The sequence below is a fragment of the Ursus arctos genome, unplaced genomic scaffold, assembly GCF_023065955.2.
Source record: "Ursus arctos isolate Adak ecotype North America unplaced genomic scaffold, UrsArc2.0 scaffold_22, whole genome shotgun sequence".
Lineage (NCBI taxonomy): Eukaryota > Metazoa > Chordata > Mammalia > Carnivora > Ursidae > Ursus > Ursus arctos.
In genome coordinates this window covers 55,976,784-56,252,536 of record NW_026622897.1, presented here as the reverse complement: position 1 = coordinate 56,252,536, position 275,753 = coordinate 55,976,784, and the positions used below count along the sequence as shown (strand labels likewise).

General features: G+C 44.9%; 4 protein-coding genes, 1 non-coding gene and 1 pseudogene across 9 annotated transcripts; 3 read left to right on the top strand and 3 right to left on the bottom strand.

The window, feature by feature from the left end:
* The first annotated feature begins 39,305 nt into the window (after positions 1-39,305).
* On the top strand, positions 39,306-40,310 carry LOC113269457 (olfactory receptor 52K1-like). The gene has a single exon (XM_026518346.3). The coding sequence runs from the start codon at positions 39,306-39,308 to the stop codon at positions 40,308-40,310; it is 1,005 nt and encodes a 334-aa protein (XP_026374131.2).
* Positions 40,311-47,572: 7,262 nt separating this feature from the next.
* On the top strand, positions 47,573-48,592 carry LOC113269526 (olfactory receptor 52Z1P-like). Its single transcript, XM_026518401.2, has one exon. The coding sequence runs from the start codon at positions 47,573-47,575 to the stop codon at positions 48,590-48,592; it is 1,020 nt and encodes a 339-aa protein (XP_026374186.1).
* A 4,609-nt stretch (positions 48,593-53,201) lies between these two features.
* On the bottom strand, positions 53,202-88,084 carry RRM1 (ribonucleotide reductase catalytic subunit M1). The gene is made up of 19 exons (XM_026517959.4): positions 87,725-88,084; positions 80,690-80,778; positions 78,324-78,501; positions 76,948-77,048; positions 75,085-75,144; positions 73,944-73,983; positions 73,532-73,694; positions 69,356-69,497; positions 67,932-68,015; positions 66,393-66,554; positions 65,740-65,819; positions 64,886-65,087; positions 62,112-62,261; positions 61,683-61,904; positions 59,507-59,583; positions 57,074-57,209; positions 56,117-56,212; positions 54,843-55,031; positions 53,202-53,826 (listed from the first exon to the last, which is right to left on the bottom strand). Exons 1-19 carry the CDS (start codon positions 87,741-87,743, stop codon positions 53,638-53,640), a joined length of 2,379 nt encoding a protein of 792 aa, XP_026373744.1. The 5' UTR covers positions 87,744-88,084; the 3' UTR covers positions 53,202-53,637.
* On the top strand, positions 61,081-61,184 carry LOC113269555 (U6 spliceosomal RNA). Its single transcript, XR_003321482.1, has one exon. It is a non-coding gene; the product is annotated as a U6 spliceosomal RNA (small nuclear RNA).
* Positions 88,085-89,115: 1,031 nt separating the features above from the next.
* Positions 89,116-275,138, bottom strand: STIM1 (stromal interaction molecule 1). Of its 5 annotated transcripts, none has more exons than XM_044390860.3 (13): positions 274,380-275,137; positions 175,081-175,211; positions 145,411-145,525; positions 126,010-126,121; positions 122,694-122,809; positions 111,765-111,942; positions 107,453-107,630; positions 99,671-99,838; positions 99,068-99,168; positions 98,548-98,783; positions 97,364-97,456; positions 95,189-95,576; positions 89,116-91,048 (listed from the first exon to the last, which is right to left on the bottom strand). In XM_044390860.3, exons 1-13 carry the CDS (start codon positions 274,516-274,518, stop codon positions 90,532-90,534), a joined length of 2,472 nt encoding a protein of 823 aa, XP_044246795.2. In that variant the 5' UTR covers positions 274,519-275,137; the 3' UTR covers positions 89,116-90,531. The 5 variants fall into 5 exon arrangements, with proteins under 5 accessions (XP_044246795.2, XP_026373745.2, XP_026373746.2 ...); XM_026517960.4 differs by having other exon boundaries at positions 95,510-95,576; positions 274,380-275,136; XM_026517961.4 differs by lacking the exon at positions 97,364-97,456 and having other exon boundaries at positions 95,510-95,576; positions 274,380-275,138.
* On the bottom strand, positions 218,919-237,938 carry LOC130544599 (40S ribosomal protein S26-like; annotated as a pseudogene).
* Positions 275,139-275,753: the final 615 nt, after the last annotated feature.

Genomic DNA, 275,753 nt, shown 5'->3' with positions numbered 1-275,753 from the left:
CTCAGTCGGTTAAGTGGCTGCCTTCAGCTCAGGTCAGGATCCCAGGGGTCTGGGATTGAGCTCCACATGGGGCTTCCTGCTCAGCGGGGAGCCTGCTTCTGCCTCTGCCTCTGCCATCTCCCCCCTCCCCCCGTGTTGTGCCCTCTGGTTCTCTCTAGCTTTCTGTCAAATAAATAAGATCTTCTTTAAAAATAAAAATAAAGTGAATTTAAATAAAAATTTTTAAAAAACCAAATATTTGTCCTCTAGATCTTACCATTCTAAAGAGAAAAGAAAGAATTACCCCACAGAAAAGTGGACTAAGGGGAGGAAAAAAACATTTATTCTCAGTATATATTTGCTTAGCCTCCTTCAAAACAAAAACCTACCCCTAGAACTAGAAGCCAATTGCGCAGCACCCTTGGGCAGCCCACATTTGAATTTCTTCCCTGCAAATGCAGTGATGGGGCGGGGAAGGATCTTTGAATTGAATTAGAGGTTAGAGTGCCTCACATATTAGTGATCGAGAGGAGAAAACAGGTTTCAGAAACATTTAGAAGTAATCCTGATAAGACTTCTCAACTGATTGCATCTGGGAAGGTCCAGGGTGACTCTCAGGTTTCTAAACAGAGTGACTGCAGGTGAAGTCCACAACTAACTAACATGGATAATTAAGGAGAAGCAGGAAGTGTTACTTTTGCCACGTTCTACTTAAGGCATTAACAGGCAAAGGCAGGCTGGTGCCGTTTAGATACTGAACTCGGAAAACTACAGAAGAAGCCTTAGACGGAACTCTACATTTCAGTGGCATCAGCGTATGCAGGTGCAAGCCGAAACCATGAGAGCAGATGAGCCAAGAGGGAAAATATATAAAATAAAATAATAAAATAAAATAAAATGCTGTATCTACTAATATTTGTTTATATCTCATCTCATTTCAGAAACAGATTTGAGGGGCATCTGGGTGGCATAGGCAGTTAAGCTGGGTTTTGGCTCAGTCCCTGGTCTCAGGGTCAGGGGTCTGTGCTGAGTGCAGAGTCTGCTTGGGATTCTCTATCCCTCTCCCTCCGCCCCTCCTGCCACACCACCCCCTCTTTCTCTCTCATTCTAAAATAAATAAATAAATATTTAATTTAAAAAAAAAACAGGGGGGGCGCCTGGGGGGGCACAGTCGTTAAGCGTCTGCCTTTGGCTCAGGGCGTGATCCCGGCGTTATGCGATCGAGCCCCACATCAGGCTCCTCTGCTATGAGCCTGCTTCTTCCTCTCCCACTCCCCCTGCTTGTGTTCCCTCTCTCGCTGGCTGTCTCTCTCTGTCAAATAAATAAATAAAACCTTAAAAAAATAAATAAATAAAAAATAAAAATAATAAAAATAAAAAACCAGGGGACCTGAGTGGCTCAGTCAGTTAAGTGTCTGCCTTCAGCTCAGGTCATGATCCCAGCATCTTGGGGATCAAGTCCTGAGTCAGGCTCCCTGCACAGCAGGGAGTCTGCTTCCCCCTCTGCCCGTCCCGCACCCCACTTGTGCTCTCTCACTCTCTCTCAAATAAATAAATAAAATCTTTAAAAAAACAAAAAACACAAAATTGAGTCAGCAGGAGAGCATGTGGCACAAGAATAAAAACCAAACCATCTGAGGAGAGTTGCCTAATGGACTTTAAATTTAGGGTGAAAGAGGAACTCTCTCAGACAATAGAGGAATTCAGATTTTGTTTCACTAAAGTAAGGATACAGAAAGTCTCAAGAAGTTGAGACTGAGAAAAATGTTGACTTCAGTGGAAAGTTCCAGCACAAGAGGAGTTAGGCTTTAATTTGTCAGTGAAAGCCCTCAGGGGAACTCTGCAAGAGTGCTAAGGTGTAAGACAGATGGGGGTGGACTATGGAGGAAATGGGGACAACATACCTTCAGAGAGCTGGCTTGTGAAGGGGGTCAGATGAGATTTGGCCTTGAAGAGGGCCCAACCCATGAGTGGAAGGTTATGGTGTTTCTTTTGAAAATAGGAGGTATTAGGGCACCTGGGTGGCTCAAGTCAGTTGAGCATCTGACTCTTGACCTCAGCTCAGGCTTTGATCTCAGGATTGTGGATTCAAGCCCCACATGGGGCTCCATGCTGGGATGCTGGGCATGGAAAGAAGAAAAGAAATGAATGAATGAAAGAAAGAAGGAAAGAAGGAAAGAAAGAAAGAAAGAAAGAAAAGAAAGAAAGAAAGAAAAAGGGAGGGAGGAAGGAAGGAAGGAATAAAGAAAGAAAAGAGGAGATATTAAATTGTATCATCCTGAGATTAGAAAATGGTACAAGATCAAAGATACTTGACATAATGAGGCCCGAGACATGATGAAAGGAAGTTATCTGAAGGGCAGTGTGGGACGCAATAATCTTGAATAGTAGGGACACTGTCCCTGAGCCAAGAGGAAAGAAATAGCACTTACTTCGGTTCCTCTGTCGCACTCTTAGCTGGCAAGCATAATAAGGCCTGAGCGATTTTCTCCCCTCTAACCCTGAGGGCAGAGCGGGAGCCACTGACGAGCCGCAGCCACGGCTCTGCGCTACCCCAGGGCCCTGGGCCTCAACAAGGGCCACGCGGAGACGGAGAACGTGAGCAGGCCGGGTACAGCCCCCGCGGACACCTCCCCGACACACCAAGTCCGTGCGGGACGTGATCGCGAGGTGCACGGCTTCGCCCCCGACAAGCGGCCAGCCATGGAGCTGCCCAAGGTCTCCAAGGACAAGTGCGCCCTCAAGGTCATCAAGAAAATTGTGGGGACACACATCCGTGCCAAGAGGAAGAGAGAGGAGCTGAGCAACGTCCTGGAGGCCAAGAAGGACTGAACCCCTCCCCTCTGTATGTAATAAAGCCTTTTTGAAACTTGAAAAAAATGAAAACACATAAACAAAAAAAAACCCTGAGGGCATAGAATTATCCACTGAGAGACTGAGAAATAAAGACATTTCCTAAATTCATTACCACCTGGACCCTCTCTATCTGATTAAAACACCAGGAGCCTTTCGCCAGTAGGTCCCACTGCCCCCCTGGAGATTACAGGTGTTGATGACTCTAAGTCGGAAAGTGGGGTGGCTGGAGGTCAGGGAGAGCACACCCTGATACCTTCCTATTTTGATGATACAACAAAGATCCAATGTTGACTAAGGTTTGAGTACAGGGCTTGGTTATTGTGCGAAGTTATTTGAGGATAAGAAAACCTCCCTCTTCCATCCCTCCTTTTCTTCCTGCCTTCTTTTAATACTGTTCGCACCCTTCACCCTTTCTTTCCTTCTGTCCTCACCACCCACACCTGTGCTGCCCCTCCACGGTTTGCCCACCATCACTGCCCCTCTGGTTTCCCATCAGCGTGGGTCTCCTCCATGACCCCGACCCTATCCCTTCCATTTCCTTATCTGACAAGTAGACTGCCCTACCTCCTCTGGGAGATAACGTGGGTCCTGACTGGACAGAAATCTGACATATTTTCACATCTTCAGTGACCTTACCTGGGAAGGAAGTAAAAGTCAGTGAACCCTAAACATCCCACTACCCCAAGACCAAAGTTCTGGGGCCATGTTCTGGGTCAGTGACCCACTGTTATCACCAGAGTGAAGCTAGAAGGACCGAGATGTGCATGCTATTTTAGAGACCCTGTGGTGGAGTTTTAGGAGGGCCATGAACAACTTCGCCCTCCCCAGCCAGAGGCCGTGCGCACGACGGAACTCTGAGGTAAAGGTCTCTAGCGCTGCTTTCCTGAGGAGTGAATGGCACGTTTCGCACCCGGCTCAGTCTTCCTGCCCACTGTTTTCTGGATTGGGTTTTAGTTTGTTGTGCAGCTTATTTAATAAGGGGGAAAAAGCCCACCCTGCCCCAGGTGATATGAATCCAGATGGAACTGAAGTGACTTTCTTTACCGCCACTGACTATGGGAGCCCCATAATAAGGTGGGGAAGAGGCAGGACAGGACGGAGGCGTCCCATGACACCACTCCGAGCAATCTAGAGCGTTAGGAGACACAGAGAGCCATCCCCTCTGCAACATGAGGCAGATGCCTTTCCCAAGATCCTAAAAGCAAGTTGAGAGGCTTTTTTCTAGGTCAGACCACAAAACCTAGCAATCCCTAATGTGTCCCTACTGCCATCTCCCCTGTGTTGATCCCAAGGGGAGATGTGTTGTCTTTTGAGCAAATCTGAGAACCCTGTTCATTTTGGAAGCTTTCGTGCTGGGATGATTCCTCTGGTCATTCCAAGATTCTTCAATCCTTTTCAGGAGAATCCTAGGCTCCTGGTGGAACCAACCCTACTTCCTCAGGTTCCAGATGCTACAAAGCCCCATTTTGAACCAGGGAAGATGGAGTCCAGGAGAAAAAGAAAAGAGAGCACGAGGTGGGGTGAGAGGAGTAATGTGCACTCTGTCCAGTCAGGAATTCCTTTCCTACTTGAAGAAGGACTCAGGAGCACCGGGTGGGGTAGGGGTAGAAAGGGAAGGGATTTTTGTCCCTAGGAGCCTGCATCCATCATTGCCATCATTCTGTGAGCCCCTCGCACTCTTTCTCAGCCTCCATACCTCCCGCAAGGACCTGAATTCTCCTTCGCACTGCCTAGCACCCTAAACTGAACACCCCATCAGAACACAAGGGCAGTGGGGTGGGGGGTCTGACGTCTGCTCCTCTGAGGCCCCCATTTCTCTTGACATCTTTTACTGGCCAAGTCCACCTATTCAATCATATTTTTCTGTATATTCCTAACTCTTCCAGATTTTCGGCATTCCGTACTACCACAAATCTTTATCTATTCTCCCAGTCTCCAACATGAAACCTCAAAGCCTGTATTTTTGATACACCGGAAAGAGAAGAACCGGGTCCCAATAGAAGGGCCAACAGTGGTGCAGGGAGGAGAAAGGTAATTAGAAGCAATAAGGGGAGGCCATCTGTAAACACTGGGCATTAAACTGAATACTACATAAAGTTTGAATTTTGTGAAGTTATTCTAGCCCTTTGTACTTCACAGCAATAATATTTTTATGGGAAGCCACTATGCTTTCATTTAACTCAGAATTTTTCTTCTATCCTCTCACCTCAAAAACATCTGTATCAATTACTAAAAACTTTTATTTGCCGGGGCACCTGGGTGGCTCAGTCAGTTAAGCATCTGCCTTCTGTGCAGGTCATGATCCCGGGTCCTGGGTTCGAGCCCCAAGCTGGGGGGGGGGTGCCACTCAGCGGGAGTCTGTTTCTCCCTCTCTCTCTGCCCCTCCCCCTACTCATGCTTGCTCTCTCCCTCTCTCTCTCTCACTCCCTCTCTAATAAATAAATATTTTTTTAAAGATTTTATTTATTTATTCGACAGAGAGAGAGACAGCCAGCGAGAGAGGGAACACAAGCAGGGGGAGTGGGAGAGGAAGAAGCAGGCTCATAGCGGAGGAGCCTGACGTGGGGCTCGATCCCATAACGCCGGGATCATGCCCTGAGCCGAAGGCAGACGCTTAACTGCTGTGCCACCCAGGTGCACCATAAATAAATATTTTTTAAAAAACAATTTTATTTGCTTTTTTCTTCTATTCTACCTAGTGTACTGTGACCTGGGTTCGTCACGATCCTCACTAGACACATAAACATCATGGGTGTGATGAGGCTCATTTGTATTTTTACTCCCAGTACCCGTCCCCCACCCCCGCAGGTGCTCACTCTGAAGTATTTACTAAATTAACTTAAGCTTGTATTTTACTCTTGTAAAATATGGATAATGGTTTGAATGGTTTTAACTATAAAATGTGTTGCTTCATAAATGTCATTCTCTTTCTTACTGGTTTTCACTCACCGCCAATTTTAAGATTGCTCTCTTGCTAACGCTCAGATCTAGTTTATTGTTTTTACCGCCTGCACTCCCGTAATTACTTATTGTCCCCATGCTGGACACATCCAGTTCCCAGATGTCACTAAAAATTCTGAGCCGCATATCCTCATACGTGTCGCCTTATGAACTCCTGTAAGGATTTCTCCGGGGTGGTCGTGGCGAGCGCCACCCCCCAGGTTCCCTCCAGGTGGATGGGGGGGACCGCCCAAGTCCTGCCTAGTGGAGGGTTTTTCCTCACGGTTCCAGGCTGTTCCCTCTCCGAGTTGTAGGCCTGGTCTCTGCCACGGTCTCCAGAGTAGTCTGAGTCACAACAATGAGGACCAACCCCTGAGGAAGTGCAACGGAAGGAGAGGCCCGCAAGAGGAATCTTACCGAATCGCAGACCCCAATTGGAATACCGCACGGCAGCATTTAGAGGAGCTGGTCTTGCTGGTTTCAGGACTTTTGTGACCAGAAAACCTTCCTCCACTAAGGCCGCTCCAGAAGCTCAGTGGACAATGGCTGAGGCCAGTTCCTGATCCTTGGGCCTTAGGAGGGCCAGGTCCCAGCTCTTGCGCACAGTCAAAAAGTCATCTAGCAAGAAATGCCAGCTCTGGAGCGAAGGGAGAATCACTGTCTCTCTGGCCCCTACTCAGGAATACGCCATTGAGACATCAATGACACACGGAGAGTTGTGGCAGCTCAGGAACCACTGAGAGGGAAGCCTCTGCGGCCCTAGAGAAGCAGGGGCCCAGCCTCCCCCACAGTCCACCTCTCCCGGCCCCTCCCGGCCTCTGGCCTCCTGGCCCTGGATGTTCAGGAATCGAGGCCAAAGGTATGAATAAGATGTCAGTTCCGAAGGGAAGATATTTGTAAGGATGGACTCAGATTGCCAGCATATAATGAGGATATAGTACAAATTTCTGAGGATGAAAAATCCTCTCAGTATATGAGCCAAGTAGAAAGGCATGAGGGCAGACCCACAGGAGAAGAAAGATGGCATGTATGTAATGAATGTGAAAGGAAGTTTGCCCAGAGCTCAGGTCTTGTTGGACACGGGAGAATCCACACTGGAGAGAAACCCTGTAAGTGTAACAAATGTGGGAAAGCATTTGGTGTGAGCTCAGCCCTTATCAAACATCAGAGAATCCACTCTGGTGAAAAACCTCTGAGTATAATGAGTGTGGGAAGGCTTTCTAGGTGAACTCAGCCCTTATGAATCACCAGAGGATTCGCTCTGGAGAAAAGCCTTCTGAATGTGGAGAATGCAGGAAAGCATTCAGCCAAATCTCAACCCCTCTTCATCACCAGAGAATCCAGACTGAAGAGAAACCACACAGGTGTGGGAAAGCTCTAATCTTACCAAACACCAGAAAATACATGCCAAAGGAAAGTGTCATCAGTGATTTATGTGAAGATATTGCAAAGACATTTTTTTTTTTTTGGTATCAGAAGTTACTGCCAAAAGAAGGGTATGTTAAAAGTTAATGTTTTAATTGATACTTGGTACCTTAGAATATTGAAGAAGTGAGAGGTGGGTGAAAACTGACTCCATCAGAATGATCACTGGTTAAAGCTCTAAATTCACGCCTACTTCTGAGAATGTCGTACAACTCAGAAGCATGGAGGCTTGCAGACTGATCTTCGGGGTGGAGAACACTCTTGTGGGATCAGCACTGAAGGGATACCATATTCCACCTCAAATGAGCATAACTGAATCCTAACCAGAGAGTGATGTCTGCCCCTGGCCTTAAACGAGGAGTCCATTTCACAGCAGAGTTTTGCAGCATTCCAACACAAGGGGGCCATGTCCAGAGGACTGAATGGGAACATTTCTGAGGGTCTCCACACTGGATAAGTCCAGGGGCTTCTGAATCATTTAGCCAAGTGAAGGAGGAGCCCCTTTGAGGAAGCACAGCTTACATTACCTCAAACCAAGGACAGCATCATGCTGATAAAGGGACCTAAGACACCTGGGAGAATTTGCCCTGAAGTTCAGCCCTGTCAATGCTCTGGGAGTGAGAAATCCTCTGTTCAGCCTGCACACGATTTTCAACTTCAACTGTAATATAAGAAGCAGCTGCTTAATGTGAAAGAGTGGGAAAGCCACTGGTCAAAAGTGTCTCTCCCCAGCAAGACAAACCCTGGTATACCAGCAGTCCTGACTAAACACCAGCATCTCCAAACTCGAGGAAACCCTCTGTGCATCCTCAACCTGGAAAAACCTTCAGTGTAAACCCAAGTCCCATTACACTACACAACAGAGAAGCCATCCTCGAGAAAGCCTTCAGGTACTGGAATGATCTTATCAGACATCAGAGAAGCCTTGGGGATATCTTCAGTGTGGGAAGCCTTCTGTAGGAGCTCAATTCATTTTGGACAGGATCAAGTAGGGAGAAGGTCTTCATGTGGAAGCCAGTGCTTATTACCAGAAAACCCATAAATATAAAAATGTGGGAGCACCTTCACTAAAAGCTCAATCTTATACATCAGTAAATCCACACTGGAACAAAACCCTATATGGGTGACCATTCTGGGGATCCTTTCATGTTAGCTCAATTCTTAAAGTGTAGCAGGGATTCCATATGGAGAAAAGCTCTTTGAGGGTAAGTGATGTGGGAAAGTCTTCAAAGTTCAGATCTTACCAAACATCAGTCCATACTGGAGAGAGGCGTTACAACCGGGACAAGTGCGGGAACACCTTTCAATGAACCCATCTCTTACCAGACATCGGAGGATACATTACAAAAATAAACCTCAAGGGTCAAGTATGTGGTAGAGGTATAGGACAGGACTTTCTCAACTTCCAGCATCACCATTAAGAAAAAAAAAAAATTGCATTTAATCACTTTAGCATTATTTTGTGGAATTAAAGACAAGTGTTATTAGAGATATTGTCAAGTCATTTCATGGGCCGAGATGAATTAAACAGGTATCTGCGGCTGCTCTCTATGGACATTTAACTGTCTGTGGCACAGTTAGTGGCACCCTAGTCCACATGACGGGTACACTCACTGAAGTAGATACAGAAGAGAGCTTCTCCCAGGAAGGAGAGCTGTGAGGCAGTTTCATGTCACTGGGTTAACATCCATTTCTCCAGTGTCCCATTTTTCCAGAGTTCCAGCTCATGAAGGCCAGGGACTCTCATTAGGGGTGCAAAAATTCTCATCATACCTTCATAAAACCTTTTTCTGCATATCATCACCAGAAACAGAAAGAACACGAGCTTCTGGTCTCTGGTAGGAAACACAGCAAGATCATGACAGAATGAGAACAGTTGAGTAAAGTATCTGCTTTTTTTGATCCTGATGAGGAGACAAGAGGCCAGTCCTGGGTTCTGGTGCTGCGGGGTGTGGACCAGGAAGTGGGCATTGATCTGGGTGGAGGGCGTGCACTTCCAGGACAGATGGGTCCCACCACGTTCCCTACTGCAGCTTCAGAGAACTGAACCAGCTGAGATAGTGCGCTGATTTGATTGCCCGTGACTCGCATGACCCCCAGGCCTCAATCCAGAGATCCTGGCCCAGCCTGAGGGATGCTTGTTCTTTCGGGATGGGTTTGATGAACGGAGATTCCCCTATAAGGCTCACACATCGGATCCATTAATACTGGTTGGAGCAGCCGCCAGTACCGCTCCCGCTGAGCAGTTTACAGCAGAGGACTCTGCTTCCTGAAACCTCCCAGCTTTTCACCACTCAACTCTGCCTGCCAATTCTTTGGCCCTTGGAAGAATGCCCACCATCTAGAAGTCCTGGGCTTCTCTGAGGAAGGCAGGGAAAAGTACTTCTGTAAGTATTTTAAAGACAAGGGCTAAGGCCTGAGGGCCTTGCCATTGACCAAAGGCAAAGAGACCTACCGCGAAGGGCAGATGGAGAGAGGGTAGGACCCCAGGGTCCCCTGTCCAGAGTACCATCACCCCTTTCAGGCACTATCTCTGCAGTTAGCCCAGGTGACTGAGGACACGAGGACCTGAGGAACCTAGGTTGTCTGCTGAGAGAATCTGAGAACAGAAAATCCTACTTGATAAACTTGACTTTCAGATGTATGGGCTGAATGTATATATTGTCTCCCATATCCTGGATATAAGTATGAAGGTGTTTCAGAAAGACGATGACTACGAAAATTGCTGTAGTTTCATCCACTTGAAAATGAGGCTTTCTTGTGGCCTTTTTTACTCCTTCAGAGAATATACAGGAATAAATCGTATTTATATCTTTGCCTTTGGAAGTCTGAAAGAGCTATTTGAAAACTTTGAAAGGCACAATCTAATGTTTTAACTCGACAGTAATTTGTTTGACCTCCTAAACTGAAGGACAACCAGAGAGTTGAAGGAGAGTTCTCATGTTTAGATGTCACAGAGTATCCAGTTGCAATTACTGCAGTGAGTAGAAGTACAAGAAAATCAACATTTTCATGCAATAAAAACATTCCTCTACTTGTTTGAGACCCAATGTGAAAAGTTCGTGGAACAACCAGTGGATGAACCGATGGACCGATGCACTCATTTTTTTCCAAATTAAATTTTCAGAGCATCACCTTCCATATAAAGTAAGCACTGTCATTTTGTACGGGGAACAATTCTAAACTTACAGTGAATATTCAGAATTATTTTTTCCTCTGTGCCTCTTCCCCAGCTTCCTGAGCTTCAAATGCTCTTATCCCCAAGAAGATCCATGAGGCACTCAGGTGGGTTCTAGTCTATAGTTCAAATTTTAGCCTCAGAAGTAAGTGCAGGCCTGACTGGGAGACAGTTCTGGATTAGAGGAATAAGTAACAGTAGCCTTTTTACGCTCCCTCGGGCCTGTCTGATGAATGACCTCTTTCCTGAGAAAATCACTTCGTTGGGCATGAGGAAGTTAAGGCTTCCGCTGCCTGAAGCCAGGTTGCCCCTAGCCGGACTCTTCCCACTCTTCTTGGATTTTGATGGTGTCACAGCTTAGCTTGGTGGAAATCACCATCCCCCTGGAGCCAGGAGACCTCAGTTATTGCCTGAACCTTTTTTTTCCCTCAGTTCATCCAGTCACTTCCCCTTCTCTGGGCTTTCGTGTGCTCTACGGCACAGCTTACATGACGAGTTGTCCCAGTTTGCCCGGGGCTGAGCGGTTTCCTGGATGCAGACTTTCAGTGCTAACACCAGCCAAGTCCCAGGCTATTCTTACCATTTAGGAAATTCTGAGCTATTGACAATGAATGTGATAGGATATATGAGGAAATAGTTCTTGTAATTAAGTGTTTGCTTCCAATATGCCACTCTCCTTTGGAGACGGGCAATATGTTACCCAGAATTCTCTCAGAGACAGATCTCACTTAGACATGGCAGGACTTCCTGTCCTCAGAGAGTAAACGATACTGTACTTCAAAAGTTAATATTTCTGGGGCGCCTGGGTGGCTCAGATGGTTAAGCGTCTGCCTTCAGCTCAGGTCATGATCTCCAGGTCCTGGGATCGAGCCCCACATCGGACTCCCAGCTCAGCAGGGAGCCCGCTTCTCCCACTCCCCTCCTTGTGTTCCCTCTGCCTCTCTCTCTCTCTCTCTCTCTCAAATGGATAAATAAAACCTTTAAAAAAATAAAAAATAAAAAGAAATAAAAGTCAATATTTCTATTGCCATGACCCTATCCATGTTTCTTGTCATTTATCTCTGAGCCTTAGGGAGGTGTTGTTGAAGTGTGCCAGCTCTGTGACAGTTGGCAAATGGGACACCAAGAGCTAGAGGAGGTGGGAACATGTCCCTATGTAGGTCTTCCTGATGTCCGCAGGGCTTGTAGGGGAGCCCTTACAGGGTAGGTGTGACAAGTTCTCCACCAACTCCTGCACCATCCCTGACTTTTCATTTTTAGCTAACTGAATGTGCTTAATTTTAGTTTTTATCAAAATGTTTTTTCTTTACACTCAGTATTTTTAATGTTATGAATATCTTTTTATTTCTATCACTTTTTTATGTCTATCTTAGGAAAAAAATCTGTTGTCCCTAAAGTCATCTTATGTCTTTCTATAATTACCTTTATGAGAAGGTTCATACTCTCCAGACACGTTTTCATCTGAAATCAGTAGACTTAGATTTCTCGGTCTGAACACATGAGTTTATTTCATTCAAATTACTTCAAAAACCCAAGCAACAATTTATACCTAGTGTACCTCAGAATATCAGCAAACTGAACATTTTTAAGTTACATTCATTCATGTGAATTCTTTGAGATTCTTTTTTTTTAAGATTTTATTTATTTGATAGAGTGTGTGTGAGAGAGAGAGGGAGAGGGAGAGAGAATCTGAAGCAGACTCTGCACTGAGCACAGAGCCCGACGTGGGGCCTCATCCCACAACCTTGAGATCAGGACCTGAGCCGAAACCAAGAGTCAGTTGCTTAACTGGCTGAACCACCCAGGTGCCCCAAGATTCTTTTTTTTTATTTATTTAAATTCAATTAGAAAACTTTGCAGTGCAATTGTTTGCCCTCTTTTTTTTATAATAATTTTTTATTATGTTTTGTTAGTTACTGTACAGTACATCCCTAGTTTTTGATGTAGTGTTCCATGATTCATTATTTGCATACAACACCCAGTGCACCATGCAATACGTGCCCTCCTTAATACCCATCACCAGCCTATCCCAATCCCCCACCCCCTCCCCTCTGAGGCCCTCAGTTTGTTTCTCAGAGTCCATAGTCTGTCATGGTTCCTTCCCCCTTCTGTTTACCCCCCCCCTTCTTCTTCCCTTTCTTCTCCTACCGATCTTCCTACTTCCTATGTTCCATAAATGAGTGAAACCATATGATAATTGTCTTTCTCTGCTTGACTTATTTCGCTTAGTATAATCTCCTCCAGTCCCGTCCATGTTGCCCTCTTTAAAGTCAAGTTGGACTCAAGCTAAGGGCCCAGTTGCCTTCCTTTGGATGTTGATATCCAGTTTTCCCAACAGCATTTATTGAAGGGAGACTCTCCTTTCTCGATGATGTGTTCTTGGCTTACTTGTCAAAGCAGAGTTGACAGGACAAGCCAGTACCGTCCTGTAGCTTTGTGGTATAGCTTGAAGTCGGGAAGTGTTACACCTCCAGCTTTGGTCTTGCGAAATTGCTCCGGATATTTGGGGTCTTTTGGGTTCCATATGAACTTTAGTACTGTTTTCTCTGTTCCTATTTTTAAAAAAATGACTTTGTAAATAAATGAATGAAGGAATGAATGAATGAATAAAATCTTTAAAAAATGGCTTTGGATTTTGAATGGGATTGCACTGAATCTGTAGATCTCTTTGGGTGGTAGGGACTTTTTTTAACATTAATTCTTCCCATTCATGAACACAGGTGGTCTTTCCATTTATTTGTGTCCGCTTTAATTTCTTCCACCGATATTTTATAGTTTTCAGTGTATAAGTCTTTACAAATTAAGAAATTTTTTTTGTTTCTTATATTTTTAAGTTATCCTATTTACAAATACAGAAAATGTTCATAATCATTTTTTTAAATATTTTATTTATTTATTCGACAGAGATAGAGACAGCCAGCGAGAGAGGGAACACAAGCAGGGGGAGTGGGAGAGGAAGAAGCAGGCTCATAGCAGAGGAGCCTGATGTGGGGCTCGATCCCATAACACCGGGATCATGCCCTGAGCCGAAGGCAGACGCTTAACCGCTGTGCCACCCAGGCGCCCCTGTTCATAATCATTTTTAAGGGGCCATTACAACCTAGTTAATTAAATTTCCCTAAAAGTTTTAAACTATGTTGATAAACTTCAGAGCTCGAGCTTCCTCAAATACAAAAATTGCTTTTCATTCTAAAAGTGCCTTACTATTGCTAATAAAAAACTGCAACCTAATAAAATAAATTTAGAGCTAGGGTAATTGTGTGGTTCTCTTAAAAGTAAACTTACTAGAATTTTATTAACACTTGAAAATGTATAGCAGTTACTCATATACACATTTAAAAGTCGGAGTCTGTTAAGTACTACAGCTGCTAGGATTTCTAATATGCCAGATTTTCTTACAGATTATGAGATCATAAAATAACAAATATACAGGATTACTTGCATGCTAACCCAAAAATATAAACACAGTGACCTTGATTTATTTAACCATCTCTCCATTTAATCACTGGCTGGGATGCAGGATTAATTTCTTCTCTGTGATCAAGTTGATGTTTCATTTGCAAAATCCTTGCAAGTAGGAAAATATAAATTTAAATTTAAAAAAAAATGTTTCTCGCTAGAAACATAATATACACAACTTACAGGCTAGCCAGATTGACTTTAACAAGATTTAAAAAGTCATTATAATCAGGACAAAAAAATGTTTGAATGGTGAGCAAGTTCCATTTTCTAGGACAATTTATTTTCTCTATCATCCATTTTTAACTAATGTCGTTTACTACGATAGACATGCAGGGGCGCCTGGGTGACTCAGCCCTTAAGCATCTGCTTTCAACTCAGGTCATGATCCCAGCGTTCTGGGATCCAGCCCAGCATCGGGCTCCCTGCTCGGTGGGAGGCCTGCTTCTCCCTCTCTCACTCCCCCTGCTTGTGTTCCCTCTCTCGCTGCCTATCTGTCTAAATAAATAAATAAATAAATAAAAGACATTCATACAAGCTTTGAATCCTGAGATGAAGTATTGTATTTCACAACAGATGACAAATTCTTTTTTTTTTTTATAATGATTTTTTATTATATTAGTCACCATACAGTACATCCCCGGTTTTCGATGTAAGGCTCGATGATTCATTAGTTGTGTATAACACCCAGTGCACCATGCAATATGTGCCCTCCTTACTACCCATCACCGGCCTATCCCATTCCCCCACCCCCCGACAAATTCTTTTAATTTAATAAAATATTACAGGAAAACTTCTTGTAGAAAAATTAATCTGGGAATCAATTGTATGACAAAGTAGAGACAAAATATTCGTATATCTAATGTAAATAGAAACTTTGCCCCACCTCAGTAACGTTGTAGTCATTTTTATGATTTTTAAAATAATCTGTAACTTTCTTTTTTTGTTTGTTTTTTTTTTATGTAAAGTTCGATGATTCATTAGTTGCGTATAACACCCAGTGCACCATGCAATACGTGCCCTCCTTACTACCCATCACCGGCCTATCCCATTCCCCCCACCCCCTCCCCTCTGAAGCCCCCAGTTTGTTTCTCATAGTCCATAGTCTCTCATGTTTCATTCCCCCTTCTGATTACCCCCCTTTCTTTATCCCTTCCTTCTCCTACCGATCTTCCTACTTCTTATGTTCCATAGATGACAGAAATCATATAATTGTCTTTCCCTGCTTGACTTATTTCACTTAGCATTATCTCCTCCAGTGCCGTCCATGTTGCAGCAAATGTTGAGAACTCGTTCTTTCTGATTGCTGAGTAATATTCCATTGTATATACGGACCACATCTTCTTAATCCAGTCATCTGTTGAAGGGCATCTCGGTTCCTTCCATGATTTAGCTATTGTGGACAATGCTGCTATGAACATTGGGGTGCATATGGCCCTTCTCTTCACTACATCTGTATCTTTGGGGTAAATACCCAGTAGTGCAATGGCTGGATCATAGGGTAGCTCAATCTTTAACTTTTTAAGGGACCTCCACACTGTTTTCTGAGTGGCTGTACCAACTTGCATTCCCACCAACAATGTAGGAGGGATCCCCTTTCTCCACATCCTCTCCAACAATTGTTGTTTCTTGCCTTGTCAATTTTTGCCATTCTAACTGGCGTAAGGTGGTATCTCAGTGTGGTTTTGATTTGAATTTCCCTGATGGCTAATGATTTTGAACATTTTTTCATGTGTCTGTTAGCCATTTGTATTTCTTCATTGGAAAAGTGTTCATATCTTCTGCCCATTTTATGATTTGTTTATTTGTTTCTTGTGTATTGAGTTTGAGAAGTTCTTTGTAGATCTTGGATACCAGGCTTTTATCTGTAGTGTCATTTGCAAATATATTCTCCCATTCCATGGGGAGCCTCTTAGTTTTTTGGACTATTTCCTTGGCTGTGCAGAAGCTTTTTATCTTGATGAAGTCCCACAAGTTCATTTTTTCTTTTGTTTCTCTTGCCTTTGGAGATGTGTCATGAAAAAGGTTGCTGTGGCCGATGTCATAGAGATTGCTGCCTATGCTCTCCTCTAGGATTTTGATGAATTCCTGTCTCACATTGAGGTCTTTCATCCATTTGGAGTTTATCTTTGTGTGTGGTGTGAGAGAGTGATCAAGTTTCATTCTTTTGCATGTAGCTGTCCAATTTTCCCAGCACCATTTATCGAAAAGACTGTCTTTTTTCCACCGGATGTTTTTTCCTGCTTTATCAAAGATTAGTTGCCCAAAGAGCCAAGGGTCCATTTCTGGGCTCTCTATTCTGTTCCATTGGTCTATGTGTCTGTTTTTGTGCCAGCACCATGCTGTCTTTGTGATCTCAATCTCATAAAAAACCATCTATAAAAAGCCTACACCAAATATCATTCTCAATGGGGAAAAGCTGGAAGCCTTTCCCTTAAGATCAGGAACACGACAAGGATGCCCACTCTCGCCATTATTATTCAATGTAGTACTAGAAGTCCTTGCAACAGCAATCAGACAACAAAAAGGGATAAAAGGTATCCAAATCGGCAAAGAAGAAGTCAAACTGTCTCTCTTCGCAGATGACATGATACTCTATATGGAAAACCCAAAAGAATCCACCCCCAAACTACTAGAAGTTATAGAGCAATTCAGTAATGTGGCGGGATACAAAATCAGTGCTCAGAAATCAGTTGCATTTCTGTACACAAACAATGAGACTGAAGAAAGAGAAATTAGGGAATCCATCCCATTTACAATAGCACCAAAAACCATACGTTATCTCGGAATTAACTTAACCAGAGACATAAAGGATCCATATTCTAGAAACTACAAATCACTCTTGAAAGACATTGAAGAAGACACAAAAAGATGGAAAAATATTCCATGCTCATGGATCGGAAGAATTAACATAGTTAAAATGTCCATGCTACCCAGAGCAATGTACACTTTCAATGCCATCCCGATCAAAATACCAATGACATTTTTCAAAGAACTGGAACAAACAGCCCTTAAATTTGTGTGGAACCAGAAAAGGCCCTGAATCGCCAAGGAACTGTTGAAAAGGAAAAACAAAGCTGGGGGCATCATGTTGCCGGATTTCGAGCTGTACTACAAAGCTGTGATCACAAAGACAGCATGGGACTGGCATAAATACAGACACATAGACCAATGGAACAGAACAGAGAACCCAGAAATGGACCCTCGGCTCTATAGTCAACTAATCTTTGATAAAGCAGGAAAAAACCTCCAGTGGAAAAAAGACAGTCTCTTCAATAAATGGTGCTGGGAAAATTGGACAGCTACATGCAAAAGAATGAAACTTGACCACTCTCTCACACCACACACAAAGATAAACTCCAAATGGATGAAAGACCTCGATGTGAGACAGGAATCCATCAAAATCCTAGAGGAGAACATTTATTTAGCCATCTGAACTGATTTAGTTTCTGTGAGAAGCTTAATGTAGCTTAAATGTCAGTTCAAGTCTGCTTGGAAATTTTTCCTTTTTCTTTTTAGGTATGAATCATCTATAAACAATGAAACAAGGGATATCCAAAGGAGTGTCTGAAGGACCTGCAAGGAGCACAGAGAGCTCCTTAACAGAGGTAAAGTGATCCTGGTGTTATTTTAACTTGCGTTTAAAAAAAAAAAAAAAAAAGCAGCCAGGTTTTACCAGGCAACTAGGGGAAAGCGGTGAGGGTTTTCTGTCCGTGAAAGTCTGTTCAGCATGAGAAACCATGGAGTTTATTAGAAACCTTAGAACCCGGTCAGTTGAGGCTTCCGTGAGCTTTGCTGCTGCCGCCATAGTTCTTGAACAGGTGCTGGGCCTCATTACTGGACCTAACAGAAGACTGAAGTGAGCAATGGGCCTCTCACTAGCGCCATGCGGAGCCATACTGGAGCCTAGACCCTTAGGTACATGTTTTATATATTAGTTAAGTGGTTAATTTTTTCTAGAACATTAAAAAAAGGGAAAAAATATTGAAAAATTAAAAAGTAGGTTATTAAAACTTACATTAAGTTCAAATATTTTATTTATACCAAATAGTTTATTATAACTTAATGTTCCTGGGTTTAGTGAAAGAAAACTCATCCAGAAACAATAAAAGACTAATACATTGCTCTAAATGAAAACAAAATTATCTTATTACAACAAAAAAGAAATGACAAAAAAGAAATGACAAACTAGGAGAAGATATTTACAACATGTAACATAGATAAATGTCTAACATCTCTAATATACAAAGAACTTTCAAAACTTGGGGGAATGGGAGTTTCCAAAACCTGATAGAAAAAAAGGTCAAAGACATGAAACAGACAATCTACCAAAAAAGAATTTAAAATGTCCCTTAAACATATGAAAAATACTCCACTTCACTTGTAATAAAAGAAACACAAGTTAAAATAACACCAGGGTACTATTTCTTACCAAATTAAAAATTAAAAATCACACCTACACATTCTGTTAGCAAACCTGGGGGAAAACAGACGCTCTCTCATCCATCACTAGTCAGGATGCAATTGGTACAACCGTAATCAGGGAGAATTTGGCACTAACAAAATGACGCATGCTCTCCCCACTAATTGTAATTTACCCCGGTCAAACATCTCGAACCATACAAGAGTATGCATGCCCAAGGGAATTCATTGTAGGATTGTTTGTAATTGCATAATATCAGAAATGACCTCAGGAACTTACACAGGAGAATGGCTGAACGAATATGGTACATGCAAACGGTGGAATACTATGCAGCCATAGAAATGAGAACAATATCTATAACCTGCTATGGAAAGGCTTCCAAAAAGTATTGTTAAGTGAAAAAGCAAAATGTGAGGAAGTCTTTACAGTATGCCACCTCTTAGGAAAGAAGGGAAAATAAGAAAGTATATATGTTATTTGCACAATTGTACAAAAAGAAACTTAGGAAAGGTAACCCGGAAGCTAATGAGATTGGTTATATCCAGGGATGGGGGAACCTGGGTGAAAAGAACAGGATGGTGGACACAGGGTAGAAGGAGGAGGGGAGTGACAAGGGCGAGTTACGGGTTTGTGCAAGTCTGACTCTAAAAGCGTGTTAATATTTCACTCAATTTTTTAATGAATAAAAAAATGTTAGTGAATAAAATCAAGGATAAAAGGGGAAAACCTTACAAAATATACGTGAGAGCCAACGAACCTAACCATATTTCAAACGAGCACCAATGGTCTCGCTTGGGTCCACCACCCCCATGGAAAGGAATTTTCTTCAGCAAAGAACTGCATCCTGACTCTTCCATCTTCTTCCTTGGGAGCTGTCACCCCAACCACACTGCTCCCAATCCCCTTCATAAGAGTCCTCTGGACTTTGGAGTCTTCGTCTCAGCCTGGACACCAGCACCTGCCTGGGCCACAGCCCTCAGCCTTCTCGGCAGCTAACCCGAGGCCGCAAGGATGCTGTTCCCCTCTCCCTGGTAGAGAAGAACATTAGCTGGTCTAGGAGAAATCCCTCCCAGGCACTGAGGTAGGAGCGGGAGGGACGGGAGGGAGCCAGGCCACCTCCCAGAAGTACACCCAGAGTTCACACATTGCTCCACTGGAATCCAGTGCCATGGTGGGGGTGTGCGGTGTAAGGGGAGGGCCCAAAGCACAAGGGCACACCAGGCGCAGGGGCAGGACTCCAGCACAAAGCTCTCCTCAGCCCTGAGACCAGGCAGACCCAGCAAAGGAACAGGCAGGCCACCATGAGGGAGCCGGGCAATCCCCCAGTTGCCACGGAGTCCAGCTGAATGGCCCAGGTGGCAGACTGCTGTAAACCATTGAGAAGGAATGGCTAGTTTACCAGCTCTTACCAAACACAATTTGCCCAAACTTTGACATTCAAGGTATCGTGCAGACATAACTTATGAACGAGCACCCACATCTCTTCCTAGTAGGCTCCCACCACCACCAGGTAGCTTCCTGTGCTCACTCTAAACCAAGTGTCTCCCACGCGGCCTGGGAATGCAGGAGCCACAACCTACCAACCCCTTCTCTCTGCCTTTCCAGACTAACCCCAAAGCCACTGCTCTTGTGAGAGACGTTCCCTATTGGTTTCAGATCAGGCAAGCAGGGAGCCACAGCAGGCTCCAGAGTTTCCTGAGCCCTCTGATGCCTGCCATAGAAGAAGAAGGCTCGAGACCACCCCCTGCTGTATTGCCCGACACCTGCCCCATTTAGACCCTGAGGATTCGGATGCGTTCCCACACAAAGCCCTGTCCCAAGGCCCATAGGCAGAGACAGAGTCAATCCTTCAGGAATTCTGCCCACTCCTGGGCCCTGCATCTCAGGGGCACCACTCGCTCTTTGAGGGGCTTCCGAACATCTGATGAGATACAGTGTGAAAGTGCTTTGGAAACAGCAAAACACCTGCAAACACCAGAAGAGCGTAAGGGGGGAGATCCAAGGAAGTGACTGGGTGCCGTACTGGCGAGAGAGGCCGCCTGCAGGCTCCCAGGAGAACTCTGCAAGGGATGGTGACCCCCAGGAAGGGTTCCAGGGAAATGGGGCCAGTGCCAGCAACAGAAGCAGGCTTGCCTGGCAGATACCACACGTGCAGCGTGCTCTGCCAGGGAGGGCTCACTGCCAGGCATGGGCCACAGGGAGGAGATTAGCTGTGGCAGGAACTGGCCAAGGGGAGCAGGGACCCAGCCTGCCAAGTGCCCATGGAGGGCAGAGGCAGAACCGCTCCCAGCCTTTGGCAGGCACTGGCTCCCAGCAGGACTCGGCTCCGGGGAACGCAGCATGGGGCTCATGCCAGGTATGCCTAGATGGGAGCGTAGGTGACTGGCGTCTGCTGTGCCAAATGGATGACCCCGCCTGGGGGAGGAGGTGCCAGAGTCTCTGGGAGCCCCTGTGGGCTGGCTTTGGCACTCACAGCCCTCTCCACCACAGCTGAGGAAGACCACAAGCCTGCCAGGTTTTGCCACTCTGTCCCCACTGCGGAGAGACCAGAGGCTCAGAACAGAATTCCTCACCCTACTGTCTCCTTCCGCTATCCAGTTCACAGTGGAGGCAGGAGTTCCCACGAGCTGCCACATGGGAGTGACTGGTCCCATCAAGAGCCACAGCCTGAGCCTCTCATGAGTGCATCCGGGAATTCCAGCACTGTCCCTGGGGTCCAGCTCTGGTCAGGAGGACACATAGAGACAGAGGTCAGAACCCAGGACCTAGAGCAGGAGTACAGGCATCAGCATTCCCACCCCTGCTGGTGCTCATCCAGGGTTTCTGGAGGCCAAGGAGACTGGGGGCAATCAAGGGGTTTGGGACCTTAGCTGTTTCTAAAGGGTACCCAGTGTTCTGATACTTTAGAAACTGGCACTACCATACATGGCACACGAGCGGCATACCAGGCCTGCCCTTCCCGGTCTCGAATTCTTCCTGACACCCTACTGCCCATCTCCCACACGGGGAGCTCCCAGGGCACAGGGCTGCAGCATGAACCATCCACCAGCTTCCTCAGCCCCCACATGTGGACATCCCAGCCTCGCCCATGACCGAGTAGCCCTCCTCCTTGTACTTCTTCCTGCCTCACACTCATGGCCATGACTTCACATGAGTCTCGCAACAAGAGCCAAGCTTGGTTCCAGACAAGTGTGAGGAGATGGGAAAACGTTATAACCCCTGGCACGGGAGGGCATAGGGCAGCCAACCTACCTGCGGCCCAGTTCTCACCTCTGTAAAGCCTTAAGAGAATCCGAAGGTCATCTTCCAGCCCCAAAATCGTGATCTCTCTGTCCCACCCGCACGTCCTACTCAGCCTTTCCTACCCAAGGCCTCCCTCCTGCAGGCCCTGCTGTGAAGGGTCCTATACGATCTACACCAAGACTTCTTCCCTTTTCCCTCCTGCGTCACCCAGGCCTGGATGTGGAAGGAGAGGCTCAAGAGTTGAAAGATCCCGTAAGGTTGATTCTGCCCTGGATACTGATAAGGACAAAGATCTGACTTGTCCAAAGCCGGGGCAAGTTAGAGACTGAGGAGAGATAGAGCCAGTATCCGAATCCTGCCTGGTGATTTCTTCCCTGTGGCCTTCCAGACCCAGGACGGACCCTCTTTCTTCTGCGCAGGAAGGAAGCCTGTCTTCTCAGCTCCTGTCAACGTGTAGGTCCTTACTGAGCATTAGGCCAGGTAAGCTCTTGGGAAACAATATAAGCTAAAGAGAGGATCGTCTTGGGCAGACCTGAAGACACAACAGCGCACTGGGGAGAGTCTGCTTGCTTTGTCTTACTTCGTATGAGGGGACGGGAAGTTGTCAGCAGGGCAGTACCAAAGGCGAGCGTCCCCTAGCCTCCGGACGGCACCCTGGCTTCAGTGCCATCTCTGTATCTTCAGGAACAGAGCGGCCATGATTGCCGCCCATACGGCCAAGCCCACTTCACCAAAACTGAGTCAACAGTTGCAGTGACGGTTGTAACCTTCGAGGGCAGGCCTGGTGCGGAGGGGAACAGAGGACATACGGAGCTGCCTTCCCACCCCTCCACACAAAGCCCTGCCTGGGAGCCACACGAGTGCAGCCAGCTGCCTGTCCAGGCACTCAGCCCCTCCCTGCACCATGGCCAGGCCGCTCCCAGTGCCAGGCCGTCCTAGAAGTCTCCATCACAGTTACCACTCGCCTCCCAAACTCGGGAGAGGTCTGATCAGAGCCAGCTCCGATCTGAGAGGACAGCGGGTGACGAAGGAATTAAGCTTCTTTTCTAAGGTCGGCCTGCACATGTGCAAGGGAAATAGACCACACCGTAAAACACAGGGCTTTGAAGAGCCGGATGAAGTCACTTCTTAGCAAATTTCATTTTCAGCCAAGACTTCTTGGCCTTTTCTCTAGCAGCCAAACCTCCCCCCACCCACCACAGTCGGGCGTGACCCCGAGGGCGCGGAGGAGGGGGTCTCGGTGGGGCAGCGGGGCAGGGGTACTACTCCTGCGGTAGGAGCCGTCCTCAGACATCCTCCCCGCCCGTGCGGTCCAACAGAGCAGGCGGCGTGGAGGCGGAGGCCTGCGGTGGAAGGACACACGTCTCTGCGGCCGGGTGGCATCAGAGCTTCCTGGACTAAGGGGATAACGACACGACAAAGCGGAAGCCCGGCGGCTGCAGGTCCACATTCTGGACCCCTGAGGCCACACAGAGCACCCCAGGCACAGGCCTGGTCTGCTAAGTCCCGAGCACACGGTCCCGCGAGCGGCTTGGCTGGCGCGGGGCCGAGACTCGGCTTCTCCAGCCGGGCTGCTCACCCGGAGACCGCAGCTGCTGTCACCGATGGGGGTCGCAGGTAAGAGTACACGCCGTAAGACGCCACTGAGACGTCGCAGGGTGACTTTGTTCTTCTTCCTCTGATAAGGGAAGGAGGAAGATCACGGGGTTTAAGGCTAGAACACAGTCTTCGAGAAAAACAGACTGCGGCCGGGTAATAGAGTGGAAAAAAATGAAAACAAGTCATCCAAAAATCTGAGGGCGAAGACCGTCCGCCACAACCTCAGCCTTGGACCCCGGCTTCAGGCCTTCCGCGTTACTGTGAAAATACCTGAGTGACCGAGAGCCACCCTGCAGCCCCAGCTCCTCCGGAACCGGGCCCGCGCTCTCAGCCGGCGGGCTCACCTGCGCCTTCCTTGGCCGGGCGCCCGGCTCATCCCGTGGACTCGGGCGCCCCCGCGCGGCCGCGGCCGGCGGTGCTGCCGCCTAAAGTGCCCTGGGTCCCGGTGGCCGTTCCCCGAGGCCCGCGCGGGGCCGGCGCAGCCGCAGCCGCAGCCTCCCCCGGGCCTCGTCAGCGCGCGGCCGATCCGCTGTTTGCGCGCCCGCGGGCTCCCGGGGCCGTGGCGGCGACTGCCGGCCGGGCAGCGCTAACGAGCCCCGCGGGAGCGCGCCGGCGGAGAGGAGAGGCCCGCTCGTGGCAACCGCGCTGGCTCGGCCGTGCCGCCCGCCCCGCCGTCCGCTCCCAGCCCCGGGGCCGCCCTCGCCGCTTCCCGCCTCGCGTGGCGCCGGCTGCCCCGGCGCTTCCACCCCCGCCCCCCGCGCCGCCCGCGGCCAGGCTGCCCCGACGCCCCAGCTCACCCCCAGTGTCCGGCGGCCGACCCGGGGCGCGGCCTCCCACCCCGCCCGGCCTCGCCCGAACCCTTGAGCGGAGCTTACTGCCCAAAGATACGCTGGCCCCGTCCCAGCCTGCGCCGTGGGGCTTCACCGACACCCACAAGCTCGGGGGTTGGGGGGGCTTGGGAGCTACCTGCCAACCTCGCGGAGCTCGGCTTATCTGCGTGGGGGTCATAGTGGGATCCACTCCATCGGGTGTGATCTTATGGAGAATAATTAACGTTTGTACCCCCTTTACCATTTGCCAGGAATCAGGCCGGGTGCACTGTTACACATGCTTACCTCATTTAGTCCTCAGACCTACACTGATGGGACCTGTCGTATGTATGTGCTGTTCCCATTTTACAGATAGGAAAACTGAGGCAGCATAACTTCACCGGAAGGCACACATCCGGTGTGCAAAGCCAATGCTCTTTGCTCCAGCGTTTTCATAAGAACCATCTAGGCCTCACAACCCACACAGATGCTCCTCAGAACAAGGGATTCCATGGCCCAATAATCAGGAGAAATTCTGCATCTGTGGAGGCTGACAGTGCATTTTAGGGAGTTGGAGTGTCTCAGAGAAGAAAACTGCTGACCTTGGTTTCAGTGTTTTCCCAACTTATTTGGATGGGGAATCTCTTTAAAAAATAAAAATTAAAAAAATAAAAAACCTTATGAGGGGCACCTGGGTGGCTCAGTCTGTTGAGTCCAACTCTTGATTTCAGCTCAAGTCATGATCTCAGGGTCCTGGGATTGAGCCCTGCCACAGGCTCACACTGGGCGTGGAGTCTGCTTAAGATTCTCTCTCTCTCTCTCTCTGCCCCTCACCCCCCTCCTTCCATGTTCACTCTCTCTCCAATAAATAAACAAACAAACACTTATGAGCCTTCTGGGGAACTGCGTTCTGTGAAATACACTTTGGGACACACTGGCCCCCTCAGTCTCAAAGGCAAGAGTAGATGTGTAAGTGCCCACTCCGGAAAAGTGCTATGGAGGCAAGAGGGCATGTTTCATTATTACAGCGATTGTGATCCTCTTCGTGTTCACCGTCTTTTAGGGATCCTAGCCTTGCTGAGCTCTTCCGATGTGCCGAGCACTGTTCTGCTTCGTGTGTATTAACTATACCTTACAACTACGCAGGTGTTAGCCCTACCTAAAACACACACACACACACAGGATTGTGATAACTGAATGAGTAATAGATGCAAAATTCTTAGAAGAATGCACTTAGAATTACTACTACAAGCATCGGCTATTATCATTATTCCCATTTTACAGAGAAAACTGAGGCACAGGAAGATGAGGTAACTTGCTCTACGTCACAGTGCCGTCAGTGAATTGGAACCCCGGCAGCCCGGGGGCAGGGCCTACATGGGTAAGCAGGGCACATTCTACCTCTGCCAGAGATGGAGGGCCAACCCCAGGTCTGGGCCTGTCAGCAAAGCCACGATTCCCCGTGAGAGCCTCTCTGCTCTATGAGGGGCCAGCACCCCCTCTCCTGCGCAGCCCATCTGTCCAGCACCCTCATCCTGGGTTGGACCCTGGCCGGGTGATCTCAGACAAATAACTTCACCATCAGCGTCCGAGTCAGTGAAAGGGCTGACTGTGTGTCATCTACCGCACAGGTGTGTGTGAGGCTGCACTGAGAGGATGGCTACAAAGCACTTAACACAGGGCCTGAGCCATCTGAAGCACTCAGCCCACGATGGCTCAGCACCTGCCCCCACTCCCACCTCCGCTGCTGGGTCCCTGGCTTACCCCCACCTCCTCCTGCCACACCCCCGGTCTTGAAATTATGGCTTCAACGGTTTGTCTTCCCCACAAAACTGAGCCCTAAAGGGTGGTCTTGTTCACTGCTCCATGCCCAGGGCCTCCCACACCAAGCTCAGCACACACTAGAAACCTAGTCAGTGTTTGCTGAATGAACACCTGAGTCATGATAAGGAAAAATGCTATTATTAATTATTGAGAACCCACTGTGCACTAGGCCCGGTTCCAAATATTTTACATGGATTCTACTCACTTAATACAATGACCATATCAGGTCAGTATTATTGTTTTCCCATTTGAGGAAACTGAGGTGCAGAGATGTGTTTGGTAAATAGCGGAGATGGGATTTGAACCCAGGCGGTCTGGCTTTCGAGCCTGCAAGCTTAGCCACAGTAACCTAGTGAACAGACGGGTACCTGCCTACACTCGCAGGGCTGCTGAGAAGGCGGGAAAGATACTAAAAGCCCTACCTGTGCACAAAGGTTTTGTTACTAAGCCCCAGAAAAGGAAGGTAGCCCGGGTTCGGGCCTATTTCTCCCAGGCCTCGGTTTCCCTATCTGTGAAGTAAGGGTTGGACTTGATAAAATCAGGGCTCTTACACTCATGATGGAGGGGAGGAGAAGGGTTCTCTCTGCCCAACCTCCCTTCCCTTAAGAACAGCCCAGTAGCTAGATGGGCCAGAAAAACAGGAGCCCCATTGCTGCCTTAGTGAGCACCCTGGTCAGAGTGGGCTCTGATTCACTTAGGAGTGGGGGGCAGGGGCAGGGCCCCAGCCAGGATCACGTGATACAATAATTAAGGGCAATTATGACCACCCACAGCAGCTAGCTCTTTACAGTGTGTGATCTCACGTGGCCTCTCACCCCAACCCTGTGACCACTACCCCTAGGAACTAAGGCCTGGAGAGGCCTGGGGCTTGGCCAGGGTCACGCAGTGGGCCAACATCTAGACCCCACGTGATCGGGGTCTGTTGATTGACCATCAGTTTCAACTGCAGCAAGCCGTACTCTAGAAATCGCTCTGGCTCTTTAAGGAGGGAGTGAGCAGGACCCAGGTGGCAGGCCTGGCTCCAGTCAACAGAGAGAGTAGCCATTTCCACTCATTAAAAGTTTAGCCGGTCAGGCGAGCCAAGTGGGCACCTGGGGGCCAGTGGATCTCCTTGGGGCTCAGGCCAAAGCTGGCCCCAGCGTCAGGCCCAGGCTGCTGTAATTGGGCCCCAGGTGTCCTGCTGAGCCTCTTCCCCCAGGAGATCCTCTTGGGCCACCAAGGCCCAGCTCATTATGGGCTAATTGGTGGCAAATTGTTCAGCCAGCCTCAGGGGCAGAGAGCGATGAGCTCAGAGTGAGAAAAGTTTGAGCAGCCACAACTTTCTCCCACGCGGCCACAACTTTCTCCGCAGTGGCCCAAACTTTCCCAGTCCTGGGGGTGCCCAGGTCCCTGCAGGTGCCCAGGTTTGTCCAGGTGGCCCAGGCCCAGCTGCTGTCACCCCTGGGGCCGGCACAACCCTCAGCAGTAGCCTGGCAGTCTGGGTCTGAGCTGCCTCTGGTCGCCCCGAGCCTCGAGGGTGCCCTCCACCTGGTGAGGGGTGCTCCAACTCTATCCCCCACTCCTCACCCCATCCCGGGACACCCGGTGGGGCAGCAGCCCCCTCCACACCCCGGAACAGGGCTGGGGCACAGCCTCCCTGAAGGGGAGAAGATGTGCGGTTGTGCACGTGAGCATGGGCCCCGCACCCCCGTCCCCGGGCCAGTTCACAGTTCAGCCCATTTCCTCTCACGCCAGCCCAGCAGGGAGGGCCGGAGATGTAAAGACGATGAACACTACGTCAAAGACTAATGATGTACTGTATGGTGACTAACATAACGTAATAAAAAATTGAAAAATAAAGAAATAATTAAAAAAATAAAGACGATGATAAAAGGTTGCTCTCTCAGAGCTAAACGTCTTCCACACATCAGCCTGTTGAGTCTCCAGAGAAGTCCCGTGAGGCGCGAGTCCCATCGCTATTTCACAGATAAGGAAACTGAGGCACAGAGGTTTTGAGTTCGCCCTCCTCGTGCAGCCTTTCCCTACAAAGAAGTGAGACGGATCTGGGCTCAAGTCACGGCCACTGAACCAGCTGTGTAAGCTGCCCCAGTGTATTGAACTTCTCTGAGTCTTTGCTGAGAGTCTGCAAACTGGGGATGTTATCACACCTCTTCCGCGAGATTGGGAGGCTAAAGACAGTGTGTGTAAAATGCCTGTCACGGTCCTGGCAGAGGACGCGTCCGTTCGGCCACTGCGGTTAATACTATTTTACAGTGCGGCGAGACCGGGAGCCAGCAATTCAAAACCCACGGCCGCTCCCTTAACCCACACCGGGCTCTGCGCCAGCCCTGGAGTTTCCAGGGTCAGTGAGGTGCTCTCCCTGCCCTGCCTGAGCAGGATGAGACAGAACATAAGTGCAGGGGGAGGACAGGTCAGGGGTCAGTCTGAGATGTCACTTAACCTCTCCAAGCTCCGCTTGATCATTTGGTAAGCAGCGGGCACTGCCTGCCCCACAATAACGCAGGTTATCGTGAGGCCTGGGCGCCACAACGTAGGTGATCATGGTCTGCAAATTCTAGAACCGTACAGAAATAGCCCTACTGTCGCACAGATGAAGAAGCTGAGGTCTGGGACCTCGAGTCATTGCCCGAGGTCACCCAGCTGGTGATGGCTGAGCCTAGACAGGATTCCAGGGCTTTTCCACCCAGAGAACGCTCAGCACCCTGGCAGGAAGGGCAGCCTTCCTCAGCCTTTGGCCCCGTCACACCCTGTAGGGCCACTGACACACACTTGGGTGGGCGAGATGTGTGGGGCAGACCCTGCCTCTTCGCAGGAAACTCACAACCAGGGGTCAGTAATTCAAGCAGGAGATACTTAAAATACATGAGAAGGGGAGGCATCCCAAGGAAGGGGACTGACAGCTGCCTTCCTGCCTCTCCCTGCTCAGGTGTAACCTGTGAGGCCCAGGACCCTCCCTCTTTGCTTCCTCTGCCTCCAAAGAAATCCATGGCCTGTGCAGAAACGGGGAGTTTGCTGTAGACGTGTCCGCTGCTCCCTTCCAGCCAAATGATGGCCGCACAGTCTCCCTGAGAGAGCATTCATAGGTGGTCTCTCCCCTCTGCCCCTTAGGAAAGGTCTGAGCTCAGTGCGATGGGCTGTCACGATGGAGCCAGCACCAGGGCAGAGAGCTCCGACCTCCATTCCCTGGCAGGCTTTGACCCCAGGTGGCAACAGAAGGGAGCTGGGCCTGGGACCTTCTGGGAGCCCCTGAATCACTGGTGGCCAATGACTTTCTCTGCCAGAAAGGACCAAACCTGCAGGAGGAGGCAGAGACTCGGGGGTAGGGGGCGGAGGCTGAGGATCTGGATGGGGAAGGTCTGAGGAAGTGGCCCAGGTTGACTCAAGTTCCCCTGGGGAAGAGCTGGACGGAGCTCAGAGGACAAACACAAACACACGTGAAATGTGGGAACCAGCAGCAGTAGCGTTTAGAGTCAGACAGCCCAAGTTCAAGTCCCAGCTCTGCCGCTTACTGGCTGCACAGCCCTGGACAAGTGTGTGGCCTTTTCCTGTTTCCCCCTCCATGAAATGGGGGTAATGCTAGTGTCAACCATGCAGAGTTGTCATGGGGTTAGAGATAGCCTTAACTCAGTTTTAGACAGTCCATACAGTAACAGTGCTAAATAAGGTATAGTTGTTATCTCGGTTGATGGTCAGGACATCTAAGTGAAGTTTGCTTGGTCACAGCCACACTACACATAGCCCACGGGGTGCTCGATAAATATGTGTGGAATGAATGAATGAAGACAGGGGTGATGTTACTGTTATGCCCATTTTTCAGAAAAGGGCACTGAGGCTCGAAGAGAGAAAACAACTTGCCAGGACCACACGGAGCCAGGTCTCCTGCCTCGGGCCCTGACACCAGCATGTTCTGATTGACTCAGGCTCACAGTGTGGGGGGCGAGGTGGGAGGCTGGGAGAGTGGCAGGCCGCACCGGGAAAGTCCACGGCGGAGGCATCTCAAACTATCCCGCCCGCCACAGACTACACCGGCCCCCAGGCACAATCCCTGGCAGCCTCCGCCCGACACGATGCTTGGGCGCCACTTTGTGGCCTTTCTGGGAAGTGCAGGCTGCACGTGGCCCCGCCAGGAGGCGTCTGTGTGGGGAAAGTCAGCCCTGCAGCCAGAGATCCGTGGGCCCACAGATCCTGGGCCAGGCTCCCAGCCCAGACATGGATAGGGAGGCACAGTCTGCTCCAGAAGCTTTGCTCAGAGACCAAAGCGCCCTCAGAGCCAAAAAACTTACTTATGGGCAGTGCAGGCAGAGGCGGGAGGCAGGGGTGTCCATATGTCCAACAGGGGAATTTGGCCTCCTGGCTTTCTGGAATGTCAACCCCAGATAGCCCCTCTCGCACAGCACACACACAAAGCCATATGAGCCCACTTGCCAGATTTCCCACTGCGCACAGCCTGAGGGCCTGTAGTCTGTAGTCTGGTTCTTTAGGACTAGGGTGTTCAGCACAAAGGACCCCCATAGGAAAGGGTTCTCTTCCTTCCTGACGTACATGAGACCCATAGAAGAATGGGCCCTGGCCAGGTGGGCCCAGCACCCAGGCCCCCAGATGGTCAGGCCAGTAGATTCTCAGTAAGGACCCTTTCTCTTACAAATTAAACAGAAGAGCAAGTGCAGTGACTCAGTCGTGCATCCATGCCGCCTGAGTGAGACCTGCCCTCCTGGACGGTCCACAGAGAAGCCCCTCCCATTTCCCCATTCCTGCAGGAGGCTGGGGCCTACTACCAGTCTGGGCCCAGGCCAAGCATTCCATGGGTCTGGGGATCAAAATGAGACTTGATTCCAAGTCTCAACTCTGCCACTTCCTAATGCTAAGCCTTGGCCGAGGGCAAATTCTCTGAGCCTGTTTCTCCATCTGTAAAATGGGTTTCAGGATCACCACCTTACAAGGAGTCGTGAGATTTAGATGAGATGGGGCTTGTAACAGCCCAGCTGTAGCACCTGGCCAAGGGCAGGAGCTGGCTACATATGCCACCCCTTCCTCTAGGGCCCGGCCAGCCAGGGGAGAAGCCAACTGAGGGAGCCTAGAGGGGGCTGAAGCTCTCCAGCCGCAACTGATAACAGGGGCCCGATGCCCATGGCTTTTCAAACTCGGACCCCAGGCTCAGGCAAATCAGGGAAGACCCTTCCAAATCAGGCAGTTGGTGGCCTGTCCTCAGGCCCTGACATTTCTTCCTTTGGGCTCAAGATAAACCCACAGGTGAGTCTGCTGGGAAGAAGGGGGAACCCAGGTACAGGGACACACCCTCGCTGGAGGCAGGGCCCAGCCCAGTTCTGCCCTCACTCCCTGCTGAGAGATCTCCTCAGGACCCTCCCTTTAGCCAAAGGAAGGGTCCCCAAAGCCTGTTGGGAGGGACCTCCTTCCTCCCTGCATAGCTGATCTCAGAGCTGCCCCACCAGGAAAGGAAGCCCCCTCATCAGAGCCAGGGCCCACTGGCCTGCTACCTATGGAAGGTTTCCCCAGCCCCCTCCCCAGAAGAGGAGCTAAGGGTGGAGAGGCCAGGAGGTCTGCCTGAGGGGCCAGAGACCCATTTCCAGGACTGGACACAGCAAGATGGATGGGATGTCACGCTGACGGAGCAGGGGGTGCAAAGTGAGGAGGTCCGCTCACCTATGTCCCCTGTCTGCCTCACATGGGGAGAAGAGTCACCCCAACATTCCCACTACTGACGGGCCCTCAGGCAGCCCAGCAACCAGAATGGGCCCAGGAGACACTAGGAGTCAGGGGCGTCTCTAGGCCCAGTTCTGCTACCAAGCGGCTGCAAGTCCACTGGCTCCAAGCGTCAGCTCCCTCAGCCGTGAAGAGTGGTGGGGCCTCCGCCTCCCAGGGGTGACAGCCAAATCGTATCAGTTGAGAAACACAAAAGTGGGGAAATCTTGCGTTCAGTGTTTTATCACGAAGAATAAATAAATAGGCAGGAGGAGACTTTGGAGGTGACAGTGTGTTTATGGCCTAGACCGTGGGTGTGAGGGAGAGAATAAATGGGGTGATGTCCTAGAACATGTCTGGGGCTGTGGGCTGGACCCCCTGAGAAAGGGGATTGAGAGGCAAACCCACCAGGGTGGGAGTGGGGGGAGCCGCGGAGGTCAGCGGCTGGCAGGTTGCATGTTGCATGGGAGCTGTGTGCACCCTCCTCACATCTGACCTTCCTGGTCGCCCCTGGTGTAGAGTCCTGGTGATGGGCCGCAGGGCCGCAGAGGCATCCCCAGGGCCCTCAGGACCATACTCCTGTCTATGCTTTGCAGCCACAACATCTCACCCTATCACTAAAAGTTGGCCAGCAGGAAAGTGTCCCAGTTGGCAGGGGAGGCCCATCCCTGCCCCAGAAAGCCCCAGACCTGATAGACAGCATGGCTGGGAGCTCTCGGTATGATAAGGAAACTTGAGCGGCATCTCTTCAGCCTGTACTACTACTGACCTCCCCTCAGCTGATCTCTCTTTCCTGAGACAAGGCTGGAACCACACCTCCTCCAGGAAGTCTTCCTGGCTTAGCCCTGTCTCACACTCAGGATTGAGTTCCCACCCCTCTGAGCTGAACCCCTGGAGCCCGGACCAGATAGGCTTCCTGAGAGGAGCCCCTTGCCTCCTCCATCATGGGTGTCACACACCCACACCTCCCCTCTGCATCCAGAGCCTGCCCAGGCCAAAGCCACCCTCGCTGTCCCGCTCTCATTCTTTTGAACCATAGGTGTGGAGACCGTAGTGGGTTTATTGGTGGCCCCCAAAAATGTATGTCTTAGCCCTAACCCCTGGAAGTTGTGAGTGCGGCTTTATTTGGAAAAAGGGTCTTTGCAGATGTTATTAAATAAAGAGTCTTCGTATGAGATCACCCTGGACTACCCAGGCTGGCCCGAAATCTAACGACAAATGTCCTTGTAAGAGACAGAAGAGAAGGCCAGCTGAGGGGGGCAGATTAGAGTTTTGCAGCACGAGCCAAGGAACACCGAGAGCCACCAGAAGCTGGAGGAGGTGAGGAAGGGGTCTCCCCCAGAGTCTTTGGGGGGAGCATGGCCCTGCCAACACCTCGATTTCAGACTTCTTGCTCCAGAACTAGGGGAGGATACATTCAGTGGTTTTAAGGCACCCAGTCTGTGGTAGTTTGTAGTTGAAACGAACACAGACTTAAAACCAGCAGCAAGCAGTTCTCAGAGGTCTGAGTTGACCACGGTGTGAGCTGACCGAGTGCTGTGTCCAGCGAGAGCTGCCATTGTCCTGGGCTTCTGCCTCCAGGCCCAGGCCCCATCCTGAGCGAGGGGCATGGACAAACTGGAGGGGGCCTAGCGAGAAGGGCACCTGCTGGGGACCCTGTTGCCAGGGCTGCCCGGGGGCCCGGGAAGTAGGGGACAGGAGCGCCCAGACGAGAAGGGGAGCACACGTGAGGAATGCCCAGTCTAGCGTGAGGAAGTCCCTCCTCCACAAACCTCACCCTTGACCCCGGGGCTCGAGCAGGGTTTCGTGGGCTCCCATTGCCTCTGAGACCCTCCAGCCCTGACAGCCCGCGGGCCACCTCTGACCACCCCGCTGCCACCCCCACCCAGCAGGGCTGGAGCCCCACAGAGTGGGCGCTCAATAAAAGCTGTTCTTCCTTGGACCTGACATGTACAGCGGGCCTGTTGGACTCCCCAACAGCCTGTGCTCCATGCCCCGACCTGCTTTGACAGAGCCCCCCAGGGGGCTGCAGCCTGGGCTTGGGGCATGAGGTCTGAATTCCCCTGTTTGTGACGAGTTATACCCCTTTAGCTCCAGAGCAGGGGCCTTGGGCAGCCCAGACCAGCAGGAAGGGTCCGGCCTGGGTGTCAGGAAACCCGGCTCCAGGCTGGTCCTGGGGAGGTCCTAGGAGACCGAGGAGTCACCATAGGGCCAGGCTCCCCGGGGAAGGAGACGGCGTGCATTAAAGTGCACTGAGGGGGCCCCACCGCTTCTCTCCGCTGCTGCCCGACTGTGCCTGAGTGAGCATCCGCTCAGGGGGTCAGCCCAGGTGGGCAGTGGGGGCCAGGGAGGTGATGGCGGGGAGGGGGATCAAGGGGGCCGGCACAAGAGAGAGGGCAAGTGGACTTATGCCCCTGGCTGTCATCCCCTTCCTCTGGACAATCCCACCACAACCCCATCCGCACCCATGTCCCCTCCCCCCAAGCTCCTGGTCTCTCAGAAGGAAATCCTCTCTAAGCCTAACCTACATCCCTCCTCTTTGAACCGAGCCCCATCAGTGGTGGGAAATCAGCAGGACCTTCCTTTATCCTCTTTCCCACCCTCCCGTCTTGTTTTGCTTATGCTTTTCTTCCATGGGACTGTGGCCAAGCCAGGTGCCTCCCTCGAGCTGTGGTGACAGTAAGCAGGACCCTGGCTTTGGGGCTCCGAGCCCAGCCCCACCAATTCTCAGCTTCTGCACCCCACCTCCCCTTCCTCTGGCTCGCTGGAGCTTCAACTCTCAGATTAGACGTTCACTGCTCTGAGGAGCCTTTCCTGTGCCCAGAGGCTAAATTAGAGGTCTCCCCTGAACCCCCATAGCACTCTGGCTCTTCCCCAGGACTCTCAGCATTGCAGGCATTGAAACCCCAGGTGATGCACCCATAGAAGCCCCATTGCCTCGCGGAGTGCCTGGTACCTGTAGATGTTCAAAACAATATATCGAAAGAACAAATAAATGAATCAAGGGTGACTTCCTATGTCTGACCCCAGTCCTAGCACCTGCCTATAGAGACGCCCCGGCCGCTGAGCGAGAGGGAGACCTTACGCAGAAGTACCGAACAGAGCCCAGACGACGGGAGGCCCTCAAAAGAAAAATGTGAGTTTTCCCTCTGCTCCTTTTTATGAAAACAACCTCAAGCAGACAATATTACTCCAAGTTAACAGAGGACAGAGCTGAGACCAAAGGGATGCCACTACATCAAGAGGGATTTCGGGCCTGGGTGAAGCCACCCACGCCTGGAGCTGCTGGCCTGACGTGTGGTTCAGAAGAGCTTGGAGAGACACACGCCGAGGGCGTTGGTGTCAGGGAGGGAGAGCAACAAGGTGACCTCCGCGGGCCCCTGCCACATGTGGCTGTGCGTTCGTGATCGTCCGCGTCCTGCGTGGTCACAGAGGCCCACAGAGGAACCGCTGCTGCTGGGACAGTGGCTGCTCCCTCTTCCTTTTAGGCTTCGCAGGTGCGAGCAGGGAATCTTCCCTCTCAGCGGCCCTGTGTTTCTGAGTGTTTGACGTCAGGGAGGCCATCGCCTGGCAGTGAGTGAAGTCTGAGCGGTGAGGAAAGGAGCCACGTTTTTCTTACGGGATTCAGTGCGTGGTGGAAACACTTCTCCAGGAGAGGGTATGTCTGTGGATCCCAGGGCGTGTCACGGAGTGTTTTAGTGAGTGTGTATATGTGTCCTAAAGCACTACACTTCTTAACTCCATACAGTGATTTGAGATGAGCCTGACTCAAAACACCACCAGCTTACAAATTCATTCTGTGGGTCAAGGTATATAATTGCATGATTAAAATGCAAATCACCCTTTAGGAATCTATGCTAATAAATTTAAAATTCTTAATGAAATGGGCAAGTTATCAGAAGGATGTCATTTTCCAAGTTTACTTAAGAAGAGATTAAAAGCCTGAGTAGATTAATTGCCATGAAGGGAATCTGAAAGTGTTACCAAATAGTTATCAGCTGAAAAGGTCTGTGCCCACACTGTTTTATCGGTGAGTTTTCCCCCCAACTCTCAAGAGATGAAAAATTCCTTTGCTATAAAACCTATTGTAGAAAATAGAATTTAAAAAGGGAATTGAGTCGATTGATCATGAAGTTGGCATAACTGTGATACCAAAACCTCATAAAGATAGTTGCAAAAAAGAAACCTGTAGATCTATTCTAAATAAAATACTACCAAACCAATTTTAGCAGTATTTAAAAGTAGAAATACTATATAATATACCTACTCGTCTACAAGTCAAATTTTAAAAGCATTGGCTCCTTATAGTTGGTTCCAAAAAAGCACTTGAGAACATTAAACACAAGTTCCTATTTTTTATTAAAAACCAGAAACAGAACAGTATGTTATTAACATAAAAAAGAATATCTATCTCATATGAACAAGCAATATCATACTTAATATTAGAAACAGGAGTGCTAATAAAATTGAGGAAAAATAAATACACCTTTTCTTATCATTATTCTTTAACACTGTCGTGGAAGTTCTTTTTTTATGAAATAAAGTGTGTAAATTTTTTTTTTTTTTTGAGAAAGAGAGTAGAGGTGGGAGCAGGAGGGGAGGGACAGAGGGAGACAGAGAGAGAATCTTAAGCAGGCTCCACACTCACCACACAGCCTGACACAGGGCTCAGCCCGGGGCTTGACCTCACAACCTTGAGATCATGACCTGAGACGAAATCAAGAGTTGGACGCTCAACCGACTGAGCCACCCCTGAAATAAGAAATAAAAGAGAAATAAAAATCTAGTTTTAAAAAAAAGAAGAAAGAGGATAATTCTTTGAATACCCAATAAAATCAACTGAAAAAAATTTTCAGTTAATAAGGGAATTTTTAAAGTATAATATATAAAATATATGATATATAAGATAAACAGAGGGGCACCTGGGTGGCTCAGTCAGGTAAGCGTCTGCCTTGGGCTTAGGTCATGATCCCAGGGTCCCGGGATCCAGCCCCATGTCAGACCCCTGCTCGGCAGGGAGTCTGCTTCTCCCTCTGCCTCTGCCTGCTTCTCCCCCTGCTTGTGCTCTCTCTCTTGCTATCTGTCTCTGTCAAATAAATAAAATCTTTAAAAAAAAAAAAGATAAATGTACAAATGTACAAAATCAATAACTTTCTTTTTTTTAAGATTTTATTTATTTTTGACAGAGAGAGGGAGAACACAAGCAAGAAGAGCAGCAGGCAGAGGGAGAGGGAGAAACAGACTCCCTGCTGAGCGAGGAGCCTGATGTGGGGCTTGATCCCAGGACCCTGAGATCATGTCCCGAGCCGAGGCAGACGCTTAACCATCTGAGCCACCCAGCTGCCCCCAAAATCAATAACTTTCTATATAAAATTGTTTCCAATTCAAAAATATGATAGAAAATTATTGTAGTCTTAATGGTAACTAATAGCAAAATACCTACAATGAACTTAGTAAACAATGTGGGAGACCCATTGATTACTCAACAAATACTGAGTATCTGTTATGTGTCAGGTTCTCTATTTGGTGCCTGGAATATAAATGTGAGTGAAGTGGACAGAGCGTGTGCTGCTGTGGACCTATACAAATAAAACCAAGAAACTTCTGAGAGATATAAGTCAAGGCTTTTTCCAGACACCATACTTTGATACTGAATGGAAAGATTGAAGGTTGTCAAGAAATCAATTGTCCATTCAATAATTTATAGGATTAATGAAATCCCAATTTATAAAAATCACAATAGGGTTGTTTTTGAAAATTGGCAAAATGATTCTAAAGTTTGGAAGAATAAAGCTTGAGAATGACAAAAAATAATTTAAAACAAAAATACTTATAAAGTTGTTTCATTAAATTTCAAAATAAATGATGAAGCTGTAGTGATTAAAATAGTACAGTACTCTCTTACAACCCGGTAATAGAAGACAACTCAATCAAAAACAAGCAGAGGGTTGAACAGACACTTCTCCAAATAAATATACAAATGGCCATTGAGCACATCAAATGAAACGTGCGCGTGAAACATGGCCAACATCGTTAGCTCTCAGAAAAACACAAATCAAAACACCTTGGATGACTAGAATTTTTAAAAAGACAGATAATAGTAAGTGTGGACATAGATGTGGAGAAACTGGACCCCTCACACACTGTCATTGTCATATGAAATGGTGCAGCTGCTTTGGAAAACAATCTGGCAGTTCCTCGAAAGATTAAACAGAGAGTATATAGACACTCAGCAATCCCACTCCTAGAAAGGAAAACATCTGTTTACACAAAAACTTGTACGTGAGTGTTTAGAGCAGCGTTATTCAAAATAGCCAAAAAGTGGAAACAACTCAAATCTCCATCAGCTGATGAGTGGGTCAATAAAAGATGGTATAGCGAGACAATGGAGTCCTCTTCAGCCACTAAAAAGAAACCGTATACTCACTCATGGCTACAGCACAGATGAAAGATGAGAACATGATGCCAAGTGAGAGAAGCCAGCCATGAAAGACCACATGCTGTGTGCTTCCATTTATATGAAATGTCCAGAACCGTCAAATCCACTGACACAGAAAGTGGTTGCCTCGGGCTAAGGAGGCTGGGGAACATGGGGAGTGACTACCAGTGAGTAAAGGATTTCTATTTGGGGTGATGAAAATGTGGATTGTGGTGATGGTTGCACAGCTCTGTGAGTTTATTAAAAAACCATTGAATTGTACACTTAGATGGGTAAACTGTATGGTATGTGATGATACCTCAATAAAGCTTTTATTTTAAAAAAAATAGCACAGTATTGGCACAAGAGCAATCAGAACACCACTACCTATAAAACAGCCCCATCACATACAAGAACTTAATCTAGGATAACGATCGTAACGCGAAGCAATGGAGAAGATGAAACAAGAACAATTATTTAGCTACTTGGGGAGAAACATATCAAGTTAGATTGTCACTTTGTGACAAAAATAAATTTCATGTGGATCAAAATTTAATAGGAAAAAATTAGACCATATTTTAAAGAGGAACAAAATACTTTGATCTTTGAATGAGAAAAGACTTGCTAAGCTTAAAACCGAGAAGAGAACTCACAAAGAAGAATGCTAATAGATTTCATTTTACAAATTTAAAATTCTTAGTCTTAACATCAGAAACAAAATAAAAATACTAACAAGATTTAGAAATTTTATTTCAGTGGCTGAAAAAGGGATAATAATTTTGATAATTAAGTTGCTACAGAAAACTTAGTCCCTTATATACCTGGGCAAAGTATAATGAACAGAAATTTTGCAGGGGCGCCTGGGTGGCACAGCAGTTAAGCGCCTGCCTTCGGCTCCGGGCGTGATCCCGGCGTTCTGGGATCGAGCCCCACATCAGGCTCCTCCGCTATGAGCCTGCTTCTTCCTCTCCCACTCCCCCTGCTTGTGTTCCCTCTCTCGCTGGCTGTCTCTATCTCTGTCGAATAAATAAATAAAATCTTTAAAAAAAAAAAGAAATTTTGCAAATGAGAACATGCAAATTAAAATGAGTTTGTATTTTTCAATCATGAAATTACTAAAAATATTCTTAAATCATAGTAATTTAATACTAGCACCAGTGACTCTGTGACAAGACTGAGACAACTTTTTCAGAAATCCGCTTGACCTGCTCATAAATGTTCAGATCATTTGATCCAATAATCCAACATCCAAAATCTGCCCTGAGGAATATATTTGAAATGCAAAGATTTATTGAAAGATGTGTATCTCATTAAATTATGACCCTTAAATTCTCCTTTTTATTCTCCAGGAATACTGACTCATGAAGACCAAAGCCTGGTGAAGGTGGAGGTACAGAAAGCGGGCCTCCTGTATCCCTTATCGTCCCAGAGCCATCCTGCTCCCCAGGGACGATGTCCGCGTGGAGCAATGGCAGCTCCAATGTGTCCTATACCAGCTTCCTCCTGGTGGGCTTCCCGGGGCTGCAGGAGTCCCGCGCCCTCCTGGTGCCGCCCTTCCTCAGCCTCTACCTGGTGATCCTCTCTGCCAACGCGCTGGTCATCCACACGGTGGTGGCCCAGCGGAGCCTGCATCAGCCCATGTACCTGCTGATTGCCCTGCTCCTGGCTGTCAACGTCGGTGTTGCCTCCACCGTGATGCCTGCCATGATGTTCAGCTTCTCCACCCACTTCAACCGCATCTCCCTGCCTCGCTGTCTGCTCCAGATGTTCTGCATCTACTTCCTCATCGTCTTTGACTGCAACATCCTTCTGGTCATGGCCCTGGACCGCTACGTCGCCATCTGCTACCCTCTCCGCTACCCCAGGATCGTGACGGGCCGGTTGCTGGCTGGTCTGCTGGGGGCGGCAGCGGCCAGGAGCACGTGCATCGTTGCTCCGGTGGTGGCGCTGGCCTCCCAGGTTCGCTTCTGCCGCTCAGACGTGATCCACCACTTTGCCTGTGAGCACATGGCCCTCATGAAGCTCTCCTGTGGGGACATCTCCCTGAACAAGACCGTGGGGCTCACCGTCCGCATCTTCAACAGAGTCCTGGACATGCTGCTACTTGGAGCTTCCTACTCCCGCATCATCCACACCGCCTTCCGGATTTCGTCCGGCAGAGCACGTTCCAAGGCCCTGAACACCTGTGGCTCCCACCTGCTGGTCATCTTCACTGTCTACTCGTCCACCATGTCCTCGTCCATTGTCTACCGTGTGGCTCGCGCCACCTCCCAGGACGTGCACAACTTGCTCAGCGCCTTCTACCTGCTGCTCCCGGCTCTGGTAAACCCCATCATCTACGGAGCCAGGACCAAGGAAATCAGGCAGCAGCTGGCCACTCTGTTCCAAAGGGCACGGCTACCAGCGCCCCCTGACAAGCCCCGGGCTCTGCCCTCACAAACGGAGTTTCCTGCCTGACGCTTTGGGACTCGTAGGCCCTGCAATCACTCTCACTAGCGGGCAGGTAAATGTGCCAGTGAGTCATCCCTGCTGTGTTTTGGCTTTGACTCTCTGCATTCATCTTTGAGAGTCTTTTCATCCGTTTTCTGAAAGCAGCTACTAATCCAGTTATACAGGAACCGACTGCAAAGTAAGCTTCTGTCTCTGCCTTCTAAATTTTCTCCCCTTCTTCCTGCATGCGATTTTCCTTCATTCGTACATCGTTCATCAAACAGCTATTTTACATACATCATGCTAACCCAGTAATTGAAAAGAAAGAAAAAATAATCAGTCTCTTCCCTGAAGGAGGCTCCAGGCTACAAAGTTTCCAAGGTATAAAGACATGTAATGTTCAGCAATAGCTTTAGGTACAAAAGTCTGTGGGAACACAGAGGAGGGACAATGACTAAGACAGAACACTTCACAGAGAAGGTGAATTTGAGTTGTGTTTGAAAGATAAGATAAGGTGTTTGTGGGAGACGACGGGGCTAGAAGAAAAGGCATTCCAAGCCAAAGCAGCAGCACGGGCAAAGGCACAGAGGCAGGGGTAGACACGGCCGAGTGGGCACTCCCCGCCAGTCCCAGTCTCCCTGGCACAGGGGCAGATATGGGCCAGGCAGGGAAGGAGACCAGATGGGCAAGCAGAGGCCAGGTGATGAAGGACCTCATCTATCATGATAAGGAGTTTGTGGTTTACTCCAGGCAGTATGTAGCCACGTCAGAGTCCAAAGCAGCAAGGTGGCAAGGTCCTATCTGCGTTTTGGAACGATGGCTCTGCGGCCCTAGTAGAGTGTTGTGGGAAGAAATAAGATGATTGGAAAGAAAGACACTAAAAATAGACTTCAGAGGTTGTACATTTATGGGTAATGATCTAGAGTATGATCAGTGTTTGTGGCCTGGACTTGATGGACAATATGTCACTAGTGTTGAAGGAGCCAAATGATTAAACAAAGATGGCGTACAGATCATTGAATGAATGCACTGTACTGTAGTCCGGGAGAACGGCAGGAGTTGGGGAGGAAAGGTAGACTGAGCCAATGTCCTCTATGAAAGTGGGAAAAGGATCTTGAAGCTATGAGATAGCAAGGATGAGGAAGGAAGGGGATACAATGCTGGAAATTCAGCCCATACTACACTTGCAAAGCCATCAGGGAGGGAGCCTTTTTGTAATTTGTACAAAAGTATGCTATGTACTAGACACAGCTTTGATCAAAAGACACCGAAGGAAACTAAAAAGGTAAGCCACAGATTTAGGGAAGATATTTGCAATTAATTTAACCAAGAAGGAACTAGTATCTAGAATATGTAAAGAACAACTACAAATCAATAAGAAAAAGACAGACAACTTAATAGTAAAATAATAGTAAAATAGGCAAAAGTAGGCGAAGTAGGTCTAGAGGAAATATACCTCAACATAATAAAGGCCATATATGAAAAACCCACAGCTAATATCATACTCAATGGTCAGAAACTGAAAGCTTTTCCCCAAAGGTCAGGAAGAAGACAAGAATGTCCCTCTTACCACTTGTATTCAGCATAGTACTGGAAGTCCTAGCCATAGTAATTAGAAAGCATAAAGAAATAAAAGACATCCAAACTGGTAAGGAAGAAGTAAAACTCTCATTATTTGCAGGTGACATGATACTCTATGCAGAAAACCCTAAAGACTCCACCAAAAACTACTAAAACTGATAAATGAATTCAGTAAAGTTGCAGGATACAAAATCAATGTACAGAAATCCGTTGCATTCCTATACACTAATAATGAAGCAGCAGAAAGTGAAATTAAGAAAACAATCCCAGGGGCGCCTGGGTGGCGCAGTCGTTAAGAGTCTGCCTTTGGCTCAGGGCATGATCCCGGTGCTCTGGGATCGAGCCCCACATCAGGCTCCTCCGCTAGGAGCCTGGTTCTTCCTCTCCCACTCCCCCTGCTTGTGTTCCTTCTCTCGCTGGCTGTATCTCTCTCTGTCAAATAAATAAATAAAATCTTTATTTAAAAAAAAGAAAGAAAAGAAAACAATCCCATTTACAATTGCTTCAAAAACAATAAAATATCTAGGAATAAATTTAACCAAAGAAAAATATAAAATAGTGATGAAAGAAATTCAAGATGGCACAAAGAAATGAAAAGACATTCCATGCTCATGGGTTAGAAAAATACATTTTGCTCAAATTTCTGTAATACCCAAAACAGTCTACGCATTTAATGCAATCCTTATCAAAATACCAGCAGCATTTTTCAAAGAGCTAGAACAAACAGTCCTAAAATTTGTGTGGAACCACAAAAGACCCCAAATAGACAAAGCAATCTTGAAAAAGAAAAACAAAACTGGAGGTATCACAATTCTGTACCTCAAATTATGTTACAAAATAGTAGTAATTAAAACAGTATGGTATTGGCATAAAAATGGATGCATAGATCATTAGAATAGAACAGAAAACCCACAAATAAACCTATAATTATACGGCCAATTAACCTTTGACAAAGGAGGAATGAATATCCACTGGGAAAAAGACAGTCTCTGCAACTAATGGTGTTGGGAAAACTGGACAGCAAGATGCAAAAGAATGAAACTGCACTCCTCTCTATAGCACACACAAAAATAAACTCAAAATGGAAAAAAGACCCAAATATGAGACCTGAAACCACAAAAATCCTTGAAGAACGCACAGGCAGCAATTTCTCTAACATCACCAAGGAAAATAAAAGCAAAAATAAACTCTTGGGACTACATCAAAATAAAAAGCTTCTGCACAGCAAAGGAAATGATCAACAAAACTAAAAGACAACCTATTGAATGGGAGATGATACTTGCAAATGACATATCCAATAAAGGGCTAGTATTCAAAATATAATAAGAACTGATACAATTCAACACCAAAAAACCCCACAAATAATCCAATTTTAAAACGGACAGAAGACATGAACAGACATTTCTCCAAAGAAGACATACAGGTGGTCGACAGAGACGCATGAAAAGATGCTCAACATCACCCATCATCAGGGAAATGCAAATCAAAACCTCAGTGAGATATCACCTCACACCTGTCAGAATGGGTAAAATCAACAACACAAGAAACAAGTACTGGCAAGGATGTGGAGAGAAAGGAACTCTCGTGCACTGCTGGTGGGAATGCAAACTGGTGCTGCCACTGTGGAAAACAGAATGGACGTTCCTCAAAGAGTTAAAAATAGAACTACCTTACGATCCAGTAATCACATTACTTGGTATTTACCAAAAAAATACAAGAACACTAATTCAAAAGGATACATGCAACCCTATATTTATAGCAGCATTATTTACAATACCTAAACTATGGGAGCAGCCCATCAATTGATGAGTGGATAAAGTGTCCATCAATTGATGAGTGGATAAAGTGTCCATCAATTGATGAGTGGATAAAGTGTCCATCAATTGATGAGTGGATAAAGTGTCCATCAATTGATGAGTGGATAAAGTGTCCATCAATTGATGAGTGGATAAAGAAGTGGTATATACATACAATGGAATATTACTCAGACATAAAAAATGAAATCTTGCCATTCGCAACAACATGGATGGAGCGAAAGAGTTTATAAAGCTAAGCAAAATAAGTCAGAGAAAGACAAATACCATATGATTTCACTCATATGTGGAATTCAAGACAAAAAACAAATGAGCAGAAGAAAAAAAGAGAGCGAGGCAAACCAAGAAACAGACTCTTAACTATAGAGAACAAACTGATGGTCACCAGAGGGGAGGTCGGAGGGGGGATGGGTGAAATAGGTGATGGGGATTAAAGAGTACGTTTATCATGATGAAAAACTATAAACAAACAAATATATATATATATAAACTAAAATTTTAAAAACAAAATACAGTAGCATGAATTTTTCAAACATGATATTTTTTTCCTATTTTTCTAAATCTCCTCAGGATATAATGGATTGTAGAAAGCCAAAAATATATACAGTGTATTGTGGGTTCATAATTTACGTAGAAATAAAACATGAGTGCAGTAACAGAAACACTGGGAGAGGGGAAACGGAAGGAGCCTCTTGTCAGACTCTCACACTGTTGAAGCGGAATAATACAACTGAAAACAGACCGGTAAGTCGAAGATGTGGACCGTAAATGCTAAAGCAACCCCTAAAATGACACAACCAAGCCACAGCTAGTGAGCTAAGAAGTAGAATCGAATCATAAAATATTCAATCCAAAGAAAGCAGAAAGAAAGGAAAAGAGGAGCTTTGCAGTTCTGCCATTGTCAAATGCAGAGTGGTGACGCCTTCCCGGAGGAGGCAGCCCCTGCCTCGGTGGGTCTCCGCTACTCACGGCAGAGTCCACGCTGAAGCCCCCCCGCCCCGCTCCTGAGCCGCGCACACTGGGCAGGTAAATCCCTCAGCAACGTCCGTGGGGCGCGCGGGCACACACACGCGGCCCCTAAGTCAGGTCCCTGGCTCTCCCACTGTCACCCAAGGGTCCCTTCCTGTCTCTGGGTGACCTGAGTGCCTAGGTAATCCCCAGACTGCAAGAGCGCCTTCCCCTCAGCTGAGCCTCAGGTCATCCCTGGGTGCCCCTGGGACGGGCCTGACCTGGACCGGTCTTGTTCTCTCTAAGCCTCAGCTGTCCCATGAGGGATGCCCTTGGCAGAGGGGACCGCTCTCTGAGAAATACCAAGAGCCGTAGAAATGAACCTGTTAGGACGCTGTCATCTCTCCCGGGGGTCCCCGGGGAGTCTGGGTTTCTCCTTGTCTCCCCCTCCGCGTCCTTGGACAGGACTGCCCGCTGGGAACCTCCTCGGGCTCCCCCCCTGGAACCATGGGTCTACTTATCCATCCCTCCTCCTCGGCCTCACAGATCAGCGCTTCTCAGAGGTGCAACCAAAGCCACGAGGCTGCGCCCCGACGGGAGACCACCACGGGCGTCCACGGTGAGGCTGGGGTGAGAGGACAGGAGATTGAGGGGGATTTGGGGGCAGGAAAACCTGAGATTGGACCTGAACTCTGCCTATTACCATCGACAGCTTAGGCTCATATCCCAGCCCTACCATTTAATACATATGAGACTTTAAAAAAATTGGTTACCTTCTTTTAAACCTCAGTGTCCTCATGCATAGACAGGGTTAATAAATAGTATTCATCCCTCAGGGTTGCTGTATTAAAGAAACACTACATGGAAAAACCCTTGGACTCAGGTCTGGCATGTAGTAAGTGGTCAGTAAATGCTAACTCTCACCATCGCTGCTGAGACTAAGAAGGCTTGGAGCTCGTCCAATGCTGCCTCCTGTGTGGGGCGTGAGGGGGAAAGCAGAGGTGTGGATGGAAGAGTCCTGGAAGACCCAAAGTTGAGGTCTGGCTCTTCTTGTTAGATGAGACTGAGCAAATCACTTGGGATCTCTGAGCCTTGATGGGTTTCATTTTTCATTCATTCATTCATTCATTCATTCATTCACTCAACTTCCAAGGGCTGCTCTAAGTTGCAAATGAGAATGTTTACTAACATTTTGCACATTCACTTGTTCCTTCCATACAACACTTACGGAGCACATCCTCAGCCGTGGGCTCAGGGCTGGGCACTGGGGCAGAGATGGAAAAAGACATGGTCTCCCCACCGGCAACCCTGTCAGTCCAGGGGGGAGCTTAGTCAGCAAGCGAGCGATCATTGCACGATAGAGGCATGTCCGGGAGCTTTGCTTGAAAGGTGAGGAGAAAGGGGTGCCTGGGTGGCTCAGTCGGTTAAGCGTCTGCCTTCAGCTCAGGTCATGATCCCAGGGTCCTCTGCCACCCGTGCTCTTGCTCTCGCACTCTCTCTCTCTCTCTCTTTCTCTCTCTCTCAAATAAATAAAACCTTTTTTAAAAAAATTAAAGGTAAAGGTGAGGAGAAAGATGGAAACCTCGAGGGTTATATAAAGTTAAGGTAGGGCTTATTTTCTCTAGACAGAGATGAACTTTTTGCATACGCTAAGGGGAAAGGGGGAGAAGCAGATGTCCTGAGGACAAAAGAGAGAAGAGACATCTGTCACTGGGAACTGAAGGCGGAGAGAGGAACACAGTGGCCAGTTTGTGAGGACAGGGCGGAGCTCTGCGTGTGGTTTCGACTTTTCCAGGGGAGGAGGTGGGCCTCTTTCTGCAGAGAGCGCACGGCTCTGGGATCCTCATCACAGCCTCCTACCCGTCCCTCTCCTCTCCTACTTGGAACACTAAGCCTGCAGGGTGACTTGGCTGGCTGGTCTCGGCCTCTACTCAGTCTGTAAATTCCTTTACCTCAAGGCCTCCAGAGCAGCCAAGCCTCTCCTCTCATTTCCGGAGCTCCATTTGCTGCTGGCTCTCACACTGCTTCTCTCCCCTCTTTCTCAGTCTGCTTCACTGCCATCTGCTCCTTGGGATTCTGTCTCCTGCCCTCTATAAACTTCTCATCCTCACAGAGTCATCTCCAGCCTTAACCCCTCGTCTACGCTCTCCGTCTCATTTTTGGTTGTTGACTGGGCATCACTTCATCTAACAGTCCTCACCGCATCCAAATGCAATGAATTAATTGCACCTCCTGGCACCCCAGCCCTGCTCCTCCTTTCTCAGGGTTCAGGAGCGCCAATGCCGTCATCCTCGCTAACAACAAAAACCCTTGAAATTACTGTTGATTCCTCGGCCTCTCCCCACTTCCAATTGGCTCGTAAGTCTGATTGATGTGACTCTCAAAACATGTCTTCAATCTCTCTCAGGACTTTCACCAGCCAGTTAACTGATCTGCTCATCTCTCATAGTCTTTTTCGTGGCTTCTGCCCCTCCTTGAGAAGGCTGTTATTCTCCATTTCCTTTCTTGACTGCTGTAGTGTCAAGAAGCTCCTTGAGGAACTTACCTGAGTAATCCTAAAACGCAAAACAGGAGAGCAAATTACAGTTCACGTGACAGAGACAGACCGACCTGGTTCAAGTTAAGAGGTTCATCGGCAAGGGCACCTGGGTGGCTCAGTTGGTTAAGCATCGGACTCTTGATTTTGGCTCAGGTCATGATCTCAGGGTTGTGAAATCGAGCCCCGTGTCGGGCTCCGTGCTGGACATGGAACCTACATAAGATTCTCTCTCCCTCTCCCTCGCCCTCTGCCCCCCGCCCCAGCACAGCATTCATGCATATTCTCTCTCTCTCTCTCTAAAAAAAAAGAAAAGAAAAGAAAAGAAAAAGAAATAGGCTTTCTTCCATTCCATTTTGTTCTAACAGTCTCTGATCCCCACTCCAGGGGCCAACCCAGGGCCAAAGCTAATGGGTGAGGATGGAAATGCCAGCACCTTCAACACCTCCTACACCAACTTCTTTCTGATGGGCTTCCCCGGATTGCGAGAGTGGCGGCCCCTCCTGGTCCTGCCTCTTACCTTTCTGTATGTGACCGTCATCTCTGCCAATGCCCTGGTCATCCACACGGTGGTGGCGCAGCGGAGCCTGCATCAGCCCATGTACGTGCTCATCGCCCTGCTCCTGGCTGTCAACCTTTGCGCTGCCACTGCCGTGATGCCCAAAATGCTGGAGGGCTTTGTGCTTTACGCTAACCCCATATCACTGCACGGCTGCCTGGCCCAGATGTTCTTCATCTACTTCACTCTCCTTCTGGACTACAATCTCCTGCTGGCCATGGCCCTAGACCGCTACGTGGCCATCTGTCACCCACTCCGCTATACTGACCTGATGACCTCCCACCTGCTGGGGGTGCTGGCCATTCTCGCCCTGACACGGAGCCTAGGAGTGGCAGTGCCTTTGGTGGTGCTAACGTCACAAGCTCGATTCTGCCGGACAATGGTGATTCCACACTTCACCTGTGAGTACATCGCACTGCTGAGCATAGCTTGTGGAGACTTGACTTTCAACAATAGGTTGGGACTGGCCATGCGGTTGATCACTGTGACCTTTGATCTAGCCCTGCTAGGGGCCTCCTACACCCGCATCATTTATGCTGCCTTTCGGATCTCTTCTGGGGGAGCCCGAGCCAAGGCCTTGCACACATGTGGCTCCCACTTACTGGTCGTCCTCACTATCTACCTCTCTGGTCTCTCCACCTCCATTGTCTTCCGAGTAGCCAAGACTGTGTCTCAGGATGTCCAGAACCTGCTCAGTGCCATCTACTTGCTGCTCCCAGGAGCTTTGAATCCTGTCATCTATGGGGTGAGGACCAGGGAGATCCGGCAACATGTGGTAAAGATGCTCTCTAGCAAGAAATCAGCCCAGGAGGTTGGGGAGAAACCAGAGAGAATGCAAAATATGATGGTGGCGGGGAAGCTGCCAGGGTGAGAGGACTTTATCAACTTGGGAAGTTGGGGCTGTGACCTCTGGGAATAAGAAATAAGCAGGTATTACTGAGGGACAGGCTGAAATCATGAGGAAATTATGGCCTCAACAGCAGGTTCATTGTTGGCCAACTATTGCTTTTTAAATTCTTAGAATGCTTTTTCTATTTCCATTCAATAATAAAATTGCTTTTACCTATTTTTTTATGATTTTATTTATTATTTGAGAGAGAGAGAGCACAAGTTGGGGCAAAGGGAAAGGGAGCAGCAGACTTCCCAGCTGAATGGGGAGCCCGACGCAGGGCTCGATCCCAGGACCCTGAGATCATGACCTGAGCTGAAGTCAAGAGTCAGATGCTTAACTGAGCCACCCAGGCGCCCCATTTTATCTTTACCTATTACCCTTTGATATTTACCTATTTATCTTTCTGTTTAAATTTGTCCTTTGTCCTCTTTCCCCTGAGAAAGCCCCAATTAATATCTGGATGTATGGAGCCTCACTGGAAGTTGTACAGAGCAAGTCAGACCACAACCCGCTCTGACCATTCAGTCTGGAACAAACAAACAGGCCAGGCCCTTTCCTGGGGCCCAGCCTCTCCCAAATACAGCCTAAGCCCAGTCTGACCAAATATACACGTCAGCCTTGCAGTTGCTAGTCTAACCCAAGCACACTGGTTGGGTTCTAGAGTCCTATCAGTTCCAAACACGGGTGAGGCCCCAGGCCTGATACCCCAACCTGACACAAGCACGCAGGTCAGGCCTACTCTAAGTATCCAACCAGCCCACACAAACAGATCGGGTCATGCCCAGGGCCACTTAGTCTGACAGACACCCAGACCAGGTCTTCTCCTGAGACCCAGACTGATCCAAACCAGACTGATACGGTACTTGAGTCTGACCCAAACCCATAGGTTAGGCCACTCTTCTCATGGCAGCCAGTGTGAGCTATCTAAAAGTTACTCCCTACTTAAAAGACTTCCACAGCTATCAATAGAATGGAAGGGGCTATGGTGCCTGCATACTGTGAGAAGCCACGTGTAAACCAGGCCCGAGTTTCCTCTCCTTCTGTTTACCGATCATAGGACACTCCCCATGAGGCCACAGGTGCAGGCTGGGAGAGGGGTAGTGGGAGTGAGGACCATGGGCATTTGGGCCACTTCTTCAGTAACTTACGTGTACTTCCAGGGCCTCTTGAGCCAAATGTGGTATATACCACTTCAATGTGTAGACCATTTGATGATGGAACACTGCTGTGCATGCCCAAGTTGATGGCTTGGTGGGTCAAACAGCACCCAGTTCGTGATGGGCAGCTCAGTTGCGTAGTGGCCCATGGTGAAGCACTGGGTCTCTACTAAGGCTGAGGAGCAAGCCAAAAGATGTTTCTCAAAAAGTGAGTAGTTATCAACAGAGGATGGCAGGGCTTTGCTCCAAAATCCTAAGAGCCTGCTAGAGGCTCTGAACAGCATACTTACCAGCTACTGCCACGTCAATGCGATAGACCTGCTGGATCATATGGCCCAGGTGGCAAAGCAGCTCGCCTGGCAGCCGCGGCCTGTTGCAGGGCCGTCTTGTTCCAAGCCCTACTCAAAACTAGTAGCTTTTCAGGTCATTTGGTAGAGGCCAGAGTAGCACACCCAAATGAGGAATATGTTGCCATGCTGCCTCCAAAATCCAGAGACCCACTAGGCATTGTGCGGGTCCTCTGGTTTTAAGAGGAGCCAGATGCAACAATTTATCTTTCACCATAGAAGGAACATCTCAACATGTCTCATACCATTGGAGCCCTAGAAATTTCACTGAGATAGAAGGCCCCTGAATGTTTGTCAGATTTATTTCCCACCCTCTGACACACAAACATTCTACCAATAAGTCTAGAGTAGCTGCTACTTTTTAGGTCCAATGAGCAGGTCATCGATGTACTGGGGCACTGGGATATATTGTAGAAAAGGTGATCAAGATGAACTAAATCATGACATCGGGCTGGAGAGCTGGTACACCCGAGGCAGAACACGTACACAATCACCCAGAACCTTGCCCCTTGTACTTGTTTGATTAGGAGTACCCAATGATGGTATTTTGAGAGTCTCTATTACCATATCACAGCATAAACTATCAGTATCCCTTCACTACTGGAAATAGTCATTAGTGCCTTTAAATCTAATCAGATTAGAGAACCAATTCCAGAAACTCCAAAACCAATTCAGAAGACTCATCTTCAAGATTCTATTCCTCTAGAACCACTTTTGGTACCAAAATTTGTGTCAGGGTTCTTGTTCTCTAGAGAAACAAAACCAATGAGAGAAGGGGGTGTTGGTAAAGGAGGTTAGGCGGGAGGCGAGGAGGGGGAGAGGGCGAGAGAGATTTTAAGTAATTGTCTCACATAATTGTGAGTCTGAAGTTGGCAGAGCAGGCTAGCATGCTAGAGACCCAGAAAAGAAGTGATATTGTAGCTTAAGTCCAAAGGCCGTCTGAAGGCAGAAGTCCTTCTTTCTTAGGGGACCTCAATCTTTTTTAAGGCCTTCAACTGATTGGATGCAGAAACTCAAATTCTAGAGGGTTCTCTGATTTACTCAAAGTCTACTGACTTATATGTTAATTTCATCTAAAAAAATATCTTCACAGCCGGGGCGCCTGGGTGGCACAGCGGTTAAGCGTCTGCCTTCGGCTCAGGGCGTGATCCCGGTGTTACGGGATCGAGCCCCACATCAGGCTCCTCCGCTATGAGCCTGCTTCTTTCTCTCCCACTCCCCCTGCTTGTGTTCCCTCTCTCGCTGGCTGTCTCTATCTCTGTTGAATAAATAAAATCTTTAAAAAAAAAAAAAAATATCTTCACAGCCGTATCTAAGCTAGCGTTTGACAAAATACCTGTGTACCATGGCCTAGGCAGTTGGCACATAAAATTAACCATCACAGATGCCTAGGCTCAGAGCAAGCCTAGTCACACGTGGAAAAAGTGCCCTAGCATAGAGGCAATCTGCCCAGAGAGCTCCTGAAACTCAAGGAAATCTGTCAAAACATTAACTGAATATGCACTAAAGGTACAGAGACTTCAGTGATCATACCACACTAGGGAACAGTCTCTGCAAAAGTAGTTTGGAAAAGTCTCAGAGTATTTCAACAACAACCAAAAAATCAGACATTACAAAGAAACAGGAAAACACGGCTCATTCAAAGGAACAAGAAAAATTGGCAGAAAACATCCCTGAGGAAGCCCAGTCATCAGACTTACTACACAAAGATATTAAAACAACTCTCTCAAATATGCTTAAAGAGCTAAAAGAAAACATGGACAAAGTAAAGGAAATCAGAAAAACAATGTATTAAAATCAGAATATCAACAAAGAGATAGAAATTGTTCAAGGGAAACAAAAAATTTTTGAGCTGGAAAGCATAACTGAGATAAAAAATTCACTAAAGGGGCTCAACAGATGTGAGCGTAAAGAGGAATCAATGACCTTGGTGTTAGCACAGTTAAATTATTGGGTCTAAGGAACAGAAAAAGAATTAGGAAAAGTGAATGAACTCTAAGGGACCTGTGGGACACAAGCAGTGGACCAAAAGATGCATTTTGGGAGTCGCAGAGGAAAAGAGAGAGAGAAAGGAGCAAAAAGATTACCTAAAGAAATAATGGCTGAAAACTTCCCAAATTTAATGAAAAATGTGAATCTACTGATCGAAGCAGTTCAACAAACATCAAGGAAGATAAACTCAGAGATCCACACCAAGATACATTAAAATCAAACTACCAAAAGCCATTAGGATGGCTATTACCAAAAATACAAAAAACTAGCACGTGTTCGCAAGGACGTAGAGTAACTGGAACTCTCATGCACTACTAGTAGGAATGGAAAATGGTGCAACTCCAACAGAAAAGTCTGGCAGTTCCTCAAAAAGTTAAACAAAGAATTATGATATATTCTCACAATTCCACTTCTAGGTCTATAATCCCCAAAACTGAAAACAGTAATTCAAACAGATACTTGTCCATCAATGTTCATAGCAGCATTATTCACAATAGCCAAAAGGTGAGAATAACCCTCCATGCCCATTAACATATGAACGGGTAGACAAAATGTGATATATACATACAACGGAATATTACTCAGCTTTTAAGAGGAATTAAAATCTGCTATATGCTACCCGGATGAACCTTGAAAACATGCTAAGTGAAGTAAGCCAGACACAAAAGGTCACATATTGTAGTATTCCATTTATATGATGCACCTAGAATAAGTAAATTCAAAGACAGAAAGTAGAACAGGGGTTACCGGGGATTGAGAGGAAGGAATGAGTAGTTATTGTTTTAGAGTTTCTGTGTGGGATGATAAAAAATTTCTGGAAATCGGTAGTGGTGATGGTTGTATATTGCATATGTACTTCATGCCACTAAATTGTATGCTTTAAAGTGGGTAAAATGGTAACATTTATGTTACGTATATTTTACAATAAAAAGAGGAAATAGGCATATGTTAAAATCAGAATCCTAAACAGCATCTATGTAATTTTTCTTAAAATCTCTTCCCTGTTCAAAAAATGTTCAAAAAAACATTTGAAAATGTTTTTTCAAATTTGACCTTTGTATGAAAATAAATGACAAATCTGGTCTCACACAATCACTTAGAAATGTTTATTTCAGAATGACCTATAGGACCTTGTCCAGATAAAGGTCCTGTCAGCACTTCTCACAGGTTATGACTCAGTTTTGCTTCTATGGACCCACCAGTCAAAGCAGCAAAACTAAGTTTCCTTACAAAAACTGAGGTCACCAGAAAAAAGGTGACAGGTGGGCAATGAAACCCTACTCAATCACTCCCTATTTGCAAGATGACTTCTTTTGCACTCCTAAAACTTCTACTTTGATTCCAAAGATATCAATTTAAAAAAATCAATACTTTCACACTATATAGAAATAGTACTTTAAATTGACTGATCCTTTTGGGGCAATAAGGTCCAGCAAAGCCTTAGCACTTCAAGCAAACCTACTACACCTATCTATGCTCAAGAAGTAGTTTGGCTGTGAGGAAGTGCTGGTCTCTTCTAAGCCTCTCCTCAGGACCCACACATCAGACACTCCTCTCTATTCTCCAGAGAGCACACCATGGCTGCCGTGTTCCTCTCCTTCTCTTCTTCTTCTTTTGTTGCCTTCTCCTTATCTTTCAGCTTCTCCTTATTTAGCGTGAACTGGATTGGATTTGCTGCTGGTCGTGTCCTTAAGTAATACATCCCAGTCTTCAAACCCTACAAAGGAAGCAAATACAACTATTAGAAATTGTAAGAACAGTAGGCATTCAAGACCAATGTTTAAAATACATTTCCATAAATCAAGTCAGATTGTTTTCTAAATCTGAAATTCCAACACCTCCAGGGAGCCTTCTCAAAAATATTTAAAGAGGTAGAAAGAGTCAGACAGTATATTTTGTTCCTTTTGCTGCTAAAAAAGCTTATCTCTTTGGAAATGTCAAATATTTTGGTTTTCTTGTTTTTATGTGTATGACTTCCAAGTTTGCCTAAGACAACATGTCTGCCTTATAACTATTTATGGAGCTAGACTTGTCTCTGTAAAGAACAGATGATGACTACTTCAAGGATAAGGATCATCTTCTACTCAGGATCCCCAGTCTTAGCATGCAGTACGTGGTCAATAAATGTCTCTTAAATTAAAAAAAAAAAAATTGTAAATCTACATAAATTCCCAGAAGAATGCCAGGTATTAAGGATAGAATCCAAAATCACAGGACTTTACAACCGGCAATGAGAAACTAAGTAACTGGCTTTTATACTGTCAATAGTTAAAGTGGGAAAACAATGGATGTTTTTGAATAGTGGGTTGGCACGTGTCAAGTTTTATTTTAGAAATGGCAGCAGTGGCCAAGACAGCCTAGAGCAGCTACTAGAAGCAGGGAGATCAGTTAAGAAGTTTAAGAATAATGGCAGTAGAACAGAAAGAAAGATATTCAAGAAACAGTACAAAGGAACAACCACAACTCGGTGAGTGATTGTATGGAGAATAAGGGGAGGATTGTAGGTAACTCCAAGGTTTCAAACCTAAGAATGAAATAATCCTAAAAGAAATAAGAAAATCCAAAGCGAGAGCTTGATGTGGTATAAAAACCATAATTTGGTTTTAACATATTGGATTTGAGGTGAAAGAGCTGCTAGCTGGCAATATTTAATAGGTAGCTAGAATATAAAACTGTTCCAATTCCAAAATATTCCCAGCTGACAGCAAGTCCTCCTTGACTTCCTCCACTAACCTGCTTCCAGCCGTAGAAGTGCATACTAGTGAGTTTGCCATAGTTAGGCTCAGCGATGTGGATGTTCAAAGACTGGCTTTGATCAATGAAAGCACCTCTTTCAGCTGCCATCTTAAGAACGGTTTTCTGTGAAATTTCCCACACAGTCTTGTAAAGTTGCTTCAGGTCATCAGGAATTTCTGGTATGCTCTAAAGAAGGAAAAACAAATGTTTATTGCAGTCTGGCCGAAGAAATAGGTATATTTAATGTAATTAATGATACAAGGGTCTGGCCTTAGTTCTACTTCCTGCCAGATCTGACCGTAACATTCAGCATCATACAATATGATCCTTATCAAGTTTCCTAAGACTGCTCAGCTCTGGCTTGGAATGTCCAACAAAACTCCATTTAACCAACAAAATATCTGGCTAGTGGTAATGATTTTAAGATCCACCTCTATTGGGGTTATAGCCAAAACATTCATTGTTCTAGAGGTACTTAATAATAAGAGGAGCTAAGCAGCAACAAACGACACTTGAATTCTGCAGAAAACACAAGTAATCAGGGCTGTAACTCACAGGTAGACAATCAAGGGAAGCAATGAAAACAAACCCCTTCTGGAGTCAATAGAAATAATGTTTTCTTAGGTTTGGGGTTAATTTGCATCAAAACATACAGATTAGCTAACGCTACAATTTCTGCCAGCAAATATAGAAATGTTACAGAAATCCTTATCTGTGTTGCCAGGGAGACAAATGTTTAGACAGAGGTCTCCATCTACAAATTTATTAATACTTCTTGATTCTTGGCTGCAAATATATTGTTAAACACTATCTGTGGCTCTGTTCTTTGGACTTTGAGTCCTCAGTCTCCACCATACTTTTTAATTAAGTTTGACTGTCTAATTTCACACTTTATATCAGTGGTCCCCAAATTTTGATGCATTTTGGAATGACCTAGGGGACCTTTAAAAAATACTAATGCTTGGCTCCCATTTCCAGACATTCTAATTTAATTGTTATGGGGTACAACCTAAGCTTCAGAATTTTAAAGGCTCCCCAGTTGATTCTAATGTACAAAGAAGTCGGCAGCTCCTGCTTTATATTATTGCACAAACAAGAGGGTAAACCCTAGCTATGTGAAGATGTATATAATCCTAGCACAACGACGCAGAGGTGAACATAAGCCCATATGACCACAGCGAATAACCTTTCTCTCCACTGAATGGGGTAAGTGAGAAGGTACCAACGTCCAACTTAGCTTCCAGAGAGCACACTTAATTTTCATGCTGTACCTGGATAGAACCATTGCATGCAATAATCTGATTTTTCATCTCTTCATTCCATAAGCCCCGCTCAGTAAGATCCTTCAGTAAATGAGGATTTACAATCTGAATAGAAAAGCAAAAAAGATGTCAAGGAATAAATAAGAATGACAGGGCCTAAACAGGATCACAGGCCTGGAGCTTAAAATAAGTAAGATCACTGAAGAAGTATTTAACATTAAATTAGTCGGTAAATTCTGTATTTTAAGACTGAGAGGCCCATCCTACCAAACAGAAGTTATATTCTTTTAAAATCTTGACCTGTGAAAGAGACATAATATTTGCAAAAGTGAAAAGAACTAGCATTGTGTAAGATGGGCAAATCTATGTGGATTACTTCTTTTTTTTTCCCTAAGTAAGGATATGATAAATACTTAAGAAGAAAAATTAGAAATGTATCCACTCCAAACCTTATAGAAACTTATTTCAGGAGATCTGGAAATTCACAAATAAAAATCTTTTAAATTAGTGGTTCTCAATCCTAGTTGCACATTAGAATTACCTGGGAACCTTAAAACAACACTGGTCCGACCCACCCAGAAACTCTAATTTGTAAACCAGGCTGAGAACCATTGTCATGGTTCCATATACTCCTTGCTTCTATATACATCTTGAGTTTCACTGTATATTCCGGAGTAGCATCTGAGGTCATGGTACATATTATTATGATTACAGAATGGTTAAATATCATGTGAACTCTAGTATCAACAAGTTACTTTCCTACCCAACCCTCGATCATGCATTCTTTTAACAGATATTAAATATCTATTATTAAATAACATAGAATAATATTGGAGATAAAGAGGACTCACTTTATCAAAGCTTTGCCCCCATACTAAGCAAAAGGGACATACTAAATTTGAGTTGGCATTCACTCCCAACAACAGGCTTTTGAAAGCTCTCCTGTAGATCTAGTTGTGATCTCACCTGAAATTCTCCTGACAAGACTCTGCGAGTATAGATGTTGCTGGTATAAGGTTCGATGGACTCATTATTTCCCAGAATCTGAGCAGTTGAAGCAGTAGGCATCGGGGCAATAAGTAAACTGTTTCTTATACCATACCTAAAGAAAAGGAGATTATTAGGCGCCGGTACTAAGCTTCAATCTGCCAGGAAGGCAGCTACTTCACACCAGTGCAGTCAATGCAGATGCTGTGAGTGACATCATACATGCATTAGACTCACATAATGACTTTGGAATTTAACCCCTATAGAGATGCAACTCACAGTATGGGTGGTATAGCTCGCCCTTCTCCCAAATGCCTGACTCCTAAACAAAATTAGCACAGTTTTACTGCTGACAATTCTTATCATGCTATGACTCATCAGCACGTGATACACTAGCTTGCCCAAGGAAATAATCAAGTGGCTGCTGAAGAGTCCCCACCTGTATCAGGGTACATTCATTCAACCCTCATTCTTTTCTGTGTGCTCTACGATCACTGTGCGAAGCCCTTTCAGGAAACACAATGATGTGAAAGTGGTCAGAATCCAACATCTATCACCAAAATTCTCCATGGGAAAAAATGACGCTCGAAGTATATTCCTGACTTCCTCTATTACCTCTTTAATCGTAAGTTCCCAGATGAGGGTTAACATCTTTTCACTCTATTCACTGCCAGAGAGAGTGCTTAAGGAAGAATGTACTATCTGAACACTGAAAATCTTCAAACTGCCCTTAGCTCGTCCTTCAAAGCTCAGCCTAAGAGATGACCACTCTTGAACATCTTTCCCGACCAGGCAGACACTATTAAATACAACTGCCAAATGTAAATATTTCTTCGGCGAACATTTTCTATGACCTGTACCTTTATGTATACTTTACTTGTGCTACATGTCTCACCTTAGTTAGTCTTAAGTTTCACAAACACCAAGAGTTTGTCTTTCCTATATTCTATACCTCTGGATTTATACAGCACTTAGCTTTAAGCTTCATATCCTAATGGAATCTGTACAACCAGGATCTTAACATCACTTTGTCACTTTCTAGTTTTGAGGCATCAAGCAAACCACCAGCTGATTCATGTATTACTTCCTCAGTAAAGGGGACAGTGATTTCCTATCCAAAGATAGGAAAATGTTTTGAAAAGTCATATATATATAGGACATACCAAACTATGGAATTGTCTATAATCATTAAAAACATGAGGTAGATCTGCATGTACTAAGAGAAAGATGTCCAAAATAAATCACTAAAAGTCTTAGAATATGTCAAGTTTGATCATATTTTTATAACAAAACTGTGTGCATCTGCAAATGTACTGAAAAAGGTCTAGAAAAATACACACCATTAACAATGGTTATCTCTGGGAAAAGGAATAAGTTGGTTTGCATTTGTTCTGTGGAACAGGTGGTTGGCAGGAGAGGTATAAAGAAGGTCTTTCACCTTCCATTTTGTTTCTGTATTTGAACTTGGTTATTCATGTATTAATTTTGAAATTTTGAAAAGTTGTGTATAGAAAAATATCCATAGTATAAAAAAAAAAAATAATAAAATACATGTCCATTTTTGTAAAAGTTGAATTTGCATATAAATGTACACAGACACAGACGTTCAGAAGAAAGTCTGAAAGATGAAAAACAAAAAGATACAAACAGATTTTTAGGAGGTGGTACTGGGATAATTTCATTCTACTCCCTTTCACACATACATTTTCCTAAATTTTCTAACATGTATTATTAAGTAATAAAACAATTTTAAGGCAAATAGATATTTTTTAAAGAGTATTTTAAAGCTACTGCTTCCTTCTGTAAACATTAAACACTCTGCATACACATTAACCCAGAGATCACAGGCTCAAGAAGAATGTGGAAACAACTTGTTTTATTATTCGCTAAGCAAAACATCCTACCTGCCCTTAAATCTTTAATGTTAGTTAGTTTGAAAGGCCTTAAAAACCTCAAGTTTTACATTTTTCTTTCACCCTCCAAAAGCTCTTCCAAATCCTTAACTTACTCTACGACAACCAATTCAGCAAAAGCCATTTAGGTGCCTGAAGTAGTTAAGCAATAAATAAAAGTGAAAAACATTTAGAGAGCAAGCACACTTGGAAATACGAAGTTTAATGAGAAAAAGAATTGCTTAATCCAGGTCGTTAAATCCCTAAAACAAGATCAACTAATAATACCTACCACTTATTAATATGCTTTTCATTCTATCACGCAATTTGTAGGTTACTATTCACATATTATCTTACAAAGCATTTTTACAAAAATAGTTCCGCAGATAGGTCATTTTAGACCCATTTAAAAAAGAAAAAATGAGTTTCAGAAGTTAAAATAACATACCTAACTTCTGAAAGCCAGAATGAGAACCTAAACCCTCCTTACTTCAAAACTACCTTTTATCTCTTTGCTTACTTTGCAATCTTTTCCTTGAGAAGTTTCCAGTCCCACAGGTCTGTGGGAGTAACATTCCACATATCGTACTGAAGGATCTAGGGAATAAACAATGCAAACTTGACAAATTACTCTGTAACAATTTAAAACCATGACAAAAACCAAATGACTAACTGCCATGCCCCACAACCCAACAAATGTCTTCTAGTAGAACTGCATGAGGAATACAAAGCCCAGAGATTTCCCTGGACAAACTTTCATGTAGTCATAATGATCAAAAGCAGGCTAAGAAAACTGGTTGAGGTTTATCTCTTCCCCATGTCCCTGATGTGACCCCTCAGAAAAACCATATCACATCTATAAACCAGGAAATCCTAACATTCATGTAAGTATGTTGCTGAGATGCATTCTCTTTTTGTACAGTAAAAACGTTACTCTAATTTCATCTTTCTTAATTGCCTTGATCTATTTATTTAGCTATTAAACACCTATTTTCAAAACACTGGATAGCAGATTTGCTAAATATCGGCAGGGAAGATCAGGACTAAAAATAATGTAACATTTATTTTACAATGAAGAGACTCATACTACCAATAAATAAGGCAGTGTGGAAAGCTGCATTCTAAGACAGTTCCCAGGTTCTCACCCCCCTGGTGGACAGGCCATGTATAATGTCCTCCTCCTGAGTGTGAACAAGACCTGGGAATATGATGGATGTCACTTACATAATTATGGCAAAGATGAAAAGTTTCTGCAGATGTAATTAAGGTTACCAGTTAATTTTGAGTTAAACAAAAGAGAGATTATCCTGGGTGAACCTGACTTATCAGATGAAGGCCCTCAAAAGAGCAACTAGACTGGGCTTCATGACATGAGAGACTTCCCTCCTACTGGCTTTGAAGAAGCACGAGGTCATGAATTCTGCAGGTACAAACAAATGAATTCTGCCAAAAACCACATGAGCTTGGAAGAGGACTCTGAGCCTCAGAAGAGACCACAGCCTCTGTCAACACCTTGACTATAACCTTGTGAGACCCAAAGAAAACCACCTAGTTAAGGTGTTTTTATCTACTAAATTTAGCAAAAGAAAACTAAAACAGCGTTCTTCTTAAGTCACTTTTACCAATGACTCGTTCTAAATAAAACATTAAAATAAAGGGGCACCTGGCTGGCTCAGTCGGTGGAGCATGCGACTCTTGATCTCAAGGTTGTAAGTTCAAATCCTATGCTAGGTGTAGAGATTACTCAAAAATAAAATGTTAGGGCGCTGGGTGGCTCAGTTGGTTAAGCGTCTGCTTTCAGCTCAGATCGTGATCCCGGGTCCTGAGATCAAGCCCCATAAGGGGGCTCCCTGCTCAGTGGGGAGTCTGCTTCTCCCTCTCCCTGTGCCCCTCCCCCCAGTTTGTTCTCCCTCTCTCTCTCTCAAATAAATTAATAAAAAAATCTAAAAAAAACAATAGAATAAAATAAAATCTTTAAAAAAACACATTAAAATAGAGTATCCTTTTTACCTAGAGAACAAAGTACCGTATTAGTTTCCTATGGCTGGTATAACAAATTACTATAAATTTGGTGGCTTAAAATAGCAAAAATTTGTGCTCACTTCAGCAGCACATACACTAAAATTGAAACAATACAGAGATTAGCATGGCCCCTGCACAAGGATGACATGCAAATTTGTGAAGTGTTCCATATTTAAAAAAAAAAAAATATATATATATATATATACACACACACACACACACATATATATATACATATATATATACATATATATATGTATATGTATATATATTCTTAGTTCTGGAAGCCAGAAGCCCAAAATGAACAGGCTGGGAGGACCACGCTCCCTCCAGAGGCTCTGGAGGAGATTCTGTTCTTTGCCTCTTCCAGCTTCTAGTGGCTTTCAGCATTCTCGGGTTGTGGATACATTATTCTGACCTCTGCCTCCATGGTCATGTTGCCTCCTCCTCTCCTCTCTCTTGTAAGGACTATTGTCACTGGATTTAGGGCCCACCTGGGTAATCCAGGATAATCTCATTTCAAAATCCTTAATTATATCTGCAAGGACCCTTTTGAAATCCAAAAAGGTAACATAGGTTCCAGAGATTAGGATGTGAACACATCTTTCTGAAGCCTACCATTCAGCCTACTGTAGGAACTTACAAGCAAAAAGAAATTTCATCTATATACTTACTCCTCTGCTGACCGGAGAGCCCTCATAGGTTTCATATGGGCCATGCTCCCTGGCCAGGTCACAGCTAGCTTCCAAGGCTCCATAATAAACGGTTTCAAATATCTGCTTATTCAGTAGCTGGGCTTCTGGACTCTCAAAAGGATATCTCATCAGAATAAAAGCATCTGCCAGACCTTGTACCCCGATTCCAATGGGGCGATGGCGTTTATTTGATAAGCATGCCTTTGTGCCAACAGATTTAGAGAAAAAGGAGACATTACTGAACAGAAATGGCAACATTCTGTACCAAATGATACATGCTCTCTTTTTATCTCTGTTTTCTCACACCATTCCAATGACAGCCATTTAAATGATGACTGGCAGACCATGATAAACTCCCTCCAACTTGGATTTTAAGAATTACCAATAAGTAGAGACTTCTATTCATACCTCTGGGACAGGGTAGTAGTTAATATCAATAATTTTATTCAAGTTTCGGACAATGACTTTGGTGACTTCAGCCAGCTTCTTAAAGTCATATGTGTGTTCTGACGTAACATACATATTGAGGGCCAGGGAAGCCAAGTTACAGACTGCAACCTGGAATGCAAAGAAAAAGGGTCAAGAATCACACAGTTTTTACTCCCCCCACCCCATGTCAACGACAACACATGTAAGCCTCCAACGCTCTATAAAATTTTTATCTTCTCCCTCTTCATCATTCATTTCTAGATCCCAATACCTATTCACATGTGAGCTGTAACATGCACCAGTGAAATAGATAAGACAGAGAATCTGTGTTCCACAGCCCACGGCTCTATTACCAGACAGACCTCCCATCATGCTCTTATTTCTTATGTATATCTGTCTCAGTCAGTAGATGCGCGCTGTCCAATACAGGAGCCACTAGCCACATGTAGCTTTTTAAATAGAATTAAAAATTCAGTTTCTCAGTTGCACTAGTTATATTTCATGTGCTCAATACCCGCCAGATACATTTCCATCACTGCAGAAAGCTCTTCCAAATTACACATTCCCACCTTACTCACACTGAGATTCTGAGAAGCCCCTAACAACAGGGGATCCAAGCTTGTGAATTCTGAAAAAGCTCTTCAGGTGATTATCCACTACACTACACTAGGTGGTAAGCTTTCTCAGGGAAGAAACATTATCTTATTTACCCTCATATTTTTAGTACTAGTACCACTTCTGGGTATATAATAAATGCTTAATACTGTTAAATGAATACACTTTCTTTTCCATTTTGATTATGACTAGCCTAACCCAAAAATCTTAATTCCTCTCACCTAGATTCCCTCATGCCCTTCATTTATCTACTGAATTCTACACATGTTGCCTAAGTACCCAGTTTTAAAGCATAGCTTGGATCGCACAAGTCTGATAAATGCTAGGAAGAAAAACAAGGCAGGAAAAGACAAAAGGGTTCTAGTAATAAGGACAGAAGGAGGGCCATTTTTAAGGTTAGACAGCAAGCCACGTGGCTATCTGGTGGGGGAGAACATTTTAACATTCAAAGCAAACAGCAAAAATCTTAAGGAGGGAGTGTGTTTGATATACTTGGAAGTCAGTAGGGCTGCAGCACAGTGAGCAAGGGGGACGGTAACAGATGAGATGGGCATACCCAGCTGTGCATGAACTCATAGGGCACTGTAAGAATTCTGGATGGAAATGAAGTACTGATACATGCTACAACACAGATAAGCCTTGAAAACATGCTGAGTGAAAGAAGTCTGACACAACAGACCACCATATTATATGATTCTGTTTATAGAGAATGCCCAGAAGAGACAAATCCAGAGGCAGAAAACAGATTAGTCGTTGCCAGGGGCTAGGGGAAGAGGGCAACAGCGAGTGACTGCTAAAGGGTACAAGGTTTCTTTCTAGGTTGATGAAAACTGTTCTAGAAGTAGATACTGGTGATGGTTACACAACCTTGTGGATAAAAAACACTGAAATATACACTTAGAAGGATGAATTTTATGGTATGAGAATTATATTTCAATTTAAAAAAAATGAACAAACTCTGGATGGGCTGGAAAGTCAAAGAGGAGTGCTGTGTAGAGGAATGATACGACCTGATTTTTGTTTTAAGACGGATCACTCTAGTCTGTATAGCATAATCTATCCTGTAAAATAGTTACTTGAGTGCAGTATATGCCAATTTTCTCTAACAATGAATTATATGTTTGCAGAGGGCAGGGGCCTGAGCCATAGTCATTTACATCCCAGAGCACTCGGTACCGTGTCTTACACATGGCTGGTGCTCAGTAACTCTGGCTGAATTAAACCACAACCTTAGCAGTATGTTTCATTCACGTACCATTTCCTTCCCAACTTTTCATTTGTCGTGTTTTTTAGGTCCTAGTATATGGGATCTGCTCCTTCCTCCTCATTTCTATAGTTTACATCCAACATCTGAGCAGCCTGTCATCCAACCACTGCAATAATCTCTGCGAGCTAACCTCCAACCTCCTCTCACACCAAGACACTCTATTACCAGAAATAAGAACTATCCTTCTCATCCTAGCATTTTTGACGCTATTTTCCTTTCAGGAACCGACAAGGGCTTCCTACCTCTGTGACATGCCAGACATTTCACCTCCTATCTCTCCTCCCCCAGCCACAGCCATCTCTCCATCTACCAAACCATGATATATTTGCTCTATCAGAACAAACTGATTTGACAATCTCTGCACAAAACCTATTCCTGTCTCTGATCTGTCTGATAGGCTGTTCTTCCCAAATGGAAAGCTTTTCCAGAAACTATTTTTTAAAAAACCAAATCTGTGCCCCATTTCTAGCCTCGCCTCTTCTGTGAAGCGCCTTAAAGATCTGACATTAGAATTCTGTCTCACCATTCACTGAAAGGACTCTCTACCTGCTTACATACTTTAAACTCAGTGAGCACCCTGACACATTGAGTTTGTCCTAAACCACCATACTGAACACTGAGAAACGATTATTACAATATGCGTGTAAGAAAAAAAGTGAGCCTTTTCTACATGGCTTAGACTATAAGATATTTAAGGGCACAGGTCACATGTGTTCCCTTCTTCGTCACCTCTATTTTAGTGCCCTTCTACTTACAGCAAACCATCAAAACTCCCTTCCCCCATCTCAAGTAAAATCAAGTGAGGGATTCACAAATCATAAGTGCCTCAGGTTCCTCTCTCAGGAGTCTGGGCAGAGGTTTGTCTACCTACCTCATCTTTGCTGGTATACTCTACTATTTCTGTGCACAGGTTGCTGCATTTGATCGTTCCCAGGTTCTGCTGGTTGCTCTTCCGATTACAGGAATCTTTGTAGAGCATGTACGGGGTACCTGTCTCTGTCTGAGACTCAATGATGGCATACCAAAGCTGCTGAGCTTTTACAACTTTGCGGACACGACCCTGTTTCTCATAACTGAAAGGCAAAGCTAATATTACTTTAATATTCCCTAAGAAAATCTTTATTGCAGACAACTTGAAGACACTAAAATATAAAATTACGAAAACTCCTAAATGTTTACTACGTTTAGCTAAGAAAGAATAGTATATTCATGTTACTGTGGCTAAAGTGACAGAGGAAAATCAGGCAGTTTTGGAACCATTAGAATATACCCAAATCTCACTAAATCAACAATACCCTTCGTAAGGAAAAGGAATAACACCTAAAGAAGTCAAATCTACTGTGCTATTACTTAATGAACTAATGACACCTGTTCCAGCTGTTCTTGATTTATGTGGGCAATATTTTAAAGCATAACTTTTTAAATCAAATGTATTGTAAGACAAAATAAAATCATAACTCTTTACCTTAATTTTTATAAGTATCAATTAAAAACCAAAGCACCTCTTTATAAGTCACAAGGTTTTATGAGAGAAGATAGAAACCAAATTTTGGTGAAGATTCAGGTAGCAAATCTGACCAAAATAAAATTATTAATCACATTCTCTCCTGGATGTTTCTGAAGATTCCTAGAAACTGGCTAATGACTGATGACGTTTCGAAATTTGGATCCCCCAAATAAAAGAAACACATGATTAAAAATTCTTACTTCATGTTTTTCCCATACCTTTCATAAAGCTTCTCAAATTCCTCACCCCACACCTCATCCAGACCAGGACATTCATTTGGACACATCAAAGACCAGTCCTACAAAGGGAAGAACCCATAAGAGACTTGAAATAACCAATGGCACATAGTCCATTAGGAACACAGCAAGGGATAGGGTGGCTTCCATAGACTCTCTTGGAAATCTGTTGTAGAAATAATCATTTTGGGCTCAGGCTCAAACATCTAGTTCTGCCTGTTTATACATGACCTTTAAAGCATTTCGGTCAGCTTTAGAGAATAAAAACCCAAGAGGGCAGGAATGACCTCTCTTAAAAATCATTTAAAATGCCTTCCATAGCATAACACATAGGTGGGCTCTTCCTTTTTTTTTTTTTCCCTAAGATTTTATTTATTTGACAGAGAGAGACAGCAAGAGAGGAAACACAAGCAAGGGGAGTGTGAGAGGGAGAAGCAGGCTTCCCGCCGAGCAGGGAGCTCAATGCGGGGCTCTATCCCAGGACCCTGGGATCATGACCCGAGCCAAAGGCAGACGCTTAATGGCTAAGCCACCCAGGTGCCCCAGGTGGGCTCTTCCTAATCACGATTTAAGGTGATATAAAAGAAAGCTGATATGAGTCCAGCTGTTCTTACCAACAGGTACCTATTTCTCACCTGATTAGTCTCCACTCGTTTCATGAAGAGATCTGGAATCCAAAGCGCAAAGAAAAGGTCCCTGGCACGCTGTTCTTCCTTTCCTGTGTTCTTCTTTAAATCAAGAAACTCAAAAATGTCTAAATGCCAAGGCTCCAGGTAAATAGCAAATGCCCCAGGTCGCTAAAGGCAAGTAAACCATCATTCTTTTCAGAATCAGAAGGAAACAAAGAAACTTCATATTTTCCAAAGCACTTTTGATATCACCTTTGATCACTACAATTAAATGAGATAATACAAATAAAAGTACTACATATATAAGCAGAAATATTGTTCCTACAATTCTAGGAGTAAAAAAGAGCAACTGACAATAACAAGACGAAATAGCTCATCCAAAGTGACACAGTGAACTACAGGTGGAACTTCCTTTTCAGCTGCTGTACAGCTCACTTCACCTTATATGACAGGTATACAAAGCCCACAGAAAATCACTTCGACAATAAGCTGTGCTCTTATTTAAGATCGAAAAAGTGATGTCTTATCAAGGTCACCATGGATCGTTTTTAAAGTCCATCAAGGGAAATTCATAAACTAACAGGTGATTAGTGTGCCTACATATCTGTCGGCGGCAGGCGCAAACTGCAAACTATCCTGCTGTTAACACTGGGTAAACAATCCAGTCCTCTCAACTTCACTTCTCCCTCTGGGAGAGACGCAGAGTTCTGTTTTTGTTTTTTTAAAAAAAAGCTACAAGACTATTACAACCCCTTTTCAAGGTTAGGTATTAACATTAAGTCACAACTTTAGAAATTCTTTGCCAATAAACTGTCATATAAAAAAGCTGACTGGGGGCGCCTGGCTGGCTCAATGGGTAGAACATGTGACTCTTGATCCTGTGGAGCCTACTTAAAAAAGAATAATAAAATAAAATAAAATAAAATAAAATAAAATAAAATAAATAAATAAATAAATAAAAGCTGACTAGACCATTGGCTGCCTAGAGCCAGGGACAAAGTACGTATGTGTGGGAGTGATGTGGTGATTAATCAAAGGCACCTGTGGAAACCTTTTGGGGTAATGGGAAATGTTCTGTATCTTGATTGGTATAGTGACTACACAATATATATATTTGTCAAAATCCATCATATTGTATACTTAAAGTGTGCACACATTTAAAATAAGTAAATTATACCTCATTAAATTGATTTTTTTTTTTTTTTTTTTAATTTGACAGAGAGAGGGACAGCCAGCGAGACAGGGAACACAAGCAGGGGGAGTGGGAGAGGAAGAAGCAGGCTCCTAGCGGAGGAGCCTGATGTGGGGCTCGATCCCAGAACACTGGGATCACGCCCTGGGCCAAAGGCAGACACTTAATGACTGAGCCACCCAGGCATCCCCCATTAAATTGATTTCAAAAGTGAAAAAAGAGTACTTAGAGACATATACAGTATATTAGCAAAGTAATTAAAAATACATATATAGTAAGTCATCTTATTTGAAGCATACGTGGTTAAAGATTTTTAGTCCTGATTTCGAGGACTTTCGAGTAATAGAACATACCTTGTTTCCACCTTGATCCACATACCGAGCTGTGTTGTTATATACTCTCAGCATCGGTACAAGGCCATTGGAATTGCCATTAGTCTGAAAGAGAGACCAAGAATAAGGGCATCTGGAGGAGAAAAGTGAGACTAAGCAAGGAAAAAAAATGGCTCAACAGCAAACAAATTACTCTCTCCCAGTCTATACAAAGTCTTATCTGCTCTCCATCTCTCCCTTGCTTTGAAAACAGAATACCCAATATAAAATAAACAAAATGTTGTTTTTCTCTAATTATTGCTGTAATGTTGTTGTTACATCTCTAATCTACAATGAGATATAACATTACAAGTCAAAAGAATCTGAGATCAGGGTAGCTAAATTTAAATTCCATACCTTCTAATGGACATTATATAGATCTACTTTGAGTAGAGTAAAAACACTACTACAGTGTCTACCGTGTCTTTCCCCAAAAGAATTCAAGGCAACTTACAATAAGAATTATATACAATGGATAAATGAAGACAATAAAGGTAAATGGAGATTCTCAGCAATAAATGGATTCTAGAATGAAGATAAGAAAATATAGACTCCTAAAACTAGAGGATACCTCATCAAATTTTTAAAATAATCCTTCTAACTCCAAAGCAAGCCTTTAAACAGTCTAAAAAAATAAGTGAGCAAATAGCTCACCCTACTATTTTAAGTGCTCCAAAACACTACATAATGGAATAATTTCCTTCTAGACTCTCTAACTTTATTCAGTAGGGTTAGATATTTTCTTCACATTACATGTGAGGAAACAAACTCAGAGATGTAAAATAACTTACACTAGGCTGCATTACTGGTAAGTAGTAGAGATAGAATTCAAATCCAGGTCTTACCCAACATCCTTATCTTGACTCCCAATGAATAGTGAACTAGCAAAGGGTTAATCTTATATCATAAGGTGCCAATGTTTAAAACATGAATCCTGGCTCTATCACATATTAAGTGACTGATCTCTGGAAGTAATTTAATTTTCTATGCCTCAAGTTTCCTCACTTGTAAAATGAAGCCAATATTGCCTATACTCACGAAGTTATTGTAAGGAATGAAGTTCCTACCATGTGTCTCTAATGGTACCCAACTCCTACGGTTGTAGCAAGAATTAAATGAGTAACTCAGGTAAAGCTTTTGTAACAGACTTAGCATACAGTAAGAAATCACTAAATTATCACTGCTATTATTATCACTAAGATAAATCTGAATTCCAAAATCTGAGCTAAAAAAATCCTAAGATCATCTAATCTAAACCAGAAGCTAGAAGTAGTGAAATGATTCACTCCAAGTCACACAGCCAGCTAGCACTTATCAGAGACCCATGTCTCCTAAGCCCCAGCATATGCCCTCTCAACCTACCTCCCTCTAGCCTACAATTTTTTAGTCATAAAACAGAAGCTTACCCCAGCAATGTAGCTGCCAGTGGCTCGAATACAACTCACAGCAACACCAATTCCCCCAGCAGACTTGGAAATCAATGCACACTGCTTTAGAGTGTCATAAATGCCTTCAATACTATCATCTTTCATACTCAGAAGGAAACAGCTATGAGGGAAGAAAAAGTCACAACTCAGCAAAGAATAAAGCAGAGAAACAAAACTGACTATACACCCCAAAAACAGTAAGTTGGGCAAATAAAAGATCTGAAGTTTAAAAAATTCCCAGGTATTTTAGGAAAAAAAAAAAAACTTTTATTGGATATGACACAAGACACATCAACAAATCATATTGCTTTAAAAACGCCTCGCTGCCTATTCTAGATGCTAGGCCTAGAAGGAAGTCTTATAATAACATGTCCATCAGACTGCAGATGTGCTTTATCATATTTTCTCATGCAAATTCCTAAGCATACATTAATAGGTCTTTCCAACCTATTAATAAGCCAAGTAAAATTAAACATTTATGAAATAAGAAACATCTATCCAATGGTTAACCAATTCTTTGAAAGGCCCTCCAAAATTTAGCTCCTTTACAGCCTTTTTGAAGACAACCCCCCAACCTGTGATTTGGATCTCATCCTGCTCCCTACCTCAGGAACCTTACTTACTCTACCAATGATCCCTTTCTTGAATATACATCCGCCCAAATGGATTCTATCCATTAACTTTTTCTATTAAATATGCCGACATTCACAAAGATACAGAGAATATGACATATACTTTGTATTTACCATCTACCTCAAGAAAATGGACACTACAGATGTAGTGTAATTACAATCCCACACCATATCCATGCATTTCTACCTTCTTTTAGCATTTATCATTTTTAGATTTCTGGTTACACATTTATTTATCCTTCTGCAACTTGCTTTTAATTTAATATTGTGTTAGAGATTCTTTCCCACTGATACATGTCACTCTCATTAGTTTACTCTCATTGCTATAAGTTGTTCCACTGTATGAATATGCCAATGTATTTGTCCATTTGCCTCTCAATGGGCATTTGGGTTATTTCCAATTTGTTTGGTATTTTAAACAATGTTGCTGTGGAAATTCTTAAACATATCTCCGGGTGCTTAGGTTGAAGGATTTCTATAGAATATAAACCCAGGAGGGGAATTCCTGGGTCAAAAGATACACGTATGTTGCTCTTTACTAAAGATTCTCCAAAGTAGATGGATGGTATACTCACCTAGCAATGTATGAGTTCCCTGTGTTCTGCATTCTTAGCCACACTTGGTATTATCAGCCTTTTAATTTTTATCAGCCTGATAAGTATGAAATATCTCATTATGTTAACTTTCATTTTCCTAATTACTAAACTCACATGTTTATTTGCCAGTCAAGTTTCTTCCGTGAATCATTTCTTTACATCCTTTGCCCATGTTCCTATTCAGTTTTGTGCCTTGACACAATCCCTTGATAGTTAATATACACAGCCAGTATCTTCTCTCTCAGTCTGAAACTTGTTTTTCCACTTTGTTTTTGGTTCAGGAGTTTTTAATTTTAATGTAGTCAATTTTTCCTTAATGTAGTTTTTGTCTATAACTATTTTAAGAAATCCTTTACCACTCTGAGATCACACATATTCTCCTATTAAGATGTAGGTTGAAGTATTAAGAGTCATGACGTCTAAGCTCACTTTCAAATGACTCAGACAAAATAATTTTTTTTAATTTTAGAGATTAAAAAAACTTATAGATTAAAAAAATTTATATATATATATATGTGGCAAAATGGTAGTCATTTTTTTTTTTTATCTAGGCAGAGGTAAGTGTATGGGTGTTCACTATCTTTAAGCTTTTCTGAAGATTTTAAATTCATAGTAAAAAGTAGGGAGAAAAATAGACATTTATCTATTTCCTCTAATGCTCTTCTAAAAGATTTTACTTTCATATTTAGATTTTCTTTCTTGAACATATTTCTATATATGGAATGAAAAAGGAAAATCTAATTACCTTTCCTCCCATAAGATATAACCAATTGCCCTAGCACCATTTCCCCCAATGCAACGACACCTTCCCATATAAGCTTGAATCTCTTTCTGGGCTCTCTGTTATACTCCGCTGGTTTATTTGTTTATCTCAGAGTAAATACCACACTGTCTTAATTACCATGGCATTATGGTAGTCCTGAAACCTGGTAGGGCTTGTTCTTCAAAACTTGCTATCGCAATTTATGTTAGTTTCCTGTGGCTGCCCTAACACATTACCACTAACTTGATGACTTAAAACAGAAACTTATTCTCTCATAGTTCCAGAGGGCAGAAATTCAACGTTAAGTTTCACTGGGCCAGAATCAAGAACACTACTTCCAGAGGCTCTAGGGGAAAATAGATTCCCTGCCTCTTCCAGCTTCTAGTGGCTCCTCTGCTTGTAGCCACATCACTCCCATTTCTGCCTCCATCTTTACCTTACCTCTTCTCTTCTGTATGTATCCTACTCCCTCAGCCTCTCTCTTATAAGGATACTTCTGATTGGATTTACAGCCCACCTGGGTAATTCAGGATAACCTCCCTATGTCAAAATCCTTCTTAATCATACTTGCAAAGACCATTTTTCCTTGTAAGTTAACATTTGCAGGTTCCAGGAACTAAGAACTGACATCTTTGAAAAGCCTAGTAAATTATTCTTAGCCTTTTGCTCTTCTGCATAAGTTTTGGAATGAATATATTGACATTTTACTGGATCCATAAGTTAAGTTAGGAAAAACTGACATCTTTATAATATCAAATCCATTTATGATATAAAATCACTCTCCATTTGTTTTTTAATGTCCTTCAATTATATTTTAGAATTTTCTCCTTAAAAGCCTTCCACATCTTTTATTAGATTCATTCCTGGGTACCTTGCAGTATTATAAATGATATATTTTAAAACTTAAATCTCCTAACAACTAAAGTAGAGATACTCCCTTAATTCATATTAAACTTATATCCAGATACTTTGCTGAAATCTTTTTTTTTTTTTTTTTTTTTAAAGATTTTATTTATTTATTCGACAGGATAGAGACAGCCAGCGAGAGAGGGAACACAAGCAGGGGGAGTGAGAGAGGAAGAAGCAGGCTCATAGTGGAGGAGCCTGATGTGGGGCTCGATCCCATAACGCCGGGATCACGCCCTGAGCCGAAGGCAGACACTTAACCGCTGTGCCACCCAGGCGCCCCTGCTGAAATCTTTTTAATTCTGATAATTTATGTGTAGATGATCTTGAATTTCCTATGTAAAAACCATACCATCTGTGAATCACTACAGTTTTGTTTCCTCATTTAAAATCAGTTTTTTTCTTATCTTACAATGCCGGCTCAAGCCTCCACTACAATGCTGAAAACAGTCCTTTAGAAAGTCCTAGTCCTTTAGAAAGGACCCACTAAGTTTTTAGTGGATATCTCTTACCAAATTAAGGAAGTTATTTTCTGTATCTATTTTGTTAATTTTTTTTTTATCATGAAAGAGTATTTGATGGTATAAAATGTTAGTGAAATAGATTACATTAATGCAATTTTTGGCGTTAGCATATCCTTGAATTCCTGGATACACATGTTGCTACGGGGTATTTTTTTTTTAACGTATTACTGGATTCTGTTGTTCCCTTTCTCAGAAAATGGCATCACCATTAATCCTGTTACTCTACCCATAAACTCAGGAACCAACCTTGGGCTACATCCAAAGCATCACCAAATTCTGTTAATTTTACCCTCTAAATACCTCCTGAATGTGCCTACTCTCAACTTCTACTTCACTTCCCTAATCCAAACTACCACAATCTCTTATACAGACTATTAAGAGTTCCGTAACTAGTTTTGGGTATTTGTTTTTAAAACAATGTTATTGAGATACAATTCACACACCATACAATTCTGCATTTAAAGTGTGTAATGAATGGCTTTTAGTATATTCAGAGAGTTGTGCAAACATCATCACAGTCAACTTTTAAAAATTACCAGCATTTGCTTCTCCAATTCATTTACCACACTGCAGATCTTTCCAGGATGCAAATCTCATTTGATCAGAGTAGGAGTGATTCAATGTTGATTAAATTAATTTTTACGTGATTAACTGCCTTGTTTCTTCAGGTCAAGGTTTATTTCCCTCATCAAAACCATTTCAGAACATTAAAAATGACTACAGATGACACATACCTAGAAAGCTGTGGGCGGTTGGTACCAGCATTGAAGAGAGTGGGAGAGGCATGGGTAAACCACTTCTCAGAAAGAAGGTTGTATGTTTCAATAGCAGCATCGATATCTTCTTTGTGAATCCCCACAGACACCCTCATCAACATATGTTGTGGTCTTTCTGCCACTAAAAACAAAAGGAGTTTCAAATGATGGGACATGTCAGAAAAACTAGGCTGAGACATGTACCTGAGCCAAAAAGGAACACCAAAAGACAATTTAAAAAACTTTCTACCCATAAGCGCCAACAATTATTCAAAAGCCAAACCTAAAGTTAAAAATGTTAGTGTTTAAATAGAAATGTTAAGACTAATAGCTCAGAGCTCTATATTCAATATAATGAATAGAAAATATAACAAACATGTTCATTTCTCACCTTTCCCATTGATCTTCAACAAATAGGATCGCTCCAGCGTCTAGAAAAACCAAAGCAACCAACACTTCCAGAGCACAGTTTTTAAAGACACAATGGATATATCTTTTACAATAAGGCAATCTATTTTTTTTTAAGATTTTATTTATTTATTTGAGAGAGAGAGAGAGAACGCGTGCGAGAGAGAGAACCAGATCAAGCAGGGAGGTAAGGGACAGAGGGACAGGAAGAAGCAGGCTCCCCGCTGAGCAGGAAGGCGGAGCAGACACTGGGCTCGATCCCAAGACCCTGGGATCACGACCTAAGCCCGAAGGCAGATACTTAACCGACTGAGCCACCCAGGTGCCCCAAGGCAATCTATTTGAATATTCTCAGTTTTTATATGATTTTAAATGAAAAGAATAGCATATTTACTCTTACTGGCTTCAGTCTGGAACATTATCAGTTGGCTGTTTGTTTTGGAAAAGACTACATGAAAATTCCTGGAAAAAGCCACCTCTATATTAATATGTATAATGTTAATTGCAGAAGTTGTGGTATTCATCGTCATCATAATCCTTACGGTTAACACTTATGAAGTGCTGTTCTAAGGCTAAGCACTGATGTAAGCAACACACACACACACACACACACACACACACTCGTCTAATTCTCAAGAGAATTTGTTGTTGAAATTTTATTATTATTATCCCCATTCTAAAGATGAGGAAACCGAAGCAGAGACATTAAGTAACTTGCTAAAAAGAAACAGAGCAGAGACCTGAACCCAGATGGTCTGACAACAACACTCATGTTCTCAATCACTACACGATACTGTTTATCAACACAAAAGTACCTAACAAAGCACTTTGCACATACTAGGGATTCAATAAATAGTTGTTATATAAATAGAATAACATGGAATAATTCTAGCAAAGCATCTACGTAACTCCTCAAGTCATCCACAAGTAGTATTCGGAAAATTCAAAAACTGCAAATGGATAAGCTATCTTTCCTACCCCACCACCCTAACATAATCCCCACCCCTGGTCCATCCCGACTCCCAAAATTTACTGCCTTTATAATTGTATCACTAAAACATTAACAAAAAACTATTATTTCCTGATTTAAGGAGGAATCCCACTTATTAAAACCCATTATTTACCTTAAATCCAAAGTAGTTGTAAGAGAAATCTCGGTCATAGATAATGGCAGAGTTCAGGCGCTGAAAGAGGTTAAGAGGAAAAAAAAAACCCAAAAACCTATAATTAAGATAATCAGACATATTTCCACAAAAGCTGGTATCTTTTAGCCCTGACTCAAGGACTAAAATTGACACAGGATACAAAAGAGATAACATTAAGTATTAGAGACCAGAAATTTATATCTAACATTAAGGAAAATAAAACAGTATATCAATTGAATATTTTAATTAGGTTTAAAAACATGTATATTAAAAGACTGGAAGAAAACATGTAAATGTAAGCTGTATATAAGTAAAAATATTAATGTGATTTTCCAAACTTTCGCTGTTATGTTTACAGTTCACCTCTAATTAAAAAAAGGAAAGAACATGAGCACAAGACGGAGCATATTATCATCCTTAAACATGTTTTTACACTACCTGTTAATCTAAAGATATTGGTACCACATATGTACTAATACATATTTTTATTTTAAAATTAGCCTATTTTAAACTGCACAAAACAATATATATGATAAACATGACGGAAGGTAGGATTACATTACTTCTAAGGCTCTTCAAAAAAAATTTAACTAGTTCTAAACAAACTAGTGTTGTGACAATGAGATTTATAGCGGAACTGGTCATTGTTACAGAGTCTCTCGTGGCTATAGCGGAACTGGTCATTGTTACAGAGTCTCTCGTGTTTAGAGGAAAACAAAAGCAATCAGGTACAAATAATCATTCTGGATAGAAAAAAAGAGAATTAGTATTTTTCAAAATACTAACAGTGTTTCTGCATAATGATCCATGGCCAAGGCCTAGAAAAATATCTATAAAACCCTTCCTTTTAAGTTTTTAAGGGCATCTTTGTTGCCAAAAGCAGGTAGGTGTCTAGCATGAATAATGGGGAACTGAAATACTTATCAGTATTTATTTTACAAATACAGGTTTTTGCTGCTGTTTTTAACCTGTCTTCCAGATTATACATATGAACAACACACAAACTCGGTTTTCTCTCAGTCTCTTTAACATCAGATACATATGAGAGACAGCTGAGTAATCATTCTACTACCCAAGGTTAAAACTGGTTTCTAATCTGTCCAGATATCCATGGTAAATAAATCCATGTACAAAAGGGCTGGCAAGACTTACACATTTTTCCCTTTCTCTCCTGTGGGATCTAGTTAAGAAAGGGGTTAAAACACATAAAGGGATAATTTTTAAGTTGCTGAGCAAGGTCTCTCAAGATTTTATGTTGGGAGTCAGTTTGGCAATGTCTACCAAATTTAACAAAATTTTTGAATGCATATATTCTTTGGCTAAGTAACTCCACTGAAAGGATTTATCTTACTGATAGACTCATGTATGAGCAAAACACCTACCATAAGAGGATATTCACTGCAGCAAAAAATGGAAAACAAATATTCATCACTAACAATTCTTACATACATGTACAATGACAGTATATCTGTAAAAGGGAAGGCCTTGCAGCCATTAGAAAGAATAGGGTAAATTCATAAATGTTGATATAGAACTACCTCTAAGATAAACTTCTAGTGAAAAAAGTATCAGCAAGAGCAGTATGTATAGTACACTACCACTAAAAGGAAAAATATATATGTACACATATACAAACACACACATATTATAGAACAGCTCTAGAAAAATACACTTAAAAATGACAAAACATTCTTGCTCTAGAAAGTTAAAATAGGATTCAGAGAGAGAATAATTTTTTACCTATACTACTTGTAGTGTTTAAGTTCTTTTAAATGTGCTTATTGCTTTAAAAAAAAAAAAAATCTATAAAATAATTTTTCACCAGAAAAGCATTATACATACATCTTTATTGGCCAAAACAATATCCAGTGTTGACTTGGCCACCATGGGAGAGTGTCTGCCATTATGTGGATTTATATAATTGTAGAGATCTTCCATCACATCTAAAAAATGTTTTAAATAAATAAATGTCAAAATCACTTAACAACCAATTCAATCCCCCAGCAATAGTCTAAACCCCTTTTTTCATGCCAACCTACCTCACTGCCTAGCACGGAAAGTGCTCAATAACCATATACATGTTGAATAAATACATAATAATGCCTAAGTTAAGGAAACAATTTTCCAGAGCAAACACAGGCTCTTGTAATTTGAAAAAGATCCCCTGGTGACTCTGATGACCAAACCATTGAGAATTATTGGTTGAAAATAAAAACGAAATTATTATCTCCTCTCAAATGTTTTTTTTATTCCAACAGAATAGAAACTCAACTTTAAATTCATAATCTATCATCCCAAGCATTTCATTTCTATAAACACAGTTAATAAACCCCGTCTTTTTGCTTTCCTTCAAGACATCAAGCAGAGTGTGGCCCTCTGCATTTACATATAAAACTTATAAACGCACACATAATGCTGGCATTTTGATTGGGATTGTCTTGACTCTATAGATCAATTTTGGGATAATAAATATATGTACAATAAATCTAATGAAGAGGATGATATAATGTTTGAGCCCTACACAAAGATCTGGAATTGACAGCCAAAAGATTTCTAATCTCAGTCTACCAGTTGACTTTTCATATATCACTTGTTACATACGGAACAAATTTTTTAACCCTCCTTTGCCCACATTCCCTGAGCTGTAAAATGCGAGTGACTGATGAAGCGCTTGCTAATGGTGACAAATTGTTCAACCCAGAACTTACCAATAAATATTATTCATTTTTCCAACACACCACCATCAACCACCTAAAGATAGGCTTTAAAAAAGGGGTGGGGGGGCCTGGGTAGCTCAGTTGGTTAAGCCTCTGCCTTTGGCTAGGTCATGATCCCAGGGTCCTGGGATTGAGGCCCGCATGGGGCTCCCTGCTCAGAGAGGAGCCTGCTTCTCCCTCTCCCCTCGGCCTGCCATTCCCCCTGCTGTGCTCACTCTCTCTCTTTCTCTCTCTCTCCGTCAAATAAATAAGTAAAATCTTTTAAAAAGAGAAAAGGGTGAAGAATTAAAAAGAGAAAAGGGTGAAGAAAAGGATCCACTGACTCTCTCATGCAGCAGGTCAGCAGCATGGAGAACCAGAAGTTCCAGTCCCCTCTCTGCCACTAACTAGCACATTTTTAAAATAAGATGTAACTTTTTTTTTTTTTTGGGGACATTTAAGGCTTCATTTGAGTAGCCTTATACATTTTCTGAGAATTCTAACTTTTTTCTCCAGACTCACCACTGAACACTTTCTTTGTTTCTTTGTGCAAGTTGGACACTGCAATCCTTGCTGCCAGGATGGCATAGTCAGGGTGCTTAGTCGTCAAGGTCGCAGCTGTCTCAGCAGCCAAAGTATCTAGTTCCACAGTGGTGACCCCACTGTATAAGCCTTGGATTACTTTCATGGTGATCTGAGCCTATTAAAACAAAACCAAGAACTACTTGAGCTTCCCCAAGAACCACTAGCCTCCTTAAAAGAGCAATGAAGAATACTATCAAATTTATTATAAAAAAAGCAAAACAAAACAGACAACTTCCTTTTCTGAAAAATTATCTTTCAGGATGTTGGACTATGGGAAACTTAGGAATGAGAACTCATAAAGCAACAGAGCCACCAGAAAATGCATACTACATATGCAATGAAGAGGGGTCACCAAACAAACAAACAGAAAACCCAAGTATAGCTTTTATAAAGAGTAATGGTCTCGCAGGAAAATAGCTGAAAACAAACCAGTGATTTTATAAGTATTTCCTCATCTTTCATTCAAATTCTCCCTCCATGATCAGGGTTCAAGCTACATACTTACCCATTTTCCCCCGATCCTACCTAAGGACAAGTATGAGAAGGCAAATGAATCAAACTTTAATCATTCCAATTAAAGGAGATGAAGGTGTAAATCATTTCGTGACTACTCTCTCCTTAGGACTTCACAAATACAAAGTAGCTCGATTTTCATCACCTTCTCTGACATTTCACAGGCACTATGTCAGATTATTACTATCACCACTTTATGTGAGAAACTGAGGCTCAGGATACTGGGACTTGCCCACGGTTACTACGACTCCTGCTCCACATCCCATTCAACCTCACTGCATTTCACTGCTTTCAAGACCATATTGTAAGAGGCTCTCCTTTCTAAAACACACAATGCACAAGTTATTACCATACATTTTTAAGAAAAACAAATTCTTGGGTGTTTACTGAATCTTTAAGACACCTTAATTTGACAGAAAATCAATGCACTTCCCAGGTGACCAAAGCATGCCCCCTTCAAAAAAGTGTGTGTGTGTGTGTGTGTGTGTGTGTGTGTGTGTATTACTAGTTTATAATCTATTCTACTTACATTATACCTAAGCCCAAGCTCCTGATCACTTTCTTCTCAGATCCAAGAGATAAATTATGTTCAGTAAAAGAGTAGTGAAATCTTCTGAACAGTTTCTGGTGCCACATGGCAAGTAATCAGAACTCGGGATAAAATAACAAGTCACTTGTATAAGTCATTCCCCTTCTCTTTGAACCTTTCTTATCTCTAAAACAGGAAGATGAAATAGGATCATCTCTCAGATTCATTCCAATTCTAACATTCTACTAGTCTAATTATTGTTTAGAATTCCTAAATATAAAAATAAATATAAAATATAAATGTATTTTATTTATATTCCTAAATATTTATAATTTATTTATAATATTATTTATATTCTTAAATATAAAAAAGAATTTATAATAAGCATATTTTAAAGTTGTTTAAAATTATTTTCTTTTGAACATTTTGGTCAATTCAATTTTAACAAGTGCCAAGCATGGCAGATATCACAAGAATAAGACACAGCCCACCCTTGATCCCAGGGGAGGACAGAGACATATAATTAATTTCCATATCATGTGATTAATGCTAGGAGGCCAACACAAGTGCCATAGCAGTACAGATAAAATACCTAAATAAGGCTGAAGCAATATGAATGGGTTTGGAAAAAGGGTTCTTAGAGACTCCATTTTGAAGATCATTTTGGAAACTATGTTTAAGATGCATCTGAACAGGGCAAGATTAGGGGAAGACACTTTAGAGGCCATTAGAGACAGCAGTCCAGATTAGAGACGATGAGGGTCTAGAGTAGGGAAGTTACAAAAAATAATGAGAAAAACAGAACAACTTGCTTATGAAGCGTTCTCCTTAATTTAAATGTTGTCCATGAAATCTACTTTATATTACTTAAATGTATTCTTTCTACATAGATAACAAAAAAGCAAATTTCAAACTAGTTCCTATACAAATGACCACAACTCTAAAACAAGCTTTTCTACAGGCTTTTCCACTTATGAATAAAATAATTCACCCACAGAAGTCTCTAGTGTGAAATGTTAATGGTAAGTTTTCCTCTTTGTTCACTCTGCTAATTTTCTGAAAAGAACTCAGGACCAAAAGTTAGAAAATAAGTTTTGTTTTGTTTTAGAAAATAAGTTTTCAGCAGTAAATTCATATTTTATATCTAAGGCCATAACCAAAATACCAAACCAAAATATTTATCAAGTGAATGATAAGAGATAAGGAACTAGTAAAAAGAATCACATGAAGCAAGCTTTAAATATAAACCATATTTACTTACAGGATCAACAAAATCCATATTAAGTCCATAACATAGCTTCTGGATTCGAGACGTAATTTTGTCGAACATAACCCGCTCTTGGCGGCCATCTAAAGAATCAAACCATGCAATTCATGTTAGCACTCACTGAGATAGCAACCTCAAAGAATCAAAGATAATCAACACATAAACTTTTAAAACTGACCAACACCAGATGCTATCTCACAGATAAAAGATTCAGACCCCAATAGAGTCATCAAGAAATTATTTTTGTATCTTCAAAAAGTAGGGATTCTATACACAAAGTCTTCCCTTCTTCCCTTCCATTATATATAAATCAGCTGGATTCTTACAGTAACTTCCTAAATGATGTTTCTCCCTTTGTCCTACATGGCAGCCAGAATTATCCTTTAAAACTTAAGTCAAAATCAGGTCATTGACCCCTTCGAAACTCCTTATACTGTTTATCATCTCCTTCAGAATAAAAGTCAAAATCATTATAATAGTCCATAGAATCCCACACAACCTATCCTGTGTACCCCTTCCCCAACTTCAACTCCTGCTTTCCCACCTTCCTCACTTCCTCTACCCTAGCAACCCTGGCCACATGACTATACTCTTTCAGGTCTTTGGTCTATGTCATCTTCTCAATGAGGCTTCCCTGAGTACCCTATTTTAAATTGCAATGTCCCAAACACAGCCGTGCTTTTCTTATCTCCAACCTCCTAATATGCTTTATTTTTCTCTATAGAACTTAGTATGATCTGATACACTATATATTTTACTTATGTATTTGTTTACTTTGTGAGTCTCCCCACTCATCCACTAGAATATAACTCTCAGAAGGAAAAAGATTTTTGCATGTTTTATTTACCAATATATTCCCCAGTGCCCAGACTAAGAACCAAGGACTAGGCCATAGCAGGAATTCAAACATTTACGAAATGTTAAATGATTTAAAACCTGTCTGCAGGGGCGCCTGGGTGGCTCAGTCAGTTAAGCCTCTGCCTTCGGCTCAGGTCATGATTCCAGGGTCCTGGGATCAAACCCCTGCATCGGGCTCCCAGAGTCCAGGGATCAAACCCCAGCATCGGGCTCCCTCGCTTAGCGGGAAGTCTGCTTCTCCCTCTGCCCCAAGCGCACGCGCTCTCTCTCTCTCAAATAAATAAAACCTTAAAAATAAATAAATAAATAAATAAATAAATAAATAAGCCTGTCTCTATCCTCACACCTTCATGATAAACTTGGCTTACATACTCTTCTAGGGTAACTGATGATTTTGAACGTACTTCACACCATGTAAAGAAGTACTTCTTTTTTTCTTCAGATTTTATTTATTTATTTTAGAAAGACAGAGCATGAGCGGGGAGAGGGGCAGAAGGAGAGAGAATCCCAAGCAGACTCCCCGATGAGCGCAGAGCCTGAGGTGGAACAAGGTGGAGCTCGATCCCAGGACCCTGAGATGATGACCTGAGCCGAAATCAAGAGTCGGATGCTTATCCAACTGAGCCACCCAGGTGCCCCAGGAAGTACTTCTATTTGTAATTCAAGACAATCTGCCAGAGACAACATCTTAGTTTTTGTTCTGATTTTTTTAAACTTCTTTAGTTTTCATATTTTGGGGATATGGTAGGCAAATACACGTAGACCTTACCTAGTTAGTCCTTTTACGATTCTGTACTTAGAACATATTCCTCTTTGTCCTTCCAAAGTCCTCTTATTCTTAATTTAGCTTCAGTAGTAGCTCATCTAACCCTTTATTTATTTACTCCTACCAAGAATAGTAGATATATCCAACCACTAAATGGCTTGTCTTAGGCAAGCCACATAAGATGATCCATCATTACAGATCTTCACTTATAGAATGGGGATAATTATTATACCTCTTCCAACTTCATCAGTTTACTATGACAACAAAATGAGATAAGGTAAAAAGTGCTTTTGTCTTAAAAACTTTGGTATAATTACAATGATTATATTTCATTTTAAAAAAGCTGCTCTTACTGGGAAAACATTGATCACAGTATCTATGATATAAAAGAGACACTCAATAAATATTAATTTCTCTCTCTTCGCCCCTCCAATCCTTTTTAACTAGTAACAAGGACAACACGTTAAATATGTGTTTACACTTGGCCTTCTCATTCACATCCTTATGTTGAAACTTAGCTCAGTGGCTGGCTGAAGAATAAATCAACAGTAAGACAGCACTACTAACCTGTCATCAATAAAACCTATCATCGAATAAACACCTCAGGCTCTTCTGCACTGATACATGACCACTAAGACAGCCCTTCTCTTTCTGATCACCACTGTGATCTCCTATTCTGACCAGGCTCACATATGCAGGGTTTAACTCTGCAACAGAGTCGATTTACTGGCCCTCACTGGGACTAGGCCCTCAGTGCTCTACCAACTGGCTAACTAAGCAGACAGGGGACCACAAGACAATATTAGCAAACAGATTTCTGTAGCTGCCAAGTTAATCAGGAAACTGACAAAAAGTACAACAGCAATTGCATTAACATGCACTGGAAGGGGGAGGCAGACTAATGACCTAAAGGACCATTCTCTAGCCTTTATTCCACTTAGGCAACTTTGCAACCCCTAGATGATGACTTCATCACATCATTAATCCCTGTTTCTCACCACCTACATTATCCTCTTCACTCAAACAAAGTCTTCTTACTTTGGCCCCCTATCACCTCTTCACCTGTTCCCTGTGAAATATCATTAAGTCCCAAGAGGGCCTCCCGTTCTCACATCCACATCAATGCCTATACCTTGCTCTGCCTACAAGTCCCTCCTCTACCTTTTCATACATCTGATACTTAATCTTCAACTCTCACCACATCCATAAGTCCTGCCCCAAGCACTCTAATTCACACAGACCTTTCCTCTTCTGAAATCCTCTAGAATACTAATTGTCTGATTTCCTCTTGATTATAAACTGTCTTCTCTGGGGCACCTGGGTGGCACAGCGGTTAAGCATCTGCCTTCGGCTCAGGGTGTGATCCCGGCGTTATGGGATCGAGCCCCACATCAGGCTCTTCAGCTATGAGCCTGCTTCTTCCTCTCCCGCTCCCCCTGCTTGTGTTCCCTCTCTCGCTGGCTGTCTCTATCTCTGTCAAATAAATAAATAAAATCTTTAAAAAAAAAATAAAATAAACTGTCTTCTCTAATTCTCTCTTCAGAAAGACTTTGCTAATACTGTAAACCAGGGATGTGGACGTGCCTCTTCTACAAGACCTGAGCCGAAATCAAGAGTCGGATGCTTATCCAACTGAGCCACCCAGGTGCCCCTCAAGGTATGAACTTTCTATCCCCTCTACCTGGGAGGTTCAGCCCACAGATCTTCACATAGCTGGCTCCTAATATTACTCAGAGCTCAGCTCAAATGCCAGCTCCTGAGAGCTTTCCCTGACTATCTAATCCAAAATTACCTTCTCAATCACCTCTATTACCAGTTTACTTGTCATCATCTCCCTAGTCACTATCTGAAATTAACTGATTCCTATGTTTACTTGTTTCTTAAGTATACTTACCACTCTCATTGCTGTAATCTCTAGTACCTGTAACAGTTCCTGGCACAAAGTAGTACTAAATAAACACTTTCTGAATAACTGAATGAATGGGCTCCTGTAGCCTTTACTTTACTGATCAGAGTATTTATCAAATTTTATTATATTAAGTTTTTTGATGTGTCTATCTTTCATGATTGTTAAGATATTTGAAAACAGGAACATCTGCCTCCTCACCACTGTTTCTCAGTGCCAGCAGAATATCCACACAGATTTGTAAAATATGACAGTGGGCTGTAAAGGGGATTAGGAAGAAAGTAGGGAGGGAGATAAGAAGGGAAAAGAGAGGAAGGACTAGAGAACAGATCTGGAATAGAAAAGAGATTATCAGAGTACAAATGGATGCTTTAAAAGGAATTACTTTGAAAATGTTTATTTCATTTTATGAAAATGTACACACACACACACCCTGGTATGTTCTCAGTCATGATATAAAATATAATTTTTACTACGGGTTACAACCCTAAGTTTTGAAAACCATATATTATATTCCAAAGCACACTTCACAACTCAGTCAGCTACACTGCATTTATTGCAATGGTTCTCAACTTTTATTCTTTAACCTTAATCTCCTTGAGCAATACAATACTCTCTCAGTAGGAAAAATATCTGAAGATAGCAAGAGAAAAACTCATCTACTATTTCCTTCTGTTATCTAACAATTTTCATATGGATTATTCCTATGTCCCTAACAATCCTAAGATCTCTGAAGATGAAGCTGCCTTCTTCCTCTATTATTTCCCTCAGAGTGCTTGGCAAGATATAAGCACATTCAGTAAGTACAGTAGTACCCCCTAAGTGGCAGGGGATACATTCTAAGACCCCCGATGTATGCCTGAAATCACAGAAGTACTAAACCCTATATATACTGTTTTTATCTTATACATACATACCTATGGTAAAGTTTAATCTATAAATTAGGCACATTAAGAAATAAACAATAAGCAATAAAATAGAACTATTATAACCATATACTATAATAAAAGTTATGTGAATGTGGTCTCTCTTTCTCTTAAACTATCTCGTGGTACTGTATTCACCCTTCTTGTGATGATGTGAGATGATAAATTGCCTTTGTGATGACATGAAGTGAGGTGAAAGGTATAGGCACTATGATTAGTTAGGCTACTATTGACCTTCTGACAATACTCAAGACGATCATCTGCTTCCAGATCGCAGTTGTCACAGTAACTGGAACCGTGGAAAGCAAAACCCTGAATAAGTGGGGGAGGACTACTGTACAAGTTAGGTTGACTGCCAATTGCCCTCCTGGATAATTACATTAAAATTAACAAAAATAACAGAAGCTAGTCTGCTACTCATTGGCATGCCAAAAATAAGAGAGAAAAAGAAAAACCCTGAGCACATTAAAAATAAAAAATAAGGGGTGCCTGGATGGCTTAGTTGGCTAAGCGTCTGCCTTTGGCTCAGGTCATGATCCCACTGGGATTGAGCCCCACTCTAGGCTCCCTGCTCAGCAAGAAGTCTGCTTCTCCCTCTCCCTCTGGCCCTGCCCTGCCCACCACCCCACCCCCACCGCCCCGGTCGTGCTCTCTCACACACTCTGTCTTGAATACATAAATAAAATCTTTTAAAATTTTTTTCAAAAATAAAATAAATTCAAGTACAGCTCTGTGTGTTAACAAACCCCGCTGAATTCTACACTGGCAGAATCCAGCAGAGAATCATCTGGATCAAATCATGTTCTCTGAGGGAATAAAAAACAAAATAAGCCCTGCCTTTTAGAACTTGTTGTAGGTAGTACTTTTTAAACTATGGTATTTCAAAGTGGACCCAAAGGTTAAAAATACAACACAGGGATGTGTTACCTACTCCAGTAATTTAAGTTCACAAGTTTTCAATTCATAGTTGTTACAGACTTATCATAAGGGAATCTTCAATCTTCCATACCTTTTTCTAAAGGTCTAAAAAACTAGACGTTCATCTCATTCACAAGACTGGATCAATAAAAACGAACTGTGTATTCTGGTCTATTGGTCTCATCAACTAAAATGGAGGACTAGGGAAATTCAGAGAATGATGTTCTCAAGTTACTAAAAACTGGAAGAAGGGCCATCACTGTCCACTTCTCCATCTCTTGGCTTTTGCTTTTATTAAACTACCTGGACAACCAAGTGCCTACCCACAGCATTCATTATATCCTTTTTTTTTTTTTTTAAGATTTTATTTATTTATTTGACAGAGAGAGAGAGAGAGACAGCCAGTGAGAGGGGGAACACAAGCAGGGGGAGTGGGAGAGGAAGAAGCAGGCTCCCAGCGGAGCAGGGAGCCCGATGCGGGGCTCGATCCCAGGACTCTGGGATCACGCCCTGAGCCAAAGGCAGACTCTTAACGACTGAGCCACCCAGCCGCCCCCATTATATCCTATATTTTAAAATGATTTTTCTCATTCATTCTTTGAATTCCTATTCATGGCAAGTCCGGTACTAAGTGTGGGCATAAAGTCCCCATTTTTGAAATACTCACAGCTTAGCCTATGAAACATCCAGTCAACCAGTACTAAGTGCCTACAATTCTGAAATAACTGTACTGCTTTAACAGAGGCAAGCAGATTCAAGTCAAACTTTGTTCATACCTGCCTTACACTTCTCTGCTAAATGTATGTTTTGCTCTTGTTCTTCCAATCAGATTACACCTCTGGCCAAGGCACGGGCTGTCTCCTCTTATAATTTCACCCAGCCAAGCAAAGGGCTGGCCCAAAGGAGGAACTCGGCATGTCTTATGGGCAATAACTGTTGACGAAGAACCCAAGTCCCTGGCTCTTCCCAGTCCCCATCCTGTCGGAAGTTGTCTTGGCCTCCTTACTCAGATTCTCTATCAGTAGTCCCAGTCCCAAACTCCTCTGAGACTACTCCGGGGAAAACTGGCAACACATCTCCCACAAAGGGCAAATTCCAGGCATGTCTGTGGCTAGGATTGTTCTTTTTCACCCCACACCCCCACAAAAGCGATCAGGAAACTGAAGGCAGAGTCCCTTCTTTCTGGCTCCTCCCACTCCCTAGGACAGGTCACCAGCCCCAGGGTTTTCCAGTACACTCCGATGTTAGCCTTGGGTTCGAACCCTGGCCTCACCATCACCGAACTGGTTGGCCTGCGTCAGCCACCGGACCTCTCTCTGCGCTTCAGTTTCTTTACCTGAGAAGCGAGCCAGCGAATACTGCCGGGAAAGTGCTCGGCGCACACAGTAGCTACTCGAGAAAGGGGAGGTATTGTTCTTTTAAAAGGCGGCAGGACGACAAAGCCGAGGGGGCTCCCACTGAAGGCCGGCTGGGGGGTGGGAGGGACAGACTGACGCAAGCCGGAGGCCGAGAGGGCTTGACAGAGCGGGAAGCCGCGGCGGGCAGGGCGGGAAGCGGGAGCGGCAGGTGGGCGAGGCCCACGGCAAGGACGGCAGCAGCCCGCGACCCCTTTACCTGCTCCCCACTAACCCGCCGCCCCCTCCCCGGCCTCTCACCTCGCTTGATCACATGCATCGTGGCTGGTGGCTGAGGCGCTGAGGGATTCGAAACGGGGCTGCAGTTCGGAGGCGCCGGCGGGACCGAGAAGGTGGTAGGGTGCGAAGGGTCGGGTTCCTGGGGACGCTGAGGTGCAAGGACTGGATTTGGGGGCCAGAGGGCACTTTCCTCCACGGAGCGGAGGCGCGACAATCCGAATCCCCTTCCCGCTCCCGCCACCCGAGACGCAAAAGCGGCGCGACGGAGCTCCAATGACGTTTACTCGACGCTACCAGCGCCCCGTCCCGTGGGCAGGGCTAGCGTAGCCCAAAAACGGTCTCACCCGATAGCCGCCATGTTGAGTACGGGCAGGGCCCTGGAAACTGAGCCTTTCCCATAGCCACACTGGGTGTGGGCACGCCCGGCGGGAACGCGGTTCTCCCGCGGCCATATTGATTGTGGGCAAAGCCAAAGCTGGAGCCAGAACCCGGAGCTGCGCGCCGAGCCCGCCAGGCCTGGCCCCGCCCCTCTCCTTGGCGCGCCCCGGCCTAAGTCCAGATGGTTCAGGTATCTTTGAAATAAAAACCCAACCATCCAAAACCCTTTCTTGTCTTGACGACTGTTGGACTATAATAACCCGACTGCTATCCTATAACCTATGTGGTCCGTAGCCTGCGATCCGTAGCTGGAGGCAGCCGGTAGCCCCGCGCTCCGAGATCGGAGGAAATCTGGCACTCAGTCCTTGGACGAGAGCCCTGCGAGCCAAGAGTGTTTGATTTTATCCTCACGGAGTGGGAGCTCTGGGAGAGTTTTGAGCAGGGCAGGGCCATGGCCCTTTTGCTTTTATTATTCTCCAGTGGATGGTGGCAGAAACAGGGTCAGCAGTTAGGCCTTGTGGAGGCAGAATGGACAGTGCTTGGTGACTGAATGTGGGGAGTAAGAACAGGTAAGAGACCTAACATACATGAGTGATGTAGAAGCTTCTGATTTGGGCGACACAAACTGATTTTCATGAAAGCTCATGTAGCATCCCTTTCTAAAACCTTTCTTCGGTTCCTCACTGCCCTCTAGATGCACCCCAAGCTTCCTGTGAAGGAATTCTAAAAGTCATAGGTGATAGGCAAAGCCATAGGATAGGCAGGGTAAGGATATCCCAAAGATGGGGTTGTCAGATTTAGCAGACAAAAATAATGCGTTCCGAATGTTGCAGGGACATAATTACACTAAAAAAGTTTTTATCAGAAATTCAAGTTTAACCAGGCAGGCATCCCGTATTCCAACTGGTAGCCCTCTCCTAAGAGCTTTTGGGTATGTGTGTTAGAGTTTCAGTTTTCCTTGGCCAAGCAGGAACAGTCTCTTCTTCATCCTGTCTACTATGCCACAAAGAACACAATGAGAGTCGAGGCCAGCAGAGGTTAAAATCTCCTACATGCTTTATTGGACTTCAAAGAGTCTTATGAATTAACACAGAAAAACCATGTGAGGGTGTCCAGGGGGTACAAGGCAGTCTGCAGCCTAGCACCCTCCTAAGACCAGCCCCAGGTGCCTGCACCCCAGGCCCAAAATAGGATCCCAGAGTAAAGGCATGGGAAGGAGTGGGGCAAAAGGAAAATACCTTTACAGCCATAGCAAAAACGGGTAAGGGAAAGAGTTGTCTAGAGGGTGGGAAGGGTGTGGGGGAAGAGGTCACACAGCTGCCTTCACCTATACCATCTTCCTCAGCCGCCCCCTTCCCAAAACCAGCTGTGTCCTTTTTGAGCCTCTGGCCCAAGCTATGCAGTAACATGAAAATGGGGTCTGACAAGGGAGTATGTGGTGCAGGCACTTGGGAAATTCAGGAGATTTCTTATTTCGATTTAAAAATCTTTTTTGGTTCAAACGCAACAATATCCTGCCCAATAGCTCCAGGGCCCCAGTAGAGCCCTGTATCATGGCTGAGGCTCCCATGGCCAGGGGAGCCATTTGTCCTGAGCTCCAGGAGTACTGATGCTTGGGGAGCATTTGGGCAGCACCTCTTATAGTTAAACCTTCCTGCAGTGTGGGGGAGCAGGGATAAGAAAGGCAGGTGTAGGTGAGAGAAGAGAGAAAAGGTGACCGCCCTGTAGCCCACAACTCTGGCATCTACTCATTCCCCAACTAAGAGGAGTCTCTCCTGACCTACCCCCTAGCCTAGCCTCTCTTCAAAATTCTCTAGTAGCTCGTTCTCTAGGAATGTGTTCCACTCCCCCATGAACCCCTGGAGGCTCTAGCAAGTTCCAGGCCAAGTTTCCTTCTGGCCCACCATACTCCCAAAGAACAAGCCTCAAATATTAGTCCCTAGGCCCCAGTCTGAGGCAAACAGAACCATCGTGGGTGGGGTGGAACAGGTCTGAGGCACAGATGTCGGAAGTGACTCCTATCTTCCCCCCCCACCCCCACCAGCTGCTAGGGGAAGTTGGGGAGTGGTGGGAGGGAGGAGCCTGAAAGCAGGAAACAGAGAAACAAGAAACCAAACTTCAAAACTGGGACAGCAGAGACAGAAGCTGGACCCCAGAGGTGGAGGTGGGATCTGAGGGGACAGCAACTAAGACATGCACTGAAGTAGAGAGGGAGTGGCAGCAGCAGCCCATGGTTGGGAGAAAGGCAGGGCAGGCAGGCCATGGTGGTCAGTTAATAAATAATGTTGAAGGACCCAAGGATGAGGGGGGCAGGTATGTACAGTGCCCAGGCCCCTGGGCCAGCCCCTCCCATGCCCCACTCTAGGGGCCAGGTATCTTGGAAGGGGAGGAAGGGGAGGCAGAAGACCAGGGAAGGACGAGCTGTCCCGCCACTGCCACTCTCATCCTGCCTACTTCTTAAGAGGCTTCTTAAAGATTTTGAGGGGAAACTTCTTCCGGCCTGGGCTGGAGTCTGTCTCCTCGCCAATGGAGCCATTATCCTCCTCAGCCACAGCCTTCTTGCCAGCCAGATGGGGAATGCGTGTATTTCGGCTAGCCTGCAGGGCTCGGCTGTCCCCAACTGGAGATGGCGTGTCTGGGTCTGGGGAACTGGAGCTGTGAGAACGGGAAGAATCCAAAGGTGGAGAGCCACCAGGTGGGGCTGAGGGGCTCAGCTCCATCAGGCTGTGGGCCTTGTCCAGCCCATGGTTCAGCGCCAGGAGTGCCTTCTTGGCCAGGGCAGGGCTGTCAGGCAGTTTCTCCACCAAAGACCCGAGGTGGACCCCCTCAATCAGCCGGTGGCTGCCATTGGAAGTCATGGCACCGGGGGCCTCATCTGCAGCACGGACCGTCTGAGGAGGCTTGGGGGCCATACGCTGGCGGTCACTCATGTGGAGGGAGGACTCCGAATCGGAAAGGGTCAAATCCCTGCAAGACAGGGCAGAGAGGAAGAAAGGGACACATACAGGAGAGGGGGATGGGAGAAAGGTGAAGAGGAGAGAGGAACAGCATGAGAAGACAAGGCGAGGTGGGAAGTGGGTATGGAAAGAGGTAGGAGGGAGAAAAGAGGATGAACAGGCAGGTAGGCAAGAAAGAAGGATGAGAAAGAGAAGGAAGTTGAGCAGGCCGTAAGTACAGGATAAGAGATGAGGCAGGAATAGGGAATGGGGACAGGTTGGGGAAGAGATGGAGAGGACAGTAAAATCAGGGAAAAAGAGAGGCAAAAGGAGGAGCAGGTAGAAATAAGAAGGACCAAGGGGAGAAAAACAAAGAAAAGAAAAGAAAAGAAAAAAAGAAAGAAGAGAGAGAGAGAGAAGGAAGAAAGGAAGGAGGGAAGAGAAAAGAAGAGAAGAGAAAGGAAGGAAGAAAGAAACGTGATGGAGAAAGAAGAGACAAACAAGAAGCAAAACCAAAAGTCATTATACCATCACCTGTCTGGCAAAGGGCTTTCTAATGACGGGCCCCCACCCTGTTGAGTGGCCAGGCCCTAAACCAGTGCAACCATAGGCTTAAATCCCCCCTCAATAAAACCTCTGCCATCCCACAGCTGGCTGGCTTTTTTAGGACTCAACCCCAAGCCAACACAGAACCCACATAGTGCTCTGAGTCACCATTTCCCATGCCTTCCTCCCTGACGGACTCCTGTCACACCCCGGGACACATCCAGTCTGGGCCAGGCCCCAAGGAACAGGGCACAGGCAGTAAGTGGGCCTGACCCGGGCTGGGGGGTTAGAACAGCCTTGAAAACAATCCCTTATGCACCCCAAAAGGTCAGGACGCTGCCTCGTTCAACCCTCTCACAGGATTCAGAGAAGTGTGTCAGAGTTCAAACCACATCGGCTGGCAGCTGGAAAGGGGGGTCTTTTTCAGAGCTCTGTGAGAGGGAGAGTGTAGGCAGGTGCAGAAAGACAGGACAGGACATTGGTCTTGAAAGCAGCAGTGGTTCCAAAGAGCTGCCACTAGAAGTCATAATTTTCATCTCTGCCTGAGGCTTGTCGTGTGACCTTGGACAAGTCATCTAACCTGGCTGGTCCTCAATTTGGGCCAAATGAAGAAATTACCAATTCAATTACCTTGCAAGGCTGTTTGGAGGATCGGATCGGTTAGCAAATCACTTGGAAGTGTAGGCAGTATTGTGGGAATGAAGATGATGAGGCCAGTCAAGCTAGAAGACCCATATGTGGGCCAATCACAAGAGGCTTCTTTGCAAGGCTGAGTTATGGGGATGTGACCACACTGGACATGCACACACAGAGGTTAGTCCAGAAAGCTGAGACCCTCGAAGGGGCTGGCTACTCCTAAGAAGGCCCATGAACCAATGCCAGATGCCCCCTCTCCTGCCTCTATAGACAAAAGGGTAAATATGGGGGTCCCCTGCCTATCCTTTAACTGTCCCTCTGCTCTCCCAGAGGAGAACCCACAGTAGGGGGGAGAGGGCTAAGGGAAACACTTAAACATCCAAGCCAGGAAGCAAAAGGGAAAAGTCAGGAGTGGGAGGGGAGAGCGCCACAGGACCTGGAAAGGAGGAGGCTGTGGGTCAAAAATTAGGAAGGGCACCAGGCCGCGAAAATAAGCACAAGCAGAAGGTTGGCTCATAGCTACTGGAGGGTTAATTCTCGGTAGGAAACAATTAACTAAGCAGCTACCCCGTGGGCCAGTGTCTTCCTGGAGACAAGGAACAGAAGGAACTGTTTCAGCCACATCCTCTCCTGTTGACTCATGTTCAGGCTCATATTTGGTGTCGTATATCTGACACTGTCCTTGCTTCTGTCTAAATGTGCCCTCGTTTCCCTAAGTTCCAAGATGATTCCTCTCCATACCCTGCCTTTTCTACACACATATGAGCTACTGAGCAAGGTGCCCAGACAGTGGGGAAAGGGGTCTCCACGCTGACGAGGTGAGGATCCCAGGAGCTCACTTTTCTAATGCCAAGGGTTGGGTGGTCAGGGGGTTGGGGCCCTCCCAGCCTCACTCCTCGGGGCCCACAGCCCCATTTGGCCGTGATTCCCATCCTTCCATGCCTTGTCGTCAGTTAAAAGCTGAGACCCTCCAAAGCCAGGAAGGAGCCTGGAGGAAGCTCACGCTCCCTCCCTGAATCTGTGAGACACTCAGGCCAGGGGTGTCCCTCCCCAAAGGCTGGACTGCCTTGGGCTTCCATACCAAGCTACTAACCTTACTAGAGAGCCTGTTTGTCTTTAGAGACGATCCTCTGGTGCATGGTGCAAAAGAAAATTAAGTAGTGAACAGGCCAGGTGGGTGCAGGTACCTCCCCGCCCTCCCTCCCCACTGCCCTCAGCTTGGGCCTTGGAGCATGAGATTCAGAGCATCCGCTAGTGCCCCGAACCCCAATCCAGTCTTCCCCACCTGTATGGGGAGGGGCAGTCTCTCTGCCTAAGCTTCTGGATGACAATGAGGATGAGAATGAAAATGAGCCACTGTGGTGGGTGAAAGTGCTAGCAAAGGCAGTCCCTTTGTGAAAGACAAAGGAACAGCCCTCACAGACAACTATCTGGAGGTTCCAGGAGCCAAGCGAGACAGACTGGCGTCCAGAGGGAAGCACAAGACCGAAAGAGCATCAGCAGCATCAGCAGGTCACAGCCCAGAGGCCAGGGCTGGGCCGGGTCACAATGTCCGAGATGAGAGGTCCCTCTAGAGGACAGGGACTTTCTCGTGCTCCCCTAAGCTTGCTCCAGGCAAGGTCAAGGCTCTCATCTCTGACCCTAGCCTATTTCCTGAGGTCTGAGCAGGGAAAGGCCCCGCCGCTGCGAGACCAGGCTGTGGGAGAAAGCCTCTCACCAGTTCTTACACAGTTCACTTGACTGAGACCACGTGGAAGGACAAGACTACCCAAAGAGTGCCCTGCCGTGGACAGTCAAGTTCTACGCTGTGTTCTGTTCCTAATTAGCTGTGGGACGGGGGGGAAATTACTTGACCCTTCAGAACCTTAAATTCTTACTCAAAGTGAGTACTTTAGGCTCATCTCACCTACAAACTTTTCTTGTCCAAAACCCTGACCCTGTTTCCCCTCTTCAGTTCCCTAATTCTGTGAAGGGTCCCATATCCATTCGGTTGCCCAAGCCACAAACCTGAGTGTCGTCCTAGGTTCCTACCTCTCCTCCACCCCTCCCAGCCAGCTGCCAAATTAATCCTCTCCTTTCCACACCTAGACCTCACTACCTCCCCTACTGGTCTACCTCACTGACTTCCAAATTTCTGTAGTCTCCCCTTCTCTTCTTTATACACACCCCTAAAATGTTATTTCTAAAATGCAAATCTGATTCTCTTCCTTTTAAGAAATCCTTTTGGGGGCTCCATCTCCCAAAGGTAATGGCCCAAGCCCCCCGCCTCTCAGAGCCCTTCCCCCTCCTAGCCTCACCTGCCACCCCTTCCCACCAACACACGTCCAAGATCCTAACCACAAATGCATCCGATTCTCTTGAACCTCCACGCCTCTGCACATCAGGCTTCCTCTGTCTAGACTACACTTTCTTCTCCTCCTGCACACAGGGTGCGAACACAAATGTCATCTCTTTTGTGAAGCGTTCCACCCAGGTGCACACTGTTAGTCACTCCCTCCTCAACACCCCCGTAGCACTCCTCAGATTGTTCCATCATTATCTGTATACCTCTCCCGGACCAGACTGTAATTCTTGATGGCTGGGACTGTATCTTATCATCTAAGAATCCCCGTGCCCAGCAGAGCCTGGCCCACAGCAGGTATCCATAAATGTTCTATCAAAGGAGTAAAGGAAGCAAGGCCTCCCTCGAAACAGCCGGATGTGAAGGTGCAGTTTAGGCCCCAGCGCGAAAGGACCCTGAGGGAGGGGCGTCGTCCTCATTTTTAGAGTCAGCAAACCCCAAACAGAGAAGGGCACAAAGCTGTGGGGGGTGAGGCTGACCTTAAGAAGGAGCCCCGGGGCTGGGAGAGGACAGGACAAGGAGAAGATGCCCCAGTGCACCCCCCCCCCAGGCTGACCAAGCAGCAGCCAGCAGGCAGAAGGAGGCCAAAGTAAAGGCAGCAGAAAGGGAAGGAAGGGAAGAAAGAAACAGAAGAGAGACAGCCGATACCCCAAGCTCTCTGAATGCCCAGGCATCACAGCGCTGCTGTCAGAAGGGGGTGGGTCGGGGTAGGGCTCCATCTGGAGGAAATAGGAAGTGCTGTGGTGGTAATAAACAGGGTGGACATGGACGGTGGTGATGGAGGTGGTGGAGGATGTGGTGATGGTGGAGGAGGTGGCGGTGGCAGAGGAGCAGGAAGAAGCAGCAGAGGCAGATGGAGAGCTGGTCCCGTGGCCTTCAGAACTGAAAGACTGTCCAGACGAAAGGCTGCGCATTCGCCGCAGAGAGACCCGGCTTGTCAAGAAGTGGCCAGCCTCGCCCTCTACCAACCTCTGAGATCCCAGGCCATGCTGTGGCTCCGTCAGGCGCTGCCGGACACTGCACTGCAGGGTGGGAGCTGCAAAGAGAGGGAAGAAAGGGTGAGGAAGGGCCAGCCTCCTTCGGGCTGGCAGGCAAGCAGGTTTGCCCCTGGAGAAATGCTTGCTGCGGGCCATTCTGGGCCCTTAGTGCCCAATCTGGAGAAGGGGGCGCCTCCTCCCAAAGACCTCCCACCAGGGGTCCTGAAAGGGGGAAATTAACAATGAGGTGCCCAGGGCAGTTTTAGTGGCAGCTGCAATGGAAGGAGACCCAGGGCCCCCATGACTAGGAAGAGAGGCAGGGCAGTGAGTGGGAGGACACAGGCAGGGCAGGGTGGGACGGGGGTGTGGGGCAAGGTCCGGGAGAGCACTAAGAACCAGCCTTTCTAGGAAGCCAACCTGAGGAAATAATTCGCAATGTGGACAAGGATTTACGCTCATCCCCTCGGTAATAACGACTGTATGAAAGTACACATCAAGTTGGAACGAGGGGAAAATGATAGTATATCCAATTGCTGGAAAACTATACAGCTATTAAAAATGCTGCTTAAGATCTGAAAAACATACAGAAATACCTATTAAAATGCTCAGGGGAAACAAAAGGATACGAAATTAGATGTAAAAGAAATACCTCAAGCTATGGGACACAAAAGACTAGAGTCTGAAACGAGGCCTTTCCCTTTGTAGCCGTGACCCTGTGCAACTTCTTTCCCTATGTTAAGTACTAATTTATAAAATCCTGCAGGGTTGTTGTGAGGCTTCGAGAGAGAGCATTTAAGTACCTGGCACAGTCCATGGCACTCAATAAATAGTAGTGGTCAGTATTACCTAGACCACATCAAAAATTATTAAAAACTCCAGACTTCAGAAGACTGTAAGAGAAGGTGCTCAAATAGGGTAGAGCTATGGGTGCCTTTTTTTTTTATGCTCATATTTACACTTTTCACTTTGTAAATTTCTTCTAATAAGCGTGTAGACAACAAAGAGCCAGCTGTTGGAACAATGCCACAAGTCAGGCTCTCGCAGCTGCTGGCCACCATGCCCAGCGAAGGGGATCTGTGGGCACCAGGTAACTTGGGAATGTGCTAGAGCATCCCCCGGGCTCACTTTGGGCCAGGACAACAGCTTCTCCTTAACATCGCCTCTGATCCAGAGAAAATTTCAACCAGGACACTAAAGGGTAAGTCCCTCATTCGCAGATTTCCCACAGTCTCTTTGACTTTGCTCTACTCAGAATTTCTACCTTTGTTTTTTTCTCCTCTACCCTGAGAGATGGGCCGCCCTGCCTTCTTCCTAAAGATGGGAGAGAGAGCCAGGTAACAAGGGTGCCGGAAGCCACGGAGGGGCCACAGGGAGCGAACACAATTCCACAGTGATGAAGAGCTGGGGAGGCAGGGCTTCTATGACTGGTGGCTTTCAAAGCATGAAAGGGACGCAGAAGAGGAAGAAGCAGCATGGAATGAGGAGAGGCAAAGGAGGAAAGAAAGAAAAGGGAGAAACGTGAAAAAGAGAAAAGAGGAGAAGGATCTTTCCTTCTCTCTTTCCGTCCCAGCCCCGCTGGAAGAAGGGCCACCAGGACTTCCGTCTAGCTGGGCTGACAAGAGAAGCCCAAGCCTTCCATCACCATGGGTGTCCTCTCTCTCGCCCTCAGCTGAGCAGGCTGATTCTTCTCACCCCCGAACCTCTCCCTGCAGTTAGTAGGGGCAGTGCTGAGGGAATAGAGGGAACAGGCAGGGGAGTGAGGCAGGTAGAAGGGGCTCATGGGGTAGGAGTGTTGGTTTAGTCCCAAAAGTCGGAAAAACAAAAGCCCCAAAGGGGCTCCTCAAACCCGGGTATTTCCAGAGGGACTGATCATCCGAGCCGGCGGATGCTGAGCAGAGAGAGCGGTCACTGTACCTACGCCCCATCAGCCAGGCAGCATCTAGGGTCCAACAGCCAGGCCAAAAGGAGAAGAGAATCTGATTTACAGAGGGCTTCAGCCCACCCTTCAGTGGGATAAGGGGAGGGCCGGGGGCAAGGGGTGGAGAGCTCAGAGCTGATGAAGGTCCCTCCCAATCCATGGAACATAGGAGCCTTTAGGATCAAGACCTGCCTGCCAGTGACGCTACCGTTGTTGGACCTTTGATTGAGGCCCTGATAGGACATCGCATCACGGTGACGATGTGGCTCAGCCAGAGGCAAAGTACTGCTGGACACATTTACAAACAAATCCTGTCTCAAGCTGGAATCCAGCCTGATGAAAGAATCTGGCTTTCTGAAAATGAAGCCCTAAGCCAGCCCCATGGGATATGGGCCAGGACAACAACTTTTCCTTAAAATCGCCTCTGATCCAGACAAAATTCCAACCAGGACACTAAGGGGTAAGTCCCTCATTCGCAGAAGATTTCCCACAGTCTCTTTGACTTTGCTCTACTCAGCTCTCACCACTGGAGGGGAGAAGAGGGGGAGGGAAGGCCCAGGAAAGGGTGCAGAGGTCCAAGAACTCAAGTGGAAAGCCAGACATGCTTGTGCAGGAGATCCCTCCGGAACAAGAACATCTTTCTGGCTTGGAGGATTTAGGGCTATGTCTCTTTTAAGAGACTCAATTTACTTCATGGGGCCTCACACAAAAAGGCAGAGAGAAAAAGGTATCATTCCATTCATCCACTTTAGCAATTAAGAATAAAGAATATAAAAATGAAAACAAGAGCCCTTAAGAGGCAAAAATGAGTATCATTTTTATATTACGAACCACGCACATGGGGAAGAGAAAGGAGGATAAAGGGATTTTTACAAACACAGAGTGAAGGGAGACACACCAGAGAGGCAGACAGAACACACACCGACGCAAATCCACCAAGAGCACAACTGTAGAGAGTATCCTGATGTGAGCTGTGTGGCATGAACCACGCCGGGAGCTGAACTCTCTCCCTTGGTATCTGCCCCATATGCTGTCTCAGCGCAGCAACGGCCAGCAATTCTCCACCATGCCTCGGAGGCTCCTTCCCTCATCCCCACCCGGAGGTCACCTACATTGCATGGACAGGGGTGACACAATCTCCTCATCCATGTCGTCCACGTCGTCAGTCATGATGAAGTGGGCGGGGTTGGGGCGCGAGCTGCCCATCCAGCTGGGGTCGATGTTGAGAGCAGCCACCAGGGAGTGGATGCCCGGGTTGTTGACAATCTGGAAGCCGCAGAGGATCTCAATCTGCTGCCAGCGGTGCAGGCGCTCCCGCAGTGCTGCCGTCACCTCACTCAGAGCTTGCCTGGAGCACATGGGACAGAAGTGAGGCCATGGGCGGCTGGGAGCCCCCGCAGGAATGAGGCCTCCCAGAGGAAAGAGCGGGGTGGGGGGGGCAGTGTGCAAGTAAGAACCACAGTTAAGTCGTGCACTTAAGAACAAGGGGGGAGCCGGGTACAGGCTGGGGCAGGAGAGAAGGGCTGGCCCTCTCCCAGTGAAGAAGTACCACTGGGGATGGTGACTCTGGCCACGCTCCAGCCCTGAGGATGGGGTGGCCACCGCCAGAGCCGGGCAGCAGGTGCTACTTACTTCGCAGTTAGGATTTTGTGATCCACGTCATCCAGGGAAGAGCTGTGGGCCACGTGGAAGGTGCCAAAGAGTGTGTTTCTCTTCTTTTTTATCTTCTCAGCCTGCAAAGATGAGGTCCTCAGCTTAAACAGAGCAGGGATTAGAGGTTGGAAATGAGAAGTGCCTTTCTGTGGCTGGGTCCCCCTCCTAGCACTGCTTAGGCTGCACAAGAGAAAGGAAGAGAAGAAGGAAAAGGAAGGCAAGGGAAGGGCAAAGAGAGGGGGAGGAAAGAAGATGGAGGCAATGAGAGAAGCAGCGGGACCCCCTGCTAGGCCCCCAACCCCAGGAGGGCTCTGCCCCTTGGCAGGCCGGGGCTGGCAGAGCCTTCCCTCTACCTGCCTCCACCGGCTTCATCTTTCCAGAAGGCAGGTGGGAGCGCACCCACACCCTCCTCCAGGAACTTGAGGACATCATCAGGAACCACATGTCAGGAAAAGAAAGAGAACCCAGCGCAGGGATATCTCTTGGTCCAATGGGAGGGATGGAGAGAGGAGGAAGGGAGAAGGAAGGGCAGGGAAGGGCGCGGGCTGGGAGGGCAGAGGACAGCAGGAGGGCGCGTCTCACCCCCTCCTTGGCCACCAGCAGCTGCTTCTCGGCGTTTTGCTTCTTGATGTTATAGTACTGCACCTCCACCTCGTGGGTCAGCTGCAGCCACTTCTGAAGGGCCTCGGGAGCGTACCACGAGCTGTGTGATTCCAGTTCCTTCTCGGCTTTCCTCAGGGCCTCCCGGACCTGTGCAGCCAAGAGGGTGTGACCCATTTACTGCTCCCAAGACCCCCTCCGGTGCCTCTGTGTGATACCGTGGAATTCAGAGTTCTCATCTGCTAGCTCATGGGAGCTTCCAACCCTCTCAAGAGGCAGAAAGGGCAAGGATTATTCTCTGTATTTTATATAGTCTGTATCTTTATATAAGGAGGCAAGCTCAGAGGACAGTCACCTACTCAGGGTCACACAGTCAGTACTGTCAACCCAGATCTCAAATTGCAATTTTTGTGCCGCCTAGATGACAGCGCTGTTGGCCCACACAATTAGCTGTCTCTTCTGGTCCACAGCCAATCTCAGCAATCCTCCCGGCTCTCTTGAGGCACAGGTCAGCTTAGTGAATCATCTTCTTTCTGAGAGCTGGGGTCTGTGGTTAGACCTCATGACCTCAAAAGGTGGCAGAAAAAGCACTTGACTGGGAATCTGGAAATCTGGTTCTGGTCCCTGGTCTGTCACTCAACTGGTCCTGCAGATCTCAATTCTGCGTGAGGAAAGACTTTCTCCCTTGCAAACGCAAACCGTAAGTGAAGGGGTGATCTCGGGAGGAGGTAGGAGAACAGCTCAGGTCTGAGAGACCTTAAAGATGATTGCTAATCCAGAAGGGGGTTGGTCTGAATGCTCTCCAAAGTCTCCGGTAGCCCAGAGGCTTGGTCTATGACTCTCCCATTGAGCAGGGCAGGTAGGCTTTGAAGGGCGATCTCTACCAAGTGAGGAAACAACAATCACACTTACTTTTAACATGGGCATTTTGCCCAACGAGGCCAAGACATGAGAACCAATGTGTAAGAAGAAATCTCCTCACTGACTTCTCAAGCAAGGAGCACACAACGAAGCCGACTGTTACAAAGCAATGAACGTGGAAGGTCTGAGATGACACAGACATTATATACACTGGCTTCCTTGCTATCTTCCCCAGGCTACAGTATACACTGACCTTTAGCTGGTCAGAATCCAAGAGAAAAGGGATTGAGAGCAGTCTTATTATGCCCAACTTCAGCCATGGGGCAAGTACCCCAGAGCAGGCCCAAGGTGCTCTCCACGGCCTACGACAGACTGGGAGGACCTCAGCTAAGGACAGAACACCTTTCTTCCTTAGCCAAGGAGAGGACCGGTCTTCACATGGTTTTTGTTCCTTCAAAGAGAAACTGTAACACAGTCCACTCCTGGCTTTAGAGTTAAAATGAAGAACAGACACCTTAGAGTCTAATACACCAGGTATGAAAATGATCCAGTGCCACCCTGAAAGGAGTGAAAGGAATGGGAAACGCTAAGGGGAGGGGGGAAGAGAAGAGGAAAAAGAGCAAACAGAGGAAAGTGTGACAGTGGGGAAGGGCCGGCCTAACAGGCTCAAAACTGTTTAAGGAGAGAAATGCTTACAAGATAGGGAAAAGGAAATGGGGTGGGGGGATGGTGGGAGGCAAGGCGACAGAGACAGACACATCCTGCCACACACAAGGGGTAACTGCCTGAAGGAGATAAGAACTACAGCAAGTCAGAGTATTCTTTTACTCTATGGCTGTGGTTCTCAACCCGTCACACCCTGGAATCACCTGGGAAACTTTAAAAATACTGAAATCTGGACCCAAACCCAGGTGCTGATTTCAACTGATCTGGGGTGCTGGCCTGGATATCAAAAATTTTGAATGCTCTCCGAGGGATTCTAACATGCAGCAAAGTTAATAACCACTGGCCATGTGCTCGACAGAGTCACACCTGACCCCCACGTCCCCACAGGATGCAGTAGGTCACGGCAGAAGGACAGTTCTGATCCAGCACCACATCTGGGGAAAGCTGGCTAAGTTATGAAAATTATGAAATTCTTGAAAGACAAATTATTATAACTATGAAAAATTTTCAAAGACTTCAGAGGGCTCTAGAAGCAATAAGGACTAGGTCTCCAGTTCTCAAAGTAGGATCCAGGGATCCTTGAGTGCATCCTTTCAGAGCACCTGTGAGATCAAACTATTTTTATAACAATACTAATGTACCTTTCTCACTCCCTTTCTCTCACAACAGACTACAGGTTTCTCCAGAGGCTACATGATAAGTAATATCATAACAGACTGACCATAGATACTAATGTAAGAATCCAGTAGCCTATGAAGCCAGACATTAAAAATATTTGCAAAATTGTAAAAAAAAATCATTTCTCACTAAATTTTTTATTATATAAGGAGTTTATTATACTTATTTTAAATGAATTAGTAATTTTTTTTAAGTTTTTTTTTTTAGTAATCTCTACACCCAACATGGGGCTCAAACTCACGACCTCGAGATCAAGAGTTGCATGCTCTTCTGACTGAGCCAGCCAGGCGCCCCCGAATGAGTAAATATTTTTTAATTTTCTCAGTTCTAATTTCTAACAGGGTAAATAGCAACTTATTGCCCCTTTAAAAATGTTCTTTGAGGTCCTAAATAATTTTTTTAAGATTTTATTTATTATTTATTTGACAGAGAGAGAGACAGCCAGCGAGAGAGGGAACACAAGCAGGGGGAGTGGGAGAGGAAGAACCAGGCTCCCAGTGGAGGAGCCTGATGTGGGGCTCAATCCCAGGACTCTGGGATCACGCCCTGAGCCAAAGGCAGACGCTTAACGACTGAGCCACCCAGGCGCCCCTAAATAATTTTTAAGAGTAAAAGGGTCCTGAGATCAGAAAGTTTGAGAACCACTGGACTAGATGAACTAAAAATCCAGAGAGGGGAAAAAGCCTTTCTAAGGTGAGTTCACAACTGTCTGCCATTTTCTTACTTGGAGGATTTTAATGGTTCTGGGTGAGAGCTGATAACTGGGCTTGGCCCAGACAGTGGGACTGCACTGGGGCCCAGAGAAACCAGCCTGGTTTTTGCTGGTAGTATGGTACCGATATGACAGACTGGAAATGGAGATGTCCCAAAGAAATACGTAGTTTTCTTCTTTGAGCATTTACTGAGTTCTGGGGCTGTGCAGGAGAATACATAGCTAGGCCAAAGGGCGGAATAAAATCCCCCATAATTTCATAATACTTAGGAAACAAAATATTTCAGGAAGGAAGGGACCTGCCTCAAATACACTGTTGGTTCCCCCCTCAAGACAGCTTCAAAATTTTGAAGCTATGAAGAGCAGGAAGCTGAAGAGCCAAATTAAAATCCTCCCAGTGACAGAGATGAATCTCTCGTGGTCTTTCAGGGCTCAGGAGAAGGAAATCCACCAGCTCTCAAGAAAAAGGAAGGGACATGCCTGAGAAACTGGGACAAATGAGTGCTAGACCAAGTCTTACTAAAACGACAACCCGGTTCCAACATGGCTCCATTTCTGATTGGCCCAAGGTCAAGATTGGCCCACCTAACAGAAGAAAGAGGGTGGGGGGAGCCTCTATTTGATGGAGGATAAAATCATCTGGGGCCTCTGTTATTATTTTATACACACTGTCCAGCATTTAATAAAAATAAATTACTAGGGGTGCCTGGGTGGCACAGCGGTTAAGCGTCTTCGGCTCGGGGCATGATCCCGGCGTTATGGGATCGAGCCCCACATCAGGCTCCTCCGCTAGGAGCCTGCTTCTTCCTCTCCCACTCCCCCTGCTTGTGTTCCCTCTCTCGCTGGCTGTCTCTATCTCTGTTAAATAAATAAATAAAATCTTTAAAAAATAAAAATAAATAAATAAATAAATAACTAGACATGAGAAGAGGCAGGAAAATATAACCAACAATCAAGCGGAAAAACAGGCAGTCTCATAAGTGATCCAAATGTTAGTGACCAGAAAAAGGCTTTAAAATAACTATGATTGAAATCTTACAGAAAATACAGAAAAGATGGACATTATAGATGAAAACACAGAGATTCTGGGCAGGAAACTGGAATCTATAAAAGAGTAAAATGAGCATTCTAGATCTGAAAGCTACAGTATCAGAGAGTAGGGTCCCACTGGATGGTAGGTGAAACAGCACAATGCTCTCAGCAGAATACAGGATTGGGGAATCAAAGATAAATCAATAGAAAATAACCAAACCAAAGCACAGAGAGGAAAAAAAAAAAAAAAAGACACAACTAAGCAAGCATAAGAGACGACTGGAATCCAGTGTGAAGGTCTCACATGAATACCGGATCCCCAGAAGGAGAGGAGGGAATGGAGCAGAAGCACTATGCGAACACGAAAGGGCAGGTGTACTCTGCGGTGGTCCAGTGAAATGCTCTGTGTGTGTCCATAAGGGCAAACCGACTAATCATGTTAAAATGTTTTACATCCTTACTGGACGGGCTGCTTATTACTGACGGGTGTTCTATAATCTCTAACTTTGATTATAAATGTGTCTATTACCCTTTTAGTTTCTTCAACTTTTGCTTTATATATTTTTCAACTATATTGTTAGAGGTATGCAAATCAAGTGCTGCTATATGTTGCTGTTGGATTCACACATTTATCATTTTTGTCTCCATTAATACTTCCTGCCCTAAAGCCTGCTTTGTCTGATATTAATATAGCTACGCCTGCTTTATTTTCTTCTGTGTTTGTATCATATATCTCTTCTCATCCTTTTACTTTGAACCATTTTGTATCCTTACAGTGTATCTCTTCTAAAGAGCACATGGCTGGGTTTTGTTTTTTTATCCAATTTGATAACTCTTTGCCTTTCAATTGTATTGTTTGGTCTGTTGACATAAACCAAGTCTCAACACATTTGAAAGAACTGAAAAGATACAGTATATGTTCTCCGACCACAGCAAAATTAAATTAGAAATCAATGAAAAGATAACTAGAAAAGTCCCCAAGTATGTGAAAATTAGGCCATACTTACTCTAAGTAACCGTGGCCCCCCCCAAAAAAATTGCAACAGAAATTAGAAAATCTTTTAAACTGAATGATAATGAAAATATGAAATACCAGAACTTAGTAAATGCAGCAGCTAACACGGTGCAGAGCTGGAAATTTATAGCTCTAAATGCCTACGGTGGAAAAGATTAAAGGTTTAAAATCAATAACCTAATCTTCCACCTCAAGAAACTAGAAAAATAAGGGGCCCCAAGCTGGCGCAGTCGGTGAAACATGCAACTCTTGATCTCAGAGTCATGAATTTGAGCCCCACGTTGGGTATAAAGATTGCTTAAAAATAAAATCTTAGGGGCGCCTGGGTGGCACATCGGTTAAGCGTCTGCCTTCGGCTCAGGGTGTGATCCCGGCGTTCTGGGATCGAGCCCCACATCAGGCTCCTCCGTTATGAGCCTGCTTCTTCCTCTCCCACTCCCCCTGCTTGTGTTCCCTCTCTCGCTGGCTGTCTCTATCTCTGTCAAATAAATAAATAAAATCTTTAAAAAAAAAAAAAAAAAAAAAAAAAAAAAAAAAAAAAAAAAAAAAAAAAAAATAAAATCTTAAAAAAAAAAAAGGCTACAAAAATAAGAGCAAGTGAAAAATTTTTTTCAAAGTGCAAGATGTCTACACTGAAAACTACAAAACATTGCTGAGAGAAATTTTAGAAGACCTACACAGGAGCATGGGGGGGGCTCAGTCGGTTAAGCATCTGCCTTCGGCTCAGGTAATGCTCCCAGGCCCCTGCTCAGCGGGGAGCGCTTTTCTCCCTCTCCCTCTGCCTGCCGCTCCCCCTGCTTGTCTCTCTTTCTCTCTCTCTCTCTCAAATAAATAATCTTTAAAAAAATAAATAAATAAATAAATAAATAAATAAATAAATAAAAGACCCCAATAGGTGACAGGATAAACAATGCTCATGAATTGGAAGCAGTGTTTGGTTAAAATGTCAATTTTCCTCCACATGAATCTATGGATTCAATACAAAAGCAATAAAATCCCAGAAAGGCTTTTTTGGGGGAAATGGGGAAGAGTAGTAGAATGACAAGCTAATTACAGAAAGGCAAAGAACCTAGAAGAGCCAAGGCCATCTTGAAGAGTAAAGCTGGAGAACTTACTAGCGATATCAAGCCTCAGAAGACATGGTGGTAGAAGGATGGACAAATGGACGATATAATAACCTATCTACCTGGGAAACAAAAAAAACAAAAACCCTTGACTTCCTACCTCATATCATACACAAAAACTAAGTCGAAATAAACTACAAACCAAAATGTGAAAAGTAAAACAACAACACTTCTAGAAGAAAATTTAGAAAAATATCTTGGGGATTGGGAAAGATTTCTTAAATAGGCCACAAAAAGTAGCAACTGTTTAAAAAAAAAAAGATTGATTGAAATGCACTTCATTAAAATCAAGATCTTCTGTTCATTAAAAGACAATATTAAGAGAGAGGAAAAAAGAAACAAACTACAGGCTGTGAAAATATTTGCAATACATACAGACAGACAAGACTTGCATCCAGAATATATAAAGAACGCTTATAAATCAATGAAGAAGAAGACAGACGACACAATTTTTAAAATGAGAAGAGATTCCCAAACAAAATGGTCAATGCATTTATGAAAAGATGTTTCTTATTATTAGTCATTAGGAAAATGAGTATTAAAATCACAATGAAATATCACTACGTCCCTATCAGAATGTGTAAAATTAAAAAGCCTAAAAATACCGAGGTTTTTAGGTTGTAGCTCAACGAGAATTCTCACACTGGCTGGCGCTAGTACAGACTGCTCCAACCATTTTTGGAAAACTGGCAGTTTCTAATAAAGCTAAATATATAGATTCCCTATTATAGCCAATAGAAATAAGTGCTTATGCTCACCAAGAAACATGTGCAAGGAAGTTCATAGCAGTGCCATTCATAAAAGGAAAGAAAAAAGAACTGCGAACAACCCAAATGTCTACCAAAAGGAGAACGGATAAATAATTTAGAATATTCTCAGGCAATGAGTTATTACTTAGCAATACAAATAAACCAACTACCACTACACACAGTAGCATGGATGACTCACAGGCATAATGCTGAGTGAAAGACACCAAGCATGAAGAAAAATACCACATAATGGCACTAATATGAAGTTGAAACTCAGGTAAAACAAATCCGGTTTAGAGATTATAACCACAGTTACCTTCTGATGGAATACTGACGGGGGCAGGGGGAAGCAAAAGTGAGCCTTCTGGGGTGCTTAAAAGATATTCTGGGGTCACCTGGGTGGTTCAGTCGGTTAAGCGTCTGCCTTTGGCTCAGGTCATGATCTCAGGGTCCTGGGATCGAGTTTCGCATTGGGCTCCTTGCTCAGCAAGGAGTCTGCTTCTCCCTCTGCCCCTCCCCCTACCGCTCAGGTGCACGTTCTCTCTTGCTGTCCCTCTCTCTCAAATAAATAAATAAAATCTTTAAAAAAAAAAAGATAACCTGTATCTTGATCTGGTTGGTGGTTATACAGGTAAAAGCTCTCCAGCTGTATAGTTATGATTTGTATACTTGATGTAAATATTTCGATAAAAAAGAAACAAAATAACTGTTAACACCTGTTATCCCCTTTTCTTTGAAAATCATGGTGACCATTTTTTGGAAACTTTTCTACTACTCTTACTGGTAAGACTCTTGTGACTCTTGAAGATATTCCTTGAGCCAGATTTCAAAGTCCTCACTCATGACACATTCCAGCCAGCCTTCTGGCCCCTGCACTTTTCCCACCCTCACTGCCCAGGGCATCCAGGAATTTGCACACTTTCCTACCTGCTCCAGCTCCTCCTCAGCATATTTCTGGCGGCTCCGCTCATTCTCGGTCCCTTCCCGCAGCTCCTTCAGCCGCTGGGCTTCCTGCTTGGCAAGGTTGATCTCATCACGCAACTTCTTCTCCAGATGTACTTTCTCCACTTCCACTGTGCGGTGCTCCTCTTGGGCCTTGTGCAGCCTGGGGGCGATGCAGGGAGCTGGAGAAGGCCAGGCAAGGGGTGCCAGCCAATACGCCACGAGTCGCGGCACCAAAGAGGAAAATGAGGGCTCTGGCACTGAGAATATAGTCTCCCTATTTTGTTGACTGGCTCTGAGTTAGCTCAGGGCCAAAAGAAACCACAGTGGCTACCATATCTCTTATGTTGGCCATCATTTTCCTGCCAGTAATCAAGCTAGGTTCCTGGGTATGTGAGTCCCTCCTCTGAGGTGTCTCACATACTAAGATCCTAACAACTACTAGTTTACAGGGTATTTCCATGTGTCCTCCCTCAGATAATAATGTATTGTATCACTTTCAGACTAGGACGGGTCTGAATTTAAGATGGAGAGGGGAAGTAATTGCAGGTAGAACTGAGACTAGAATTCCAATCTATGACTCCAGATCTCTTAGTTATTCCCTTTATCCCGGGCTAAATGTAGAATACCCTGCAAACTAGCCCAAAGATTCAGAGAAGGCACAATGGCTGAGATATGACTAGGGTGGTGGCAGTGGGGATATTTAGGGGAGACAAGAAAGGAATAGTTGAGCAGCAACTCTTGGGAGTCCTAAGTACCTGTTCCCAGAAGCACAGAAAAATGAAATTCACACCAAGGGGCTTGGCAGGGCTTGGGAGAGCCCCCTGCTGCCCCCAGCCCTGAGTTTCCTTTCTGAGTATCTTTCATGGTGGGTAAGATCTCAAGGGATCAGTTATAACGAAAATATACCTTTATACTCACCCACACATTCCCTCTGTTCACTGACAAAACTATCCAGCCTCCCACCTTCCTCCCTTCCTTCCTCTATATATCTATGTTAATCCATCCATTCATTCATCCATTCTTCCAACAAGTACTTCAAGTGTCTACTGAATGCCAAACCCTGCACTAAGTCCTAGATACACGAAGATGAATGAGAAAACTGTCCCTGCCACTGGGGAGCTCATGATCTAGCCCAATATAGACGAGTAAACAGATAACTATACGCAGTGTGATAAGTTCTGTAAGAGAGAGACCTATAAGCTGTTGGATGAGCCCAAAGGATGGAGGGACCAACTCTGCCTGAAAGGAGTCAGGGAAGGTGAGGTCTGGGCTAGACCCAAGAAAGAGTAAGAGTTTGCTAAGCCCTCTGGAAGAAGGGAAGGACTTGGCCACGGTCGGGTCGTCCTATCTTAGTAAGAAACACCAAGTGACAGGGGACCAGGGTAGGAGGGGAAAGGATGATGAAGACAGGGTTCTATGGCTTAGACATGGGGCACAGAAAGACAAGCTCAGAACAAAAGGGGCCCTCAGAAAAGAGCACTGACCACCGAGTTAATTAAGTAGGTGAAACAGAAGAGGTTGAGACAGAAAAGAAGCTCTAAAGATAGAACTCAACCTCTAAAAACTGCCAAGTCCAGATGTGTCAGTGGCTGAAGCCTCAAACGAGGTGGTGGGACCAGGAGGGAGGAACAAGGGGAAAAGGTCTAGGCTGCAAGCTTCCGGCTGACAAACCCGTCTTCGGCCCACTCTGTCCCTGGAGAGAAAGGGCAGCTGAGCCTCCTCAAGGTACACACCAGGTGGCGCTACAGGCACAGCCGGAAACAAATCGGAGGCGCCATTTCCTGCCCCCTCTCCTTCCCTTGCTGAACACCCTCCTCTACTGTATTCTTCCACCACCCAACTGCCTGAAATTACATCATCAGGGATTCAGTTCTTCACTGAAGAGCAGCTTCTTCAGGAAAACCTATGATCTGTCTGTCTTGTCCAGATAATAGGGAACTGCTTTAAAGTAGAACCAAGAAACTCGACCCACTCTTATAGTCCTAACGAGATCTGGCAGAGATGAGGATCAGTGAGTACTACCGGGTGCAGCAATGAGCAAACACACGCACAAGCCTTGCCCCACTCCATCTCCTCCACAGAAGCCTGAGCACCTCGACGGCAGCCGTCAGTTAGCATATTCCAAGCAAGAGAAGGAGGCAGCCCGCCTGCAGGCCCCGGCTCCTAAGTAGCTGTGTGACTATGGACAAGCCTGTTCCTTGTACCAGGCCTGTTTCATTTCTAAATGGGAATCAAAATCCCTGCCTCAAAGAATTATCTTGAAACCCAATGAAATCCTACCTGGAATGCACATGTAGCATTACATTTATTCGCCCAAAGTATCAGGAACTCTGTAAAAAAAAAAAAGCTCTGTGGTGGCTGGCGGCACAGGCCCAGTAAAGTGAGGAGGGACAAGGAGGTGTGTGGGCTCTGGACACTGTCAGAGGAAGACGTGTGTGTGCACGTGTGTAAGCCTGTCTCCGGGTGTGCGCATGCATCTGTGCCTCCACCAAGTGCCACAGTGGTCATTAAGCTCTGGAGGCCTTGGGGAGCGGGGAGGACTGGGAGCTTAGTTTTATCCCCAAACTTGGAAAGTCTCCTGCCTAGATTCTTGCCTTTGGAATGAAAACAGTACATGCTTTTCAGACAAATGAAGAATGGGGACTGCCCAGACAGCAGCATTTAGCCCCCAGTTGGCAAAGGGCCCAGGAACAAGGGGCCCAGAGAAGTAGCCAGGAATCAGCTCAGAGATAAAACTCCATTCGCCCCTTAGAAACCCAGCCAATGGCAATGAATCTGAGAGGGACACCTTTACCGGGACAGCACTGGGTGTCAAAACTCCTGGCTTACTACTTCCTGCTATGTGACCCTAAGCAAAGCACTCACCCTCTGAGCCCTCATCTCTTCAGCTCTAAAATGGGGATGATAATAGTCTCTACCTAACACAGTTGTGGTGATTAAAAAATAACACGTTTAAATAGTTAATAATACCTAGCTCATAAGAAATCCTTTCCCCACCCTCCAAAGAAAAGAGTATCTATCATTTAAAAGTAACAGAAAAGAGCCACATGTCATTTCCTTTCACCTGGATTCCTGCAAAGACTTCCAAACTAGAATCCCTAAGCTGCCAGAATAATTTTCTAAAAGGCAGTCCTGAAGTAGGTCCCTCCTCCGCTCAAAAGCAAAACAAAACTGGGGTGCCTGGGTGGCTCAGTTGGTTAAGCGTCTGCCTTCCGCTCAGGTCATGATCCCAGGGTTCTGGGATCGAATCCCGCATTGGGCCTCCCTGCTCAGCGGGGAGCCTGCTTCTCCCTCTCCCTCTGCCGCTCCCCCTGCTTGTGCTCTCTCGCTCTCTCAAATAAATAAATAAAATCTTTTAAAAACAACATCAAAACAAAACAAAGCAAAGCACCAAATACCTGCATTAATGCTCTATTGCCTTTTGCATCTTACAAAAACTTCTCCATGTGAGTTTAAGGTGCCAGGGATCTGGCCTCACTCTATATATGTTCAACCTTAACTACCAGGACCCCCTACCCATCTTTCAAGGTCGCCTTCTGGAGTCCACATCCACTCATCTCCTGCCTCTGTGCCCTTCCTGTTCCTAGAGTCCTCACGCCATCAGTGGGCACAAGTCACTGCACTACGGGCGTGCGCACTGCTCCTTCATATGTGTGTGAGCTTTGTTGCCCCCGGAGCAGTGAATTCCTTCCGATTTCCAGCACAGACCTTGTTCCTAGATGTCGGAAAGTACTCAGGTTGACTGACTGACAGCTTCTTTTCACAGCTAGATCTCCTACAATAGTCTTTAAGCCATGTTTTGTTTAAACAGAAGGCCATTAGTTCAACCCCCTCATGTTACCGATGAGGAACTAAGTCCCAGAAGAGGAAGGGGATTTACCCAAAGTCACATAACAAGTGAGTACTTAGGAGATTTAGATTCCATTCAAGAAAGAGCTACAAGTATTAGGAAGACAGATTTGTGAGGTTTCTTTGGGGAACAGTGAGGAACAGTTCATTATGTCTATTTCTAGGGGAAGGGTAACAGTTCAGATGCAGGAAGAAGGACCGAAGGGGCAGCCCGTCCAACCAGAGGATCTCTGACAGAAATAAGCTTCTGCCCTGGGGAGGAACATTTGCCTGTGCAAGAGCAAAGGCGGGAACTGACAGTCCCGAAGCAGCCCTGGAAGTATGGCACGGCCTAGGCAGCCACGTCAGCACGTCTCAGGGGCGAGATGGGCCACAACCCAGGTGGAAACAGGAGGCTCCCAAGAGCTGTCGGCACCACGGCTACGGGGAAGGGGAAGGGTCTTACCTTTCCTGAAGGTCGTGCAGACTCTGCTCAGCTCGGTGTAACCCCTCCAGATCCTTCATCATCTTCTTCATGTGCTCCTTTGAGTAACGGTTCTGGATGTAGGCGAACCAGCAGCCGCCCACACCGATAACGATAGACACCACCAGCATGAAGTCCTTGAGGTGATTATGGCGGGTCACTGCCGAAGAGGAAGCCTTGGTGAGACAGGCTGCCCACTGCACACTCAGCCTTGCAGACTCCACTGCAGCCCCTCCTGCACGAAGCCTTCCCGCTCCAGACGAGTTAGTTTCTCTTCTTAGACACATGTGTGCCACACACTAGTACAGGAAGTCCTCAGCCTACTTTGGAAAAGATGAGAGCAGCCCGAGAGCAGTATAGGAAGCTTATTAAATCATACTTCCCTCAAAACCGAGCGTCTTCTCGGGACATCCCAGCTACCCCTGGCCTACGATGAGCCCACGTGCCCACACCCAGTGGCTTCTGTCTTACGGGATAAGCAATGCTTGAGCGCTAGAGTGGGGAGAAGGGGACGTTGGTGACAGTATAAAGGGATATCACTAGAGCTTGAGGCCTGGCTGTGGGACTGAAGTTCCTGCAGGAGCTGCTTCTCTTGCACAACTCGGCGCTTCCAGGTACAAGATACAGAGCCCAGATCAGGTAAAGGTCTGCAAGTCGCATCCGCGGAAGAGCATTTCTAGGCTGTGGGCTCAATGCAGGGACCAGGTAGGACAGGAGGAACATCAAGAGGCTGGAATATAGAAGACACTGCGCGTGCCAGGGAGAGACGGGGAACGCCTGGCGGCAATGTGGCCACGGGCTGGTGGCTGGGGTTCAGAGCAAAACCGAAAAGCCGAACAAGGAACAATACCAGGAGATAAGTACAAAAGCCATGTCCTGAGAACTGAGCCAAGCAGAAGAGGGCCACTCCCGGAGCCTACCATTGTTCCCAGCCTACCAGATCTGGGCTCTGAGCCACGGCGCAGGAGAGCTGAAGAGATACCACAAGGAGAGCAGGGCTGCTACGGTGGCCCCTGCCTGGGTTGTTCTCAACTTGGGATGGAGGAGCAGTGGGCTCAGAGGAGCCGCAGGTGTGCGAGCCAGCCAGCGCAGGAAGAGAAGAGGGAGTGGCCTCCTGTGCACAGCAGGGTACCCTCAGGTTGAGGGGGGGAAGCAGGACTGACAGGATCCCAGTGCCTGGTAAGGACAAGGGGTTGATGTGACTCCAAAAGGACCCAGGTGGAGCCACCAAGTTAAAGCAGGCTCTAGACAGCAGGAAAAAACACAGGTAGCTGGAAACCATGTGAAGCTGAGGCCCAGTTTGACAAATGGGTTATATTCATAGTTCCTGACTGAAAGCCGAGCAGCAGGACATGGGGATGGGTGTGGGATCAAAGACAGATTAGCACATCCTATTTCCATCCAAGGGAGGGGACGTATGAGGAGCGGGGTGGCAGCCATGTTCTTTACATGTTGATGCCACACTTTCACAGAGAAAACTGAGGGTCCACTGGTGGCTGTCCTCTAGCCTCCAGGCAGGCCGACCCTTCCAACCATAGGCAAGTCTTCACTCTCCTGCCTTTCAGGTCCCAAGAAGAGATATGTCTGCAGCACAGTGAGCTGCCTTTCTTTCTGGAACACACAGGCCCCCTACACAGCCTCTACCAGAGGTTGCCACGGGTTCCCAACTCCAGCACCCCCTTTACATTCTTACCAAAAGTCAGAGGTCCTTCTGTTCAAACAAGACTCTGTGAAACCAGCACCCGCCCCCTACGACCTCCATCACTTCAAAATGCTAAAGGCGGGCGTGCAGTTTGGGCACCTAGCTATTCTATTCGGTCCCTACCCTACCTTGTCCAGATCAATGTGGAACAAGAGTCTATTATTTTATCCAACTTCATATTCTTACCCATGTCATGAATACAAATACTGAATGACCAAGGCCAAGGATAGGATCTGACAGTCACCCTCCCTCCTCTAAGGTAATACTGTTCCACCTATCAGTACCCTCTGGATCTCTTCAACCAGTTTTAACTCCATTTAAATACAAGCATCCACTCCATGCACCCTTCTGCCTTGTCAAATGCACGGCTAGAGCTCAGAGATCCTGCCTGTCCCATCCCATGAGCTACCAAGCTTGGCAGGAAGAAAATGAGCCTGATGTGGCTGATTGACTCTGGGGCCCTTGGTGATCATCACTCGTCCATATACCAGCGCCCAGCACAGCGCTGGCCAGTTCACAGACGGGTTCAGTAAATATCCGTGGAATTGAATCTTAACTGATAAGTTTCAAGTACTATATCTCTTTCTCCTTAACCCACACAGGAAAGGAAGGGAAATAGAGAAGATACATAATGTATCAGGCACTTATTTATATCCACCAGTTCGGATTCTTGCAGCAACTCTAGGAGGCAGGGTATTTGTATTCCCACTCTACAGACCAGAACACTGAGGCTCCATGGGAGCACTGCCTTGCTGGAGTTCGTTCATGAAGAGTGACAGAGCTGGGACTCGGATCCAGACTTGCTTGACTGCATGGTCTTTCTGCTACACCCCACTCTCTCATTATAACTTTCCTACTGGTGTAGCAGGGATTACTTCTGCTTTGTTACATGCAAACATCGCTCACTAGGGAGATGATCCCCCAGTCTAGCCTGAGTGTGGCTGTAAGAGTTCCAAAATCTGAGTTTTTCTCCCAAAGAACACCCTGGGAGCGGACCGTGGCATTGCCATTAGGACAGTAAATATCCAAAGGCTAAATGGCCAGGCCTGTAAGGTTAAACCGAAGGCCTCACGTGGACGAATTCTTGAGCCATCAAAAGAAGCACCCTGCACTGAGTCTTAGGGAGTCTGGCTTCTCTGCCTTCCTCTGCCCCACCCGGATCTCTCCTTCCTCTGCTCTGAAACGCACTGTCAGACAATTACTAACGAGATCAAGCGCAGTTATGAATGAGAGTGCTTTGAGGTGTTCTGGAAATCTTCAGTTGGACATTTCCATTAGGTAATTAAGAATGTGGATGCGGAGTTTAAAGAAGAGAAGTTTAAAGCTGGAAGAAGAGGTGAGAATTATCAGGTCCCTTCAGTGGATCCCTGGACTGAACCCCACAGTCCTAAGGGAATCTGTGATGTTAATTTTATGTGTCAACTTGACTGGGCTAAGGGATGCCAAGAGAGCTTTCTGGGTGTGTCTGTGAGGTTGCCTTCATAACAGATTAGTATTTCAATCGGTAGACTGAGTAAAGAAGACTGTCTTTACTAATGCGAGTGCATGTCATTCAATCATCCTCAGGCCACTGAGAGCCTGAATAGAAGCAGAAGGCGGAGGAAGGATGAATTCACTCTCTGCCCTCTTATATCAGCCTCTTGCTTGTCGGGTCTTGGGACTCAGACTGGGACTTATAGCAGCAGCCCCTGATTCTCTGGCCTTTGACCCGGACCTACATCACCAGCCCTCCTGGTTCTCGGGCCTTCGAACTCAGACTGAATAGTACCACTGGCTTTCCTGGTTCTCTGGAGGCAGACGGCAGATCATGGAACTTCTTGGCCTCCATCATCATGTGAGCCAATTCCTATAATAAACCTCCTTATACATATCTGTCTGTCTATCTACCTATCTATCCATCCACCCAGGTTATGTTTCTCTGAAGAACCCTAATACAGAATCTATAAACCGTTATATCAGAAAAAGAAGAAAAAAGAAGAATCTAATCCATGCCTTACTAACGATGTACTTCTCCCCATCATAATTCCACTCCCATTCTTCACTTCCTAACACCTGCCCAGCCCACTACAGTCTACAGAGATGTTTCCATTCCTTCTCCTCCGACTACGATTCCCTGACCGACCCACTCTTTGGACAGGTAAATATGGGTTATCTACACTGCTATCTCAGGGACTCCCTTGTGTGTTTCTCAGCTTTCATGCTGGTCGCCTTCTGTTAGTCTGTGAGTTCCTCAGGCCCAGCACACAAGACTTCTGTCTATGGCCCCGTACTTAAGCACAGAGTCTGACCAGACCAGGTGCTCAGCAAAGGTGGAAAGGAAAGAAGGCAGGTTTTAGCAGGAAAGGGGGTACAATACCAAGTGCGTGTGAAAGGACAAGGAGAGTATGGCTAGCTGGCCTGACAGCTCCTCTACAGGCTCCGCTCTCAGAACCCACCCCACCCCCAGTGAGCTCAGCCAGGCCAGACGGACCGCAGGCACACAGACAGCGGAGCTTTCCTGAGAGCCAGAGTGGCTGGCTAGGTGAACAGAGCTAACCAGGAAAGCTGGCTAGGACCTGGGGAGCCAGAGGGTGGCAGAATTCCCAGCCTGAGTGCTGCAAAATGAGGTCAACTGTTAACACAATCAGGCCTGAGGCAAAGGAGGAGGGTATAAACAAATGTTAACAGAGGCAGGAGTAATGGTGAGAATTTTCAGGGTACAGTTAGCTTTGAGAAAGTGAGCCTCCAGCCATTATCACTTTCTAGAAGAATCCCCTCTCCCAATCTAGTCTCACCACCTTCTCCACTGCCCACAATACCTCTGCCCCTGACAGACACACCTGTTCATCCCTTACCACCAAAATAATGTGCTAGGAGTTTCTTTGGTCATTTACACAGCCTTCTGTGCTGAGATGTGTGGTTAACCTGGAAGACCTGTTCCTCCTGCTTTCTGGTTATAGCCCAAACAGCACTTTAGCAGACTCACCAGTCCACAGAAGACACTCCATGGTACTCACCCCGCTACCACGCTGGGCCAGACTCTTCTCCCACCGCCCCTGTCCTATAGCCCCGAAGAGGCCCAGCCTCCTTCTGTAAAACTTTTAGTGTACGTTTCCTGACACCTGCTCATTGCTGGGCCATATGCTGAGTTATGACGACAGATGAACAAAGCTGTTTCTACCGTCAAGGAGTTCCCCATTTAAAGGGTAACAGGAAAAGAGACTGTAATTAAAAAAAAAAAAAAAAAAAGGCAGGTACAAAGGATTATAGGATCCCAGAGGAAAGTAAGAGGGAAGGGTTGAATATGCCTGGGAAGAGGCTGGAAAGGCATCCTGGAGAAGGCTTGAAAAGTGAGTTGAAAAAAAAAAGAAAAAGAGCATAAGGATAGAGCTGACAGAGAAGAAAACAAGCTTTGCTGGAGAGGAGCCACTCCCACTTCCAGGGCACGACTTCTGAGGAAGGAAGACAAGGTGTACGCCTGCCCTCCTCTCCACGCCCCCCACCCCAACAACTACTCTGCAGGCCTCTCTCGCACCCTTCCCCATACCCCTGCTAACAGCTCAAAGGCCATACCAGCCCCTAGCCCAGGATTAACCACAGTAGGCACACACTCAAAACAGTAGCTACCGTTTATTTAGGGGAAATTAGGACATAGGGAACTTTGCGAATGTACCCAAGGTCACAAAGCCACTGAATGATAGAGCCAGGTTGCTTGATTTCAAACGGAATTCTTTATAGTCTATCTTGCTTGCTCTCCCAGAAGTGGAGGACGAGACAACATAGTACAAAAAACACTGAAATATAAGCCACAAACTGGGTCTGAGCCATGGCTCCGCCATTTAAGGGCTGAACGACCTCTAAAAACTCACCTCATCGCCTGAGCCTCCATCTCTCTGAGAAATCACCTGCAGAGGAGGCAAAGCCCCCTCAGCGAATGCTCTGCTGCCCCAGGGAGGCATCGGCGGAGCCCCCGCTGCACGCTGCTTCGGGACTTCGAGTGTCGGAGCACACCTGACCCTGCCCACGGCACCGTTGGGAGAGCCCCGCACAGACTTGCAAGCCTAGAGCCAACTCCGCCGTGGAGCAGACTCTGCTGCGGCCACGGTGGGACGACCGGGAGGCCTTCTACTGCCGCAAAATGGGCCCTGAGGCGCTCTGTGCTGAGCCGGTCTGATCCTTCTTCCCCCTTCCCAAGCTCGGAGGCAGCTGGGGCCAGAGGGACCCTGATCACTCAGCAGACCTTCCTGGCTACTGCACAACAATCCTTTGATTTGCGATTTCTCAAGCTTCGACGGATGGCAGGATTTTCATTAAGGCTAGGCAAGGTAGCCATGGCTGGCAGCTAGCTGTATCTGGCCCGGCTTCTCTGGGGTGTTTATCTGCGGCCTGCCTTCTGGTGAGCCTTAAGAACTCACCCTTGGTGCCGAACCACCGGCCGTCATGCTAAGTCCTGCGTGGGGTTGGACAGGGAGCAGCAGTGAAGTAGGGACTTTAGCCCACGCTCACGTGGGAAAACAGAGCTGGAGGGCACAGATAAGGGATTCTTTGCAGGCACCCACCGCACACGGCTTCATCGTTGCAGAAGTCTCCTGGCAAAGAGCTACCTAGTATTTTCCTCAGCTTCCATCTGGCAATTTCAAAAATTTTCCTTAACAAGCCATCAGTAGGAAAGTATAAAAACAGTATTTGCCATCAGGACAGCTACTGGATTCCAAAACCTCAGCTCCCAGGAGAACACCCAGCTCTATCGGAGTCCTTGAAGGACGGAGCCAGTAAGAGCCTTAATGACCAAGCACAAATAAAGAAACTGAAATCTAGGAGAACTGAATTGCCGAAGGTCACTTGATAAGGCAAAGGCCAAGGACCGATGCCTAAAAGTACAGGATACAGACAGCAGCAGAAGGAACACACTTCCTGTCTTGTACCCTTTTACCAGGACAGTTATCAATCAAAGGGTTTCCTCTCAAAAACCATAGAATGTTCACCTGAAAGGAATCAAAGATCCTTTAGCTCAATTGTTTCATAATACAAATCAGAAAACACATCCTGAGAAAACCGACCTATACAAGGTCACACAACGAGTAGAAATTTGGAAAAGAAACCAAGGTACTTTACTTTCCTAAATTTTATAAGAAGTTCTCTAAATGGAAGTCTAAGACTTACAAAAAATCAAGTTCTACATGTTTTATTATCACTGACATATAATTCATATACCCTAACATTCACTCTTTTAAAATCTACAATTCAGGGGCGCCTGGGTGGCTCAGATCGTTAAGCGTCCGACTCTTTCTGCTCAGGTCATATCTCACGGTCCTGGGATTGAGCTCCGCCTCGGGCCCCACACTCAGCATGGAGTCTGCTTGAGATTCTCTCTCTCCCTCTGCCTCTCCCCACGCATGCGTGTTCTCTGTCTCTAAAATAAATAAATAAATTTTTTCAAAACAAATTAAAATAGGGACACCTGGGTGGCTCAGTTGGTTGAGCGTCTGCCTTCCACTCAGGTCATGATCCTGGGGGCCTGCGATTGGCCCCACATCGGGCTCCTTGCTCGGCAGGGAGTCTGCTTCTCTCTCTCCCTCTGCCCCTCTCCCTGCTCATGCTCTCTCTCTCTCAAATAAATCAATCTAACAAATTAAAAATAAAAATAACAAATGTGCAATTCAGGGGTTTTATCAAATTTATAAGGTTGAGCAACCATCAGCACAACTAAGTTGAGAACACTATCATTACCCCAAAAGAAACCCTATAGCCACTAGCAGTCCCTCCCCATTTCTCACTTCCTTCGGTCTCTGCCAGCCACCCGTCTTCTGTCTCTATGGATGTATCTATTCTGGATATTTCATATAAATGGAATCATACCATAGGTAACCTTTTACGTCTATCTTCTTTCACTTAGCATGCTTTCCAGGTTCACCCATGTTGTGGCGTGTATTAGAACTTCATTCCTTTCTGTGGCTGGATAACAGTCCACTGTATCTGTATGTGCTACCACTTACTTGGCCGTTTGTCCACTGATGAACATTTGGGTTGTTTCCACCTTTTGACCACTGTGAACAGTGCTGCTATGAATATGCGTGCATGGACTAGTTGGAGTGCTTGTTTTCAATTCCTTGGGTGCATTCCTGGGCTGTCTGGTAACTCTATGTTTAACTTGCTGAGGAACAACCGCACTGTGTTCCACAGCAGCTGAATCATCTTCCATTATCATTAGAAACAGACGAAGATTCTAATTTCTCCACACCCTCGCCAATACTAGTTATTTTCCACTTTTTGTTTCTTTGTTTTTGTTTTTAAGGTACCTATCCTAGTGGGTGTGAAGTGTCTTCTTTTGCCTACGTCGAAAGCCTTCTCTAGTTTTCTGAGACATATCATCAGACTGTTACTGTTGTGTATCAAATAGGATTTACCATATCTGAAAGGGTACATCTAACACTGTCTTCTGCTGCCCTCTGACTCCCGTACATTAGGTCACATGTAAGCTATCGGCCATCTGAAGGTAGCCTAGGAGAAAATACCCCTCCCGTCCTGGTATCAGTCTAACCTGCTATACTAGCCCTTCTTGCTGGCTCTGACCCCTTGGACCCATCACCCTGCACCTAGGACTCTGGTTCCCATGCTCTCCAGCCCCAGCTGATCTTTCCGGGTAGAATCCTTGCCACTTTAACCTGCAGTTTCTAATGCACCCTTTCAGATATGGCAAATCCTATTTTGATACAGAACAGTAACAGTCTTATGACACGTCTCAGAAGACTAAAGAAGGCTTTCGGGCTGCTAAAGGCCTCCCCTTCCTGGCGGGGAACAGAGGAGAGCTGCAGAAGTAGCTTAGCTTTTACTGCTGGGTTTGATTCTTCTCGTGCAAGTGTTCTTGCCGGTGTATGCAAAGACAGGGGTATAAGCTGTTCACGGGAATAGCCTGATAAAGCTCCTTCCCATCTCAAGAGTGATCTTCTCCATAAAGCTTCCCGGACTCAAACTGAAAACTTGTCCCTATTTTGTGCTTCCAGCTGAACTCTGGAAAATTTCCACAATAGCTGTATTTATTGATCATTTACTCTATTGTTGATATGTCTATCTCCATTTAGATGGAACTTCTTTTTTTTTTTTTTTAGATTTTATTTATTTATGTGACAGAGAGACAGCCAGCGAGAGAGGGAACACAGCAGGCGAGTGGGAAAGGAAGAAGCAGGCTCCCAGCGGAGGAGCCCAATGTGGGACTCAATCCCGGAACGCCGGGATCACGCCCTGAGCCGAAGGCAGACGCTTTAACGACTGCGCTACCCAGGCGCCCCTGGAACTTCTTTTTTTTAAGATTTTATTTATTCATCAGAGAGAGAGAGAGAGAGAGCGCATGAGAGAGCACACAAGCAGGGGGAGCAGGAGGCAGAGGGAGAAGCAGGCTCCCGGCTGAGCAAGGAGCCTGACACAGGACTCAATCCCAGGACCTTGGGATCATGACCTGAGCCGAAGGCAGATGCTTAACCGATGAGCCACCCAGGCGCCCCTAGATGGAACCTCTTGAGAGCAGGGACCCTGTCATTTATACTGGTACACAGTAGTTGCTCAATAAATGTTAGTGAATGAAAGGCCTTTGCTCAGTACAGAGGGTGGGCCTCACATAAAGGCTAGAGCCATTCATTGTGTCATTTATTCAAAACATTATAAATGAATGGTAAGCAAAATTGTGTCCTAAGACCAGAAAGAAAAAAAACAAGCAAGAAAGAAAAGAAGAAAAAGAAAAAGGAAAAGGAAAAGAAAAAGAAAAAAAATAGTCTTCTCCCATGTTGCTTTGTTTCACATTTTCAAAAGACACAGATCTGGAAAAGAGAAAACTACAGGGAAGTAAAAAAAAAAAAAAAAAAAGACCAGTGGTTGTCAGGGGTTGGGGGGGAGGGAGGGATATATAGGTAGGGCACAGAGGATCTTTAGGGCAGTGAAACCAGCCTATACAAAACTATAATGACCGTGGATACATGTCATTATACGTTTGTCCAAACCCATAGACTGTGCGACACTAAGAGTCAACTCCAATGTCAAGTGTGGACTCTGAGTCTGTGTCAGTGTAGGTTCATCAGTTGTTACAAAGGTACCACTGGGGGGGGCTGCTAACCATGGGGGAGGCTATGCATGTATGGGGGCAGGGCCATATGGGAAATTGTGTACTTTCACTCAATTTTGATGCAAACCTAGAACTACTCTTAAAAATAAAATTTATTAAAAATTTAAAAAACAAAAAAAGTACAGACCCACCCGCCTCTACTGAGACATCAGCCTGGGCACGTGTCAGGCCAAATGCCCAGATGGGAAAATGTTCTACAGTCTCCGATCCTGCCTGCCAGCTGCTTCTCTGGACTGGTTCTTGGTTCTATAGCCTGCTCCAACTGATGCCAACAGTGCAAGAAGGGCAGGAAGTGGGCCCTAGGATCCTGCTTGGTGAAGAAATCTTACCACTTTTGTTCTCCCAGAGTGCACTTAGAATAAGGAAAAGGATGGCAGGGCTGGCCATTCCCACCTTGCAAATCTTCAGGAACTGAACTACCTAATTCTCTCAAGTAGCCGCTGGCTGAAGAGACTACTCCTTCCTTAGGCTTGAGTGTGTCTCTGTGATTCCACGGAAGCCCGCTTAGTCCTCTGTGGCTGTCCAAGCACACAAGATGTTCAGCAATCAGCTCATACTCTGCAGGTCCACGGTAAAAGCAAGGAACAGCTAGATGGCGTTCAGACCCTATGGGTTACTTGCTATCCCTGAGCATACTTTTCATATTTGAGCTTTTGTATTCTTGCTCCAGTTGTTTCTTCCACCTAGAATGTTCTCTCCTGCCACCTGCACAGAATAAAGCCCTACGCATCCTTACCGGCAGAGGTCACATGCCACCTCTTCTTTAGGATGCCTTCTCTGTCCCTCCTCTGGACCTCAGAAGCACTATGTACCTCTCTGGAACATTCATCTTGTCCCTTTAGGGCAGAATATGATTCATCCAGATCTTCCTCTAGAGTCCAGCAGAGCACTGGCATAAAGTAGGTATTTTCTTAATGTATCTAATGAATGGACCTTGACATCTGGCTGGATTAAAATATAAGACTATTTGATACCTCATATTTTCATTTCTTAGTGCAAAGAGTGGAGGTGTTGTCTTGCAGGTATGCCTAGGAGACCCAAGACCTCAGCCTAGCCACCCCAAAAGCCTTGGGTTCCATGGCACATCAGTAGCCCTTTTCTCCACCGGACTCACAGAGAGGAGGCCCAAACAGCACTGTGTCCAGGGCCTTCAGCTGCAGCTTCTGCCGATGGCTCCGGTCGGTCATCTTCAGCACAGTCCCTGTCATGGTGGTGTTGGTCACAGCGAGCCTGTGGAGGCAAAGAGAATGGGCTCGGTTTCCTGCCAGTAAAACCAGGAAGGATACTGGTAGGATTACCCACCTCCTCCAGGAACACTTCCATGACCTCTAGCTCTTGGGGATAGCTCCCCTCCACGCTCTAGAACACAGTCTATGCCAGTGGTTTTTAACCGGGGGTAAGGAGAGACATATCATATTTACCAAGAATATGTTCACCCTTCTGCCCATGTCCGTCATCTCCTGAGAATCCTACTCTCTGAGGATATCCATCTGTGACCATTCCCATACCCAACTGTAAATTTTCGGTTGTGTTTCTCCTGCCAGGGATTATCCACTATACACCTGTCCCCACACTCCCATTGTTTGTAAATGCATTCTCCTGTCCAACCCAGGTCAAAACGTCGTGCCACACGACCCAGTGATTCTCAGGGCCTCTAATCCTAACCCATTGCCATTAAGTATAAACCTGCTGATGACAAACATTGCATTAGTCTTGTTAGCTTGTATTTGAGTCATTGCAATTTACTCCCAGTCAGATTATTGTAATTTTTAATGGCCTTCAACATACTATCCATGATAACTCTAATAAGAGAGGGTCTGTAAACAAGAAAATGACCCAGGAAAAACTTTGTTTCTCTTCTGCTGGAACACAGTGGGTATAGGAGGAGACAAGTAAAAGATATGAAAGGTTATCAGTGCACTGGTCTGGGCCCCACACGTGAGCATTTACCACTATCCTACTCCACGAAGGCAGCGCTCTTTTCTGATGCATAGCTTTGTCTCCCCAGGTAGAAAACAGGCCTCTGACATCGTGCTGTGTGATTTACAGTCCTGCCTGGGCACGCAGGAGCAGCGACCTCTATCTCTAGCCCTGGGAAGCAATCAAGCCCGCCTATAAGAGAGGCAGTGAGACACTGCGATGGGGGGTAAAGGGGTCAAGAGATCAAGCTTCTGGTCCCAGTTGAATCAGCAACTCACTTGTCTGATCATAAGCTGCTTGGTCTCTTCCCCGGGGCCCATTTTCCTTCTGTGTCAACTTACGTAAAATCAGATGCTTCCTACAAGCCTGAGAGTTCCTGGGGTTCCTCTAAAGCGAACACTTTAACCAGGTGCACTGGCCTTCACCTAACTCATCAAAATAAGTGTCATCTTTTTTCACAGTCTATTTGTCAAAGAAACCTAAGAACTGGAACATTATCTGTTTCTAAGCAATGAGAGAAATGAGAAAGGATCTCACATTTATTAAGCAACTACTGTGTATCTCATACTGTTTTGACACTTTACATACCTCATTTAGTCCTCTGACTTTAAGAACACAGTTCTATCATTAGCTCCACTTCACAGATAAGAAAACTGAGACTTAGAGTTGAGTAACTTGCCCAAAGTCACACAGCAAGTAAACAGCAAAAGCAGGAAATGAACTTAAATCTTCCAGATTCTTCCCATTATACCACGCTGCCCAGTGGTGGGCTGAGAACCATTGCCACTCCATCCCACACACCATGCACTGAGACTCCACACTTCCTGCTGTCACTAAGGTGCCACAGCTTGGCTTCCTCTGTCCCTCTGCCTGGCCTGGCTGGCTCTGGTCTTGGATCTAGTCCTAGCTACAAGAAGGCTAAGTGAGCCCATGACCTGAGAGCGGACTTCGTATCCTATGTTTGAGTTTTAATCCAAGCCACAGCTATTCTTCAAGATGGAATGAGCCAGGAACCCACAAGGCACTACTGCTATTTCCATGCATAATGAGAAAGAAACCTAAATCCTGGAGCTTCATGGTCAGTCATCTATTTAATGGGGTCTAATGCATTTCTTTGCCCTCAGGGCCCAGGAGAGAACCCTGCCCGGGGTAGATGATGGGCAAAGTTTTATTAAAAAGAACTACACTGAATATTTCCAGGAAGCCTATCTTCAACTACATAGGGCAAGAAGAAGATGCAGTGAAAAAAAGCAGGGCACTTAGAACCAGGGAGCCCTTGGTTCAAACCCCAGTTCCACCACTTACCAGTTTGGATAAATCATAAAATATTTGAAATTCAGTTTGCTCACCCAAAAGCTGGGGTAGTAATTCCTTCCTCCCAGAATTGTGAGAATCAACTGAAATAATAGGTAGAAAAGTATTCTACAAGGGGATGTGCCAACATTAAGATTATTACTCTCTCCAGAGTAGGGAGAAGCTGTGAGGAGAAGGCTGCAGGCAGCAGAGGAGGGAACAGCCAGCTCCGGTAGGGCTGGACAGAGGCTGCAATGTGTGGGCATTCCAACAGCTTCACCTTCCCCCCTCCCCTCTGTGGAAGCTCATAACCAGATGCACCTACGTAATAAGATGACAGATTACACATAATCAGCACTTACCAGACCGTGAGCCCTTTGAGGGCAGGCGCAGGCTGCTGGCATCTTTACCCCCAGCACCCAGCACAGGTGCTTGGTACAAAGCAGGTACCCAGTAAATTTTTGTCGGATGAATAAGCAAATGGATTAATGACCGAATGACACATGGCACTACTCTGACATCACAAGAAGCCCACGCAGTGCTCCATCCCTTCCCCTCTCCCACCGCAGGCCCTGGCGCACTGTGCCTGTGAAGGAGGCAGAGTCAGGGTACCACAGCCCTTGCCAGGGTCATTCCGGGAAGGAGGCGGGGGCCGATGGGAGTCAGGCCCGCCTCGCACCGCTTCTTAATAGAGCAGATACACGATATATGGATAATTCAGGGGAGGCTAACGGACCCCGAGGCTCCTGGGCAATGAGACAGGCAGCTGCTGCGGGGCCAGCCAAAGAAGAAAGAAACACCGCAGGCTTTGGGTAGATCTGGGTAGATCTGGGTTCAAATCGGTTTTGCCTCTAACTAGCCACGTGATCTTGGAAAAGTCACTAAGCCACGTTCACCATCTATACTTACAGGATTGATGTGAGAATTAAATGAGATTCTGTAGACAAAGTGCTGAATAGGAGTGCCTGCCATGTACTAAGCATCCAGTACTGACAGCTACTAGTACTATTCCCAGGCGCGGCAGAAATACTAAATAAGAGAATGGACGCGAAGCGACCGTCATGCTTTACAGTAACTGCACAACAGACTCGAGAAGAGGAGGGGTCTACAGATTCTGCCCTGAGAACCTCGCTTAACTGGCCAGAGTAACCTGAAAGCAGGCCGACCCCAGCCCATTCCCCACAGCCCCGCGGGAGAGAATCCAGCCTCCTCCTGACCTCGGCATGGCATGGCCACTGAGCTGCAGCTTTCGGAAGGTCTCCTCGTATTGAGGCAGCTCCACGTACGTGATCAGCCACTGCACCACCTCATCCACGGTCCAGTTGTACACTGTGGGAAGAGACAAACAAAGCCTTGACTCCGGGATGCAAGCGCTACTGACCTTACTATCACAGTCACATTGGCCTTCTCATTGCACACATGCTTATGTGTTTACCATCTCCCCCTCCCACAAAATCCCAAGTATGAAAGGAGTACGTGTGGACTTTCTGTTTGGCCTATAGGGGATGGGCTTGCTCTTCTACCATACCAGCATTTGGGATGAAATCATCCTGAACTATAATAATGATGAGAATACTAATAAATGCCGTCCTTTACATGGCACCCACGATACGACAGGTACTGTTCTAGGAGCCTAATATATAGTAACTCATTAATCTTCACAAGTACCAGGTGAAAAATAGGTCCCATTTTATCCCTGTTTTGCAGATGAAGAAATTGAGGCACAGAAACATATAACTTTCCCAAAGCTGCTCAGCTAGGAATTGGTAAAGCGAATGTCTGGACTTGAGCAATGTGGCTCCGTACCCTCGCTCTAAGCCTTTATGTACTCTTGTGCTCTCACGCTCTCTCTCTCTCTCTACTTCATGGCTGGCTGGCTGGCTGGCTGCATGACATAAAGGATATGTGTATCAGATGACGCCCACTAATACTGGCATGCTAACCTTAAAAAGCCTGGGAGCAACAGAGTTTCAGCAGAAAGATACCATTTTATCGGATTTGAAGTTTGCTTTTATTTAATGTATCAATCTGGTTTTGTTTATATTGGTATACAAATTTTAAATTGTAACTTAAACCTCATTTTGTTTGTAAATATAATTATTATCACAAAAACAATTTAAGTCAGCATCGTAAGTCCAAGATAAGTTATTTCCCTTAAAAGGAATTTGTACATTCTTCGAGTCTGAAAACTAATGCTGTGAGCAGCAAGAAGCCAAAAATGTTCAGAAACAGAATGAAATGGTAAGATTCTCACCCTCTTCTCTTAAGGTCCATGTCTTTCCCCAAAACTGCCTTTCATCAGAATGCTGTCCATTTCCCTCGAAAAGGCAGACAACACTGAAGACGTAGACTATGTCCTATTCACCGCTGCCCACCCCAGTATCTCTAAAACAGAGCTTCTTTGGGGACACCTGGGTGGCTCAGTGGGTTAAGCATCCGACTCTTCATGCTGACTCAGGTCATGATCTCAGGGTGGTGAGATTAAGCCCCGCGTGGGACTCTGCGCTCAGCATGGAGTCTGCTTGAAGATTCTCTCTTCCTCTTTCCTCTACCCCTCTCCCCCGCACTCTCTTTCTCTCTCTCTAAAATAAATAAACAAATCTTTTTAAAAAAAATAAAATAAAATAGAGCTTCTTATACGGTAGCATCAGTAAGAATTTACTTAAAGAATAATCACCCCCATGTGAGGAGCTCCAGAAACATTCTGATTGTGGGTCCCCAACAGAAACAACAATCTCCTTAAACAAATACACAGCGGCAACAACTCAGATTTTGGGCTGTTTCTGTCAGTCTCACAGAAGGTGCAGAAGCTGGAAGGCTGGACCTGCCCCTTCATTCTCCTACTTCCCCTACAGTGGAGCCCAGCGCATGGCGCAGAGCAGACACTCAGACATCCTGCATGAAACAAGGCTGAAGGCCAAGAATGCTCCAGTCTCTCAATGTCCTCAAGAAGCGACTAGAGCTCAGGAGGGAAGTTCTGAAGCCAAGAGACTTTGGAGGTTCCTTCAACTATCTGCAGAGGCACAGGAGGTGAGAAGGGGAAGGGGCCTGGGGAGGAAGTGAGGCAGGTCTAGTGCCCTCAGACTGCATCCCGGAAGACAAGATCCCAGAGGCTTAGGCAAAGGGCGCTTAGTCATTGCTTGGTTACATTTTGAATTCCCAGACTAGAAAACATTGAAAAGAAGAAAGAAATTAATGTCCAAGAGTTACGTTCAAATCCTAGGCTTTGGGAAAGAAGGGATGGCAGAGCGGGGCTGGAAAAGCAGGACGTATTAGCCTTTTATTCCTGAGAAGGAATGTATCCGCCTCTGTACCCATTTGTAGACATGACAAAGGTGCTCGTACACGGCGGTCTGGAATGCCAGGTAACGAAGGTGTAGCAGAGTGACACACAGATCTGAGGCAGACGGACAAGTGCCAGCCTGTGAAGTGCGGAGAACAACACGCTCCCGCCCCTGCTGCCAAGGGCGCTCGGCTGCGTCTAGCACAAAGGGGCCTTTCTGCTTGGCATGTGGAGTGGAAAGAAGGCCACTTTTTTGTTGCTAGAGAGGCCTGAGGCTAGCTGGGCTACAAGGGCCTTTTGTCTACGGGGAGGATGCCTTGATACAAGCGTGAGCATAGACGCCTGGCGTGCAGGAACTCCTCGAGCTGCAGCTTCCCCTGCGGCGGAGACAGGCAGGAGGCACTCTCGGCCAGGGTTTCTCCGTCTGCACCGCTGACACTTCGGACAGGATAATTCTTTGTTGTGGGGGCCGTCCTCTGCAGTGGACGCTGTGTAACAATATCCCCGCCGTCCAGCCACTAGGGGTAGCATGCAGCCACTTGGTCTGTCAAAAATGTCTCCAGGTACTGCAGACTGTTCCCTGGGGCACAAGATTGCCCCCCGCTGAAAACCACTGCTCTAAACACTACAGTAAGTGAGACAGGGGGTCTGTAAGGGGGGCCCCGCACTCCAGTGAGGATGGACTCGCCGCATAGTCAGCCCTACATGGCTAAGCCACTGTGAAGAGGATAATGGCTTCTGCACGTCAGGATAAATCTCAAGGCAGTTGTTCTGTGTGTGTGTGCGCCTGTGTGCGTGTGCTGCACACATCATTCTGTTACCCAAACAGACACCCCCCTAGGTAGGCTTGGCAGCACGGTGTGGCCATCCAGCATCACTGCAGTCTGAGCACAGTAAGCCAGGATGGGCTGCATCCCTATCAGAGAGCAACCCTGTGTCCCACTCACTCAGTAGTCAAGGTGAGGTATCAGCGCCTCTTGCCCCTAAGGTTCAAGACCTAAAAGCTCGAAGTCTTGTTCTGCTTTCTCATTCCAAAAGAGAAAATGGGAAGAATCTCCAGGCCAAGGTGAGGAAGAAGGTAAGAGCAAGTACAGAGAACTGAGGCTGTCAGTAGAAGGCCACAGAATTTGGCAAGGAGGGCTTAGTACAGATACAGTCTCCAAATAACTCACGTGTCCAAATCCCAGGAGGACATGCGAGCAAGAGACAGTCTTCTAAAGTCATGAGCCTCTCATCACCCTAAGCCTGTCTGTGAGGCCCCTGGAGAGATCAGAATACCACACAGAGTCAGAGAAGGCCAACCTCTGGAGTTTTCCGTACCAAAGAGTCCAAAGAGAAATCTATAAGGTGGCTAACTTTGTAGTCTCCAACCATTTTCATGACACGCTCTAACTGTATTTTGAACATACATTGCCCACATAGGTTTATAAATAAGATCCACGTGCTGATACTAGGTACACTGTAAAACATACACAAAAATTAAAGAATGAGATAAATGCAATTAAGTACAAGGTATAGTATTTTCATGTAGCACCCCAGCTGATTGTCTTGTGCAGCTGGACACCACTGGGCAAAGAGGGGAACTCATTCAACACAGATGACCTGAACTTCACAGCTCCGTCCTGGGTGCTGCGTCTGCCACCTCTTACCTCGGCAGACCTTATATAGAATCAGTATCTTGCACTATTTTCTTATGCATCCTTGGACATTGCTCTCAGGTTTCTAGGTCTTTGCTCTTTCCAGAAAAGCTCTTTTCCCTCTTCGTGGCCTGCTAAACACCAACTAATCCTTAAAACCTAGCTCTAACTCTATGCTTGTGGAAACGCTTTGGAGCCCATTTCAAAATCCTCTCTTCTAAAACCTTCAAAAAAAAATAAGTACTAGCTCTCTCTTCTCTGCTTACTTAGCACTTTCTTTACACAGACTTCTTTTCTGCATAACCTGTATGTTATATTGTTATTACTTAGTCACATATCTCTCTTCTCTACTATGCTCTAAGCAATATGGTGGTAGGGAGAATGTCTTCTCTACTTCCACCTTCCCCAGTGTCTAACACAGGGCTAGATCATTTGAACTACTCTGTAAAGTTTACTAGACAAGAGAATCAATATGAATGAATGAATCACAAATGAAGGCAATCTGTAGGTCCGGGATCACTGGTAGCACATCCTGTCAGCATTTCCATTATGCTTTCCAACCAACAGCATCACTTTCCCCCCCCCAGACTTCTCATGAAAGTAAAGCACTTATCTTTTGCATATCAGCAGAGAACTCCAGAAATTTATGTTCAGTTAGCTTCTCAGATAGTAAAGATCTATCCTGGCCTCTATACTATGTTTCATAGATAGGAAGGGGCCTTTTCCACTTGAGAAATATTTTTATATAAAACAAGTAAACTCAGGGTGCCTCGGTGCTCAGTTGATTAAGTGTCTGCCTTTGGCTCAAGTCATGATCTCAGGGTCCTGGGATCGAGCCCCACGTTGGGCTCCCTGCTCAGTGGGGAGTCTGCTTCTCCCTCACCCTCTGCCACTCCACCCTTGCTCGTGTGCTCTCTCTCTCTCTCATGCTCTGCTCTCTCTCTCCCAAATAAATTCTTAAAAAAAAAAAAATGAGTAAACTCTCCCACTTTTTCTGAAATGACCATAAAAAATGAAGTCATTCAGGACTGCCAAATACCTGGCCATTTTAGAATGCTAGATTTTAATTGTAGAATTTATTAGGAAAAAACACTAAATTTGAAGCCAGAAGACCTTTATTTCCATCCCATCAGCCATGGGTCAGGTTGGGTAAATCACTTAACCATTCTGAACCTCAATTTCCCCTTCCATAAAATATCCGTCCAGTCATTTCAAAACACTTATTTTGTACTACTCTGTGCCAGGCACTGGGAACAGAGCAGTGATCGAGACAGATACCCCTGTAGCTTACAATCCAGCAATGCCTATCTCCTCAAGTTGTTGAATTAAATGAGTTCATATGTTTGAAAATGCCTAAGATACAACACAAACTCAGTAGTAATTTCTTCTTTATATACATATAAAGATATCTATCTATCTATCTATCTATCTCCCTCCCATACAAAAAGGGTAGACGTTGGAAACTGGTTAGAAGCTGGGTGGACAGAGCTGTAGGCCCACCAGAAGAAAGAAATGTGAGCAAAGACAGAACGATAAAATATGGGGCCTGTTCAGAGAACACTAACTGCAGTTTGTCTGGAGTCGAAGGCTTACATAATAGAGACAAAGAAGAGTGAGGCATTACTGAGGCCAAATGATAAAAGTCCTTGAAAGCAGGTGGTCTCAAACTCCAAAATCATTTATTCACTGAAAAAAAAAAAAAAAAACCAAAAGCAAAAACAAACATTGAGCACCTACCTGCCAAGCAATGCCCTAGGAGCCAGGGCTACAACAGTACACGAAACAGAGCCGAGATCCCTGGTGCTTATACTCTGGCGGAGAGAGACAAACTAAAACACCACAAACAAATTATTCTATGGTGGTGATAACTACAATGAAAAAAAATAAAGCAGGGTTAAGAGGATAAAGAGTAGCGCTTCCTCAGATCAGATCGGGGAAAGCCTCTCTGATGAGACGACATCGGAACAGAAAGTGAAATGAAGGTGTGAGCCGTGTGAATACTTGGGGGAAAGGCATTCCAGAAAGATGCAACAGTAAGTATTCCTCCCTGGCACTTGGGCTCTAGTGATACCTCCAGGGATATGCCAGAACAGATCCTTGGACTTGGCCAATCCTTTCTCTTGCCAGAGAAAGAATGAGCAATAAGAAATGGGCTCCTGAATCAGATCTCTTTCCCCTAATGGACTGGTGGTGCCTCCAGATGAAGCCCTCATTTAGTTTTGTGGTTTCAAACCCATATCCCAAAAGAACTACGTCTGGCAGGCCTGTTGCCAGTCGTTTCTTTGCCTCTCCTTCACACAGCTGTTAGTCAGTTGATCGCTCAGTCAGCTTTTGCTCAGCTCTTTGGTCAGCCAGTCAGCACAGTGGTTAAGAACGTGGGCTGTTGTTTGAATTCGCAATCTACCGCTTACTAGATAGATGTAAGACCACGGACAAGTTACTTAACCTTTCTGGGCCTCGTTTTTGTCACCTAGAAAACGGTGAGAATCAAAATTCTCACATCATAAGAGCAAAGTGAAAATACAGGAAGCTCCAAGCAGACATAAATGCCAAGGCAACATTAGCTATTATTACCATCACCATTCATTTATTCTTTCATTCACCAAGCTTTCCTTGGCTTCCTACTCTGGTAGGTTCTGGGCGAGTTACTATACACAACATGCAAAACTTCCATCACAAGGGCTCTCTTCTAGAGAAGGAGACATATAAGAAAACACATAAGTATAAGACAGTGTGGTAAGTGCTACATCACAAGGGTATATGGGGTGACGTGGGGGGACCGAGAAAGGACTGACTGACTGCTAGAGTGAGAGAGAAAAGGGATCACAAGGCCTAGCTCCTTATCTGGCTACTCTGGATAGACAGCACTCCAAAACACCTCCAGAATCTTACCAAAGTGGCCCTCTCCTAAAAGGAGTTTGTGGCGTAGGCCTATGGTTTGTCTCTCTGAGTGGTTTCCTTCTGGCTTTCACTAGCAGCTTGCCATCTGCGCCTACAGGGAGGCAGGGGTCTTAGTTTTCCGATGTGGTGTCAACCTTAAGCCCCGAATCACCACTGCAAAAAGAATCCGGCCCTTGGGCCAAGGCCTCATGTGACAGGTACACTGAGCCACCCTGCACAAACCAGGTCTACATGGCTACAGAACAGTAAGAGAACCTAGGTTTTGGAATGTTGAATGAGCCAAACCACTTGTTTAAGATCACACAATGGCAGAGCCAAGGACAAACTTTGTCTTCCTCATCCCTACACTGGGCCAGGTCCTCTGCTAAGTGTTAAGATATAAAATCACATAAGATAATGCCCTCAAGCAGTCTGGTGTGAAAACAGGCGAGGGAACAGATGGTTGCAATTAGTGCGCTAAATACTACAATGAGATAAGAGTAAGGAGCTGTGGGAACACAGTAGGCTCTTATTTTTTTTTATTATAATATTTTTTTATTATATTATGTTAGTCACCATATAGTACATCCCTGGTTTTTGATGTGAAGTTCGATGATTCATTAGTTGCGTGTAACACCCAGTGCACCATGCAGTACGTGCCCTCCTTACTACCCATCACCAGCCTAGGCTATGGTTTCCAGGCTATGGTTTCCTAAAGAAGGGGAAACTTAAGTTGAGCCTTTGTCAAATAGGATTTAATCAGATCAACAAGGGGGAAGGACAGAGGGAACAGTATATAGGAAAGCATCAAGCGATAAAAGGAAACGATATATCCTAGTAACTGCAGATAAATCAGTGCAGCCATAGAAGAGATGTGATGAAAAGTGGTAGAAAATAAGGGGCACCTGAACCCCAACGTTTATAGCAGCAATGTCCACAACAGCCAAGCTATGGAAAGAGCACAGATGTCCATCAACAGATGAATGGATAATGAAGATGTGGGAGATAGATAGATAGATAGATAGATAGATAGATAGATAGATAGATAGAGATAGATAGATGTTCATCCATATATATACCTGGCTTTGGCTCTGAAAATCCACAGTGGGCTGCCCAGATAGATAGACAGATAGAGATAGATAGATAGATAGATAGACAGACAGACAGATAATGTCTGGGCATATTACTCAGCTATCAAAATGAATGAAATCCTGCCAGTTGCAAACACAATGATTGGAACTAGAGGGTATTATGCTAAGTGAAATCAGTCAGTCAGAGAAAGACAAATACCATATGATTTCACTCATATGTGGAATTTAAGAAACAAAACAGACGAACATAAGGGAAGGGAAGGAAAAATAAAATAAGATAAAAACAGAGAGGGAGGCAAACCGTAAGTGACTCTTTACTACAAGAAACAAACTGAGGGTTGCTGGAGGGGAGGTGGGTGGGGGGATGGGGTAACTGGGTGATGGGCATTAAGTCAGGCACTTGAAGTAATGAGCACTGGGTGTTATATGCAACTGATGAATCACTAAATTCTACCCCCAAAACTAATAATACACTATATTTTAACTAAATTAAATTTAAATTAAAAATTTCGAAAAAAACAAAAATAAGTAGATCACAGAAATAAGCATGGGCCTGATATGCTAAACTAATCTAGCACAATGCCTAGTATATAGAAGGTGCTCAGTTAATTTTTTTTTTAAATGCAGGCATGTTTTCACAAATTGTAGGAGAGAAACAGTACCGTTTGGGGCCAATACTACAAAGGTGAATAAGGTATGATGGAGAAACAGAGCATTAAAATATGAAGAAACTCTCAGGATATAAAAGATCACCAGATTCTTATTTATATACACATATTGAACTCCGCCCCCAACTGAGATAATTCAGTTGAGATTACAGATGGACACTTAATTTTAATGCATCTAACATCTCATAGATAAACATTTAAAAAATCAATGGCATTTTCTATAATAATTTGTTTCATCAACAACTACTCAACTTTCAAGTACCTTATTCTGTTTAGTCCCAAATGAGACAGCAGTTATAACCTAAGCTTACTGCCAGTTCTATGGAACTCAAGTGTTACCTAACCAATAGAAGAGCCGATATTTATCTCTTCAAAGTAACATATGATTATCATATATGATTACACAGGAATTTACTTGTACCATCTTTAGCAATACCTTTATTTGTCCAGGTTCCAATTAAGAATATCTCTTCCACCTAAGAATTTGGTGTCCTAGCATGTTTGTTTCATTAATTTAAAAAAAAAAATTTTTTTAAATGAGAAGCCACTGAAAAATGTAAGCAGAGACGTGGTCAGATATTTACTTTTAAAAGATCTCTCTGGAACCAATCGAAGGACAAACTGCAGTAGAGCTAGACTGAGCCAAGAAGAATAGTATGAAAGCATCCAAGCAAAAGATGATTAAGCTGAGGTTTCTGCTTCAGGCTAAGATGAAGTAACTAGAATGGAATTCATCCTCCCTCCTGAAACAACCAAATACATAAAAAATAAAAAAAAAAACAGGCGTTGGGGGGGAAACCCAGGGGAAAAAAAACCAAAATATATGAAACAATGGTTTTCAAGACACTGGACATCAGCCTACAATGGACAGTGATCTTTGAGAGATAGTAAACAAATGAGGCAGGTGATACAATTGCCCTAGCTTCTGGCTTTGAAAGAATTTCCAGGCCACAGTGCAGAGACTGGAATTAAGGTTGAGAGGGAAGAAATGGAAGTACACTACTATGTGGTTCTTACACTATATGTGATAAGGTATAATAATCTCTCTTGAGAAACCTCATGTACTATTGGTGGGAATGTAAATTGGTGCGGTCACTGTGGAATGCAGTATGGAGGTTCCCTAAAAAATTAAAAATAAAATTACCATATGATCCAGTAATTCTACTCCTAGGTATTTACCAAAAGAAAATGAAAACACTAATTTGAAAAAATATATGCACCCCTGTTTACAGCAGCATGATTTGAAAGATATGAAAAGCCAAGATATGAAAGCAATCTAAGTATCCATTGATAGATGAATGGATAAAGAAGATGTGGTATATATACTACTCAGCCACAAAGAAGAATGAGATCTTACCATATGCAACAACAGATGGACCTGGAGGGTATTATGTGAACTAAAATAAGTCAGACAGAAAAAATAATTACCATATAATTTAACTTATATGTGGAATCTAAAAAAATACAAATGAACAAAGAAACAAAACAGAAACAGACCCATAAAACAGAAAACAAACTCATGGTTGCCAGAGGAGAGTGAGCTACAGGAAAGGGCAAATTGGGTGAAGGGGAGTGGGATGTACAAGCTTCCAGACAGAATGATTAAGTCACAGTAATGAAAGGTAGAGCAAAGGGAATATAATCAGTGGTATTGCAATTGCAACAGCATCATATACTGACAGTAGCTACAGCTGTGTGAGCAGAGTATGACATATAGTTGTTGAATCACTATGCTGTACACCTGAAACTAATATAATATTGTGTGTCAACTATATTTCATTAAAAAATAAAATAATAATATCCCCAGAAAGTAAACAGTGATAAGTTAAAGATGCATATTTTATCTCCTAAAACAATCACTAAAATAACAAAACAGAGTTAAACAAATAAAAAAGATAAAATGGAATCATAAAAACTACTCATTAATCCAAAAGAAGGCAGAAAAGAGAAAAAGGGAATAAAAAAACAGCAGGAAAAAGCAGAAAACAAATAGCAAGATCAAATCTCAAATCTAGATAAAATCTAATCACACTAATAACCATATTAAATGTAAATGGTCTAAATACCTCAACTAGAAGGCAGAGATTATCAGACTGCAAAAAAATATAAGACCCAATCATAAACTGTTTATAAGAAACACATTTAAATAAAAAAAACACAATGGGGTGCCTGGGTGGCTCAGTCTGTTAAGCGTCCTACTCTTGATTTCAACTCAGGTCATGATCTCAGGGTCGTGAGACTGAGCCCTGTGTCAGTTTCCTCACGGGGTGTGAAGCCTGCTTAAGATTCTCTCTCCTTCTCCCTCTCTCTCTGCACCTCCCTCCAAAACACACACACACACACACACACACACACACACACACACACAAACACACGTAGATTAAAAGTAAATAGATGGAAAAAGATACACAAAACCAATAATACTCAAAAGAAAGTTATATTGATATATCAAAAGAGATTTCAGAGCAAAGAATATCACCAGGGAAAAAGAAAGTCATTTCACAATAATGAGATCAATTAATCAAGAAGACATAATAATCTTAAATCCTGGGGCACTTGGCTGGCTCAGTTGGTAAAGAATGAGGCTCTTGATCTTGGGTTCATGAGTCCGAGTCCTACACTGGGTGTAGAGATTACTTAAATAAATAAACTTTAAAAAAATCCTAAATCTTTATGCACCTAGTAAGAGACCTTCAAAATACATGAAGCAAAAACTCATAGAATTAACAGGCAAGGAGAAATAGGCAAATCCACAATTACAGTTAGAAATTTAAATACTCCCCCCTCAATAACTGATAAGAGCAATAGGCAGAAAATCAGCAAAGATACAGTAGACTGGAACAACACCATGGCCTGAATGACATTTATAGAACACTCCACCTAACAACAGTCAAGTAAACATGTAATATTTACCAAGATATATGATGTTCAGGGACATAAAAAAGGGTCTTAAAAATATTTAAAGGATTCCTACTCCTGAAACCAATATTACACTGTATGTAACTAACTTGAATTTAACTAAAAATTTGAAAAAGAAAAAAAAATTGTTTTAAAGGATTCAAGCCATACAAGGTATGTTTCTCAGACCACAATGGAATTAAACTAGAAATCAATAACAGAAAAATCTCTGGAAAATCCCCCAACATTTGAAAACTACAAACCGTGCTTCTAAAAAACTCAGGAATCAAAGACAACAAAAGGGAAAGAGAAAGTATTTTGAGCTGAATGAAAATCAAAAGAAAACATATCACCTAACGTAGCAAAGAACCATTACTAGACAAATATAAGATAGATTTCAGAGGCATGCATTTCCAGGTCCAAAAGAATTCCTCAAATTGGACTATATTATTAAGGGATACGAAGTTATTGAAGACTATATCAGACCAAAAAAAAAAAAAAAGAAAAAGTGATAATAAGGATTCACCACCAGTTGTGTTTTCATTTTAGGTATTTTTACTCTGTCTATGCTACCAATAAACCAGTTAGAAAAAGGCAAACAACCACAACATACCAGAATTTGCAAAATACCTGAAGCAGGACTTACGGGAAATTTATAGCATTAAATGCTTATATTAGAAAAAAGGAAAGGCCTCAAATCAATGATCTTAGTTTCCACTTTAACAAACTAGAAAAGAAGAACAAATTAAACCCAAAGTAAGCAGAAAAAAGAAAATAATAAATATCAACATAAAAATCAATGAAATAGCCAACAATGGAGAAAATCCTTGAAACCAAACACTGGTTCTTTGAGCATATCAATATATTAAAAAGAATAATAAGAAAAGGTTATGAACAAATGTACACCAGTAAATTTGACGACTTAATGAAATAGATAAACTGAAGACACAAACTACAAAAGCTCACTCAAGAAGAAATAGATAGCTTAATAGTCCTATACCTATTCAAGAAATTGACAGTTATTAAAAACCTTCCCACAAAGAAAACTCCAGGATCATGTGGCTTTACTGGCGAACTCTAGCAAGTATTTAAAGAAAAATAATACCAATTCTATATGAAGTCTTCTGAAAAACTGAAGAATACTTCCCAATTAATTCAATGAGGCCAGCGTAATCCTGATACCAAAAACAAAGGTATTATAAGAAAACTATAAACCAATATCCCTCATTAACAAAGATATAAAAATTTAAAATAAAATTTTAGTAAATAGAATCCAACCATATAGTAAAAGGACAATGACCAAATGGGGTTTATCCCCAAGAATGCAGGGTTGGATTAATGTTTAAAAATTAATCAATGTGGGGCACCTGGGTGGTTCAGTCGGTTAAGCATCTGACTCTTGATTTTGGCTTAGGTCATGATCTTGGAGTTGTCGGATCAAGCCCCGACCTGGGCTCCATGCTCAGGGTGGAGTCTCCTTGGGATTCTCTCTCTCTCTCTCTGCCCCTCCCCCTGCTCATGTGCTTGCTTTCTCTCTCTTTGTCTCTCTCTCTCTCATAAAATATTTTTTTAAATAATCAATATAATTCACCATCTTAGCAAACAAAAATAGAAAAACCAGGCAATCATCTCAATAGACAGAGAAAACTCATTTGATAAAATTCAACATCCATTCCTGATAAAAGTTCTCAGCAAATCAGTAACAGAAAGTCACTGCCTCAATTCGACAAAAGGCTTTTGCAAAAAAATCCCCATAGCTAACATTATATTTAATGGTAAAAGACTGAATGTTTTCATCCTGAGATCAGAAACAAGACACAGATGCCTATTCTTAACGCTTCCCTTCAAGACTATACTGGGCTGGGCGCCTGGGTAGCGCAGTCATTGGGCGTCTGCCTTCGGCTCAGGGCGTGGTCCTGGTGTTATGGGATTGAGCCCCACATCAGGCTCCTCCACTGGAAGCCTGCTTCTTCCTCTCCCACTCCCCCTGCTTGTGTTCCCTCTCTCGCTGGCTGTCTCTCTGTCAAACAAATAAATAAAATCTTTAAAAAAAAAAAAAACTCTACTGGAGATACTAACCAGGGCAATCAGATGAGAAGAAAATTTTTCTAAAGACCTTATTGATTTAAGTAATCTCTACACCCAACCTGGAGCCCAAACCAACAACCCTGAGATCAAGAGTTGCACGCTCTACCAACTGAACCAGCCAGGCACCCCCACAAGAAGTTTTTAAAGACATCCAGATTCGAAAAGAAAACAATAAAACTTTTTTTATTAGAAGACTTGATTATCTCATTTGAAACTCTGATGGCATCTCATTAATAAGTGAGTTTATTGCAAGTTTGCAAAATACAAGATCAATATATAAAAATCAAATTTTTATATATTTTACAATTTTAAAAATACTATTTACAATAACATCAAAATCTATGAAATAGAGATAAATCTGACAAAAAATACGAAAGACCTATACACTGAGAACTACAAAATACTACTGAGAGAAAGTATGTCTCCTAAGTAAATAGAGAGATGTACTTAATTCATGGATCAGAAGACTCAATGTTGTTAAGATGTCAGTTCTGTCAAACTGAGCTATAGATTCAATGTAATGCCAGTCAAAATCCTATCAGCCTTTTTCGTAGAATTGACAAGCTGATTCAAGAACAAACAGCCAAAAGGGAAAAAGGGAAACAAAGTTGGAAGGCGAACACTATCTGACTAAAACAGTTATTATAAGACTGTTGTAATCAAAATAGCATGGTATTGACGGAAGGACAGACAAATAGAGCAGTGGATCCGAATACAAAGTTCACAAATAAATACAGACTTATATGGACAACTGATTTGTAACAGAAGGTGCAAGGCAATGCCGTAGAGAAAGGACAGAATTTTCAACAAATGCTTCTAGAACAATTAAGACATTCAGGAGCACAAAAAGACCTTGGATCCGTACTTAACACTAACATATACAACTTAATACAAAACACATCAGAGGCCTAAACATAAAACCTACAACTATAAACTTCTAGAGGGGAACATGGAAGAAAATCCTCGTGCCTTGGGTTAGGCAATGATTTCTTACATACGGCACCAGAGGATAATCCACACAAGCACAAACTGAAAAACTGGCCTTTAGAAAAGTTCAAACTTACCGTTCTTCAAAAGAATGATAAGCCACAGACTGGGAGAAAATCTTTGCAAAGCGTGTATCTCATTAAGGATATCCATTTGCATACATGTGTCAAAACTCAAAAAAATTATACACTTTAAATATTTACACCTGATTGTATTATCAATTACAACTCAATAACTCGTTCAAAAAGATGAAGTTGAGGGGCGCCTGGGTGGCACAGAGGTTAAGCGCCTGCCTTCGGCTCAGGGCGTGATCCCGGCGTTCTGGGATCGAGCCCCACATCGGGCTCCTCCGCTGGGAGCCTGCTTCTTCCTCTCCCACTCCCCCTGCTTGTGTTCCCTGTCTCGCTGGCTGTCTCTATCTCTGTCAAATAAATAAATAAATAAAATCTATAAAAAAAACAAAAAAAACAAAAAAACAAAAAGATGAAGTTGAGCTAAGGCAGTATCACAGGAGATGCACATAAAATATAGGAGAGACGTAGATCCTTGGACTTGGTAACAGAAATGGGTGAGAGATGCTCAATTTCCTTTATTAAATGTGGACACAAGTAAGACCTTTTACCCTCAAGTAGCTCTTTAATATAAACAGAAAATGGCTGTGGTGTTAAATCACTGCATTGATGCGAGTTGCGCTTGTTTGTTTGTTCGTTTGTTTGTTATTGGGAAAAAAGTATCTAAAAGGAATCCGAGAGAAAGAAAAAGTCAGTTGTATCTTTCTCCCCAAAAATATAGCAACAATGGTGAGGTATTTAACTCAATGACTTAAAGATTCAACTAGTCAAGTAATTTTTATGTAGCTAAAACAACAGAATAAACATCTCTCTCATTGGGTAAAAGCAAAAAGGGGATGCCAATTCTTTTATACTGATCTGACTTCCGAAATGGTTTAGAAAGAAGTCCAACGCCACCTGCCCCCGCTGGGTTATGTCAACAGAGAAAGGCCAGTTCTGCGGGGTTTCTCTCTGAAAGTCTCCTGGTTCGCCAGTACTGCTCCAACTGCCTCCTGTGAAAAATCCCATCCTACAAAGAATAGCACAGACAGAACTGGAGATCTGTTGAGTTTATTTCATTATTTCCAAATTATTATTTGGAATTATTTCCAAGTTATTTCCAGTAGAAAATAAATATTTTCTCAAGGCAAAGTTCAAAGTTACACTAGAATACCGAGTTCTTTTGCTTTAAGCTGGAATCATAGTATTTAGTTAGAATCAAAGTTGATGGTTTAAGATGTCTTTGATCCACACAAATGGGGAAAGAAATTATTACTTTGTTTGGCAGATAGCATCTTTTGAAATCTCATGTCCAAGAAAGGGGAGAAAAAATAGTAATAATGGACTTTGTTTAGAAGAATGGAAACCGTGTTTTAAAGGAGAATCCTCTTAGGTCGGTGCCTCCCACCATCCCTCTAAGGGCACTGTTACTGTTTCTACTGGCTCAATATACAAACAATAATTCTGTCTCTCAAAGATTCTATAAAATCTACCTGGCCTCCCTCCCTTGATAGAACTGCCACCCCCACCCCCTTTCTCACAGGGTCTTAGGGGGATTGGAAATTGCCACACCCCCTCCATACATATTCTCTCACTACCACCACCCTACACAATAAGTCTGTGATCCAAACTCTGCCAATCTGATTCTCCCTCCGCCATATCTGACTGTTGAGCAAAGATACTTAGATGAAAAATGAATGAAGCAGAGACATCTAAAAGTAGCTAATTAGAAAAGGCCAGTCCCCTAGTCCCTGCTGCTGGTATCCCTCAAGTTCCCCTTGTTCTTGATCCTTCCTTAGCCCAGTCTGTTCAGCACTTTCTTACTTAATTTTGTATAACATAGAATTTGGTGGTCTTTGTCTTCGGGTCAATTCCCCTGGTGATAAGAATATCTCTTGTTATTCATGGTGCGGCCCTTGGATCGCACTTGAGTTTGAGCTAATGAGATGACTCTGGACGGGGGTTAGTCACCATGAAGACCAACCAGGTGACTAGAGGATTGGGGCTTTGGGCCAGGAGATGTTAGCCCAACCTTCAGAAAGGAAAAGGGTTTGCGGATTGAGTGCCATCATGGAACCAGTGATTCAATCAAGCATGTCTATGTAATAGGACCTCAAAAAAATCTCTGGACACTGAGGTTCAGATGAGCTTTCTGGTCAGCAAACACATTCGTGATTAATGTGCTGGAAGGGTAATAGGTCCTGATTCCATGAGGGGAAGAGACAGAAGCTCCAAATTCACGACCCTCCCAGACCTCACCCTATTGGTCTCTTCTTTGGCTGGCCCTAACTTTTATCCATTATAGTAAAATTATAATCCTACATACAGCACTTTCCTGAGTTCTGTGAGTCATTCCGCAAATTATCAAACCTGAGGGGAGAGTGGGAACCCATGATTTGTAGCCAGTTGGTCAGAGCACAGGTGGCTGGAAACACCCAGAGTTCATGGCTGCTTGGTGTCTAAAGTGAGAGCAGTCCTCTTGGTGACTATGCCCTTAACCTGTGAAGTCTGCACTAACTGGGTAGTCAGCAACAGAACCACATTGCATTACTTCATGAAACACGCTGTCTGCCTCATATTCCTCATCTGTAAATGGAGACAATCATAGTATTTCTACTTCAAAGGGTTTTTGTGAGAAACAAATGAGTCAATACATATAAATCACTCAGAACAGTGGCTAGCATATATCAAATACTATATAAATATTAAAGTCATTCGTTAGTTCTTGTTGTTTTTATTACCGAAGTCTAGAACTGGCTAATGCAGCAATTATCAGGCTTTTCTGTTAAAATCTAAATAACACGGAGAAAACACTGGCTCCCAGCATCAGTCAGAAAATGTTAACAACACTAATCACGTCGCTGTACTGACACTAGCCAGCTAATGTTCTGCACACAAATGAACGCTGCTGATATCTATCTCATCTAGCAAACCTCAGGCCAGCCAGGGTGTACCAGTGCCAGAGTATCACGTGCTCTGTGTAGCTCTGGAAATCATCACTCCAGAGATTAGGGGCCTTGTCCTAAATAACGAAGCAAACTGTCGGGAGGAATAGTACACACGAAGATCCTCACTTTCAGCTTGTCAAACCGGCAGGCATGACACGTGGTGAGCAAATCCTAAAATGATACATGCGTGTCACCTCTCGGCTTAGCTATGAGCTACCCCACGGTGCACTGGAACGTTTCTCCGCTCATCAGTAATGGGAACCAACCCCTCAAAACTCACTCCATTGTCTTCCATCTTCCTGTCACTTAGAACATAACTTGGAAGTGTTCCAAATAGTTGCTGAGTCCAGGAATAAAGTTCTTACCAGAAAAATTGTCTTGGCTGCTTTTTAGTATTATGATTTCGTCTCTGTTTCTGCCCTCTCTTGGTCACTTTCCCTTCCTAGCTACTTCTGTGCGAGCTTTCAGAGAAGGCCAGGAATGCTCTCCCTGCCATCTTTCATTCCAAATACCCACTTATGAAACCCACTCTTCAAACCCAGGCGCCATGTCCTCATGTTGTTACAGAAAAAAGAAGAAAACTAAAATTAAACAGTACTAATAGAAGATTTTTCCTGGCAGTGCCAGTATAATTCCAAAGATCATTTCACTGCTTGATCTCACAACAATAGACAGCCAGAGCTGCTCAGGAGCTATTAAACAAAGCCCCCACAAGGAACTCAGCTCCTAAAGATTTCTAGAAAGCTGTCTGTGTAGCTAACGTATGCTTCTTCTAAATTGATAAAAACACAGAGTGAGCAGGAAGTATCAGCCTATCCTTGCTAGCACCAGGATTAGAATCCAGGTCTTCTTGCTTTGAATCTCATGTTCCCCGCCTACATTATACATGATCCCTTCCAGATCTAAAATTCTATAATCCTAGGTAAGATTAAAACAAAAATAGAAACTGCCTCATTTGCTACCAAAACTGGTTTTCTCTACCAGTAGACCAGTGCTTTCAACTAAGATGGCATGGAAAAGCATTGACCCAGCGAGCGAAAGGTCCAGGTCTAAGTCCTGGCTCTACTATTTACTAAGTGTATGACAACAAACAAGTCACTTTATTAAATCGAGGCCTAAGGCTCCTCAGCTGCAAAAGCAGGGGCCCTGGTGGTCATTTAAGTTTGACCCTTCTCAGAATCAAGACCTACCCTATGAGACCCTGCAAAGAGATTGCTTCCAATCTTATTAGTATCAAAGGACACTCTAGCCACAGAGAGAGATGGACAGGCTAAAGCCCTGTTTTTCCCTTCCCTGTCAAGCTTCACACAATTAGATATGCTCTTTCACTCAGAGCTCTGAAGCAAATGCTCCAGAAAAAAAAAAAAATGGTAGTCACAGTTTAACAGTTTTACGCATGAGAAATGACTAAAGTTTTAATTTAATAAGTTCACCATGAGTCCGCAGAATGACATGACTGCTAAAGGCTCCAGCATTAATTAGGCTGCATTCACAGATGCACACAGGGTCCAGAACTAAGAAGCTGACAGTCCTGCTCAACCCTGAGCTGGTCAAACCACACCTGGGGGTCTGCAACTGACTCTAGGAGTTATGATCTAAGACATTTACAAAAGTCTTCACAGGCAAGAAACCAAGATGAGGAGGCGGCTGAGAAAACATGTTTCCTTCAAAGAACCTGGCTATTTAACTGGGGAAAGAGAAGACTCAGGGGAGAATCCATCTTACTTGCAGCCAGTATCTGAATCGCTGAGACCAGGTGGGTAGCTATGGAAGGAAGGGGCTGCCTCAAAAGGCCAGCAAGCTCCTCATCTCTGGAAAAGCAGCAGGGACAGGTGGTGAGGAGACAGGTAGGGACAGGATGGAACTCAATTAGAATTCTAATGAAGAGCAGCTCCCACTCTATTTGGAACATCTCCCCCCTTCCCAGCATTCAGTCTTATTCAGTGACTATATGTAGAACCATTTTAATAATGTGCTCTTTACAAACCATTTTATACTCATGTGATTTAAGGCCAAGTTGCTGCCCATCTTCTTCTGTCTTCTCTAAAACTTCCAGCAACTAAGATTGACAACCAAGCTGCCTATTACCTTCTGAAGACTTCCATGCCTTCCACAGGTCCTCCACACTGATGAGCTTATCCTCACCATGGAAGGTGCTGTGTTTCACGGTCGGGTCATGGTAATTGAGGTCTTCCCTCAGGAACTGCAAGGGAAAAGCACACAAGTCACAAGAGATATGTAGGAGCCAGCCCACCGAGATGTCCACGCAGGCCATCCAGCTTTTCACAGCACATTCCGTCCACCCAATGTACACGTGTAGCACATCGCTCATCTGTCCTTCCACGTGCGCACGTCCTAGTTGCCAACTGCACTGCCTCTTCTTCTTTGTTGTATGCTTCACTTGAAACAAAATGAATAAGAAAATCCTCCCTCATAGTTTTGTAATTATGGAAAGATACTAAATGATAGTTAACGGGAATTCAATCAGCTAGAAGAAGGAAGAAGGATAGGGAAAAAGAATTAATTTGTGATCACTTGTTTATATACTAAGCAATATTCCAAGAACTTCTACAATACTTTTTCATCTAATCCTCTACAAGCAGTGAATTATCACACCTATTTTACAAATGAGAACAGTAATACTCTAAGATAATGCAACTTGCCCCAAATCACATGAAATTTAGAGAGATTAAATTACTTGTTATGATGGTTTTAAAATATGTCCACAATTCTATGACAATCCTCCCACAAAAGGTGAATTCCCCTCCCCCTGAATATAGGCTGACATGAGTGACTCATCTTCTAACAAATGGAATGTGGCCACAATGAGGTGAGAAAAGGCACTACAATGTCCACCTGGCTCTCTCCCTTTTGGGACACAGACCTTCAGAATTCTGAGCCAACAATATACACAAGCCTGGCTACCCAAAAGCCACCATTCTGGAGAGATCATGTGGAAGGACTAAATGGAAATACAGAGAGATGTGTGAACAGCCCCAGCTGTTTGTCCCCCAGCCCAGGGGTCAGACATGTGAGTGACTGACACTTCAGGTGATTCCAGCCCCCCCGGCTTTTGAGTCACTGCATCTGAGCTCAAGTGGACACAGATGAGCTGTCCCTGCTGAGCCATGCACCGATGGCAGGTAAATGACAAAATACATGTTGCTGTTTTAAGCCACTGAGTTTTGGGGAAGTTTGTTACACAGCATTAGACAACTCAAACATTTGCTCAAGGTTACATCTGGTAAGTGATGGATTTGTATTCCAATGCAAGATATCTGACTTTATTGTCCAAATTTCCCCACAGCACTATAGATGCTGTCCCTTAATTATTGATATTTCTTTCCATAACATACTCTTACAAGGAAGAAGAAAAGCAAAAGAAATCAAAGCTTTTAGAAATTTAACTGGTGGGGCGCCTGGGTGGCACAGCGGTTAAGCGTCTGCCTTCGGCTCAGGGCGTGATCCCGGCGTTCTGGGATCGAGCCCCACATCAGGCTCTTCCGCTATGAGCCTGCTTCTTCCTCTCCCACTCCCCCTGCTTGTGTTCCCTCTCTCGCTGGCTGTCTCTATCTCTGTCAAATAAATAAATAAAATCTTTAAAAAAAAAAAAAAAAGGAAATTTAACTGGTAATTAACTTCACAGATACTCATTCAGCCAGATCCTTAACCTCATTGGTATGCAGAGGATTAAACACTGATCACTGCTTTCCCTAGAGCCTCAAACATCAAAGTCAATTCTGATCACTACCTTTTAAAACATTGTTTAGCAGGATTTTCAGGAAATGTTTCTTATCTGTCTTTCCCTACCTTCGGAGTGCAGGAAAGGGTCTGACCCATGGTAGTATCAGTAAATGTTATTCACTAAACAAACAGATGACTGATAGTATGGACCCAGATTCCCTAGACCTATAATCAAGGGGTGATGTCCTCCCCTGGGTTTTGCAGACATTAAGACATCTGAGGCTTAATGACTCAGGAGAGAAGTTTGCAGGGAGTCCGCACCGGAGCCTCTCAACCTAGACAGACTATAGGCTACTGAGCACAAAGAATTCGGCAATGCCCACAACTACAATGTAGTGCTGTCCAATACAACTTCCTGCAATGATGGAAATGTTCAATATCTGTCCTGTCCCAACAGTCCCCACTAGGCACATGCGGTTACTGAGCACTCACAATGTGCCTCGGGTGAGGAACAAACTGAGATTTAAAAAAAAAAAAAATTGGGACGCCTGGGTGGCTCAGTCAGTTAAATGCCTGCCTTTGGCTCAGGTCATGATCCCAGGGTTCTGGAATCAAGTTGTGAATCAGGCTCCTTGTCAGCAGGGAATCTGCTTCTCCCTCTCCCTCTGCTCAGGTGCTCTCTCTCTCTCTCTCTCTCTCTGGCAAATAAATAAATAAAATATTTTTAAAAAATTAATGTAGAATTCAATGGCCATATGTGGCTAATGGCTACATACTGAAGGGCATCTCTAACACGTTCTCCTACCTGGGATTTAGCAACGGGCTGGCAACACTCCTGTGGGGGCTGGAATGGTGTTAAGTCGAGACCTCTGGTGAGATGAGGAGGTGAAAGCAGTTGAACAGCCCTTCCTTCATGCCCTCTGGCAACAACTAAATTCAAGTCCTTCTGACCCGGAGAGTTAGATTCTCCAGCTCCCAACCTCTCATTTGTAATCGGTGAGAGAATTTTTTAATAAAGATTACACAGGTGACGTGGTAAAGAGCCCGGAGCAAAGAGATTTTGTCAATTCTTAGAAAAACTAAACTGATGAAAGTATTTTTTGATTTTTTTTCATAGTCAGCTTTTTAGGGCATCTGACATTCAATTCATTTTATGCCGTAAGTTGTGAACTTTAACATTTTTTCTCAAGTTGCCACCCTGTTATCCCAACCCCATTCATTAAATTATCTTTTATTCATTTTGAAAAACGCTATTTAGTAATCAATTAAGTCTTTATGTATGCTCGAGTACATTTCTAGGCTCTGCATTCTTTTGCACTAAATGATATTTCTATTTTTGTACCAGCAGTTGACTATTTTATTATGCCTTTTATTTTACTTTATACTTCATTAATATTTTCTAACGCCTGGACCCCCTCTTTCCCCGGCTCTTATATTTCAGAATACTTCTTTTGTCAATCTCAGCTGTTAATTTTTCAAAATTAATTTTAGGACAACTTTGTTAATTTATTGAGAGTCTGATTGCTCTCCCTGGACACCTAAGTGATGAGATCTAGACCTCAGACAGCAGACACAGGGACATCGCAGGGAAGACACAGTCACAAGCAGTCTGACACAGCTAGGCTGGGGATAGAAATTCATTCAGTCAGTCAACAGATGTAAGATTTCTAAGTACCAGGCATAGTTCCAGGCACTAGAAATACAGTAAGTAATAAACAAAGCAGATACAAATCTTTATTGTCACTAAGCTAACATCCTCTTTGGGTGAGAGAGACAATAATTCCTATAAAGCAAGAAAGAGGAATAGGGAATGCCAAGAGTAATGGTATTCGTGGTTTGTCATTTTCGAGGAGTCACAGAAGGACTCATTAAGAATGTAACTTTCAAGCAGACATCTGAAGAGGATGCTGGAGAAAAGCAAGGAGAATAACTGGGAGAAGAGTATCCGAAGCATAGGGAATAGCAAATGCAAAAGCCCTGAGGCAGGAACACGCTTGGTATGTTCAAGGAACAGCAAGGGGGCCAGTGTGGCTGGAGAGAAATAGAGGTGGTGCCTAGTGGGAGATGAACTAGGGAAGCAACAGGGGTCCAGATCATAAGCACCCTTGTAGGTCATTATAAGGACTTGGGACTTCGACTCTGGGAAGGAAGCTGTTGGAGAAGTTTGAACAGAGATGTGACGTGATCACATTTTTATATATATATAATTTTTTTTAAAGATTTCTTTCTTTATTCCAGGGAGAGAGGGGGAGACAGAGCACAAGTAGGAGGGAAAGAGGGAAAGAGAGAATCTCAAGCAAACTCCCCGCTGAGCATGGAGCCTGACTCAGGGCTCGAGCCCACAACCACGAGATCACAACCTGAGCCGAAACCAAGAGTCTGACGCTTAACTGACCTCACCACCCAGGCACCCCTACATTTATATTTTTTATTTTTATTTTTTTTAAAGATTTTATTTATTTATTCGACAGAGATAGAGACAGCCAGCGAAAGAGGGAACACAAGCAGGGGGAGTGGGAGAGGAAGAAGCAGGCTCATAGCAGAAGAGCCTGATGTGGGGCTCGATCCCATAATGCTGGGATCACGCCCTGAGCCGAAGGCAGACGCTTAACCACTGTGCCACCCAGGCGCCCCTACATTTATATTTTTTAAAAGACTGTTCTAATGGGTATTAAGGAGGACACATGTGGGGATGTGCACTGGGTGTTACATGCAAGTAATGAATCATCGAACACTACATCAAAAACTAATGATGTACTATATGCTGGCTAACTGAACATAATAAAAATAAATAAGTTAAATAAAATAAAAATAAAATGCTGTGCAAGAAAGCAGACCACAGGAGGGCAAGGACGGGTGCAAGGGAACCAGTCAGGTGGCTATTAACAATAATTTAGCTTGAAACGACGTAGTAGTGTGGATGTAATGAAAAGTTGTCAGGATTTGCAAATATTTTAAAGATTTTAAACAGATAGAGGTGTGCCCTGTGTCAGTCCTCTTGGGCTCTATCCCAGACCCTCTTTTTAGTGTTGTTGTTGTTGTTGTTGTTGTTTTTAAAGATTTTATTTATTTATTTGACACAGAGAGAGACAGCCAGTGAGAGAGGGAACACAAGCAGGGGGAGTCGGAGAGGAAGAAGCAGGCTCCCAGCAGAGGAGCCCGATGCGGGACTCGATCCCAGGACTCTGGGATCACGCCCTGAGCCAAAGGCAGACACTTAACAACTGAGCCACCCAGGCGCCTCTAACCCAGACCCTCTTAACCTAAGACTAGAGAAACACACATCCTACGCAGGCCTTAGGAGCAGAAATGCCAAAACCTCCAAGAGAGGGGATTTTCTGCCATTCCCAGCTAACTTTAGGAAACTGTCTGACGACACATACCAGCTGCTTATCGGGAACCAATAAGAAACAGACTGCTTTTTATAGCCACGTCTGCTCACTAAGGTATACGGAGAGCAGAGAAGCTCATGGGAAGAAAGTACAAGCAGGACCTGCACGGGGCTCACGTCCAGGCTCCTGGGTGCCACAAAGCATGCAAAGAAGGAGTGGGATCAGAACACAAGGCCAGCAAGAGATGGCGCCAAATGAGGAACGTGGGCTGCCAGAAGCTCTGCCTGAAGGAAGGGAACCTCTTCAGAGAACAAAGAAGTGGGGTGCACCAATCAGACCTTAAGAGGAGGACGAGCAGTATACTATAAATAGGAAGAGTGCACAGGCTACAGAAACAGACCCCTTCCTTCCTGTGTGACTTTTGGGCAAGCGATTTGGCCTCTCTGACCCAGTTTCCCAGTCAGAACGAGAACTAGGTGTCCCTCTCATCTAAGTGCACTAAGGGGTAAAGGACACATGCTTGCAGAAGTCACAAGCTGCTTTTGTACCTATCTTTTAAGGGCCCACAGAGCATTTTCTAAATTGAACCCATATTTAAGAATCAGATTTCATACCAAGAAATCCAGCTTTTCAGGCTATCTTTATTTTTTTAACTTTTTTTACGATTTTATTTTTAAGTAATCTCTACACCCAACATGGGGCGTGAACTTACAACCCCGAGATCAAGAGTCCCATGCTCCACCGACTGAGCCAGCCAGGCGCCCCCAGGTTATCTTAAAAAAAAAAAAAAAAATCTAAAGATCTAGACACTGAACTGCCAGATCTTAAGGGCTTAAGGGCTGCAATTCAATTGGAAGGGAGATGGTGGCTCAGGGACTTGTCAAGAGCTGGTGTCGGCATGGCAAGCTCATTATTTTTATATAGGTTGCTCATTTCAAGTTAACTTCAAAACGCAACATTTTCTGAAGATGTTTCTATTCACATTTTACTTGAAGCTATGAAAAAAGTCCATTGTCCATATCAAAGGACATATTGTCCATGTTGTCATCTGGAGCAGCCTGGAGGTGGGGGAATTGGTGCCGACGGAGGTCATGAGGGCCTCCACCCCCACCCCCAGGGCACCACTCCTGGCTTTGCAGACGGACCTGGCAACAACGTGCCAGAGCCGAGCATCAGCTGCCCTGTTCTGAAGAGCCATGTGCTCTCCGGTGTGAGAGCAGAGAGCTTGTGATTCCTGATGCACACAAAAGCGCTCTGTTACATTGTAAAGCACAACTCAAATGTTAGTTGTCACTATTACTGGCAGGAGGGTGAGGTAAGGCTATGAAAGTAAGAGAAAAAGCTTCTTTGTCAAAGGTCGCTCTTCTGCGCCATGTACACCCTCACCGGGGTTATCGTCTATCTCCGCTACCAAACCATATGGGCTTGGATGAAGGTCCCGGTGATCCAGGCATAAGCGCAGCAGACAAAATTCTGCACTGAACTTGAACTCTGATGTCCAAGGGACCTGAGGTAGGCACTGCCATATATCACGCTGAACACTGCCCCACATCCAGCTAATAGCTAAGGTCTGATTTGAGACAAAGTTTAAAAGCAACAAAAAGCAAAACCCAGACCAAACCAAAGAGGCAACTTTTGGCTCCCATAATGAAGATTTACTATTTGAGACTCAGAACAAGTAGCTCTTCTCTCAGGAAGGTCTAAGAAGGCTCCCTAAAAGTCTTGCCTTACCATGGGGAACGCAGCAGTGGCTACAGCCACAGCTCAATAGCTCTCTGAAGGGCAGGGACCAGCTGTCACGAGGTATATTTAGCTCCAGGAGCTCAGAAAAGCGATCTCCCTGGCGGTGGCGCCAAGAATGCAACCCCATCCCCACCCCAAGTGAAACAGTAGTGAGGAGATGTGCGTGAGAACAGACGGAGGGGGAACATCTCTCTAGAATCCCCAACAAAACAGGTGCAGCCAGCTTCAACGGTGAACAGAATTCACTGACATAAAGCTGGCAGAGGAGCAGCGCACCCTTGGGTGCAGGGATCAGGGCAGAGCACCTGGGTATTTCCTTAGAACCAATTACTCTTCCCTCCCATTTCCAACTGTGTTCCCAACTGCTCAGCTTCCATGTCTCCCAAATGAAACCACAACACCTCCACTCCCACTTAGCCCCCTCCGCACACATACACACTACTTAGAACCCACAAGACCCATGTCCCAGATCTAAAGACGCTTCCCAACTCTTGTTCACTTCTTCGACATCTAACAAGGACCCACATTTTAGCTCCAATTGCTCTAAATGCCATTTGTACAAAGTGCTGGGACTTGGATGTCTCATAGGTGAAGGATCTGTCCCCAGTGAGATCAGAAGCTATTGCTGAGGGCACAGAGAGGACAGTCATTTCCCACTCACTCACCTTTGTACACCTAGTCCCACTTCTGCCAGTCCATCTACCACACTAGTCACCAGAATGACCTTTGTAAAGTACAAATCTGTAAAGTATACCAATGCACCTACTTAAAATCTCACGGCTCCTCATTACCCAGAATAACGCCCTAGCTTCTTGGCCTCATCTTCAAGGCCTTTTACAATCTGGTCATAGACTAACTTTCTAAGCAGCCATTCTCCCTCCTTACCAGACACCTATAGTCCAGACCAGTGGTCAAGAAACTATAGCTATGGACCAAATCCAGCTTGCTGCTTCTTTTTTTTATAAATAAAGCATTATTGAAACATAGCCACAGTCATTCATTTAGGTACTGTCTAGAACTGCTTTCATGTTACAAAGGCAGAGCTGAGTTGTTGTGACAGAGACTACATGGCCAACAAAGCCTCAAATATTGGCTATAGGGCCCTTTATAGAAAACGTTTCCGGCACCTGGGTGGCTCAGTCAGTTAAGAGTTTGCCCTTGGCTCAGATCAGGATCCCAGGGTCCTGGGATCGAGTCCCACATCGAGCTCCCTACTCGGTGCGGCCTGCTTCTCCCTCTCTGTCTGCCTCTCCCCCAACTCGTGCTAGCTCGCACTCTCTCTCTCTCTCTCTAACAAATAAATAAAATCTTTTTTAAAAATGTTTTTAAAGAAAAAAGTAACGAAAATGTTTGCCAACGTCTGCTCTAGATACATCAAACCACTTCAAGCTCCTTGAACAACCATGCATCATACTTCTAAGCGTTTATACAAGGTGCTCCATTTAAAATGTTTTCTCCTCTTAATCTGCTAGAGAAAAAGACACTGCCTCTGTGAAGTTTTCCAGACCTCTCCCAAGCAAGCTAATCGCCCTACCATTTGTTCCCTTAGTTCTCAGGGTATACATCTATGACGATAATTATCCCATTACACTATAATTACTATTGAATCACGCCCCCCTTACTATCTCTAAGCAACTCAAATATAGAAACTATATTTTATTTGTCCTAACCTGTGTCTTACAAATTCTCTGGAACACCTACTAAACGAATAATTAACTTAGCTCTGTAAGCCTACCTCCAAGCACAGGGTCTGGCCCAGTGTAGGGGATGTGGTTATTTAAGAACTGAATGACTGTCTCTCACCCTACAACACCCAGCAGGGTGCTTAGCTTACCATAACTAGTCATTGCATCTGATGTCCCCTACACAAAAGGAAGAAAAAGGTCCCCAAATTGTCAGCCAATCTAAAATAAAGATATTCAGCCAGGGCCCAGAGGGTTACATTGGCCTGGATTGGCATAGCATGATGGTTTAGAGACTGATTCTGGAGCCAGGCTGTCTGGGTTTGAGTCCCGGTTCTAGCACTTACTTTCAGTGTATCATGCACATCATTTGTAAAATGGAGATAACAGTAATACAAAACTTCATAATACCCTCATGTTGAGGGTATTACAAATGAATTAATTCACATAAAGTACTTAGAATAGTGCCTGGCACAAAATAAACTCTCCTGTGTATGAGTGAGGATCTCCTAAATATGAATATATTAAATATATTGTAAGGGGAATATAAAGAAACTAAGAATGTGTAGTCCTGGAGCCCACTATTACAGTGATGCTGATCTCTCACGTATGAAGGAGACCCACAGGGGAGGTAAAAGATAGATATTTCCTAAGGGCTTGCTATATAAAGGCCATGTGCCAAGAGATCAGCAATAGAGATGATTAAGACAAGGCACTTGTAATCTATTGACCTTGAAGGTCTGTTCTGTCCTCCTCTACGATTCTTACCTTGAAAGTGTTAACTCCAATTAAAACCAAAATTTCACAACCATACACAACACCCTACCTGACTTCTTTGCCACATCAACTGCCACTTCCTCCCATTTCCAGTGATAATGAACTACTTGAAAGTCTCTGGAAGCACCAGGTTCTTCACCAGTCTAACGTCTTTGCATATGCTATTCCCTCACCCAAACACTCTACTTCTTCTCCCAGTCATTCCAGTCATCTCTTCAGACCCAAATTACACGTCAGGAACTGTATGCATGGGTGAAACGAACAGGTCTTCTTCTTCTGTGACTCCATCACAGCACTCACTCATCCTACTGTAGTATCCTCATCCATTGACATGGCTATATCCACCACTAGAGGAACTTCTTCCAAGGCAGCAACTATGCCTTCCCTTTTTCTCCTACATATCCAGCACCTAGCACCCAGCACCCAGCACATATGCAGGTACACAGAACCCCTCTGAGGTCCAGTCCTTGCCATGGAATCATCCTTGGTGTCATCAGACCATGACACTGGGCACATGACAGAGATCAAATCCTAAAGGTAGCATCTCAAGTTCCAGCCTTCTAGGTACCTGGCCAGAATGGCAAAGACTGGGAAACTCTGACATCTCTTGTCTTGCAAACTTTCAGGACCAAAGTATACAAGCCAGCCAAGGACTGCTGGTTGGGGAATCTTTGTCTTATGAAGAGAGGACATAAATAGGTCACTAATTTAAAAGTATTTCCCCAGAGAGAAGGGATCATCTTCTTAATTGGGGTCAATACTGCCATATTTTTCAGAGAATGAATACATAGCATTGGACAGAATGCACTGTGGGTAAGGATGTTTTCAAAAATTGATGAATTAGAGGGGACTTCTGGCTTGATAGCATGAGAAGCTCCATGGACCCACTATCCAGTGAAACTGGCAAAAATTATTTTTTTTAAAGCAACTATTTTTAGTTTCCGGAAATGGTCCTAGAGCATACAGCAAATGAAGAAACATTTGCTCAAGAATATCTACTAAACCTCAGTGAGAACTGTGAGAATCTGTCGTAACTGAATTAACACCTGCTCCTTCTCTCTCTTCCCACTTCTAAATCAGTAAGACAGGAACTCCACTCCAGACTGGTGCCGCCAAGAACACAGGGTTCTCTGACCCCAAGCTCCCAGTTGGAGGACTATCTGCCTGAGAGGAGCAGGATATCAGCATTTCTCATCCTGCCTCCAGTTATTGTTGCTTAGGCTAAGTTCTAGGTGGAGTGCAGCCAAGAAGTGGGCCTCCCTTCTTCCACCCAACCCCCACCTTCACCTTGGACACAAAGCCACTGAGGATCCTGGGGCCCTGACTGTCACTGCCCTGGCTTATAAAACAGCAATTCTACTCAGGGAGATGCAAGCCAAGACAGCCTGAAGCTACTGCCACACTTCCACTGAGTGTTCAGCTCCTAAAGGGGGTTATCACTCAAAGAGAAGCACATCATTATCCCCACCTCCAGCTCCAGAACCATGGCTCAGAGATTTTGCCTGGGGTGGAGAGCAGGCTTTACACAGAGTTTCAAACCTCTTCCTACAGGAAATTATTTTACTTGCAACAGAATGTGAAGGAGTTCAAGACCAAGGACATTCTCAAAAAAAGTGAAGGTTGTGGTAAAAGGCATTTAGGAGGAGATTGGTGGATTCATTAGAGATAGACGCTAACTGTAGGCTGGAGAATTTCCTGGTGAGAACTGGAGAAAGAGCTGGGAAGAGCCCTCCTGGGGTAAGAACAAATCTCTAACACTTATCTCAGGAACTGTCCTTTCAGAGGAGCCCCAATATGATTGGATCCGTCTGTGGAGCAAATTTATGCCCCAGAACACTGTTGAAAACAATAGAGTAATCAGATAACAACTAAGCTTAACAGCTAAATGTGGCCAGGGAAACAGAGTCAATGAGGGCCCTACCAAACCACTGTCATCCAAAGGTGACTGTGGACAAATCCAAAGCTTTACCCTCTGAGGAGCAATATGAGAGGCTTCATACTGTAGGGGGTGGGTGGGAATGGACTACTAATAAGATCTTACCAGCCACCAAACAAATAAACAAGCAAATAATAACAAGCGTCAGAGGGGGTTGAACCAGTACCCAGAGTTGCTACAATACACTATCAGAAACATCCAGTTCCCAAAAAAAATACATGAGACATACAGATTAAGAGGCAAATATGAGGGGCACCTGGGTGGCTTAGTCATTAAGCATCTGCCTTCGGCCCACGGCGTGATCCCAGGGTCCTGGGATCAAGCCCCACATCAGGCTCCCCGTTCCACTGGGAAGCCTGTTTCTTCCTCTCCCACTCCCCCTGCTTGTGTTCCCTCTCTCGCTGGCTGTCTCTCTCTCTCTCTCAAATAAATAAATAAAATCTTTAAAAAAAAAAAAAAGAGGCAAATATGACCCATACACGAGAAAAAAAACACAAGCTTAGGAAACCATGAGAGCAACCAAATTTCAGATTTAACAGAAAAAGACTTAAAAGTAGCCATTGTATGGGGCGCCTGGGTGGCTCAGTCTTCGGGCGTCTGCCTTTGGCTCAGGGCGTGATCCCAGCGTTGTGGGATCAAGCCCCACATCGGGCTCCTCCACTGGGAGCCTGCTTCTTCCTCTCCCACTCCCTCTGCTTGTGTTCACTCTCTCGCTGGCTGTCTCTCTCTGTCAAATACAAAAATAAAATTTTTAAAAAAAAAAAAAGCCATTGTAAATATGTTCAAATACTAAAGGAATGTGTGATGTCACATCAAATAATAAATATCAATAAATATAAATTACCAAAAGAACTGAATGGATGTTGTGAAGTTGAAAAGTACAATATCTAAGATGAAAATTCTAGGACAGGGACTCAAACAGGAGAGCTGAACCAGCAGAAGACAGAACTGGCAAATCTGAAGAGAGACTGAAAGAGCTCCCACAATCCAAAAAACAGAGAGAAAAAAGAATAAAAGATAATGAATCGTCTCAGAAAAATGTGGCACACCATTAAACACATACACATAATGGGGGAATCAAAAGAAGACAATAAAGAGAAAGGAGCAGAAAAAAATATTCAAAGAAACAATGGCTGGGAAATTCCCAACTGTATTGAAAAACATTATTCAGAAGGCTCGACAGACTCCAAAGAGGACAGGATAAATGCAAAGGGATCCAGAGGCACATCACAGAAAACACTGAAAGCCAAAAGCAAGAAGAAAATCTTGAAAGCAACAAGAGAAAAATGATTTGTCACATACAAAGTAAACTCAATAAAATTAACAGCTAACTTCTCATCAAAAACAATAGATGCCAAAAGGCGGGGGGATGACATGTTTAAAGTGCTGAAAGAAAGAACTGTCAACCAAGAATCTTATATTCAGCAAAACTATCTTTCAAAGGTGAAGGAAAATAAAGACACTTTCAGATAAACAAACACTGAGAAAATTCATTGCCAGCTGACACACCATACAAAAAATAAAGGTAGTTCTCAAGGCTAGTAAATGACCCTAGATAGTCATTTGAATACACATGAAAAAATAAATCTGCTCCTTTTTAAATAGATTCACTCATTCACTTAATAATATTTACTGAATGCCAACACTGACCCAGGCACTATTCTAGGTGGCTAGGGATTTAGCAGTGACTAAAACAGATCCCTTGCCCTTATGAACCTGATATTCTAGACAATAAATAATAATCAATGATTAAATGATAGATTCCAGAAGGTGACTGAGTCCTTAAAAGTAAAACAAACAAATCAAAAAGAAGTGATAAGTAATGAGGGTCTGGCCAGAAATGGGGTAGAATTAACAGAATTCATTACTAAACGGGGTGATCTGGGAAAGGTCTCATCGATAAGGAGAAGTTTGAGAAGAGAAAAAATATTTGGGAACATGAGGGAATTATCAAAGTAGATATCTGGGAGAAGACTATCCCCTAGGCAGAGGGAGAGCTAGAACCAAGGCGCAAAGACAGAAACGACAAGATGTGTTTGCAGAACAGCAAACAGTGTGACTGGAGTGAAAGACCCAGGGAGACAGGTGAAGATCTATAATCTATAGGGAGATTGTAATGATAAGGTGGAGCCAGATCACACAGGGCCTTCCTCACTCTTGTGGTGACTCTGGCCTTCACCCTAAAAGAAAACTGAAGCTATTACAGGGTTTTGAGCGGAGGAGTGAAATGACCTGGTTTACACTTTTTCTGTAAAGCTCTCTAGCCACTACAGTGAAAACAGACTGTAGACATGGTGAGCTGTTAGGAGGGCTACCGCACCTCAGTGCCGGTACGGGGGTGGTGGTGAGAAATGACTAGAGTTGGGACATGTTTCGAAGGTAGAACCCACTGGATTTATCCGTGGATGTGGGGTGTGAGAGGAAACATGGATGATTAAGAGTATTTTGGGCCCAGGCAACTGAAACAATGGAGCTGCCTTCGACCGAGATGAGGAAGCCTTCGAGTAGAGCAGGTTTCAGATGAGGTGGTATTTAGAATCCAGTGTGGAGCATGTTAAGCTTCAGGTGCCTTTAAAATTCTTAGAAGTGGGGCGCCTGGGTGGCGCAGTCGTTAAGCGTCTGCCTTCGGCTCAGGGCGTGATCCCGGCGTTCTGGGATCGAGCCCCACATCAGGCTCCTCCACTGTGAGCCTGCTTCTTCCTCTCCCACTCCCCCTGCCTGTGTTCCCTCTCTCTCTGGTTGTCTCTCTCTCTGTCAAATAAATAAATAAAATCTTTAAAAAAAAATAATGAAATACTATTTCACATCCACAAGGATGGCTACAATTAAAAAAAATTAGATAATAACAAGTGTTGGTGAGGATTTGGAGAAATTGGAATACTCATGCATTCCTGGCACAAACGTAAAATGGTTCAGCCACTTTGGAGAACAGTCTGACAGTTCCTCAAACAGGTAAACACAGAGTTACCATATGACCCAGTAATTACACTCCTCGGTATATATCCAAGAGAAATAAAAACATATGTCCACAAAAACTTGTACATGTCTATATATAGCAGCATTATTCATAACAGCCAAAAGGTAAAACATACTAAATGTCCATCAACTGATCAGGAAAAAAGCAAAATGTAGCGTGTCCATACAATAGAATATTCTTCGGCCATAAAATGGAGTGAAGTTCTGGCACATGCTACCACATGGATGAACCTTGAAAACCTTATGCTAGGTGAAATACGGCAGTCACAAAGGACCACATACTGGGGCGCCTGGGTGGCTCAGTCAGTTAAGCGTCTGCCTTCAGCTCAGGTCATTATCCAGGGTCCTGGGATGGAGCCCCACATTGGGCTCCCTGCTCAGTGGGGAGCCTGCTTCTCCCTCTGCCTGACGCTCTGCCTACTTGTACTCTGTCAAATAAATAATTTTTTTTTAATCTTAAAAAAAAAAGGGACCACATAGTATGTGATTCCATTTGTAGGAAACGTCCAGTATAGGCGAAGCTATAAATACAGAAAGTAGATGAGCAGTTGCTCAGGGCTGTGAGGAACGGGCAGACAGGGGAACAATAGCCAATGTGTATGGGGCTTCTCTCTGAGGTGATAAAAAGATTCTAAAATTAACTATGGTAATGGCTGCATATATCTGTGAATATACTCATAACCATTGAATTTTATGCTTTAAATGGGTTAATTATATGGTATGTGCATTTTATCTCAATAAAGCTGTCTTTAAAAAATTGATGGGTTAGACCAGGGGCCAGGCCAATGTTTTTCTGTAAAGGACCAGTAAAGGCAGTAAATATTTTAGGCTCGGTAGACCATACAGTCTCTGTTATAAGTACTCAGTTCTGCTCTTCTTGTGTGAAAACAGCCACCAACAATATGTAAATGAGTAAGAGTGGCTCTGTACCAATAAAACTTTGTATTTACGGAGGCTGAAATTTGAATTTATGGAAATTTCACATGCCACAAAACTCTCCTTTGCATTTTCCCCCCAACTATTTAAAAATGCGAAAGCTATTCTTAGTTTATAGACTGTACAAAAAACAGGAAAGGGGTCATATTTTGCCGACCCCTTGACTAAATACACTTACTCCTCCCTCTGGTACAGCTTCAAGTAAAGGAGTTCTCTCTCCCTTGCAATCGCCACAAACAAGAATCCACTTTGATTTCCCTCTCCGTCTTTCCCCCATACTACCATCCGTACGCGTGGCTTTCCAAGACTCTGGGACATGCAAATCCGGCCAAGCGCTTACTAGTAGGAAAACCTGGACTCCATTTCCAAAATAGAACACTTGGCAAAAGAGTTGAGGGCTCACCATGTGTTCCTTTTAAATGCCACTCACCTTTAGGCAGTGAGGGGACAAGGGAAAAGGCTTGGGAACAGAGAATATAAAAGAGTAAGACAGGGACACCTGGCTGGCTCAGTTGGCAAAGCATGCGACTCGATCTTGGGGTGGTGAATTCAAGCCCCACACTGGGCGAAGAGCTTACTTTAAAAAAAAAAAAAAAAGAGTAAGACAAAGCATAAGACAAATTCGAGTTCCTCTTTACCAACCTTCCGGCTCCTAATCACATAAGAGAGAGAATTGAGGCTCATGTGTCAATGAGCAATACCAAATAACTGTCCTTAAGAACAAAATCTATTGGTGTGTCATAGTGCCACAAGAGAAGGCAGAGGGAGTAGTGAAGACATTAGGGGTTCTAGAAGACTTTATTAAGAGGCATTTATTTATTCGTTTGCCCAACCAGCCATTTAAATGAGCAACACTATGTGACATGTCCCGTTCTGGGATCCAAGAACACAGAGATTAATCAGGCATATTTAAAGCACCAAAGTAAGGGGCACCTGGGTGGCTCAGTTGGTTAAGCATCTGCCTTCAGCTCAAGTCATGATCCCAGAGCCCTGGGATCGAGTCCCACATCAGGCTCCCTGCTCAGCAGGGAGTCTGCTTCTCCCTCTCCAATTACCCCTCCCCCTGCTCATGCTCTCTCTCGCGCTCTCTCTCTCTCAAATAAATAAATAAATCACCAAGGTGAGACATACAGAGTCAGTCCTTGAAGGCAAGAACCACTATTATATGTGGAGGCTATGGCTGAATCTGTCCTCAATTCCAAGGACAGAGCCCAGAAACTCTCTCTCCAATCCTTCCAAACCCACACTGCCTCAGATCCCACTCCGAGCTAATCAGGGAGCTTGTTCACCCTCCAGGAGACACTGGGAGGCTTGTGAAGTGACACACAGGACAAATCTCGCAGATACAGCTCGAATCCCATCTCCGCCACTTACTCACAAGGTCACAGCAAGCCTGTAAGATGCAGACAACTCACGATGACGATGTGGAGAAACTGAGATCACGGAAGACACAGTCCCGCACAGTGTCAATATGTCAAAGATGCTTCATAAATGTTTGACTCTTTTGAATGCAGCTCCCTTGGCAGGAGGGCTCATACTGTGGAGAATGGGGTATCCTGAGGGAACCAGCGCCCGGCCTCTAGAAGTCCCAGAGACTTCTAATCTTAGCCCCTGCTCCTCAAGATGCCAGGTGGCTAGATGAAGGATGGCCGAGTCAGCGCCACACTGCTGAGCACACGCCCACCCGACCTACACCTGGGAGGGCCTGGCATTGCTGGGCGCCGAGGGGAAAGAGAAGCAGCTGGAAAACGACACTACTAATGACATTTTCATGCAGCATTATGGGTCCCAAAGGATACTTACCATCCATAATCTTATTGGAGCCACAAAGCAGCCATCAAAGATATCTCTATCTTCTAAAGAATCTATTCCCTAGACCCCTCCCCACTTGATGTCTCCCAAACTTGCCGTACTGTTTGCCTACTGCCTGTGCTCACGAAGTTCCTCTCTCCTGGGGTGCTCCTCCTTCTTTTCATCAGTAAACCCTGCTCATCTATTAAAAACCAAGTTCCAGCTTCACCCGCTCTGCAAAGCCTGACACCCCAGCAGTCAGAATGAGAGCCATCTCTGTTTACAATCCTTCTCGCTCATCATCTTTGGGATAAAATCCAAGTTCCTCAGTATGGCAAGAATCTGGCTAATGCCTGTCGTTCCCACCTCATCTCATCTCCACCCCCTCCCTCCCTGTCCCACTGTTACATTCTATGCTCAAGTTAAAAGAACCACTACCTTCACACATCACACTCACTCCTTCACTGGCTATCCCCTTCCCAGGTTAACTCCTCTGAATCTCTCAAAATTCATCTCAGGCATCACCTCTTCTGGGTTGTGTTTCCTGGCATCCTAGGATAAGTGAAATTCTCCCCTTTTAAAATTCCAGGAAAAAAAACCCCAGAGGATAGGGTGCCAGTCTCTCATCACAACACCTATTAGGACTTGTATGTTCTTTTGCCTTACTAACTTGTGAGCTCCCTGTGGGCAGAAAATGTTGTCTTCATTATTAGTCTTTGCATATCCAGCATCCAGTACAGAGCAGACACAAAATGTGTTTGGGGAAGGAAGGAAGGAAGGAAGGAAGGAAGGAAGGAAGGGAGGGAGGGAGGGAGGGAGGGAGGGAGGGAGGGAGGGAGGGAGGGAGGGAGGGAGAAGGAAGGGAGGAAGGGGAGGAAGGAAGAAAGGGAGGGAGGGAGAAGGAAGGGAGGAAGGGGAGGAAGGAAGAAAGGGAGGGAGGGAGGGAGGGAGGGAGGGAGGGAGGGAGGAAGGAAGGAAGGGAGGGAGGAAGGAAAGGAGGGAGGGAGGGAGGGAGGAAGGAAGGAAGGAAGGAAGGAAGGAAGGAAGGAAGGAAAAGATGAAGGAAGGGAGGAAGGGAGGAAAGGAGGGAGGGAGGAAGGGAGGAAAGGAGGGAGGGAGGGAGGGAGGGAGGGAGGGAGGGAGGAAGGAAGGAAGGAAGGAAGGAAGGAAGGAAGGAAGGAAGAAGAGTAGGGGAGAATGTAAGCACAAATAAGGGGAGGGTCACGAATCCTCATGTGGATCAGCCATTACGTGGGAAACCAATTGTTTCTAATGCCGTAAAGAACAACGAATGTGATGCACGAGCACGAACGTGCACAGACTTGCACAAATAAACACAAACACCAGTTAGGTCTGAAGGCAGGCAAGGCCTTGGGAGCCAGCCACCGACTCCTCCTTAGACGGGAAGATTCAGAAGCTTATACGGGAAGCAGGGCTTTTCTCTCTCTCTCTGTGGGCTTGACCGTTTCTGGCCGCTAGATGAGCCACCCTTGCATTCCGCCTGCCACCCTGTCGGGTCCAGATCCAGCCTAGATGAACAGCATCTTTGGATTCCCGATTATACTCCTGCCTCTGTTTTCACCTCCAGGTCCTGCACACTATACTGCTGCCTAACCATTTGCTCTTAACTGTCTCTTTGACTCTTGACCTGGCTTACGGGCTTTCTCTCAACTCCTATGTCCTTGGCTCTGTGTTTCCCTCCTGCCTTCACTTCTTATCAAACAGAGATGTCTAAATACAGAAAGACACGCACAAATACAAAAAGGCATAAAAATGATGTATACACACATGCAAAGAAACAAACACAAGGCACATAAACACAGCTACACGTACAGAGACACACACAGAGAGAGAGAGAGAGAGAGAGAGAGAGTCTTATAAGTCTACCTAATCCCTGTCATCAGCAGGATTGCAGTCCTGAACAGACAAAGCAGACTCACCAACAAAGAGGGGAGAAGGAAAACAACAGTTTGCATAGTGAGAAAGAATTTCCCTGTCTGTCAAAGCAAACCAACGCCTGGGTTTTTCTGGAAACACGAGCGGTCCCATCTGGGGGAGCTGCTGCTTCATCCTGTATCTGGCCAAGGCACTGGGACAGATTGCAAACTAGGCCTACTCCCTCTGATGTGTAGCTCAGCTTGTCTGGCCACTGGTCCCCTGCCCTGAGTGCCGGCTGACAAGGCGTCTTCTGCTCCACCAGCACATGTTACATGACCTCACCCTTACTCCTCTCTCAACTCCCACAGTCCTGTGCACACCACCATCACGGCCCTGAAAATGTGCTATTGTCACTGCCAGGTCACAGGTCTGCCTCTCTCGCTAGCCTGAAGGCTTAGCAAAGAGTATCTTATTCTCATCTCTACTTTGCAGATGAGGAAAAGTGAGGCTCCAAGTTACTTGGCCTTACAGCTCTGCGTTGCAAAGTCTGGATTTGAATTCAGGTCAGCCTCCAAAGCTTATGCTTAGACTTTTAGAAAGGCAATGTCCAAATAATTTATTCTAAGAAACTCACAAGAGTTTGGGCTGAAGGCATGAGCAAGGCTACAGAATTTGAGCTCAGTGGGCATTGGGAGGTGAATGCTACAGCCACCCTATAATTAAGTATTTACAAGAAAAAATGGAGACAGGTCATTTCCTTGGCCTAAGGAGCAGGTTTCACCTGAAGAATGAGGTCATTCATGGTATCATTCATCTCTGTTCTGTCCAAAAGGCCTGAGCAGACTTCAATCTGTGCTTTGCCTAAATTAGGGCAGGGGGTCAGAATGTTCTACAAGGCAGGAGATAAGATGGTGATTGCACCAGGAGACTGGCAGGAAGCTAGAAGGCAAAAAACCAGAGAGAGACCTCCAAACTGTAACAATCCTTCAGGTCAAAGAATTATTGCAGCAACAGAAATGTGCACATCGAAACCTATGCTGAGGTTATCTGAAAAACTGTTTGCAATTGTTTCTTTTCTGCCCTATTTTTGCATATAGTAAACTGAAGGGGGGGGGAGGCAAAAGCTCCAGGCTGTCAAAGCTGTTCAAAGAGGAAGGAAGGGAATCTATGTTCAGGATTGGGTCCAGGGACCAAGGGGAGAGCTCTGCTTCCCATGGGCCAGCATGGCAGCCGCAGTGGGAATCAGGGGGAGGCCCTGAGCACAAGGTGAATCCAGGAAAAATAAAACCAGGGTTACTTAGCCAGCTGCCTCTGACATCTCCCCTCCTGGCGCTCCGTATAGTAAGTGCCAAGAATTGGATTCAGGTTCCTGGTATGTGGGCGAGAGGGAATTACCACCTGCGTTCTCCCATAAGTTTCTTGCCATCTTAGCTTTCCCATAAGTGGCAACTATAAAAAAGAAAAAAGGAAGGAAGGAAGGAAGGAAGGAAGGAAGGAAGGAAGGAAGGAAGGAAGGAAGGAAGGAAGGAAGGGAGGGAGGAAAAGAGGAAGGAAGGGTGGGAGGGAGGGAGGGGGGCACCGAAGGAAAGAAAAAGAGGAAGGATTCTTCCAAAGAGAATGCCCCAGGGCTCTTCAGTCTGGTGTCCTCAAAAACCATCTATACCCACCCAGAAACAGGCAACCTAGCTCTCAGTTAGCTAAGCAAGGATCTCTGCTTCCAGATATCGTGGTACTTCAGACTTGGAAGCACCCCTGCATATCTGTCAAAGTTAGGAGTGGGGCAAATGGAGATAGAACTCCGCATGGTTTTCAACGTGGTTTTTTTTTTTTTTTAAGATTTTATTTATTTATTCGACAGAAAGAGAGAGAGATCACAAGTAGGCAGAGAGGCAGGCAGAGGGAGAGAGAGAAGCAGGCTCCCCGCTGAGCAAGGAGCCTGATGAGGGACTCGATCCCAGGACCCTGGGATCATGACCTGAGCCGAAGACAGACGCTTAACTGACTGAGCCACCCAGGCGCCCCTCAAAGCATGTGCTATAGAGCCCTATGGGTTCCTGTGGGTTGGGCTACAGCAAGACAAGTGGGAGGTGACCGCTACACCAACCAGTGTTGTAGTGACACTTTTTATTTTTTTTAACATCTTTATTCGGATACAACTTACATACCAATTTAGTGTACAACTCAAGTGTTTTTAGCATTTTCAGAAGTGTGCAACCATCACCACAAGTTTAGAACATTTTCATCAGCCTTATGCAGATGTGAGTTGCAATAAACCCCAAAACGGATAGCTATGAGCTAATTCAGTCTGTTCCTTATTGGTTATATGGGAAAATCAATGCCTATCCCACAGGTTTCTTGTACAGATTCCGAGTGAGAGTGTACGGGAGCAGTGGCAGGGACAGAGGACACGGCAGTACCACTGTGAACAGAACCACAGGCCGGGCACTGTCTACACAGGATTTCATTTCGTCTTTGCTAGGATCCTTCAAGGCAGAGACTACTGCCCCCATTTGACCATGAGGAAATGAAAGCTCGCAGAGATGTAAAAAACCTTCCAAGGTCATACAACTAACAGTTGATAAAAATACACCTAAAACCCTCATTTTTCTTGCTCCAAAACCTGTGCACACTTTTGTGCAGTACACGGCCTTTCAGAATTCTTTTATTTTTTTTTTCTTTTCTTCACCTCCGCCCTCCTTCTACATGGGTTTCTCTAAATCTTTCCTATTATTTTAACGACAGTGATTTTACCACCATCCAGATTCTGTGTGTGACTCCCACATAGGGTAGAGGGCTAGGGAGGAAGTCACAGAGGTCAGACATACACATCGTACACTAAGGAAGCACGGTCATATCTGGATCCTAGACCCCAGCACTCCTAGACACGGCCCACCCCTGACTCAGCCACCATCCTGGCGGGAACTCACAAAATCCAAAGCACCCTGTCCCCACACTGCTGGCCAGCCAACCTCGTACTCTCACTCTGCCCTAAGCAAACAATGTAAGGGGCACTTAGGGATAAGATAGGATCATCGCTTTCAAATTAAATTTCAAAAAAACTTAACTTATCACCTTTCTGTGTAAGGCCCTGCACTGTACTATGGGAGAAACAGTGATGAATAAGATCTGATTCCTGGCCCTGGAGGCGCTCAGAGTCTAACAGGACAGACAACTAATTACAATACAGAGCAGAGCAATATGCCAAATGAGAGATCCATGCCAAGTACTCTGGAGCACGGAAGAGGAAAAATCACTTCCCACTGTAGGGAAACAACAAGATTTCTAGGAGAAAACATTTAATCTAGGCCAGCAGTTCTTAAACAGGGAGAGTTTTTTTTCTTTTTCCTTTTAAGACTTTATTTATTATTTATTTGAGAGAGAGAGAGCATGAGGATGAGGGGGGAGGAGGGGCAGAGGGGGAGGGAGAAGCAGACTCCCCATTGAGCAGGGAGCCTGATGTGGGGGTTGATCCCAGGACCCTGAGTTCATGACCTGAGCTGAAGGCAGATGCTTAACCGACTGAGCACCCAGGCGCCCCAGCCAGGGGTACTTGTATTCCCCAGGGCAACTGACAATTGGCAATAGAGACATTCTGGTTGTCACAACTTTGGAGGAAAGGGGTGATGGTGGAGGTCTGCTACCCATATCCAGTGTACAGAGGTTAGGGACACTGCTAACATCCTACAATGCACAAGATAGCTCCCCACAACAAAGAATCATCTAGCCCAAAACGTCACTAATGCTGAGGCTGAGACACCCTGATCTAGGCCTTTGTGGACAAGTGGAATTTTTACAGGCTAATGGGAGGCAGAGAGATGCTGAGATGAACATTTATCTAAAGCAAAGGCACAGTGATGGGATATAAAGAACGTGTTTAGGATGGTTGTAGCATAAAGTAAGGGAATGAAGTGTAATGTCAACCAGTCAGGAAAGCTAAAAGCAGACTGTGGGAGCACTGAAGGGCAGGTTAGAGTTTAGATTAATTTAGTAAGTAAAGGCAGGCCACTCTTACAGTATCATCACCTCTCAAACACAGTTAGTAACCCCTAGTTCAGAGTGGTTGAGCATTAAATGAAACTGTGTATGCAATCAGCTAGAACAGGGCTTGGCACAAGGTAGCCATGCTCCTTTTCCACTGCACTCACCCTACAGGGCAGAAGTAATGATCAGAGTTGTGCTTTAGTAATTCCAGTAATAGCACAAAAAGACAAACGTACAGGCAAGATAATATAATCAAAATCATTAGGACACAAAGCAAGACATTCTAATTTCGTGCTAAACTGAGTTGCTTTGGACTGTGTACTCTGGGAGTTAGTCCTGGGATGAAAGAGAGATCGGTGGGGGTAGGAAAGTCAGGGAAAGTTCATGAGAAGTGAGTCCGGAGCATTCCTGAAGATACCTGAGACTGATACGGACAGGGCCATGAGCTGAAGTGGGGGCAGAAGAAGTTAATCCCAGCTAGGCAGAACTAGCTGAGCAAAGAAAGGGCATTGCAGCAAGCGTGGAATGAGTCTGGGATGATGAGGGCCAGGGCCAGGGCCAGACCAGAGCGGTAGGAGGTACGTCCAGACAGTCTTAAGAAAGACTACGGCCAGATCTGAAGGGATGGAGTGCTTGGCACAGGAAGTCAGGTGGAATCCGAAAAGAAAATCACGCAGCACACAGGAAACCAAAATGCGACTTGGGAAGATCATGGGCGGTGTGTACAACGTGGCTGGTCTAGAGGGGAAACTAGAGGCAAGGGAAGACTGAGAGGTGTCCACAGCTGTCTGGATATACGGAAATAAGCCCAAAGCCTGAGGAGGGAAAGCAATTCCTAGTAACCATGTTAGTACTTCTGGGCATAACTCACCCGCATCTAAATTGGCAACTTCCCTACATACCACCTCCTATCAAGCCCAACTCCTGCGGCCTCTAGACTTTCCAAGTGGGGCCGCTCCTCTCAAGGTTTAGTTCCCGCAGCCCCGATTCCACTTGGTGCCAGATTCCAACCTTCCCCAGTCCACACGGCTCCCCAGGACCCAGCGGGCCCCGCGGGGGGGACAATGCAAAAGAGAGAAAGCAAGTCAACTTCTACCCCACTAAGTCAAAACAGATCTGACGACAGTGTTATAGTATGGCTTTGTTGCTCAGAAATCCTCTAGCCTTCCAGGTGGGTGGGGGGAAAGGAGAAGTTCTCACCTAGACCTTTTTTGAAGCACACAGGCAGGGGCCGGAGGCTAGGGGAGCGGCCCTGCTCTGTCATGCCTCACCCCGTTCCGGTGGGCCACTCAGGGCGGAGAGAACTACCTCCTGCCCACGCCGGCCCTGGTCAAGTCAGCCACGCTGGGGGCAGGGGGTGGCCCCCAGGGTTGAATGCTGTGAGGCCGTGGGATGATGCGAAAGCTGATTTGGAATTCTTGCTATATAGGTCAGCCCTCACTATCTGTACCATCGCCATGAGGGAGGAAGAAACACGGATTTAGCACCTATCCTGCACCAGACATTTGCATACATTCAATTCTTACGACAACCCTCCAAAGAATTACCCTCCTCAAACAGCTGAATAAATTGAGGCTCGGAGAGGTGAAGTTACTCGCCTATTTGTCACACAGTAAGTGAAAAGCCAAGTTTTGAACACAGGCCTCTCTGCATCAAAATGTATGCTCTTTCTGATGAAAACAATAACGACAACAATAAGAGCAAAAACTAACCATTACTGAGCCTCTTCCACACCCCAGGCCTTGTCCTGAGGGCTCTCTATGCATTATTCCTTTTAAGCTTTGCAACAACTCCATGAGACACCTACTATTATCACCTCTAACAAAGAAACCGAGGCTGCACGAGATTCAAGAACTTCCACGGCTGCTCCAGGCAGAGCCAGGCTTAGACTGAGGTCCGTGTCACTCCAGAGCACCACCTCTCAACCCCGTGCTACGCTCCTACACCACACACCGCAGACACTAACAAAAGCAGAAGTTGATTTTGCAGCTTCCTGGGCTCCTACCGCTACCTACCCATCCCCACCCCCACCCCCCAAAATGTGTGGTCATGCCCGTGCTCAAGCCTCCCTCCTCAGCCAGACACCATGCTGCTCCAGGGAGATTAGTCAGTCTTTGCACACAGTGATTAAGCCCCTAGGCTGCGCATTGGGGAAACAGAGGCAAACAAACCAAATAACGTCAGTCCCTGCCCTGAAGAGTCTCGTGACCTGTGAGAGAAACACATCAGTGAGGCAAACATTAAAATACAGCTGTCAGATGCAGGTAGCTTTCCCGGAAATATAGAAGAAACAGGAAGGGGAAAACAGCTAGCACTCGCTGAGCTTGAACTGTGTGTCCGGTACCATGCTGCCAACTTTTCTCTTAACTAATCTATGATGAAATTAACTCTTGGGGGGGATATCGTTCTATGAGTTTTGACACATACTTAGACTCTTGTAACTGTCTCACAACCCAGACACAGGAAAATTCTATTACCGCCCAAATTCCTTCTTCTGTCCGTTGGTAATCGAACCCTCCCCACATGCCTAACCCCTAGTAACCACTGACCTAGCTTCCAACCCTACACTCTTGCCCTTCTCAGAATGTCACGTGGATGGAATCAGAGCAGTAACTTCTCGAGTCTGGTTTCCTTCACTCGGTATCAGGCCTTTGTCATTCATCGGTGCTGCGAACATCAGTAGCTCATTCTCCATAGTCTGTTTATCCACTCACACGCTGAAGGACATTTGATTTGCGCCCAGTTTTTGGCGACTGTGAATAAAGCTACTGTAAACATTATGTACAAGTTCTAGTGTGAATATAAATTTTCATTTATCTATACGGGTAAACACCTAGAAGCAGAATTGCTGGGACACGTAGTAAATCATGTTTAACTTTCTAAGAAGCTCTATAAGCAAAAGTTCTAGCAGCTCTTCCTCCACACCTGGCATTTGGTGGTGTCCATTTTTTAATTTTAGCCATTCTGATAGATGTGTAGTGGTATCTCGCTGTGGTTTTAATTTGTACTCCCCTAATGGCTAGTGATATTGAGTATCTTTTCATACATTTCTTTGTCATCCATATAATTTCTTTGATGAAGCGTCTGTTCAAATCTTTTCCCATTCTTTATCGAGTTGCTTGGTTTCTGTTGTTGAGTTTTGGGAGTTATTTGTGCTGGGAACTTTTTTTTAAGATTTATTTATTTTTATTTTAGAGAGAGAGAGTGCACACAGGCTGGGAGAGGGGCAGAGGAAGAGGAAAAGAATCTCAAGCAGACTCCCCGCTGACCGTGGAACCCAACACAGGACTCGATCCCAGGAGCCTGAGATCATGACCTGAGCCGAAATCAAGAGTCAGATGCCTAACGCACTGAGCCACCCAGGCACCCCTCTGCCAGAAACTTTTAACAGCACTTTTCTGACTGAATTCTGACAATCACCCTGAAAGGGTAGGAATCATTAACCATCATCTTACCTAAAAAAACTAAAGGGGAAGTCACTAAACTACTATAATCACAGTTCGTCTTATTTTCAGAATTGACTCATCATTTAATCACCTGTGACATACAGACCACTAGAATGCAAGCTTCATAAAAGCTGAAATCTTACCTGTTTTGTTTGCTGTAGAACACACAGCCCTGCAATGGTGCCTGGCACATAACAGGTATTCAATAAAAACCTGTTTAATGGCTGGGTAAAGGCCCTTGATTTCCCACGTAGGCTCCAGAGAAGAAAATAACACTGCTCTCAACGTGTCAGGGCCAGTCGAAGGGACAGTGGGTGTAGACAGCCTCTCTCGGTCCACCTGAGACTGTCCAGACAACCTGACAGGACCATCCTACTGCAGTAAATCCTTTACCCACAGGCAGCGCTCCCACCAGAGGTCTCAGTAGAACACAGGCCACGAATTTCCACACCGGTGGGGCTGGTCGAACCCTCCCAGCCTTGCAAGAAGGGCGCCATCGCCAACAGTGCCATCTTGTTCGTGTGAGGGGCCCGCAGTCCCCAAGCTCTGCCAGCTCAGGCAGAAGCAAGCAAAGACAGTACCTGAGCTGCCACACCGGCTGCCCCACGCGCAATGACGATACACGGTCTATAGAGCGCCTGCTGAGTCTCAGCTTGCTGTCAGTCTACTGTCATAGCTCACAGCAGAGTGAAGACAGCAGTTAGAAATGGGGATGATCAAAGGAGAGACAGGGAAATCATAAGAAGAAATCACAACAATGCATATAGGAATCTAGGTACTGGGGTAATCGTATAAGAGGCCCCGAAGACATGCTTTGAATATTCCAAATAAAGTCACCACTCTGTTAACAATAATCTGTAAAAAGAAAGACTTCATTCAAAAATGGCTACAATTTTAAAAGATCTAGAATAAGGTTATAGTTCAGTTATCTGAAAAACTTACTGATACGAGGCTGAATAAATGAGGCCTTATAGGGTATCCCTTCAGACCTGCGCAAAGATCCTTGGGGAATCAGCAGTGCTTTTTAAGTGGTCCTGAAAAGCTCAGGTCCCTCATGGCCAGCACAAGCAGGGTTTCATCTCTCACGTCTCAGTGCCCATCAGCCAACATTCTAAGCTCTGAGCGGTCCACCCAACGCTCTAGTTAGAACCTGACCTCCATGGTTGTCTCGTATGTTTAGACTGACTTAAGCACACACACTTTGCTACCATTACTTTCTCTTTCAAAGACAGTTGCTTGTGACGGATCATGAAAACCCAGACTGGCAGGCCCCCCTCACCACCAGAGGCCTGAATTGTAGGGAGAGCAGCTGAAGCCAAGGCAAGGCAGAAGCTATACTGAAAAAGAACAGCTCACCACTGGCACAGAGAAGAGCAGGGTGACAGCTTTTGTGTTATTTTAGAACAGTTTGTGCTGATGAGCTTTTTGTTGTGGTAACATTCCTCTAAAAAGAACATTTTCTTCCTCCCCTCATTGACAAAGCAATCAGCAGAAAGTGAAAAAAGAAGGAAGAGCGGATGACAAAGATACCCAGGAATTTGTGGATCTTGGATCACATCACCTTCTTAACTGGTGTGCCATCCATCCCCTAGTCCTGTGGCCAGGCCCCCGGAGAGAGATCAGGAAACCTCTAGGCCTCATCTGCCTCCAGGAACACGGTTCTATTCTCAGCACAGGCAAATAAAATTTGGGTCCTTTGAGGGCCAGTGCCACTTCTAGATGCAACCCAAAGTTCAGATACGTTATCATGGCTGCTGTCCTTGCTCAAGGACCTACAGTTGCCAGGTTCGACAAGTAGACATCTCTCAGCCAGGCTGCCTGGGCCCCCACTTTCCTTTCCAGGTTTTTGTCCTGCAGTCTTCCACCACAGTCGCTCTGTCCAACCAAACCCACCCATCACGCTCTTACTACCTCCACATCTGTGTTCACACTACTTACTACTCAGGCCGCCCCACTCCTTCCACTCCACCCGAATGTCTACTTTTGCTCCAGGAAGTCTATTTTTGTCCTCTTATAAATTCCTCCGACATTATCTAATTCAACTGAACACAAGGATCCCCTCTGCTAACCAATCGGTGGAGTGCTGTATCCTACCTGCCCATCTTCAGTGACGGGCGTTCACTACATAACCTACCAAGGAAGCCTCTTCTATGACAAGATGGTGCTGTTAGATGACTCTTTATTCTAAAAGATTATGCCCATCTCTTACTTTTCCCACGTTGGTCCTGGTTCTGCTCTTAGAGAGAGAAATAGCACACCAGTACTTAACAGCATGAGCTTTGAAATCAGATCTGTGCTCATACACAGTGTGTCCTTGAACAAGTCTTTCCAAGGCTCCAGTCCTTGACAATAATACCAACTTCAAAAGGCTGTTAAGAAAGGTAAAGGAGTTAATTATGAAGAGCTTAACACTGTGCTGGGCACAGAATAAGAATTCAATAAATGCTAGCTAGTGCTGCGGTTTTCATCACCTGCACCATCATTATCTAAATCTGACTCCTCCACTCCTAATGTATTTGAAGATAGAAATTTAATCAGCCGAATATTTTCTTTTCCAGACTAACATTTCTCCACTAAACTGTAAATGATATGGGGACAGATGTGTGTGTCCTCTTCACTGCCACAGCCCCGTGTCTACAACAGGGCCTGGCACAGACGTAATACTTACAAATCTTAAATTCTATTGAATGTCTCCATTTCATAGTTTCCATGCCCTTCATCGTTCATGTCACTCCTTTCCGTATAGGCTCTCACTGTTCCAAAAGCTTCTGAAAATGTGAGATCCAAAACTGAACTCAAAACTTAAAAGGTGGGCTGGCGAGCAGGGTGATGAGACTCAGCTGACCTCTCCCTCGTGACATACACCATATCACTATTAAATATTTGGCATAACTTGGCAGCTTCGCCAACCTGCTGGCTCGTGTCGAGCCTGAAATCAAATGAAACCTTTACATCTTTTCACACATGATGACTCCGTGCTCTGGGCTCTGTGGAGCTGGAAGTGTAGTAATGCCAAAAGGTGAGACAATAACAGAGCTTTTTCCATCTAGAGATTCCTCTCGCTCCGACTAGCTGGACCACTCAACTGGCTCCCAGCAACTGCAGCCTGGAATTCAGAATGAGCTTTCTAGGAACATGTGTTTCTTCCTCCCAAACAGAGTGTAGACTCCCGGAGGGCAAGATAATGACAGCCTTGACTTCTCCCTTACACACCGACACAGGGCTGAGCACACAGGAAGTACAGACAGATGTCCTCCGTCTGCAGCAGGATTACAGTAAGGCCTCAGGGCAACTGTAGAGACCAACCTCGGGGCTCCCTGTCCCTGTCAAACAGCACAGCTCAGTCAGTGTTCTGCTTCTAGCTGGCAGGCAGATGGGAGCCAGTCCAGGCATAGACACAGACATCAGGCCCGCACTCGGGCAGGCTGAATCCTACACGGCTGTTCTGCTGAGAATCACCTCCCTTGACAGGGAGGAGCTCCTGGAGAACAAGCCAACATCAAGAACACCTCTCCCCGGGGAAGAGCGTCTAGACAGCTTTCAGGGACTGTCCACACAGGAAGAGAAGAGAGCCACGGCAGGCTGAGAGAGCTCACCTCATCGCTTTCTTCCACATCCACATCGCCATTGGCATCATCGTCCATCAGCTTGTGGATGCTGCGGACTGCATCAAAGCTGAGCTTCTCGTCCTCGCTGTGGCACAGGGGCTTGTCGATCCGGCAAAACTCTGTACAGGAAAAGCAAGAGACAACCTTACTGTGGGCCGTGACCGGCCTCTACTACCCACCTGTCTCAGGGTCCTCGGCTTCCAGCAACTAAGTCCTTACGTAGCCACTTCACGGGCTACTTGTACAGTGAGAAAAGTGCTTCATCCAGTCTTCAGCTCTCTCCCCAAGGACGTGCTAAGGTCCCCCATTTAGGCACAATGCTTTATTATCCCAACTGTTCCCTGGCAGGGAAGCCAAGCACAAGACTGGGGATACACGGGGACCTAGACGAAGAACGTGAATACTTAACCCACAAGGAAAAATACACAAATGAGAGAGAATACAAGTAGCCAACGAACGCAGGGAAAGAAGTTTAGCCTTACTAGAAAGTGAAGAAATACATATTCCAGCGAAATACCACTTTTAGTCGATAAATAAACGTGCATTAATAATCTTTCTAGAAACAGAAACACAGCCCGTTCACTAGTGCCAAAATAATATGCAGTCTTCCTTCTCGTTCACTTTGTCACTGCTGGGAGTAGCGGAGTGCTGGCCACGGGCGAGCTGCAGAAAGCCTGCCCGTGTTGAGCCTGCCCGCAGAGAGTTACAGTCAGCAACAGCTATCAGGCAGCCAAGGTCCTAAGCACACCAGCTACAGCAGAGCGGGAGGCCCGCAGGACAGCTTCCTCCACCACCGACACACAGTCATGTAGCACCAAAAGCAACACAAGAGCCAAGGCCACCTAATCCTCTCTTAGAACCCCGGGAAACACTCTGCACCCAGCAGAAAGAGCCTGGCCTCTCGTCTCAGCTCCACCGTGTGACCCTAGGGAGGCCACTTCCCTTCTCCAGGCCTCAAGCTCACTATCTGAAAAAGACATTGGAAGTAACGTTTCTAGTACGCCTTCTAATTCTTAGAGTCGAAAATTCCTCTTTCCCTTTGGCCCTGATCTTGATAACTTCTCTCCAGCAAAAACTCTCAGATCACTCCCAAAGAAGAAGCACTCACAGAAGAGAAAACAAGGACAGGGTAAAGAGGCTGCTGCCGTGAAGCCTTCTAGAAGGCACTGATCAGAGACCTGAAACACTCCAATCCATTTAATCATTTTCCTGTAGACAGAGACAGGACAGGACGAGTCACCTCTCTCTCACTGGCTAGTTGCTCAAATCCTTTTCAAAATGAGGGAGGGCTATAAATGTTAAATATGGAAAATGTCCCAGATGTGACCCAGTAAAAACATGTTGGATATTGGAGCTCACAGATGTTAACTGATGTGCTCAAAGTCAAAGACAGTGGAAGAGCCGCAGAGAGAGCCCAGGTCTATTGACTCCCAGGCCCGCACTTCACCTGACTGCCATTACGCCAAGGCGAACAGACACTTTAAGTTGGCTTCATCTTCTGGAAGTCACAGATGGTAAGAAGTACCCTGAAGAAACGGCTTTATAGAAGACAAAAAGTAAGACAAATAGTATACATGCCAAAGAAATATCTCCATATAACCTTATATTCTTCTACATTTGTCCTACAAGTTGGAGTGGAGAGTGCAGGGTGGGGTGAAGCAGTGGTGGGTACTGAGAAAGAGCAGAATGCAGCCAAAGATTAAGGCATTGTTTCTCAACTTCCTCACCAACAAGAGCTCTTGGCATGACTGTTTCGTTTATCGACTCCTATCCATGAACTACCTACCCAAAAAGAATTGCAGTAAGTACTGACCGGTTCACAGATGGGAGCGAACGGCACTGGGATTAGCATTGCCAACATAACACTTTCCTGCCCTTATTCCTGCTTTTGTGCTCATCAAAGGCAAATATAACTGCCTATCAGAACAAGAAAATAAAATTTTTAATTGCCTATCAGAGATTTTTTTTTTTTAAGATTTTATTTATTTATTTGACAGAGGTAGAGACAGCCAGCGAGAGAGGGAACACAAGCAGGGGGAGTGGGAGAGGAAGAAGCAGGCTCCTAGCGGAGGAGCCTGATGTGGGGCTCGATCCCGGAACGCCGGGATCACGCCCTGAGCCGAAGGCAGACGCTTTAACCGCTGTGCCACCCAGGCGCCCCATGCCTATCAGAGATTTTTGATCAGCATATGATGTGCCCATTTAAATAACATTTACTGAGTGTTCTTTATATGTCAGGCTCTGTAATCAGCACGGGGCATAAAGAGATGAGTCAGATCTCACCCCTGCTCTCAAGGAACTTAGTTATAAAAGTAGAGAGAGAGGCGATTAAAACACTATGTGCTAATAAGTACCATGATAGAAAGAATCAGGATTATCCCAGGGATCAGCAAACGTTTTCTGTAAAAGGCCAGACAGTAAACAATTTAGGATTTATGAACCATATAGCCTCTGTTACAACTACTTCACTCTATCATAGAGCACAAAAGTAGCCACAGACAAAACATAAGTGCATGAGCTTAGCTGTGTCCCAACGAAACTTGATTCACAAAAACAGGTGGTGGGCTGAATTTGACCCCTGGGCCAGAGTTTGCTGACCCTATTCTAGAAAACCATAGATACACACCTGAACTACATCAGGTTGACAGATTTTTGACCCAAAGCAAAGAAATCCAATCTTCTCATTAGCCTGTATCTACACACAGGTTTATCATAAGTAAAGCACAACTTCTTTTTTTTTTAAGTTTTATTTATTTAAGTAATCTCTACACCCAACGTGGGGCTCCAATTCACAACCTGAGATCAGGAGTCTCATGCTCTTCCAACTGAGCCAGCCAGGTGCCCCAAAGCATAACTTCTAATAAGCTTTTTTAAAATGCTGAACTAGTTTACTGAGCTCTAGGGATGGGGCATCTCCAGGCTGGGCACCATTGGCCTAAGGTCAGCCAGCCCCTTTCCCAAAGGCCTATGGCAGGTCCAAGAAATTTGGGCTTCAAACACTAGGCTCTGGTTTGTAACCTGATCAGACACACAGGTGACCTTTGCTGCTGGCATCATCTGGCATAGAGAAGGATTAAAGGGACTGAGGATAAAGGAGTACAAAATCTTGATGTCCCATAAGGCCATAGAATCCTGTCCAGAAAAACCATGTTAGCCAAAATTCGCAAATGACTCCTGCTACCAAGCATTTCCTAGGCCGTCTCTCTCTCCTTCCTGAGACCTTTCTCTCGTCTCTTATACATTCCAATCTGGCAAGGTTTCCCACAGCCATCTGGGAATACCTTAGAAGATCCCACCAGTTAGCAACGCATTACTAGTAAGAGCCCTGGACTTAGAGCCAGAACACGTATGTCAAAATCCCAGCTCCATCAGTTACAACTATGTGATGTTGGACAAGTTGTGTAACTTCTCTGAGCTTCCAATATCTCTTTCGTAAAATGAGGATGATTACATCTGCTTACAGGGTTTTCGTGAAAATTAAGACCACATTTATTCAAGCACCTAGCACAGGGCATGCATAAAGCTGACAATCAATACTTTGTAGTTTCCTTCTTTCCTCCCAGAGCAACAAGTGAACAGCTCTCACCCTCTGCCAACCAGCTACTCTCCCTATCAGATTACGAAGAATAAAATATAGGACATACAGTGCAATCGGATCGATCAGCACACATTCTAGATGAGCTGGCAAGCGATGATGACAATAGTCTATATTCCCACAACATTCATGTCTGTTTTGCTGATAACATTTATCATACTGTGTTGCAGTTCTGTTTGTCTTCCCCACCAGACTGTGATTTCCAGAAGGGCTTGGGACCGTGGCCCCAGCCCCAAGCAAAAGCCAGGTTCTTGATAGATGCTCAGTAAATGTTTTTTGAATGAATAATTAAATACCAACTAGCAATTATGAGTAGAATTTCCCTAGGCAGAAAAGACAATTTTAAGTAAAAAGAATAGTACGGGACCAGGTTTTAAATTGTTTGATCTCAGGGCCCCTGTATACACTTCAAAATTGAAAATCCCCAAACTGATATTTACCATATTAGAAATTAAAATACAAATTCTAATAGCAATTAATTCCTTTTAGACCAATAATTCTCCAAACATTAACATAAGTAAGATTTTTTATGAAAACTAATTGTTTTCTGGAAAAAATGTTTTCTGAGAAGGGTGGGATTCTTTTACATTTTTGCAAATCTCTTTAATATCTGGCTTAATGGAAGACGACGGCAGTCTTACATCTAATTCCACATTCAATGTGTAGTTGGAAAAGACGGGTATTGTAGTAACCTTCCAGATAACTGTGAACATTCTTCTCTAATATTACATCAAAACTTAACAAGTGGAAGGTTTATTACAGATTAGTTGCAATGTGAAATTTGAAACTCTCTGGATGAACTTTTTGTACTCTATTACGTTAAAATCTATTGCTCTATCTTGCATTTTGAATGATCTGTTATCCAGGTGTGATTTTGTAACATGGTGCACTGGTCACATGAAAACCAGTGATTCATTGAGTTAGGCAGAGTTTCCAAATTTGACCCATTTCATCTATACAATATCAAAATAATCAGTTATTAGTATCACCACTAATCTCATCAGAAAAGTTTATTTATTTATTTATTTATTTGAGAAAGAGAGAGCTTGAGAGAGCTCAAGCAGTGGGGGGGGGGGGCAGGGGGAGAGAATCTCAAGCAGACTCTGTGCTAAGCATGGAGCCTGATGGGGGGCTTGATCTCACAACCCTGAGATCATGACCTGGTCCGAAATCAGGAGTCAGACACCCAACCAACTGAGCCACCCAGGCACGCTTGTATTTTTAAAGTAGCCTCCACGCCAAGCATGGAGCCCAACACAGGGCTTGAACTCACGTCCCCGAGATCAAGACCTGAGCTGAGATCAAGAGTTGGACCCTTAACCAACTGAGCCACTGAGGTGCCCCCGTCAGAAAAGCTTTCAATCTGGGAAGCTGTCAAGCTCACGGTGGCAGATACAAGTTTTTCACAATTCTAAGTTTTAAAGAAAAGCTAGAATTTTATCATTGGCAACAAATACTACCAGTTGTTTTCCTCTAAGTAGGAGACTCACCTCACTCATTTTCAAGAAAATATCTGCTAAATAATTAGCCTGAGTAACTACAGTTTATCTGTCAGTTTTTCTTTCAGGTAAAAATAGTGTTCCCTGGGGCGCCTGGGTGGCTCAGTCAGTTGAGCGTCTGCCTTTGGCTCAGGTCATGATCCTGGGGTACTGGGCTCCAGCCCCGTGTTGGGCTCCCTGCTCAATGGGAAGCCTGCTTCTCCCCCTCCCTCTGCCTGCCGCTCCCCCTGCTTGTGCTCTCTGTCAAATGAATAAGTAAAATCTTAAAAAAATATATATATATAGTGTTCCCTGAAGAAAGGAGGTAGTTCAACTTGCAACTCGATGGCACAAACACCTTCTTGAAAAAAACATCAAACTTCTACCTGCAGCAAAAGTGCTTTATGCACACTTCCTGTTTCATCCCACAGAATACTAAAGAGACATGTATTCGTGGGATACAATTTAATAGAATTCATACATTTTTACTTCTATATTTTTTTTAAAAATGTTTTTTTTAAACAGAGCGCCTGGATGTGAGGAAAAGTGACCACCAGCGCAGTTTTATGCTACCGCTTTGACTCCTGATAAGGAACCAAGAGTTTTACATAATTGCTTTCGTGCCATCAGTGCAAATATAGACACAGTGGAAAAAAGCAAGTAACATCTCAGCATTATTATTAAGATGTCTTTGACCTTTTGGACCCCTGAAAAGATCTTGGTGACCCCCAATGGTCTGCAGACCACACTTTGTCAATCACCGGCAGGCAAAACCACAGTCTTTCCCTCATGTCCAGGTCTCCTCTCCTTCCTCCGGGCAGAGCTAATCGTTGACTGCTCTATGCTCCAAAGCACTTCATCCGTAACTCTGTTATATCCATTCTCATGCTCTGAGTTGTTCGCATGCCACATCCAGAAAAGGGCAAGCACTGGTTTGACTCTTCCCCCAGGGCCTACTACAGCATCATCACTAACACCCACTGTCAAGCAGGAAACCATAAACGCTGGCCGAATGAATGAAGCGTGCATGAATGGATTCCCAACAAACCCTATCTCCCCCAAAGACAAGAGAATGCCTGAGTACAAATGACCAATTCCCCCACGAACATCCACCATCCCCCTGATGCCTCTTCTCTTCCAGCCAGTTTCTCATCACTAAACAGTAATCCAAACCCCTGAGACCGAGTACCTGCAGACATGCAAAGCAGAGTCCCCGCAGCTGAGCCTGACAATGGATCGTCTGGTGTGAGAAACAAGCCCAAGGGGAAAGAAGTCAGAGAAACAGCACTCAGGGAAGAAGGTACAGATAAGGAATAGAGACGAGCACAGGTCAGACTGTTCCCTACCACTTGGCTGGCACCTGAGGGGAATCTGGAAATTGGTAAATTCTGCCAGCAGGGGCATCATCCATTGTGAATAATTTCTCCACTTCACCTCCCACCCCCCAGATGGGACCCGGAAGCTCCACAGGAACTCTTGATGGGATCAGAATCCACCCTTACCCTTAGAAAGGGCTCGAAAGACTGTTAAGGCAGAGCACCAGCCCTGGGAAGACTCAGATTCGACCAAGGACCATGACATTGCAGAGAGAAAAATAGCACAGAACCTCGAATGAGGCTGAGGCTGGGGAACTGGGGGGCAGGGGGTTGTAGGAGAAAGTACTCTCTTCACAAAAATGTAAAGAATGAGAAGGTGAACCGGTTTGGGACCTGGAACTAGCAAGAAAGGTCCCCCTTGGAATACAGTACATAGTAGGTCTAGCCACAGAGGAAAGAGGAATCAGCTCCCGGGGCTGAGTGAAATCCAGCCTCTTGAGGGGTGCTCTTGCCCCTGGTAGAACATCATGTCCTCATACCCAAGCAGCGGCCCAGCTCTTCTCAGCAAGGGGGCAGAAATTCAGAAGGGCTTTCCTTATGGACAAAGCAGGCACTACTTTCAGCTACTCAAGCAGCACTGACACAAAAGACTTCCCATGTCTTCCCCCTCAGAGGACACATCGAAAAATACCCCACACGACATCCCTAAGGGAAACTATGAACTTTGGGTGATTAGGATGTATCCATGTGGGCTAATCCTTGACAAAAAATGTACCACTCTGGTAAGTAACACTGGTAATGGGGTTGGCTATGCATGTGTGGAGGCAGAGAATATGGAGGCAATCTCTGTACCTCCCTCTGAATTTTGTAAACCTAAAACTGTTCTTTAAAAAAAAAAAAGCCTACAATATGTGTGTGGTCAGTAAACATTTTTACAATTCTTACTAGCATACTTTTAAAAAATAAATGTTTATTATAATGCAAGATAACTATATTTTCACTCTAACCTGTGATTTGAATACTCTGGTAACAATTTTTCTTTTAATTCATATGAAATATAATTAAAGAAAGCCCTCAGTGGAAAAGAAAAAATTCACAGCCTCAACAATGTATAGAGCTTCGATGTGCAACGTGCTGAGATATACCCCTGATGCCATGAGCGTTCCTGACTTTGCACCTCTCCTGGCCTTACGTCAGTCAGCTTACAACGCGGTTATTTGAGGGTATCTGAGGGCAGAGCTCATGTCTTTTTCCTTTTTTCATAGCACCTACTACCACCTCACACATGATACACTTATTCGTTGATTTGTTTATTAACCATCTCCCTCCAATAGAAGTAAGGCTCACAAGAGCAGAGACTTTCTTGTTCCCTGCAGGATCCCCAGGGACTCAGACAGTGCCTGGCACGCAGTAGGTCTTCAATATAGATCTGCTAAATGAATGACTGTTTTCCTGAATGTGCAAAGCAAGTTTCTCCTCCAGACCTGACTTGAAAACGTTGAAGTTTTAAAGAATCTGTGTTCAGTCCAAGGCTCTCTTCTCTTCATACTACTCTCTCTCTCTCCTAAAAGGACCTCACCTCTCCTCACAGCCTTGATTACCATTTAAAGAAATTACTAGTTATTGCCAACTCCCCAAAAAAGCAAAATGATGTTTCTGCTGCAAGTTTCACTTGTGACCCTCAGAAACCCACAGAAGCCAACCACGTACTAAATATCTCCACACAAGGATGTCTGACAGGAACATGAACACATCATGTCTAAATCTAAACTCATTAGTTCCCCCCAAACGTCCTACTTCTCCAGTTGCTTACGTCAAAAACCTTGACATCTCACTCTCCCTCACTCCCCACTTCTGAACAAGCACCAATCCTAGCTGAAGACTCAACTATTCCAAATCTTCTTCTCCTCACAGGGGAGATACTCTGCATACTTAACGAGCGATCAGCAGGAATGCTACCCATAGGCAATGCTAGTGCACACCAGCTGGCTGATCGTCTGTCCAAGTCATCTTCCTACTCAAAACCCTTCAAAAGCTTTTCATTACTCTTAAGATGAAGTTCAAATTTCTTAAAGTGCCCTCAAGGCCCAGAATAATTAGTCACCTGCCACCTTTCTGGTCTCATGGCCAGCAACTCCCGTAGCTTTGTGCGATCCTTCTTTGATCTTCCAAGTTTCTCCCCTTCTTTCCACATACAGCACGTTAGTTCTCAACTCCAGCCGCATATTAGACTCACTAAGGGAGCACCTATGTCGCTGATGCCCAAGCCCCATCCCAGACCAATTAAATCAGTATCTCTATGGATGGGACCTAGGTATGGGTTTGGTTTTACAGGGGGTTTGCTCTTTTGTTTTTCTTTGAGACATAACATGCATACAGCAAAGTGTATAAATAAACATATAGATTAACTTTTATACATGTATATATCTAAGTAACTACCACCAAAAATCAAGAAATAAAACATTCCCAGCACTCTAGGAAGACTTCCTCTCCCTTCCCCCTTTCCAATCAATACTACCACGACCACTATCTCACCCCACCCCACCCCACAGCAGTAACCGCTCTTCTGACTTTTATCACCATACATGAGTTTTGCCTTTTCTTGACATTTAAAAAAATAGAGCATGGGTATTTTTTAAGACAGAGTTGCACGCAATAAAATGTCTCCATTTTAAGTGTACAGTTCAGTGTGTTTGACATATGCACTTGTATAACCACCGCCCCAATCAAGATATTGAACATTTCCATCACCCCAAAATGTTCCCACTTGGTACTTTGCTGCCAGACCTCATCTCCTGCCCCACATAACCACTGATCTGATTTCGATCATCATAAATTAGTTTTGGTTGCCCTGGAACTTCAAAGAAATACCGTCAGCAGTATACACTCTTTCGTGTCTGGTGGCTTTTGCTCAGTTTTCTCCATGTTATCACTGAGTAGTTATCCACTAAAAGACTAGACCAAAATGTGTTTATCCAGGGGCGCCTGGGTGGCACAGCGGTTAAGCGTCTGCCTTCGGCTCAGGGCGTGATCCCAGTGTTATGGGATCGAGCCCCACATCAGGCTCCTCTGCTATGAGCCTGCTTCTTCCTCTCCCACTTCCCCTGCTTGTGTTCCCTCTCTCGCTGGCTGTCTCTATCTCTGTCAAATAAATAAATAAAAAATCTTTAAAAAAAAAAAATGTGTTTATCCATCCTCCAGTTTTTAGCTATCACAAACAAAGTGCTAAGAAGATTCATGTACAAGTCTTTGTGTGGACGTACGTTTTCATTTTTCTCGCGTGAAAATGAGTTTTTCATCCTGAGTTCCAGTAGGAGTGGAACTTCTGGGATATGTGACAGGAGTGTGTTTAACATTTTAAGTGCCAAGCTGTTTTCCAGAGTAGTTGTGCCACTTTATACTCTCCCCAGGAAGCACCAGCATGAAGCACCAGTCCAGCTGCTTCATACACTCTCTTCTACCTGGTGATGCTAATGTGCAACCCGGGCTGAGAACACCCTAGAATTCCTATTTACCCAAAGGATACAAAAATACAGATTTGAAGGGGCGCAGGCACCCCGATGTTTATGGCAGTATTATCAACAATAGCCAAGCTATGGAAAGAACACAAGTGTCCATCAGCTGGTGAGTGGATAGAAAAGATGTGGTTTATGATGAGGGAGCAGAAAGCAAGCTGAGGACAAAACACAAGCCGACACCCTGCAAACGCCCCCCCCAGGTGGTATATGTGTGACATTCCCCAGGCACTCCTGGCTGCCCTAAAGCTAAGGGAAGGGAAAACAAATGGTTAACTGACATAGGTCACAGTCCTGCAGGACAACAGTCTCCATCAGTTTATAAAAGTCTTAGTGATTCACAAGGAAAAAGCATTCTTATCAGTAGCCTAACTTTCAGAAACCCGTAGACTCAATTTCCTGGAGCCCTAACATCACTCTCTCCTCCAGAGTGATGTGGGAAACAAAGGTAGAGGGAATGTAAATAAAATACAATTTCCTTATAACCTGCAGCCCATTACAAATACTTAAGCGGGCAGAGATGTCATTCCACCGGGAAACTCCCAGCTGTCTTAAAGTTAATGCCTTACTAGAACGAAAAACCATCTTGACAGTAGCCAAGCCTCCAGCATCCTATGAGTCTTCTTTAGCATATGAAAGTCGTTTCAGACACCTCCCTTTGTCCTTACCCCTCCCCCCACTCCCAAGTATATAAGCAGCCATTCCTCCCAACCCCAATGCAGCAGCTCTTTCTACCCACAGGTCCTGTCCCTGTGCTTTAATAAAATCACCTTCTTGCACTGAAGACATCTCAAGAATTCTTTCTTGGCCATCACCTCCAGAGTTTACCAACATTCCAAAACCACATCAGTATACACATACCCAATGGAATATTACTCAGCCATCAAAAAGAATGAAATCTTGCCATCCGCAATGACATGGATGGAGCTGAAGTGTATTATGCTAAGTGAAATAAGTCAGTCAGAGAAAGACAAATACCATATGATTTTACTCACATGTGGAATTTAAGAAACAAAACAGATGAATATATGGGAGGGGGAAGGGGGGCACAAACTGTAAGAGACTCTCAAAGATAGAGAACAAAACCGAGGGTTGATGGAGGGAGGTGGGTGGGGGGTGGGCTAGATGGGGGATGGGCATTAAGGAGGGCCCTGGTTGTGCTGAGCACTAGGTGTTGTATGTAAGTGATGAACCACTGAATTCTACTCCTGAAACCAATACCGCGCTGTAAGTTAACGAACTAGAATTTAAATAAAAATTTGAAGGAAAAGAAAAAAAGAATAACCTAGAATTCCTTTTGTATGGAAGCCTCTTCATTCTTTCTTGACCTGCAGATTCTGACTCATACTGTTGGTCTGAACTTAAACACCATTTCTTCAAAGAATCGTCCTTGATCATCTTCCCTGCCAAATTGGTTTAGGCCCACATTAGACATTCTCCAAAGCACCCCATATTTTTTTATTGATGGCAATTTTCACGATTATAATTATTTGTGTGATAATTTGTTTAATATCTTTCTTCACTAAACGGTAGGTTCCACAGTGGCAGGAACCATGGCTGCCTTCATGGCTGAGTGCTGCCTTCGAGCCAACAGCCAGCACCTAGCAGAGTCCCCAGCACGACAGTTGGGCTCCAGTGAATAGTCACTGCATGAACAAATGAATGCCCAGAAGAACTCAGTTGATGAAACAGACATGAACAAACACAGTCCCTGCCCACAGAAAGTACGAGAATGAGCACCGTATACGAATCACAAAGACACAAAACAGAATATGGTAAGACACCAGAGACCAGAGCAGCAGGAGATAGCACTGTGTAAACAGGTAGAAGACAGTGGGACTGGAACAAAGGAGGGCATCCCAGCAGAGCAAGCCCCAGAGCAAGGAGCACAGCACGTCACACGGATTCATTTGTTAAAGAACCCAAAGTCAAAGGGTACTTTTTACCAATCTTGCAAAAACTCTTGACATACAACAGGAGTGATAGATGTTGAGATAGATCCCCATTGTACTCAGGCTCTAAGCGGCAGAGTTGGAAGGGCTTTGGAGGCAGCAAGGACCACTGCCCACCTTACAACTGGAGGGGACTGAGGCTATGAAAGGGGAGTGTTTTGCACGAGGTTGGCCAGCAAACTAGTGGCAGAACCAGATTAGAAGTCTCATTAACTTCCTATGCCATGTCCTGTGGTAAGGCTGTCAGTTGGGAGATCCAGATGAGACTGTGCAAGAGGGCTCCCTAGAACTACTAACCCTTATTCTCCAAGACCCACAAATAGGGACAAGTTCCAATACGTTCTGCTGGTCTACTGAGGGCCAACACAGAAGTCCTAACTGGTCTTGTGCCATTCCCCAAGCAAGGTAAAATCACATTCCTCTGCCCTAACTTCTTTAGTGTCCAGCACTAGCCAGAGACCCCTTCCTTATTAAGACTTAGAAACAAAGTTTAAAAGACACTACAGAGGGGCGCCTGGGTGGCTCAGTCGTTAGGCGTCTGCCTTTGGCTCAGAGCGTGATCCCAGTGTCCTGGAATCATTTGACATTCTCTGTCAAATGAATAAATAAAATCTTTAAAATTTTTTTTAAAATTTAAAATTTAAAAAAAAAAAAAAAGAGGGGCGCCTGGGTAGCGCAGTGGTTAAGCATCTGCCTTCAGCTCAGGGCGTGATCCCAGCATTCTGGGTTCGAGCCCCACATCAGGCTCCTCCACTGGGAGCCTGCTTCTTCCTCTCCCACTCCCCCTGCTTGTGTTCCCTCTCTCGCTGGCTGTCTCTGTCAAATAAATAAATAAAATCTTTAAAAAAAAAAAAAAGAATATGCTTCTGTCCGATCATATGAAACATAATCACCTGCTAGACGAGATGAATTCTTCAGCCCTCTCTCCACTCAGCCAGCCCACCATGTCCCATTTCTACCTTCTTCCTCTCAGTATTCTTTTCTTCAAATATTGGTTTCACAAGAAGCTTCGTTCCCAAAGAAGGTGGCTAATCCCTAAAGTTAGTTCCCACCAAGCAGGCCATGACCTCAGGAACCCAGGCTTCCGGTGCAGGGCCTTCTAGCTGTTCTGACTCCCTGTGCCTCCTCCCACGTCTCCTGCAGGGCCTCGGACTCTGGTCCGTCCACTTAACAGCCAATCTGCCTGCCCTTTAATTTTTAGAATCTTTCTAACTAAATTAAAGGTTTCTGAGCCGCAGTTCAGCACTCACACGCTACCACTCCAACATTGATTCCTGACTTTCAAGCACCCAATTGTTGACACTGAACTAGCCAAACTAACCAAAGGCACCAGAAATTCGAAAGGAAGTAAAGGTACACTTCTCTGGCCTCCGGGGCCCCCCGCCCCTGCCCCCAATGATTAAAATACATTCCGAATTACAGAAGTGGTAGTGGCAGGTCTTTAAATTTCAACTTTCCTATACTCTGACTGCTCAAAGCATTTTCTTATCTGAAAAATCAGTAAAGTCCTTGGAAAAACGGTCAAGCCCTGTAAGTGTCAGTCATTCACTTGTCAGTTGTCTATTCTCTGCTTTACCTGTGAGTCTTATCTTCCCAACTACACATGAGTCTGATTTTTCTGGTGTTCCCCTGTGTCGGGCAGAGCCCCGGGCAACACAAGACCTGGTCTAGGGACAACTGAAAGGTGCTTACAGGTTTCGAACATTTGCTTTCTCAGCTTTGGGGTCCCACATACCACAGACCTTTATATTCTAAAGGTATCTGTGTCAAGAAGCATGACAGCCCCAGAGAAATTAAATCATCACACACTCGTTCAAAAGTTGCCCCCAATTCTCTGACCTGGCACGTGACCCAAACATTCCTGCATCCTGGCCAGCACTTGTCAGGGTCTGAGACAGCCAAAAAATAATTACAAACAACTCAAAACAGATTTCTGCTGGGAAAAGTTTTCTGAAAGTGCTGGGATGGGCCCCCAAGAACTTGCCCAGATAAGGACATTGCACCGTGCCCAGGGGAGGTGTCCAACCCGTGAGTGGACCCTCTAGAATTATACCCTTCTGGTTCAGAAGGGGAGCTGGCTTCCAACAATCAGTCCTGATCACAGTGGCCCCAAGAGCACCGTGATAAATGCCTGGAGGACAGAAATGCTGGGGAGCCAGGCACACCACTATGTGGGGTAAAAACAATGTGGATTCCAGGTTCTATCACAGCAGGAGGTCATCCTGTAGCCGCCCCAGGCCCACTGCTGGCTGGCCTACCACAGAGACCAGACCCAGGAAAGAGCTTCTCACCATCTTCCTGCCCCACATAAGCCTCCACTCAAACTGTACAAAGAAGATAAGTGGCCCCCTTTCTTCTTTTCTTGAGAGAAGATAACCAAGAACATCTACTGAAAAACCTTGCCGTCAGGATGATCCTTCCAAAAACTGGGTTTGCAGCCCTTCCTCACCTCATAGCAAAGACAATTCTCAACTACGGTAATGGCATCTCCCCAGAAGGGGGACTGACTACCCAGAACGAAGTGTGCCTGGGCCTCCTGACAGCCCAGGCTCCCGGCCCTGCTCCCACATGTCAAAGAGCCTGATGTGATTTCTGAGGAAAGGCCTCTGTGGCCCAGCAGGCTCCAACTCACAGAGAACTGAGTTCAGGTCTCCAAGCACTTTGCCTGGGTTACTGCAGTTTCCTCAGTGATCTTCCTGTCTCAGCTCGTTTCCCCCAAACTCATTCTCTACTAATGCACTTAGTATAATTTTTCTAAAATTCATATCTGACTACACCACTCTCCTGAATAAAATCCTTCACAGCTTCACATTAAAAAACCTGCACACAGGGGCACCTGGGTGGCGCAGTCAGTTAAGTGTCTGAGTCTTGATTTTGACTCAGGTGGTGATCTCAGGATCGTGAGACTGAGCCCTGCATCGGGATCTGTGCTCAGTGGGGAGTCTGCTTGAGATTCTTTCTCTTCCCCTCCCCCCCTCGCTTGCACACACTTGCTCTCTCTCTCTCTAAAATAAATAAATAAATCTTAAAAAAAAAAAAAAAACTATATACAAATGTTCGTGGAAGCTTTATGTGTAACAGCCCCAAACTGGGATCAGTCCCTATGCCTTTCAACAGGTGAATGGTTATATACATTATACATGATGGAATACTGCTCAGCAATAAAAAGGAACAAACTCGTGATACATACAACCACTTGTTGTTTTTTTTTAATTTTCCAGAGAATTACGGCTGAACAAAAACAGCCAATTCCAAAAGTTACAAACTCTACGATTCCATTTATACATTTTTGAAAGGTCAAAACTTTAGAAACAGAGGACAGAGAGGTTAGGAACAGGGAAGGGGTGGGAGAGAAAGGTGTGGTTATAAAGGGGCAACATGAAGGTTACTTATGGTGTTGGAATGCAATTTACACACACATACACACACACACACACACACACACAACCAGTACAAATAAAACTGGGGAAATCTAAACAAGATTGGCAGGTTGTGTTAATGTCAATATTCTGGTTATATTATACTACAGTTTGTCAAAATGTTACTGTGGGGAAAACTGCAGTTTCCAAATGATCTCACTGCATTTTTTTTAAACTGTGTATAAATCTATAATTACCTCAATAAATATTCTAATTTAAAGAAAAAAGTCCTTTGCAGAGCTCCCAAACTCCTACAACAGTAATTCCTAACTTTCTTTTCAGCGAGGAATTCCAAAAGCCCCATATAATAATAGTTATACTTTTTTGGGCACCTGGGTGGCTCAGTTGGTTAAGTGTCTACCTTCGGCTCAGGTCATGATCTCAGGGTCGTGGGATCAAGCCCCATGTCACGCTCTCTGCTCAGCAGGGAGTCTGCTTCTCCCTCTCACTCTCCCTCTGTGCTCGCTCTCGCTCTCTCTCTCTTTCTCAAATAAAATCTTTAAAAATAATAATAATTATATTTTTAGTATCCACAGATTGAAAAATTACTGAGAAAATAATATGAATTCACAAGACACCCTTCAAGGAGCCCCTTCAGAGTCTCAAATCCTCAAGTTGGAAACCACTGGCCTATATGCCGAATATAATCTAGCAAAGGATAGAGGCTTTTCAAGAGGTGGTCCCCCCCCAGCAGGTTCTCTAGCCTTATCCTATACTACTCACTCCCACACCCCTCACACTCCCACCACACTAAATTACTTTCAGTTCCATAAATATGCAAGACTCACTTTGTGGCTTTGTACATGACGTTCCCTCTGCCTACAATATCCTTGCCCCATTTTACACCTGACTAATTCCTACTCAAGTTTCAAGATTCTACTCAGGCTTTTTCTAATTCCTCTAGGAAGTATTCTCTACATGATTCCTTGGGTTAGAATAGGAGCCCCTCTTCTGTGCCATGGCCCCTGTGCTCCTCTCTATCACAACTTAGACCAATGAACCTCTGTATGGACCTCCATTTCATTACCTATAAAATAAGAAGAAAACAGTGTCTACCTCATGGAGTTTTAGGAATGAAATGAGTTTATACACATAAAGTTCTTCAAACAGACCATGGTGCACAGTAAGCATTCAATCACTACCAAGTTGTTTTTATTGTAAGGGTCTGTCTAACCATTACACTGACAGATCCAAGCAGGAACAATCTTTGCATCCATCTCTGGTCTGGCCTACCATGGGTGCTTGGTGATAACTGGGAAAAGAATTAAGAGATCAAAGGTTGGTGGTGTAAGGAGGTTGAATCTGAGTCAACGGTAGAACTGGAGATCTAGAGAATTGAGAAGTACTGCTAAGAGCCAGAGTAAGTACAGCAGAGCCAGGAATAAGATAGTCATCTCTAGAAGATAAGCACAAAACGACTATTACAGATTACTAAGAACTTGGGTGAAGAAACATAACTGAGAACATAACTGAGAAGATATACATATCTTCTAAACTAGCTGGAGCCATACTCAACTATTAGGAAGAGCTCTTTGGATTTGTCATTGTAACCTGTTAATTTTGAGCTGAAAAAGCTGCTTCACCTTTTGGAGGCACTGTTTCTTTAGCTGTAAAATGTGGCATAATAACACAACTTCCTAAGTATTGAAGATTATGAAAGCAAACTACCTAGCCCATTGATTAAAGTAAAACTAGTTTGTTCCAAATAAATGTTATGCCATCCCCTTGCCTTCACATTTTCTTTCTCTTAAAAATGTAAAAAGGAAAAGGATACGTCCCTTGGATAATAACAGCCTAGATGGAGAGAGGGAGGAGACAAACGTGAAATGGACCCTATGCAAAGCACCAGAGCTTGAGGAAGGGCGGATGGGACCTAAAGTTACTCTCCCCCCAACTCCTCATGGTCAGAACTTGCTGGCCCTTCAAGGCCCAGGGAAAGTCCTTTTCCCCCCAGGCTTCTCTAACTATTCCAGTCCCTATGAGTCTCCCCTCTGAGGCCACAGCACTGAGCCCAGCCTGGCTCAGACACCACCTCATGAGCTCTCTCCCAGTCATCACTGGACTCTGTCCCCAGCTGGCCTGTTAGCTCCCCTGCAGTGGGACCTGAGTGTCCTCCCACTATCTCCACATGAACAGAATTAAGGACATTGTTATTGTCTAAGGGAGAAAGGGGGGGTAAATACGTCAGGGACTATGTTGGGACTTGTACACACATTGCCTCTCTAGCAACTTTGTAAAGTCAGTATTTTGATTATCCCTAATATAAGATGAGGAAACTGAGGCCCAGATACGCTAGGCGACTTGCTCGAGTCATATAAATAGTCAAAGAAAGGGTGGAACTGGGATACTGTCTGCCTCCAGAGTCTTGATAAGAATAGATACATGCTGGTGTCCACCCGGTTACCAACAATATAGCTGATTTGTTGGGCAATTTGGTCACACCAGCTCCCCACCTCAACTCTTCTCTGCTGCCAATCTGGGCCCGAGATAGCTATTTGACTTCCCCTCTTCCTCTTATTTTGTCACAAACACAAAGGGAGCTACGCTGGGTCCCTTCCGCAGTGGAGTATGTGGAAGAAACAGGCTAAACAGAGGCCCCGCAGGGGGAATAAAAGGGAGGCAAATACGAATATCCTACAATAGCAGAGCTAGTTAAACCCTCGGATTTTACAGATGAGGACACTTAACTGTGAGAAGGCAGGTAACTTGCACAAGGTGACCCAGGTGAGTGGAGACTGAAACCTTGTCTCCCAAACTCCCAAACTGGTGCTCATTTTGGTCTACCCGGCACAAGGCCATGAGGAGAACTGGACTTTGGCCTGTCAGGCCTGTCACTAAGCAAAAAACCCAAACGCTGTAAACACAGGAAATGGGCTGGGATGAGGTTCAGAAGGAGCAGCAACCTTTGCCAAGTTAGAAGTGTTCAAGAGTTTCCTGTCCACAGCTGTTAACTGTCACAGAAACGCTCCACAAAGCAATACAAGGCAGAAAGGAGAAAAAAAGAGAGAGAGAGAGAATGAGGAGAAAATATTTAAGCCCAGAAGTGACTTTATAAATTATTCAGCCCAACCTACAATTTTATAGATGAGGAAGCTAAGACCCCCAGAAAGAAAAATGACTTGTCAAAACTCACACTCCAAATTTAAGGACCCTTAGAAACCACTTACTTGGTTCAAATCCTTCATTTTAGTGAAGAGAAGCCTGAGACCCAGAGAGGGAAAGGTCACAGGGCTAGAGAGTGGCAGAGCTGGCACTGGAACTGAGCTCTTCTGCCTCACGGACCTGTGTGGTTAGAGGGAGCCCGCTGAAGTGACTCACCTCAGACACAGCTATGTTGGCCATGGAGAAAGTACAACAGGTCAGGAAGCCAAAAATAAGCAGGGTATATACCAACTAATGAAGAATAACAAGGACCAAACACAGCAAGCTTATAAGAGCTCAAACAAAAGTGTTCTGACTGCTTAAGACACTTTGGAAAGCTAAGAGGCAGAAAAATATTCGAGCTATTCCAGGAACAGAATCCAAGGAAGAACCAGCAGGACAGGCAGATAGAAAAGGCCGGAAATGCTAAGGAAATCCCAAGGTTCTGCTTCCTTCTTCTGTCCTAGAGCTAAATATCCAGAACAGACCACCTCAGAAGCACCTCTGGGTTCAGCAGGCCACTATGGGGGCACTATTATTTAGCAGTTAGCCAACTCCTGGGCCCCCACACACCACTATAGAGGGAAATTACATTCCCATGAGGCCTGGAATTTCATACAGATTCACTTCTCACGCCAGCCCTGAGACACAAGGATTATGATTCCCATTGAACAGATAAAGGAAACTAGGACTTAGGGAAGACAAGTTTCTTGGTCAGGCATCAAGTTAGTACTATACATGGCAGACCCACTATGCAAACTTAGACTCTCTTTCAAGAAATGTTTAGTAAGTGCCTGCTGTTGCAACCCTGTTCTAAGGGCTAGGGATACGCTGAGGAAAGAAACATGGCCCCTGGCCTGGGAGAATTCCAATCAGGGAATTGTGAATGCTTACTGGGTCACCCACGTTACACGTGAAGCGTGACTACCTAGGGGCTGCAAAGAACAGAAAGGCCAGAGGAACCCAAGCATCAAGGACTGGGCTGCAATAGTTGATTCCCCCAGAGACAGGTGAGAAAAGATGGGAGGGTGACCAGCGTCACTGTCCTTTTCTCCTATCTGGCCAGAGCTTTCTCATCCAGCATGTCCCCAGTCCTCACTACAGTCAGGCAGGGCAGAGGTTGTTCATCCTGCCTGACAAATGAGGGAAATGAGACCAACAGCAGTGGTTTGTCCTAAGTGGCACAGTGAGCTGGTGGGAGAAAAAAGTCAAGCCTCTTGGCTTCTGTTCTTTCTATTAGACTGCTCTGACTTTAGACCACAAAAGGGGAAATCTAAAACATGGGATTGAGGAAGAATTAAAACCTCTAGATTTCTCTAGCCATCCTCTTTTCATCTCACCATCACTCCCATCCCCACTTCCCCGTCCATCCCTCATCACACTCGCAGAGTTCTTAACTTGGCTTACATATACCCACATTCCCTCCCTGGGTGCCTCAAAGTCAGTGATTCAACCAATGAGTTAATCAACCACAAAGCCTTGGCCGCCATCAGACACCATGTCCTCGGGGACATTCCCCTCCACCAGCTCATCCTCAGCATTCAGATCTTTAAATGGCAATCAAAGAAGAGAGGAATGCTGAAAAAGGAAAGGCCAGGGGGAAACACCCTAGCAGGGCAGAACATTTCACACGATCTGAAGTCTGCTCAGAAGACATTCAATTTCTCCCAGTCTGAGGTCCCCCCGCCAAATCAACTCGGGCTGGGGTCTTGACTTCCCGATAGGAAGGAAACGTACTAAAAACCTACCATTAACTTATTCGTTCATCCATTCTTCATTATTGGTGTTTATTCTGTATACAACTCATGTCAGGGGCTACGGCCACACAATTAAAGAAACAACAACTCCTCTGCCTTCAAAATCTTACTTTTAGTTTGTGCTTCTGGTTGTAGATGAAGCCATATTTTGACTAATTCATTTGTTTCTATCACTTATATTGAACCTCGCATATATATAACTAATTTGTTTTCTTCAAGTCTTTGTAATGTGACTGTGGGAAATAATGGAAAGGAGCAAAGAAGGAAAGTTGTGTTTGTTCTCTGCTATATTTTTCCATCTATTCAGGAAGTTTTGTGGGGTTTTTTAGAACCCTGAATTGGCCTGTGGCTCGTTTGGTAAAAGCAGCATTCAGCAGTAAATAATCTTTTTCTCTTTTTTTTTTCTTTTTTTTTTTTATTATAGCACAATAGCTTTACCAGGGGGGATAAAAGCTTACCTTCTAGTGAAGAAAACAGGAAATCAAGATACAAGGAAAGAGCTAAAGTCAAGAGATATATCAATTTCTGTGGAAGCAAGGTTCTCTTAAGGGTCAGGAAAAGGCTTCCCAGAGAAAATGCCACTGGCTTAGTCTTAGGGGATATGGAACATCTGGATGCTAGAATGCCAAGCCCACATAGACAGGGCTGGAGAGGTCTCTAAAGGCAGACTAGAGAGTCCCAGGTTCCTAGCAGAAGAGTTGATGTGGGATAAAAGAAATACGCTATAGCCCTAGTTGCTTCAAAAATATTATACCCCTGGGACATGTGCTCCAGGTAAAACCATCAAACTCTGTAATACACCCAGCTCCACTCTGCACTCACCCAGACCCAAAGGACTGAGCATAAGCTTGAGGCTCTACGAGAGACTGCTCTATCTTGGGCACGCACACTTCTGCTTCTTGCCTTGCAAACTGGCTCCCAGCAGCCAGAGCCACCTTACCTCACAAAGATCTCTGCTGGTGGATATCACCATTAACAGTCTTAAGACTTAAAACTTGGGGGGGCGCCTGGGTGGCACAGCGGTTAAGCGTCTGCCTTCGGCTCAGGGCGTGATCCCGGCGTGATGGGATCGAGCCCCACATCAGGCTCCTCCGCTATGAGCCTGCTTCTTCCTCTCCCACTCCCCCTACTTGTGTTCCCTCTCTCGCTGGCTGTCTCTATCTCTGTCAAATAAATAAATAAAATCTTTAAAAAGACTTAAAACTTGGGGCACCTGGGTGGCTCACTTGGTTAAGTGACTGCCCTCAGCTCAGGTCATGATCCCAGGGTCCTGGGATCGAGCCCTGTGTCAGGCTCCCAGGGAGTCTGCTTCTCCCTCTCCCTTTCCCCACCTCATGCTCTCTCTCAGATAAATAAATAAAATCTTAAATTAAAAAAAAAATGACTTAAAACTTAAAGCCAGCTAAAATGAGAAATGGTACAGTTCAAATGAAAACCTCTAGTGGTTTAACTTTGAGCTGGTCAAGATGAGGACAAAAATCCTTTAATGCGGCACAAATAAAGAGCAAAGCGAACAGGTCGTAACAAACCACAGTTCATTTAGTGGAAGCAGAAAATCCAACAGTCCCTGCCACCCTACCCACCCATCACCAAACCCATGTTCCAGCTAGGCCCAGCCCAGGCACAAAGCACAAGCAGCACTGGAAAGAAGGGCAGGGGAGCAGGTCCTCAGGCCCTTTCCTGAAGCAATATTCCAATGGAAGAGAGGTACTTCCCATCTCCCACCCCAACCCCATAAAATACCAGCCCAGGCCGACCCTTGTGGGACTTGTAAATCAGCAAAGATGCTGGCAATGTGCCACCCAGGCACCACAGACCACTCTTCCCTGGAAATGGGAGCTACTTTTACAGCCCACATGATGAGACTGCCATGAGCAGTCTAGATAATATATGGCTATTGTAAGGAGCGCTGTTCTGAAGAACTCACTGGAATAGAGAAACTGGGTTAAAGTCTGACCAGTAACTTATCATCCACTAAACCCATTCTCATCTCCATTCACATCCCCCCACTGCCCCCCCCCATCAAATCCTGCCCTACTGTCAAGCCCAATCCACATACCGCCTACTCTGAGGGGAAACTTCTGGCTTCTTAGCAGTCCTCGATGACCACCCTATTTTACTTGAACAATATTTATCCACTCAAAAAGTATGTGGCGATGCTTTTCCTATGGCAGCACTGTTTGCTGTGGCAATGTCACACCTCCCTCATTGGAACTCAGTTCCTTGACAAGGCTGCCCAAGACCTACACTTCTACTGCCTAACCCGACCAGGAATTACCTCCAGATGCAACAAATGTCCTATACTAGACGATGCAACATGGACACCCCTCAACTCAAGAGCCCACTGCAAACTGCCCCCCCTATTCATCCTGCACCTTCCTGTCAGATCTTGTTTCCCACCACTTCGTGCAGGCTTCACCTCGCTCACCATGTTGATGACCCCGTTCCCTCTAGCAGAGGCCTTCAAACTGTAGATGAAAATCGACTGAGATCCCTCAGTTAATGGACCAGCTCTTTTTTTAATTAATTTATTTATTTCAGAAAAAGAGAGAGAGCACAAGGAGGGGTAGGAGAAGAGGGAGAGGGAGAGAGAGAGAATCCTCAAGCAGACTCCCTGCTGAACACAGAGCCCAACGTAGGGTTCGATCCCAGGACCCCGAGACCATGACCTGAGCCAAAATCAAGACTCAGACGCTTAACCGTCTGAGCCCCCCAGGCGCCCCCAACTTATTTCTTTCATTGTTAGAGTTCATCAGTAAGGGCATACGCTTTTTATAGAAGTTTTGTATTATTTAAATTATTATGATTACAGCAGCTAACATTTATGTAGCACTATGTGTCAGGCACTATTTTAAGCACTTCATATTTATCTCATTCACCCTCATGAAAACCCTACAAGGTATCAATATCATCAATTCCATTTTTTCAGTGGAGAAACAAAGGCACAGAGAAGTAAAATAAGTGGTAGCATTTAGAGACAGCAGTCTGGCTCTAGAGTCCAAGCTCTTAACTCCTACACTATGCTGCAGAGTACAATAAGGACCTTTATATACATATAGACACATGTGTACAGGGCTTAAATACACCTCCCATAATAATACCTCTCCTAAATTAAGTCCAAACTTCTGTCTCTTTAGCTTTACTCCGCACTGCTTCTCCCATGTGCCTCCCACTCCCACCAGACTGACACACTCACAGGGCCTGTGTCCCTATACCCATTTTACAGATAAGGAAAAAGTAGTTCAGAGATTTAACCTGTCAATAAGCCACAGTTCTAAAGCACACACTCTTTCCTCTATACCTTCTAAGCCCTATATAACCTACTCCCCACATTTAAATGTTTACATGCATACTACTTGATTTTGCATTTTATCTAAAATTGTCTCAAACTATTTTCCTGCTTATGTATGTGTCTTATCTGTCCAACAGGACTCTAAGCCCCTCACCCCAAGGGCTTTCTCCAAATCCCTAACACACAGCTAGGCACATGGTGGCTGCAGAGTTTTATGGAACCAAAGTAATAGATCTGGGCTCAGTTAGAAGACAGAGCTTGTGTTCTGGGTAAAGCTACTAAACATCTGCATCTTAACCATACACAACTATTGGTTAATTTCTTCTAGAGCTAAGAAAAAAGTTCTCTTAACCAAGAAAATCATATAGTGCAGTCTATGAGTCACTCTTGTCGGCAATGATATGAAGATCCCAGAAAACAAGAAACAAAAAAAGAACCACAGTGGGTGGAATGTTTTTTCCCATCCCACTCTGTAGGGAACACAATTGGCTGATGTTCTCTAAAGAGTGCACACAGCTTCAGCTACATTATGAGGGAATCCCAAAGGGAAGGTCAGCAAAAACCAGCCAATCCTACAGATGCTCAGAGGAAGCCCCCAGAGGGTTCAGAATAATGTGCTAGCAAAACACTGGCCAAGGACAGACAGAATCTAGGCTTCATTTATTCAACAAATAGTTCTCTCTCTTTTTTTTTTTAAGACTTATTTGTTTATTTGAAAGAGCGTGCACTTGAGGGGGGTGGAGCGGTGGGGTTGGCCTGGCAGGGGAGAGGGACAGATAGAGTCTCAAGCAGACTCCCCAGTGAGTGTGGAGCCCGACATGGGGCTCAATCTCATGACCCCAAGGTCATGACCTGAGCTGAAAACAAGGGTCAGATGCTTCACCCGTGGAGCCAGCCAAGCATCCCTTAACAAATAGTTCTTGACAGCACTAAGGATACCAGTCAATCTAGTGTATAATCTGGACAGGCAAATTACTTAACTTCTCTGGACCTCAGTTTATTCACCTCTAAAAAGAGCTTAGTAGGCACTTTTTTGCCCATATCACAAGTTGAGAGGATCAAATGAGAAAGGACAGATCAACATCATGGACAAGAATAAGGCTGTTTTTTTAATCGTGGTCAGACATATATAACATAAGAGGCTGTATTTTTTCTGTATTTCTCTGGTCTAAGGGGAGAGCAGTGACTGGGAGAAATGTGAAAATGAGATCAGTGGTAAACTCAACTAAATCATAGTCACCCACTTTCCTGACCCCCTATTGGCCCTATAAGATTTCTAGGAGTTACAGCACAAAGTCAGTTCTAGAATTTTCGGGATTGAAACTCTAGGAGAATCACAGAATCTCAGAGCTATAAGCTGTTTAGAGGCCAACTCATTCTAATTCACACTCATTACTCGTCTTGCTTCCAGCCCATCACCAGATAATCAGGATGGCACTGCTTATGTGTAAACCCTCTGTGTGCCCCAGAGATCAAGCAATGTTATATAAGCCAGATTATCTAGTTTCAATAACTATGTTTATTTTCCTGTTGCTATTCCTGAGTCTTTAGAAAATTCTTATCTAAACATTCTACGCAGGGCTCAGTTGTATGGCAATAAAGAAAAGTTCCTGTTTCCAACTTGGACCCAAACATAAAAGGAGAGCAGTACCTTGCTGGAGCTAATACGATAATAGTGGAGGTAATTAGTAAGAGTCGTCCCCCCCCCATGGAGGAAAGGGCTTTAAAATCCAAGTTCAGACGACACGCTCCAGTTGCCCCTTCTCACATCTTCTGATGCTAACCTTACTCATTCTGGATGGTGCATGATCTTGTTAAGAAATCCAGCATTTCCTCACAATGGCCCTAGGCAGCTAGTCTGTTTAACAGTTGTACTGTCAAAGCACTCATATCTCTGGGTGGCCCATTCCAATGGTAGGGAGTTCTAGTAGTTTGAAAAAATCCTCCTTGTACAGCAGGGGATCAGATTAAACAATAATTCAAACTATTTCAATTATGGAAACTGCCATTTTAAAGTTGTCAGCCCCCTCTGCCTTAGAAACATCGAGTCACCTTGGAGCAGACCCTCGTTCTTGAGGGAGTCCCCTTTTAACCATATAAATATAAAACAAGGGAGCACATACTCCCTAGGGGGAAAGGAAACAGCATGATCTTTTGTGACTTGGCAAAGACTGTTCCCAATACCCCTTAGTACACAAGGGGAAAGTGAATACCAATGAACAAACACAGATATGTACAGGAATCAAAGCCCTTCCAGAACCAAAGCCTGAAACCTCCACCCCTTTCTTGTGAGGTTCAATGTTAGTAGAATTTCCCTAACAGACTGAGATCCTAAGTCAAGTTAAAGGTAGAAAAGGACATTAAGAGCCTACAGTAAGTGCTCACGCAGAGAAAACAGAAAGTCGGAATGAGTGTTTCAAGCTCAATACTACACCGAAATGACTGTAGAAGAAGGCTGGTTCTGGAACTGAAAAGTGGCTGAATCTAGAAATACTTCTAGACCCTGCCAACTGGTGATTGCAGGGGTTCCCTCCTCCACTGAATGAGCTTATACACAGACGAACTGAGGAGCATTCACTCGGAGAGCTCAAGAATCGCGGAGCCTAGTGTGAAAGCGTGAAAGTTCCCTCAGACTGCACCTTGTACAGAACTCAGTCCTCGTGGCTACGCTAAGTAAGGAAAGAGCACACAGTGAGAGAGCCACTCTTAAAAGCCACACTGTGTGCCAATGACAGAAGCTGAAAATGGGGCCCACTAACACACCAATAAGATTCTCTAGTTCTCTGTCTGGAACTAAGCCCGACTCCTTTGGACCGAGTAAGCCTATGAAGGTCTTAAATACTTCAGAAAGAGAAAGAGGAAAGGCCCCAGGAGAGACGTACTAAATTTCCAGATAATTTCATCCTCATTCAAGAGATTAATCTTACTATTGAAAAGAGATCTGACCTTACTTGTACTCCAAGCAGATGACAAGCTGATGAGGTATGTCATATCCACTGTACCTCAATTTTCCAAAATATGCTATACTGTCCCACCCACAGGGCTCTCTAATTATGCCTTCTGAAGCCACAGAGAAAAACAAGTTGATGCTATCGTCCAAACAACGGCCTTTCAAGGATATGAAGGCAACGATTACGTTTTCTCTTCAGGGCTTCCAAATCTGGTTCCTCAACCCCTCTTCAAAGGACTAGATTTTCAGGATCTCTCCCCATCGCTCCTCCTTTATATATGCTCTGGCCTGTCCCTGTGGCCCGCAGAAAGCCTAGCCCAGAACTGGATGCAGTCTACCACAGATGGCACTCTCAGAGCAAATGAGACTATTCTGCCGTTTCATACCTCAGTTATGTGAGCCGAGGAGCCAGTGCCTTTTCCAGGCACTACATTATACCTTGTTAGGAAGCTCCCTAGTCAGAGTGGAGAGGCAAAGGCTGGACAAAAAGCAAGTAGCACTGCCTGCTTGGATCCTGGGATTCTAGTACTGAGATTGCTGCTTCATCCGTCCCCACTGCCTACCTCTGGGCCTCTTGCCCAGGACCCCTTTAATGGCTGGACTTGAAGCCCAAGCCATCTGACTCCTTAATGCCTTGTCCACCCCAGCAAGAGAACCACAAATGAAGAGATGGGAAGCAATATGGTAGTTAAGAATATGGGCTCTGGAGTTCAAATCCTGGTGCTATCACTTATAAGCCATGAGACCTTGGACATCCCTTCAATGTCACTTAACTCCTCTTATACCTCACTTTTCTGCCCTCTAGAATGAGGATAATAATAGTACGTACTGACGTAAATGTCCTATACCTTGACTGCAGGGGAGAGATTACAAAGGTTGCATATATTTGTCAACACTAAAACTGAACACTTAAGACAAGTGCATTTTACTCTATGTAAATATACTCTATAAAGTCGCTTTGAAAAGTTTTTTTTAAAAAATTATAGTAACTACTCATGGAGGATTGTAAGGATTAAGAGAATTATAAAAGACCTAAAATAGTTCCAGAAATCGTGATAAGCACTGGACAAATGTTATCTATCTGTAATGGAATTTGCAGTGCTACACACAATCTCTATGTCCTATGACTGCTGCTGGGGAGCAAGGGACGGGTCTGAAGACCCAAAGGCATCCTTGGCTAGCCCAGATGTGGTATGCTCCAGAAGCTTCATTACAGATCTGGCTTCCACAAGGATCAAACATCACTGTTACAAACCACACCTCCTCCATGCTCCAGCCAACGTTGCGTTTAACACTGGGAAAACCAAACCACAGGAATCATCATCAAAACCAAAGATATTCCAGAGAAACAGGGAGGGATCTGCTTTCTTTAGTCTTCTTCTGGCTTAGCTCATGAGGTCCTCCTGGAGCAATTTGGGGTTTTAGGCAGTCCTTCACCAAGTCTTTCCTCAATGTCTCCTGGGTCCAGCCAGTGCAGGAGTGAGGGAGTGACCAAAGGATAAGAGAACCAGTTTCCCAGCTGACTTACCCTCACCAAGTTCACTATCTACAGGAATTACAAATAGAAAAAGAAAACTGGTATCAGAGGCACCAAGGTATACCAAAGGGAGCAGCACTCTGCTGGGAGTGGGAAGGCCAGCATCCAGCCTCGGCTGACGCCAGTCATGTGACCTTGAGCTAGTCCCATGCCCCCTGTGGACCTCGGTTTCCTCCTCCTCTATTAAAATGAAGGGAGACGAATACACAAGCCCACAGTCTGTGGCCTGATGATGGTGGAAAACCAAGTGTAATAGGACTTGTTTCAGGCTCGCGGCCATGTGAGAAAGCTCAGGGTGAGCCAAGTGCGCGGGGTTAGAAGAAGAACGGATTGTCTCAGATCCAGCCGCGGCTGCCACCACACCGGTGATGGTACGCACAATCTGGAGGAGATCCTTTCGGCTGCTATTATAGGGAACTGTTCATTTCCATTTTCTCACTTTGCACTGCCCCACAGGGCCAAACCTGACATTCAAGGTGTCAGGATGCCAAGAGTGGCTCATTTCTGGCATTTCCTCCCTACTCGTTCCCTGGGTCAGGCCCAGGGGCTTTGAAGAGCACTGTGAGGTGAAGGGCAAGGTAAGGCAAGACAGACAAAGATACCATCTCCCTCTGCCTGTCAGCCACTGCTATGCGTGGCTGGAGGGCTGTGGAACCTGGACGACATGCAGTAAACTGAATATGGAAGAGAACCCTCTCGTAGCTCGTGCAGGCACACACCAGAGTGGTACGCAACCTTCCACTCCCAGCTCACGCATTAGTGTCACTCAAGACAGCACCTGCTGATACTCAAGTCTCCCTCAGGCCCCGTGCCTGCTAACGAGAGCTGAAACCGACTCTGTTTCTCGCTCTCAAGAGGCTCCACACATGGAGAGGGAGGCAGACAGTTAAGCGGATAATCACAGCACCAAAGAGGCCTGTACGAAGCGCTGCGGAGGCACAAAAGGGGGTGCGCCCCCTCCACAGAGAGAGAGAGCAAATGCAGCGTCACTGAAGAGGTGACCTCTAAACCGGGTCTTGAAGGATGAGTGGGTACACATGGGGTAGAGAAAACGGGAAGGACATTCCGGACAGAGGGAACAGAATGTACGAGAAAGCCTGTCACGCTTCAGGCACCGCAAGCAGTCCGGTGGAGCTGGAACACAAGAGAGGGAGTGCAGCAGCCTCACGGTATTTAGGACCCTACTTCTCACACAAGATGGAAACCACAAAGGCTCCACGGGGGCGCAGGCGAGAAGAAAGAGTATGGATAAGCGGTGCGGCAGTGCCTACACATCCCTCCCTGCCCCCTTTCCCCAGACTCTGCCCCACCTCCTTCTCCACAGCACACATCCTCCTACACCCGACAGCTCGGGGAAGAAAAAGCCCTCTCACTGAGGTCAGTAGTTCCAGGATCCCCAGGTGAAGAGGCTGGTCCTCCATTAAAAGAAACAAGAACATACGCCCCTGAAAAAGGGACTACTAATTTACAAAGATCCAACCAACCTGGCAGCCGGGCCCCTCAGATCCCACCACCCATGCCCAGACCCAGCGCCTTTTTCACTCAGACTCATCTCTGGTGAGCCATCCCCTCGTCTCTCCTACTGAGAGTGCTGGGGAAGCCGGAGCAAGAAAGGGAGCCCAACAAATTCAGAGCTGACTTACTTCTCAAAAGTGACTTTAGCTACAGTTACAGTCTTGCCCCACACTGAACACATGCACAAAAATTTAGATGGGAAAAACAACTTAGATACTCTAGGGTATCTCCCAAGCAGGCACATTCCTGAGCCTCGGCCATGCTGAGAATCCATGGGTTACTGACACAGGGAGGCCAGGCAGATAAGTCCAAGTAGACAAGGCCAAGGGCGTCATGGCAACAAGATGACAGGCAAGACCTAAAGTCTGTAACCACACTGGGAAACAGCTGGGAGTGAGGGGAAAGCATGGATTTCAGTCAGACCAGAGCTCAAACCCCACGCCACCACTTGCTAGCTTCCCTGGACCCTCAGTCTTCTCCTCGGTAAATGAGGATACTAACAGCATTTACCTCAGAGCATTATTGGGACTACTAAGTGAAGTAAAGAATATAAACCACCTGACCTGGGGCACACAGTCAGTGTTTACACACCTCCCTTCAACCAGAGCCACAACGATGCACTGTTGCCCAGCTAGGGAGGGGTGGCCCCGTTCACAACACAGTCTGTGCGAACGGCGCACCCTGCAGCCATGCGGTGCATGGTCCAAGACAGCGGGCCCCCAAGACTTCCATCCGTCAGCAGTGCCAGAACTCGGAACAACAGACATCAATTCAAGAAAATGGATGGGGGGCGCCTGGGTGGCACAGCGGTTAAGCGTCTGCCTTCGGCTCAGGGCGTGATCCCGGCATTATGGGATCGAGCCCCACATCAGGCTCCTCTGCTATGAGCCTGCTTCTTCCTCTCCCACTCCCCCTGCTTGTGTTCCCTCTCTCACTGGCTGTCTCTATCTCTGTTGAATAAATAAATTAAAAAAAAAAAAAAGAAAGAAAATGGATGGGTCTGATACCACTCAACCCCAATAACAAATATGACACCAGGGACAATGAACTCTGAAAACCAAGGCAACTTCATCTCAGCCAGAAAGGGTCTACTATGTTCCTACTGGGGTAAAAACCAATCTTGGGACCTCCATCAACCTCAAGTCTGTAGATGAACCCCATCAACCAAAGATCTGGTGAGTGTGAAGCCAGGGATAAGAGCAAATGCGGCAAGTTTCCAACTGGGGTGCACGTCCTCTCTGCTTGACAGGTGCACCAAATGCTCAAGGGCAGGCCATTTCTCTAAAGGTGTTAAGTCCTGTCACATGCGACCCAGGAGACTGAGTCCAAGATCTAGGGTGACCTTAGCATGCTGGTTACCGAGGAGTGATTCCACTGCTCCTGACTTACTTTCTCTGGACAGGACGAGGCCATCTGATTGTTTCTTATGTCCCTAGACCCTAGCACGGTACATCATATAACCCATCAGCTATAAATGGTTGCTTCACAAATGAACCACCACGGACATGGCCTTGTCCCTATCACCTGGCCTCCAGGTCTTCGCATATACTCTGCCTGCTGCCTAAAACTGCCTTTCTTAACCCCCATTTACTTAGCTAATTTTTCTCAATTCTCAGGTCTCAGCTAAATATCATCTTCTCAGGTAATGTGAGGTCTTAACTGACACTCTAAACAATATTAAGTTCCCTTGCAGTATGGACCCTCTCATCACTTCCCTTATTTCCACTTCATGCCATTCGTCAGACTTCATTGTAATTATTTGCTTCATTTTTGCCTACCCGGCTACACTATCAGGTCCAGGAGAGCCCAGACCACATCTGTCTTTTCATGACACTGATTCCCAGGGCCTTGTACAGTACCTGGAATAGAAGGAGTGCACAATATGTTAGAATGGCTGAATACATGAAAGAATGAAAGAATGAATGAGGGAGCTCTGGTCCAAAATGACTCTGGGGTAACTAGGTATTCAAAACTGCCTGCTCAGCCCAAAGTGGTCAACAGTTACTTTTCGAACAGAATCTTCACAGAGCCTAAAATTGCATGGAAGATGGCAGCAGATTGGATGAACAAAAGAACAAAGAACAGTCTGTGTGATAGGAAGTAAGGATAAAATAGGGGTTTTGAAGCAGAAACCCCACCTCTGAGTGCCTTGAATGCCACATAAAGGAACGTGGTGAATAGCCTGGAGGACAGCCACTGTCCGACCTGGGTTCACTGAGGTCCCGTGGGCATACGGCAGGTACCCTCCCGCTACAGCCATCTGCTTAGCTCCCTTTGCTACTCACACACTAATAGGCCTTCCTTCTCCCTGTGCCTTCAGGTTCACCCCCATTTCTCCGAATTATATGGGATCATTCAATAACACAAGCAGCCCCAAGGATAACCAACCCCAAGTATCCTAGCCCAATATTTAATAAAGTAAGTTATAAACAGGGGACACCTGGGTGGCTGAGTCGGTTAAGTGTCTGCCTTCGACTCAGGTCATGATCCCAGGGACGTGGGATTGAGTCCCACATCAGGCTCCTTGCTCAGCAGGGAGCCTGCTTCTCCCTCTGCCTGAGCTCCCCCTGCTTCTGCTCTCTCTCTCTCTCTGACAAATAAATAAATAAAATCTTTAAAAAGAAAGTTATAAACAGGGAAGCTGTCATTTAGAAAAGACAAGATCAGAAGGCCTAGATTCAAGCTGTTAGCTGTGTGACAATAGGTTACTTAGTAAATCTGAGTTTTAGTAATCTCTGTAAAATAAGAGTAATACCCATCTCACAGGATTGTAGGGGAGATAGAGATAACACATGTAAAGGACCTAGTATAGTGCCTTTCATATAGTGAGGATCCAACACAGGTTTATTGAAAAATAAAATTAAAAAATCCCACCCAGGGCAAAAGGGTATTATTTCCTCCTAAATGCTAAGCACTTCTACTCCATCTGATACAGCAGAGACCCAAGGGGCCAAAGACTGCTCATACAGACTTGAGCCTGCATTGCCTCCTAAAAGGGGATGGGCAGATTGCCCTGTTTCCATCTTCTGTCTAGCTGTCTGAGCACCGAGGAAATTACCAGCAGGCAGGCTGCTGGGAGTGGGGAGGTGGGGGAAGAGCTAAGGATCTCTCAGAATTTCAGGTCTATTCATAGCCTGGTCACGTGTCCATAGAGGCACAAGACTGTTGTCTGTAAACTTGGTAACCTACAGCCCCAAGCATACAATTTGGGACTAGGGTGTGTTTCAGACCAAACACTGCAGATGAGGTCCACTCTAAATAATGAAATGTGGGCACAAACCAAAGTAATCGGAGGTGAGGTGTTGACTCTTGACAAGATGCAGGAAAGGAAACCACAGAGTAAATCCCTCCCCCTCCCCAACCTACTAGCTTTATGTTACAGTGGGTCTCAGATGGAGCTTAGCCTTCGCAGGGATTTCAATTTGCCCTTGTGAGTATCTTCAGATACTCACTCTACCCCTGACAGACTGTGTCCCTTGGACAAATCACTGCTCTCTAGGCTTGTGTCTCCGCCTGAAACTCAGGAAGGCTGGGCCAGGTGATCCCTGCGTCTTGATTAGCATGCTTACAGCACTTCATCTCAAAGCCCCAGCCCTGATTTATGAGAACCCAAAGTCTAAAACACTGTCTTCTAGAGATGGTGAGAGAAGGATCTCAGGTGCACTGCCATCCACCACCAGCCTCTACTCCACCAGGGAGAGAGGCAAGAACTGAAGGAACTGGGAACAAACCATCCCAACCTCTCAAAATCCTAGCACCTCCAGCCTCAGAAGGTCATCATCTCATAGCACCCAGGAAGGAGCTCAAGAAACATAAACAAGTGGCCTCACGGCATCAGAATGTGGGTGCTAATTACCAATTCCCATAAAGGGCAGACCTGAAGCAGAGGTCTGCCTGCTTAAAACAAAAGAAGAAAAGAGGAAATAAAGGGTCTGTATTTCCTGGCTTTTCCAATCTCAGAGACAGCATCAGAGGAAACGCAAAACAGGGTATCTGTATAAAACTTACCAACAGTCATAAGTTATTAGGTGGCAAATCTGAGGTTCAAATACAGTTCAGTATTTGCGTGTGTGTGTGTGTGTGTGTGTGTGACTGTCTCTGGGTGTATGGTCTTTTCTTTATTCCACCAACAAGCCTCATGAGGAAGACTCAAGAAGTGATGGCTTTCGGAATGCCAAGAAAGCTGTGATACCAGGAAGGGATTCAAATTCTTATGGGCACTTTGGGGCTCTGTGAGGTGCCCCTCCACACACACACACACACACACACACACACACACACATCACAATCACAATATCCCAGGGCTAAACTAAAAAATTCACAGAGCACAGATAAATCAAGTGAGTTTAAAAGACAGAATAGTTCCCAAGCCATGATTACATGTCTATTGACATATCTAAAGCAAAAAAATGTATCCTTTCTTAAAATTTTTATTTATTTATTTGTCACAGAGAGAGAGAGGGCACAAGCAGGGGGAACGGCAGGCAGAGGGAGTAGCCGGCTGCCCTCTGAGCAAGGAGCCCAGTGCAGGACTTGATCCCAGGACCCTGGAATCATGACCTGAGCTGAAGGTAGATGCTGAACAGACTGAGCCACCCAGGTGCCCCCCTCCCAAATGTATCCTTTATCAGGGAGGTTGATCAGCTATAGAAGCTGAGAAAAAGCAAAGCCACAGACACACATTGGCAGACACGCAACTGGGTTCATTGGCAGAATGAGCCCATCATTCATTTCCTTCCACAAAGGTTTACTGCACAGCTGCTATACGCCAAGTACAGTTCTAGGCCCTGGGAATACAGTGATTCTACCACTCTCAAGGAGACAGGGAGCCAACGAAGTTCAAATGTTCCAGTTGCTTTCCCATGATCTTGCCATCCCTACTGTGAGGTGCCTGCATCAGGCTGTTGTGGCCCCTGGATCAGCCAGGGTTCCCAGGTGCAAGAACAACTTAGTTTGCAAGTTCAAAAACCAAAACTGATCCTAGCTAGTCTAAGCAGAAGAATAACTTATTAGAAGAGAAGCTCAGATTCACCTGGAAAAGTAGAAAACCAGAGACAGATGCCAAGAACAATGCCTAAAACCAGGTGGCAGAACTAGTCCATCAGCACACCTCATGTTCCACTGCTCCACTGCTCCACAGAGCACAGAAAGCCAAGTGAGTGCTGACTGCCAATTCCCATACACTCCACTACCGCTAGCCTCCACAACCTAACCACCTCCACTACCGCTAGCCTCCACAACCTAACCACCTCCACTACCGCTAGCCTCCACAACCTGACCACCTCCACTACTGCTAGCCTCCACTACTGCTAGCCTCCGTAACACAGCCACCGTACCACCACCACCTCTGCTGTCCCAGGAGCTCTACCCTGCTACATACACCACCACCACTGCAGTCTGCGGCTTCACATCACCAGCTCTTCAGAGCCAAAGCCCACGGGGAATGGATCAGACCAAAAGAAACCATGGCAAGTGACAGAAGAGGCTGAAAGTGAATGTCTGGCATTTTAAGTAAGAAATTCTTAAAAGGGTAATAAATATTCATTTTAGCCACTTCGGCATTAGACACAAAACACTGCATTCATCTAACGAATGCCCCTAATTCAGATTCTACGTTCACCATAATCATTCTGATTAGGATTTGGTGTTCCATGGTGCCACCCAAAGGGAGAAGAGGCACTGGTCCTACCAAAACAGGCATTCCAGTAGATGTGATAGTTCTATTTCTCGAGGTAAAATTAAAATTGGCATTCTTGTTCAGCCTCATGAATTTGGTTAAGAAAGTCTGCTTAAACTGAGGGTTGCTGGAAGGGATGGGGCTGCGGGGACGGAGTTGCTGGGTGATGGACACTGGGAAGGGTATGTGTTGTGGTGAGCACTGTGTGTTGTGCAAGACTGATGAATCACAGACCTGTACCCCTGAAACAAATAATATATTATATGTTAATAATAAAAAAGAGTAATTGAATAGACTATTTACATTAAAAAAGAAAGTCTGTTTAGAGAAATAAACATTCTTAGGATACTGACAAAATCTGAACCTTCAAAAAGTGAAACACTAACAAACATTCCATTGAATGTTTCACATGTACCAGATACTATTCTAAGCACTTTATATGGAATAACTGATTTTTCATAACAACCTTATAAACTGGGTCCATTCTCCCCATTTAACATCAGAGGAAACTAGATATAGAGAGATTAAAGTAAAATTGTCTAAGAATACTCAGCTAATAAAGCAAAAAGTCCAGAATTTGAATCCAAGTAGTACGACCCTATCCTTAAACTCTTGTCAACTCCACAAAGTAAATCTCCAACTAAAGAGGACTGGAGCTGGTGGTTCTGCTGGTGGGTTACAGACTGGCAAGAAAACACGGTCCTATATCCTCCATTCTAAGGTTAAATTCTTGATTTAATTAACTGCAGACACAAAATCTTACTGGAACAGAGCTGCCCACACACGGTAAGAACAGATGAAGCATCTAAGTGGGGCTCTGCTCGGCTTCCAGATTCTGGAACTGCAGCGGCTGGCAGCACCATCCACACAAGGTCGTCTTTACTGGACTCAGAGCTGTATTACGCCCCACAACCTTGTATTTATATTCAGAAATCATGCCTACATTCAGAAAGAATTTACACAAACAGTACATATTAAGACAGTCATCTCCAAAATGGGTTGCACAAGACTTTCTAATGCAAGTACAGAAAGAAAAGTGAAAACTCTTATTTCATATTTGTTTTTAATTTTAAAATATAAGAATTATGTTTTACCAATATTAACTGTGCAGACTAAGGCTGATCCCCTCTCTGAGTCTGTCAGATGTTTCCACATCATTTACCACACACAAGATGTCCTGAGGATAGAGGGAGAACTGCACGGTGTCTAAGGGAGAACACCAGTGTTTGCAGGCACTCCTCTGCTTTTAGGATACTAGGACATACTGCAGTTAAATGAACTAAATGTATCATGGTTTTTATTTCTTTACCAACCAAACCAACCCTCACCAAATAGATAAATGATTTTAAGGGATTCTTGCAAATAAGTAAACAAAAATTAAAAAAAAAAAACACAATCCTCATGGATTGAAGATAATATTAAAATTACAAACAAAAATAAATAACAGGAAAGTGACAAAGTTGACCCTTCTATTCCTAGTACAACTTTTTATAAGCTACGTTACAGGATAAAAACAATCTAATTGCTTCAAACAATAAGTTGGCCAAAAAAATTCAAAATTATCAACAGACCACTTAAAATATGGATTTATATCTATTATTAACAATGAGTTGCATCCTTAGTGTATATGGTGCTTTGGTATATTATTTTTTATAATAATATTTTTTTATTATATTGTTAGTCACCATACAGTACATCCTTAGTTTTTGATGTAAAGTTCCATGATTCATTACTTGCATATAACACCCAGCGCACCATGCAATATGTGCCCTCCTTAATACCCATCACCAGCCCAGAGACTATGGACTCTGGGAAGCAAACTGAGGGCTTCAGAGGGGAGGGGGGTGGGGGAATGGGGTGCTTTGGTATATTAAATCAGAGTCAGCAAATATTTTCTGTGAAGGGCCAGGCAATAAATATTTTAGGCTCACAGGCCATACATTTTTTTTTAAAGCTTTATTTATTTGTTTGAGAGAGAGAGAGTGCACATGGGCGCACGCTTCGGCAGAGGGCGGGGGCGGGGGGGGGGCAGAGGGAGAGAATCTCAAGCAGACTCCCAGCTGAGTGCCAAGCCAGACTGGTGGCTCTATCTCATGGCCCCGAGATCATGACCTGAGCTGAAATCAAGAGTCCCACACCTAGGGCTGCCTGGGTGGCTCAGCTGGTTAAACATCTGCATTTGGCTCAGGTCATGATGTCGTGGTCCTAGGACTGAGCCCCACATCGAGCACCACATTGGGCTCCCTGCTCAGTGGGGAGACTGCTTCTCCCTCTGATGCTTTTTTTTTTTTTTAAGATTTTATTTATTTATTTGACAAAGAGAGAGACAGCCAGGGAGAGAGGGAACACAAGCACGGGGAGTGGGAGAGGAAGAAGCAGGCTCCCAGTGGAGCAGAGAGCCCAATGCGGGGCTCCATCCCCGGACCCTGGGATCAGGCCCTGAGCCGAAGGCAGATGCTTAATGACTGAGCCACCCAGGCGCCCCTCCGATGCTTCTGATGCTCCCCCTGCTTGTGCTCTCTCTTTCTCTCTCTCTCTCTGGCTCTCTCTCTCAAGTAAATAAAGTCTTAAAAAAAAAAAAAAAAAGACTCCCTTGCCTAACTGACTAAGCCATCTAGGCGCCCCAGGCCATATATTTTCTATTGTAACTAAGTTACCTTGCCATTAGAGCATAAAAGTAGCCACAGGTAATATGTAAACAAATGAATATGGCTGTGTTCCAATAAAACTTTATTTATAGAAGTAGGCATAGCTTGCTGACCCTTGTAGTAAATAATGAAATAAAGCGACCATGATTAAAAGCATATCTAAAAATTAAATCTACAGATAAACCTCTATATATCTTCTGTGATGTTTAAAGTCCAGAGATACCCAATTTAGTTAAGAAGTCTCTTTATAGGTTTCCTGCTTAAGAGTGAAAAACAAAAGGCACATATCATTGTGAAACACTATTTCCTTCTTGCTGCAGTAAAAATGAGATTAAATAGTACATGAAAAGCAATATTTTCCTATTTTTCAAACTGCATTCAGTTGTTAGCAAATGCTGTTTGAACAACACATATAAAATATTTCCGGGGCGCCTGGGTGGCTCAATCGGTTAAGCACTGTCTTCAGCTCAGGTCATGAACTCAGGGTCCTGGATGGAGCCCTACACTGGGTTCCCTGCTCAGCAGGGAGTCTGCTTCTCCCTCTGCTTCTGATGCTCCCCCCACTTGTGCTCTCTCTTTCTCTCTCTCTGGCTCTCTCTCTCAAATAAATAAATAAAATCGTTTAAAAAATTAAAAATAAATATTTCCTAAGATTAAAAAAAATATTACAAATCATGGAGCATAGGAGATTTGCTATTCAGCAGGATATAAGTTTTCTTTCATGTGCCAGTTAAAGGATTTGAGACATTCTGTTAAACACTGAAATATAAAAGGAACTGCCCTTTAAGGGCCACTAAAGGGAAAATGTACAAGAGAAAAAACACCCTCTACAGTATAAGACTTCTTTTATTAAAATAAAGTTTTGGAACACCTGGGTGGCTTAGTCGGTTGAGCATCTGCCTTCGGCTCAGGTTGCGATCTCGGGGTCCTGGGGTCGATCCCCTGCTTTGGGCTCCCCCCTCAGCGGGGAATCTATTTCTCCCTCTCCCTCTGCCCTTCCCCCTGCTCCTGCACACTCTCTCTGTCTGAAGAAATAAATAAAATCTTTAAATAAACAAATAAAAATAAAGTTTTATTTTAAATAATAAATGAGGGGCGCCTGGATGGCTCAGTCGGTTAAGCATCTGCCTTCGGCTCAGGTCAGGATCCCAGGGTCCTGCGGTCGAGCCCCATGTTGGGCTCCCTGCTCAGCGGGGAGCCCGCTTCTCCCTCTCCCTCTGCCTGCTGCTCCCCCTGCTTGTGCTTGCTCTGTCAAATAAAGAAATAAAATCCTTAAAAATAATAATAAATAAATAATGAAAAATGAGGTCTTATGAAAAACAATTTAGTACACCCACTGATAAAGCAGCTGATTTAACTGGAAATGTAAAAGGGTTCTGGGTGGGGGTAAAGAAACAGCACTATACATGGAATTCTATCCTGAGTCATTCTTAAACAAGCTACTGTAGCAAAGAAATTGATGATGCAAGTGTCAAATGCTAAACGATTTCACTGAAATGGTTTATTTTATAAAAAAGTAGACTTTTGGGGCACCTGGGTGGCACAGCGGTTAAGCGCCTGCCTTCGGCTCAGGGCGTGATCCCGGCGTTATGGGATCGAGCCCCACATCAGGCTCTTCCGCTATGAGCCTGCTTCTTCCTCTCCCACTCCCCCTGCTTGTGTTCCCTCTCTCGCTGGCTGTCTCTATCTCTGTCAAATAAATAAATAAAATCTTAAAAAAAAAAAAAGTAGACTTTTACATGATCTCAGGGTTGTGAGATCAAGGTGCTCCGCACTGGGAGTGGAGCCTACTTCAGCTTCTCATTCTCCCTCTCCCTCTGCCCCTCCCACCTCTCTCTCTCTCCCTCTCTAAAAAAAATAATAATAATAACAATAACAATAAGACTTTTAAAATTTAGTAGTACCATTTACTATTGTGTCAAAAATACATTAGGGGCGCCTGGGTGGCACAGTGGTTAAGCGTCTGCCTTCGGCTCAGGGCGTGATCCCGGCGTTATGGGATCGAGCCCCACATCAGGCTCCTCTGCTATGAGCCTGCTTCTTCCTCTCCCACTTCCCCTGCTTGTGTTCCCTCTCTCGCTGGCTGTCTCTATCTCTGTCAAATAAATAAATAATCTTTTAAAAAAAAATACACTAAATCCCAGGGCAGGGGACGGGGTATGGAAGATATATAGGAAGGAAACTTATAGACTATTATAGAAGGAAACTTAAAGACTATTATAGAAAAAATAATTTTAATGATCTAACTAAATGGAAGGACATAACATATTCATGAATTGGGAGACTACATCCAGTTAAGATGTCAGTCCTCCTAAATTAATATATAGATTCAATGCAAACCCAGTCAAATTTCCAATAGGTTTTTTCCTTAGCAGAAACTGATAAACTGATTCTAAAATTCATATAGCGATACAAAGGCCCAAGAACAGACAAGGCAGTCCTGAAGAACAAGCTGACAGACTTGCACTACCAAATATTAAGACCCATTATAATAACAATTAAGACAGTGCGGACCTGCTGCAAGGATACAAATGACCAATGGAATAAAACAGAGAATCCGAAAAAGACCCACACCTAACGGTCGCTTGGCTTATAATAAAGGTGACACTACAGTACAGAAGGGAAAGGATAATCTTTCCAATACATGGTGTTAGATCAACTAGATATCCGCAAAGGGGTGAGGGGCGGGGGAAAGTACCTTCTCGACCTCACAACATACCCCAAAAAAGTAATTTCACATCACTGCAGACCTGTGTGGAAGTAAGGAAAGAATAAAGCTGGTAAGTGAGAAAAGAGGAGAACAGCTTCCTGATCTTGGAGTAGGCAAAGTTTTCTTCCAAAGAACACAAAAAGGGCTAAACATAAAGGAAAAGATATTCACAATACACAGAACTTGTATGTTCCAGAATACATAAAGAACTCCGACAAACAAATAAAATGACAAGCAACACAATTAAAAAAATGGGCAGAAAACCTGAACACTTTACAAAATAATAAATCCAGACAGTGTATATGTGTATGAGCAGACATAGTTACAGGTACGAGAAATGTGTATAGATACCACATACACATACTGTCTGGACTTACATATCCTATATATATGTATTTGTCATATGTATATATTATTCATATATTAATGAATAAAAAGATGTCATTAATCATTGGGGAAACACAAATTAAAACCACAATGCAGTAATACTACAAACTAACCAAAAGGGCTAGAATGAAAAAAAAAAAATAGGCAAATACTAGGTGTTGAAAAGAAAGTCCAACAACTGGAAGTTCTCATACACAGCGTATGGGGCTGTGTATTAGTATCTATTGCTCCATAACAAAGCTAAGTTGCCTAAAACAATAAACAATTATTATCACAGCTCCTGAGAGCCAGGGATCGGCGAGCGCCTTACCAGGTCGTTCTGGCTCAGGTCTCACATAAAGGTTTATAAACGGCTATCGTCACTGAAGACTTGACTGGGGCTGGAGGACCTGCTTCCAAGTTGGCTCACTCACGCTCCTGGCAGGTCAGTGCTGGGGGTTATCAAGGAAGCCTCGGTTCTTCTCCATGTGGGCTTTTCCCTAGGCTGTTTGAGTGTCCTCACAGTATATTGGTGGGCTTCCCCCAGAGTGAGTGATTCAAGAGGCAGAGACACAAACTCTTGGGCCGTAGTCTCTGAAGTCATATACCAGCACTTTCATTCCACTCTATTTGTTAGATTCAAGTTACCAAGGTGCAGCTGAGTCGAGAAGAGAGGAATTGGGCTCTGCCTCTTGATGAGATGAGTATCAAACAATTTGTGGCCATATTTTAAAAACAAATACAACCGCTTGGGCAAAGGATGTGACGGAACGCACTGTGGAGCACATATCTTACCAAGGCCCCCACATGCTAACCTCCTCTTGCTCATGCTGATTATAGCACGATGTTGTCAACGTAATAGACCAAGGTGATGTTCTATGAAATGGCCAGATGGCCCAGGTCTCTTCTAACTAGACTATGACAAGGAGTACAGGAGTGGAAGTGTTTACATAGCCCTGGGCAAAACCAGAAAGATACACTGATATCTGTTCCACTGGACCGACTGAGATAGAAAAGAATGCATTCACCAAATCAACGTCCACATATTAACGTGCTCCAGCGAAGTTGTCACATGGACCCCAGCAGTCATAATGAGGGCTGTTCACTTGAACTGCTGAAGTTCACATTCTCCAGGATCCACCCAGTTTTGTAGGAAGGTAAACCAATGAATTCAATGTCGATATAATAGGGATCGCCGTCCTTGCATTCTTCAGATACTTCAGAGTAGCACTCATCTCCACCATCCCTCACGGACTGTGATACTGGTTTTGATTCACTACCCTGGCGGGGAGCAGGCAGCAGTTCAAAGGCTTCCACTTGGCCTTCCCCACTATGATAGCTCTTATTTGACAGGTCAAGGGTCTGATGTGGGTGCTACTCCAACTCTTAGGTATGTCCATCCCAAGCATACACTTACGGATAGAAGAAACGACTACTTGGTAGATCTGTGGAATAATTCTACTTTTGAAAAGTTTCATAAGAAAGTAATAAGATAAATATATACTAGCATTATACTAAGGGAAAGAAGCCAGACATGATTCCATTTAGATGAAATGTCCAGAGTAGACAAATCCACAGAGACAGAAAGTAGGTTGTCAAGGGCTAGAGAATAGGGAGTGACTGCTTAATGGGTAATGGGGTTTCTTTCTGGGATGATGAAATGTTCTAGAATTAGATAGTGGTGATGGTTGCTCAACCTTGTTAGGAGAAAAAAAGCCACCAAACTGTACACTTTAAAGTGGCAGATTTTATGTTCAGTGTATTTTATCTCCAAAAAAACCCAAAAAAACAAAAACCCAATACTGAACGGCTGTTGGCTGTGTGATGAGCTGGCCGATGTATGAGGGCAGCTTTTACCCTCACTCAATTTACAAAACAGAATTCAGCTCACAGCTCTATACACGCCAGCATACTAGCCCTTGCAAAATGCTGAGGATACAAATATATTTCACCACTCACGTTAACCAATACATTACAAAGTGACTCCTTCCTGTTCTCTGAGTCCCTATTTAAATGCAAAAGGCTTGGGGCTTCTTCAATAAAAGCAGTTTGGTGTCAGGGCTCCACGAGGTCCTTGGCATCTTCAACTCCAGGCAGTAACTGGTTCTGCTACTTACCTCACTCTCCCTGACTGGAGGAAAAATACAAATCTCTTGTACAGAAGGCCAGAAAGATACGAAGAAAGGATTCGAGGACTATCACACTTCAAATATTTATTGCATAAACTGTCTAGAAGTTTTCAAATTCTGCTCTGCACACCTCCCTTCTCACCCAAGTTCCTTGGCAATATCTACTTCTTCAAGCACAGCAGCTCTATTTGATTGAGTTTTAAGTACTGGAAACAGACTTCTTTTTTTTTTTTTTTTTTGTAGTGAACGTCTGTGAATTTTGCTGATTTAACTATCTTCCCACCTTCCAACCCTTCTTCATGTAAACGCATCTTGATCTTCCGTTAAGAGACCACTCTTACCTGCCCTCAGCCCACATGGTTCCAGGCGAGCCGACCCTGACCCCGGGGTTCCATGAGTAGAAAGAATGTAACTCTGTTAGCCAATCAAAGTCCAGCATTCCTCTGTGATTACTTTAGGGTGGACACATGACCCAAGCCAAAATCATACCCAGGACTGCCAGCACCATCAGGAAACAGGTATTATCTTTCAATAGTGGTTGCTTAGCTAGGAGAATGCACACCCAAAGCTGATATCGATCTTTGCCACTGCATGGGTGGAGCCTGCCTAAGAATGACACCAAAACAAAGAAAAGCAAAGCCGAAGGAAGAGAGATTAAGGTCCAAATGACATCATTCAAGTCCCCTGCTGTTTTGGATCTTGCTGTTTCTAAAGGTAAATGGACTTCTAGCCTTTTTTTTTTTTTTCGAGATTTTATTTATTTGAGAGAGAGAGAGAGCACACGCACAAGCCAGGGGGAGGGGCAGAGGGAGGAGGAAAAGCAGACTCCCTGATGAGCAGGGAGCTGGATGGGGGCTCGATCCCAGGGCCCTGGGATCATGACCTGAGGCGAAGGCAGACGCTTAACCAACTAAGCCACCCAGGCGCCCCGACTTTTAGCCTTTTAGTTACTTCAGTCAGTAAGCCCCTCTCTTGCTTAAGTCAGCCTGAGTTGTATTGCTGTCACTCACAAAAAGACAGAGTCATAACAAATGTAAAATTATTTGAAAAAAAAACTGAAAAACACGCATCTGGCCAATAAGCCTCAAACCTTCACCGTAAATCACAGGCAGGGGGAGAATCTTAAAAAACAAACAAACAAACAAACAAAAAACCCACAACAACAACTCCCAGAAGAATTAGTCTCTTCTTGACTCCACAGTGCATTCCTTAATGTGCACAGCATTTTACAGTTTCCAAATCACTTTCCTACTGATAATCTCATCTGATCTTCAAAAACAAAACAACCCTATGAAGTCAACATTCACACTGTATATCTGAACACACTGAAATTCAGAGAGAAGTGACTAACCAGAAGGCATCTAATTTGAAATCAAGGCTTCTGTCTCCAAATGATATCTTTTTGCTACTCTTTACTGAATTACACGGTTCTCAAATACACAGGGCTAGGAACCTGACTGGGCTCAGTACAGATTTGCTACCTGATAGCACCGCTCCCCTGACCCCTGGCAGCTTTGCCTTGTTTCATTCAGGCCTTGATCTCCTCTCTGCATAGTCTGAGCACAGACAAGCCCACGGCACAGCATCCCACTGCACACACATGAGTGTGTGTCACTCAACCGACGGGCAGCCATAGAACATCAGTGGCCTTGCTCTCAGAGTAGCCCTACACCTGTGAAAAGCACATCAGTGGACAGCATCACAGGAGGAAGCACCGTGCTCTGAGATGCTCCCGTGGTGAAAAGCTGCACTTCAGCCAACAGCAGCTAACACAACCGCTGTATCTACTGGGATCTGAAAACCTAAAAACCATTACTGACTGGGAAAATCCCAACAGCATACATTCAAGGATTTAAAACTACGTTAGACTCACATCTTTTTTTTTTTTTCTTTTTACAGAGAGAGGGAGCACGAGTAGAGAGGGGCTCAGGGAGAGGGAGAATCTTAAGCAGACTCCACACCCAGCACAAGCTGACCCCAAGATCATGACCTGAACTAAAATCAGGAGTCAGATGATTAACCGACTAAGCCACCTAGGCAGCCCCAGATTCACATCTTCTACAAGTATTAACTCAAAATGAATCAACGATTTAAATATAAGAGCTAAAACCATAAAACTCTTAGAAGAAAATATAGGGGCAATCTTCATTACCTTCGATTTGACGATGAATTCTTAAATAGGACACCAAAAGCATAAGCAACAACAACAAATGGGACTTCATAAAAATTAAAAATGACTATGTATCAAAGATATTAGCAAGAAAGTGAAAAGTCAGGATTAAGAAGTTGTGGTCCATAGATACAATGGAATATTACTCAGCTATCAGAAAGAACGAATTCTCAACATTTGCTGCAACATGGACGGCACTGGAGGAGATAATGCTAAGTGAAATAAGTCAAGCAGAGAAAGACAATTATCATATGATTTCTCTCATCTATGGAACATAAGAACTAGGATGATCGGTAGGGGAAGAAAGGGATAAAGAAAGGGGGGGTAATCAGAAGGGGGAATGAAGCATGAGAGACTATGGACTCTGAGAAACAAACTGAGGGCCTCAGAGGGGAGGGGGGTGGGGGAATGGGATAGGCTGGTGATGGGTAGTAAGGAGGGCACGTATTGCATGGTGCACTGGGTGTTATACACAACTAATGAATCATCAAACTTTATATCGGAAACCGGGGATGTACTGTATGGTGACTAACATAATATAATAAAAAATCATTAAAAATTTTTTTAAAAATAAAAAAATAAAAAGAAAGAAAGTGAAAAGTCAATCTACAGAATGGGAAGGAATATATGCAAATCATATTATCTGATAAGGGTCTAGTATTCAGAATATATAAAGAATGCTAACAACTCAACAACAAAAAGACAACCTAATTTTAAATGGACAAAGGACTTGAACAGACATTTCTCCAAAGATGCACATGGCCAACAAATACATAAAAAGATGCTCAACAGCATTCATCATTAGGGGAATGCAAATCAAAACCACAATGAAGGGTGGCTGGCTGGCTCAATGGGTGGAGCATGCAACTCTTGATCTTGGGGTACTGAGTTCCAGTCCCACGTTGGGGAGCAGACTGCACTTAAAATTTTTTTTAAATCCTTTAAACACACACACACACACACACACACACACACACACACACACACACAGTGAGACACCACATCCCACTCACAAGAACAGCTTTAATTAAAACAAAATGAGGGGCGCCTGGGTGGCTCAGTCGTTAAGCCTCTGCCTTTGGCTCAGGGCGTGATCCCAGAGTCCTGGGATCGAGCCCCACATCAGGCTCCTCCGCTGGGAGCCAGCTTCTTCCTCTCCCACTCTCTCTGCCTGTGTTCCCTCTCTCACTGGCTGTCTCTCTGTCAAATAAATAAATAAAATCTTTAAAAAATAATAATTAAAAATAAAAAAATAAAACAAACAAAATGAAAAATAACTAGTATTGGCAAAGGTATGGCAAAATGGAACCTTAGACACTGCTGGTGGGAATGTAAAATGGTGCGGCTGCTGTGGAAAGCAGTTGGGTGGTTCCTGAAATAGTTAAATATAGAATTATACTTTAATCACAATTCTACTCCCAGGTGCTATATATATAGCCAAAAGAACTAAAAACTGGTACTCGGGGCGCCTGGCTGGCTCAGCCGGTACAGCATGCGACTCTTGATCTCAGGGTCATGAGTTTGAGCCCCACGTTGGGTATGGCACCTACTTAAAAAAAAAAAAAAAAAAACTGGTACTCAAACAAGTACATGTACATGCATGTCTATCACCGCACTACTCCTGAGAGCCAAAAGGTGGAAACAGCCCATGGGTCTACTGCCTGTCACCAGATGAATGAATAAACAATTGGGGGGGGGGTGTATTCTATCATATGATATAATGCCAGCCAAAAAAGGCATGAAGTTTTCTGATACATACTACACCATGGATGAACTTTATGAACATTATGCTAAGTGAAATAAGCCACACACAAAAGGAAAAATATTGTATGATCCTATATAAAACACAGGAAACGTGAAATATCTAGAATAAGCAAATGCATAGAGGCAGAAAATAGATTAAAATTTAACAGGAGCTGAGGGGAAGTTATTGCTTAATGGGTACAGAGTTTCTACTGGGATGATGAAAAAGTTTTGGAAACAGAGCGTGGTGATGTTTGTATAACCCAGTGAATGTAATTACTGCCACAGAATTACATACTTTGAAATGGTTAACATAGCAAATTTTATGTTATATATTTTACCACAATAAAAAAACTTTTAAAGAAAATGATGTACTGATAAACGCTACGATGTGGACAAACCTCGAAAATATTACACTATGTTAAAGAAGCTAGACCCAGGGCGCCTGGGTGGCTCAGTCGGTTAACCGTCTGCCTTCGGCTCAGGTCAGGATCCCAGGGTCCTGGGACTGAGCCCCAAATCGGGCTCCCTGTTCAGCGAGGAGTCTGCTTCTCCCTCTGCCCCTCCCCCTACTTGTGCTTGTTCTCCTTCTCTCTCTCTCTCAAAAAATAAATAAAATCTTTCAAAAATTTTAAAAAGAAGTTAGACACAAGTTAGGTTACATATTGTATGATTCCATTTATATGAAATACCAGAATAATTGAATCCACAGGAGAGTGCAGACTGATGGCTGCCGGGGGAGAGGGGAAATGGGAAGAAACTTAAGAGGTAAGGTGCTTTACTCTGGAGTAATGGCAATGTTTTAGAACTGGATAGAGGTGGTGGTGGCATAAAACTGTGAATGCCACTGAATTGCTCAATTTACAATGGTTAATTTTATAATGATACAACCTTCACCTTAATACATTTTTTCAAGTACAGGAGAGAATTCAGGGACTCATCTGAGCAACAGGAATTCGGGCCAAGAGGCAAGGCAAACCAAGAAACAGCACGGAGCCCAGCAAACCGGCTGAGAGACATCCAGGAGCAGCAGGAAGAAGCAACCTGAGGCTGCAGTAACCCAAGGCCTCCCTACGTCAGTGAGGGGGCAGCTAGAGCTGCTATAACTAAGAGACCCAGTAGACACAGTAGATTAAATCAGAGAGAAGTTTCTCTGTCTCTCATATAATAGTTTTGCAGGGAACAGTCTGAGGCAGAGAGTGGAACTCTGCCATCCTCACTCAGTGTCACACTTCCATCTCTGGGACCAGAAAGTGCTGTAGCTCTCCTCATCCCCCAGATGGCAGGAAGGGAAAAGGACAAGAGAAACACTCAGCCATGCTTTTTTAAGCACATGACCCCCAGAGTGGCAGATACACCAGTTCCACTTAGACTCCACTAGTTCGAACTTGGGCATCTGGCCACACTTAGTTACAAAAGAGTTTAAAAAGTTGACATATGCCCAGCTAAAACTCAAGTGCTCTACCATTAAAAAAAAGAATGAGAGAGTCAATATTGGCAAAGACAACAAACACTCTGACATTCATACTCACTTCAGATATTCTTTATTTTTTTATTATTTTTCTGATGAAGGAACTAATTTCTCAGCCCTGAGATGTGCAGTTATGATTCCATGGAACCTGCTGGCTAGAGTGGAAAGAAAAGAAATGCAAGGCAGTTATGGATTGATGCCTCCTGTTAGCCTCACCACTTGGACCAATACCAATATAGCCTACTATGTGCCTTTCGTGACTGGGTATTTGTGGTGTAGAAATAATTATTTCTCTAAAATAATCAGAGTACCATCTCTGTGCAATACTGGGTAAGGGTTACAGGAAAAAAACAAAGTGGGGCCCCTGTCTTTAAAAAAAACTCCCAATGTGTGTGACAATCACACACAAAGCAATCACAATACAGTGAGACACTTAACAGAGAGACATATCAAGTATAATGAAAGAATAACGGTGAATGAGCTGCCTACCTGTGGGCAGGGAAACTGGAGGCGGCTTCCAGAAAGGTGGTGACCCTGGAGCTGGGTTCTCTAAAGGATGAGAAGTTACCAAACAAGGAAAGAAGGCATTCAAGCAAAATGGAAAGCAGGAATGAAAACAAAGATATTTGCTGAAAAGGCAACAAGCAAGAGCCAGATCATGGAACGTCATGAACACCAGATTCCATCAAAAGCTTGGATTTTATAATCCGTGGTGAATGGGAAAGCACCAGAGACTTCTGAGCAGGGAAGGACCATGGTTAGACAAATCTGTTAGATGACTCTGGCAGCCAAGAGGAAGGATGGACAAAAGAAGGACACGCCTTGGGCTTACATTCCTCCTGCTCTGGCTAGCCCCATTCTTGACGCCCAGTGCCACTACCAGTAGTAAGTCAAGCCCTTGCAGTAGGAAGTCAGTCACATAGGCCAAGAGTCCCTCAGCCAAGTCCTACAAAGACTGAGGTAGGACAATGTCCTTGGTTTTGTTTTTAAGCTTTTTTAATTGAAAAAAAAAATCCAATCACATAACACAAAATTGACCATTTAAAGATTTTATTTATTTTATTTATTTTAGAGAAAGAGAGCATGAATGGGGGAAGGAGCAGAGGAGGAGGGTGGGGGGAAGAATCTTGAGCAGACCCCTGCTGAGCACAGAGCCTGACATGGGGGCTCGATCTCATGACCCTGAGATCACGACCTGAGCCAAAACCAACAGTCGGATGCTTAACCCACTGAGCCACCCAGGCGCCCCCAAATTGACCATTTTATTTATTTATTTTTAGAGATTTTATTTATTTATTTATTTGTTTGTTTATTTATTTATTTATTTGAGCGAGAGAGCACAAGTGGGGAGTGGCAGAGGGAGAGGGAGAAGCAGACTCCCCACTGAGCAGGGAGCCCTACTCAGGGCTGATTTCCCAGGACCCTGGGGATCATGACCTGAGCTGAAGGCAGACACTTAACTGACTGGGCCACCCAGGCGCCCCCAAAACTGACCATTTTCAAGTGCACAACTTAGTGGCATTTAGCACATTCACAGGGCTGTGCAACTCCGGAGGTTCTCAGTTTCTGACGAAGTCCAGGAAAGCCTCTGCGATTTCCCTGACACTCCACCCCCTCCCTCATGTAGCTCAGCTCAGACCCATAAGCCAGATCCTTGTGGTTTCCAGCAAACATCTCCCTCAAGTCCCTAGGCTGCCATAGTCTAGCCTTTCCTGACCTCAGCTCTCCTGGGAACACAGGGCACAGTGACCAGAAGCAATTTGACCATATCTACCCCTTATTTGAGAGTTTTCAAGGACTCTGCTTTGCCAAAAGAATAAAGCCTCAAATCCTTAACATGACACACAAGGCTCTCTACAATCTGACATCTGTCTCCCTAGCCTCATCTCCTGATCATGTTTCCCTACAATTCTTTCCTCCCTGCTTCCTTTGCCACTTCTGCCTGTTCAAACACGCTATTTTCTTTCTCTCACCCTGAACGGTATTGTCACCCCCAAACACTTTTCCTCCAGGTTTATCTTACCCTGAGGAAAGTTCTCATCCTATTTCCATTATTCCCTGCGAACAGCTCTGATTCCAGTCTCATTTTACTCTGGGGACCACTCTGATCCACACTTCACTATTCACTGTTCTCTGGACATGTCACTGACCATGTCATACCCAGGATGACTTTTTTCCACTCCCTTCTCTTCTACTTCCATCGTGTCACTGAGAACAGTCTTACTCCGAACACATCTGCTTCTGCTCCATCTCTCTGGGTCTCTTATAAGTCCAGGGCTTCGCCAGGTCCCTCAGCCCAAACTTACTGGCAGCTGGGTTTTAGAGTAGTCAAAATCAGAGACAGAAAGTAGAATGGTGGCTGCCAGGGGCTTGGGGTGGGGGGAGCGGACAGGAAAAGAGAGTGAGTGTTCAATGGGTATAAGTTTCCGTTTTACAAGATGAAAAGCATCCTGGAGATGCCTGGTGGTGATGGTTTCACAACATCATGAATGTATTTAATACCACTGAACTGTACACTTAAAAATGGTTAAAATGGTAAATTTCATGTTATATGTATTTTACCGCAATAAAAAAAATGGTAGAGGGTGGTTACAACTACCAAGACTTAGGAGAGAGACAGAGTATATCCCAGCTGGGGGCTGGGGGGGGTAGTCTGCATCCTGATCTTATTCTCCCTTGCCTTCTTTCCCGACAGTGACACACTTCTGTTAGGATCGCATTTGAATTCAGCCTCATTTTACCCTAAAGATATTTCAGACTCTAGCCTCATCTGACTCCAGGAACAGCTCTGACCTAGGCCTTTCTAATCACCAAACCACAGAAAGCCACACTCCAGTACACCCTGGACATGGCTGACCCTCTGACCTTGGCTGACATTAACCCTCAGGAAAGAAGGGCGACCGGAGGCAACTGGCCTGAAGCAACTGTAATGTTATTCCAAACTGTGGGAAGAAGGTCTTTCCGGGGAGTGGGGAGAAAAATTCCCGAATCATCACAAACCCAGAAGGGGTACACTTTCTGCGGGTACAAGCCAAAGGTGTGTCAAAGGGCATACCGGAAGATCTCACCCAGAGGCCTCTTTCCAGGTACGTTGTAGGCTTCCAGCTGCGGCAGCATCACAAGCACCAGTGTGTTCCCGTGTGAGTCAGTGAACAACGCCCAATTCAGGACATTCGGACTTTGCCTTTCTTCTGCTATCCTGGCCTCCGGTTTACACACTTCGCTCAGCAGCAAAGCAATACTAATACTTAGGCTCCGTCCTTGTGCATTATGTTGGGGAGACCTGGCAATGTATTAAGTGGAATACACCTAGGCTTTACAACTTTCTAGCCATGCAATCTTGGACAAATCATTTTCCTCACTTGCAATTTTCCTCATCTTGCTGGGATGTGAAGAAAAGTAAACAAATACCTGTAAAGCCTCCAGCAATGTACCTGCCCCAAAAGATTTCATTCAACAAATACTTATTAAGCATATGCCAAATGCCGGTCAGTATTCTAGGCACTGAGGACTTGGCAATGAACAAAATTCCCTGCTCCGGGGGGGGCGGGGGGGGGCTGGAGAAAGAAATCTATCAGAGGGGGATAAATGGTACGGAGATATACAGAGAAAGAGGTTGCGGTGTGCTATGAGAAAGGACTTGGCTACTTTTAAATAGAATGACTGAAGAAATCCTAACTGATAAGTTGGCATTTGACCAAAAGATCTGAAAGAAATGAGCTAAAGAGCCCCTCGGAAAGAGGAAACAGAGGGAAGAGCAATGGCAAAGGGCTCAAGGCAGGAGCGCGTCCGTCTTGCTCAAAGAACAGTGAGGAGGCCGATGGGGCGGGGGGTTAAGCCATTAACTGAGAGCCCAGGACTTTGGCTTTTTCTCTGAAAGACACGATTTTAAAGAGAAGAGCTATATGATTAGATTTACACTTTGAAAGGATTGCTCTGACTGCTCCATTCAAAACAAACTGTTGGCAGGCAGGGGCAAAAGCGTGCAACCAACTAAGAGGCTATCACCTCTGCAAGCGAGAGACAACAGTAGTTCCGATCAAGGTGGTAGTGGCAGAGGTTATGAAAAATGTCTGAATTTCGGATACGTTTTAAAGCTAGAACAGATAGGATCTGCTGACAGACTGAACGTAAGTGTAAACTTGTTAAGTTTAAAAATGCTGATTAGACGGGATGCCTGGGTGGCTCAGTCGGTTTCTGCCTTCGGCTCAGGTCATGATCCCGGATTCCTGGGATCAAGTCCCGTGTTGGGCTCCTTGCTCAGCGGGGAGCCTGCTTCTCCCTCTGCCGGCTGCTCCCATGCTTGCTCTCTCTCTCTCTGATGAATAAATAAAATCTTTAAAAAATAATAAAATAAAATAAAATGCTGATAAGACATCCAAAATCTCAATTAAGAGGTTAGATATACAAGTCTAATGTTCAGAGAAGTCTGAACTGGAAACACAAATTCAAGAGTTTTCAATGAACAGATGATCATTAAAACAATGGAAATGGCTTCTAAATGTCATTGGTTTATGACAAAATAATGCAATACCCAATGAATAGTAGCTGCTTTTATTAAACTCTTTGTTTTCTTAAGGTGCTAAAAATACTTGCCAACTCAGCATGAATAAAACTTTGGTGCCCAACATCTAACCCCATCACCAATCCCTCATGAAAATTTGACTTTCTGCTCTGCATTTTTCCTCACTCTCTTCCTCCCTTCCAATTTTTCAATTAAAATATCAGGGAAGTGGGGGCACCTGGCTGGCTTAGTCGGAAGAGTAAGCGACTCTTAATCTCAGGATCGTGAGTTCAAGCCCCATGTTGGGTGTAGAGACTACTTTAAAAAAAATTTTTTTTAAACATCAGATAAGGGGAGGCACTGTGGTATTAAGTGGTAAAGGCACTAATTCTATAGTTAGACAGGTTTGAATCCTCTATCTTAGCTACATACTAGTTCTATGACCGCTGAACTATAATTTTCTTAGTAAGATGGAGCTAACAGTCCCTCCGTTACAGAATTGTTGCAATGATAATACATCCATTCATTCATTTGTTCAACAAATACTTACTGAGCATCCATTACATGCCCAGGACTGTGTCCAGCACCAGAGCTACAACGGTAAACAGGCAGAGGTCGCCCTGCCCTCCTTAAGCCGATAGCCCAAGGGACCACAATATTTCTAAACAACCAAGACAAAATTTAACATTTTTAAAAATCATCTAAAAAAAATAAGTACATAAAGAGCATCACACAGTGCCTGGTAAGTAGTAGGTCCTAAATAAATGACCACATTTATTATTTCATAATTAGAGTATATTAATCCTCATAGAACAACACATTTTTAGAACTGGGATGACTTTTAGAAATCAAAAGGTCCAATTCCCTCATTTAACAGATGAGCAGATTAAATTACTCCATAATAACTCACTCAAGACACCTGTTCAATCAGGCCGTGAGCCAGGTATGTGGGTACAGGGATGAGTAAAACACAGTCCCCGCCTTATGTCAAATAAATATGCAAGGGGAAGTGACCTGCCTGAGTGGCCTAGCTGCTCACTGAGACTGGAAATCATGTCTCCTAATCTTCAGTGTTTTGCTCTTTCCACTGATCCAAAATTATTCCATTCAAATAAAAATATTTATCAAGAAGCAGCTTACCATGTGCCCTGTGCCAAAGGGACTGGAATCCCACAGCTCAGCAAGTCCTCACAGGTAGGTTGTCAAAAAGAATACCGTGGGCTTAGAAATGGATCCTTTTTGGATGCCTGGGTGGCTCAGTAGGTAAAGCATCTGCCTTCGGCTCAGGTCATGATCCCAGAGTCCTGGGATCAAGTCCCACGTTGGGCTCCCTGCTCCGAGGAGAGTCTGCTTCTCCCTCTGCCCCTCCTCCCACTCATTCTCTCAATCTCTCTCTCAAATAATAAATTAATAAAATCTTAAAAAAAAGAAAGAAATTGATCCTTTTTTGCTCTGTGAGTCATCAACAGTAGGCCCCAGGGAGGAGCTCACAGGCACTGGTAGGAAATTACAGAGAGATGGAGAAAAACAAACTGAAAGCCACTGGCTAAGCAGAGACAAAACAGAGCAAGGCCTTTCTCCCTCACTGCAGAGATTAAGTCACATTCCCTCCAGGGTAGGCCAGTCACAGAACTATACCTTTATCTCTCTGGGCCATCCACCCATCCTCACCCCCTTCCAAGGCCCTCTTGAGAGTCTGGGGATTGAGCTTCTAATGGGAAAACAACACAGCGGAATAGAAAGAGCACACCTTGAGGGTTCACAGACTTCAGCTGAAACGCCGGCTCCACCTCTAACTAGTTGAATGTTTCTTACCTCATTTATTTCCGCATGGAAAATGGTGACTATACCGCACTTACTTCTGGGAGTTGTGGTGAGCATTAGAATTGTGTTTGCTGTATCTAGAAAAATGCCTTGCGTGCAGAGGTTGCTCAATATTTGGTGCTATTGTCAATTATTATTAACGTCCAGGTCTCTCTTACTGTCCCACACTCCTTCTTGTGACTGCAGACTTCAACACAGCACCACAGTGTAGGGCTCTGACAGGAACGGGAAGCTGAGAGACATGGCACCTCCATTGGCTTCATCTCTCTCTCCTCCCTCAACCTAGCCCAGCTCAGCTCCCCACTCCACTCCGCCAACTTTAAAAACCAAACTCTTTGAACCTGCCTTCTCTGGTCCCTCTTCAAAATATCACCTACTTTCCTTCCTTCCCTTACCACTATCTTTCTCAAAAGAGAAGTCTACACTTGCTGCCTCTGTCTCCTCACCTCCTACTCCCTCCCTAAGCCACAGCAGTCTAGCTTCCATCCCTACCCCTCCACTGAAACTGGTCACCAGGTCACCAATGACAATAGCTTCAGTTCAGGGCTCACCCTACTTATTCTCTGCTTCAATAGACACTTACCTTCTTTTAGAAAATCTTCCCCCTCCTGGCTTCCCGGACAGGACTTTCTCCTCCCTCTCTGATTGCTCCTCCTCAGTCTCCTTCCCTAGTGTTTCTGTCTACACATATCACAGTTCTCCTGGGCCCTATCCTCAGCGTCCTTCCTTTCTCCACTTTATGGATTTTACTCAGGTGATTTCACCTATTTCTTTTTCCTTTTTTTATAAGATTTTATTTATTTATTTATTTATTTGAGAGAGAGAGACAGCACGAGCAGGGTGAAGGGCAGAGGGAGAAGCAGACTCCCCGCTGAGCAGGGAGCCTGATGCGGGACTCAGTCCCAGGACTGGGAGATCATGAGCTGAGCTGAAGGCAGACCCTTAACTGACTGAGCCACCCAGGCGTCCCTCACCTATTTCTAATGGTCTCTACTCTCGCTTGGAAATCATTCGCATAGCTATGCTCCTCTCTCTCTGAGGAACTCCAAAACTCGCATCTTCTCCCCCAGGTAGCAGATGTCATCCACAGGCATCTCAAAACCAACATTAACTCCCCACAGCAGCTCCCCAGGCTGTATTTCATGTGTTAATGGCCTCAGCATCCATTCACCTAACGCTTCTCCTCCGCCCTTCACTCACACGTTTCAATCCATCCCCATGACCACTGCTCTAGTTCCAGCCTCCAGCATCTGCAGTTGCTCTCCTGCCTCTAGTTTACCCACTCTTGGCCTCCTGAGCACAGGCATCAAAGAGAACTTTCTAAAACACCACTCTGACCAAGTGACCCTCCACCTTAAATATCTAGAATAAAGCTCAAATCCAACAGGATGTAAGCTCTTTGCCATTCAGAATCCCTTCTGAGCAGCCCAACAGTCGGTCCAGCACCAGGAACAACTCACCATTCCCTGAGCATGCCATGTACTTCCTCACTCACACTACCTAGTACTCTTTTGGTCATCCTTTTTTTTTTTTTTTTTTTAAGTATAATCGCCATTTTTCCCCCAGAACACAGTTTTTCTTCAGTCCTTAAGGAGTTAGCTCCTTACATGGACTTTGGTGGAGGTGGTGGGGCAGTACCCCCAGGTCTAAATCGGGTGGGGGTGTTGGGTCCTTCTGTGCTTCACGAGAGCGATTCCTGACTACCTTACTATGGATGGCAGAGCACGCGCAGTAGTTTCACATACAGCTTGGGAAGCACATAGACCTTGAACACACTCGCTTCAGACATGTTCCTGAGGGCAGCAGCCTCTATGTTCTGAATAACGAACTTCTCAATGGCCTTGTCCTTGGGCACACAACAGGCAGCTGGTGCAGCAAACAGGCTGCACGAGGCCACGGCCCTTTTTGCCATGACCGTTATTCCTTCTTTTCTTGGTCATCTTGGAAGTGAGGACCCAAGAGGCACTCTTCTGGTCATCCTTAAAGATCCACCTTAAACATCTCTGCAGCCTTCCCTGACTCCCTCTTGCTAAGCATTTAGACTCTCCTTCCTTTCTGCCAGCACATCTTCTCTGTTCCTCTACCGTCGCACTTGTGACACTATATTGAATGTACTTGCCTGTGTGCTTATCTTCTCAGTAATCTGCGGATTGCTCAAGGACAAGGACTATGTCCGTCACTTCGCAGTAACCCAGCCCACTTGCCCCGTCTCTCAAGATGAGCAGCCAGACTACCAACCATGATGGAGATACTCCCCCCATATCAGGAGAGCGAACTCTACTAGCCGCAGGAAGTCTTAATACTTCCCCTCTTGCAAATGCTTCCAGATGCCGCTTGGACTCTGACCCCAGAGGAGGTATTCCTGACCTGATGATTCCTGGGGGCCCTTCTGCCTGGAACAGCCTGTTCAGTAGGGATAGGAGAGCTTCCTGTAGATTAAAATTCTTTGGAAAATGATTTCTAAAACAGGCTAATTACAAGTAGGGCTGGCCACTGCCAGATCCATCTCAGGAAGTCATGTTAAGACCTTCACATACCTTCAAAAGTAAGTGAGGTGAGTACCACAACAGCCTGTGGCTAGTCTTCCTGCCTTCCATTCCACCTCTCCTTGGGACACTGCCCTGCATCACATACTGGCCACAAGTGGCTTTGCTCCCAGAAATCTACGCTGGCTTCTCACTGCCTAAAACTGCACAGCATGGTGATTAAGAGCAAGGACCCTAGAAATATATCAACCAGGGCTGAATCCTAACTCCACCACTCTTTAACTATGTGAGTTTGAGCAAGTTATTTAAGTTCTCTGGGCCTCTGTTTTCTCACCTGTAAAATAAGAAAATAATAGTACCTACCCTCTTAGGATTGGGATAAAGATTAAATACCCTAAAAATAAGAATTAAATAATAAAAAATTACATCAGCTTGCCATTAAAAATATTAATAACAGTGCCTGGCTCATGGTAAGAACTTAGTAAATTATATATAAACATATTCAGGTTTCAAGTCCCTCTGTCATTTAAAACCTGAGACAAGAACTGTTGCCCTGACCCATTTCACATGCCACAAGTCACCAGTTCTCAATCCTTTTAACTTCTGACTTCATCACTTATGATTCTTCACCTCTACCCACAATATCAATCCCCCATCTACCAGCCCCTCCCTCCGTTCTTAGCTGCAAATTCTCTCTGGCAGTGCTACCTACAGCTGCCTGGAAAACGCCCCCTCAGCAGAGCACCCCTGGGGGGGTGCCATGCCTAGGAGCAATACAGGGTAACACCTTCACCTGAGCACTCCATTCCCCTTGCTCATTCCCACTTGCACTCAGGTCATTTTAAAAATCCATATGCACCCCAATGCTCATAGCAGCATTGTCCACAATAGCTAAATTGTGGAAGGAGCCGAGATGCCCTTCAACAGATGACTGGATTAAGAAGATGTGGTCCATGGGGCGCCTGGGTGGCGCAGTCGTTAAGCGTCTGCCTTTGGCTCAGGGCATGATCCCGGTGTTCTGGGATCGAGCCCCACATCAGGCTCCTCCGCTAGGGGCCTGCTTCTTCCTTTCCCACTCCCCCTGCTTGTGTTCCCTCTCTCGCTGGCTGTCTCTGTCAAATTAATAAATAAAATCTTTTAAAAAAAGAAAAAGAAAAAAAGAAGATGTGGTCCATATATACAATGGAATATTACTCAGCCATCAGAAAGAACGATTACACAATATTTGCAGCAACACGGACGGGACTGGAGAAGATTATGCTAAGCGAAATAAGTCAGGCAGAGAAAGACAATTATCATATGGTTTCACTCATTTATGGAACATAAGAAATAGGAAGATCAGTAGGAGAAGGAAGGGAAGAATGAAGGGGGGGTAAACAGAAGGGGGAATGAACCATGAGAGACTGTGGACTATGAGAAACAAACTGAGGACTTTAGAGGGGAGGGGGGTGGGGGATTGGGATAGGCCGGTGATGGGTATTAAGGAGGGCACGTATTGCATGGTGCACTGGGTGTTATACGCAAATAATGAATCATGGAACATTACATCAAAAACTAAGGATATACTGTATGATGACTAACATAACATAATAAAAAATTATTATATAAATAAAAAAATAAATGAATAAAAATCCAAATGCCTCCCTGAACTTCTGCAGTAGATAAACCTTAAACAGAGTTTTAGAGACTAAGTCACACCATCTCCAGGAAGCCCGCTAGACTACAGTGACCCTCAATCACTGAAGTCTTAATCTGTAAGATATACTTCCTCACTCATATCATCTAACCATCTCTATTAGATGAAGCTCCATGAGGCAGTATCTGGCTTTCCATCACTACATCCCTATTATCCTAGAACAGTGATCAGGTCATAGTAAATGTTTAATAACTATTTACTGAAAGCAATTAATCTAACCCAACCTCTTCATCTTTAAATAAGAAAACGGGGCACTTGGGTGGCTCAGCCGGTTAAGTATCTGATTTCGGCTCAGGTCACGATCTCAGGGTCATGAGATCAAGCGCCACATCAGGCTCTGCACTGGGTGTGGAGCCTGCTTGGGATTCTCTCTCTTCCTCTCCCTCTCTGTTCCCCCCCACTTGTGCTCATGCACTCTCTCTCTCTAAAAAAAAATAATAAAATAAATAACTAAGAAAACTAGGACTGAGAAAATAGAAGTACCTCAGTCAAAGCACAGTGAGGACTGAAACCCAGAACTCTGTAAGACTGAAATTATGAATGCAACCCACCTCCAACCTACTTCTGGGCCAGCTGCAATTCACCAGAGAGTAGACAGTTCTCTGATTGAACTGAGTGTCGTTCCCTCAAAGCAGGGCATTTATCTTCTCCTCCAGAAGCAAAAGACTAGGCCAACTATAGATGCTTGATTAGCTAAATCTCCTACCATTGATTCTGGGACATAATCAGGGACCGGTGGATTAACCAAGATCTCCAGCTTTCTGCAGCAACAACCCAGTCTGTGAAAACAAGGGAGCCCTGGAGTTACCTTGCCAACCAAAGCACAGGTTGCCATTCAACTTCTCCAAGCCTTACTAACAAAAAAAGCAGGAAGCCACTTTGTGCTCATTTCCCTAATTGTGTTCCGTGGAACACTAGTGTCTTATGTAATGTCAATAGATGGGTTTGTTTAGAGTTTGGGGGGAAGGAGCGGGGAGGGTGTGGAAATTTCATAATCAAAAAAATATAGGAGGGGCAACTGGCTGGCTCAGTACATAGAGCATGGGACTCTTGATCTCAGGATCATGAGTTCAAGCTTAAAAAAAAAAAATGTAGGAAACCCTACATACCGTTCCTTATCATATTAAAGGCTCCTAGCTTTTCCAAACTTGATCTCAAAAGGTTCTCAGAGTAATACCTATGGTCTTCATATGAGAACGATATTCTGAAGAGAACTTTTTTATTAGTTTACGTATTAAGAACTTATTTTAAAAGAATACAGTGTAGAAATGTATAAAGGTACTATTATTCCACAGTTCCTCAAATGAACAGGATCCTAACTAGGAACTGGACTTGGACTACTAAAATTACATTACTTTCTCCAGCACAATAAGTTTGGGAGAAAGTTAACCTGGATTCAGAGCTGTCTGCTAACTTTAAAGCCTGTTTCTTTTTATCATTATACTATATTCCTTGACAGTTGTTTATTCTAAAAAATCTTTACTGAGCTACAGATGCAATGCTAGGTACAAGGGATATAAGGAAGTGTAAGATTTAGTAATCTCTGCCCTCATGGAACTCATAATTTGGTACTGCTCATTGCTATGGCAGAGGGAATGGGAACACAGGGATAGACAGAGGGAAAGGAGGTAATGGGAGCTTGAGGGGAGCTCTAATCTTTGGGGGTAGGAGAAGTTGCCAGGGAAGGCTTCCCAAAGAAGTAGGTACCTCAGTGCTAGTCTAGCGATAAAGAACATGGCAGGGGGCAGGGGTGCAGTGGGCAAAAAGCATGGGCTCTCGAGGGAACAGACCAGTTTCTAAAGGAAGCCAGCTTCTGGCCTATCCAATGAAGTCGGAGAGGAAAGAGGGGTTTTCCCCAGATAATAGCATTTCCAGGGACTAACCAGAGATGCTTTAGGGAGCACATACCAGGCTGGGTTGACACCAGATACAAACAGCTGCCCTCCTGGAAACAATTAAGTGGCAGTTTTTACGTTGACAGAATCTTAGGCCTCAATCAAATATTTTGAAATCACTTAAATGTGGGGCGCCTGGGTGGCTCAGTCGTTAAACGTCTGCCTTCGGCTCAGGGCGTGATCTCGGTGTGGGATCGAGCCCCACATCAGGCTCCTCCACTGGGAGCCTGCTTCTTCCTCTCCCACTCCCCCTGCTTATGTTCCCTCTCTCCCTGGCTGTCTCTCTGTCAAATAAATAAGTAAAATCTTTTAAAAAAATCACTTAAATAAACTCCCAGTTTATTGATAATAAGAGGTCCTAAGAGAACTGGGCTTCACTTGTCTCAACTTGAGCTGAATGCGAGAGAAACACAGGTTAAACAACGATAATTATAACGGTTGACAATTAATGGAGCTTATTACGTGTCAGGCACTCTGCTAAACGTTCAGCATGAATTATCTCATCTTAATCTTCAGAACAGCCCTTTGAGGTAGACAATATGATTATCTCTATGTTACAGATAAGGAAGTAGGCTCAGAGGGGTGAAGTAACTTGCCCAAAGTATTACTAGCAAGTGATGGGACCTAGGTAGACTGACCCCAGGACCTATGTGCTTCATTACTAGACTAGCTGAAGTACCTACTTCTCTGGGAAGCCCCCTCTGACAAATCCTCTACCATGAAAGATTGGGGGCCTCAGAGTTCCCACTACCTCCTATCCCTCTTATCTACTTCTTGCCCTCTTCCTTCTAATGGAGCAGTGAATCATCACCAAAATTACGAGTTCCATGAGGGCAGAGATTACGGGATCTTACACTTTCTTGTAACCCTTATACCTAGTATCACATCGGCAGCTCAATAAGTATTTTCTAGAATAAACAAGTGTCAAGGAATATAGTATAATGACAGAAAGACACGGGCTTTAAAGTCAAACAGACTTACATCTGAATCCAGGCACTGCCACTTCTTAGCTATAATCTTGGCTAAGTTACTTAACCATTCCAGGGTTCATATGGTAAAATGTCTTACCGTGTAACGTTGTGAGAAAACCAAACTAAGCACCTTATACAGTGCCTGGTACATAAAAGTTACCCAACTGTATTTGCCATCCTCCTCCTTTCCCCTTGTCTTTCACATACTGGTACAAAGACCTCCAGTCTGGGAATCCACAGTGTCATTAGCTATAATCTTAATTAAGTACTTCTCCTTTCTGGGCTTCGATTTCCTCATCTACAACTCACAGACTATTGGTTCAGAACAAATGAAATAAAACGTGCTTGAGTGGTTAAAAAAGCACCGTGCAGATGGCAGGAATTCTTGTCATTCCACCGAACTAGCTTTTAAAATCAGCCTTGAACCGTACTACACAGAAGTGTCTCGAAGCTCACAAAGAAGAGATCTCTCAGAGACCTAAAAGCTATAAAAGGAGGGAGCATTTGCACTGTCACTAGGAGAAGGAGCCAGTCCCGCTGAAGAGCTGAGGTAAGACACTGCCAAATGGCTTTGCTCCAGCAGTCCCTAGCTAATTAAGGCCTTGCTCCCCTGCCTGTCTGCCTGTGACCTCTGCAAAGGCTAGAGAACACCAAGTGCTCCACAGCAGCTCTTCTCTTGGCTGGATTGGCTTAAGGTATTCCCGCCAAGGCTCAGCCAAAGCTATTGCTAAGAGGTTCCTGCCCTTGGCCTTCCTTAGAACAGAGCCCAAACAAGGAGCCCTCGGGCTCTCCTGAGGTTATCAGTTTAGGATTCCTAAGAGTCAGCCTTACACACAGCTACCAAGACTCTGGGCCTGGAACGTGTCACATGGGACAGAACTGAAGCCTAAGCAGGCAGGCCCTTTGTACAGACTAGAAAGTCCGCTTATGCTGTAGAATAAAAAGTAAGGATAAGGGTTTGGTCCTCCCATTCTAAGCTGTAAGTATCTAGTCTTAGATGCTGTCAAGGTCACTTTGCAAGCTCTTCTGAAGCTGCATAGGCCCCAAGGACTTAACCACTTCCTTTGTTCATTAAAGCAGAACTTTCATTCCACCCCTAAGCCTCCCTTCCCTCCCTCCCCCAAGCCTGGCTCTAGAGTAAAACAGTCCATCCATCTTGCTCTTTAAACGTTAAAACATATGGGCCCTTTTTGTTGTAAGGGTTTAACTGTTGTAAGGGAAAGACTATAGGCCAAAAACAGCACACATGAGGAAGTAAAGAAGGTTTAAAAAGTACTACAAGTTAGTTACAGTCACTGTCCCCACTCAGAGTTCCTGGTTCCTGTCGTTATTGGTGCTCTCAGAGAACAGCTACAATCCAATAGTCTCCAGACTTTATTTTTGAACAGTGGAACCCTCTCTTTCGACTGCAGTTCAAATTAAATCTAGTTAGTGGTCTCAATATCTAGTTAGATCTCTAATGAAATAATGGATCGAGGGAGCAAACATCACTGGCTCCTAAAATCATCAGGCAAAAAGCTGATGGGAACTACTTTAACAAATAGATCAAATTGACAATATCTGAACCCACTCATCAATCTAAACATTATTAAAAAAAGAGAGAAAACCAGATATAGTTGGACATCCTTTCAAAACGAAAGAAAAGCAGGGCACCGGGGTGGCTCAGTCGGTTAAGCATCTGCCTTGGGCTCTGGTCATGATCTCAAGGTCCTGGTATCAAGCCCAGAGTCCTTCCTGCTCAGCCGGAATCCGCTTTTCCCTCTGCCCCTCCCCTCCACTCATTCTCTCTCTCTCTCAAATAAATGAAATCTTAAAAAAAAAAAAGAAAGAAAATGATTAAACCTGAATCTGATCAAGCATCAAGATCCAACTACCAATTTATAGTACAATACAGAGAGCATAGGAACACATTAAATACCACCATAGGGGGGCGCCTGGGTAGCGCAGCGGTTAAGCATCTGCCGAAGGCTCAGGGCGTGATCCCAGCATTCTGGGTTCGAGCCCCACATCAGGCTCCTCCACTAAGAGCCTGCTTCTTCCTCTCGCACTCCCCCTGCTTGTGTTCCCTCTCGCGCTGGCTGTCTCTGTCTGTCAAATAAATAAATAAAATCTTTAAAAATAAATAAATAGGGGGTGCCTGGGTAGCGCAGTCGTTAAGCGTCTGCCTTTGGCTCAGGGCGTGACCCCGGCATTATGGGATCGAGCCCCACATCGGGCTCCTCGGCTAGGAGCCTGCTTCTTCCTCTCCCACTCCCCCTGCTTGTGTTCCCTCTCTCTCTGGCTGTCTCTCTGTCACATAAATAAATAAATAAAAATAAATAAATAAATAAATAAATAAATAAATAAATACCACCATAGGGGATAATCAGCAAAATCCAGAAACTGGGAAACTCGTCTGGACAAATGACTCGGTTTCTTCAACACAGAATTGCAAGGAAAAGAAAAGAAGTGGGGCAGGGGGGAAAGCTATGGATTAGAAGAAACTCAAGATTTAGATCAACCAGGAAAAAAAGAAATAAAAGACATCCAAATTGGAAAAGAAGAAAAATTGTCACTATTTGCAGAAGACATAATACTATATATAGGAAACCCTAAAGACTCCACCAGAAAACTATTAGAACAAATAATTCAGTAAAGTTGCAGGATACAAAATTAATATACAGAAATCTGTTGCATTTCTATATGCTATTAATGAACTATTAGGGGAAAAAATTAAGAAAACAATCCCATTTATAATTGCATCAAAAAGAATAAAATACCTAGGAATAAATTTATAAATAAATTTACCAAGGAGGTAAAAGAGCTATACAGGAAGACGCTGATAAAAGAAATTAAAACTGTAAGACACTGATAAAGAAAACGGAAAACTGTAAGACACTGATTAAAGAAACTAAAGAAGACACAAATAAATGGAAAGATATACAATGCTCATGGATTGGAAGAATTAATATTATTAAAATGTCCACACTACCCAAAGCAATCTATAGATTCAATGCAACCCCAATCAGAATACCAATGGCATTTTTCACAGAACTAGAACAAATATTCCTAAAATTTGTATGGAACCACAAAAGATCACAAAAAGCCAAATAATCTTAAGAAAGAAGAACAAAGCTGGAGGTATCGTGTTCCCTGATTTCAAACCATACTACAAAACAACAGTAATCAAAATAGTATTGTGCAGGCACAAAAACAGACACATAGATCAGTGGAATAGAACAGACGGTCCACAGGCACCTGGGTGTCTCAGTCCGTTAAACATCTGCCTTCCACTCAGAACATGATCTCAGGGTCCTACGATCGAGCCCTGCAGTGGGCTCTTTGCTCAGCGGGGAACCTGCTTCTCCCTCTCCCTCTGCCTGCCGCCCTGCCTACTTGTGATCCCTCTCTCTGTCAAATAAATAAATAAAATCTTTAAAAAAAAAAAAAAAAGAATAGACAGTCCAGAATCAAACCTACATTTATACTGTCATTTAATCTTTAACAAAGAAGGCAAAGACATACAACAGGGAAAAGTCTCTTCAATAAATGGTGTTGGAAAAACTGGACAAATATGTGGAAAAGAATGAAACTGGACCACTTTCTTATACCCTACACAAAAATAATCTCAAAATGGATTAAAAACTTAAATATAAGACCAGAACCCATAAAACTCCTAGAAGAATACATAGGCATAAGCTCTTGGACACTGGTCTAAGCAGTTTGGGAGGGGGGGGGTAATCTGTCTCTTCAGGCAAGAACAACAAAACCAAAAATAAAGAAATGGGGGGCACCTGGGTAGCGCAGTCATTAAGCATCTGCCTTCGGCTCAGGGCGTGATCCCGCCGTTCTGGGATCGAGCCCCACATCAGGCTCCTCCACTGGAAGCCTGCTTCTCCCTCTCCCACTCCCCCTGCTTGTGTTCCCTCTCTCACTACCTGTCTATCTCTCTGTCAAGTAAATAAATAAAATCTTAAGAAAGAAAGAAAGAAAGAAAGAAAGAAAGAAAGAAAGAAAGAAAGAAAGAAAGAAAGGGAACTACATTAAACTAAAAAAAAAAATTTAGATCAACCAATGTATACTTGGTAGATATGAATAAATCAACCGATATGAATAAATCAACTTAAACACTGAGACTAGTTGATGACATTAAAGGATTATTGTTGTATTTTTAGGTGTGATAATGATATTTTGGTTATGTTTTCAAATACAGTTCTTTTAAAAATACATAATAATGTTTGCGAATGAAATAATATGCCTCGAATTTGCTTCGAAATAATCCAAACAGGTGGGAGGGTAAAGATGAAATAGCATTAATGAGACTGGCCTTGAGTACAAAATTGTAGATGGGGAGTAATGGGCACATAGGGGTTCATTATACTGCCCTCTCCAGTTTTTTTCTTTTCTCATTTACTTATTTGACAGAGAGAGAGCACGTGCACGTGCACACAAGCAGGGGGAGGGGCAAAGGGAGAGGGAGAAGCAGGCTGCTGGCTGAGCAGGGAGCCTGACTCAGGCCTGATCCCAGAACCCTGGGATCATGATCTGCGCTCTCTCTCTCTTGCTTAACAACTGAGCCACCCAGGTGCCCCTCTCTAATTTGGTTTTTGTGGGGTTTTTTTAAGATTTATTTATTTTATTTATTTAAGAGACAGAGACGGAGAGAGAATGAGAGCAGGGGGAGGGGCAGAGAAGAGGGAGAGAATCTCAAGCAGACTCCCCGCTGAGCAGGTGGGTGAAGCCAGGCTCCATCCAACAACCCTGAGATCATGACCTGAACTGAAACCTGAACTGAAATCAAGAGTGGGGCACTCAACCAAATGAGCTACCCAGGAACCCCTGCCTTCTCTAGTTTTAAATATGTTCAAATTTTTCCATAATACAAAAGGTTGGCTTTTTTTGTTTTTTGTTAAGAGAGAGTGTGCATGAGCATGAGTTGGGGGGAGTAGGGGTAAAGGAAGAAGGAAAGAGAGACTCTTTTTTTTTTTCTTTTAAAGATTTTATTTATTTATTTATTTATTTATTTATTTATTTATTTATTTGACAGAGAGAGAGAGTGCACAAGCAGGGGGAGCAGCAGAGGGAGAGGGAGAAGCAGGCTCCCCGCTGAGCAGGGAGCCCAAAACGGGGCTCAACCCCAGGACCCCAGGATCATGACCTGAGCCGAAGTAGACACCCAACCGACCGAGCCTCCCAGGAGCCCTGGGAAAGAGAGAATCTCAAGCAGGCTCCATGCCCAGCACAGAGCTTGATCTTATCTCATGACCCTGAGATCATTACCCCAGTTGAAATCAAGAGTCAGACGCTTAACAGACTGAGCCACCCAGGCACCCACCCCCAAAAGGTTTTTTTCAAGTTGAAAAATAAGCTGAGTATGGAGGGGCTACAGTTGAGACATGTGAGTAAAGCCTACATCTCTTCCCACTGACTCACTTCCCTCACAGTGATCCCTGAGGCATCTTGGGAAGCCCCAAGATACCTAGAAAACAGTCTGAAGACCAACACTGCATTATATGGAATACAGATACCCGAGTAAGAGAACCTGGCTTCAAATCTTGGCTCTGCGCCTTAATAGCCGTGTGACACCTCTAATAAGTTACCCTTTGAGCTTCTTACCCTTGTGCAAATAGGGCTACCTCCCAGGATAGCAACAAGGATCAAATAAAATAAGAGATTAAAATACTGTGTATTCTTAAAGTATATATGATTGTTAGGACTACTTAGGGAGATAACTTGCCTTTTATTCCTAACGCCAAAGTTACTCAACCCCCATCCCATCCCAGCTTTCATGCCAATGCCTTCGAATCTTCAGAAAACACACATAAAATTCTGTGAAGACATGAGAGGCAGCAGGAATTAAGATTCAACGCTGTGGGCAACCCCTGTGTGCCTGGCCAGCTACAGTATGTGTGTGGGGGCGGGGAGAAAGGGGAGGGCAGTAATGGGAAAGTGCCCTAGAGATGACGGAAAATTTACCGTCAGCCTAGGCTCCAAGTCTCTAACTACCAATCCCAAATGACAAAAAGATAAGTAAGTACCAGGCACTTGTGATGAAGGCCAACTATTAGTCAGGAAAAAGTTTCTTGTTAATGACAGTTTACCTGTTTCGGACTCAGAAATAATGAAACCTATCCTTTTTGTCAACACTTAAATTCCATTTTCCTTCCACAGCCCCTCATGTTTTGAATGATTTTGTCTATAAACATGCACTTATTGAGAAATAATTCAACATTTTCAGCTGTGTTTATTACCACTACTTTTTCTTTTCAAAATGCTGATCCAGATTTCAACCAACCATATACAATTATCAAAGCTTCATAACAATATTTTGAAATCACACACCTCACCATTCTGGCTTTGATACTAATGAGCAAGAAAGTGAAAGTAAACATGTAGACATTCAAGCACTGGGCCGTGCTACCAGTTGCTTATTTTGGCTGTATGCTTGTGTCCAAGGTCATTCACTCACTGGACAGGTTTATGTCCTATGATGCCATCAACTGCCAGTCAAAGCCCCAATCAGCTTGAACAAACTGGTGTTACCCCACAGCACTGACGCAATTAAAAACCAAAAGCAAAGACACTTCTATTGTCAGTAAATGTACAATTTCCATTAGGCTTATTGAAATATTGAAATCAACCTAAATTCATTTATTCATTCAAAAACAAATATTGACTAAGTGTCTCCATCCAAGACCCTACAGTAGACACTAGGGACAAAATGAAGATGACGTAGTCCGTGTCCTCAGGGATTACACCAATACACCCACCCCTTCACTGCTTTCATGGACCCCACCAAAACTGTGTTGGAAGAGGTGACATTTTCATTCCCTTATGAACACAAACAACTTGTGAAAAGGCAACCTGCTTCAAGACGTACGTCTCAAAAGCACAGCCCTGATCTGCAGGCACAAGTTGCTCCACTACTAGAAAGATCAAGAAAATGGTTTCTAAGATAAGTCTCTGTCAGTATATCAACAGATATCTACTGAATTTCTATTTTGTCTTTGGGCACTGTGCTAGATAAGGGATACGCAAACTGTGGTCCTCGGGCCAAATACAGCCCCATACGTGTCTTTGCAAATAAAGTTTTATTGGAACACAGTCATGCATGTTCATTTACATACAGCCTATGGCTGCTTTCCTGCAACAACTTGCCACTTCAACAAAAACCATAAGGCCCACCAAGCCTAAAACATTTACTATCTGGGCCCTTACAAAAAATGTTTGCCAACTCCTACGCCAGACTCTGAAGATGCAGCAATGTGTCTGTATGTTAATCTAGATGGTAGTTACATGGGTATACACACGTGTAAAAATACATCAAGCATTTCATTCATTTAATCATATTTATGCCGTAACTCAATACTTTATTTTAACGAAATTTAAAGAGTACTCAGTACTTGCCCTGCAGCAACTCAAAATCTGGTAGAGGCCATAAAAGTAAACAATTGCAGTACAATGGTGATAAGAATCATAATGAAAAGCTATACTAATTACACTAATGGCACAAAAGAGGAAATAAACAACCTAGTTAGGTATGCAAGGCCAAGTCTTTATAGAAGGTAATTGAGGTACATCTCGAAGAATGAGTATGTATATGCCAAGAGGGCGGTGCTAGGGGAAGAAAGATGGAGGTAAAAGGGAGAGGTCGTCATTCCAGGCGGAGAGCACAGCATATACAAAGGCTCAGAAATGCAAAAACAAAACAAAACACCAGAACAATAAAACATGGCATGGCTTTGGGAAATGACAAGTAGTTCGCAGAAATGCTTAGGTAAGGCGCTAGCAGAGCAATGTGAAAAGATGAGACTGGAGCAATACAAAGTGGTCAGACCATGGAAAGCCTCATGTGAAAGGTCACCATACATGAATGGCCATGTAATTTATGGTCTAAACAGGGTCACTTCTTTTTTTTTTTTTTTTTAATTGAAAGAAAGAGGGAGAGAATACAGGGGGAGGGGCGGAGGGAGAAACAGTATCTCAAGCAGACTCCACCCTAGGCGCAGAGCCCATAGTGGGGCTAGATCTCACGACCCTGGGATCGTAAGCTGAGCCTAAGTCAAGAGTCGGATGCTCAACCCACTGAGCCACCCAGGTGCCCCAAAACATGGTCACTTCTGAGAGTAAAAGAGAGCCAGAAAAATAATTATAAATCAAGGACTATCCCAGGAAGATATGATCACCCTATTATTTGCCATATTAAAGAACGTAGACTTTAACGTACAAGATAGGACAAGTTAATACAAGATTTTAAAGAGAGGAATACCAAGATTTATGCTTTAAAAAGAGTGTACTTCACCTATTTATTTTATTTAACCTATTTATAGACTACTTACTATGTGCCAGGCACTACCCTAAGCACTTTACAAATATTACTTATTAATCCTCATAACTACCTCGTGAGAGAGATACTATTATTATCCTCATTATTCAGATAAAAGGCACAGGCTAATTAAGTAACTTGCCCAAAGTGGCCCGGATAAGTGCAGAGCAGTCAGGCTCCAGAGTCTGTGCTGTTCCTATTCCATAACCCTCAGGGCCCACCCGTGACATTTACGCAGAAACTCCTGAGCCCTCAGATGGTGCGAGGTCCCTCTCTGCAGTGACCCACTCCGCTCCGCACTTCTCCCCACTGCTCATCGTACTGTTAACCATGTGTTTAAAAATAAATAAATAAATCTATCTTCTTCACGAGACTGTAAACTCTGTAAGGACAGGGTTGAGATTATCTTGTTCACCACTGTATTCCCACAGTCTGATACATTTATTAGCCCTCAATTTAGAAAAAGTATTAATTAAAGCTAACATCAGGGCACCTGGGTGGCTCAGTCAGTTAAGCATCCAACTCTTGATCTTAGCTCAGTTCTTGATCTCAGGGTCGTGAGTTCAAGACCTGCCCTGGGCTCCACACTGGGCATGAAGCCTACTTAAACACTAATAATAATAATCATCATCATCATCATCATCATCATCATCATCATAGCTAATTTATTGAGCACTCACCCTGGGCTAGGCACTGTTCTAAGAGCTTTAAACATATTAATTGATTTAAAAGAAGTTGATGGGGGCGCCTGGGTGGCACAGCGGTTAAGCGTCTGCCTTCGGCTCAGGGCGTGATCCCGGCATTATGGGATCGAGCCCCACATCAGGATCCTCCGCTATGAGCCTGCTTCTTCCTCTCCCACTCCCCCTGCTTGTGTTCCCTCTCTCGCTGGCTGTCTCTATCCTGTCGAATAAATAAATAAAATCTTTTAAAAAATTTAAAAAATAATAAATAAATAAATAAATAAATAAATAAATAAATAAAAGAAGTTGAGTAAGCCGTTCAAAGGTTACAAAGCTATAAGAAGTGGAGCCAGGGTTCTAGATCCAGCTCAATGCCTGCTACTTTATGCTATACAAACTTTTTTATTGAATAAATAAAAATATTACTTAACAAAATTAGTATCCCTGGTATCTAAACGGTGCCTGGCACTCAGCACGCATTCCAAAAATAAATGACTCGTTCAGGTGCTGAGGAAGAGACAACCTGTTACCACAACGCCTTCCTCCCAACAAGGCAGCCTGGGCCACAGAAATATAAGCATATACCCAGATCACTGGGGAGCCAGCATAGTGCAGTGGTTAAAAACACAGGCCTTGGAATTAGAACATGAAATTTCTAATTAGGTTGAGTCCCACTTACACCAACCACTAGATATGTGACCTTAGATTCCTCATTTATAAAATGAGAATAACAGTATCTATCTCATTGGCTATTGTGAGAATTATACAAGGTAAATAATAATTGTACATAACACAAAAGTACTCAATATACATTTGTTTTTTTATCGTAACAATTAACATTATGATTTTTATTATTATTAACTGTCTGGTTAGTTAGTGGTGGACTTAGCTGTAGCTCAGAGTTTCTGTGACCTCCTGCTAGGTACCCTGGGACTCCCACCCCCACCCCAAGTCTTATACCAAAGTTGACTATTTTACAAGTTTAGAGCTCAAGTGGGTATTGTACATAACCAGTGTTTCATGGAGCTTTACACTTCTGGCCCAGTGCCCAAAGAAGTGACCATCCTAAGGGTGGGGTCCCGATCCCACTGCTTAGGCCATGCCATCCAGAAGCAAAACTGGGAAACCACTAGCTCTAACTGACCTAGCTGACAATGAAAGACAGCACGCTAGAAAACATATGTACATACACTATCCTCTTGAGCTTAAGACTTCAGTCATATCCTTATTGTCAGGCTAGAAACACTGATTTAGTCCAAGAGACTGGCAGGAGAAGCCAAGGGTTTCTGTCACTGCTGCGGGGTCTAACGGCGGTGACGGAGAAAAGTTTTAGAAATTTTAGGTGCCATGAAATACATTGCTCTGTAATCTCTGTGACAAACTTAATTCCAAGCCTCCTAGATGCCCAGCCCTATATCAGGACCAGATGGGTCTGATCACAGAAACCACAGAATTGAGAGAACAAGGTGAATCTCCAGAGATCACCACCTGGGTCGGTCCCTGCTTTCAGCCTGTAATGTACCTACCTACCATTAGCCTCATTTTACACATAAGGCAGCCGAGGTCCAGACTGGGTAAGTGACCCAAGTCTCAGTGGTGGCAAGAAAAAAAACGACCATCTAGTCTCAAGAAATAACAATTCTGATGACAAGGTAAGACTCATGAAACTGTCAAAACACATGGTCAGGTAGGGAGGAAGGTCACTCTGAGGAGCTGCAGGGATGGAGGACAGCTAAGGTACAGAAGGTCTCACAGTAACAGTCCCCAGCCCCCACACCCCCCACAAAGTAAAGGGGCCCCACCTCGCTTTTATGGCTCCTTTATACCCAGACCCTATAACATCTATTTACCTATCACCCCATGAGACGGTACTTCCTCGAGGTTATGCACATTTTATTACCCTTATCTACATTATCAGCACCCTGCCTAGGCATACAGCTGCACCCCCTGCTGACTTCAAAAAGACCCAGGCTAGCCCGACTCACCTGACTCACCCCCGCCATACTTAAACGAGGCACGCTTAGTCTATCAGGCATCTGCTATGCCAAGACGCAGACCCTCAACAAAGAGTCAAGGTGAGGCCAATAGGAAGTGACTTTGGCCAAGTAATGAACCTCTTATTTGTTCATAGAAAATACTGATAACAATAATCACCTCAGAAGGACGTATGAAAAATGTGAAAGCGCGTACCACAGTACCTGGCACACAGTAGGCACCCAATGACCGCTGGCTCCCTTCTCACAACCCTTCTGAGTTCCTGTACAAACTATTTTGGTTTTGGTTTTTTATGTTCTTGGACCAACATTTACTAAAGCGCAAGTAGTTATTTATGTGCAGGGCACTGTGCTGATCTCATCCTCGGCATCTCTGATGCAACCTCAGCATCTAGCATGGGGCCCGGCACACCATGAGTGCTCATTAAACAGGGACCCCCCGAGAAGACTACCAGACCTGGACCACTGATGGGCCACTTGCCCATATAGCAAGGCTGAGCTATCTGCTCTGCTAGCCCTAGAGACATGCAGGCACAGACGAGATCAAGTCCCTGGCCAGCATCGGGTGTATACATTTGACAACCCCTCCCCCTAGTAGAGCTCGGCCATTGCAATGACCATAAAAATACAAGAAGGATCCAGGTGAGTTCCTCAAAACTGCTTTGGGACCATATGGCAATGTTCCAAACTATACCGCACCTCCATTAACGCCCTGGGTTGCAATATTAAACCTTCACACGTCCTACACTACCCATTGAGAGCAAAGGAAAGCACTCCTTCCTGTTAGCACTGCTTGTTTGGAAAAGCGGACCTCCCAGGAAATGGCTGGGTCCATATCCTGGCAAATAGGATCTGGCAAAAGCTTGAACCCTACAAAAGCATCTCGATCATTCCACCTTGCTGGGCTCCAGGGCTGAAAATAGCCCCAAATGAAAAACAAGCTGTACGGACTACTTATCCAGTTTCACAGCAAAGGCAGGCCTTAAGCTGGCTGAAGAGGACAAACCCCTCACTCCTTAACTCAAGCAGAGCTCGAAGCCTCACCTGTTTCCGGCCCCATAGCAACTGGCATAGCTCTGGCACCTCTCAGGCTTCATCTTTCCAAAACAGCAATGGAACAAGTGCGGGACAGGGAAGGGCCTTCCACAGTCTGAAGAGGTGGCAGGGAGAGCGCTGTTCCTGGACACAGACCCTTTATTCCTTCATCAAATCTAGGGCAAAATCAAAGGCCCACACCAGACAAAGAAGCACTCTGCACCTCTGCTTCACCTTCTGGCGGTGACCTCAAGAGGCTCCTCTATCGAGGCCGTGTCTCAATGCCTGCTTAAGGGAAGCCTTCCCTAACCCCAAATCAGAGTCAATCAGTCTGCAGTCTTGCACACCCAGTCCATGCCTGTTACACACCCTGACCCATGCCACTAAAGTCAACTCTTTCCAGCTCTGTGTACCCCAAAACATTAAGCACTGCTAAAGGCAGGGCCCACGTCTCATAATGTCCGTGTCTCCAGTTCTGTCCAGTACCAGGGCAGCCTTAGAACAGGTGCTCAGGCCGGTTTGTTGTAGAGTGAAAGTGAGCAGGCACATTACCAAGACGCAAGTGTAAGGACAAGAATGTATCCTAACTCTCCCTGCTGTCCCAAGTGCACGCTGCCCTTCAGCCTTGGGTTCAGGCTGGCCTTCCCAGGCTTCCTCTCATCACCCAGCTCACAGCCATCTCTCCCTCCTCTGACTGTGCCCATCGTGGCCAAACCATTCCCTAGACGCTTGGTGTTCTAGATGTCTGTTCCACCTCGTGGGTGTGTTTGGGAACTCCTTCAGGACATGGTTGAAGGAACAGCCACATGAGAGCCCACCAGTGTTTACAGAGTAAAAAAAAAACACACACACACACACAAAACAAAAAACAAAAACAAACGACTGAGCCTGGGTGGCTCAATCGTTAAGTATCTGCCTTCGGCTCAGGGCATAATCCCAGGGTTCTGGGATCGAAGCCCGCATCGGGCTCCCTGCTCCGCTGGGAGCCTGCTTCTTCCTCTCCCACTCCCCCTGCTTGTGTTCCTTCTCTCACTGGCTGTCTCTCTCTCTCTGTCAAATAAATAAATAAAATCTTAAAAAAAAAAAAAAGCGAGAAAACTTCCCTTGAGCTTTCAACAGCTGATCTGTAAGAAGATGAAAAAATATCTGTCACTGGTGTCTCTCACCTGGTTTCACCTGGTTGCTCCCACAGTGTCGATTATCTGTCTTTCTCCCTATCCTCCACTGGTTCCCAGGGAATTCTCCATAAAGAATTCAGGGCAAATGGTTCAGCACCTATATTTGGATCTACAACTGTGTGATACTCGGGATGTCATCAGAACAGAGATGACAGCTCATTCTTCACATCCCACATCCTTCAGACTATAGGGAGTGATTCATCCATACTTACCCAGCCAAAGGCAGGAAAAGTCCCTTGAACCAAAGCGGGACAATGTTGCATCCTCCACCTACCCACTGCTGGGCCCGTGGCTAAAATCACGTTCAGGCTCCCATCTAAAACTGGGAAGGACCCCTAAGTCCTCACCTGTGTGGGCTGAGGTCCTGGAGGAAGACTTCCAATCAGAAAGAAAATAAATGATAAATTTCTACAACTGTATTAAAACCAACAGTTTTTAGCAAATCCAAGTTATTTTTGTTTTTATTGAGATATAATTTGCATACCATACAATTCACCCTTTTAAAGGTACAATTCAGTGGTTTTTAGTATATTCACAAAATAATGCAACCATCACCACGATCTAATTTCAGAACATTTTCATCACCCTAAAAATAAACCCCAAACCCATTAGCAGTCACTCTCCATCACCCCTGCAGCCTAGCCCCCGGCAACCCCTAATCTACTTTCTGTCTATACAGATGTGCCTATTCTGGACATTTCAATAAATGGAATCATATAATATGTTGTCATTTCACTTGGCATAATTTTTCAAGGTTCATCCATGTATCGGTACTTTGTTCCATTTTATGGCTGCACAATATTCCACTATGTGGATATATCACATTTTGTTTATTCAGCAGCTGGAACACATTTGGGTTGTGTCCACTTTTTGGCTACTATAAATAATGGTACTATGAGCATTCATGTACAACACCTTTGGCCTTCCAGATGTTGAAAACATCTGGCTGGCTCCCATACTGTTCACTCATTCTCTTGACTTAGAAAAGGCAAACCCAAGCATCATGCTACTCACCATTTAAAAAAGCACTTTCAATGTCCATCAACTCACTGAATCTTTATAATATTTCCCCACAATCTCAAGGCAGGGATTCCTGCTACCATTTCATACATAAAGAAACCCTAACCTTGAAAATTGAAGTAATTTTGCTAAGTCATGAAGGCACAGGGACAGGAGAGCCCAGATCTTCTGATTCTTGGTCCAGACCTTTGTGAGTTGACTTAAAAGGCCATCCAAGTAGATGCTTTCCTTGACCATCTTACCTAAAATAGCACTCCTACCACTCTCTAACATTTTGTCCTGCTTTACCTTGTTTTCTAGAACTTATCATTATGTGAAATTATATTACACATCTGCTTGTTTATTACTTACCCTCCTACTTAAATATAAGACAACAGGGACTATGATTCTTTTTTTTTTTTTTAAGATTTTATTTATTTATTCGACAGAGATAGAGACAGCCAGCGAGAGAGGGAACACAAGCAGGGGGAGTGGGAGAGGAAGAAGCAGGCTCATAGCAGAGGAGCCTGATGTGGGGCTCGATCCCATAACGCTGGGATTACGCCCTGAGCCGAAGGCAGACGCTTAACCGCTGTGCCACCCAGGCGCCCCAGGGACTATGATTCTTATTATCTATTGTATACCAAGTGCCTAGCAGAGTTCCTAGTACAGAGTGAGGTCTTAATACTTCTTACGTGAACGAATAAATCTGGTTGCAGCTCCCAACTGATCCCCTCTTCACCATTTCTGCCAAGTAAGCCTCCAGTCTACACTCAAAATTGCAGTCTATGCTCATTGCATTCAGCATTTATTAACATCCACTAGGCAGGCCATCTAGATGATAAGAACAGAAATAAATCAAAATATAATCCCTGACTCTCGAAATACAACCTAGTGGTTTGAGGAAGACAATAAAAAAGTAAAAGTATACCATTTTAGAGATGTTCATAGCAAAGAGTACCTAACGAGTAGAACAAGGAGGAGAAAGGGGTTAACAAAGCTTCTCAGAGGGGGTAACATCTGACCTGAGCCTGGAAGAACAATTATAACTTCAGCCACCAGAAGAAGGGAAGGATACTCCAGACAGAAGAAAAAATATGATCATAGGCTGACAGATACAAAAGATTTAAAATAAATATATATATATATTTAAGATTCACCTATTTTAGAGAGGGGGAAGGTGGAGGGGCAGAGGGAGAGGAAGAGAGAGAATCCCAAGCAGACTCCCCACTGAGCATGGAGCCCAACGTGGGACCTCAATCTCACGACCCTGAAATCATGACCTGAGCCATAACGGAGAGTTGGATGTGACTAAGCCACCCAGGTGCCTCAAAGATCTAGGTATATTTAAAGACAAGTGAATGATTTTTAAATCTAGGAAAGTTGCCCCAAAAGTATGGTTTTTTTTAAATGAATGTTTGGTATTCAGAATATATAAAGAAATCTTGTAATTTATATTAGGCAGGGCTCTCCAGAGAAACATAACCAATAGGCTGTATATACAGTAAGAGAAACAGATACAGATATATATAGAGATATATATATCAGAGAAAATTTATTATAGGAATTGACTCACATGGTTATGGAGGCCAAAAAATTCCCATGATCTGCCATCTGCAGAGAATCAGGAAAGCTGGTGGTGTAATTCAGAACAAGTCCAGGGGCCAGGTGGTGGGGTGATGGTGTAAGTCCTAGTTCAAGTTTAAAAGCCTGAGAACTAGGAGTTCTGATGTACAAAAGTAGGAGAAGATGGATGTCTCAGCTCAAACAATGAGAACAAGTTCATCCTCCTACTCTTTTTGTTCTATTCAGGCCCCCAGGCAATTGGACGACGCCCACCGGTATTCGTGAGAGTGGTCTTCTTTACTCAGTCTCCTGATCCACATACTAACCTCTCCTGAAAACATCCTCACAAACACACCCAGAAATAATGTTTCATCAGCTCTCTGGGCAACCCTTAGCCCAGCCCACATAAAATTAACCATCACACAATTCAACAAGAAAAGGATAAAACCCAATTAAAAAATGGACAAAGAACTTGAATAGATTGAATACACATTTCTCCAAAGATGATGTACAAATGGCCAAGAAGCAGAGGAAAAGACAACATCATTAGTCATCAGACAAATGCAAATCAAAACCACAATGAGATACCACTTCACACCCACTTGGATGGCTATGATCAAAAAAACAGAAAATAACAAATGTCAGAATGTAGAGAAATTGGGCCCCTTGCATACTGCTGGAGGGAGTATAAAATGGTGCAGCTACTTTGGAAAACAGTTTGGCAGTTCTTCAAAAACTTAAACATAGAATGACCATACAACCCAGCAATTCTACTCCTGGCGTATACCCCAAAGAATTGAAAACAGGAACTCAAACAAGTACACGTACACACATGTTCATCACAGCACCACTGACAACAGCCACAAGATGGAAACAGCCAAGCATCTGCCAACAGAGGAGTAATAAACAAACTGTGGTATATACGTACAATGGAATATTAGCTACCCATAAAAAGCAATGGACTACTGCTTCATTCTACATGCCACATGCTACAACATGAATGAACCTCCAGAATATTATGTTGAGTGAAAGAACCCAGATGCAAAAGGTGACATATATTATGATTTCATTCACATGAAATATCCAGAATAGGTAAATCTGTACAGATAGAATACAGATTGGTGGCCACCAGGTGAAGGAGAGAGGGGGAAATGGGAGCAACCACTTAGGGAGTATGGGATTCCTTGGGGGTATAAAAATGGAACTAGATAGGGGCGCCTGGGTGGCACAGTCGTTAAGCATCTGCCTTCGGCTCAGGGCGTGATCCCAGCGTTCTGGGATCAAGCCCCACATCGGGCTCCTCCGCTCTGAGCCTGCTTCTTCCTCTCCCACTCCCCATGCTTATGTTCTCTCTCTCGCTGGCTGGCTGTCTCTGTCAAATAAATAAATAAATAAAATCTTTTAAAAAAATGGAACTAGATAGAGATGGCGCTTACACACCATTGTAAATGTACTAAATGCCACTGAGTTATGCATGTGTATGGTTAATTTTATGTTATGTGAATTTCACCTCAATTAAAAAAAAAAAGGTGAAGGGCCCATGGTACCATATTCTAAAAGGACAAACTCAAAGCCACTGATGTTTTCCCACCGAGCTCTCCTTCTGCCTTTCCACAATGCCTGCTGTCACATCCCAATACATCCCAACCTGCCATTTTAGCAATGAGTTATACTCCCTTGCTCTTGTTTTCTGGTCATTTCCTGTGTCAGGCCTTCTAAGTCTCCGGTGAGAAAGCAAACTCCTCTTGGAATAGGGTCCATGTGTACTAGTTCTGTTTCCCTTACGGCACAGCCCCGGTCAGGGGTGGAGAGTAGGGCAAGGCGCGGCAGGACCTCCCCCGAAGCAGCAGTGAGCGGTGCTGTCTCTGAGAAAGGAGCTGGAGGCTGGGTGGCCAGGGAGACCAAAGACACAATCACCACACAGTGGTCTAAATCTGATTGATTTTCTTTTGGGGAGGGATCGGGGTTCAAGGAGAATAGAGAAGTATTTAAAAAATAGCTTTGGAGCAATATCTGATTTCAGAAACACCGAAATCTCTCAATAACAACTGTGTTCTGGGGCGCCCGGGTGGCTCAGTCACTTAAGCATCTGCCCTTGGCTCAGGTCATGATCCCAGGGTCCTGGGATCCAGCCCCGCATCAGGCTCCCCCTCCCCCTGCTCGCGCTCTCTCTCTCACATGCTTTCTCTCTCTCTCAAATAAATACAATCTTTTTAAAAAATTAAAAAAAAAAAAACCTCTGTTCTTGATTTTTCAGAAGCAACAATTCCAATGCCAAAGTCTTTCAGGAAAACAAGGATTTTATACCCAAGGTCTGACTGTGAAGCCATCCCTCCGCTGTCCACAAGTTGTTTTCATCGCCCACAGTCAGCATAGAGACTAGAGACGTCAGGCCCCACACTGAAGCTCAGATCCATCAACCGAAAGACCCCAATGCAGCATATCATCACTGATGTCTTCAACCCAAACCACAGGGAATAACCTGCAAGGGTCACAGGCATGTCCTCCTCAGGCTCCTCATGCCTTATACTCACAGTAACGTTGACAATAAAACCCACCAACAAATACTTCCTTTAAGGGCCATCAGGTGGCCCTTAAATATATTCTCACAACAGCCGTAAGGCTCATACAGATTAATGATTTCTCCAGGGTCACGTGGCTAATAAACAACAGCAAAGCCAGATTTTCAGCTCTAGTCTGCCTGCTCCCCAAGCTCATGCCACTGCCATACCACGAAATTGCCCAGCACCACACATCCTGGCCTGTTTCCTAGATGTCTATGGGAGAATGCTCTGGACACTCAAAATCAGCCGGTGCTTGTCAGCTGAACATTACTCCTGGCAGCCACAGGGTCAGAACCTCTCTCAGGCAGCAGCAACCCAGAGTACCAACACCTCTGAGACGTACCTGTGATTGCTATCCCGGCTCCCCCATCATTCCCCAGGTCACCAATCAAGCCTCCTAAACACCCAAATGGAGATGTTCTGCCTCAGGTGGCCCTCGAAGGCAGGGTTCTGGGAAATGCCAGGGACAAATCCTCATGTCGAAGGCATGGCAAACCACACACGAAGCCAGAAATCAGCAGACCTGAGACCTAGTCACAGTTGTGTCCCCACGTAGTTATATGACCTTGAGAACTTGCCCGCCTTCTTTGCATTTGTTTTCTCCGCTATAGTACAGAAATAATTCCCTACCACCATGTCTCACAGGTTTGCTATGGTATGATGAACAGAAAGACTCATCTTGAACAGGAGAGAGCTTTGTAAAGTGCAAAGCACAAACTAACTGGGGGGTCATGATGATATGACTACCACCAGCCGGCTGGAGAGAAGATTAATGTCCATGAAACAATTAGAAGGTGAAATAGTAGATAATTAGGTACCAAACTGTATGATACAGACCTGGAAGATTATAGTCTCGAAAGGGGAATCTCGGATTAGTCAGAGAAACCGCATAGAAAAGAACGGACAGGACTGGAGGACGATGGCAGCAGAAGTGTGTAGCTGGAGGGGGAAGGGGGTGAAGCAGCAGGAGGCTAACGGTGCTACATCAGATGCTGTGTGTTGGGAGGGCAGGGAGGCCACAGTGCATACGTAGGGTCAGGCCAGACTGTGGAGAGAACACAGTCAGGCCAAGGAGCTGGGGCAGGATGCAGTTGGCAACAGGGAGCGACAGGGGCGAGCAGAGCTGGATTTCACAGCAAACACTTGCTGAATACTAACAATATGGTAGGCCCTCTCTGAGGCGAGGGGGATACCCAGACAGATAAAGACCTGAACCTTGTTCTCATGACTGCATCTGAATCCTAGCTCTTCTGTCTGACATGAACATCAAGGAACAAGCTTACAAGCACAGGATTCTGGATTCAAATTCCTGCACTGCCATTGCTACATCAGTGACCTTCATGAAGTAGCCGAAACTCTCTAATTCCCACTTTCCTCATTTGCAGTACAGAAATAATCTTTCAGAGGCTGGTGGTGAGTACTAAATGATATAAAGCACGTTAGAAAAAGAAACGTGATAGGTGCCTTCTCAACATACAACAGATGGTAACTATTACCATTATCATTCACCAGCTCTGTGACCTTGGGAAAGTTCCTTAACTTCTCTGGGCTGCCGTAAACTTCACAAGGTTGCTGCGAAGATGAAAGGAAATAACTGGTCAAAACAGCTAGCATGAGACACAGCTCAGCAAAGTTCTCTTTTCTTTCCCTATCTCCTTTCCTTAGCCCTCCTCCCTTTCCCTTTTCCTGAACCCACATTTGAGATCTCCCTCCCTTGGGACAATGCTCAGCCCCCCAAGGAAGGCACTGAGGACATAGCTAGGGCACTTGCTGACTCTAGAAGTCAGCAGGCCCATTTAACCCCCAAACTAACTTACCCAGTGCCTGACCACTCCCATCCGGGAACTTGTTCTTTACCCCCTTCTTGCCAAGTGGCTTCAATTCACAAGCAAGAAGCCCTTTCTACCTGACGGCCTGACAATTCCCCCCTGAAACTAAACCAGAAGAGAAAGCCCTGAAGTCTAAAATGATGATAAAAAGACAGGAGAGTGGTCTTTCCATAGAAGAAAAGGGAGAGGTGCTGGGCGCCCTGACCACAGGGCAGACAGATTCCACGGGCCTTGTGTACATATGACAAGGGCAGGCAAACCTGTGGCAATGTCCAGCGGTTCCGGGAATGTCTGAGAACAAGGCCCTCAGCCTGCTGGAGTCACTCAGGCATGAGGGAAAAATTGGGTTTTCACTAGGAAAGGTCAACTCATAAATACCTGATTAACCCGAGCAAACACATTCTGCTCCAAGTCCAAGGAGAATTTACAACTGATCCAGAACAGAAGTCAAGCTGAGTACACGTTTTCAAAGCTCTACCTAACAATTACGGAGGGAGGGCCTGGTGGAGGGAGGGGTGGCTGGCTATGAAAGCCTAATCCAGATCAGGTGAGTCCAGACTCCCGCGGAATGAAAACCACCTCTGCACAAACGTGCAGTGTGCAAGTTACCTTGCCTTGGAAGCCAAGAGGCAGCCCTCCCACCAAGACCACGGGAAATGCAGAGAAGCAAAGCATATTAATGACAACATCCTTGCTTCGTCTAACCTGGGAATTCCTGTGAAGAAATAATACCAAGAACTCTAATCTTATACCTAAGGACGACGCGGTCAGATCAAACCTGCGAAGCCACTGGCTAGGCTTCCCCAAGCCTAGCACAGATGTGGTTTCCCTCTGGGCTTCCATCACACTTTGCAAATCGGGAAGGGAAAATGATCTTTCTTAAAGCACTTACTAGGACTCCTACAAAAGTTGTCAAACTTTTAAATGTTTTTTTTTTTTAAGATTTATTTATTTGAGGCGGGGGGGGTGCACACGGTGGGGAGCGCAGGGGGAGAAGCAGGTGCCCCCCCCCCCCCCAGCAGGAAGTCAGCTGCAGGGCTGGATCCCAGAACCCTGGGATCACGACCGGAGCTGAAGGCAGACACTTAACCGACTGAGCCACCCAGGCATCCCTCCTAGTCCCATTTTATAAATGAGGAAACGGAGCCCCAGAAAGATTAGGCAACTTGCTCAGGAAAGGGGCTGGTAATGGCAGAGCCCAAATATGAGCCTCGTCTGCCTGATTCCAAAACTTAATTTTTCTTTTAACACTTATTTATCGAGAACCTACTCTGTGCCAAGCACTAGCCTTGGGTGAATACAGAGCAGCGTATGAGACAGGCAAAAATCCCTGTCGTTACGGAGCTTTCCTTCCCAAACACAGCTGCCTCCACATTCAGCACACCACGCGTCTAATAAGCAGATCGCGCATTTCTTTCTCGGCTTGCGGGCAGGACTCGACAAGTACATATGGAAGGACTGAATGCAGTCCTTTCCCTCACCTCAAAAGAATTCCTCTCAGACGCTGCCCAGACAGCATTCAACGATTTACTCATCGAGTCTGCCTCCTTCTTCCCACCTGGGGCAAGCCGTACCTGAAAGCAAAAGCTTCCTTGTAGTCCTAATAAAATGGCTCCAGTCAGCCAATGAGCATGACGCCAGTATACTTCACAGTTTACAAAACACTTTCCGTACGTTATCTTCTTTAGTCCTCATAAAATTTAACAAGGTAGGTATTGTTCCCATTTAACACGGAAACAGACATCAGAAAGTTTAGTTACTAGTTTCTTGTGTCCTTCTACACAATTGAGTCCTGCATCAGGGCTCAAGCACGGTTCTCCCTGGTCCCGAAGGCATTCTCCTCCCCTTCTCCTAAGAACACCTCATAATCTATTCTTAATACTAGAGAGACCAAAAGGGTACCATGTTGCTATCTTGACCACTCTGTTTGAATAAGCTTCTCAGGTTTCCCATAGCATCAAAACAGAACAAATGGACAAAAACCACCGTGTTTCATCCTATTGTGGTATTAACTTCGATTGCTAATATTTTCTTACGTTTCCCCTTAAAGGTGTCTTAACTGTATTTTTTATGTTCTAATTTACCCTTTATTCCCAAAAGAATTTTTGATGTGTAACACTAAGCATATATGCTATATGTATAGACAAAGGCCTGAAAATACTTTTATAATTTTTTCAAGTCAGTGAGAAAGGTAATTCAACTCATGAAAATCCCTTTACAGACTTGCCTTCTTCAGGAAAGACTTTAGCTTCTGAAGTGACACACACCGTTAGGTGAAGGCTGCAGAAAGTAAAAGCTTCAATTATAGGTTAATAACTCAGTATGTTTTTTGCAAAAATAACCCAACCCCGCATCTCCATCCCCGACTCCCACCACCCCACAGTCAACAGGTATATTCCGGCAACCAACGCCAGCTCAGGGCTCTGTTACCACCATTCTTACTCCAGGTAGCATTGTTCTCACTTTACGAATTACAAGGAAACTACAAGGAAGAAACAAACTCTAAAGCCAGATGCCAAAGAAAAGGAGCTAGAGGAACCCAAAAGGCATCCCATGTAAAAGGCCCTATTGCTTCTGGTATAACACAGCACACTGAGCAAATCAAGATGACCCAGGCGTGGCTGGATTCAGAGACCTAGCCAAGACCGCCCAACACCCTTCCCTCTACCCGTGTGCCATGATGCCTGAAATTCTAACACTCTAACTTCACTCAGTCCTTTAACAAACACATCCTGGGTGTCACCCCTTGCAGGAGTGGTAGTAGTCAAATGGGAAGGGGGGCTGGGGGGATGAGGATTCATGCCTCATGAATATCAGCCAGATTAGAGAGATGGGCAGAAGGCTCTGGAAATGCAGGTCAAGAAAGTAATTCTGGCTGTAGGAATTGAAGAAGACTTTCTGGAGGTAGGAAATTAGCTCAGCATGGTAGGATAGGAGGATATGAAATCATTTGTGCTACTTTAGGGAGGTAACAAGAGGCTTTGGGAGAGACCCGGATTTGAATTCTGGTTCGGCTGCTTACAGGCTATAATGACAATCAGGCAAATTATTTTCCTTTCATGAGTATTTCCTCATCCATAAAATGGGCTTGACACACATCTCAAAAGCCAGCTGTGTAAAAACACCAGCCCCAACCTGGACCATGGTAGAAATTAATAAACATCCTTTCCTTCTCCCTTTTTCTGGTTAGAACAGGAACACACATCAGGGAGGAATGCTCCAAAGCAAGGGAAATTACTTTCCAGCTAACAGAGCAAAGCCCTTTGGGGGTTAACAGAACAGAGAATCAACCTGAAAGGGCATCTCAGGAGTCTAGACAGTAGCAAATCCAGGCATAACCAGATCCAGGTCTCAGCCTCTATCCCTCTCCAACACCAGACTTGTGGCAACCCATTCTGGACAAATACCGCATCACTGTCCATTTAGTTAGATGAGGAGATGAAACCCACTCCTCGGCTCCCCGCAAAGACAGCCCTGTGCCAACTTCTGGTACTACAGAAGGCTGCAGCAGGTCCTAGTGCAAGGAAAGGTATTGAGACCAGCTGCCAACATTTTAATTAGTCCAACCTTAAAAGTCTATAACCACAGGAGATTAAAAGGAGCCCCCGGGGAAAGCCTCTGCCCTTCACACGGTTCAGCCAATTAGATCTGCTCAAGTGCCCTAATTTTCATCACTGAATTCTTGGGGGAATCAGGCCTCACCAAGCTCTAACTCCTGGCTGCGCGTACAGGCACTAGCTGGGCTCAGGAAGAGCAGGTGGGTGTGGGCTGTGAGAGAGGCAGTAGCAAGTATGCCCTGAGGCCCTGACACCCTTCCAGCATCAGTAAACTACGCCTTGCCCTGCCAGGCTCCATTCCTCCACCCCGGTGTCCTCCTGTGACTCGTTTTCCCAGGGGCTAGCCCCTAGCTGATCCACACCCGAAAAGCTTGCAAAGGCTAGTTTTGATTCTCAGTTCTGGGGTAACCTCACCCCAGTAATGCTTGTATTTTAAAGCACTGGAAATGCTTTTCAATTGAAATAACTTCAAAACTCAAAAAAATAGGGGCGCCTGGGTGGCACAGCGGTTAAGCGTCTGCCTTCGGCTCAGGGCGTGATCCCGGCGTTATGGGATCGAGCCCCACGTCAGGCGCCTCCACTATGAGCCTGCTTCTTCCTCTCCCACTCCCCCTGCTTGTGTTCCCTCTCTCGCTGGCTGTCTCTATCTCTGTCTAATAAATAAATAAAATCTTAAAAAAAAAAAACTCAGGGGCGCCTGGGTGGCACAGCGGTTAGGCGTCTGCCTTCGGCTCAGGGCGTGATCCCGGCGTTATGGGATCGAGCCCCACGTCAGGCTCCTCCACTATGAGCCTGCTTCTTCCTCTCCCACTCCCCCTGCTTGTGTTCCCTCTCTCGCTAGCTGTCTCTATCTCTGTCTAATAAATAAATAAAATCTTAAAAAAAAAAAAAACTCAAAAGAATAGAGCTACACGGTAAACCAGGAGGCAAATATGAAAACTGAGACATGAAGGAGTAAAAGACAAGAAACTTGGATTCTCAGACCTGGAATCCACCAAGGAGTTACTGTATGACCTTGGACAAATCATTTCATTTCTTTAGGCACCAGAAAGCTCATCTATAAAATGGAAAGATAGGAAATAAGTGTGGAGAAGAGAAGCCTTTGGTTCCTGGAGTACTGTGAAGTGTAGCACCTTGCCCAACACTTCAAATAAAGTCAACTACCCCTCCACGCATCACCCCCTAGCACGGCCCCTCCTTCTAACTGCCGTATCTTTTCTGTTAATGGCACCACCAGGCTCCTCTTTACCCATCTCAAAACATGGGCATACCTCTGACTCTTCTCTTTGCTTCCTACCCTTAAACTATAAGGCCTATTGATTCCACATCCACAATGCAGACCCTCATCTCTACTCCTTTTTTTTTTTTAAGATTTTATTTATTTATTTGACAGTGAGAGAGACAGCCAGCGAGAGAGGGAACACAAGCAGGGGGAGTGGGAAAGGAAGAAGCAGGCTCCCAGTGGAGAAGCCCTATGCGGGGCTCGATCCCAGAACGCTGGGATCACGCCCTGAGCCAAAGGCAGACGCTTAACGACTGCACCACCCAGGCGCCCCCCTCATCTCTACTCCTGAACGACTGCAAAGTCTTCTACCTGGACTCCCTGCCTCCAACCTCACCCCCACCAATGCACTGTATACACACTCTGAGATTAATCTCCCTAAAGCAAAACTCAGGTCATGCTCCTTCCTAGGTCAAAACCTGCAAAAACAAATGACTTATTGCCTACAAAGTCAAGTCTAAATTCTTTGGCCTGGCATTGAGGCCTTCCCTGATCTTTCTTCAGTCTTTTCTGCCTTATTTTATAGTACTCTCCTTCACAGATGCTACTCCCCAGCCAATCTGGACTAACTAATGTCCCCTGGAGACTACTTTTTTCCACCATGCCTTCGCTCTGGCTGGAATGCCTGCCTTCAATGTATCTTACATTTCTGCCTGAAGTACCCGAACAGCCACTAAGCTGCCGCCTCATCCACAAAGCTTCCCCGATCTCATTTTCCAAAAGGACCGTCAGTATCACTCTTAGGGCACCGAAACTAGATTACCTCGTACAGTAAACTATAAAACGGGAGACCCATTGTGAGAATTATACAAGGTCACGTATGTGAAAGTAAATAGTCCAGTCCTAGGATAGAGTAGGTACTCAATGAACAGGAGCTCTTATTACAATAAAGAAAAAAGTCTGTGCACCTCTTACGCTCCCCCATTACACACAGTACTTCTACTGGGCAGGAACTGTCGTATAACATATAACATACACGTTAAATGTTGACTGAAGAAGTGAACACTACAAAGGTAAAGACTCTATCCCAAAGCTTATACCCAAAAGAGCTCAACCATAACGCTAGTTTTAGAAGACAAAACTGAATACACACCACTTTGTAGCTATATACTTCACTACTGTGATAGTCTCATTCAGAATTTAGAAGTGGAATACACCCTCTCATTCCTTCCCCCACCCCAAATTCCTAATCCCGTTTCTTCCAAGCCACGTAGGTGACAGAACAAATTAACGCCACTAACAGTCTGATAAGCTGTACACTTTTTAATCCAAAAGCACATCTCCACCTAAAGTCATACAGCTGTTTCCTTCCCTCCCCACAAGTTATTAAACTAAAATAAAAACATCCCTGGCCTTTGCGTCAGATAAACCTACATTCAAATCCTGGCTTAATAACCTTGGGAAAAATCACTCAAATTCTCAGAGTTACAGTTTTCCCATCTACAAAATGAGAAAAATATTCACCCATACGCGTTGTTGTACAGATGTAAAGCACTTAGCCCAGTGCCTAGAACATAACAGGTGCTCAGTGAATAGCAGCGACCATCATCATTCTTATCATTGAAGTTATTTGAGTTGTCTTAAATACATATTTATCTATTTGGCAATAGGAAGGGTGAGTTCCAGTGAACTTTGCCCTTGTCAGCAGAAGTTCCTTGAAACAAGACCTCCAGGAGTTTGGCCACCCAGCAACACACACAGACACATAACTGCTTTCTAACCTGTGCACGTATTATACAGGGCACCCGTCTCCCCTGGCGACTACGTTTAGGATGCTGGCTCTGGGAACTTGGCAAACATGGACACATTTGTTTTAACATACACAGTAGTGATGAGAGTTCTGAGAGCTTCCTGAGAGGCCTGAGATAACCCAGAGAGGCTGAACAGGAGCAGAGCCACTGAATCACCCTGGAGAGAATTAGAAGCATATGAGATTTGGAAGCCTGCCTGCCTGCCTGCCTGCCTGCCAGTGAGATTTCTGGTCACTACCTAGGCCAGAACTGCACAGAAGGCAGCCAGGACCTCTGTAGATGTGGCCAACAGAGGAAAGGGACAGATCTGTCCTCGCTGGGCCATGCTGGCAGCACAGCTGACTCTCTTAAACCTTTGCCTCCTCTACCAAGTCTCCCTAGAGGCCCTTTCCCCAATGCCCGGGAGGAAAGCTGCTGGGATGTCCGCTCAGGCTGGAGTTCTCTGAGGTCCAGGGGGTTCTAGAATCAGAGATAACATTTTCAAAGTCAGTGATCACCAGCCCATCCTACCTCCCTGCTGCACAACCAGCCCAGCAGGAAAGAAGCCTCCCTCCTCCACCCCACAAGCCAGGCTAAGAAAAGCAGTTCAAGTTTATTCTGTTCATTTGGCTGCCTCAAGCTTGACCTGAGATAAACCCATGTGGACCACGGAACCAAAGACAGGGACAGCAGGACCCTAGGAAGGCTTGTCCATGGATCTCATGTCGGCCTTCTCGGAGCACACCCCTCCTGCAGCCACCTGTGTTGCTGTGGCAAACAAAACCTGTTAGCCAGAGTCAGAGGCCAACCACCCCCCAGGGTAACTAAGAACTGGTCAAGCACAGCTTCAGGAAGTCCTCAACAAATAGGGATGAAGTACTAGTCAGCAGAAAAATAACGCTCACAGAACTCCTCAGAAAACCCACCATGTGAATTCTACCCCTAACCTCAGAGCACTGTTGTCTAAGCTTTTCATAGGAACTGATGTCAATTTACCCGGCACTCTCCCCCCGTGCCTACTCAATCCAAGGATCCACTCATTGCTATCCATTCACCTGTTCGACAAATACCTACTGGGCACATACTCTCTGACCAGCACTGTGGGAAATTCTTAAGGTCAACAAAACAGACATGGCTCTTGTCTTCGAGACGAAAACATGCAAAATGAAACAAAAGAAAAAAATCAGAAACAACAACAAAAAAAAAAGGTTTAAAAACCTATACACACGTTCATATAAATTGACGCTCTTTTAACCTCATTTGGGCCCTACAGCCGGTAAGGACTTCAGCCAGTGCTCCTGATTCTAGAGCAGGCTATCTCCTGCTTTAAGAGGCCTGAGCAGGGTGTGAAGTGCAGAGAGCTTGATCAGCGATGAGAGGGAACTCGTGGCTAGTATTCATGTCAGTGAATACTTCCCAGAGGACTGAGAGGTTAGGTAGGAAGAGAGGAGGAGAAGGGAGGGCATTCGGGAGGAGAGTACAATGACATAAGTAAAGGCCAAAGAGAAGCAGTGTGAGGTGTGTTCTGCAGACCAGGGTAAACAAAAAAGTGTGGCTGAGCCAAAATCCAGAGAGAGGAACAGAGGAAGATGAAGTAGGAAAAGTGGTCTGGGACCAGAAGCCTGGGTCGGGAAGGAAACTACCACCCATTGAGGGATTTTAGAGCCTGCACCACCTTTACCCCAAGCTCCCCAGCAGAAGACAAAAGTACAGGGCTGCTGGCTCATTTCAGGTTTCCTTTTCATGGCCTCTCATGAAATAAATCTGCTCCACTCTGACAAACACGGCAGGGCCGTAGCCATCCCTCTGCAGGCCCATCTGCCCCAGCAAGTTAAGCCAACACAGGCAAGGCTCTGTCAAATTCTCAGGGCCCGAAGAGTTTCCCCTTGGCACTTTCCAGGTGGCCCACGAAGCTCTAGATGCATTTACCCTGCCCATGGAGGCCCCAAGTCCATACCTAATGTAAGCGGCTAAGCCAAACAACAGTGAGACACGCAGCCCAGCGCTCAGACGCTCCTCCTTCAGGGAGCCTGCTCCGTCCATCCCAAGAGACAGAGATCTCTCCTTGCTCTGAACTGAAATGCCAAGGGAGTAGTACAGAATGCAGATAGATATTAGTCACCATATGCCACAGATACTACTGGGCTCCCTTTTCTGTGCCTTATATGAAAGCTCTCTAGCTGTGCAGGAGACTCCTCGGAAGCAGTGCTTGACGCTGGCTGTATACTCTCAATTCTGCCTAGCCCAATTTCTGCGAACATGATACAGTACGTGAACCACTTTCTAGTTCTCCTCTGTATAGGTCTCAGACCCCCCTAACAATCCAAACTGGCTGTGTTAGGGCAGACAGACTCCACAACAGAGTGGAAATAGCATGTGAATGAGAATCAGACAAAATTAGATCCTAGCCCTGGCTAAGACATCGTTACTCTGATACGTAAAATGAGGAGTTTGGGAGAGATGGTGCTTAAAAGCTCTTCAGCTTTGAGAAGCTAGGATGTTAAGTCCTAGCACCTAACACCAATGACCTAAGAGGTCAGAGTAAGTTTTTCATCTGTCAATGTGTAAGTCCCAATTCAATGCCACTTATAAGTCTAGCTCTCCAAGGCCAAGTTGGGGCAGTAAAGTCTCCAAGGTCTGTAGATGTACGATGGGCTTCAGAACTGAAGGTACCAAACAGAAGAGTTGCAAGACAAGGCTACAACCCACGATAAAAAGCTACTTTAGAATTGGGCCTAGAGACAGGAGGAATAAAGAGGGAGGGGCCGTACCAACTCTACATGTCGAAGCAATGAAGTCATGCATGAACCAAGAGGACACAATACCAAAGGGAGTACAGAGAGATTCCACAAAACTCTAGGAGGCAAGCAAAAGGGAATTAAGGAAAAGCTAAGAAGCCATTGTTCCCAAGATCACGGCCCTGGGGTGATACCATACGCATCTTCTTTTTACCAGAGGCAGGGTAAATGTATCATGGCCCTAGGATGATACCATAGGGTGATACCATGGCCTTCAGTGATCCCCACCTTGCTGGTATTCATGCCCTTGTGTAAGCCCTTCACCTTGAGTACGGGCCAGACTTACTGACTTGCTTCTAACAAACAGAATATGGCAGAAGTTGTGCCATATCAATTGTGAGATTAGGCAATAAAAAGACTGTAGCTTCGGCACTCCCTCTTGGATCACTTGTCCTGGGGGAAGCCAACTATCATGTCATGAGGCAGCCCAATGGAGAGACCCACATGGCAAGGGACCAAGGTCTGCCAACAACCACATAAATTAACTTGCAGATGCTCCCCCCCGCCATGGAGCCTTCAGGCCCAGCTTGATGCAACCTCATGCGAGACCTTGAGCCAGAGGCACCCAGCTACACAAGCACCCAGATTCCTAACGCAGAACCTGTGAGTCAGTAAGTGTCTACTGTTTGAAGCCTCTACGTTTGGGGATAATTGGTTATGCACCATTACTGGTGGGGACCAGGCCCATCTGGTCAGCCCTTTCAAGCCTGCAGGTGGGGCTAGGGAAGTGGTTACACCCAGTCAAAGGCAGGGGCTATGGGTCGGAAATAAGGTCAAATACAAGTACCCAGACTTTACCAGTAGCTTCCCGACAGCCTAGAGTAAGCCCTGAATAAAAGCTTAGCTCGGTCATACCCAGAGTCTACACCTGTTTGATGGGTGTGCCTCAAGTTAAACAATGGAACTGCAACAGGTTCAGAGAAACAACTACCTTCAGAGAGGTGCTGCCACAAGTAGACGCTCGGATTCTGACTGAGGTTTTTCAGGCCCACAGAAGCTAAGGGTGAGAGGACCCAACTATCCCTAATCGTGCAGCACTTGAGAGTTTATAAAGCCCTCTCACCATGTAGTTATCCCATTTCATCCTCACTACAAATCTATCCATTAAGGTTACCAATTCCCTTCCTACAAATAAATAAACTAAGCCTGAAAGAGATGAAGTGCCTTACCCTCCATGAGATCCATAGCTAGTAAGGAAAGGAGCTGCAATTCTCAAGTCCCCCTAAATCCAGATAGTTATTTCTGATGGCTGTGGCCAACGCAGACCCTTCTGCAAAGCCAAGCCAAAGACTATACTTTCAGGGATCATTTCTATAGTTGGCAAAGCCAAGCCAATCATCTCACTCTACCTCGAGGCTTCTATCCAGCCCCACCCACTCATTTCCCAACCCTCTCCTCCCCACTCCACAGGGGTCCTTGGTAGAATTAGACAGCCTCCCAGCTACTCTTAACTGCATTCTCTTGGTAAGGACTGAAAAGGTAAGAGTCTGGCTTCTTTAAAATCCCACACAAAATCCTTCCAAACTGATGTAGATGATTTTTTTTTTTTGAACAAAGAATGAGAAATTCTAAAACAGTGAACTTTCTAAATAAGTGAAGCTTATGTCTTCAACATCACCTAACCCTCCCCAAGGAAAAAATTTTCAACTTCTAACCAAGGGCTTAGTGAACTACAGGAGAATCAGAACCAGAACCAGAACCAGAAAATAAACCCCCTTCAGTTTATTCTACAAAATGTATTATATACAAAATATAGTACATGCCAAGCCTTGTGCTAGGAGCTTGCTGTCCTACCCTCCGAGGAGCTTATGGTGTACTGAGGAAGGCAAAGCACATACACAGATAACTTGAATAGCACAGCATGGTTCTTCAGATTATGGCCTCTACCGTACTCTGGAGCCGCACTTGGTGATCCGTGACTAGACTATCCAAACACCCTGTTAACACAGCTACCTCCAGACCACGGACGCTGGAGGCTCTGAGTGCCAGATCCGTGAGGAACACATCAACAGGTTATATGTTCTAATAAAAACAGCAATGGCTTGGAACACAGATCCCCAGAGGTATAGTTCTGATCCCGCCACTTTTTAGCTACGGGAGCAAGAACACAAATTTCTCAGCTGCAAATTTGTCACTTTTGAAAAGGCCACAATAATAAAAACAGTCCCACCTAATTCCAAAGTTGAGGATAAAATAAAATAGATTGAAAAAAAAAATGAACAGGGGCGCCTGGGTGGCTCAGTTGGTTGAGTGTCTGCCTTCGGCTCAGGTCATGGTCCCAGAGTCCTGGTATCGATCCCCACATCAGGCTCTCTGCTCAGCAAGGGGCCTGCTTCTCCCTCTCCTTCTGCCCTTCCCCCTAGCTTGTGCACTTTCCTTCCTCTCTCTGTCTCTCTCTCAAATGAATAAATAAAATCTTAGAAAGAAAGAAAGAAAGAAAGAAAGAAAGAAAGAAAGAAAGAAAGAAAGAAAGAAAGAAAGAAAGAGAGGGCGGGCAGTTCTGAGCATGGAAGAAAATATCAAGTACCCTGGGTGAGCAGCGCCTCCATGGGTTGAGTAAAAACCCAGAATGTGTAACAAGACATATGAGATGGTTTGAAAGGAAGAGAGAAAATATGATCCATTAACATAGGCCCTGATTCTACCTTTTCCAACAAACTTTAACAGAGGCTTTAGGCTGGGCACAATAAAAACAGAGATAAATAAAGTACAACCCCTCCTCCCTTCTTCCACAGACCTTACACTTGGGAGAGAGCAAACATATATAATGTGTTGTTATGTGTTACATTAGAAATTTATACAAAGTGTCCTGGGAGTAATAAAGAAAGCTCTGTATTGTTATTATTTTATTCCTTAAACTGTTTCCTGGGCACATGGTATTCAATGTATTATTCTTTATACCTTGTTGTGATCTTAAATATTTCATATTTTTTTATCAGCAGTAACAAAAAAAAATTAGAGAAAAGAAAAGAAAAGAAAAGAAAAGAAAAGAAAAGAAAAGAAAAGAAAAGCTCTGTTGGAAGCCCAGACTTCTCTCCCTAGAAGTCTGACAGCCAGAGCTGCTGTGTTTCCTGGAGTATCGTTTCCCACAAAGGGAAACGTACCACAGCATGCCCATGAAGTCATTAAGCAACGTATCTCAAAGTTACTCAGCAGGAAATGAGGGGCCCCTTGGTGCTTAAACCCAAGTCCTATGGAGCCCGAGGAAACCATTTCCCTCAACAAGACCTCATCCCTTCCTTACCAGAGAACAGGCGTCCTTAACATGAAGGCCCCACATTCCTGAGGAGCCCACAGATAGAATTCAGAAGGGCCTGTGAATTTGGATGGAAAAGAAATTTCATCTTCATTTCCAGTATTCTTTTACTGAAAGTTAACATTTCCTTCAATTTTATCTTATGGGCAACCAACCACAGTATTAGTAGCACTCCCTATGATTTTGTCACCAAAAGAAATGACATTTGCACATCACATTATACTTGCACATATCTCAAAATATTATTTACATTTATCATTACTTCAAAATTATGATAGTTCTTAGACCTGCCCCTAGATCACATGACTGCAGTCTTCCTGTCTCCAGGCTCTCATGCGAGGTAGCCGGCCAAGTATGAAGGAACTCTGCCCAGTTACTGTTCCGCCACCAAACAGTGAGACTCCACGTACTCACACTGGTGACCAAGGCATCTACAATCCCCCTTCCTCTAGCCTTCCCCAAGTCAGACCACCACTCCCTCCTGGGTCCCCTCTGCCTCTACGCAACTCCTCCTTCCAGGAAGCCCTCCCTAGCCACCCCGGCTGAGCCCAACCCACACACAGCTCTCTTAATCCTTAGTCAACACTGTCTACACTGCCTGGTTTTATGCTTCATTAAGCCTGTGCATTATGCTATATTTCATATAAAGCATGCCCCCTGCCCCCAGACTTAGACTTCTTTGGTAGTCCTAAGTCTCTTCCATAGCGCAAAGCAAGCAGTAAGCACTCATTACGGACTTGCGGATTGAATAACCAATTAAGTCTCGGTCCTTGACTCGATTGTCTTCTCTCGTCCCACAAAGAACCCACTGTGGAACTTGTATTTGATGCTTCTTTAGATGTCAGTTTCCTCATGTGTAAAAATAAGTGGGTTGAACTAACTGATGTTTCCACCTCTTAACTTCTGAATTAGGCAACCACTCTCTATCTCCCAAGATCTGAGAAAAAATGATGGGGGAAACTGAAATGCCTCCCCCAGCTCTCCCAGGCAGTGTTAGTCACTTGCTCCTCTGGGCTTCCCACAGCTTTGTGTGTGTGTGTGTGTGTGTGTGTGTGTGTGTGTGTGTATACAAACCCCTATCACTGCGTTTATCACAAAGCTGTGAGAGAGGGTATAACCGAAGGGCTGAGGTGGAGGCAGGGAGAAGAGTCAGGCTACCTGGGTTCGAATTCTAACTCTACTCCCTACGTGCTGTATAACCTTGAGCAAGTGACTTAACCTCTCTCTGATTCCATTTCCTCCGATATAAAACAGGGCTAATACTCAGCACACCGGATGATTGTAAGAATTGAGTGAAATAAAATGTTTGGAACCATGCCTGCCACACACTAAGCCCTGACGAATGCTAGTTGCTGTTACTGCTGCTGTTATTAATGTCTTCCTAGGCACTGAGTTGCTCCTTCAGCGGGATCTCTGTCCTCCTCCCATTCCCCCGACTGTAACCAGAGCACTGGTTATGCATTCTTCCACAGCACCACCACACGGTAATACATTTATTTATGGATTTATTTCCTGTCTCCCCACTAGACTGTAAACTCCTTGAGGGCAGAGAACGTATCTGTTCTGTTCATCCTTAAATTCCTGCCACCAAACAAAGTGTGTGGCACAGAGCACACACTCAAATATTTGTTGAATAAATAGTACACGGGCTGGCACTGTTCGAGGTTTGCTGAATAAATTAACCAAGCTAAGGGGTGATTGTCAAAGCTGAGGTGCGGTGCAGATGATGTCCTAGCTGCTTTAGGATTAATGTGACCCTCTCCCAGCCCCAATATTAGCCTCAGCCAAGCCCCACCCACCTGCCCTTGGCCCCAGTCCAGTTCCGGGAGCTACCCTCAGCTAAAATTAGCATAGCCACCAAGATGGCCAGGCCATTTATAGCCTTGGAGGCAGCAGCAACTAGCTGGGTGGGCAGACAGGGCTCTGGCCTCCCACTCCCATCAGCAGTTGATTGAGAAGCCAGCCTGCAGTCCACAAACCGCCTAGATCCCTATCCTCCACGGCCCTGTTCTGGCTATATTGAGTCACACCACAGTTCCTGATCAGAAGCCCTCAGTATCTCCAACACCGGCAGTCACAACCTGACTCACCTAGGATCCCCCACAAACATTCTGCAGAAAACCTTTTGAGTTTCTGGAAGCAATGAGCCCAGAGTCTATGGGAGGTTCCAAGCGTCAATTCCAGGCCAGCTTCGGAAATGCAGTCCCCAGGGTAGCACGCCCAGGCACAGATCTTTACCGAGAAAGTGACTTAGCACAGCTGGGTGTGCAGGCATCAAAGAGCCAGAAGGTGACAGGAATGGCCTCTCCTCTGTCCAATGAGAGGGCCTCTTAGCAGAGCACCTGCCTTCACTGCAGGAACAGGGCTTTAAGAAGGACATATACATCCAACGAGAGAAAAAATCCAGTTCTCTAGCCCATGCAGAAGACTCTCCAGGGGAGGAAAAGACAGCCCTTTCCTTGGATCTCATCAGCTCAGTTACCAGGGCCTGTCTAAATAACTGACCGGGAAGAAAGTAACATTATCTTGGCCCTGCCTAGCACTCCTTTAACAGGGCAGGCCCCGAGGAGATGGAAGAAATCTCCGACCTGCCTATAAGACAGGACCCAGTTTCTTCACCTATAAAAACGGGGATAATAACACCCGCCATGCATTCTACTAGGCTATTATGAGCCTTTTATAGGAAAAATAGCTGAGTAATTGTAAAATATAAACTATAGAGAACATATAAATTGACCGGGTATGCCAAATCCGATTAGAGAAACGGCAGCTTTAAGGGCCATTAAAACTCCTGTGTTCGAAGAATACATGGGGATGGGAAGGGCTACGAGAGTTCCTGGCTGCAGAAGAAGCTGCTCCCCAAATCCTTTAGCAGAGCCCAGTCCATAAGCCACCTCTTCGAAAAAAAATAAGTCCCTGTCTGAGTCAAAGTCCCAGATAGGCCCAAGAGGACAACCTAGAACAACAATGCTGGGATCTCCACATTCCCACAAACTATAATCACGCCTAGCACCTAGGGTCTCTCTCTGACACTTCCCTCCCTGGGATTCAGTATTATTATGACAACAGAAACTAATTTCTGAACTGAGAGGAATCAAGGACCAAACAAGAGGCCTAAGCGATATAATCAACATAGCCAGGCCTCTGAGATACGTTGTGAGGAGGGTTGTCCCCACAAGCTCAAGTCATGGGGTGGTTCTGAGGGAGGCTGGAATGCCTCTTACCTTAGGCAGGTGTGTGCATGCACGCACGCATGCATTCACACGCACACACACACACACACACACACACACACACACTTCCTGCTAGCAAGCTAATGCCTTAAATTCAGAACTTCACCACTTCAGCTCATGTCTCAAATACAAAACACCTCCCCCCCACAATACTCATTTTATGTCAGGCACTCATATTTTAGGGTGAGAAAAGAACATTTTATCTGTTATAAACAGGACTGTCACTGAGACAGCAGAGATGTTCCTAGGGTCTACTCCACGTTTGATCTGTATCTGCCTACTTGACTCTCCCTTCACAGCCCTATGAAAACCAAGCTTTGAGCTACATTCCCGGGGCAAGGAGACACCATATGGAAGAACAGGATTACTCTGCGAGAAAGACACATCTCCAAAATAACAGCCTAGGTGCTATGCTTGTACAGAGGGCAACCCTACTTGGAACTCAGCCCTGCCGGTGCACTCAGCCCAATCAAAGAAGTTAAAAGAGAGGGTTTTCGGAGAAAGGCTCTACCATCAAAGCCAGCATCTGGATCTACCCATGAAACTTCCCAGCCACCATGACCTATGTCTCCTTTTCCTCTTATATCAGCGGGTATCCACTGAGCAGTCCCCTCCTAAAGAACTCAGCTATAAAACTCTCCCTAATCTGCAGCCCGTTGCTTTGGACAGATCACAGTGACCGGGTGAGAGAAATAGGGAAAGAAAACTGAGTTCCTTCTAAGCCCTGTGTAAAACAACTGAATTTTTTAAAGTATTCTTTTCTTTTGCATTCTGCCACAGAACTCCGGGGCTCCTGATATGTGACAAGGCTCCATGAGTGCATAAAGAAAAGCAGGACAGATCAAAAATATCATAGAATTCCTACCCGCATCAGTCAGAAGAAATGGAACTAATCAACAAGTGGCCCCAGAAATTATACCATACCCACAATAAGAAAAAGCCATGTAACTCCTTAGTGGTAAACAGTATTCAATCTAAAGAACTGCCTTGATATTTCAAATGGGATAGCTAAAAGACAGCAGATTACCTAAGGGAAGGGAGGGACTAAGTTTCCCACGCTTCTTGGAACAGAAAGGCACACCTCCACACCAAGCTATAGGGCAAAAGAGTTGGCCCAGCCCTGACTTTCCCTGCCCAACCCAAGTAGCCTCAACCTCCCCTGGGCTGCCAAGTGCTGAAACTGGCCAAGAGCAATAGACTTATCATCTGCCTAGGCCGTTCTTCCAGACAAGTAGTCCTGAGAATGGGCCTTGGCTTGCTGATCTGAAAGGTCAAGGTGCCCCAAAGGCCAACCCCTTCTCACTGCCAACAAAAGACATCCTGGGGAGAGAGGGGGAAAGTTGTTGGTGAGGGACACAGACATTAGCCATGGTTCCTGAACAGAACGAACTCCTTGGACTACTGAGAACGGGCAGTGCCATCAACCGCACATGTAGAAACCTAAGGTTCAACTTGCCCACTCAGGCACCCCAGTTCTGGGTCAACGCTCCCAGCCCAGCCCAGTCCGTGGCAAAGCCTTACCTGCTGCAGTGGACTCCTCAGAGCTAGCCCCCGAGCCAGCTCCCGTCGCCTTCTCGCTGTGGCTATGGCTGAAGCTCTGGCCGTGGTGCAGGAGGAGCCCCCAGAGGAGCCACAGGGCAACACGGGCGCACACATCCATGACTCCAGGTCTCAGTCAACATGCGCCTGATGTGAACACCTCGGGATCCCAGAGCAAAGCCGGGAGCCCAGAAGTGTAGCTGACAGTCCTGGAACCCCAGGCAAGATGCCCTCGAGGCGCCGCAGCTGTCCAGCCACCCGCCGGCCTGCCTCCTACGACAGCCAAAGGTCAAGTGCTCCAAGTTTGGGCGCGGGAGGAGGGCGGGTTCCTCCGGTCCAACAGTGGGTCCGCCGGAGCTGCGGCGGCCTGAGCGCCGAGTCTGCTCCGGCCGCTTCCGGAGAGTTTGGACAGGGTGTCTGCGGGGCCGCTGTCAGCTCCGCAGCGCGCTACACCTCTGCTGGAGGAGGCGGACGGACGGGATCTCCCGCGGGCACCGGAGTGGGGGAGGGAGGGAAGAGAGGGGAAGAGGGGAGCACCTGGCCTCTCCCCGCCGAGTAGCCGCGAGCAGCACAGGGAGGGCGTGCAACTCGCAGGTCCCCGCGGGCGCGGGCGGCTCCGGGATCCCAGGCCTCCTAGGCCGAGGTCAGCGCCCCCGCCCAGTCCCGTGCCCAGGCGGCCGGCGGTGCCCAGGTTCAGCAGGCGGACGCGCACTGGCCAGGCCCGGGACAGCGGCTCCCCGGCAGGCGGGCGGGCGGCGCGGGGCGGGCCAGGGGCGGGCGGGGGCGTGCTCTCCTGCAGGCCCGCCCCGCGCCGCCCGGCCCCCAGCGAAGCCCGGCCCGCCCCAGCGCCGGGCTTATCCCGGAATAACCTGTTAGGGGCAGCCGCCGGGCGCCCCCAGCCCGCGTTGGGCTCTCCCCGACCCCGGTCCGCCCTAGAGTCTGCCAGGACCCCCCTCCCGCGCCAAGGGTCGGGTTCCGGCCTCCCCTTCCCCCACGGGAGTCTCTCCCGCTCTAACCGCCCGCGGATGGGCGGGCGCGCCCCGGACACGCAGTTGCTCAGGTAACCCAGGCCTGCGGCGACGGCGGCGGTAACTGCCCGGCCCGGATCTCCGGGCCTCGGTGCTGCTCCACTCGCCTCAGCTTTAGAGCCGGGCTAGACAGAGGCCCCCGGCACAACGATTGCTGCCCTGGGATGCCTGAAGCGACAACGGCCTGGCCGGGTTGGGCCGGGGGCACGCTCCCAGCCCCCCACCTCCGGGCTGGCTCTCAGGCTCCACCCTCCCGCTGCGCCGCGCAGCCAATCAACTTCCTCCTCTCTGCAGTTTAGGAACCTGCGCGCTTAGTCACCCGCGTGCA

Bases quoted from the DNA above. Each gene is read 5' to 3' on its own strand.
- LOC113269457 (XM_026518346.3), top strand. From the start codon at position 39,306: ATGTCCGCGTGGAGCAATGGCAGCTCCAATGTGTCCTATACCAGCTTC.
- LOC113269526 (XM_026518401.2), top strand. From the start codon at position 47,573: ATGGGTGAGGATGGAAATGCCAGCACCTTCAACACCTCCTACACCAAC.
- RRM1 (XM_026517959.4), bottom strand. The intron at 77,049-78,323 runs GTGAGTCTGGAG...AACATTTTTTAG, and splicing joins AACAAAGAAAGTGTTCAGTG to ATGTGATGGAAGATCTCTAC. The intron at 57,210-59,506 runs GTAAGCAAAGAG...CCTTTTCTTTAG, and splicing joins CTCAAGGAAAAGATTGCAAA to GTATGGTATAAGAAACAGTT.
- STIM1 (XM_044390860.3), bottom strand. From the start codon at position 274,518: ATGGATGTGTGCGCCCGTGTTGCCCTGTGGCTCCTCTGGGGGCTCCTC. The intron at 111,943-122,693 runs GTGAGTCCGGTG...CCTCTTCGGCAG, and splicing joins GCTGTTTGGGCCTCCTCTCT to TGACCCGCCATAATCACCTC. The intron at 91,049-95,188 runs GTATCGGCTGTC...CCTGTCTTGCAG, and splicing joins GGGCATTCAGAGAGCTTGGG to GGATTTGACCCTTTCCGATT.